Genomic DNA, 288358 nt, shown 5'->3' on the forward strand with positions numbered 1-288358 from the left:
TATTCAGAATTTATTCATGTGTGTCCTATTTATTTCACTTAAGAGTATTGCCTCAATGTGCATCCACTTAGGTATAAATGTCTCTAATTTCTCATTTTTCATGGCTGAGTAGTACTCCATTTTATTAAAAAACCACATTTTCTTGATCCAGTCTCCAGTTGATGGGCATTTGGGCTGTTTCCAAGTTTTAGCTATTACAAACTGTGCTGCTATGAACATGGGCACACATATATCACTGTGGTATGATTCTTTTAATTCTTTGGGGAAGATCCCCAGCAGTGGAATAGCGGGGTCAAATAGGACTTCCAGTCCTAGTTCTTTCAGGTATCTCCATACTGATTTCCACAGTGCTTGCACCAGCCTTCTCTCCCACCAGCAGTGGAGCAGGGTTCCTCTTTCCCCACAGCCCTGCCAGCATTTGTTATTGGTTGATTTCATGACAGCAGCCATTCTTTCTGGAGTGAAGTGAAATCTCAGCATTGATTTCATTTGCATCTCTCGAATGACCAATGATGTTGAACATTTTTTCATGTATTTATTTGCTATTTCTACTTCTTTGTCTGAGAAATGTCTGTTCATTTCAGATGCCCATTTTTGGATTGGGTCTTTAAATGTGGGAGGTCTGATCTTTTTAAGTTCTTTATAGATTTGAGATAGGAGACCTTTGTCTGAGGAAGAGCAGGTGAAGATTTTTCCCCACATTGTGGGTTGTCTCTTCACACTGCTGGTGGTTTCTCTTGCTGTGCAGAAGCTTTTGAATAAGAAGAGATCCCATTTGTTGATTGTTTGTGCTGATTCATGGGCAACTGAGGTTTTGTTCATAAAATCTTTTCCTACACTGATGTCTTCAAGGGTTCTACCTAACCTCTGTTCCAACTGGTTCAGAGTTTCTATTTTAATATTTAGATTTTAATCCATTTTGATTTTAGTTTCGTGCATGGTGAGAGACATAGGTCTAGTTTGAATCTTTGGCAAGTTGAAGCCCAATTTTTCCAGCACCATTTATTAAAGAGGCTATCTTTCCTCCAGTGAGGGTGTTTGGCTCCTTTGTCGAAGATGAGATGGGTGAGTGTGTCTGGCATTGTTTCTGCATCTTCTAATCTGTTCCACTGGTCCTGGGGTCTGTTTCTTTGCCAGTACCATGCTGTTTTGATCACAGTAGCTTTGCAGTAGAGTTGCAGGTTGGGGATTGTGATACCCCCTGCCATGTCTCTGTTACCTAGAATTGCTTTTGCTATTCTGGGTCTCTTCTTGTTCCAAATGAATTTTTGGATTGTTTTCTCGAGGTCTATGAAGTATGCTGCTGGGATCTCAATTGGAATTGCATTAAATCTATATAGCAGTTTTGGAAGTATGGCCATTTTCACTCTATTAATCCTTCCTACCCAGGAGCAGGGCATGTCTGTCCATTTTCTGATATCATCTTCAATCTCTCTTTTCAGAGTGCCATAGTTTTCACAGAAGAGGTCTTTGATTTCTTTCATTAGGATGATTCCTAGGCATTTCAGTTTTTTGGATGGTATTGTGAAAGGAATTATTTGCCCTATTTCTCTCTCAGTGAGTCTGTCATTCATGTAGAGGAAAGCTATTGATTTTTGTGTGTTGACCTTGTAACCAGCTACTTGACTGAATTTGGTTATTAAGTCTAGAAGACTTTTGGTGGAGTTCTTGGGGTCTTCTATACAGAGTATCATGCCATCTGCAAATAATGACAATTTGACTTCTTCATTACCTATCTTTATTCCTTTTATTTCTATCTCTTGTCTAATTGCCGTGGCTAATGTTTCCAGAACTATATTGAACAAGAGTGGTGATAGTGGACATCCTTGTCTTGTTCCTGATTTGAGTGTGAAGGGTTTCAGTTTGTGACCATTTAGTATGATATTGGCTGTTGGTTTTTCATAGATGGCATCTATCAGTTTGGGGTAGAAACCATCTTTTCCAATTCTTTGTAGGGTTTTTATAATAAATGCATGTTGGATTTTGTCAAATGCTTTTTCTGCATCTATGGAGATAATCATATGCTTTTTGTCCTTGGCTCTATTGATATAGTGTATTACATTAATTGATTTGCGTATATTGAACCATCCCTGCATCCCTGGGATGAATCCCACTTGATCAGGGTGTATGATCTTCTTGGTGATCTTCTGCATTCTGTTTGCCATTATCTTATTAAGGATTTTTGCATCTATGTTCATTAGTGAGATTGGCCTATAGTTCTCTTTTTCAGTTGAGTCTTTCTCTGCTTTGGGGATCAAGGTGATGCTTGCTTCCAGGAATGAATTTGGGAGTATTGCTTCCCTTTCAATTTCATGGAAGAGTTTAAACAGTAGTGGCAGCAGTTCCTCTCTAAATGTCTTGTAGAACTCAGCAGTGAAGCCATCAGGGCCCAGGCTTTTCTTAGTTGATAAGTTTTTAATTACATTTTCAATTTCATTGGTTGATATTGGGTTGTTCAGAATTTTTAGGTCTTCTTCATCCAACTTTGGTAATTCATATGTATCTAGGAATCTGTGTATTTCTTCTGTGTTTTCCATCTTATTGGCATATAGGTTCTGGAAGTAGGTATTGATGAGCCTCTGGATTTCTGCTGGGTCTGTTGTAATTTCACCCTTTTCATTCCTCATTGCATGGATTTGGGCCTTTTCTTTCCTTTTGCTGACAAGGTTGGCTAAAGGTTTGTCAATTTTGTTGATTCTTTCGGAGATCCAACTCTTGGCTTCATTGATTTTTTATATCATTCTCTTAGTCTCCATTGCATTGATTTCTCCTCTGATCTTTAAAATTTCCTCCCTTGTGTGAGCTTTGGGGTTGTCCTGTTCTTCTTTTTCTAGAAGCCTGCGGTTCAGCATCAGGTTGTTTCATTGGGCTCATTCTGTTTTCCTAATATGCCTATTCACTGCTATGAATTTCCCTCGTAAGAGTGTTTTCATTTTTTCCCATAGATTCTAATATGTTGTATTGTCATTGTCATTTAATGGAAGGAACTGTCTGATTTCTTCTTTAATTTCCTCTGTGACCCATTGGTTATTCAGAAGTGTGTTGTTCAATTTCCACGTGCTTATGAAATTTTTTGAGTTTCTTTTGCTATGGATCTCCAATTTCATCGCACTATGGTCTGATAATATACAGGGGATAACTTCAATTCCTTTGCACTTACTTAAACATGTTCTATGTGTGTGTATGTGGTCTATTTTGGAAAATGACCCATGTGCAGCTGAGAAGAATGTGTATTCTGATTTTGTGGGGTGGAAGATTCTGTAAACATCTGTTAAGTTCATTTGTTCAAGAGTTTGATTGAGTTCTAGTATTTCAGTACCTATTTTTAGTCTAGTTGATCTATCTATTTGTGACAGTGGGGTGTTGAGGTCTCCCACTACAAGTGTATTGGTGCATATGTGACTTTGCATGTCCATTAGTATTTGTTTTATATAGTTGGGTGCATTAGTGTTTGGTGCATAGATATTTATGATTGTCATCTCTTCCTCTTGGATTGTTCCCTTTACAAGGATGTAGTGTCCTTCTTCATCTCTCTTAATCAGTGTTGGTTTGAAATCTACTTGATCTGCCAAGAGGATAGCTACTCCTGCTTTTTTTTGGGTTCCTGTCACATGCAGTATTCTTTTCCACCCTTTAACTTTCAGTCTATGAGTTTCCTTTTGAATGAAGTGTGTTTCTTGTATGCAGCATATTGTTGGATTTTGCTTCTTGACCCATTCTGCCAGTCTATTTCTTTTGATTGGTGAATTGAGACCATTAACGTTGATGGTTATAACTGAAACATATTGACTTGTCATTGCCATGACTTTTTCTTTTTGTTGGGTTCTCCCCCTTTCCATTTAATTCCTTGTCATGCCAGATGGGTTCATTCTGCTTTGCTTCCTGGGGTTGTGATCCTCAATGTCTGTTCCTGGATATTGTGTGAAATTCTTTGGAGTGCTGGTTTGGTATTCACAAAGTTCCTAATGTGCTCTTTGTCATGAAAGTATCTTCTTTCTCCATCCATTTTGAAAGCTAGTTTTGCAGGGTCCATCAATCTGGGTTGGAGGCTGTTTTCTTTTAGGGCTTGGAATATGTCACTCCAAGCTCTTCTTGCCTTGATGGTTTGTGTTGAGAAGTCTGCTGTGATTCTGATGGGCTTTCCTTTGTGTGTGATTTGTTTCTTTTCTCTGACTGCTTGGAGAACTTTGTTCTTCTTTCGTGTTTCTGGAATCTTAACACTTATATGCCTATGTGTAGATTGTTTTTGATCAAGGCTATTTGGAGTCCTATATGCCTCACTTATCTGTATGTCAAGCTCTTTTCCCCTGCTTGGGAAGTTTCCTGCCATTATTTCTGGGAAGAGATTTTTTTTATGTCATCTCCACTCTCTCCTGTTTCTTCATTGAGCCCAATCAGTCTTATGTTATTCTTTTTTGCATCATCTAGCAGCTGCTGGATTGATTTCTCATGTTCCCTTATAATTTTGAAGCAATTTTTCTTTTCCTGGTCACTGACTACAATCTTATCTTCTATATCTGAAATTCTGTCCTCACATTGGCTCATTCTGCTGTGTAGCCTTTCAGTGGAGTTTTTCATGTTCTGAAAATCTATTTGCATCTGTTTTATGGATTCCATTTGTTTCTTATGTTGGGATTCCATCATGTTTCTCAGCTCCTCTCTAGATTTATTAACCATGTCTTGCACTAGGGGCACAATTTCTCCTGTTATCTGAGAAATTATTTCTGATTTCATTTTTTCCAGATCCCCTATTGTTGCCAGTTCAGTGGGTCCAGGTGTTTGAGTATCAGAGTGTTCCATCTCATTTCCCTTTGGGGTTGGTGTCGGTGATCTGGAAGTCTGGTTTTGAGACTTATTTATGTGTTTTCTCATTTCAACTGGGGCAGAGGGATGTTAGCGCCTGCACAGATTACCTCCTCTGAGCTGGGAGAGGTGGGACAGGGGCTGGGAGCAGTGGTAGGGATGGTGACCCAAAACCTCTTTCCTGTGGGCTAGGAGCAGCCAGAGGGATGGTGGCCCAGAAGCCCCTTCCTCTGGGCCAGGAGCAGTGGGATGGCAGCTCAGAAGCTCCTACTTCTGGGCCAGGAGTGGAAGTAGGGGTGGTGGCCCAAAAGCCCTTTCCTCTGGGCTGGGAGCAGCGGGAGGTATGGTGACTGGGAAGCCCCTTCCTCTGGACCAGGAGCAGTGGGAAGCTGGCTCAGAAACCCCTACCTCTGGGCCAGGAGCAGCAGGACTCAGTACCTTGGTCTGGTGGTCTGGTGTCCTCTGCGTCTTTGTAGTGTGGAACCAGGTGGCTACCTGTGTGCAGTGGGGCGATTTGGCATTTTCTGCACGACTGGAGACCTTGGTAGGGTGTGGGCAGACCTGCCTGTCTGCAGCGGGGTGATTTGATGTCTTCCGTGGGACTCAGGACCTCGGTAGGGTGTGCGCCGCTCCCTTTTTTAAAAAGTATTTTTTGCCAGCTTCAGATTCATTTATTTATTTTTGTAAGTCTTTACCAAGTTTCCTATCATTAGTACAGATTAATAGCCAGACTAATGGGCCAAAAACATATAAAAAACACATAAGACAATTATACTAAATCAAGGTATACTTTTAGATCATTGACCATGATGGACTGCAATAGCACTTTCTCTTTTTTTTCCTATTGTCTGTCTTTTATTTTTAATTTATGTATTGGGTTTCTCATATAAGAGAAATCATGTGATATTTGGCAGGCCTCCCACTACCTCAGCAGCTCTTATGTATAATAACTACCCTCTTCCTATTTTGCCTTGCCCACTCCCCTATGTGATGTCATGCCAAGATGGTTGCTCCCACCAAAGAACAAACCTTTCTTCCCAGCATGCCCCTGTTCCCGCCTAGAGAGTAACCTAATACTCGCTCACCTCCTATTACCTAGTGACTTCACCGGCTCCTCCACTCCCTAATCACTACCTCACTCAACCCCGCCTCAACCCCTACAAGACCCACCCCAGTCTCTATAAAAGACACATCCTGCCCCGACCATATTGCTTTTGCCTCTCCTTTGTTCAGAGACAGCCCGGCAGATCTGTTCCCCTAATAAAGGCTTGTTGTGGCCTGGTCTGGTCTTGGTTTTCAGCCTTTTACCTGACAATATTCAAACCTGTCTGTCTGATTTACTTCAGACATAGTCTTGTTAAATCACTAGGTAGCCCAGGCTGGGCTTGAATTTGAGATCTTCCTGCCTTAGCCTCCCAAAGTGCTGGGATTACAGGCATAAGTCACTATGCTCAGTTTCTGTGCCATATTTTCATTACCTTCCAGATTATGAAATTTCTCTACATATATGTTTTATCTGGTGTTTAACTTGTGCATTACATTTCTCATATCAGTTAGTAAATATTTTCTTTTCTAAAAATTAAATTCTTTCATTTTAAAATATGCTGAGATCTTTATGATCTCTTGTATTCTCATTTTTAAGCTCTTTCATTAGTTTTAAGATTTTCTGTTTGATAATTCCAGTACCTAAAGTCTTTGTATTGTCTATTTTTTTGACTTTTTAAATATCCTTTGTGATTTTGATTATCAACTGCTAATTTTAATTAAAATCCTGTGTGTGGGAACTGCTTGACGGCTGGTTCAGAGTGGAATTCCTCCAGAAAGGATTTGTGTTAGCTCTTCCAGGCCCCTGCTAGAGGCAGTCTTTATTGCTTGCTTACCTTACTCTCTGCATGCTCCACTTCAACAGGACTTCAGAGGTGCCTGGGGCATTCTGCCCTGCCCCCACCCTGCCTGTGCCTTCATCTAAACAGATACTTAAGGTCTGTCAGGTAAAAGCTTTTTCCAGTACTCTCTTCTATCCAAGGCTTTTGTTTGTTTATTTGTTTCTATTTATCTGCAATATTAAATCACCAGAACTTTAAAAATCTTTTAATCTTTTATCTGTTATTTTGATTATAAGGATTATTCAAGCCATCTAACCCTCCATGCTGATGGAAATGTCTAGGGTTTTTAAGCACCTTGGCTTCTTAATATAAAAACCATTATCTCATATTCCTTTCTTTGTTAGAATTTTGCTATATCTATATCTATATATATATATCACATACGGTATTCGTGTTGACTTGTGACTGCATGGAGAGCCTGTGAGTCTCTAATTAACAGGTTTGTGAAAAAGCTTTTGTTCCTGAGATAACATTTATGTAGTCAAAACTTTATTTAAAGCAGTATAGCAATTAAAACTTTTTTGTGATAAAACTGAAAGTTGAGAATAGTCTTCAAATGTAAGATTAAATACAAATTTAAGAGCATGTTTAGGAAAAGTGATATGGTCTTCAAGTTCACATCTGTACTTTATCTTTTTAAAAATAACTTTTTAATACTTTTATTAACAGGTGCTTGGAGTTTGTTGACTTCTTTGATAAAAAATCAAGTTATGAACAAATTACAAATGAAGTTCTTAAAAATTTTAACTTGACCAGATATGAAACAATTTAAAAACCTCTAAGGGTGAATTGAAAAACAAGCAGGCTTAAAATAAATTACAGCAAGTGCCAGGAGTGATGGCACACACATGCCTGTAATTCCATCACTCAGGAGGCTGAGGCAGGAGGATCGCCAAAAGTTCGAGGCCAGCCTGTGCTACATAGTGAGTTCAGGGCCAGCCTGAACTACAAAGGGAGACCCTGCATCAAAAAACCAAAACAACAACAACATTCCCCAAAAGAGAGTGTTTATGTAAAAATAATAAAAATTCCATGCTGCATAGATAATATAGATAGTTCTCCTTATCTGGTCAATAAGTGAAAAGCAAGCACTTAAGTTTTCAGTTTCAATTTTTTTTTTTGTATTAAATTCTTTTATTGGTACATTGTAGGGATACAACATAATTACATTTCTCATTGGAAATTGTACCTTTACATAATGCATCTTGGTTCTTATTTTTTCCCCATTCCTAGCCCTCCCTTCACACCCTCCACCCTTCCCTATTTACAAAGACTTTATTTCCATTTTTTCCATTTCTCAGCATTTTTTCCTTTCCCTTCTTTCCTTTCCCCTGCCCCTCCCACTACCCCTACCCCTTTGGACCTTTTCTTCCTATTTTACATTATCGATTATTCATTCTAATCATTGGAACCTTTTAGGTATACAATATAATGACATTCATCATTGGAAATTTGCACCTTGACATAGTCTCTCTTGGTTCTTATTTGTCACCCTTGCCCAGCCCTCCCTTCAACCCCTCCAGTCCTCCCTACTTACAAAGATTTTGTTCCTGTTTTTCCATTTTCTCATATTAATCCCATTCCCTTCTATCCTTCCCCCTAGCCCTCCCACTTCCTTCCCCTTTGCCCCTTTTCTTCCTATTTCACATTACCTATTATACATTTAGTCCTTATTTACACTTTCAGTTTCTCACACCAGAGAAACTATTTGGAATTTATTCATGTGTGTCCTATTTATTTCACTTAAGAGTATTGCCTCAATGTGCATCCACTTAGCTATAAAGGTCTCTAATTTCTCATTTTTTATGGCTGAGTAGTGCTCCATTTTATTAAAAAACCACATTTTCTTTATCCAGTCTCCAGCTGATGGGCATTTGGGCTGTTTCCAAGTTTTAGCTATTACAAACTGTGCTGCTATGAACACGGTTGCACATATATCACTGTGGTATGATTCTTTTAATTCTTTGGGGAAGATCCCCAGCAGTGGAATAGCGGGGTCAAATGGGACTTCCAGTCCTAGTTCTTTCAGGTATCTCCATACTGATTTCCACAGTGCTTGCACCAGTCTACACTCCCACCAGCAGTGGAGCACGGTTCTTGTTTCCCCACAGCCCTGCCAGCATTTGTTATTGGTTGATTTCATGACAGCAGCCATTCTTTCTGGAGTGAAGTGAAATCTCAGCATTGATTTCATTTGCATCTCTCGCATGACCAGTGATGTTGAACATTTTTTCATGTATTTATTTGCTATTTCTACTTCTTTGTCTGAGAAATGTCTGTTCATTTCAAATGTCCACTTTTGGATTGGGTCTTTAAATTTGGGAGGTCTGATCTTTTTAAGTTCTTTATAGATTCAAGATAGTAGACCTTTGTCTGAGGAAGAGCAGGTGAAGATTTTTCCCCACATTGTGGGTTGTCTCTTCACACTGCTGGTGGTTTCTCTTGCTGTGCAGAAGCTTTTGAATAAGAAGAGATCCCATTTGTTGATTGTTTGTGCTGATTCATGGGCAACTGAGGTTTTGTTCATAAAATCTTTTCCTACACTGATGTCTTCAAGGGTTCTACCTAACCTCTGTTCCAACTGGTTCAGAGTTTCTATTTTAATATTTAGATTTTAATCCATTTTGATTTTAGTTTCGTGCATGGTGAGAGACATAGGTCTAGTTTGAATCTTTGGCAAGTTGAAGCCCAATTTTTCCAGCACCATTTATTAAAGAGGCTATCTTTCCTCCAGTGAGGGTGTTTGGCTCCTTTGTCGAAGATGACATGGCTGAGTGTGTCTGGCATTGTTTCTGCATCTTCTAATCTGTTCCACTGGTCCTGGGGTCTGTTTCTTTGCCAGTACCATGCTGTTTTGATCACAGTAGCTTTGCAGTAGAGTTGCAGGTTGGGGATTGTGATACCCCCTGCCATGTCTCTGTTACCTAGAATTGCTTTTGCTATTCTGGGTCTCTTCTTCTTCCAAATGAATTTTTGGATTGTTTTCTCGAGGTCTATGAAGTATGCTGCTGGGATCTCAATTGGAATTGCATTAAATCTATATAGCAGTTTTGGAAGTATGGCCATTTTCACTCTATTAATCCTTCCTACCCAGGAGCAGGGCATGTCTGTCCATTTTCTGATATCATCTTCAATCTCTCTTTTCAGAGTGCCATAGTTTTCACAGAAGAGGTCTTTGATTTCTTTCATTAGGATGATTCCTAGGCATTTCAGTTTTTTGGATGGTATTGTGAAAGGAATTATTTGCCCTATTTCTCTCTCAGTGAGTCTGTCATTCATGTAGAGGAAAGCTATTGATTTTTGTGTGTTGACCTTGTAACCAGCTACTTGACTGAATTTGGTTATTAAGTCTAGAAGACTTTTGGTGGAGTTCTTGGGGTCTTCTATACAGAGTATCATGTCATCTGCAAATAATGACAATTTGACTTCTTCATTACCTATCTTTATTCCTTTTATTTCTATCTCTTGTCTAATTGCCGTGGCTAATGTTTCCAGAACTATACTGAACAAGATTGGTGATAGTGGACATCCTTGTCTTGTTCCTGATTTTAGTGTGAAGGATTTCAGTTTTTGACCATTTAGTATGATACTGGCTGTTGGTTTTTCATAGATGGCTTCTATCAGTTTGACCATCTATTCCAATTCTTTGTAGGGTTTTTATAATAAATGCATGTTGGATTTTGTCAATGCTTTTTCTGCATCTATGGAGATAATCATATGCTTTTTGTCCTTGGCTCTATTGATATAGTGTATTACATTGATTGAGTTGTGTATGTTGAACCATCCCTGCATCACTGGGATGAATCCCACTTGATCAGGGTGTATGATCTTCTTGATGATCTTCTGCATTCTGTTTGCCATTATCTTATTAAGGATTTTTGCATCTATGTTCATTAGTGAGATTGGCCTATAGTTCTCTTTTTCAGTTGCGTCTTTCTCTGCTTTGGGGATCAAGGTGATGCTTGCTTCCAGGAATGAATTTGGGAGTATTGCTTCCCTTTCAATTTCACTGAAGAGTTTAAACAGTAGTGGCAGCAGTTCTTCTCTAAATGTCTTGTAGAATTCAGCAGTGAAGCCATCAGAGCCCAGGCTTTTCTTAGTTGTTAAGTTTTTAATTACATTTTCAATTTCATTGGTTGATATTGGGTTGTTCAGAATTTTTAGGTCTTCTTCATTCAACTTTGGTAATTCATATGTATCTAGGAATCTGTCCATTTCTTCTGTGTTGTCCATCTTATTGGCGTATAGGTTCTTGAAGTAGGTATTGATGATCATTAGGATTTCTGCTGGGTCTGTTGTAATTTCACCCTTTTCATTCCTCATTGCATGGATTTGGGCCTTTTCTTTCCTTTTTCTGACAAGGTTGGCTAAAGGTTTGTCAATTTTGTTGATTCTTTTGAAGAACCAACTCTTGGCTTCATTGATTTTTTATATCATTCTCTTCGTCTCCATTGCATTGATTTCTCCTCTGATCTTTAAAATTTCCTCCCTTGTATGAGCTTTGGGGTTTTCCTGCTCTTCTTTTTCTCGAAGCTTGAGGTTCAGCATCAGGTTGTTTCATTGGGCTTGTTCTGTTTTCCTAATATGCATATTCACTGCTATGAATTTCCCTCATAAGACTGCTTTCATTGTGTCCCATAGATTCTGATATGTTGTATTGTTATTGTCATTTAATGGAAGGAATTGTCTGATTTCTTCTTTAATTTCCTCTGTGACCCATTGGTTATTCAGAAGTGTGTTGTTCAATTTCCACGTGCTTATGAAATTTTTTGAGTTTCTTTTGCTATGGATCTCCAATTTCATCACACTATGGTCTGATAATATACAGGGGATAACTTCAATTCCTTTGCACTTACTTAAACATGTTCTATGTGTGAGTATGTGGTCTATTTTGGAGAATGACCCATGTGTAGCCGAGAAGAATGTGTATTCTGATTTTGTGGGGTGGAAGACTCTGTAAACATCTGTTAAGTTCATTTGTTCAAGAGTTTGATTGAGTTCTAGTATTTCATTACTTATTTTTAGTCTAGTTGATCTATCTATTTGTGACAGTGGGGTGTTGAGGTCTCCCACTACAACTGTATTAGTGCATATATGACTTTTCATGTCCATTAGTATTTGTTTTATATAGTTGGGTGCATTAGTGTTTGGTGCATAGATATTTATGATTGTCATCTCTTCCTCTTGGATTGTTCCCTTTACAAGGATGTAGTGTCCTTCTTCATCTCTCTTAATCAGTGTTGGTTTGAAATCTACTTGATCTGCCAAGAGGATAGCTACTCCTGCTTTTTTTTGGGTTCCTGTCACATGCAGCATTGTTTTCCACCCTTTAACTTTCAGTCTATGAGTTTCCTTTTGAATGAAGTGTGTTTCTTGTATGCAGCATATTGTTGGATTTTGCTTCTTGACCCATTCTGCCAGTCTATTTCTTTTGATTGGTGAATTGAGACCATTAACGTTGATGGTTATAACTGAAACATATTGACTTGTCATTGCCATGACTTTTTCTTTTTGTTGGGTTCTCCCCCTTTCCATTTAATTCCTTGTCATGCCAGATGGGTTCATTCTGCTTTGCTTCCTGGGGTTGTGATCCTCAATGTCTGTTCCTAGGATATTGTGTAAAATTCTTTGGAGTGCTGGTTTGGTATTCACAAAGTTCCTAATGTGCTCTTTGTCATGAAAGTATCTTCTTTCTCCATCCATTTTGAAAGCTAGTTTTGCAGGGTCCATCAATCTGGGTTGGAGGCTGTTTTCTTTTAGGGCTTGGAATATGTCACTCCAAGCTCTTCTTGCCTTGATGGTTTGTGTTGAGAAGTCTGCTGTGATTCTGATGGGCTTTCCTTTGTGTGTGATTTGTTTCTTTTCTCTGACTGCTTGGAGAACTTTGTTCTTCTTTCGTGTTTCTGGAATCTTAACACTTATATGCCTATGTGTAGATTGTTTTTGATCAAGGCTATTTGGAGTCCTATATGCCTCACTTATCTGTATGTCAAGCTCTTTTCCCCTGCTTGGGAAGTTTCCTGCCATTATTTCTGGGAAGAGATTTTTTTTATGTCATCTCCACTCTCTCCTGTTTCTTCATTGAGCCCAATCAGTCTTATGTTATTCTTTTTTGCATCATCTAGCAGCTGCTGGATTGATTTCTCATGTTCCCTTATAATTTTGAAGCAATTTTTCTTTTCCTGGTCACTGACTACAATCTTATCTTCTATATCTGAAATTCTGTCCTCACATTGGCTCATTCTGCTGTGTAGCCTTTCAGTGGAGTTTTTCATGTTCTGAAAATCTATTTGCATCTGTTTTATGGATTCCATTTGTTTCTTATGTTGGGATTCCATCATGTTTCTCAGCTCCTCTCTAGATTTATTAACCATGTCTTGCACTAGGGGCACAATTTCTCCTGTTATCTGAGAAATTATTTCTGATTTCATTTTTTCCAGATCCCCTATTGTTGCCAGTTCAGTGGGTCCAGGTGTTTGAGTATCAGAGTGTTCCATCTCATTTCCCTTTGGGGTTGGTGTCGGTGATCTGGAAGTCTGGTTTTGAGACTTATTTACGTGCTTTCTCATTTTGACTGGGGCGGGGGGTCTGTTAGAGCCTGCACGGATTACCTCCTCTGAGCTGGGTGAGGTGGGACAGGGGCTTGGAGCAGCGGTAGGGATGGTGACCCAAAAGCCCTTTCCTCTGGGCTGGGAGCAGCAGGAGGGATGGTGGCCGGGAAACCCCTTCCTCTGGACCAGGAGCAGTGGGAGGACGGCACAGAAGCCCCTACCTCTGGGCCGGGAACAGTGGGACTCAGTACCTTGGTCTGGTGGTCCGGTGTCCTCTGCGTCTTTGTAATGTGGAATCAGGTGGCTGCCTGTTTGCAGCGGGGTGATTCGGTGTCTTTTGCGCGACTCAGGACCTCGGTAGGGCGTGCACAGACCTGCCTATCTGCAGCGGGCTGATTCGGTGTGTTCTGTGCGGCTCAAGACCTAGATAGGGCATGGGCAGACCTTCCTGTCTGCAGCAGGGTGATTTGGCATCTTCCACGTGACTCAGGACCTCGTTAGGGCGTGCACAGACCTGCCTGTCTGCAGCGGGTTCATTCTGCGTGTGTTCCGCGCGACTGGGGACCTCGGTAGGGTGTGGGCAGACCTCTCAATTTCTTATTGATGGAATTTCAGATTCATTTCTTCTTTGCTGGATGACTATACCTAGCGATGGTAGAGATGGTAAACCAGTATTTATTCAACCTAAGCAGGATGAATTCTCAGCTAGTGGATCTGTTGCTTTTGTCTCTGCCACCTTGTGGTTAGAGTTTTCTGGGTGTCTGTGTGGTAATTGAAGTTGCAACCTATAGACCTTGAGGTAGCTGCTGACCTTGAGACTCCTCTCCTTGATTTCCCTTATCCTGTTTATTGCCCTCTGAAACAGAAGGTAGAAAGAAGAAATTCTTGGAAGTAGTAAGAGGCCTGAAGGCCAGAGGGAAAAAGAAGAAGCTGGCTCTCCACAAACTTCATAGAGTGTCCAGTTTTAATAACTAGACCATAGCCAGGAAGGATGCACATGTTTCTGGGGTCCCCAAAATAAGCTCTGTAGAAACCTCAAGAGCCCCCACCTCTAACTAAATCATGCCCAGTGGTGCATGCCCTATAGAATAATCCTAAGCAACTGAAAGTGACTCCAACTGAATCATAATTAATTATGATCTCATTTACATTGTGGTTTTGACAACCCTGCCCCATGGGCTTTGGGCAACATGACAGTTCCGACAATTCCTCACAGGTTCTAATAGGGACAAAAACTCCTCTTTTCAACAGAAAAGAGGAGACTTGTTCCTGATTGGAGTGGTTGCTGTGCCAGTTCAGAGAGCTGCTCTCTCCCAGAAAAAAACACATATAGGCTCTGACACCTGGGTTCTTCAGGACCATGAGCTTGAGGGGTGTATCCTTGCTAATAAATCTGCTTTCACTTCTACAGTACTTCTGTGTGTCATGCTCAATTCTTTCTGCTGGATACCAAGAATCCAGGACAGTTACAACCCCTGACAATGCATTCTCTCCAGGCTGGCTTTGTGGAATCGTGGTCTGTAACCTGCACAGGTTCTGACCCACTGGTCCACCTCATTCTCCTGCATCTTGGCCGTTAGCACTTCCATCCTGTCTCCCTCACAGGAGGTGGGATACTGTTGTGGGAACCTTCACCTATGCTTGCTGTGGGCTGGCATTGCTAGCCCTCACCTTGGGGAGCACTCTCTCACCCCTCTTTGTTTCCACCCTAGGCTCACTGTTCTGGTAATCCTGCTGGTGATTCCTTCCATGCAGATAATATCTGTAATGGCTAAGTTCTGCTGATTTTACTGCCCTGCAGTGGATCTACACCAGGGCCTGTAACATTTGCCGCCTTGGCTCCCTTTTCTCCTTAACAACATCAAACTCCAGTCTCTCCATCTCCTATACTTGGAAGATGCACCCTGGGGTTATTCTTGCTTTACAGCAGCTTAGTACACAAATACATCTTCCTTTTACATTGAACCATTTCATTATTCCTAAAACCTTCTTTGTGATTATTTATCTATTTATTTATTATGATACTGGGGATTGAACTCAGGATATTTGCACTGAGCTACAAACCCAGCCCTTTTAAATTTTGAAGCAGGCTGTTGCTAAGTCACTAAGTTGCCTTGGCTAGGTTTGAACTTATGATCCTCCTGCCTCAGTTGCCACCAATGTGAGGCCACTGCACTGGGGTCTCTTTGCCAGTACCACCGGTGCCCTGGTGCAAGCTTGTGGTCTCCACCTTGTGGCTCATTGTTCTGGTAACTGTGACTGGGGCTGGCTGTGGCAGCTGTGGCTTCTTCAGGGGTGAGATAATAACTAGGGTGGTGATGGGGCATCAGGACTCTCTGTGGTCCGATATCTGCTCCCACTCCTGTGCTCCGTCTTCCAACCCTTTTTCTACTTCTGTAATTGCAAAATTGCCTTTTGATAGTATTTGTTAAATTACCATGTAGCCATGCAGACCTCGACATTTTAATGTTTTCTCCTAGATCATATAGCTAAAAACTCCACGCTGTGTTCATTGTCATATAATACTGTGCGTGAGAGTCTTTTCTGGAACACAGCTCTGTAAGTTCCTGAATTTCCCTTTGCTGATGGTGTTACTTGGTGCCTTTGCCTGTTTTTTCTCTCTGTGGCCACAGGATTATTAATAAAATCCCAGATTTTAACAGATTCTTTGTCTTAAGTGTTAGATTCTTTTTTCTATGCATCCCACATGAGTTCATCATTATTGCACCTGTCTTTCCAAATGAGTGAAGGCAGAATGTTTCATTTGATCCCCTTCCACCCCAAATGCTTTATAATTTAAACCAGCTTACAGACAGAAAAAAACAAGAGCTACAACCTGTTTTGTTTTATTGTTGTTGTTTTGTTTTATGCATTTGTTTTTGTTTTTCGTGGTACTAGGGATTAGCGTCAGGGAGCATGGAACTACACCTCCCGCTCTCTTAGAAATCTCTATTTTGTGATGGTAGCCCACTAAGTTGCCTAAACTCAGAATTGCAAAATTGTGATCCTCTTGCCTCAGCCTCCTGAGTAGCTGGGATTACAGAGTTTTATCGCCATACCCAGCACAATACCATCTTTTGAACAGAAATTAAATCTGCTACTGAGGCCACTTGGGTTTCTTTAGGGTGAAAGACATCTAAGCCCACCTAGGGCATGGATGGTGTCCAGAACCTGGGACCACTTAGCCCAGCTCTCTGACTCTCTCTCCTTTAGGCTACTTTCCTGCCAACAGCGCAAGCCTGTCACGGGGTCAGAGTGTAGGTAAATGGGGTCTGGCCGCTGTGGGAGGCTGGGGTGTGAATAAAAGCTCAGTGTCACCAGCCCTTCCTAGAGCCCAGGAGAATCTGCACCCTGAGTCTCTGAGGAGGCTCTGGAAGCTCTCCCCTCCCACCCCAGGGAAGCATGCACAGCTCTGAGGCTCTCCTTCCTTCCGATTAACTCTGCATAACAACAAAGAGCCAAACCAAGTGATTTAAATAATAATTTATCATATTCAGTTCACCATTAACAGCCATCTAGTGTTTCCATTGTCCTTTTAAATGAGTTTTTGTTCTGAGGCTCAGCTATTCTGTGTGTTCTATAAGCTTTTAGTGAGCACCTCCTCTCCCTCCCTGCTTCCCCTGCTCCTCTGCCTCCCTCTTCCTGCCCTCCCTGAGCTTTGAGGCACAAGTGGCATTCTGGAAGCAGCTGAGCCACTTCCCACCTAGTATCTTTTGTCCCATTTCAAAGAATGGAATGTTTATTTATGAGCATGAACTCCAGGCAGGGTGTTGAGAGACACAAGGAAGAGGATACAGTCCTTGCCCCAGACCAGCTTTCCTACCTGGGGAGGCTTGTCCGGTATGAAACAGTCAGAGGGAGGGGGGACACCACTGATCAGTGTGCAGGATGTAGTGCAGGATGGTAGTGCGGGAGCTCAGGTCTCCTGGAAGAAGAGGACTTGGCACCAGTGCCGAACATGTGTGAATTGGGGGAGGGAGTCGTGACGAGGGCAGACTGGTGGGGGTCTGGCAGGAGCACAGGTGTGGGCTGGGGAATGAGCTTTTGCTCAATGGGAGGTGAGGTGAGGACAGGGAGGTGAGTCAGTGCCCGATTAGGACAGCTTTAACTAGCCTGCTTGCTATTTTATCTCCTCTTGGGGACCACTTGGCCTGTGAGCCTCTCTTTCTTTTTCTTTTTTTTTTTTTTGGTGCTAGGGATGGAACTAGGGACCTTGTGCTTACAAGGCCGGCAGCGGAACCACTGAGCTAAATCCCCAGCCCTCTCTTTCTTAACCTAATGGTTTCTGGAGTGTGGGGAGCTCAACCTTACAAAGGAAAATAGGTAGTGGGCCCAGTCAAGTTTTATATTTTATGGGTCTGTTTCACATTTCTGTGCTGCTGAGAGGTGTATGTGTGTATAAACAGGAGTGTGTGTGTGTAAGTATATGTGTGTGTGCAAGTGTGAAAGCATATCCGGGTTTTCAGGGCCACTTGTCTGATACTGGGCTTTCTGGATTTGGGACTGGGGTAGTAATACAGAGAATGGAAGCAGGAGGGGCCTTGGAGACATGAAGACTGTGAGTCCCTGGGTATTCCACAGGGGCCCCAGTAGCAGTTCTCCTCCTCTTTTGAGACTTGTGAGGCTCCCAGAGAGTAGTGGATGGGCCAGGAGACAGGAAGTCTGGGCCTTTGGAGGGGCGGAGGGACACTCTCACAGTCTACTCCTGTCCAGCTGGGTCCCAGGGCTCTGCGAGCACACTGAGACATCTGTGGCCTCTTCTCAGAGAGCAACAACCTGCTGGATGCTGTGCAGATGGGGCCTCACCAGCCTCCGAAAGAGCCAAGATGCCAACAGGTTGAACTTCCCAGAGTACGGGTCACAAGGAAGCCAAGACAGTGGGCTGAACAATAGGCTGCAGAGGTACAGCTGGGGTCTTGTTCTCCAGGCAGCTATGAACATGCACTCACATGCTCACCACAAGGCTTCTGAGTAAAATGTTAACAACCAGGTCATAATTAATTAATTAATTAAGATTTCCAAGATCTATTTTTAATTTCTAAAATTAAATATAAAATTGGCAACAAACTAGATAAAACAATGTTACATTTAATTCCAAATTATGGTGATACAATGAGCCTGAGCTACTTTTCTTTAATAAAATTTCCATTGGGAGACCATGTTATTTGTTTGAACAAAATACTTAGGTAGCTGGGTACAGTGACCCATGCCTGTAATCTCAGCATTTGGGAGGCTAAGGTAAGAGGATTGTCATGAGTTTGAGGCCAGCCTGGAAGCTAGTCTGGACAACATAATGTGACCTTGTCACAAACAAATAAACAAACAAACACTGTACTCAGACAAATTGCTTTAGATGGAGGATCAGCCCTCAACAATATACATGCAAAAAGATAGAGAAGGACATCTTTAAAACTCTTCAAAATGTTGAAAGTAGCCAGTTGTGGTGGTGCATACCTGTAATCCCAGCACTCCGGAAGGCTGAGGTAGGAAAATTGCAAATTGGATCCCAGCCTGGGCAATTTAGCAAGACTCTCAAAATTACAAAACAAGAGCAACAACAAAAACAAACCAAAAAGGAGGAGGAGGCTGGGGATGTAGCTCAGTGCTATGGCCCAAGTTCAATCCCCAGTGCCTCACACACATGCACGCGCGCACACATACACACACACACACACACACACACACACACACACACACAAACTGTTGAAAGTAATGTGTTTCATTCCCCCCGAGGAAAGCTGATGGAAAACTGAGGTGAATAGAAAGAATTGAGTGGCACTAGGAAAGGCTAAGAGAGAGATCTTTCTTGCTTGGGGTTCTGAGTAGAAACCTGTTCTTGCTCTCTCCCCAGAAATGTTTGTGAGATCCACGCTGTTCACTGATGCTTTTGTGAGAGCAGGCTGTTCAGGAGGGCCAGAAGAGAGGCACAGCAGGAGCAAGCACAGGTGACAGCAGAGAGATAGGCGGTATCATCTGTGCTCTGATAATAAAAAACATTCTGTTAATGGTGTCAGATGACCACAGGGCCAAGCACGCCTGGAGATTTGGGTTGGGCTGTCTTACAGGCATTTGTAGGAAGTTTTGTGCTCGCAGCTGTGGAGAGAGAATTAAAACTCATCAAGATTAGGTTTTCGTATTGAGCAATTAACCCCAAGCTAAGTGAGGAACTGAGGAGGAAGGACTTCCAATGCCCTCAGGGATACCCAATCACTCTGCTTCTGAACTTGAACTTCAGCTGTTAGATGTTTTCTCTCCTCTTGTGCACACTGTGAATTGTTGCATTCATTGCTAGATGTGTTTAAATGTGCTCCAAATAACACCAGCATTCACTTTCCACCTAGCTAGGGAAAAACAGAAAGAAAGCTGAAGGGACCAAGCAGGGTGTCACAAAGCAGTCCCGCCTCAACTCTTGCACCCCCTGTGCAGGATGGGCCTGGGAGGACGGTGGCCTTGCAGTCCAGTGAGGTGTGTCCTTCTGGTCACTACAGCTCGACCCCCTTGCTCTGTGCATTCTCTGAGTGACCCCGCAGGAACATGATGTCAGGGCAGGCCGCACAGTTTCCAGGCAAAGGGTAGCCCTGTTTGCTGGTCCCTTTTACAGCTTTGGTGGTGCTGCTGCTGTAAGACTTTCCCCTGTCCTTCCTCTCCCTGCCTCCCCACTAAGAGCCGAGTGAGAAGAATGAAGCCAGGGTAAACTGAGAAAATATTTGAAACCTATTAAGCATGGTAACAAGTTTATTGTGATGCCTAAGTTAATTATGCCCTTTTTGACTTCCAGCCAGTCCCTTCACTGGGCTTTCCATATAGACTTGGGCATCTACCCAGCCTCAGCTGGCAGCATGGCTGTCTGCCTGCCTGGTTCCTTTCCCCCCTCCCTCCAGCCACATCTTCCCTGCTCTCTGCTGCAGAGATAAGTCAGCAGCCCATTGCAGCTGGGACTTGCTGGAGTTTGAGTGCAGTATTGTGGTGGGCACAGAGTATGGAGTATGCGTGTTTATATCTGTGTGCAGTGTAGAAATGTGGTGGCTACTGGGTGACCACATACATAGACATTAACTCTTACCACAGCCATTTACATTTATTTATTTTTCAATTCTTATTTTTATTGGTACATATTTGTAGCACGTAATGATTATACTCCTCGTGGGGAGTTGGTACATGTACATAACATAACTTAATTATTTTTTTAATCTCCTTCCCCTCCCTTCATCTCTGGTTTCCTTTGCCTTTTGCAAAAGATCTGTCTCCCTATTTCCTATTATCTTTCTTTTATTTTGGTCTTTATTTATATTTTGAGTTTTTCATATAAGAGAAACCATGCAATACTTAAGCTTGTGTGTCTGATTAATTTCTTTTAACACTATGGTCTCAAGGTGCACCCATTTTCCTACAAATCCTACTGAATTTATCCTTTATGGCAGAGTAGTACTTCATTGTATATAAATACCACATTTTCTTTACCCATATAGGACATATAGACTGCTTCCAAGATTCATTATTATGATTTCTGCTGCTATAAACATGGGTATGCATGTGTCACCGTAGTATGATATCCTTAACTCTTTTGTGAAGATACCTAGAAGGAGAATAGCGAGGTTGCATGGAATTTCAGTTTTTTGAGGAATCGTCATAATTATTTCTATAGTGGTTGTACTAGTTTACATTCCCACCTACAATTTATGTTTATTTTGACCAGATGTGGCCAAGGCAGGGTGGTCAGTATGTGGGACAGTGCAGCAGACTGTCCATCTGGAAGGCTGTCATGACTGTCCAGGTGAGAGGTGTGAGGGCTTGTACTAGGTGAAGTTGGCTGGGCATGAAAGAAGGGAGTGAGGGACAAGACCTTACAAAGGAGGACCAGACCTATGGAACTCAGGAGCCAAGGCTGGGCTTCAGGAAGGACAGTGGAGGTTATTCACAAATAATTACAAGGCACCTGTGAAACGATATGGACAGTTTTAAGCCTGGAGGCATAGCATTGAACAAGACCATGAAACTCTGTCCTTAATGAGTATGCTTTTTAGAACCCTGACAGCAAGTGCTTCCCAGGAAATCAATTCTGTACTTCCCTTGAATTATGTCCACAGAAGTAGTCACGGTGAATTCTCCTTGGGCTGCTCCCTCTGGGTGCTCATCCCTTCTGCTGTGGCACACTTGTGCCTTCAGCATTCCCCATTACCATATGGATGGTTTATCATCAGTGAGGTTCCAGCAGTGGTGCATGTTAAAAGACTAAAAGACTTGATTGTTATGCATAAGGTAACCTCGCGTTTAAGATGGTGCCAGTGCCATGGTTGTCATGTGACTCAGTACAAGTTCAAATTCAAACTCTAGTGGTATTGAAGAGGTATTGCAGACGGTGAAGATTATCCCTTCTGTGCATCCTTATCTTCTTCTTGACCTTCCCCATGCCATAGTCACCCTCATAGAGCCACTTGAGGTTGTTTGCACATTCCCTGAACTCCCAGGCCTGGATGTTTCTCTTATGCTTTCATGGAAAGCTCAGCCCTACTTTATCTGCCTTGAGTTCTTACTTATCCTGTAAGTCGTCTACGGCCATACTACCCTGAATGTGCCCAATCTCGTCTGATCTGGAAAGCTAACCAGTGTTGGGCCTGGTTAGTACTTGGATGGGATACTTATCCTGTAAGCCTCAGCTCAAATATCACCTCTTGTTAGAAGCCTTCCCAGAATGAGTTGTTTCCTGTTCCACACTGTGAAGGCCTCTGCTTGTATGGCTTGCAGCTCCTTGATAGTCTCTGGCTTGTTGGATAATTTTTGTGCTTTTATTTTTTCTCATAGAGCAAACTGCATGCTCAAGGGAATATCTTTTTATGTTTTTCAGAACATTGCTTGATGCTCAAGGTCACCTTTGCCAGATGAAGGGATGGGTGGCATAGCTGCTGCTCAAGCTGATGGGCCTTACCTGGATGCTGAACCTGATGCAGGCCTGCTTATCAGATGGCGGGAAGGAGACTGGCAGGCTCTCAGTGCCTGCCAACACCTGGAGGAGGCAACATGCAGGTATGGGGCAACCCAGACATGCCTGATGTTGGATGGATGCTGCACAGGGGCTCTGCCACATCAGTCTGATAAACGTTTGCATTTCCCACAGGCCAAAGGAGTTTCAGGGTAGTCCTAAAGGCAGACGCCAAATTGCTGAGGTGGCCTGTATTTGTGCATTACTCTGTTGCTTAAGTCCTCATACTTGAAATCATCTGCATTTACCTTGAAGAGGGAGCTAGATTCTCTGAAACTTCCAGAAGCCTGAAGGTAACTTAATAGCTTAGAAAAATAATATTTGCAAAGAGTTGATATTAAAAACACCAGAACCAAAAACAAAACAAAACACCAGAACCTTTCAAGATAATGGATTTAGAGGCATACTACCTTTTCAAATGCACAACCATAAGAATGCTTATTTACTTGAAGCACTTCTCTCACTCTTTGGTCTTCTCTTGTTCCAAGAGTTATCCTGAAATCAGACAAAGGCTTAGAATTCTGATTCCTGTTTTTTAAAAAAAGCCAGGCTGTATACACCACTCCAGGCCATGGGCTAATCCTGTGTCTGTGATTTTAGTTCTTTTCCATAGGAGTGAGACATTAGGTTAGTAGGGTGAGAAAAGCAACCAGGCATTTTTCCTCTTAAAAATCAACAGGCACCTCTATATAGTGTTCACCAAGTGTTTTCATAGTTATTATCTCATTTGCTCCTTCATGGTAAAGAGGTTTAAAAGAATTAATCCATTTTTATAGGGAGAAGACTAAGGCTCAGAGAAATTAAATAATATGTTCAGTACGTTGAAATTTAGAGTGGTGGAGCTGAAAGCAGTCTTCAGCGTCCTTCTGTCAGGACTGAAGTCTGCCTGTGACTCCTCACCCATTCTCCAAGCACCAACTTCCATCTCCTGCCTCCTTGTAACCCTTATCTCGGTTGGCCACCAGCTAGCCTCATGAAGATGACAATAGCTGACAACAGTTTATGGTGGATTACTTCCCAGGCAGATTTAAATTTTCTCTAGAAATTAAAAACCACAGAAGCTTATGTGGAAAATCGTTGGGTTGGTGACAGGTTCGTCTTGGAGTTGTTTTGGTGGTTAAAGGGGTCTTCTTGGCACCCCTCCTATGGCTACCACATAAGCAAGCATGTGATATTCCCAGGTTAGGCTACCAGGGTTGATGGCACAAGGGAGAAAAAAAGAAGAGATGCTGAATGGGTGCCTGCTGAGCAATTTCATGTTTATCGGCCTTGGTAGGTCCTTTAGAGCAAGACCCCAGCACTCCTGGGTTAGGTGGCTGTGAGTTAAACTGAATGCAGAAACAGAGCATGGCTGTTCAGATAGAATTTTCTGTATTCTCTCACCCACTCGGATGAGGCCAGAGAAAAACAACAACCTGTTTCTTTATTAATGAAGCTTTCTGCAGAGCTAGATTAAGCACTGATTAAAGGCAGATGCTTCCAAAGTATAAATGTAAGTACCCTCTCAGTCACTTCTCTGGTTACAGGGTTTCCTACACGATTCTTTAAAATCACTTTGGCTGTCTTCCCATTTGCCTTCCTCTACACAGCTTTGGAGCTGCTCCGCCCAGTCATTCCGAGCTGCTCCTCCCAGGAGTGAACACTCTGGCGAGAGCTTTGAGGGGAAGCATCAGGCTGCTACCTGGAGCCACGTTCCCAAGAAGGCAGGTAAGTTTTCCAGGCTGGAGGCCTCCAACCTGTTCCGTTCTTTTAGGCCTGAGACCTGCCACTGTGGAACCTGGTTTGTTGTTTTCATCAGGCTGAAGAACAGGCTTTTGGTAAACTTTCCTCTCAAATCACAGACAGAGACCAGGTGTGAGATACATAGCCCAAGTCATGGGCTCTTAGCTGGTGGGTCTCCTGACAGGGCTGGGGACACAAGACAGGGGATGGCTGGCTCCTCCGACAGGAGCTTGAAACCCTGGACTTTGTGTGGGCATTTGGACTTTTCTAGAGATGACCTCAAATTTGTTTCCATCTGAGGTTATGGTGCAAATCCCCCAAATATTTTCTGAATTACTTGTGAAGAATTAATCAGAAATTGATGTAAATTGTTTCTTTTTTGAAGAGTTAGAAAACTAATCATAAATTGGCTTTGGATTGAGATCAGTTATGTGAAAGTCTGTTCATGTTCATTTGCTCTTTGATTTTCTTATGGATCTATGAAAGGGGAAATAGACGTCATTGATTTTTTTGTTTGTTTGTTTTTGTAATCCATGTTAGTGAACATAGCTTATATGTCAACAAGGCTAAGAATTTGTTCAAGCTCCCACCCAAAGGGGATGCGAAGCTCTTCTGCAGGGCATATTTACCATTAGACTGTTTGCCTCAGCAGATGGGCTGGGGTTTCATGGTGGGGCCATTGGGATGCCTGGATCTGACATGTGAAGGGTGGTGGCAGTGGCCAGTGCCTGGAGAGGCGCATCACACGCAGTGAAGGTGCCGTGGACCTAGCTCTCCCCACTGGAGGCTGTGTGGTTTTTCTTCTCCTGAGTCCCTTCTCCTGTCTGCTCAGGTTTGTCAGCTTTAAAGGTGAAGAACTAGACAAGCAGGTGGAGTTACATGAAGGCTTAAGTTTGAGATTCTCTGACACTTACTCATATGATCTTGGGCAAATCTCTCAATTTCTCTAAGCCCTTAATGTCTTCTTTTATAAAATTGGGATGATATAATAATGTCCACCTTATAGATCTTTTGGGAAATTATGAGAAGAGACCTATTTAGAGCATTGATACAGTGTTTACTTCATAACTCTTATCTTACCTCCATGTGAATCTGTGACACTCCAGGTTCTATTATGAGTTTTTTTTTTTTGTACCAGGGATCGAACTCAGGTCCTTGTGCTTACGAGGCAAGTGGCAGAACCACTGAGCTAAATCCCCAGCCCTCCAGGTTCTATTATGGACTGCGTCTAGGCTGAAATGCTCCAAGTAGGTGGTTGTGAGCCTTTTGTGACTTCCCCAGTGATTTCCTTTTGTGTTTAGGGTAAAGTATGAGAGTCAGGGCATACAGTTTCCTGGGGAGAAAACTAGAGAACTACCCCAGTCAGGGAAAGTGAGTATCTGAGGATCACAAGGTCTCTTCTTAGGGAAGTGAGGTCCTGGTCTCCTTTCTTAAGTGAGTGTTGTCTGTCTGTCCTGAGGGACTGGCCCCGTGAACCTGCTGGGAAGGGGCTAGTCCTCGGAGGAGCAGGAGCAGAGCCCTCCGACAGCAGCTCTCAGCCTCCCAGTGCAGAGCTGGCTCATCACCACAAGAAGGTCGTGTGGAGCCTGCTCATGGCTCTCCAGGCCTCTGTGACTTTTCTTAGTTCACGTGTGGGGCCTCCTGACCTAGGACTGCAAGTTATGCTTGTGCCTGCTGCCTTTATGATTCAAGGGGACTTAGACCCTGTTAGCACATCTTTTATTTGACTCTCTTCTTTTGAATTAGAAGATATTTTGAGTCTCTGAAGGATTTTTACAATATTTTTATAATCCAAGAAAAATAACACTCACACATAATTCAAATAGCTCAGAGCAGGGAAATGTTGGAAAGGAAAATTATATTGAAAATAAAATATCTTCATTTTTATACCTACTCCTACTTTTAACCACTCCAGCTTTTAATTCTTCTGGTCATTGTCTCTCTAATTCTAAATTTACTCACAGTGCTATTTATGGATTTATCAAATTAAAGTAGAAGTTGTTGAATTGTGCCTAGGTGAGAGGAGGAATTTAGCTTGCTGCTGGTAATCCTTTTACCCTCCTCTTGTATAAATGAAGCGAGCATAAAATAAGGCTCCACTATATTCGGTTTTAGATTCATGATTGTTCCAGGTTACTTGTATTTTAAATGTGCTTTTTTTTTTGATATTAAATTCTTTTATTGGTACATTGTAGGTATACAACACAATTACATTTCTCATTGGGAATTGTACCTTTACATAATGCATCTTGGTTCTTATTTTTTCCCCATTCCTAGCCCTCCCTTCACACCCTCCACCCTTCCCTATTTACAAAGACTTTATTTCCATTTTTTCCATTTCTCATCATTTTTCCTTTCCCTTCTTTCCTTTCCCCTGCCCCTCCCACTACCCCTACCCCTTTGGACCTTTTCTTCCTATTTTACATTATCGATTATTCATTCTAATCATTGGTACCTTTTAGGTATACAATATAATGACATTCATCATTGGAAATTTGCACCTTGACATAGTCTCTCTTGGTTCTTATTTGTCACCCTTGCCCAGCCCTCCCTTCAACCCCTCCAGTCCTCCCTATTTACAAAGATTTTGTTCCTCTTTTTCCATTTTCTCATATTAATCCCATTCCCTTCTATCCTTCCCCCTAGCCCTCCCACTTCCTTCCCCTTTGCCCCTTTTCTTCCTATTTCACATTACCTATTATACATTTAGTCCTTATTTACACTTTCAGTTTCTCACACCAGAGAAACTATTTGGAATTTATTCATGTGTGTCCTATTTATTTCACTTAAGAGTATTGCCTCAATGTGCATCCACTTAGCTATAAATGACTCTAATTTCTCATTTTTTATGGCTGAGTAGTACTCCATTTTATTAAAAAACCACATTTTCTTTATCCAGTCTCCAGTTGATGGGCATTTGGGCTGTTTCCAAGATTTGGATATTACAAACTGTGCCACTATAAACATGGGTATGCATATAATCAATAAATGTAATACACCATATTAACAGAGCCAAAGACAAAAACCATATGAGCATCTTTTTTTTTTTTTTGGTACTGAGGATTGAACTCGGGTCCTTGTGCTTACGGGGCAGGCAGCAGAACCACTGAGCTAAATCCCTGGCCCAAAACCATATGATTATCTTAATAGATTCAGAAAAAGTCTCTGACAAACTCCAGCATCCATTCATAATAAAAACCCTACAAAAAATTGGAATAGATAGTTTTTATCTCAATCCGATAAAAGTCATCTATGATAAACTAACAGCCAGCATAATACTAAATGGTCAAAACTGAAAGCTTTCACTCTAAAATCATGAACAAGACAAGGATGTCTGCTGTCACCACTCTTGTTCAATAGAGTTCTGGAAACAGTAGCCAGTGCAATTAGACAAGAGAAAGAAATAAAAGGAATAAGGATAGGAAAGGAAGAAGTTAAATTATCAATGTTTGCGGATGACATGATACTCTACATAGAAGACCCCAAAAACTCCACCAAAAGACTTCTAGATTTAATAATCAAATTTAGTCATGTAGATGAATACAAAGTCAACATTCAAAAATCAATAGTCTTTCTGTACACAAATAAACTCACTGAGGGAGAAATTAGGGAAACAAAACCTTTTACAATAGCATCCAAAAAAAAAGAAAAAAGAAAAAGAAATAACTTAGGAAGCAGTCTAAGAAAGAAGTAAAAGACATTTACATTGAAAACTACAGTACTCTGAAAAAGGAGATCAAAGAGGATATCAGAAAATGGAAAGATATGCCTTGTTTTTGGACAGGATGAAACAATACAGTGAAAATCGCCATACTTCCAAAATTGTTATACAGATTTAATGCAATCCTGATCAAAATACCAATAGCATATCTCACCGAGTTAGAGACAATTCCAAAATTCATTTGGAACCAGAGAAGACCTATAATAGCAAAAACAATTCTAGGAAACAAAGGCAAGGCAGGGGGTATCACAATCCCTGATTTGAAATTATACTACAAATCTACTGTGGTAAAAACAGCATGGTACAGGAAAAAAAAAAAAAAAAAAAAGAACCAGACCCAAGGATGGGACACATTAGAAAATGCAGAAACAACTCCAAACATATTCAGCCAACTCATCTTTGACAAAGGAGCCAAAAATCTTCAATGGAAGAAAGATAGCCTCTTTAAAAAATGGTGCTGGAAAAACTGGCTTTCCATATGCCAAAGATTAAAGCTAGACCTACATCTTTCACCATGCACTAAACCAAAATTGAAATGAATCAAAGATCTAAATATTAAAACAGAAACACCGAATCTGCTGGAAGATAGAATAGGTACACTCTTGAAGACATTGGTATAGGCAAAGACTCCATGAATAAAACCCAATCACACAGGAATTATCACAAAGAATCAACAACTGGGATCTCATCTTACTAAAATGCTTTTGCACAGCAAGAGATATCACCAACAGAGTGAAGAGGCAACCCCAGAGTGGGAAAATTTTTTTGCCAGGTGTCCTTCAAAGGAATAATATCTTGAATATATAAAAAACTAAAAAAACCAGACCCTCTAAATTTAAAGACCCAATCCAAAAAATGGGCATCTGAAATGAATACATATTTCTTATGAAGAAGTAGAAATGGCAAATAAATATATAAAAAAATCTTCAATATCACTGGTCATTCTAGAGATGCAGATGAAAACAACACTGAGATTCCATCTCAACCCAGAAAGAATGGCTGCTTTCAAGAAATCAACCAATAACAAATGCTGGAGGGGCTGTAGGGAAAGAGGAACCCTGCTCCACTGTTGGTGGGAGTGTAGACTGGCGCAACCACTGTGGAAATCAATCAGTGTGGAGATTTCTCAAAAAGCCTGGGCAATGTAGCGATTTAGTGAGAGAGACCTCATCTCAGCATAAAAAATAAAAAAGGGCTGGAGATGCTTGGGCTTGGGCTCAATCCCCAGAACTGCAAAAAAAGGTTTTTTTGTAGTTAATGTTTGAAATCTTTGTCTTCATACTTGATTGTTAACAGAACTTGGAAAATAATTGCACTTAGTCAATTTAATTAAAAAAAAATTTTTTTAGTACTGGGGATCGAATTCGGGTCCTTGAGCTTGAGCAGCAGGTGGCAAAACCACTGAGCTAAATCCCCGGCCCCAATTTAACTTTTTGACCAAGTTTTTAAATACTATAACCTGTTTCCTGTACAGAAAAATTTCATATTAAGTTTTTATTTTATTATATTTTAAGCACATGTTTGCAATACATAATTACATGCCTTGTGGAAAATTGTTACATGTACATAATACATCTTAATTCTTTTTTCATCTTCCCCTTTCCCCTTCCTGAATATTTTATAAATAATAAAGATTTAACTCATCTCAGATTTTACTAATTATAGTATTGCCACATTGATTTTTACTGTTAATTTATCAATTTTATTAATGTTGTGAATGCAATGTTTATTTCCAATTTTCTAGAACTTACTTTTACTAAGGAATATTTGATTCTCCCATCAAGTTGTTTCAGTTAATAAGAAAATTTTACTGCATGAGGTTGAGTTGATCATTTTTTTTTTTTTTGTACCAGGGATCGAACTCAGGACCGTGTACTTGCAAGGCAAGCACAGCGCCACTGAACTAAATCCTGGGCCCAAGTTGATCATTTTTATAAAGTCCCCTTTTTCATGGGTCAATTTTTTTCAGTTTTTAATGTTACTTTTAAAGATGTAGTTCTCAGTTGTCTTATCAAATTTTAATATATGTTAGTCTCAGTGGTTGTCAGTTTTATTTATTTTTCTCAAGTCTTTTTTTTTTTTTTTTTTTTAATCAAGAACTCAGGGTCAAAATGGCAGGATCAGAGTTTCCAGCTTCCTCTTCACTGGTCTGTACAATGGCAGCAGTTCTCCACTGGGATCCTTGCAGTAACGTAGCATAGGGTCCAAATTTTGCCATCCAAGGGCTTTCTCATGTTATAGGACTAACTAGCACTCATATCCTGTGGACTGCGTAAAACCTTAATCTTGGTCTTAAATATCTTTCTTGAGCTCTATATCCATTATGCCCACTTCATTTATTTAAACTCAATTATATATTTTTATGAGTGTGGGGTGGGGGTAGAAAAAATTATTTAAACAGTATGAGCAAGTTTATCATCCAGGCCCATCATTAATGAGTTTGACCCTAAATGAGATAAAACGCAGTGAATCTACAGTACCCTATTTGACTCCAGTTGACCTATGGCTCAAACAGTATTAACATCGCATTGCCCTAAACCTCATGTGTTTGAAGACATACACTGCCCCTACCATGGCCCTTAAATACAATCCAACTACCTTGTTTGGGGTTGAGTGGAGAATCACTAATTCCAGCACTGGAAGAAAAGCTGGCTGAGCTGTGTGCTGAGTTTCCTCTCAATTATTCCTTCTTAATTAATTAATTAATTAATTAATTTTTGGTACTGGAGCTCGAACTTGCGACCTTGCGCTTGCAAGGCAGGCGCCAGAACTACTGAGCTAAATCCCCGGCTCCTAATGTATTTTGAAGAGAAGTTTTGATGGTGTTTTTTTCTTTTGTGTTATTTTTTTTGGCATCAAATGCATATAAACTATAATTTTCCTGTATGCGGGTGCTTCCTGTTCTCTCCACTTAAAAATCTCCCAAGCAGCCTTGACTCTGTTTTAAGCTGAATTTCTTCCCCCAAAGCTTTCTCCTTTCCTAGCACTCTCTATCTCAGTGAGTTGCACCACTGTTGATCCTGCTGACCAAGGCAGGAGCCTTGGTAAGGCGCTTTTCTCAAATCTCTCCCTTGTTCTTATGTAGCTCAGAACTCCATTCCATTAGGTCACCCTCTGTGATTTTCTTTGTTCCCGCAGTTTTCAAGCTCATTTCCTGGATTCTAGCCTCTTGTGTCTCAAACCCTGTCAATTCCTATCAGGTAGAGGAATTTTAAAAAACTGGTAGTGCTGTTCCCTGTAATAATAACAACAATGAAAACCCAATCCTCTGGCGATTTCCCATTGATCTTTACAGAGATTAAAGGCCTGCTCATACACATAGGGGCCATTCCATTCCATGAAATTTCCATTCTCGGTAAATAGAGCTGGTTGCTGAGCTGGGTATGGTGATACACACCTGTAATCCCAGCACTCAGGAAACTGAGGCAGAAGGATCATCATCATTTTGAGGCCAGTCTGGGCTACATAATGAGTTCAAGAACAGCCTAAATTACATAGTGAGACCCTGTCTCAAAAACAAACAAACAAACAAACAAACCAAAAAACAGCAACAACAAATAACTGCTTGCTGGGCACTTTGTTCTTTCTTACCTGTGGGTCCCTGAGTATACTGCTGCCATTAGGAAAACATCCTAATGTACTGTTTTCTTTTTTGTTTTGCTTTTGCTTCTGTTTTCCAAATCTGATGTGCCCTTCAGGTCTCAGGGCACCTGATTCCCCAAAACTGACTACACACCTATTTTATGCACAGATACAATATTGGCCCACTCTTCTGTAATTTGCTATGCCTGTCTCCTCTGCTACACCAGAACAGTATAACTCCAGAACTAGGAAGACAGGGAATGTGGTCTTTTCACCATCAGTGCCTAAAACCATGCCTAGACCATGCAAGAAACCAGTGGTGTGTTGGGTTCATCACTAATCCCCTGGAATGATGTGACAGCCAGTCCATTTAGTAAATAAGAAAAGGAAGAGGAGGTAGGTGTGGTGGTGCATGACTGTAATCCCAGCACTCTCGAGGCAGAGGCAGGAGAATTGCCATGAGTTTGAGGCCAGCCTGGGCTACATAGTGAGTTCAAAAAAAACAAGAAAAAGAAGAGGATGGCTGCCATAGGGAATAAGGACATTCAGCCTGAATACTACTGGTTTTTCTCAGGGGGTTCTCTATACCTGGAGAAATAGAGAAAGTCCCAACAGAGGCTATTGTCCTATGACAGAGGGACTCTCTTATTTCTGCTTTCCTGCAGCCTTACTTTGTGAGGGTCTGGGTTCCAGAAGTAAGAGAGCTGGTATAGGATTATAGGTATTAGCATCAACGTTCATATCTTTGTTTATGGCTCTTTTGTTTTCATTCTAGCACATTTCAAGAACTTTATAAACCAATGTGAAGAAAGACACATGCATGTATAGTTTTGCTTTTGTAACCCATGGCTATGCCCACCTATACATTCCCCTCCTGTTTGCACCATGCTGGCCACCTGTCTGCCTTGGCAGGCCCACTATTCAGCCTTACTGCCTTGCTCTATGCTTGGCTCTCAGTCTTACAGACTCAGCTTCTGCTCACTTGTTTCTGAATTCAGCTTCCTAACTATCCCTAGGTCCTCTGGGAATGACATCTTCTTTGGTCTTGTCTGTGTCCAGAGTTTCTGCTGTGCCCACAGCGGTGGTCACTTCTGATCCACACCATGGCCAGTCAACACCAAAGCCCTCTAACCTCAGCTTCAACCCTTGTAGATTCCCACGACACCATCTGTTGAGAGTGACATCGAGGGAGAGGTGCATCATTTTACCTCCTCAGAGCAGTCTGAGGACCTGTGGCTTGTCTCTGTCTCAAGGCTGAAGATGGATGACAGGTGCTACCCAGTGATCTTCCCAGATGAGCGAAATTTCCGTCCCTTCACTTCCGACTCCCTGGCTGCAATAGAGAAGCGGATTGCTATCCAAAAAGAGAAAAAGAAGTCCAAAGACAAGACAGCATCTGAACCCCTGCCTCGACCTCAGCTTGACCTAAAGGCCTCTAGGAAGTTGCCCAAGCTCTATGGCAACATTCCACATGAGCTGGTAGCAAAGCCCCTGGAAGACTTGGACCCATTCTACAGAAATCATAAGGTGATTTTGTGGGGATGTGGGGTTGCATCCAGTTATACATCTTACAGGTTCTCCAAACACTGACCTTTGGGTTTATAGAGGGCAGGCTGTGCCTCTCCTTTGGTATTACCCAATGTTATTGTCTTTGTAGTCCTAAGAACCCCTTTCAGTCCCCATTTTCTCTCTCTGATGCATGTATTGAGGGAGAAGAGAAGGACAAAGGGCAGCAAAAAGGTTAAAAAGAATAGAGAGAGCTGGGTGTGGTGACGCACCTCTGTAATCCCAGGATTCAGGAGGCTGAGGCAGGAAGATTGCCATGAATTCAAGATCACCCTGGGCTACAAAGTGAGACTCTATCGCAAAAAGAGAACCATCCCCCACAAAGAAGAATAGAGAAAAGTCAAAGTGGTAATCAGAAAAGGGGGCTGCTTTGGCAGTCAGAGAAGTGAGGTGTAGGTAATTTCAAGTGACTGGCTTTATGACTGGCTAAACCATTACAGATCTTCACTTTGTTAATCTGTAAAATGGGAATGATGTCTGATTTTTCTACCTCACCACATAGACATGCAATGGAAATCTTCATAAGTCGTCATTCTGGGATGAACATCATTGTCCAGGAATGCCCATATCAGCAATAAAATTTTACCTCAAAAAACTTTGCACAGTAGGCATTCTAGGCCATTAGATGAGATTAATGAAAGTTAAACCAACATTTGATGTATAATAGGAGTTTAAGAAATGAAATCTAAGAAAATGTTAACCAATGAGCACATGCAGATTACATGTAAATCGCACTTAAAAATATGCAAACTCTGCTGCTTTATCTATCTAAATACAACTCTTGTAGGAAATTCTAGTAAAAGTTCCTTAAAGGGCTCTAGAATGAAAAAAATATGTGTTCTGGGCTCCTCTGCTGGCTCCTGGACAGCTTGGGACTGTGAGACCAGTTTTCTTTCCTCGTTTAAAAAGGGTCTGCAAACCTTATTACCGCTTCACTGTGTGATCCAGCTAGGATGGAAAGCTTACCTCGTCAGACTGAGGTGGGAGGGAAGGGGCTAGGAGCTTGTAGGAGACCCAAAAAGTATGAGATGCTGAGAGGATCTTATACTGGCATCCATGAAAAACTTAACTCCTCAGAGAAAGGGTGCCTGATTTGTATATCCTTGAAACTGGACATAGTGGGGACTGAGTGTAGAGAGGAAGGAATAAGCAAGGGGAAGAGAGACAAGGGAGAAAAAGTATTTTAGTATTTCTTCTTTCCCTTATGTCCCAGAACTCCAGGGGCTTCTTGTTGGCACAGTTGTTGGCATTGAGTTGACTGGGAGCAGCTTCTTTGTACCTTGGTGCTGGATAGGGGACCCATGGTACAGGTAGTGCCTGGCATGCTTCAGACAGTCTTGGAAGGACACTGTTCCAACCTGGGTGGCTGTTGTATGACATCTACTTAGTGTGGGTCTTCCCTTTTAATCAGAAGACATAATACTTGTTTTAAGCTCTGCATACTCATGATCTTCTATGGCTGGCACCCTCAACAGCTGTGTAATCATCATTGGCACTGCACCTTACAGATGAGGAAAACGCAGCCTACACAGAGAAGTGCTTACACCACATCAGTGTGTGGTGAGGCTAGGGCTCAAGCTCAAGAGCTCTTTCTGCAGTCCTAGGCCAGATTTTCCCTTTAGAAGCATCCATTTTGAAGAGCTACAAAGGAAAGTGTGAAGAAGGGTCAACGAACAGGCAGGAGAAGCTGGTACTTGTCATTCTAATCATGAAAGCCCTAGCAAGTATAAATGCATCATTAGTTAAAATATTTGAAGCAGTTAGAAGTTATATCAATAAAACATCAAAATCAATAGGTACAGAAACACAGCTATGTCATTTTACATATTTTCTAGGGTGACCAACCTCAAAGAGAGAGAGTCCCCTAAGCAGGTCTAGGGATCTTGGAACTATGATATTAAAATAACCCTGTGAGCCATTTAATTTTCCTATGGAGGCCCAGGAAAATAATCCTATCTGCACTTTGCCCTGTAGCCAGATGCTCTCAGACCAGTGTATTCCAATAACTCACTAAAGGAAGGTTATGGTCGACAGTGGCTGCAGTTCTGGTACCTGAGTCAAGACAGCACTTGCTCAGATGCTTTTGGACAGGTTGTCAATTTCTGTTCTTCCTCTTTGACAACATGCTGAGATACATGCTCAAGTATGATTTTGTGAATCTGAAAGGAGCAAAGAGATGGAAAACAGGGATGACCTTCATCCTATGAAGGCTTTTGTAACTGACAGCCTTGGGAATGGATAAGAGGACAGTCAGATTACAGCTAAACGGAAAAAAAGGAAGTCTGGGGGCTGATATTAGAGGCCATGAGTGATAGGTTACTGTCCAGGAGTTGCTTCATTCTCAGAGCTCTGGAACACATTCTGGGCAGAAATGAGCACAGGCTTGGTATTTTTCAATGGAGTCCAACTGGGAGCTTTGAGTAGGACAATGCACGATTTGGCAGCTCTGTCCTGTATTTGGCATCCCTGGACCTACCAACCAGAGACCAATAGAGCACTCAGGTGTTGTGGCAGACAGTCAAAAACACCCACACATTTCCAAATGCTTTCTGTAAGGGCAGCACTCACCTCTTCCACTAGTTAAACACTGTAAAAGCAGATTTGTTCTTATTTGTATGGGGGATGGGCAGGATGGGAGACCAAGTCAGAGAACCTTGGTGATTTTTTTTTCTGGAAGATCTTAAAGGTTAGCATATATACTGGTTACATTATGTAGAACTACTGAGGGCTGCAGCGTAACTATATGGGTCCTCCAAGTCCCTTCATATCTTAAGATCATTAATAATAGTAATTTAAAATAATCTACTAATGTGAATACCCAAAGCCCAATTTCCATCTCTTTAAATTCTCTTCCAGTCCTCACAAATACATAGCCTGAAATTGAATATTAAGAGCTTTGTTTGTCCCAGTTATTACTCCATACCCTACTTTCTGTATTTTCAGGGCCCAAGTTCTCCACCTCTGGTTCCTCCATAGTATCCCAGAAGACGAATAGCTCACATTCCACACTTATCTTTAACACAGGTGATGGTGGTGGTGGTGGTGGTGGTGGGATCCACTGGGCTCCAGAGTCATAGGGTAGCTGCTCAGAAAGTACCTTAGGCTTCAGAATGACGATTCTGTAACCAGAAGCTGCAGTTCTCATTATAAGCCAAGCCAGGATGGAACTTGTGCTTCTCTAAATGAACTCATGATAAATATTATTTTGTCATTGCACTTAATTCCTGTTGTGTTTGGTTTTCTGCAGACATTTATGGTGTTGAACAAGAAGAGAACAATCTACCGCTTCAGTGCCAAGCGTGCCTTGTTCGTTTTTGGACCTTTCAATCCCATCAGAAGTTTAGCCATTAAAATCTTGGTCCATTCATATCCTTTTAGTCCAGATCATGTGAAAAGTGCAAACCCAGGGGTTCACATGTTTACCGAATGGGATAAAATTCTCATTCTTTCAACAAATACTGGCTGAGTGCTGCTGCTGCGTGGCAGACACTGTGCTGAGTGCTGGGTGCGAAGGTAATGTGGCCCCTGTGCTAGGGTCCTCAGCTTCAGAAGATGATATAGAGGTGGGCAGTTTTCATAGTATGGAGGTGGCAGCAGGAGGCCCTGTTTGCTTTGGAGACATCAATGTGGCTGACTTCTTGGAGGAAGGAATCTAAGTGGATACCTAAACAAGGTCTGGAAACTGGAAACCTGTGCATCATTTGAGTAGATAAATGCATTGTGTTGGACCCATGTGTTTAAAACACTTTGGAAACATTTTCTAACATGAATGGTTCAAGTTTCTAGCTTCTCTTGAAAATTGAACTTCTGCCAAGCCTAGGCCTGTATTCTTACTTGGCAAAGAATCAGTGTCGTACAGAATCACTACCTCTTTTGGAGAGGGCATGCAAGCTCTATTTTGTAACATATGTACCTCTCTTCTTTTTCCTTTTCACAAATGTATGTGACTTTCCAAGTCAGATCTGTATGACTTAGAGTTTGCAGACTCACTTTTAAAGGATAAAGACAGGAATTACTGAACATTTATAATGTGTGAAGGGTGTTGCAGGAAACACTAGGTCATTCTAGATGGGAGGAGGTAAAAAAGACATAGATTGGTAGACCTAATAAAATATTGAGAGAATGGTAATGAATAACTAGCTAGATTGGGTTCCCTAGAAATAGGGCTGGAGGAGGGGACTCTTATTTAAGTGACTTACTAGAGGAATGCTCTCTGGAGGACAAAGGGAAGCTAAACGAGGCTGAGATCTTAGCAAAGTCTACCTAAGCATGACCTATGAGGAGCTCTGGAACTTGGATGAACCAGAGTTGTCCAACTTTGAAGCAAAGGGTCAGATTTTTGTCATCTGTGTCAGCCAGCTATGTGGAAAGGGATGTATAGCTCTCCAGGTGAGGAGGTTGCCATTCAGCTAGAAGCCTTTCTCCAGAGGAAGGGACAGGCATGAGTTGTCCTCAGTCAACTCTCTCAGTCAGAGAATAGATGCACCTCTGGAAAAGACAGCGTGGAGGCCCCACAACAGTAACAGCCTGTACGACACTAGTCAATGTCATGTGCTGTCCTGCAGAGTGTCTACCTTAATTTAATGTTTTGGTCACATTGTTCAGCATGTTCATCATCTGCACCGTTGTGGTCAACTGTTTGTTCATGGCTATGGCTGGTGTTAAGGAGAGCAACAAGCCAAGAACTGACATTGCTGAGTGAGTATTTTCCCTTCATTCACCTTCTTGAGATTTTAAATAAATATGTCTGAAAGAATAAGAATTATGGCTACATTTGAGAAGAGAAGGATGGACGGAGAGGGGGAGAGAGAAGAGGAAAGGAAGAGGAAGGGAGAGAAAGGGAGAGAGAAATAATCTATTTCTCAACAAAAATGCTGGCAGAGTTAATTTTATTTTTGCACATACTTTTCCTAAAAAATTTTTATTTTGAATATACATATATAATGTCAGAAAAAGCAGTATCTTTGGGGTCCTTTAATCACATAACCATACTATAATTTTATGTTATTTATTTATTTATTTATTTATTTTTATTTTTTGGTACTGGGGATCGAACTCAGGATCTTGTGCTTGCAAGGCAGGTGGTGGCACCACTGAGCTAAATCCCCAGCCATGTTATTTATTTTTATCAGTACATGCCTGTGATACATAATGAATACATTCATTGTGAGAAATTGTTACATGCAATATCATATCTTAATCCTTTTTACTTCCCTTGTCTCTCTCTCCCCTCCCTCCATCTCTAGATCGTCTTCCCATTTGCAAAAGATCTATTTCCTTATTTCCTCTTATCTATCTTTTATTTTGCTCTTTAAATTCTACTTTGGGTTTCTCATATAAGATAAACCATGCAATATTTAAACTTCTGTGTCTGACTTATTTCACTAAGAATTACGGTCTCAAGGTACATTCAATTTCCTACAGGTGACTCAGATTTATCCTTTATACAATTCATTGCATATATATATATATATAATATTTTCATTACCTATTCACCCCTTGATGCATATATGGGCCACCTCTAAGATTTTGTTGTTATGAGTTATGCTGCTATAAATATGAGTGTGCATGTGTCACTGGAATAGGATGTCTTTAACTCTTTTGGGAAGATACTTAGAAGGGGTATAGCTGGGTTGAATGGAATTTCTAATTTTAGGCTTTTGAGGAATCTCCATATTGATTTTTATAGTGGTTGTACTTGTTTACATTCTTACCAGTGATGTTAGAAGGATTCCTTTTTCCCCATGGCCTTGCCGGCATTTGTAATTGTTTGGTTTCTTGGTGATAGCTATTCTTTATGGAGTAAGATGGAATATCAGTGTTGTTTTAATTTGCATTTGTCTAACGGCCAGAGTTACTGAATATTTTTTCATGTATTTATTTGTCATTTGTATTTCTTTTCCTGAGAAGTGGTCTATTTATTTCAATTGTTCATTTTTTAATTGGGCCATTTATTTTGGGGGGGGGCTAATTTTTTTGAGTCCTTTTATGTATTCTAGATATTGGTCCTTTGTCTAAGGAGTAGCTGGCAAAATTTTTCCCATTCTGTAGGTTGTCTCTTCACTCTGCTGGTTGTTTCTTTTGTCTTTCAGAAGCTTTAAAATTTGATATAATCCTATTTGTTGATTTTTGATGTTGTTTCTTGTGCAGTTGGGGTTCTGTTCAGAAAGTCCATGCCTATGTGTATGTCTTTACCTATTTTATCTTCCAGCAGATTATTTCTGCCTTAATATCTAAGTCTTTGATCCATTTTGATTTTATTTCAGTGGATGCTGAAAGACTTGTGCATAGAATCAGTCTTTTACATATGGATAACCAGTTTTCCCAACACCATTTGTTGAAGAGGCCATCCTTCTCCAGTATGTTTTTGGACCCTTTGTCAAAGATCAAATGTCTGAATGTGCCTGAAGTTGTTTCTGTATCCTCTATTCTGTTCTGTTCATCCACATGTCTGTTTTTGTGCCAATACTATGGTGATTTCTTTTTTATTATTGTAGCTCCAGAGTTCTGTAGTTTTCATTATAGAGGTATTTCACTTCCTTGGTTAGGTTAATTCCTAAGTATTTAATTTTTTATGCTATTGTGAATGATATTGTTTTCCTAATTTCTTTCTCAGTGTGTTCATTATTGGTGTACAGACATGCTATTGATTTTTGTGTATTGATTTTCTATCCTGCTACAGTGCTGAATTTGGTTATTAATTCTAGAAATCTTTTGGTGGAATATTTTGGTCTTCAATATGAAGGATCATGCTGTCTGCAAATAGTGAAACTTCGATCTCTTCATTTCCTGTACATATCATTTTTATTTCTCTCTCTTGCCTGATTGCTATGGCTAATGGTTTTGAGTATTATATTGAAAAAGAAGCTGGGCCGGGGATTTAGCTCAATGGTTCTGCTGCCTGCTTCACAAGGTCCCAAGTTCAATCCCTGGTACAAAAAAAAAAAATAGCAATAGTGGACATCCTTTTCTTTTTTCCTGAGTTTGAAAGGAAAGCTTCTAGCTTCTCCCCATTTAATATGGCCACATTGTTTTGTCATAAATGTCTTTTATAAAATTCTATCCTTATGTTGGATTTCTGGGATTTTTGACTATGATATGTTGTGGGGAAATCCTTTTCTGATCCTGCCTATTTGGAGTTCTTTATGATTTGCTTACATGTATGTTGAATTCTTTCCCCATTTAGAAAAAAATGTAAAACATAAATTCCACAGAGAATAATTCAGTATTGTATAAAAATGTTAATGATATCTCATTGTAAAATGATGTATTCAAATTTAAAATTCCCATGGAAAGTCAGATATTATGACATAAACTTTGGCTGCAATTTTTAAAGTACAGCATCTTTAAAAAAAATTATGGGGGGCAGGGGATTTGGCTCAGTGGTTCCGGCACCTGCCTTGCAAGGTCTCCAGTTCGAACCCCGGTATCAAAAAAAAAAAATTATAGCATGCCAGAGATGATCAGGTTGCCTCCACTGCATTCAGTAGCACCCTGCAGCTGGAGCGCAAGGTGCCTGCTGCACACTAGATGCCTGTAACACACACCTTCACCCCTCTCATTGGCCATCTTGTCTCCCAGCCCCCTCACTCTTAGGCTCTGAGGTCCTACTTCACTGACACTTTCCCTTCACACTCCTCTCCTTCCTGTAGAGGCCTACACTTTTGAAATTCCCCTCAAAAAATTCTATCTCCCCTCGACTTCCCAACTCCTCCTTGGAGTCCACTCAAAGGAGTCCAAGTCCCCTTGCATCCCTGCTACTTTCAGACTCTGTCTGCCTATCACCTGGCTCCATCCCTGCCATCACCATCCCCTCCCTCACAGATCATCAGTCCTGAGAGGATCTGGGCATGAGCAATGTTGGGGAGAGAGAAAGTGAACTGGTCTCTGGTACACACTTGTGAGTTCGAGTGACCAACCACTGCCAGCTGGCACCAAGAATGAGGAAGAGTTGCCTAACACAGAAGCAGCTGGATCCAATCCTATTAAAGTTAGTAGTTTGAAGAGGTAGATAAATATCAAGTTACACTAAGGCAAAATCACAGCACTGGGAAGCAGACAATAACTAAATAGATCTCCAAGGCAGGTTGGTGTGGCAGTCAGGAATCGCAGAGGAAAAACAGTTCGTGGTGGGTGGAAGGTAGCAAAACAAGCAAGGGACATCCACAGCTCTTTCTTTCTCTTATATCTTATCCAGGCTACTTTGGGTGGGTAGCACTCACATCCTTAATCCTAGTGCCCTTTATCCTAGCATTGCACCATGAATCAATTCCAGCATCACACACTCTAGATCCACACCACATATGACCACATGAGGTTTTGGGGGGGATATCTAAACACAAGCTGTAACAAATGGCTAAAGCTTTGAGCATCTTTTTATATACTTATTGGTCATTAGTACTTTTTTTTTTGAAAAGTGTCTGTTCAATTCATTTGCCCACTTATTTATTGGGGTACTTGATGTTTCAGTGTTATTTACTTTGAGTTTTTAAAAAAATATATAGATATGAATTCTCTGAAAGAGTAGCGGGCAAAGATTTTCTCCCCTTCTGTAGGCTCTCTTTGTTCTTAATGTTGCCTTTGCTGTGCAGGACTTCTTAGTTTGATGTAATCTCATTTTATCCATTATTGCTGTTATTTCCTGAGCTATTCAATAAGTCATTGTCTGTGCCTACTTCTTGAAGTTTTTCCCTTATATTTTCTTCTATTACTTTCAAAATTTCAGGTCTTATACCTAGGTCTTTGACCAATTTTTATACAGAGTGAAAGATGGGGATCTAATTTCAATCTTCTATATAGGGATATCCAGTTTTACCAGGGCCATTTTTTTAAATTCTCATTTTATTTTATTATTTTTTAAATTTATATATTAATTGGTACATTTTAGGTATACAATACTTTTACATTTATCATTGGGTGTTTGTACCTGAACGTGATGTATCTTAGTTCTTATTTTTTCCCCCATTACCTATGCGTCCTTCACCCCTGCCACCCTTCCCTATTTACATAGACTTTGTTTCCATTTCTTTTTCTTTCTCATAATTTTTCCTTTTCCTTTTTTAAAGAGGCTGTCTTTTATACAATGTATATTTTTGGCTCCTTCATCAAGATGTAGATGGCAGTAGTTATGTGGGTGTGAGTCCTCTATTCTATCCATTGATCTATAAGATGTGATTGAAAAATAAGACGAATATTTAAATTTTAAAAATTTTATTACAGTAAAAGACACATTGCAATTAATCACCCTCAAAATACTCCTCCTCACTTTGAACACACTTATTACTTAATTCTTGCCACTTTCTGAAGCAGTTCTAGAAGTTGTGTTTCATAAGTGTCTTTAGTTACGCTGTTTTAGTTGCCTTGGTATCTTGAATCAATTCAAAGCCATTACCTTTCATGGTCATTTTGACTTTGAAGGAAATGTAAAGTTGTATGGTTCAATATACAATGAATAAGGTGAATGAGGACACATTGAAATGTTTTTACAAGTCTACCCTTCCATTGGATGGTACACAGCAGCAGCATTCACCACATATTTTATCATACCTCATGAGGACATGAAAGAGGGCTTCCAGAAGTGCTTCAGAAAGTAGCAAGAACATTAGGATGTGTGTTTGAAGTGAGGGCAAGTATTTTGAGCAGGATTAAGATCAATATGCCTTTTACTGTAATAAATTTTGAAAATGTATCCATTCACTACATATTTTGATCACATCTTGCATGTGTGCTCGTACAGTGGGGTTTTTTTTGTTACTATGACTTTGTAGTCTAACTTGAAATAGGGTATTATGAGGACTCTAGGTTTGTTCTTTATGCTTAGGATTACTTTGGCTATTTTGGGTCTTTCGTGTTTCCATATGAATTTTAGGAGTTTTTTTAGTTCTCTGAAGAATATCATTGGAATTTTGATGGAGATTGCATAAAATATGTAGATGGCTTTTGGTAATTTGGTCATTTTAATAATATTAATTCTGTCTATCCATTAATATGGAAGGTCTTTTCATCTTCCAGTGTCTTCTTCAATTTATTTTTTCAGTATTCTGTAATTTTCATTGTGGAGGCCTTTTCTCTCTTTGGTTAGTTTGATTCCTAGGTCTTTTATTTTTTGAAGGTATTGTAAATGGAATTGTTTTCATAGTTTGTTCTCAGCTATTTATTATTGGTTTTTAAATATTGATCATGTATCTTTCTACTTTGCTGAATTTGTTTATAAGCTTTAAAATTCTTTTCGTGGAATCTCTAGGGTCTTTGAAGTATAGAATAATATCTGAAAACAAGCATATTGTGACATATCCCTTTCCTATTTGTATCCCTTTTATTTTTTCTCTTGCTTAAGTGCTCGTGCTAAAATTTCAAGCACAATATAAATAGGAGTGATGAGACTGGGTATCTTTGTCTTGTTCCTAATCTTAGAAAAATGTTTTCAGTTTTCCCCCAGTCAGAATGATTTCAGCTTTAAGTTTGTTGTATACACTATTATATTGAAGTAAGATTCTTCTGTATCTACCTTCTCAGTCTCAGGGCTTTTATTGAAATGGGATATTGTCAAAGATTTTCTTTACATCTGTTGAGGTAATCATGTGATTTTTATCCTTGATTCTATTTAAGTGATGTTTTTACATTTATTGATTTGTATATGTTGAACCATCCTTGAAGTCCTGCAATGGAAAAAACTTGATTATGGTTTAATGTGTTTTTCAATTTAGTTTGCAAGTATGTTATTAAGGATTTTTACATCTATGTTCATCAAGGATATTAGTTTATAGTTTTCTTTTGTTTTTATTTGGTTTTGGTATCAGGGTGATTGATATTGGCATTACAAAATGAGTTTGACGGTGTTCCTTCCCTTTCTTTTTTCTTTTTTGGTACTGGGGATCAAACTCAGGACCTTGTGCTTGCGAGCCCCGTGCAGTGCCACTGAGCTAAATCACCGGCTTTGCCTTCCCTTTCATTTCATGCTGTAGTTAGAATAGCATGGTATTAGTTTTCTTTAAAAGTGGTAAAACTCAGCAGTGAACCTGTTTGGTCCTGAGCTTTTCTTTATTCGGAGACTTTTCATTCCTGCTTCAATCTCATTGCTTGCTACTGATTGGTTTAGGGTTTTTATAGCCTCTTGGTTCCATTTTGTTCGGTCATAATATGTATAGAAAATTAGTTGTTTCTTCTAGATGCTCCAATTTATTCTAATATTTGCTTTCAAAATAGTCCTGGGTTTCAGTGTTATCTGTTATAATATTCCCCTTTTTTATCTTTAATTACATTGATTTGGATTTTCTTTTTGTTATCTTAGCTAAAGATTTATCAGTCTTATCTTTTCAAAGAAGTAGGTTTTGTTTCATTGATCCTTCATGTTATTCCTTTAGTATCTATTTTATTAATTTCAGCTTTGATTTTGTTATTTGTTTACTTCTATGGAGCTTGGCTCTGATTTGTTCTTATTTTGCTAAGACCTTGAGATGCATCATTAGGTTATTTGTTTGAGGTCAGTCTGATTTTTTGATGTAGACACTCATAAACTTCCCTGAAGAACTGCACTTGCTATATTCTAGAGATTCTGGTGTGTTGTTTCCTTTTCATTTGATTCTAGGAATTCTAAAATCCTCCCCCTAATTTTTTAAATGACCACTGATAGTTCAGAAGTGAATTGTTCAACCTCCATGTGTTTATATAGTTTCTGTAGTTTGATGTGCTGAAATCTAATTTCATTTCATTGTTATCTGATAAAATAAAAAATATTATTTCAATTTTTGTATTTGTTAAGAGTTTCTTTATTCACTTAAAATATGGTATATTTTGCAGAAAGTTCTATGAGTTACAGAAAAGAATGTGTATTTGCAGTTGTTGTATGGAATGTTCTGCAAATATCTGTTAAGTCTATTTGATCTATGGTATCATTTAACTTGAGGTTTTTGTATTGAATTTTTTTCTGGATAACATGTCTATTGGCAAGAGTGGAGTACCGAAGTAACCCACTTTTTTATTCACTGTAAGTACTTTAAAATATTTTTTTAGCACCTGTTTGCAATACATAATTACTACATTTGTCATGCGAGAGTTTGAATATGTACACACCACATCTTAATTCTTTTTTATCTCTTTCCCCTCCCATCTCTCTCTGCCCCCTCCAATTCTTGTTCCCCTTCACATTGGTTAAAGTTCTGCTTCCATTTTTTGTTCAATTCTCTTTTTCACCTCTTTTCTTCTCTCTCTCTCTCTTTCTCTCCCCATTTGAAAATACCTCCTTTCTTCTTATTATCTATTTTTTATTTTGCTCTTTATTTATATTTTGGGTTTGTCATATAAGAGAAACCATACAATATTTAAACTTGTGTGTCTGATTGATCTCATTTAACATTATGATCTTGAGGTGCATCCATTTACCTACAAATGCCTCAAGTTTTTTTTTATGGTACAGTAGTACACAATTGTGTATAAATATCAAGCTTTCTTTATCCAATTATGTGTTGATAGGCAGATAGAATCTTTCCAAGACTTAGCTAATATAAATTGTGCTGCTATAAACATGAGTATTCATGTATCACTGTAATGTGATGACTTTAACTCTTTTAAGAAGATTTCCAGAAGGGGACTAGATAGGTCAAATGGAATGCTTCAAGAGTTTTACCTATTTTATCTTCCAGCAGCTTAAGGGTTTCTATGTTAACATTTAGATCTTTGAACCATTTTGATTTTAGTTTCATACATGATGAGAGATATGGGTGTAGATTCCATCTTATGCATATGGAGCACCAGTTTCCTCAGCACCATTTTTTAAAGAGCCTACTTTTCCTTAGTGTATGTTTTTTGGCCCCTTTGTTAAAGAACAGATTATTGTATGTTTCTGAGCTTGTTTCTGCATCCTCCACTCTGTTCCACTAATCCACTTGTCTGTTTTTGTGCCAGTACCATGCTGTTTTTAACACTGTAACTTTGTACTGTAACTTGAAATCTATTACTGAGGATTGCTTTTGGTCTTCTAGGTCTCTTCTGGTTCCATATAAACTTCAGGAGCATTTTCTCTAATTCTGCGAAGAATGTTGTTGGTATTTTGATTGAGATTGCATTAAATTTCTGCATCAGTTTTGGAAGTATGACCATTGCCAATATTGGTTCTGCCTACCCACGGACGGAGGATATCTTTTCATTTTCTGATTTTCTCTTTAACCTTCTTTTTCAGTGTACTGCAGTTTTCATTGTAGAGCTCTTTTACTTCCTAAGTATTTAATTTTTTTTGATGCTATTGTGAATGGAATTCTTTTCCTAGCTTCTTTCAGTGAGTTCATTATTAATGTGTAGAAGCACTATGAATTTTTTGTGTTGATTTTGTACCTTGCCACACTGCTGAATTTGTTTATTAATTCTTGGATTTTTTAGTGGAAATTTTTGTGTCTTGTAAATAGAAAATTATGTCATTTGCAAATAATGATACTTTGACTTCTTCATTTCCTATACGTATCCCTTCTTAGTTTTTTCTTGTTGCTGGAACAAAATACTCAACACCCAAACTTAAAGGAAAAAAGGTTTATTTTAGCTTATAGTTTGAAGAGGTTTAGTCCACATTTAGTTGGCTCCAAGGCAGGACAGTATGGCAGAGGGGCATGGCAGGTGAGAAACAAACCATGACAGAGCAGGCAGGAGATAGCAATCAGCAAAAGCAGCAAAGCAGCAAAGCAGCAAGCCTGCCTTTCCCCTTTTTCCCATCCAGGCCACAAGCCTTTGGGTGGTGCCATCCACACCCAGGGTAGGGGTTCACTCTTCAGTAAATCTATTCAACCATATTCAAAACTATGTTAGTTTCAATCAGTGAACTAATTTAGTATCTTACCCCTTTAATCCCAGTATCACACTGATCCAGCCAGCTGTGAAAAGCCCCATTTATGAGCACATGAGTCTTTGTGGGGAGGCATCTAAGACAAACTACAACATATCCTTTTTGTTTCTATCTCTTTCTTGATTTCTCTGGCTAACGTGTTGAGGGCTGTGTTGAATGGAAGTGGTAATAGTGGACATCCTTGTCTTGTTCCTGATTTTAGAGGGCAAGCTTTCAACTTCTTCCCATTTAACATGATTTTGGCCATTGGTTTGTCATGAATACCTTTTATCAGATTGAGATAAAGTTCTTCTATACCTATTGTTTTTAGGGTTTTTATCATGCATGGATGTTGGATTGTGTCAAATACCTTTTCTACATTGATTGAGATGATCATGTGATTTTTGTTCTCACTTCTGTTTATGCAATAGATTACATTTTCTGATTTGCCTGTGTTGAACCATCCTTGCATCCCTGAGATAAAGCCCACTTGGACATGATTTATGATCTTTTTGATGATTTATTGCATCCTGGTTGCCAGTATCTTGATGGTTTTTCATCTATGTTCATTAGAGGATTGCCCGGTTTTCTTTTCTCTTTGGATCCTGTGTGGCTTTGTAATGAGAGTAATGCTAGCTTTCAGGAATAACTTTGGGAATATTCTCTTCCTTTTAATTTCATTTAAGAATTTGTAGAGAATTGGTGTTAGATCTTCCCTGAAGTTTTTGCAGAATTCACTAGTCCATTAGGTTCTGGGCTTTTCTTAGTTGATAGATTTTAAAATTCAATTTCCTTGCCTGTTTTTGGATTAGTCAGGATTTTTAATTCTTCTTTGTTCAGTTTCAGTAATTCATATGCAACTAGGAAACTCACCATTTCGTCTGAGTTTTCCAATTTATTGGTGTACAGTTTTGTGAAGTAGTTGCTAATAATCTGGATTTTGGTAGTGCCCATTGTAATTTTACTTTTTCATTTCTAATTGCATTGATTTGTTTCTTTTTCCTTTTTTGGTAAGATTGGCTAAGGGTTTGTCTATTTTGTTTATTTTTTTGAAAAATTGGTTCTTCAATTCATTGACTGTATTTTTTTGTCTCAATTTCATTGATTTCTACTTTGATCTTTATAATTTCTGTCCTTGTACTAGCTTTGGGTTGATTCTTCCTCTTTTTGTTGGACCTTGAGGTGCATCATTAGGTTAATTATTTGGACTCACTCTGTTTTTGTAATGTGGACATTCATAGCTATAAACTTCCCTTTTGGGATTGTTTTTTTTGTCCCATAAATTCTGGTATGTTGTACTGGCATTATCATTTAATTCTAGGAACTGTCATATTTCTTCCTTAATTTCTTTTGTGACCTATTGATTATTCAAGAGTGTGTTGTTTAATTTCCATGTGTTCGTGCAATTTCTGTGGTTCCTTTTGTCATTGACTTCTAGTTTCATCACACTATTATCTGATAATATATATGGGATAATTCTGATTCTTTTGCATTTACTTGAGCATGCTTTATGGGCTAGCATGTGGCCTATTTTGGAGAAATTTCCTATGCAGCCAAAATGATTCTGTATTTTGTTTTTGTTGGGTGTAACATTCTGTATGTATCTATTAAGTCCAATTGTTCAAAATGAATTTGGTTCTTTTCCTGTTGACCGTTTCCCTTAATCAGTAATATTTAGTCACTTTCTTTGCCTCTTCTTATCAGTTTTGGCTTAAAGTTCACTTTGTCTGAAAGTAGCATAGCTACTCCTGCTTATTTACAAGTTCCTGTTGCATGGAATAATGTGTTCTATTCTTTTTTAGTCTATGAATTTCTGTTCAGGTTCAGTGTGTTTCTTGTATGCAGCATAACATTAGATCTTGTTTCTTGACCCATTCTGCTAATCTGTGTCTTTTATTGGTAAACTGAGACCATTCACATTGATGATTATAACTGACAGGTATTAAATTGTTCTTGTCATTGTCTTATTTTTCTGCTGCCAATTATTTCTCTTTCACTTGTACTTAACTGCTCACCCTGCCTAGTGTATATTCATTCTACTGACTCTTGTTAACTTCATTATCTTTTTATAGGATATCCTTGAGAATATTTTGGAGTGCTGGTTTGGTGGTCATGAACTTATTTAGGTGCTCTTTATCATGGAAATAATTTTTTTCTCCATCAGTTTTGAAAGATAATTTTTCAGGACATATCAATTTGTGTTGGATGTTGTTTCCTTTGAGGGCTTGAAACACCTCCCTCCAAGGTCTCCTTGTCTTTATGGTTTATGTTGAGAAGTCTGCTGTAATTCTGATTGGTTTTCCTTTGTAAGTGATCTATTGCTTTTTCTCTAACAGATTTAAAGATTCTGATCTCATCTTGGATTTCTGGTATTTTGATTATGAGGTGTCTTGGGTGGTTCTTTTCTGATCATTGCTATTTGGGTTTCTATATACCTCACTTATCTGTATATTAAATTGTTTTTCCATTTTTGGAAAGTTTTCTGCTATATTTCTGTAAACAGGTTATTTCTTCCTTTGTGCCATCTTCTGATTTTTTCACTAATTCCAATTAATCTTAGATTAGTCTTTTTTGCATCACCTAGCAACTGTTGGATATATTTTTCACTTTCTCTTTTTGTTTTAAAGTATGTTTCATTAACTGATCAACAACTACAGTCCTGTCTTCTAGATCTAACAGTCTGTATTCACATTGGTCTCTTCTACTTCTCATACTTTTATTAGAATTTTTAATCTCCTGGATTTCTGTTTGGAATTCTTTGGACTCCAATTATTTTCTATGTTGGGCATTTATGGTTTGCATCTTTCTCTAGTTTTTTATTAGTGTCTTCCCTAGACTCACTGATCATTTGCTTGATTAAGATCATTATCGCTTTAGTTATGTTTTTGTTTGTTTATTTGTGGGGTTTTTTTGTACCAGGGATCAAACTCAGGACCTTGCGTTTGCAAGGCAGGCACGGAGCCACTGAGCTAAATCCCAAGCCCTCTCTCCTTGTTTTCTTTGAGTTCTCTAAGCACCTTGTTGATCTGTTTTGTTACCTCCATTGTTATCCTTTCAGATTTGGCTATATTACTTTTGGTCCCCCTATCCTTCCTAAATCAGCTTTGAGGGAGTTAGGAGCTTCTGGAGCATTTTGTTGGCTTGTTTTCTCATTTCTCTATTTTTTTTGTCTGTTTGTTTCCTGTGCTGAGCCTTGATTATAGTGAGTAGCTTTGTTGCTAGTATGGACACTTCTTTAGTTAATGCCTACTTTTAAGAAAAGTTCTATGGGCATAGCTATCTATTGGCCTTTGCCTCTTTTCCAGAATCTAACCACCTCCATTTTGGGGTGAGGGGGAGTTGCAGCTTATTTTGCCCAGTACCCAGTTCTTTGGGAATAGACCATAGTATTGTTTTTGACCTCCATGCAATCCAGACACTGGCATACAGAGAAAATCAATGGACGACAACTACAGTACTTGGTCTATAGTAGTAAAATCAGCAACAGCAATAGCATAAAATACAAACTGGATGTTTACAAACCCTAAGAAATAATAATATACTTCCTTTAACATAGAAAAGAGCTCTATAGTCATACTATAGAGAACTTTGTTAACACTAAGACAAACCAGATACTGAATTACAGTAAATATCTAATGAATAGAGCTTTGCCTCCTATAACAATAGAATAGTGTTTAACTGTGGTGAAATATAGTTAACTATCTAGAGATTCATAAAGCTTAATGGTTATACTACTAAGGTAAGAGTTTTCAGAGAATGGGAGCATGCAAAAAGTAGAATTTGAAAAATTAAGCATGGGAAATGATAAAAGTGAAATAAAAGAGTAACAGGTAAATGAGTAAAAATTTGAAAAGGGAAAAAATAAAAGAGAAAAAAAGAGGACCCGATCAAACAAGTAATCAAAGATAATAATTTTTTTTCCATTAAGTTTATTGGTACATTTTCGGTATACAATACAGTTACATTCATCATTGGGATCTTGTACCTTTACATGAGGATCTTGGTTCTTATATTTTTCCCCTTCCCTTGCCCACCCTTCACCCCCTCCATCCTTCCCTATTTGCAAAGACTTTGTTTCCAATTTTTTTTCCTCTTTTCATATTTTTTCCTTTCCCTTTTTTCCCTTCCCCTACCCCTCCCAATTCCCCTCCTCTTTTAGACCTTTTCTTCCTGTTACACAATATCAGTTATACATTTTTTAAATTACAATATTAAGATCTAGGAGACATTACCACAGATTTTACAGAATTTAAAAGGATATAGAAAGCATATTACAAAAATCTTTTTGAAATAAATTGGACAACTTCTAAGAAGTACCTTGGAAAACAAATTAATGAAAGTAACTCTGGAGGAAATAGAAAATTTGAATAGCGCCTATTAAAGAAAGTATATTCCTAGCTTGAAAACCTACCTATATGACAACAGCAAGCTCATATATATTTTAACTGATAAATTATATCAGACATTTAAAGCAGAAAAAAGAAGGAACACTTCCCCCCTCATTTTAGGAACTCAACATTGTGCTAATCCTAAAACTGGATAAAGATGATAGAAGAAAAAAGTATGAACATAGATAGAAATTTATTTAACAAAACAAACTATTGGAAGTCAGATCTGGCAATATGTAGAAAGTGGTTTTGTTATAGGGATGGCAGTGTTGGTTCAGCATGGGAAGATCCACCCCTAAAAGTCATCATTTCAACAAAGGAAAGGAAAAAGCCATATGATCCTGTCACTAGATGTAGAAAAAGTATTGGACTAAATTCTACAGCTGTTCATGGTAAAAGCTATCAGGAGACTAGAAGTAGAACAGAAACTTCTCAACAGATTAAAGACATGTACTCCATACTTCCAGCGAGAATGCCTTATATAAATGGAGAAGATACAATGCTTTCTCCTTAAGGTGGGGAACAAGGGCAGATATGCTTACTCTTTATCTGTCCATTAAACTTTGAAACCTAGTCCCCACCAAAATAGTCTGGCAATAAAATGATACAACTAGGATATGACTGGCACAGCAGAAGCAAAATCTTTATATGTAGATAAAATGATCATCTACAGAGAAAATACTAAGAAATCTCTAGGTGGCCCTAGAACTTGTACTTGAATATAGCAGGATTAGAAAACACAAGGAATATATAAAAATTCAGGTCTGTGTATACTTGCCTTAAATGAAGAATTGGATATTGAAATTGAAAAGTTATGTAGGAGTACAAAGGACCTAGAAAAGTTAAAAAAAAAAACAAAAACAGTGTTGGAAGACATTTAGTACCTAATTTTAAGACAATGTTGGTGTAAGGAAAGACATAGATCATTGGAATAAAACAGAGAATCTAGAAATAGAACCACACATATATGGTCCACTGAGTTTTGAAAGATTATTTAACATTAGCATTTTATAGAATATAGACTCAATTCAAGAGCCAAGGAAGAGAGAGTGTTTTCAGCAAACAGCACTAGAACATCTGGAATCTGTATATAAAAAATTAATCTCAACCCTTTTTTTCATACATGAAAATAACTTGAAGGGATCTATGAACCTAAATAAGAAAGCCTAAAAGTATAAAACTTTAAGAAGAAATTATAAGGGAAAATATTTATGAATTCAGGGTAGGCAAGAACTATCTAGGATACAAAAAACATGATGTATAAAAGAAAAAAATTGATAAATGAGATTCCATCAAAATTTAGAACTGTAAATGACATCATTAAAATGAAAACTAGTCCTTAAACAGACCATATTTACAATACATATAACCTATGACCAGAATATATAAAGAACTCTTAGAGCTCATTAATAGACAACCCAATTAAAATGTAGACATAAGAAGATGATAAATAGCCAGTATGGCACAAGGAAAGGTGTGCAACTCTAGAATCAGAAAAATACTAATCAGTACAATAATAAGATTGAATTATACACTCATTAGGGAGATGAAGTTAAAAGTTTTAAAAGCCTTGTCATGACTTTTTCTTTTTGTTGCATTCTCCCCATTTGCGTTTAATTTGTCACACCCAATGGATTCATTCTGCTGAGTTTCCTGGGGTTGTGATCCTCATTGTCTTTTCCTAGGGTATTGTCTAAAATTTTTTGGAGTGCCGATTTGATATTCATGAAGTTACTGAGGTGCTCTTTGTCGTGAAAGTATCTTATTTCTCCATCAATTTTGAAAGATAGTTTTGCAGGGTACATCAATCTGGGTTGGAGGCTGTTTTCCTTTAGGGCATGAAATACAGCACTCTAAGCTCTTCTTGCCTTGAGAGTTTGCATTGAGAAGTCTGCTGTGATTCTGATGGGCTTTCCTTTGTATGTGATTTGTTTCTTTTCTCTCACTGCTTGTAGAATTTTGTTCTTCTGTTGAATTTCTGGACTCCTAACTATTATATGCCTATGTGTAGATTTTTTTTTATTAAGGCTAGCTGGAGTCCTATATGCCTCACTTATCTGTGTGTGAAGTTCTTTTCCCCTCCTTGGGAAGTTTTCTGCCATCACTTCTGTGAACAGATTTTTTATGTCATCTGCACTCTCTCCTGTTTCTTCACTGACTCCAATCAGTCTTATGTTATTCTTCTTTGCATCGTCTAGCAGCTGCTGGATTGATTTCTAGTGTTCCCTTACAATTTTAAAGCAATTTTTCTTTTCCTGGTCACTAATTGCAATCTTATCTTCTATATGTGAAATTCTATCCTCACATTGGTTCATTCTGCTGCGCAGACTTTCGGTGAAGTTTATAATCTCTTGGAAATCTGTTTGTATCTGTTTTATGGATTCCATTTGTTTCCTATGTTGGAATTCCATCATGTTCCTCAGATCCTCTGTTTTTTTTTATCTGTGTCCTCTCTAGATTAATCATGTTTTGCACCATGAGCAAAATCTTTGCTGTTATCTGAGTAATTATTTCTGATTTCATTTTTCCCAGATCCTCTTTTGTTGCCAGTTCAGAGAGTCCAGGTGGTTGAGTATCAGATTGTTTCATCTTGTTTCCCTTTGGGGTTGCTGTAGGTGATCCAGAAGTCTGATTTTGAGACTTGTTTATGTGTCTTCTCATTTCTACCGAAGGGGGTTCTTCTGGCACCCATGCGGCTCAGCTTCTTTGCCCTAGGAGCTTGGGATGGCGGTGGGGGAGCTTCCTTCCTGGTTCTGGGACTGGCTCACCTTCTCTGCCCTAGGAGCCTGGGATGGCAGCGTGGGAGCTTCCTTCTGGGTGCTGGGACTGGCTGAGCTTCTCTGCCCTAGGAGCCTGGGAAGGAGGCAGGGGAGCTTCCTTCCAGGTGCTGGGACTGGCTGAGCTTCCCTGTCCTAGGTGCCTGGGATGGAGGCGGGGAGCTTCCTTCCAGGTTCTGGGACCGGCTGAGCTTCTCTGCCCTAGGAGAGGTGGGGAGCTTCCTTCCGGGTGCTGGAAAAGATAATAATTTTAAAAGATGAGAAAGAGTATTTCCAAATGAGTGGTTTTCTTTCAACACCTGCAATCTTTGTGCATTTTTGTTGTTGTTGTTTTTTCTGGTACCGGTTATCAAACTCAGGACCTTATGCTTTCAAGGCAGGTATGCCACCACTGAGCTAAATCCCTGGCCCACCTGTAGTCTTTGGAATCCAGCCAGTCACAGTCCTATCTGTCCTTCTTTATAGCTTTTGGGTTTGTTTGGCCAGCCCTTTGCTCAAGAGACTCCTCCACCCATAATACTCTAGTCTGTGGCAACTGTTCAAGCTGAGATGTGTCCCTGCTCATATTGATACACAGGGAAACAATCAGACCACTGATCACCTCTGGATATAGGCATCAGGGTGAGAGATCAGGCAAACCATTGATCTCAATGCCATCACTTTCAGATCCAACCACCTCTAAAAGCTAGCCCCCCCACCCCACTCCATGCAAATTCGGTGTCCTGAGTCTGAACTTCTTAGGGGATCTTAGAATCTGTGTTTAGTCCTTACTCTCTCCCTCTCTGTCCTCTGTGGCTGGCCCTCACTATAGTAGGGTAACACTTTAGTCCTGAAATGAAGGTGTCATATTGGTGTTCTGTGACTAAGTCCTACATGATCAACCCCTTTCCAAAATGGTGCTTGATTAAACTCTCTTTGGTAATATGGAGGGCACTGCACTGGATTTATTCTCCAACTCTATACCACCATGAAGAAGTCACTCTCAAAACCCCATGCTTTTTTTTTTTTTTAAAGTTTATGCTAGTTTATGCTGGGTTTTTGGAGGGGCTAGTGTTGAACTTTTAGAAGAATCGTATTACCTTGTTTTTTCATACTTCTTGTGTTTCTGTATTGAGATTTGTGCATCTGTTGGGGTAGACATTTTTTCTGTTTTCATGTGAGGGTCTTCTTAATGTCTATCCTAGTTTTGAGAGCTTGATCCCCAGTACCATTTAGAAAGGAGAAGACAAATTTCAGCAATGAAAAAAACACAAAGACAAACCAGATGTTGATATACCACTAAAACCTATTAAAAGTAAACAGTACTAATAATAGAAAAGAAGGAAGCAATAATATAACCCAAAAAGTGAAAAATTAATAAAGGTTAAAGGTAACAGTAATAAATTAATAATAAAAATGAGGAATCAGGGAAATTGAAAATGAAAGAAAAAGGTAAAATTTTAAAAAGAAAGAAAAAAGATAACAAGTAGTAGGAGAAAATGTGATATTAAAAATTGAATTAAGCTGGGCACTATGTCACACGCCTGTAACCCCAGCACTCTGGAAGGCTGAGGCAGGAGGACTGCAAGTTTGAACCCAGCCTGTAGTGAGACCCTGTCTCAAAATAAAAAATAAAAATGGCCTGGAGATGTAGCTTAGTGTAATGGCTCTGTGTTCAGTCTTTAGTACCACACACACACACACACACACACACACACACACACACACACCATTGAAGAATTAAAAAACTAAATAAATTAGGTAAAAGTAATAGGAAAAAACCCAATAAACATGAAAAAGAGAAGAAAAAAAGAAGATAAAAAGGAGAAAAATGAAATTAACAGAAAAAAACAAAGAAAAAGAAAAAGAAGTAAAAAAAAAATTCCTCCATGTGAAAGTGTTTGCATGGGTAAAGTTTATTTCTAGAACCTGTAAGTGTTGGAGTCCACCAGGTATGTGGAGCAATAGTAAGTTGTAATGGGGTCCTGTTGTGTTTCAGCACCCACTTACCAGGCTGTTGTGTGAATGCTGATCCTTGTTCCCCTTTCCTGCTTAGTGGAGCCAGTTAATGCTATGTTGTTTGCCTTAGATTGTATTTGCTCCAGGGGCTTCTAGCATTTGTTTCCTTCTGTATACCCCAAGCCACTGCTTTCTCCAATTAGCTCTGTAGTGTGATGCCCCTTTTGCTCTAGATCCCCTGCTTCCTGCCATACACCAGGTACTTGGCAAATGTCCAAGCAGAGGTGTATCCCTGGAGGGTAGGAAAGAAAAACAATTTCTGAGTTTTGTCATGGATGGGGACAGCAAGGGGAACAAAGCAATCTGTGGTGCTCAATCCTGGCTTTCAGACCCAGCTCCTTGAGAAGACCACACATGATGGGCCTGGCTCCTCACCACTGACGGCAGTGCTGCTGACCACCTGCCTTCCAGAGCCTGAACTCCTTGCTGCTTGAACTTCTCAGGAGAAGTCTGACAGCTTTTCTTGTCTCTACCACTGTCTCTTGTGGCTCCCTCGCACCCACTCACTGGAAGGGTGCCTCTAGGGCCCCTGAAGCATGGTTGTTATGTGACTTCTATCCCTGGAGTGGCTCAGTTTCAAACAGTAAGTTTCCTCATCACTGAGTGGCTGTTTTCCAGCTGTCTTGATGCAGGAAGTGTAAACTGCTTCCTGCATTTTGACTCTTCATATACTTTTTATAACTGTCAACAAAGCAATTTTAAAATTACATTCATAATAATCAGCACACATGTTTTTGTATCTAGGTTTTAAGTGGGTTTTCTGCACATACATAAGTTTTATAGCAATCAATTTTGTTGGCTATGTATTTTTATCAGGTAAATAAACTAATTTACTTAACCACTTTAATATTTTAGTAGTATAAGTATCATTGTCACAAGCATCTTTTTGCATAAATCTATTTTAAAATTATAATTTTTTTCTTCAGGATAGATTCTTAGAGTTTTTTAGATCAAAATGTAAGTTTTAATGCTTTTAAATATATAGTCAGAATATTTTCCAAAAGTCTGTATCAATTTATTCTGCTATCATCAATATCACTAATAATAAATAATACCATATTCTTGCTATCATTCAAGTTTTCTTCTCCAATTTATAAAGTTAAAGTATTTATATTTATTTAATTTCCAAATGAGTAAGGCTTTTTTTGATATTTTAGATTGTGAATTGTGTGTTTTTATCTTTGCTGTGTATCATTTTTACTTCTTTCCTGTTTAATTTGAGTGAATTAACTAAAAATTAACTGTCATTTTCATGGGTTTTTAGGCACACAAATTAATTTTTTAACTTAGAAATTTCTGTATATTGGTATTTTTTATGTCTTGTACTAGTTCTTATAGTTTAACATAATATTCCTTCAGGATGTATTGAATAATAAATGGAATAAATAAGAGACCATTTATTTCTGTCACACATTTAACTACATGCTAGAAACTATTGCAGTCAATACTGAGAACATTTCAGTCATCTCAGTAATTTCTTCATGTGTCTTCAGGCAGTTTTCCGGTCCTATTCCCAGCATCAAGCAAACACTGACCTGTTTTCTGCCATTAGTTTCACCTTTTCTAGAATTTCATATTCTAGAAATCAGATGCTTCCTATGATACAGTACTTTTTTGTCTGGTTTCTTTCACTTGGCATGATTTTTAGATGCATCTATGTTAGTGTGTATTAGTCTTTCCCCTGATCTTTGTTGCTTAGTTGCATTCCATTGTATGGACACACCATAACTTGTTTTCCTTTTTAGGTATTGATGGGAATTTGAGTTATTTATAGTTTGGGCCTAATAGTAAAGTTGTTTTGAATATTTCTGTATAAAAATCTTTTCGTTGATACATGTTTGCATTTCTCTCATATAAATAATGAAATATGGAATTGTTACAGCCTATGATAAATACATATATAAATCTGTAAAAAACTACCAACTTTGCCAAAGTAACTGCACCATTTTACATTTCCTACCACCAATGTATGAAAATTTCAGTGTTTTTAAAAGTCTTGTCACTTTATTTTATTTTTTATTTAAAAAATTTTTTTTGGTATCAGGGATCAAACTCAGGTCCTTGTGCTTGCGGGGCAGGTGGCAGAACCACTGAGCTAAATCCCCAGCCCTTGTCACTTTATTTTTTTATTTTTAAAATTTTTATCTCTACTGTTTCTACTATTTCTAGCCCCCCCCCCAAATAGTAATGAGAATTAAGCCTAGATCTTGTGCATACTACCCATCAACAATTGAGGTACATTTCTAACCCTTTTAATTAATTAATTAATTAATTAATTTATCACAGTACTGGGGGTTGAACCCAGGGCCTTTGCACTGAGCTACATTTTCAGCTGTTAAAAAATTAAAAAAAAATTTTTTTGAGATAGGGTCTCACTAAGTTGCTTGTGAACTTGTAATCTTCCTGTCTTCTTGTTTTAATTTTACTGAGACAGGATTTCACTAAGTTGTACAGTCTGGCCTTGAACTTGCAATCCTCCTATCTCAGCATCCCCACTACCTGTGATTACTGGCATGTGCCAATTGACCAGGTATCTCTAGCTTCTTGAAGTAGAACCTTAAGTAGTTGGTTTTAAGTCATTCTTCTTTTCCTATACAATTTTATAAAGTCATAAATTTCTATCCAAGCACTATTTTAGTGGCATCCTGCAGATTTCAGTACATTGTGTTTTTATTACTTTTCGGTTCAAAATACTCTCAGCTTTTCCTTGTGATTTCTTTTTTGTCTCCTATGGTATTCAGAAGTGTGGGGGGTTTTTTGTTTATTGTTTTTTTTTTTTTTATTGGGGATCCAACTCGGGTCCTTGCGCTTGCGCAGCAGGCGGCGAAACCACTAATCTAAACCAACCCCCGGCCCAGAAGTGTGTTTTTTAAATTTCCAAAGATTTCATGCTTGTTTTTTTGAGACATAATATTTGTACCTCATTGTGGAGTAATTGTGATAATTCAATACATATATACTATAGTAATAAAATCAAATCGTGGCAGGAAGGATTTCCATCTCTTTAAATGTTAACTATTTTTATGTGTTGTGAATTTTGTACTCTTCTACTCATTTTCAAATATATCATAGATCATTTTAACCAATAGTTGCCTTATTGTGCTATAGAAAACCAGAACTAAATCTCCCTCTCTGATTGCATTTTGGTGTCCCTTATTTAACTTCTTTCTTTCCTCCTTCCCGTCTGCCGTTTTCAGTCTCCAGTGACCACTATTCCATTCCATTATATGAGATCAATTATTTGGTTAGCACAAGTAAGAACATGCGCTATTTGTATTACCACACCTGTCTTATTCTACTTAACACGACTTCCAGTTCTATACACATTGCTGAAAAATTACAGGATTTCATTCTTTTCATGGCTGAATAATATTCCATTTTGTATTAAACCATATTTTCTATATCCATTCATCTATCAGTGAACATCTAGGTTGACTTATATTTTAACTATTGTGAATATTGCTTCAGTAAATATGGGAGCACGAGTAGATTTTTGATATAGTGATTTTACTGTCTTTGAATATACACCCAATAGTAGAATTGCTGAGTCATATGGTAGTTCTATTTTTATGAGGAACCTCCATACTGTTTTCCATAATGGTTGCACTAATTCAATTTTCCATCAGTAATGTATGAGTCCCTCTTTCTCCACACCTCCATTAGCATTTATTATATTTTTCAACCTGTTTTTGCCGGGAGGTACTGGGTATTGAACTCAGGGCCTTCACACGTAGCTACACTTTTAGTCCTTTTTAATTTTTTTATTGTGAAACAGGGTGTGGCTAAATTGCTCAGGCTGGGCTGAACTTGCAGTCCTCCTGGCTCTGCCTTCCAGAATGTTGGGATTACAGTATTTTTTTTACTTTTTCAATGGTAGCCATTCCAACCTGGGTGAGGTGTTTTGTATTTCCCTGATGATTACAATTTATACACTTGTTGCTCATTTGCATGTCTTCTTCTGAGAAATGTCTATACAGATCATTAGCCAATTTTAAAATCAGATTTTTTTCCTGTTATTTTTCAGTTCCTTATATATTCTGGATATTAATTCCCTGTTAAATGAGTAGTTTGCTGGTATTTTCTCCTGTTTTGCAGGTTGTCTCTGAAGTGTCATTTTCTTTATCTCATTTTTATTAATTTCCAATTTAATTCATTTATAGTTAGAGAATATACTGGTCAAGATTTCAATCTTTTGAAGTCAGGAGAACTTATTTTATAGTCTACCAAGGAAAATGCTTCATGTGCACTTGAAAAGAATGCTGCAGTTGTTTGGTATGATATTCCGTACATGGTCAGTTAGGTTACAGTATTCAATAGTTGTCATTTAGATCTTTTATACCTTTACTGATTTTTGTACCTAGTGCTTTTGTGAATTACTGAAAGAGAAGCTTGAGATATCCATTTATAATTGTGAATTGTCTATTTTCTCTCTTTTTTTGTCAAATTTTGCTTTTTGTGTTTGGAAGCACTGTTTTAGGCTCACATACATTTGTGATAATTATATCTTTCTGATATATCCATTTTTATCATTATAAAATGTCATCTTTGTTCCTAGTACTACTCATTTTAATAGTTGTTTTATCTGTTATTATTACAGCTATCTCACCTTTCTTATGTTCTTCATTTACCTGGTATATCTTTTTTTCCATCCTTTTACTTTGAGCCTGTTTGTGTCTTTGTATTTACAGCATATCTCTTGTTAAGAGCAGGTAGCTGGATTTTGCTTTTTGTGCAGTCTATCAATTTAGTTTTTATTTTTTTATGGGATATTTAGTCCATTTACATCTAATAAAGTTATGATTGTACTTGGGTTTATGTCTATTTTTATTGATTTTTTAATTTATCTCACCTGTGTTTCTGCTATTTTGTTACTCTATTTTTCCCATATTCCTGCCTCATCTTGTGTTAATCAGATATGTTTTAATATTTCACTTTCATCTTCTTTTGGATATTTAGCTTTTGTTCTTTGTATTATTTTTTAGTGGTTGCTCCAGGGATCAAGTTATGCATTTTTAATGTATCACAATGTACTTATAATTAATATTGAATTGCTTCAAGTAAAACACAGAAAACTTGTCACAGTATAATTCCCCAGCTCTTTGATATTTTGTCATGTGTTCATATTAATATACATAATAAGCCAACAATACAGTTTATAATTTTTGCTTTAAGTGGGTAAGTGTCTTTTAAAGACTTACCTTCCTGTAGATCTAGCTTATCATTTTCTTTCAGCTTGAACAACTTCCTCTAATATTTCTTTTGGTTCAATTCTATATGAAAATGCCTTTATTTTGTATTCTTTTTTGAGGGGTAGTTTCATTAACTATAGAATTCTTGCTTGATAATTTTTTCTTTCATCACTTTACATATGTTATATCATTATTTTGGGGCCCTTTTGTTTAGCTCTGTCTTAGTTGCTTCCAGGATTTTCTTCCTAAATTTCCAGCTTTTCTGGCAACCCTAAAATTTATCCTCTGCAACCTTACATCTTCAAGGCTGCAGCCACTCATCAATGTTGGGGTGGGAATAGGGAGTTAGAAAGCATTTTGACTCAAAAAGTTAAATATTTTCAGAATTCTTCTGAATCACAGTTAACTTCCTAGTAGCTGGATTGTGACAGGTCAATTTTTAACCTTTAAAGGAATCTCCATACTGTTTTCCATGGGGGTTGTACCATTTCACAATCCCATCAACAGTACACAAGGGGTCTAATTTCCCCACATCCTTACCAGCACTTGTTATTTTCTGTTGCTGTTTTATTTTTAAGCTAGGAGTCATCCTAGTGGGTGTGAGTCAATATCTCACTGTGGTTTTAAATTTGCATTTCTGTGATGATTAATGGTGTTAAGCATCTTTTTGTATGCCTATTGAATATTCGCATATCACCTTTGGAGAAATGTCTATTAAAGTCTTTTGGGCATTTTTTTTTTTTTTATTTATTTATTTATTTATTTATTTATGATATCAGGGATCGAACTCAGGACCTTGCACCTGCGAGGCAGGCACAGCACCATGAAGCTAAATCCCAGGTCCAGCCATTTTTTAATATCCTTTTATTGGTACATTTTAGGTGTACAATATAATGCGATTCATCATTGGAGATATGCACCTTTACATACTCTCTTTGTTCTTATTTTTTCCCCCTTCCCCAGCCATTTTTTAAATTTGGCTATTTGATTTGTTTGTGTTTGCAAATATTTTCTTCTATGAGTTTTATTTTTTCACATCTTACATTTAGGTCTTTAATGTATATTGAGTTAATTTTTGTATATGGTATAACACAAGGGTCTAAGTTTATTCTTTTTCATGTTGATATTTGGATTTCCCAACACTGTTTATTGTTCATTGACTTTCCTTTTTCCATTGAGTAGTTTTGACACATTTATTGAAAATCATTTGGCCATATATGTTAAAGTTTATTTCTTGGTTATCTATTCTATTCTATTGGCCTATATGTCTGGATTTGTGTTAGTATCACACTGTTTTGATTACTGTAGCTTTGTTATACAGTCATACCTCAGTTCACAAACTTAATTCTTTCCACAATTCTGGTAACAAACTGAATCATTATGTTCAATGGTGACCTTATGGGGAAATTTGTTCTGCTTTTTCAGGATTACTTTGGCCATTCAAGGTTCTTTGAAATTCTATATGAATTGTAAATTAGATTTTTGTATTTCTGCAAAAACTGTCATTGGAGTTTTGATAAAGATTGCACTGAATCTGTGGATCACTTTGGGTAGTATGTCAATTTAATGATATTGAATCTTCCAGTCCATGAATATAGAATGTGGAAAGACCCAGTTTTTTTCTTGGTCATTTGGTCTCTTCATTGTTCCTTCACTATTATCTCCCTCTGTACAATCGGAGTGACAGCTCGAGAATGGTGATGACAAGCTACCGCTTTCAGTCCATTGGCCCTGTGTTGGCAGAAACCATTCTCAAGAATATGGCCAGAAAGCTAGACATTGAAAAGCTTTATTTGCAAATATTTTCTTTACAACTTTATCCATGGGCCTGTTTCTTGGAGATTCAAAGTACTAGAATTTGCACAAGGAGTTTGCCTTTCTGAACTCTGATTATTGAAGACCAGAATGTTAAACGTAACATTGAAATATAATAAAATATCAAGGCCAGATGAGACAAGTGGGACCTTTGCTTTTCTCACCACTTATCATGTTTCTTCTTGTTCTGAATTATTTATTTCATAGATGTATCTTCACTGCAATTTATATTTTGGAAGCTCTGATAAAAATACTTGCAAGAGGTTTTATCCTGGATGAATTTTCTTTCCTTCGAGATCCATGGAACTGGCTTGATTCCATTGTCATTGGAACAGCGTAAGAATGTAAAAGATTTTTATTGGAGAGACCTGGGGTGGGAAAGAAGTCCCTCTGCTTCCATCAGTCCCTTTGGGTCTCCATGAGTGGCTGAGGTGACCTAATAATGCCTAATAATGACTTAAGTAACTTGCTAATTGGCCCTGAACGGGCAGTGTGTGGCTGTTGGCCAGAGGCCTCCGGGCACAAATCCATTTCTAGGATTGTCTCATTTTTTCATTAATTCACTCATCAACACTGGTGCCTATGGGACAGGCTCTGTACAAGATACAGGGGCTGAAACAAAAGAAGAAAAGAAACAAGTGCTCTCAACCTCATGAAGCTCACAGTGCAGAGAGAAAGAATGACAATGACCATTAAAATATGGTATAGGGAGTACTGGTATAGAGGCTGTGCATGTATGAGGCTGTCAGAACTTGTGGGTGGAAACAAGGACTTAAAAAAAAAATCTTCAACTACTTTGAGTTCACAAAGAATTTCTCCTATGTTTTATAGTTTTGGCTTTTGTGTTTGCATTCAGTGTCTTTTTTGAGTTAATTGTGTATAGTATGAAGTGAAGGTTGATGTTCTTCTTGAAGGATAGGACACTGATTTGACATCTAAATGATAAAATGGAATAAAAACCAAACAAAGTAATGGCCAATTGCCAGCACAACAATAATAAACTTATAAGGTATGTGTACCAGGAAGTGTATGCAGTACTTTGTATATACGGTATCTCCTGTTTAATATTCACAAAAGTCCTTACATATAGGTGCTACTAAGTTCAGCATTTTTGGGGGGTGGGTACAGGAGATCAAACTCAGGACCTTGCACTTGTGAGGCAGGTGGAGGCACCACTGAACTAAATCCCCAGCCTAAGTTCAGCATTTTATGTTTGAAGTTCAACATTTACATGCTTTTGGTCATTGAAAGATGGTGTAAGAATGTAGGTTCTAGAGCCAGATCTCCTAGATTCATGTTGATCGTAGATGGGAGACCTCAGCAAGTGTACTGGGGCATGGGATTTGGCAATCAGTGAATAAGTGTTTGTGTGGGTTTCCATTATTCATGGATGGAGCCGCAACTATGTGGACAATTTTAAGGAATTCTACTTGTGTCCATGTATAAAGATAAGCTGTGTAGTTCATGGGCCATAGTAATGAATGTGATGTTGCCAGGTTCTGAGATGAAGATGAAGCTGCACATTTCCCCTTGGTAGGCAAAGCCCCAGGCTTACTCTGCTTTTGTGGAAATGTGCAATGTAGCTGCAGAATTGAGTAAGTCAAGCCTTTCTCTGTTTTTTGTCTTGTAGAATTGCAGATTTAGATCCTAATTCCCAAATCAAACTGTTGTCTCTACGTACCTTCCGAGTGATCAGAGCGCTGAAAGCAATTTCAGTAGTTTCTGGTAAGCCAATCTAACTTTTCTTTTTTAAGCCAATCTGACTTTTAACACTGGCTGTCAGTTGGAAAGAATGTTCTTTTATGCTTACAGTTTTTCAAAATGTCATTATGTAAACCAAAAGCCAAACAGCCCCTGCTTTACAGATTTATTTGATTGTTCAACCAATAATTATTGAGCACCTAATATGTCCAGGCACTGTGCTAACTGCTAAGGATCTAAAAGTGGGGGGCAAAGACACCTGCCCTCTTGGAGTATTTGCTATAAGGTCAGGGTGTGGGGAGAGAGACATGAGTAAGGGAGTAAATTTACAGGAGCAAATTGTGTAGCATATTAGAACCTGCGATGTGCCATGGAAAATACAAAGAAAACATAGACAATATGAAGACTATGAGAATTTACAATGGATAGGGGAAGCAGGTTGCAATTTTAGTGTGGTCAGGATACGGTGTCATTGAGAAGGTGAGAAGTATGCAAAGACTTGAAGGTGATGACACACGAGCAGATATTTGGAAAAGAGTGTACTAATGATAGAACCAGAGCAAAGATGGAGAGACGGTAAAGTTGTGGATGGGGCTGGGGGAGCGGGGAGGCCAGTGTAGGGGGGATCACAGAAGTAAGGGAGTCTATGAGCATGGGGAGCAAAGCTTCCCTCTGAAGAAATGGGAGGATAGAATGTGAGGAAGCCGCAGAAGCAGAATGACCAGGAGAGAGGCATGATGGTTTCTGAGGAAGCACACTTCTGATCTCCTGCCTCATGGAGCACAGGCAATGGATGGTTCCTGCTTTACCCTCCGAAGTTACCTCTGCATTCATGCTCATCCCCAAATCCTGCTGGCTCTACATGGCCTGGGTGCTAGTGCTGTTCCTAGGTCTGTTCCTGGAGGACCTGATACTCCTCTAGTGGGGAACTGTGGCTCAGGGCTCCCTGGTAACCTGGCTGAGGCTCTCACAGCTGCACTGCAGTCTGAGGTTCTTCCTGTCCAGCCCTGCTTGCTTTCCTCTCCCTTTTATTAGGTGTCAGAGCTACACAGAAGTCTGAAGTTCCTTCCTGCCAACTCCTGCTCCCCCTCACTTGTCAGAGGCATTTCCCCCAACAAATCCCTTGTACATTTGATCCCAGAACTTCTTCTCAGAACCCAAAGAGGCATAAGAGGCCACAATTCAAGCAAGGGATGGTGCTGCTCTAGGTCAGGTGATGGTCCTAGAGTTGGCAGACAGTGGTCAGGGTCTCTAAATTTGGATGCAGAAAGAATGATTGACTGATTATATTTGTGATGTGGGTAAAAGAGAAAAATAAAGGATGATACCAAAATTTTTGGCCTGAGTGCCTGGACAGATGGCAGTTTTCACTGACTGAGACAGGAAAGGCTATGAGAGGAGCAGTTCTGGCAGTCAGGTTAGGAGCTGACTTTGAACATGCACTTCAGATGACTGAGACATCCAGGTGGAAGCATGAAATAGGCAATTAGATGCATGAGTTGAGAATTTCCAGGGCAGTCTGAGCTGGAGATAAGTATCTTGGGCCTATACATGATGTGTGAAGCCATGAAATCTGATGAGATCACCAAGAGAATGTCTACAGATAGAGAGAAGGACTGAACCCCAAGGCAGGGCAGCACTAAAGGGGAGTGAAGCAGAGGAGGAACCAGCAAAGGAGATGAGTAGGGGCCACCAGTGAAGTGGGTAGGAAACCACAGATGTCCCCTGGAAGCCTGAGGAAGGCACTTTAGCCCTGGGAATCAGGATGAAGCCAGGGGTGGGTTGTGAATGTGAATCCCAGTTTATTAAAACCTGAGGTTACTTTGGCATAACCTCCTCTCTTTTATTTGGAAAAATCCCACTTTATTTAAAAATCTCCTGTCTGGAGTCCTTTCCCCTTTCCATCTTCCCTCTCCTGTTCTATTCTGTCCATAGCTTTGGCTAACTATGAATGCCATGGGACTACTTGGCTCTGATGATTATATAGACTTGGACTATGCCATACATCCCCAGCACCTGAGCTCTAAGCAGTTTGGAATCTCTAAAAACAGAGGGAGTGGGTTATTATTATTATTTTTTTTTGAGACTCCAGGAAGGCACTTGCCTAGTGATAAAGAAACTGGCAGCCAGAAGACCTTATGTGGGATTTGTCCCTTCTCCTAGGCAGATGAACATAGTTTCCATTTTGGCCCATGAACACATTGAGATCCTTGCTTTTTGGAAGTAAAGGTAGAGGTAGGTATAGCCTTCTGTGAGACTTTGTGAAAATTACTCAGAAATCACAACTGTCTTTTGTCTAAATTTGCTTTGGCAAATACTCAAACCTCTTGTTATAGATTAAAACCTGGCTTGGCTGAGGCCGGCTGCACCTAGAGTTGAAGTGAGGCTCCAGTGTGACTTCAGTCCCCTCTTCCCACTTGGGATCACTCTGCAAGAACTTTGCCCACTGTGGTCTTGGCCTCTACTGGATACTGCCTTGTACTCTCACCTCCCCTGTCTTCAAGACTCCTGTATGATCTATACTGATCAATTGAAATTGTGTCACTTAGAATCATTCTGATTCTGGATGGTGGCACCTTTTGACACAAAGATGGTAGAAATGTTGCAGGGACACACAGTCCTGCACAAGTGAAGCTTTATTGGGGGAATGTTTGTGGTACCTCATGTACCTTGATAGTAGATAGGGACCCTGAAATATTAACTAGAGGTCTATGTCAATCTCTGACACTTCTGTGTCCCCTAACTATGGGGAACCTTCATAACTGTCATCCAGTCATGCCCGTGTCCACTTCTGTGCAGTCTCCTCACTTGCTCCTCAGAGTGCCCTTGAGCAGCACAGGCATGGGTGAAGGCATAGGCAGAGAGTTTGACTGCTGTGATGACACGCAGCTCTCAAAGTATGGAACCCTGGGCCAAGCTGGTTCCCAGTTCCAGCCTGAATTTGGCAATCTCTATGAGCTCCCTCCCTGCACATGTCTGGGTTGGGCCAGGTGGGGCTGCTTATCCCACACCTGTCCTCCTCCTCAGGTCTGAAGGTCATTGTGGGGGCCTTACTGCGCTCAGTGAAGAAGCTTGTTGATGTGATGGTCCTCACCCTCTTTTGCCTCTGCATCTTCGCCCTCGTGGGTCAGCAGCTTTTCCAGGAAATTCTGAGCCAGAAATGTGTCAAGATAGGCTGTAACAGTACCCGTGAAACCAATGGTAAATATTCCACTTCTTGGTTTGTGCATGGTAACTTTTATTTATCTCCACACATACTACCTGCATACCTGGCTCTGAGAGCATGGGAGGGCTTTATCCATCCAGAGGTCTGTGCAAGCAGGTGTATTTCTTGGAGAATTGCTCCCATCTTTGGGTTTCTCTGGAGAAGAAAAAGCCTGAAGCCACAGCCACATGACCAGTGTCTGCTCCCATCCTCTGCCATCAGATCTTTGCTCACTACATCATGTTTTGCAGAGGTGCTCAAAATGCTCAATTTGACCAAAACACGAGCAACTTCCATGGCCTCCTCCTCAAGCATTTTCTCCAGTAAGCACATGCCTTTTTGTCCCCACCTCCACACCGTGGTCAAGCCCACACCCTTTCGTGTGTCCTGAATCTCATGTGGCTATCCTCTCTGTGGAGGCCGAGTCTGTGTCCAACTCCCCCAGGGGTGGTCTCTGATTATGTACGTTATGCCCCAAGAGGTGAAATGGTGATGGCGATGTCATTACTTCCTCCTCTCATTTTTCCTTCCTTCTTCCTTTTCCTCCTTTTCTCTTCCTGAGGGCTTAGGAATCAGTCTCTGCAGACACCAACTTTGATCAGTTTACAGGCATGTCCAATCTATGGGCTATTTTTGCCCTTATTTTTTTGAATGAAGAACAGTTGTCTTAGGCTGCATATGAAATACATTATATAGTAGTTAATATATGTAAGTGACAAAACTTATTTTAAAAATATTTTTATTATAACATTAAGAGAAACAAAGGCCAATAAGGCAGGCCACAGGTTGGTCATTTCTGGCAGAGGATCCAGAACCATATATTTTCAAGCATCATCCAGAATATTTGCTACTCTTTTCCTTTAAGTTTTTTAAAATCTGAATTTATGACTCTTTCTTCTCTCAGAATCTTGCTTTGTAATGAAAAATAATTCCACAGAACCCATAATGTGTGGCAGCTGGAATGCCAGCAGGTAAGAGGCTTATACTCTCCATTTTCCTCCCAGCCAAACACTTCCATTCAGCCCTCTTGCCGTGATGTGGGAAATGGTGTTCATGTAATGCCTGGTGGAGGCAGAGATGAGGATTCTCAAGCAACGCTGATGGTCGCTGTGTCTCTGCAGTTTGTTTATTTGTTTAGACAGGGTCTTGCTAAATTGCCAAGGCTAGCTTTGAACTCACGATCCTTCTGCTTCAGCCTCCTGAATAGCTGGGATTATAGGCACAGGCTACCGCACCTGGCTTAAGCAATTTTAGATTTGCGTTATTCAATAAAAATTATTTTCAAGTGTTTAGAGCAGCTTTCCCTCCTACTCATGTTGAATTGGTAGCTGAGAAGAGGTCTAGTGAAAACTTACTGATAGTTCAACTTTATGGAATGGACATTTAAGTCTTTCAAAGTTGATAAATGATGTCATTACTAAGAGCCCCACAAGTCCCTGCTTTCCTGTTAGGTGACATTACCTGATGAAATTCTCTGAGCATGCCTCTTATCTTTGTTTATCCATTAACCACCATGGCCTCTAATTGCAAACAGAGCAGTATGTAGATTTATATGCACTCATGTCCAACAGCTGGTAGCCCTCTGGACCTATGCAGTTACCCTTCCTTCTTCAAAGATACCAGTGCTCCCTATGGTGAGAAATTCAATTCAATGAAGGTTCATTGAACATATTTCCACTTAACATAATATGCAAGGCAATCTAATGAGACAGATTACACTCACTCCCCTGTATCAAATAGGTGTCTATTTGATATCAAGGGCCTGCAGTGTGCCAGGCTCTTGAGTTAGGTCCAAGGAAAGCAGTTATGAAAAAGACAGCTCCACTCTCTTGAAATTGATGTCTTCTGGAGAAAATACACCAGAGTACATTTTACAAGGTGTTGGGCATGTTGTCTGGGAGATGCACAGATGCTGAGAGTTGTGACAGGGGACGTGACCCATCTGGAGAACTGAGGAAGGATTCTCTCCCACTACCGTACTTACAAGATGCAATGGGCTTTGATACAATCCAAGGCTTGTTGAGCTCTCTAGAACAATCCTTGAGAGGACTCACTACACCCACGGTGTGTTCACCTTCATGAGGGCCCGCAGCTGCCACATACACTGCTTTGACTTCTCACTGTGATGGTACTACATGCACAATCCAAGTTGGGGTGTTTTTTTCTCCTGAACCCAAAGAAGCCTTGTTTTCCAGCTGGAATGTGTAGTATTCTTGTCTGTCTAAGTTCATGTGTCAAACACAGCTCTCACAATCTAGGTACAGTGTGAAAGCTCAGGAGTGTATTGTGTATAAAGGTGTGTGTGTGTTGCTGTGTTCATAGAAAACTAGAAAGTTACAGAAGTAGCTGTTAATTGTTGTCTCTAAGAAGTGAGGGACAGGGGTGAGATGGAGACTGAATATTCATTTTGTGTGTTTATTGTTTTTTACTCTGTTACACTTAATTTTTTAGTGAAACACTTGTTTATATGAATTTATTAATCATTCCATTGGCAAAAGGAGTCAACAAGTGTCCACCCTGAGATGAAGTCTGGGAGGCTTGACAGATCCTTTGGCTGGAAGGCCACTGTGCAAACCCTGCTTTTCTCCAGGGTTTTTGGGCAGCACCCAAGGCCTTCTGAAGAATACTGTCATGGGCAGGCTTGGGTTGGGGTACAGAAAGGAAAGCTGGGCTGTGGGCAATGTAATTCTTTGTCTGTTCCTTTGTTTCCAACATCTAGGTGTCCCCCAAATTCTAGATGTGAATCCACTGGCGTTAATCCTGACTATAATTACACAAATTTTGATAACTTTGGCTGGTCTCTTCTTGCCATGTTCCGGCTTATGACTCAAGACTCCTGGGAGAAGCTTTATCGACAGGTCATTTATTCATAGCCTCTCTCTTCTTTCTCCTTCCTGCCCTCCTTCCCCTCACTGATTAAGAACCTACCATCTACCTCCAACTTTTGTTATCAATTCCTCATTTTTAACATCTGTACTATAAAATTTGGCTTTAGAGATTCTGTGAGAAATTTTGAGAAAATTATAGGCATAATATTTGGAAGAAGACTAAAAGAAAACATGTCTACAAGTATTATCCCTCTGCAGTTCTACCACTCTTGCCTTTCTTATTTTAAAAACACAAATACTGTTAAGAAAATTAAGACTCCCAAATGCACTTATTGATGGCATCTGTCCACTGCAAGACAGGGTGTCAGGAGCTCCTGGGTGGCTGGGGAGTTATCCAGCAGCTAAGCCGCCCAATGCTGGGCAAAGGCCAATTGTCAGCAATGGTGTCATCTTGCTTGACATTATAGTCACTGTCCTGTGGAAGAGACCTCAGATGCAAGAATGTGCTCTATCCTTTGCAGACCTTGCATACCGCTGGGCCCTACTCAGTCTTCTTCTTCGTGGTGGTCATCTTCCTGGGCTCCTTCTACCTGATTAACTTAACCCTGGCAGTTGTCACCATGGCTTATGAGGAGCAGAGCAGGAATGTAGCTGCAGAGACTGAGGCCAAGGAAAAGATGTTTCAGGAAGCCCAGAAGCTGATAAAGGAAGAAAAGGAGGTAGGTACATGTGGAGTTAGGAAGTAGGTTCTGTCTAGGGGATCAGAGGGAGCCTGGAGACACTGTAACATGATGCTCAAAGCTGCTTCCTGGGGCCTGATCTCAGCACTTTCTCTATTTGTGCTTTTCTGAAAATTTAAGCTGTTTGTGGACTGACCATGTTGCTGTCTTTCTCAAAGTTGTCCAGTCTTGACCAGGGAACATTAGTCTTGATGCTTTTTGCTTTCTTGAAGCCTACATCTTCTAAACATGTCCCAATTACTGACTAGAGGAATCAACTTACATATATGTAAATCCAGGCTCTGCTGCAGCTTTTTTTGTGGAAATTTGGAGATGATTTTCTTCAGAGCCCTTGCATGGGAATGGTTGAGGGTTCTAGAACAACAGGCACATTATTTCTCCCTTCTGAAATTTTTTATCATGTTTATTGAGTTTCAAGCCCATACTAGGCATAAGGCTAAGGGTTAGTGATACAGAGGCATGACTTAACTCTACCTTTGACAGTGGCAATCTCTGTCCAAAAGCAGGACCTGTTTCCTCAGAAGAATACCTCAGAGCTAGCTTATTCTACTTAGATGATAAGCAGATTAAGTGGTATGATTCTACCATGAGAGAGCAGGGTGTGCTCACTAAGGTTGAGATCATCTGCGGTGTTTTATGGAAAGGTATAATCTCTTCATTAATTGCTTTTGTTCACTTTCTAAGGCTCTGATTGCCATGGGAATTGACAGAAGTTCACTTAATTCTCTACAAACATCATCTTTTTCCCCAAAGAAGAGAAAGTTCTTTGGTAAAGAGAAAAGAAAATCTTTCTTTTTAAGAGCATCTAAGAAAGACCAAGCTCAAGGATCAGATTCTGATGAAGATTCCTCAAAAAATGTAAGTATTGTCCAAGGGATTAATGGTACCACAGTGCTGTCTGGGGGGACAAGTCCATTGACAAGCTAACTGAAAGGATTCATGTACTCATTTTCCATTCATCCATTTTCATACACATTCATGTATCAATGTACCTATTCAATTATCCATTTTCATAAACATCTATTTAAATGGTGTACAGTGTTTACTGTCTGCTAGACACTGGAGTAGGTACTGGAGACATGTGGTTCCTACTCCACAGAGTTTACAACTAATGATGAAGACACACAAATGAGGAGGCAGCTATGAGTCACTGTGAGAGAACAGAGGAGAAGCAATAGGTCAGTGTGGGTTTCCTCTGAAGCAAACCCAAAGATATTAGGGTAAAGTAGACCATTCTGGAAGTCATCTCAGGAAGTGCTGAGTGGGAAGATACATGGAAAGGAAGGGGGCCAATGAAGGTTTATTATCAATCCAGTTACCAATGATGGTAGTTAAGTTTAATCCTCTGGAGTGTGGGTTTTAGAGTATATATGCACCAACTTTGATTGATCATTGGTTACAGATTGCTGGAGACTGGGGAACCATAATTTTCCTGCATTGCTGACTTGATGTACAATATGGCAGAGGGGATTTGGGTCACCAGAGAAAGCTCTGAAGTAAGAGCCAAGACGGAACATATAGATGAAACAATTAACAAGGTCTGTTTCAGACAACCATCCCAGATTTGGTGGAGAGCTGGGACAAGAGTAGTAGGTCAGAAGAGTTCCCAGAAGAATAGAATCTCAGCTGGATGAGTGAATTTAACAGGCAAAAAGAGAGTGGTGCATTACCAGTGGAGACAAAAGTGTGTACAAAGGCCTAGAAGCAAATGCAAGCAGAACAGAACCCATTAGAAAACTTGCATGTGTGTGTGTGTGTGTGTGTGTGATGAAGTTGGAGGACAGTGTCAAAAAGCTGTGGTGGTAAGGATATAGAGTGTCACAAAAGGCCTTGTAAACTAAGCAAAGGAGTTCACCCTTTATAAGGAGGGTGAGGGCAAGGTTAAGAAGCACTAAAAGAGTTTAAGCAAGAGAATGAGGTGACCCCAGGTAAATTTTGAAAACCTGGATGCACTGTAACACGGATATTGAAGGAGGAAAGATTACAGGCAACCAATGAAGAGGTTGCCATGGTTACACAAGTAAGAGGTAACAGTGGCTTATACCAAGGTTAGAGCAGTGAAGAGGAAGAGAGATGAACAGACTGCATGATCTACACAAGATAAAATTTGACAGTTGAATCGAGTAGAGGATAGACCTGGTGCCTGGCTAACGGCTTAGGCAGATGACTTGATAGAAGCTTATTTATTGAGACAAGAAAAGGGCATGTTTTAAGAGTGGGAAAGATGGCACATTTAGTTTTGGATTGCCAGTTCTAAGGGGCCTGTGGGGCATCCCACCAGGGATATCAAGTGGACAATGTGACACACAGAAGCAGGGGTATGGGGATGTTCAATAAACAAAGTTATTCTTATCATTAAGGCAGGGAATGTTAAGACATGATTTAATTATGGAGACACAAGTCAGAAGAAAGGGAAACATTAGAGAAACAGGCTGGGGAAAGATAGCTATCTCTGAAGCTCTGGTTCGTCAGAACCTTTGGAAAATAGCCATTCTGGATACCGAGTTTCCTGGATAGTTGATGGTTACATCTTTAGATTCTCAGTGATTTTAGAATTGTAGAAAAGGTAGGTGTCAATAAGCCTTTGGGTATAGTCTGAGAGAGTGCTTGAGATTTAGTGTATAGATTTTGTAATATTTAGTTTGAATGTTCTTTTTTAGTTATTGTTTTGAAATCTATATTGGCAGTTCTTCAACGTATGTTCCCAATAGGAATCTAGCTTTGTACATTTATCCCCCACTTCTGATTTTTGCAAGCATTGTTTCCAAATTCGATTTCTTATAGCTTTTATACCATGAGCCAATGCTCACTGACTTTTGTAATATTTTGTTTGCTTTCTGTTGACAATGAGTGAAACACAGGAAAAGCAATTTTTTTCTAGATAGGACTCTAGAAATGTGCATCTATAAGAAATGGTCAAACCACATTTCTCTGACCTACTAATTATGGATAAGAAAACTGAATATATGGCATGCTGTGAAGGAAAACTGAGTTGGTCTATATAAAACATTGAGCACCATTACTGCATGTAGCATTGAGACAAAGTAGTTGTGAAATTTGGGGAGACACAGCCCCTGCTTTAGAAAGTCCACCATACCTCCTCTTGCAGCCACCTCTCCTAGAGCAAACCAAGAAATTATCTCAGAATCTTCCAGTGGACATCTTTGATGAGCATGGAGACCCCTTGCAAAGGCAGAGGGCACTGAGTGCTGTCAGCATCATCACCATTACCATGCAGGGTAAGTTCCTCCTCTCAGTCCAAGGGAAAGTGTAACATGTAGTAATGTTCTCCCATTCCCCATCCTAGTGATCCAGAAGGCCTCCACAAATGAGGCTTCACAGGAATCACCTCACTCTACTGTCATTAAGAGTGATTTCCTGTACTTCTTTGGAGCACATAAGCAAAGTGGCCCAGAGGAAGTAGTCCATCCCTGAACTGAGTGCCACTCTGAGCAGGCCCTTGGACAAGGATGGGAACTGGCTCGACATGGGATGAGACTTCTAACCAAGAGCACAGACAGAGCCTCGTAAGCAGGCCAGGCAGTCACAGGAGGTCTGAGTGACAATGAGAATCATCCAGAGAAGACGTTAGACTTTCCTGGGAAGTGGCAGTTGTTATTGAATTTAGAGTCAGGAATCCGGCATGGGCAACAGAAAACCTGTGTAGATGAGCTGGATCCTGATTAACAGCTGGTAATAGAGCCCAGTTAAGGAGTTGGTGTTCATGTCCCAGCCCTGTTGTTCAAGTTCAGATGGGCCCCTTAGCATTTTTGGACCTATTGCATCACCTTGTTTGGCCAACATAAGTGCCTGAAATGGTGCCAGAGAAATCAGGGTGCAGCTGCCTAATGGCCTGAACTCAAGCAACTGGTAGAGTGTCATTCATTGCATACAGATACCCTTGCCTGACCATCTCTCCTTCCCCTAAGCATTGGTAGTTCCCCATTTCCCTAGTAGGTCATCACCATGGTCTGTCTTGAGAGGACATGGCTTGTGTCTGTGTCCCTTTCTGTCTTGGGGCCACACCCAGTCAGTGTTGACTTCTACATCCGTGTCTCTAACAGTGGAGCCCAGTTCCTCAGTGTGCAGTCAAGATGATGTACTTGACTATAACAGCTGCTAGTTGAATGTGGGAAACTGTCTCTACTGTACTGAGATTGGAAGGAAAACCCTTCTGGCTACCCAAGTCGGTTTAACTGATCATTGATCACAAGAGACCTGGGGGGAAGAAGAGGGAGGAAGAAACATACTCAGCCAATGAGCAACTAGACCGATTCAGAGCTAATTCCTTAACCTCTCCTTCTCATTCTCCTTCTCTAGAGCAAGAAAAGCTAAAGCAGCCTTGTCTCCCATGTGGAGAAAAGTTGATATCCAAATACCTTGTGTGGAACTGTAGTCCCAAGTGGCTGTGCATCAAGAAGGCCCTGAAAATTGTGATGACTGACCCCTTTACTGAGTTGGCCATCACCATCTGCATTATAATCAATACCATCTTCTTGGCCATGGAGCATCATGGAATGAATACAGATTTTAAGAAAATGTTGAAAACAGGGAATTGGGTAACTTTTGTAAAATATAAAGCATATTCCAAACTTTGAATTATAAGTCTTTTATAGTCTAAACCTTTTGTAAATGACCTAAACTAGGCCTTTGGTCTCTGTAAGTGGAATAGAGGTAAAAGACGACATTTAGCATTTTATTTTAACCTTGTTCATATCAATAGTCTTCCACGGGTCCTGTGTTGGCTCCCTAGTACATTGAAGTATTTATTTAGTCGTCCAGCTATAAGCCAGAATAAGGAGAAATCTTGAAGGTTCAGTTATTTGGGATGATGGAGAAAGTGTTAACCCTATGAAGGACCCAGAGTAAAGACTGCCATGGTCCCCAGTGATAGAGATGACATCATTTATCAGAAAACAGCGTGGCTGCCATTACTAGGTGTTCTCCTGGGAGGTGAGTCAGACCCTGGTAGCTGTGGCAGGTCCACTTTCCTAGGAGGGGCTGTGTGGAGCATTCAGGGTGAGGTGGGCCTGAACTTGCAGACTGAGGCCCTTTTAGTACATTTCTCATTAGATGGACCTTATTTCAGTTAAACTGAGAGAACTAATTTAGGGAAGCAGACTTTTCAAGGATGGTTCACTTTAATTCATGGTTCCTATGGAAGACATTTTTCTCGAGGGAAAATTTGTCTCCCAAATATCGGGAAAAACCCAATAATTAGCCACTGGATGCTTTACCTTAATTAATTAATTAATTAATTAATGGGTTAACAGGCTAAAAATATCACCAGAATATCTTGAGGCTGTGCAGTTAGATGAACTCCTCCTGGACTCTTGTTGGTGGAGGATATTTATCCTTAGTTTTTAGAGCTATTACAAACCCTCCACTACTTCCCTACTTTGGAGGTTAGAGGAGGAATTGCCTGATTCTTCCTATCACCCTTCTAACTGCCAAGAAGCCAGTTTTGCTTTACTTTCAACAGAGTGGGAAATAATATTCATTTTCTGTGCTGACATCGGTGAGGTTGATACACACTAGCATTGAGCTCGGCCCTGTGGAGAGGGGCCAGAGAAAGGGAAGGATGGTGAGGTGTGTGTCACACAGAAAATGTTTCTAGTGCAGGGACTTGAAGGTGTATTGTAACAGCAGAGAAAGGACTTTTCATTTCTTTGTAGCCTCTATAAATCCCTGGGAATATTCTTAAATTTTTACTGTCCTAAAAGATAGCTTCCCTTACTCATTTTTTCCCTTTTTGTCCCATTATAGGTTTTCACTGGCATTTTTATGGCAGAAATGTGCCTAAAAATCATTGCACTTGATCCCTACCACTACTTTCGCCATGGCTGGAACATTTTTGACAGCATCGTTGCTGTTGTGAGTCTTACAGAAGCCATAGCCGCGAAGTGGGTGTTCCTGCGCTCCTTCAGAGTGGTAAGGCTCTTTCTTATTTCACTGCACAACTCAGTGGCCCAGTTTGAGAGTCATGAATGAATTCAGTGACTATCTTAGACTAAATCTTAATTCATCTTAACCACAGAACAAAATTTGCACTCCTCCTCCCACTCAAATTCAGTGGCCCTGAGAGCCCCAGAAAGACTTCTTCCAAATGAACCCCTACACCATGTCCACCAAGATGGACCATAGGCAACCATATGCAAATCATGTATCCCAGCATCAGAGCTCTGCTGCTTGCTTTGTGCACAACCCCAAAACACTGTCTTTCCTCATGGAGCTCTATGGTAAGCTCCTCACATCTGGGCTCACAGGGGTGGAAGACTCCAGTGCCAGAGAGAAGGGTGCCAGCTGCCACCTTGTGCTGCCCTATAACAAGATTCCTTCTCATTGCTGCTGCTGTCACATTCCTGCCCTGTAGTCTGTGCCCTGAACCCAGCATTCTGGAGGCATCCTGCCTATGATGAGCTAACTCAAGGGAAGTCCTTGAGATCAGAAAGTCACTGTCTTCAAGGAGTTTTGAGTCCATTGAGTGGCAGAAATGACCATGAAACAGAGCCCAGGAGAGTTATAAACAAAAAAAATACTATAGAACACACATCCAAGAGGGGAGTTGAGAAGCCTCCACAGTGGCTTGATCTGTTTTCTACAGCTATAACAGGGTATTAAAAACTGGTGAGGGCCTTCCTACTGCATCACAACTTGGTAGAAGGCAATACCTGGTGAGAGAGAGAGAGACTGACAAAGAGGACCAGATTTCATCCTTCTATCAGAAAACTACGTTCAGGATAAACTAACTCCATGATAATGACATCAATCCATTCATGAGGGCAGAGCATTCATTTAGAACCTCACTACCACTGGAAGGTCCCACTTCTCAATAGCAATTAAATTTATTTTTTATTAGTAAATGTTTGTAATACATAATAATTACATTCATCTTGGGGAACTGGTACATGTATCTATTATGTCTTGATCATTTTTACCCCCTCCTTCCCTGTCCTCCCTTCTCTAGGTCCCCTTCCCATCTCCACAAAGTCTACCTCCCTGTTTTCTACCATCTCTTTTATTTTGCTCTTTTAATTATTTATATTTTAAGTCTTTCATGTAAGAGAAATCGTGCAATATTTAACTTATGTCTATGTCTAATTTATTTCACTTAGCATTATTGTCAAGATCCATCCATTTTCTTACAAATGACTCACATTTATTCTTCTTTGTGACTGAGTAATATTCATTGTGTATATATACCACCATTTTCATTACTCATTCATCTGTTAATGGGCATATAGTCTGCTTCCATAATTTAGCTATTGTGAATTGTGCTGCTATAAACATCAGTATGCATGTATTACTGTAATATGATGACTTTAATTCTTCTAGGAAGATACCCAGAAGAGGAAGAGCTGAGTCAAATGGACTTTATACTTTTAGTTTTTTGAAAAATCGTCATATTGATTTTCATAGCAGTTGTACTAGTGTACATTCTCACCAGCCAGATTGAAGGATTGTTTTTTCCCCCTCACAACCTTGCAGCATTTAAAAAAATTATTTCTTGATGACAATCATTCTTTCTGGAGTAAGATGAGATCTCAGTGTGGTTTTGATTTGCATCGCTGTAATGGGTAAAGGCTCTGAACATTTTTTCATGTACTTATTGCCCATTTGTACTTCTTTTAAGAACTGTCTGTTCATTTCAGTTGTCCATATTTTGATTGGCCTTTTGTTTTGAGGGGTCTAATTTCTTTTAGTTCTTTATATATATTCTAGATAATTAGTCCTCTGTCTGATAGTTGGTGAAATTTTTTCCCATTCTGTAGGTTTCTTCACTCTGTCACTTGTTTCTTTTTCTGTGTAGAAACTTAATAATTTAATATAATCCTCATGCTGATCCGCTTCAGAAATAAGGAACTTAACCCACTCTTTTGTAGAATAAGTTTGCAGTCTTGCTGACTCCCATTATGAAAAAAGAATGTTCAGTATGTATCAGTAAGAGGCACAGGAAGGGTCTATTAGGCAGAGGTTTAGGACACACTCAGGAGTGAAGCGAGAGTGCTCAAGGAAATTAGGCACATTATTTCCTGGAACAAGGAACATGTATACTTCTCTTGAAAAGGTGGAAAGCCCAGGAAGAGGTGCTCCCCCACCAGGGGTACTGGCCCATTCTACAGATATGGGCAGGGTTTTTTGGCGGGGGGGTGGTACTGGGGATCGAACTTGGGACCTTTTGCTTTCGAGGCAGGCAGCGGAACCACTGAGCTAAATCCCTGGCCCTTTGCAGGGGAATTTTGTAATTAAAACATTCCTTGAATTCTCTCAACCATGCACTTCCCCTCCCTCCTCCCATGTGGTAGGATACACTAAAACCTCTCCCTGGAACCATGAGGAGACTTCCCAAGTTCCCTAGCTCTCTTAATCCCCTGTGTCCTCTAGCTTCCTATCGCTACTGTCAGAAAATATTAAAGGATCTGAGTTTTCTGACAGCTGAGGCCCTCAGAGTGGGACAAAAGGGACAAGAAGGGGATTGAGGCTTTCTTAGGGTAGTATTTTCTTTCTTTTTTTTTTTTTGGTACTGGGGATCGAACTTGGGACCTTGCACTTGCGAGGCAGGCAGCAGAACCACTGAGGTAAATCCCTGGCCAGGAGGCTTTCTTAGGAAAGAGAGGAGGAAAAACAAACCAGTGGGCTCCTTCTCAGTTTGAGCCCCTAGACTTCACCAGGTCCCAAGGATAATGTCGGTTATCACCTGAGTGACCACTGGAATCTGCACAGCTTAGGTCATGTTCCCAGCCACCCAAAAAGGGGAGCTGTGTGATTTAAGGAGCTCACTTTCCTCAGGTGCCACTGCCAAGGCCAGTCTTCTCCACGGTGTCTCGGGACTGGGCTCCCCACACTGGTTGCAGGAGAAACTTGAGACACTGTGGGTCCATCCTTGTCTGTGCCTCTCCAGTGGGCACATTTCACTTCCATCTGAGCCAGGAATGGGGTCTGTGGACCTGAGGGAGAACCTGACGAGGCCACCACACATCATAGAGGATCCTGGTCAAAACTGCTTCCCATTTCTGGTTAGAGGGAGCAAGTGCCTCTTGCCTTTGGTGCTTTCATGTATAAGCACTCATTTTCTAGGGAGTTAGGACTCTCTAACTGCTAGGAAGGAGAAACCTAAGGCTGCAGAGGGTTGTAGACAGGGAGAGAGAAAAAGGAGGAAAAAAGAGACAAACCATGCTTCAGAGGGCAGGGGGTTGAGAGAAATGGGAAAGAAAATAAAAAGCCTTTTGAATAGACTTACCAAAGTCCAGATCCTGATGCCGCTTTTTACCTTTGCCACTGGCTAATATCACTGGGATGGATCTGAGAAGGTCATCCACCCTGTGGTGGAATAAGTTTGGAGGCTCACTGACTCCTGTCTGAAAATGAATTTTCAGCACACATTAGTAAGAGTCACTGGAAGGATTTATTAGGAAGAGATTTAGGAAACACTCAACACCAAAATACAGGTGCCAGAGAAATGAAGCACCTGGAACAGGTGAACATTTCCTGGAACAGGGAACGTTTATGCTTCTCTTGAAGGGGTGGAAAGCCCAGGAAAAGGTGAGCCACCCCCAGAAGGGTACTGGCCCATTCTACAGGTATGGGCAGGGGTTTTTCTTGTTGTCTTGATAAATCCAAACATTCTTTGTATTCTCTCAACATGCTCCTTTATCTTAGGATCAGGTTCATGCTCTTTACTTTCTCAATTAAACCAATTTATGGACTTTCAATTTTGTACGTGATGGGTCTGGTATGAAAGGAGCCTAAATTTAACCAAAGCAATGCTGACATGGATCACCTTGGGTAACTTTGTCTGGGTTCTGGAAGTTGCAGAATTCTTCAAAGTACAATTTTTAGTTATGATTTCCTTGTCTCTTTTCTGTGTAACTTATTTCTTCTATTCTACCTTGATTGAATTGTTGATTTTTTGATGTTATTTCTTGAGCAATTGGGGTTCTGTTCAGAAAGCCCTTGCCTATTCCTATGTCTTCACATTTTACCTATTTTATCTTCTAGAAGATTCAGTGCTTTTGTTTTTATATCTAGGTCTTTGATCTATTTTGATTTTATTTTAGCACAGGTTGAGAGATATAGGTCTAGAGTCATTCTTCTGCCTGTGGATAACCAGTGTTCTCTGTACCATTTGTAAAAGATGCTGTTTCTCCATCATGTTTTTTGGTCCCTTTGTCAAAGATCAAATGTCTGAGTATGCATGGATTTGTTTCTGCATCCTCAGTTCTATTCTGTTGACCAATGTGTCTTTTTTTTTGGTGCCAATACCATTCTGTTTTTATTACTGTAGTTTTGTAATGTAACTTGAAAACCCAGGATCATAATGCTTTCTTCTTGCTCATTTTGCTTAGGATTGCTTTGACTATTCTATGTTTCTGGTTCCATATAAATTTTAAGAGATTTTGGTAGTTCTGTGAAGAATGTTATTTATACTTTCATTGGAATTGTATTAAATGCATATATCATCTTTGATAATGTGGGCATTTTGATAATAATGGTTCTAGTGGCAATTAAATTTAACATGGGAGACGTGTTTTGCCAGGGACATTCAAACACTGAACTGAGGGCTCCTCCCAAACTCATACCCTTCTCACATACAAAATATTCCTGTTCTATCTCAGTAACTCCAAAGATTTTTTCTTTTAAAAAATTTTTATTTTTTATTGATTCATAAAAATTGTTCATATTTATGTGGTGCCATGTAATGTTTTGACACAGTACATTATGTGATGTTGAAATCAGGGCAAGTGCATCTATCTCCTCAAACACTTGTCTTTTTTATGGTTAAATCACTCAAAATTCCTTCTAAAAAAATTCTTTCTTCTATCTTTTTTGGAATATTATAGTTACCTATGGACATTCTACTGAGCAGTCAAACACCAGAACTTATTTCTCCTGGGACTTACTATCTATCCACTGACCAACCTTTTCTTGACTACTTTCCATTGTACCTTCTCCTCTTCTCTCCTCAACCTAATACCCACCATTCTACTTCCAACTTCTATGAGATCAAACTTTTAAAATTCCACATATGTGTGAGATCATGACATTTATCTTTCTGTACCACAGTTATGTCTCTCATAATGACCTCCAGTTTCTTCCATGTTGTTACAGGTAGAATTTCATGTTTTTATGGATGAATAGTACCTCACTCTGTAAGTGTGTGTGCTATAATCACATTTCTTTATTTACTCATCAGTTAATAGGTACTTTGAGTATTTCCGTATTTCCATTTATTGGCTTTTGTGTTTGGTGCTACAGTAACTATGACTGTAGTGATCACTTCAATGTACTGATTTCATTTCCATTTAATTGGATATATATCCAGGAGTGAGACTGCAGGATCATATGGTAGTTCTATTTTTAGTATTTTGTGAACCTCCATGCTGTTTTCCATAACTATACAAATTTACATTCCCAGCACCTGTGTGCAAGAGTGTTCTTTTCTCCACACACTCACCAGCACTTCTATTCTATCTTTTTTAGAATAGCCATGACAAGTGGAGTGAGTTGCTATCTCATTGTACTTTTTATTTGCATCTCGCTGGTTAGTGATATTGAAATCTTTCTTACACCTGTTGGCCATTTGTATGTCTTCTTTTCAGAAATGTCTATTTACGGCTATATCCATTTTAAAATCAGATTATTTGTGTTTGTTTTTTCTATAGAGTTTTTAGTTCTTTGTATATATAATTATTTCTTTCTTGTCCAATGTATATTTCACAAATATTTTCTCCTGTTCTGTAGGTTGACTGTTCATTGTTTTCTTTGCTGTACAAAAGTTCTCATTTTGATGCACTTTCATTTATCTATTTTTGGTTTTATTTTCTATGCTTTGGGAGTCTTGTTCAAAAAAATCCTTGCCCACTCCAATGTTCTAATGTGCTTCCCTTATGTTTTTTTTCTAGTATTTTCACAGTTTTAGGTCTTATGTTTATGTCTTTAATCCAGTTTGCATTGATTTTTGCACATGATCAGTGATGTGGGTTGTGTTAATTACTTTCTCATTGCTGAGACAAAATGTCTGACAGCCAAAGTTAAAGGGGGAAAAGTTTATTTAGCTCGTAGTTTGTAGAGCTTAGTAACTGGCTGACTCCAAGGCAGGGTGGCACATGGCAACAATTCAGGCAGTGGAAGACAGCAAAAGAAGAAAGGGACCTTAACAGCATCTTCCTGCCCCTTTTATCTGGCTGTGTTGATCTCATCCAGACTACTTAGGGTGGGTAGCACTCACACCCTTAACCCTAATGCCCTTGAGCCTGGTATTGCACCATGAATCAATTCCAGCATCTCACACTCTAGATCCAGCCACCTCCAAAAAGAGCCCCACCTCATTCACAAGAGTTTTTTGGGGGACATCTAAACACAAGCCATAGCAGCTTTGTCAAAGGTCAATTGGTTGTAGATATCTGAGTTTACTTCTAGGATCTCTATTCTATTTCATTGTATGTGTCTGTTTTTATGCTAACACTATTCTCTTTTGGTAGTTACTATTCTTTTGTGGTATATTTCGAAGTAAGCTTCCTTTTATCTTTTTGCTCAGAATTGCTTTGGCTGTGGCTATTTGGGGTCTTTTGTGGTTCCATACAAATTTTAGGATTTTTTTCTAGTTCTGTAAAGAATATCATTACTATTTTGATAGGGATTGTATTGAATCTCTAGGTCATTTTGTATAGTATGGACATTTTAACAATATTGATCCTTCCAATCAAAAATCAGTATATGTGTGTTATGTGTATCTTTTTCAGTTTCTTTCAACAGTGTTTTATAGTTTAGATTGTAGCAAGCTTTAATTTCCTTTGTTAAATTTATTTTGGGGTATGTATGTATTTGTTGGTTGTTTATTTATTATAGCTATTGGAAGGGATAGTCTTTTTTTTTCAGGTAATTTATTGTAGATATGTAAAAACACTACTGACTTTTGTATGTTGATTTTGTATCCCTTAACTTTTTATTAGTTATAATAGTTTTTAGGTAGAGTGTTTTAGGTGGGGATATATATTCATATCATCTGCAAACAGTGACAGTTTTACTTCATCCTTTCCAGTCTGTATGTCCTTTATTTCCTTAATTGCTCTGGCTAGTACTCCTAGTACTATGTTGAGTAAAAATGATAAGGATGGGCATTCTTTTCTTGCCTTAGATTGTTACCAGGGCCTGGAGTGTTGTAGACTCCTTCTCAAGATTCTTTCTAGGATCTTGTTGTTCTGAACAAAAATTGGACAAGTGAAAAGAGTAGTGAGGTTTTAGATTTATTAAAGGTATTAAAATGTGCACTACAGAGTGAGTGCAGCCCAATTAAAGTACAAAAAGAAGTAGAGTGAGAGCAGACTGCTGAGAAAGAGAGAGCACAGTGGCCATGAGGTTAATGGTGCTTGAGGCTGATTTGCTGGCCTGAGGATTATAAAGAGGAGGTTGAGAAGACCTTTCAGTGTGGCTCTTTTCATTAAACAGATGAATGAGACCCATATCTCCTTGACAGACAGGTGGGTATCTGAGAACAGGGTCATCAGTGATTTCAATTTTCTCTTCCTTAGAGGCCGCTTTAACCACTTACCAGCCCAATTATTTAAATATAGGATGGACAAAAATTGCAATTTTTTGTTAATTTTTATAGTAGGAAATATAAAAGTGACAATTTTATTAAATTTATTCAATACATTTTTCTGTGTATAGTATATCTTAAAAGATCCAATACACAGCACAATGTTACAATCTGGATGGTAGTGTCTAGTCTCTTTCCAATTCTTTTTGTATTTATCGTCTTTCTTTGAATAGTGCACTACAGTGTCATGTTGACCTTTCCTTTTTTTTCTGTGAGTGGTATCATTTCAATAAAATGTCTACCCACTAAACATAATGGTAATGATGTCAATGATAGATATCTTGGTAGGCATTTCACTATCCTGTATCTTTCAGTTATTTGGTCTAATAGACCTAATGTAAATTGTAAATGACTTTTTGAGCCCCCTTGTTTTGAATAAATAATAAACAAGTTCCATATTGTTTGGTCCAGATGGTACATAAATATTTTATAATAATATTTTCCCCTCACTTTTTAATTACAAGATAGCTTGTTAGATGTTGGTCAGCTCTGCCAACACCACCCATAGAATTATTATACTCATTGACTACTATTGGTATTTTTTAGTTTAATTTATTCTTTCAAGTTCTATCATTTTCTGTATTTTGAATAATTGACAAAAAGGCGGGGTTTTTTTTAATCTGTCCATTTCATAACACAGAATTTTCCTGTCTAATATGCTAACATTTCTCCCATTTTCCAGTTTTCTTTTTTCAGATCTTTTGGCATTTCCTTCCTATTCAGTCTCAGTGTCCCAAATGTGTCCATTTTATATTATAAAAGAATATCGCTGAGTTCTGGAGAAGTATAAAAATGATGTCTAATGTACTTATGATAAGACTTTTTATAGATTGTAGCACAAAATTATAGGTTATTTTTCACAAATAAATTAAACACAAATTGATAAAAGAAGATAACCAGAACTTTGATTTCACTAGAAGCAAACATCAAAGGTGAATACAATGTTCTAAATAAGAAAGTATGCAAGAAATAGTTCATGTAAAACACATAAACAAACGTACGAGTGTATATCCTGCAAAGAAGAATTGACTGGTTGAAATGTTATCTGCCTCACTGAAGCTGGGGATAGTACATAAACCAACACACTGCCTGAAACTGTTAAGTGGTAAAGTGCCATAGTTCTTGGGCCTTTCCAGAGATAAAGAGCCATGAAAGCCTGAACATAAAGGATTTCAGACCACTTTCCTTGCCTTTTGCAGAAAAGATCTAACTGAAGAATAGTATTGTAATTTAGACTCCCATTCTGTACCCATCACTTGCCATTTCCTAGTTCATTCTGGATCCAAACAGTATTTCAAAAGAAGACAAATTGATCTTTTTTGAGATTGTCAGGGTCAAACTGTTTCTGATTTTTAAGGATACAGCCACTAGGTAAGGTTCTTGGGATCTGCAGGGTTTTTCCCATAGCACATTACGGAGCCTATGGAAAGAGAGAGGACTAGGTCTATAGTCCTGCAGAAGCCATACCTCCAGAATGTTGGAGACACATTGAGTCCCTGGAGCATGTTCTGTGAGACTCAATTTCACTACCAGACATTTCTGGCAAAGCAAGCAGCACCAGTGCTTTCTTGGTTTTGTTGTTGTTGTTGTTGTTGTATTGTTGTTGTTTCTTAGAACTTGCCATACCCTGCAGCCCACTATGATTTTTTAAAGACAAGGGTGGAGCCCCTGGGGCTTCAAATAGCTACTTGAGAACAATAAACTCCTAAAAGACCAAGGTGGAGTCCCAAGGGATCCCTTTAGCCACAAGAAACAGTATCCCTCTCAATTCTCTCAATAATAAAATGTCTGATAATTATTTTGTTTAAATCAGTAGAGATAGAAGCCTCTTTTTCAGCATTTAAGAGAAAAAGAAAAAAAAAACCTTAGATAATTGTGCAAGGATTTGCGTTTGTTATTTATTGGCTGTAACACTACTTTTGCATACTTAGAGCCCCTTGAGTTGAACTTCACTGGCTATTTACTTTGTTCCCTCAGGCTCTGAGGCATAAATTACCTAAATTTCTGTTAGAATAAACAGGGAGGGGATCTAACCTGATTCAGAAAAGAAGAGGGGAGGAGGCCCATACATTCCCTGAAAGCTAAGGCTTTAATTCTTATCTATAAGTGTACAGTGAAGTGTGACAGCTCACCAGTACAGCCAAGTGTTACAGCTCTGTGTTACAGCTATCCAAAGCAGCACTCGGAGAGATGGAGGGAAACTTCTATTACACCAGCAGGCTCAGAGGTGTTCATACTCCAAAGTCAGAGCCCTGAACTGAAATGGAAGTAGCCTTATATATAGATCTATGGGGTCAGGAGGTGCAGCCACTTACCAGGCAGATGAGCATGCTCATAGAAGTGGAAGGCCAGAAATTTTTGAAAGATGTACCAGGCAAGCATGCTTACAGAAGTGGGAGGGTGGAATTAACAGAACATTCTTGAAATGTCTGGTAGGAACATTGTACAGCTCAAAAGTTACATTGTTTTAGGGCCAAGGATTTAGCTCAGTGGCACCACGCCTGCCTTGCAAGTGCAAGGTCCTGAGTTCGATCCCAGGTACCAAAAAAAAAAGCTACATTGCTTGAACAGAACATCTTATGTTAAAAACATGGTCGTGGTGGTGGTGGAGGTGGGATGGGGTTGGCAACAGACAAGGCCTGCCCAGCTGTGCATTATTTCCTTGTTATAAGGATGAGATTTGCTGGTGTCCATGAGGTCAGGTGAAAAAGAAAATGATGAACAAACACGGCAGAATTTGTGAACTGGGATGGCTCTCTAAAAAAGTGACTCAATAAGGATTCCTAGAGGTAAAAGACTATCTATCTAGAGGAAGAGCACAGATGAGACTTTGAATACAAAAAGGGGCAAGCTGGAGTAGGCAGGTACTCAAGCAGAAGATCAAGTAACTGATAGTTATTTTTTTTTTAGAGTGAGAAAGCTGAGCGAAGTATCAAGGAGAACAAAAATATGGGAGCAAAAAGACATACTAAACTCTAGGCCACACACATGGAACATGAACAATCCATTCCAATGCTGGATTAATAACAGGCTGTCTGATAGCCCCCAACCTATGTGACCATGGAGGATGCCACAGCAATGGGTTGCCATTAGGGCAAGCATCCCTGGGGCACAACCCCTCACATACTGCAGCCCTCACCATGAGCCCATCTCAGTATGAAGCAGTGCGAGCCTGCCTCAGTGAGGCACAGTGCAAAGTGCCACAGCATGGAGAGGGGGTGCAGGTAGCCAGATGCCAGGCTACTAATTTTTCTCACTCACAAACAAAACAAAATTACTTTTACCTCCTGGCTGGCTTGCCAAGACTGTGTTACCAGGGTCTGGGCTGCTGTGGGCTCCTTCTAGAGATTTTCTCCAAGTTCTTCTTGTCCTGAACAAAGAATTGTATAAAACAAGAGAAAAAAGTACAGAGTTTTACATGTGTTAAAGGTAGGAAAAGAAGTATGCCCTGCAGACTAAGAGGGGCCACTGAGAAAGAGCACAGTGGCCACAAGGTAAATGACAGCCATTTTTTGTATCCCTCATTCTCCAGACTGATGCCAGATCTAGGCTGCTCTATCAAAAATCTGTTTGATTTCACACCACAAGAATTGAAGATAACTTTTTTTTTATTGGTCCTGGGTGGGAGGCTTGAGAACTGTTTTTTTGTTTGGTTGTTTGTTGTTTATTCTGTTTTTTGTGGATGTGTCCCGGATCTCTGTGATTGACAGGTCATGCCCACTTGCTCAGCTAGTTGGCCATGCAGTAGTCTCCTGCCTCAAGATTTTAGAGAGAAAGCCTTCATTTTTTTTCCCTATTCAGTATAATGATAGCAGTGGGCTTGTTATACATTGCCCTAATTATGTTGAGGTGTTTTCCAGTATACCTAATTTGTTTGTGGTTTTTATCAGTAGCACTGAGTCTTATCAAATGTGTTTTCTACATCTATTGAGATGATCATCTGGGTTTTGTTTTTCATTCTGTTTGGTATGGTATATCACATTTATTGAGTTGTGTACATTGAACCATTCTTGTATCTCTGGGATGAGTTCCACTTTATCATGGTGAATAATCTTTTAAAGTGCCATTAGATTTTATTTTGTTATTGAGGACTTTTGCTATTGGTGTGTAGTATTATGTTGAGGATTTTTGCATCTGTGCTCATCAGGATACTGGCTTGCAGCTTTCTTTTTTGTTGTTGTTGTGGCCTTGTCTGGTTTTGATATCGGGATGTTGGTCACATAAAGTAAGTCTGAAAGAATTGTCTCCTCTTCATTTTAAGGGGGGGGGGATAATTTGAGAAGAAAATTATTATTGTTCTTAATTTCATGTTAGTTTTTTAGAATTATTTGATAGCCCCCAATGTCTTAACTCTCCCAGTGTCAATTTAAAAGTTCGAAGTTCAGAGTCTCACCCGTATTACTTATGAATGGGACAATTCACTGTGAAGGAAATTCCCTCCAGATTTGAGTCTGAAAATCAAATGAGTTATCTGCTTCTAAAAATACAATAGCACTGTTACTGGACAGTCTCTGAGGAAATTCTCAAAAGGGGAGATAGAGAACCTAAACTCACTCTATGTTATAGAATTTAAGCTTGCAAGTTTATTGATTCCCATCACAGAAAAAGAACTTGCAGGACACTTTGGTAAGAGACATAAAGGAATTTACTAGGCAGAAATTTATAAATACACATTCAAAGAAACAGAGTGTTGGCTAGGGGAGAGGGATACATTATTTTCTTGAACTGGGAACATTCTCTGTAAGCCATTCTGACCTGGGTCATGGCTTGGGTGGGGATGGCCCACTTACAGAAAGATTAGAGCCCATTCATAAAGAAACCCTATTTTGCAGAAAAAAGGTAGTCTATCCACAGGTGAAAAAAGGCCAATTTGCATGTGAAATGGAATTATGTCTTCAAAGAAGTGAAGAGGTTAAACCAGGATTGTGTTTCAAGGCTGGAGAGTCTTTAAATTTTTATTCATTTATTCATTTATGTATTTATTTATTTATTTTTGCTAGTAGAAGTACCTAATGTTTGCATTCCTTGTGTGGAGTTGGTATGTATACATGACACATCTTATTTCCTTTCTTCATTCCCTTTTCCACCTCTCCCTCCCCTTCCCTCCATCTCCTGGTCCCCTTTCTACTTGAGAAAGATCTGTCTCCCTACTTCCCATTATCTATCTTTTATTTTGCTCCTTATTTATAATTTGGGTTTCTCATATAAGAGAAGTCATGCAGTATTTAGGCTTTTGTGTCTGATCTATTTCATTTAACATTAAGGTCTCAAGGTGCATCTATTTTCCTACAGATGACTCTTTATCTTTATGTCAGAGTAATACACCTTGTGTGTAACTACCACATTTTCTTTATCCATTCATCTGTCAAAGTTGAAGTTTTATTTTTAAAATTACTGCTTTTCCTTGTATCCTTTCCACTTATCTTTATTTCTTCTATCCTTCTTCAGTGGGACAGGCATAGAACAGGTATTTCAATTTCAAAATGGAGAAATAGGCAAGAAGAAAAGGGCAAATTAGTTTCAGGTAGTCTAAAACCTAATGGGCTAAACAATATTAAATCTTAAAGGTGGAGAATAACCTCACTGGAATCCATGTCTCACATCCTGGGCACATTGGGAGTGGGGGTTAGGCTTCCAAGGACCCCAGAGGGAGGACCTCCATTGCTTCTCTGGGATGAGGCCAGGCAGAACTTATTCCAGGCTTGGGTTGCACATTCATAACCCTACAGTTTTGGAGGTATTAAAGGCAGCCATACCTCTGTGGCTCCACTAGGCATTGCTCTAGTAGAATCTGTGTAGTGGCTTTACCCCTGTGACAAGTCTTTGCCTGGACATCTGGGCTTGTTTTTGTCATGTCTGAGGTAGCCCAGGAATGTTCCACCTGAATGCAGGGAACAGAAGACTGTAGGTGGTCCTGAGTCATGAGTCTTCTGATTTCAAGGTCCTAACATGCTGAGGCTGTGATCTGAAGGGCAGCCTCAATCATCTCTGAACGCACTGGGCGTCTTTTTGCCATTGAATTGATGATAGCATCTGGCTTCCTTCTATATGAATCTCTTTAGCAAATGGTTGCTTGGTCACAGCCTTCATCATTTTTACTTTCTCTTTTCATTCCTGTCCTTCCCTTTCCCTTTATCCCAGATAGCCTTCCCATCTCCAAAATGTCTATCTTTCTGTTTCTAGACATGGAAAGAAGGTTAAATTTCATATGGCTTCTTTTATATGAGAAACCCCAAAATATAAAACTGAATAAAAAAAAGAGAGTAGATGAGGGCCTTTGTGCTGCACCATCACATAGTAGAGGGGTAAGCAACCACACACAAGACAGAGAGAGGAAGGACCAGGATCAACTTATGCTTTTATCAAGAGCCCACTCCTGCAATTTCTAATCCATTCCCACATCAATGGCATTGATCTATGGATGAAGGCAGAGCCCCTTGACCTCATCACCATGTAAAGGTCCCACTTTTCAACACCAATATAGTGGCAATTAAATTTCAACATGAATTTGAGGGGGCTTTCAAACCATATGTTATAGTTACTTTCTTGTTGCTGAGACAAAATATCCAACATCCAAAGTTAAAGGAGGAAACATTTATTTTGGCTCACAGTTTATAGAGGTTTCTGTCCATAGTTGGCTGGTTCCAAGGCAGGGTGGCATGGCAGAGGGGCATCACAGAGGAGAAACATTCCATGGCTTGGTAGGGAAGAAAGCAAAGTAGTGAGCAGCAGCAGCAAGCCTGCCTTTCCTCTCTCCTTTATATTTCATACAAGTTGTAAGCCCATTGATTATTGCCCCCCAAACCAGGGTGGAGCTTCCATTATCTGCACCTTAATCCCAGTATCACACCCTTAATCCACATTAACATACTCTAATCCAACCTCCTTTGAAACTCTGTGAGTGCATGAGGCTTTGAGGGGACATCTAGATATGATCCATAACATTCTGACCCTGACCCCAAAAGAGTCATGCACATCCATTTATACAAAAGACATTTAGTCCATCTTGAAGAATTGCTAAATCTTAACAGTTTCAGCATTACTGGAAAGTCCAAATCCAAAGTCTCTTCTGAGAGTGAAGGCAAACTCTTAGCTGTAAGCCCCCTGTATAAATGAAAAGAAAACTAAACACTTCCGACATACAGTTGTACAAAATAAGCATTTGTTCCACATAGGGGGAGAGAAAGGAATGGAACCAAAGAAAGTAAAAAATCCAACAGGGAAAACATTAAGTCCTGTAGTTCCATGTCCAGCATATGAGGCAGTCTGTGGCAAAATGTGAACTGCAAAGTGCTTAGTTGGCTCTCTTTCTGTGGCACTGTGGGCAGTTGCAGCTCTCATGGCTTCTTTTTTGGGCTGGCTTTGCTCACTCCTTGAAGCTTTCCTCAGACAATCTATGTTCCTGGCTTCTGCAATTTCTGGGTGCTCAACTTCACCTTTGGCTTCACACGCACTGCTTCACACACTGCCCTCTCAAGGGCGCACTGCCTGGTCTCTCAGGCCTTCTTCTGAAACCTCAGTGGAAGCCTTCCTGACCCCCCAACTCTTGCATTCTGTGCACACCTAAAACCAGCACCACATGGATGACAAGGACTGCTGTCAGCTGGAGCAGTAGCCAGGCTTCCTTTTCTCTTGGCTCTAGGGGTTGAGTGCCTTGATTGCTGAGCGCTATGAACCCAATCACAAGGAACAAATTCCCTAGGGTGCCACCATTCTGGAACATGGTGCTTTGGGGCTCTCTTCTCAAAGGAAAGTCTTTCACCTTTGCAATATTGAAGCTGCAAAAGGTAGAGTCCTACTGGTTCTCATGATGTCCCCCGGCCATCTTTTCTATTGTCCTCTTCCTTCTCAGCAACCAAGTTCTCCTCTGCTCCTTCTTTGCTACTAGAGCTTCCTTTGTGGCAAAATTCAAAATGTTTTACATCATTCTGCTGGGCTCCTTGTTCATAGATCTGGCTAAAAGTTCCCATCAGTAGCCATGCCACCATTTCAACATTAGATTGCCTTGAAATTTCTTCTGTAAGATTAAGTAGTCCACTACCTTTAATCTCAGTCTCAGGCAAAGTCTCTGGACAAGAGCAAAATGCAGACAATTTTTTGCCAAAGGATAACATACATGGTCTTGAGTCAAACTACTAATCCAGGCCTTCTTTCCAAAAGAAATCTCTGGAGCCTGATCTTTACTGGCTGCATTTCTGTCAGGATTCTGATCTTCTGAACTCTGGCAAGATTCTCATCAAGTTCAGTTTACAGAATTCCAGGGCTGCTTCTTCAGCCAGCATTTCTGAACCTTCCCAAACTCTTTCCACAAGCCAGTTCCAAAGGCTTCCAAACCACATGGCCTGGTGGTGTTACAACAATTACCCTGTTTCTCTGGCACCAAAATCTGTCTTAGTTACTTTTCTCATGCTGGACAAAATACCCAACACCCACAAGTTAAGGGAGGAAAGGTTTATTTCAGTTTACAGTTTGTAGAGATTTTAGTCCAGGGTCAGTTCGCTCCAAGGCAGGGCAGCATGGCAAAAGGTATCACAGAGGAGGAACTGTTCATGGAATGGCAGGCAGAGGACAGTGAGCAGCAAGCAGCACTGGCAAGACTTCTCTCCTTCCCTTTATATTCTATTCAGGTTGTAAGCCTATTGATTGGTGCCACTCATACCCTGGTAGCACTTCCATTATCCACATCATTAATCCCAGTATCACACCCTTAATCTATGTTTATACACCCTAATCCAGCCACCTTTGAAACTCCCCACCTATGAATGCATGAGGTTTGGGGAGGGCCACCTAGATACAAGGTTTAACGCCATGGCAATGGTCTTCTCTCCTTTTTCAAAAATACTTACTTTTTTTCTTGGAGTGAGTAGGATTTCTAAACCTATACAATAAGACTCTGGATACAGTTACATAAGTATATATTTTATGCTTAAGGTATATTAAAAGGTTACAGTGCTCCAAATCAGGCATTATTAGTTTGATCTACTAAAATTTTATTGATGTTCAGTGAATGAAGTTATGTCTGCTTCATCACTGTTTAGGCTTATTACAGCCATGCTCTGATACAAGGAATTTTGTGGCACTGCCTGTCTGTGAAAATAGAACCACAATTTCTCACTGGGATGCAGCAGTGCCCCTTTGAGTAGATAAGATAATAGTAGTCCTTCCCTACAAGCATAAATTTTCCTGGTATGTAATATTTCCATGCCCAAATGGTTGATTTTTAACAGGATTGCTCTTTGCTGTGAAACTATCAGTATATGCTGAAAGTTAAAATAATAAATAACCTATGAAAATAGTTGCTGTGTTTTCTGTAAGGTTATTATTTCCTAGATCTTCTGTGAGGCTCCATGGAGAAAATTTCTCTTTGGAAAAGTGTAACTGTCTGGAGTAGCTGCTCATCTTGGTTCTCTATAATGCAGGAGATAGCAAACTTTTTTTGTAAAGGACCAGATAATAGATATTTTCTGCCTCACAGGCCATATATTTGTTTTTTAAAAACTCATCACAGGGCTGAGGATTTAGCTCAGTGGTTTTGCTGCCTGCTGTGCAAGCGCAAGGACCCAAGTTCAATCCCAGGTACCAAAAAAAAAAGCCATTATAGGGCCAGAGATTTAGCTCAGTGGTGCTGTGCCTGCCTCACAAGCACAAGGTCCTGAGTTCAATCCTCAGTACCACCCCCCCCCCAAAAGCTATTCTACTTTTCTATCATTGCACAAAGGGAGCCATCAGCATTTGAATGAGTGTGGCTATGTTCTAATAAAACCTAACTAATGGGTGTTGAAGTGTAAACTTCATATGATTTTCATCGTCGTGAAGTATCTTTCTTTTGATTATTTTTCATCATTTGGAAATATAAAAAAGTTCTCATGACATACAAAAGCAGATGATGGGCTGAATTTGGCCTGTGGTCCTGAGTTTGCTGACGTCTGGTATATGACAGAATGCCAAAACACTTGTTTTATACATTTAACACATGCTCTCAGTCCCCATCCTGAGCACCTTTCTCATTAAAAATTACAACAAAATATTTTCATGTTTAAATTACAAAATGAGTGTTAGATTGCAATAGACAGTTGGTAACTATGTTCAAGATGGATTGGATCTTGAAAAGACTTTTTAGTGCTACATAAGCAAGCCTCAAAAACAGACTTCCAGATCACCTACAGCAACCCCAAAAGGAAATGAGATGGAACACTCTGATACTCAACCACCTGGACTCTCTGAACTGGCAACAAAAGAGGATCTGGGAAAAATGAAATCAGAAATAATTACTCAGATAACAGCAAAGATTGTGCTCATAGTGCAAGACATGATTAATAAATCTAGAGAGGACACAGATAAAAAAATAGAGGATCTGAGGAACTTGATGGAATCCCAACATAGGAAACAAATGGAATCCATAAAACAGATGCAAACAGATTTCCAGGAGATTAAAAACTCCACTGAAAATCTGTGCAGGAGAATGAAGCAATGTGAGGATAGAATTTCAGATATAGAAGATAAGATTGCAATTAGTGACTAGGAAAAGAAAAATTGCTTTAAAATTGTAAGGGAATATGAGAAATCAATCCAGCAGCTTCTAGACAATGCAAAGAAGAATAACGTAAGACTGATTGGAGTCAATGAAGAAAGACGGGAGAGTGCAGATGACATAAAAAAACTATTCACAGAAATGATGACAGAAAACTTCCCAAGGAGGGGAAAAGAACTTCACATACAAATAAGTGGGGCATATAGGACTCCAGCTAGCCTTGATCAAAAAAAAAATCTACACATAGGCATATAATAGTTAGGATTCCAGAAACCCAACAGAAGAACAAAATTCTAAAAGCAGTGAGAGAAAAGAAACAAATCACATACAAAGGAAAGCCCATCAGAATCATAGCAGACTTCTCAATGCAAACTCTCAAGGCAAGAAGAGTTTGGAGTGATGTCTTTCATGCCCTAAAGGAAAACAGCCTCCAACCCAGATTGATGTACCCTACAAAACTATCTTTCAAAATTGATGGAGAAATAAGATACTTTCCTGATAAAGAGCACCTCAGGAACTTCATGAATACCAAACTGGCACTCCAAACATTTTTAGACAATACCCTAGGAAAAGACAATGAGGATCACAACCCCAGGAAACCCAGCAGAATGAATCCATTGGGTGTGACAAATCAAATGCAAAGAGGGAGAATCCAACAAAAAGAAAAAGTCATGACAAGGCTTTCAAAACTTTTAACTTCATCTCCCTAGTGAGTGTATAATTCAATCTTGTTATTGCACTGAGTAGTATTTTTCTGATTCTAGAGTTGCACACCTTTCCTTGTGCAGTTCTGGGTATTTATCATCTTCTTGTATCTACTTTTTAATTGGGTTGTCTATTAATGAGCTCTAAGAGTTCTTTATATATTCTGGTCATAGGTTATATGCAGTGTAAATATGGTCTGTTTAAGGACTACTTTTCATTTTAATGATGTCATTTAGAGTTCTAAATTTTGATGGAATCTCATTTATCCATTTTTTTCTTTTATACATCATGTCTTTCATATCCTAGGTAGTTCTTGCCTACCCTGAATTCATAAACATTTTCCCTTATAATTTCTTCTTAAAGTTTTATACTTTTAGGCTTTCATATTTAGGTTCATAGATCCCTTCAAGTTATTTTCATGTATGGAAATAAAGGGTTGAGGTTAATTTTTTATAACAGATACCAGGTGTTCTAGTGCTATTTGCTGAAAACACTGTCTCTTCCTCGGCTCTTAAAGTGAGTGTATATTCTGTAAAATGCTAATGTTAAATAATCTTTTGAAACTCAGTGGACCGTATATGTGTGGTTCTATTTCTAGATTCTCTGTTTTATTCCAATGATCTATATGTCTTTTCTTACACCAACACTGCCTTACTTATTACTGTAGCTTTAGAAGAAGTCTTAAAATTAGGTACTAAATGTCTTCCAACACTGTTTTTTTTTTCTTTTTACTTTTCTAGGTCCTTTGTACTCCTACATAACTTTTAAATTTCAATATCCAATTCTTCATTTATAGCAAGTATACATAGACCTGAATTTTTATATATACCTTGTGTTTTCTAATCCTGCTAAATTCAAGTACAAGTTCTAGGGGCTCCTAGAGATTTCTTAGTATTTTCTCTGTAGATGATCATTTCATCTACATATAAAGATTTTGGTTCTACCTTGCCAATCCTATCCTAATTGTGTCATTTTATTGCCAGACTATTTTGTTGGGGATTAGGTTTCAAAGTTTAATGGACAGATGAAGAGCAAGCATATCTGCCCTTGTTCCCCACCTTAAGGAGAAAGCATTGTATCTTCTCCATTCATATAAGGCATTCTCACTGGAAGTATGGAGTACATGGCTTTAATCTGTTGAGAAGTTTCTGTTCTACTTCTAGTCTCCTGATAGCTTTTACCATGAACAGCTGTAGAATTTAGTCCAATACTTTTTCTCCAACTAGTGACAGGATCATATGGCTTTTTCCTTTCCTCTGTTAAAATGATGACTTTTGGGGGTGAGTCTTGCAATGGTGAACCAACACTGCCATCCCTATAACAAAACCACTTTCTACATACTGCCACATCTGACTTCTAATAGTTTGTTTTGTTAAACAAATTTCTATCTATGTTCATACTTTTTTCTTCTGTTATCTTTATCCAGTTTTAGGATAAGCACAATGTTGATTTCCTAAAATGAGGGGAGAAGTGTTCCTTCTTTTTTCTGCTTTAAATGTTTGATATAATTTATCAGTTAAAATATATACGAGCTTGTTGTTGTCATATAGGTAGGTTTTCAAGCTAGGAATGTACTTTCTTTAATAGGTGCTATTCAAATTTTCTATTTCCTCCAGAGTTAGTTTCATTAATTTGTCTTCCAAGGTACTTCTTAGAAGTTGTCCAATTTATTTCAAAAAAGATTTTTGTAATATGCTTTCTATATCCTTTTAAATTCTGTAAAATCTATGGTAATGTCTCCTAGATCTTGATATTGTAATTTTAAAAATGTATAATTGATATTGTGTGATAGGAAGAAAACGTCTAAAGGTGCAGGGGAAGTGGGAGGGATAGGGGAAAGGAAAAAAGGGAAAAGAAAAAATATGAGAAAAGGAACAAAATGGAAACAAAGTCTTTGCAAATAAGGAAGGGTGGAAGGGGTGAAGGGAGGGCAGAGAATGGGGAAAAAAATAACCAAGATACATTATGTAAAGATACAAGATCCCAATGATGAATGTAACTGCATTTTATACCTAAAATGTATGAATAAACTTAATGGGGAAAAAAAAAGAATTTTAAGTGCTGTGGTTTAGGACTATGTTATTTGCTTTTTAGATGAGCAGACAGAGTTTGCCGTAATGAGCCTCTCTTTCATGTTTGTTTTTTGTTTCTTTTTTTTCAGCTGAGGGTGTTCAAGTTAGCCAAGTCCTGGCCAACCTTAAACACACTAATTAAGATAATCGGCCACTCTTTTGGAGCCCTTGGAAACCTGACTGTGGTCCTAGCCATCGTGCTCTTTATTTTCTCAGTAGTTGGCATGCAGCTCTTTGGCTATAAATTCTGTTCCACAAGGAATTCACCCTCCTGTAATTCTAGTAGTGACTCCTGTCAACGGCGCTGGCACATGGGGGATTTCTACCATTCCTTCCTGGTGGTGTTTCGCATCCTCTGTGGGGAATGGATCGAAAACATGTGGGAATGTATGCGAGAAGTTAATATACCACTGTGTGTTATTGTCTTCGTGTTGATCATGGTGATAGGAAAACTTGTGGTGAGTTTCTTAATTTTTTTTAAAGAAAAAAATATATGTTCTCAAATGCATTAGCTTCTTTTCATTTCTTTGCTAGTGAAGGTTCTTATTCTAAATATAATATCAATCAAGTCTTTAAAATCTTCTTTTGAATTTGGTTTGAGGATTGTATGGTAAGCAGGAAATAAAACCCTTGACACATTGACTGATGGCCAATATGTAGTCTACTCCAGATGATTATTCTAAGACAATCACATTCCCTATGCTAGTGATTGGCTGAGGTAAGGGTTTGAACTTAATTGACTCAGTAAGATCTAAAGAGGTCACCACTGGGAAAACATGGGAAATATTTCTTGCTATTAAAAATATATATGAGAAAAATGACCCTTTACTTCCTCTGGACCTTTTTATGACTGGGACTGCTGGAGGGCCTCTAGACATGTGCAATGATGAGAAGAACCAGCCTAAAATAAAGCCACTGCTGAGGGAGGAAGAGTGAAAGGATGGGATAAATGTATTTTCATGTCATAATGGGTCCCTATTCTATTTTCAAGTTTCTTGTTATGCTACTTTGTCTTATTGTGTGACAGACTTGAGCCTCTTCCTGGTAGCTAGAGACATAAGTACTTAAGGAGAAACTAAGTAGGTGCACATCAGTGAAGGTCTGAACAAACAGGCACTACCTAGAGGTCCTTGAGTGTAAGATCTTCAGAATCAAGTTAGGACTGTTGGGCAAATATAATTAAGTATTCACACAAAATATTTTTTATCCTATGTACCTCATAAATGATGCTCACCCAGTAAGGGATACAAAATTCAGAAGATCTGGACATCACCAATGAGAGTGGGAAGGGAGCATTGAGGGGGAAAAACACCTAAGAAGCAAGAGAGACTTACACAGAGAGGAGAATGTGAGCAAAGTCCTAGGGGTGGGAATTATCATGGTGAGGTGAAGGAACTGTGACTAGATCTATTCATATCCTTGTGGCACTTCTGAGAAGGTGTCTCTTTTTGAGCTGAAACCAGAAACAAAGGAATTTGAAGAGGTCAAGATGGTGAATTGGAGGGTGTGCAAGTATAAGAAAAAGCCCAAGTAAGAAGGTACTGGGATGATGATGATGATGATGATGATGATGATGATGATGATGATGATGACTGTTTTTTGGTACCAGGGATTGAACTTGGGACCTTGTGCTTGTGAAGCAAGCACTGGAACCACTAAGGGTACTGGGATTACCTTAATCACTTTTCTCCTCACGGAGACACAACATCTAATACCTGAAACTTAAAGGAGGAGAGGTTTTTATCGGCTCACAATTTGTAGAGATTTTAGATCATAGTCGGTTGGCTCAAGGCAGGACAGCATGACAAAGGGGCATGGTGGAAGAAAAGCTACTCTTCTTATGATGATCAGGAAGAGGGAGAGGATCAGGGAAGGGAGATTTACCCTTTCATGTCATACCCCTGGTGACCTGCCTTTTCTACCAGATCCTAGCTCCTAACAGTAAGTCAGTTATAAAGCCCCCAAATCTTGTCACCTTCCAAAAGCCCCACCTATGTATGCAAAGACTCTTGGAGAACATCTAGATAGAAAATACAATGGGGATAGTTTGAATTCAAAGTGATATATGCTAAATAGATATTGTGAAATAGGAAGAAAATGTTCAAATGGGAAGGGGAACAAGGGAGAGAGGAGGAAAGGAAGGAAAGGAAAAGAAAAAAAGGAGAATAGAAGGGAAAATGGACAGAAAGCTTTTGTAAATAAGAAGGGAAAGAGGTTGAAGGGAAGGGAGAGAATTGGGGGGAAAAAGAGGAAGCAAGATATATCATGTATGGGTACAAATTCCCTATGGTGAATGCTATCATTATGTATACCTAAAATGTACTGATAAAATAAATTTTTTTAAAAAGTGATATATGCTTCAAAGACCCAAACCTCTTTGCCTCCACCCTCATACCTTATTGAGATTAGGGGAATGAGGCCTAAAAAAACCACACAAAATACACTATCTCACACATTGTACAAACAGCAGAGGACTGCACAGTGGTCTTGGACATCAGACCCATATCCTTGATGGCAATTCCAGCAAAAATCCAAGCCCAGGATCTGGCTGGTCCCCAGCCTATGTACACTTCTGATTTGCCACACGATGACTACTTCATTCTTCTCTACCCTTGCTAGGCTCTACAGACACTTGTTACTTATATTTGGATAAACTGGATCTGGCCATTTGTATCCTTTAACTTCATGTTTTCTTTTGTCTTATTATCTTCCTTCCTCACTTGTTTTATTTTATAGATGAACTTTCTTCAGAGATAATAGTCATAAAAGGGGAAAAGCTCGCTCACCATACTTTTCCTTTGCAGTAATTTCAATTCCCCTGTTACCTATTTGACCCCTAGGTGCTCAACCTTTTCATTGCTTTACTGCTAAATTCCTTCAGCAATGAAGAGAGAAATGAAAACCTAGGAGAGGCCAAGAAAACCAAAGTTCAGTTAGCACTGGATCGGTTCCGCCGGGCTTTTTCTTTTGTGATTCACACTCTTGAGCATTTCTGTCGCAAGTGGTTCAGGAAGCAAAAGTTACCAAAGGAAAAAGAGACGACAGGAGACTCAGCTGCAGACAGCAAAGACATTCCCCAGGTCACAGAAATGAAAAGGGAATCAGAGCCCCAGGAGGAGTTTGATGTACTAGCCTCTGCATGGAAGACCTCAGACATGGGCTGTGATCACATTTGGTTGGCCCCACTTGCAAAGGAAGAGAATGATCTTGGATATACTTATAGAGACGATGAATTGCCCATCACACCACCTAATGCTGAAAGACAGGTATGAAATTTCATACACTAACTTATAGGTCATACACACTGAGAGTTCCTACAGGACGCTGTTGCTTCCCTGTTCTGAGAACTGTGGTGACATAATAAGGGAATAAATTGTGGTGGCTACACTTTGACCCCCAGATGCACATCCCAGGGCAGGTTTCAGACATGGTGCTGCTTGGATGGCACAATGGGAATTGTCAGAAGAGTTCCGAAGGGAGCAAGATCAGAATGGGCTGGAGCAACAGAGGAAAAAAGTGCCTTTTGATGAGCTCTGCAAGGATTGGCTGAGAAGTGAGAAAAGAGAATGTGGAAAGTGAAGTAAAAGAGGCAGTGATAGGAACAAACTCAGCCTCTGCAGGACCAGGCTGATGGATGAGAATTTGTGAGAGGTGAGGTTTGTCAGGGAGTGTGAGAGGAATGGGCGCTGTCTTAGTGTAACCTCCCATAACAAATATCACAGGCTGGATGGCTTCTAAACAACTGAAATTTATTTCTCATGGTTCTGGAGGATGGGAAATCCAAGATCAAGGTGCCAGCAGATTTGGGTCTGGTGAGGGTCAGTTTCCTGGTCCGCAAATGGCCCCTTCTCACTAGGTCCTCTCCTGGTGGCACCTAAGCATCAGGGGCAAACAAACTCTCTTGGGCCTCTTTATAAGGACACTAATCCCAGAGTTATCACATCCTTTCACCATTCAGAGGTCCCACCTCTTAATATCATCACCTTAGAGGGCAGGACTTTAACATATAAATTTTGGAAGGACACAAGCACTCAGACCACAACAGATGTACTAAATAAACTAATGACTTTGTTTTGGAAGCAACAGGGGATTCAGAGCAGAAGAGTATGGTGGAGCTAAGCTGCCTAGTTCATGGTGTCTGGGAAGCAGAGCAGGGGAACAGTACCAGAGAGGAATGGCCTAGGCACCAGATATAGTAACCAAAGTCATACCTGCACAAACCACCCACACACACCCAGAAGGGTGTTTCACCAATACCCTGGGCAGCTCCAATCCAATTAAGTTGACACAGTCAACCTCAATGGCCTCAAAAACTTTATAGAGGGCTGTCATAGTAAAAAAAAATTTCACCTGCAGATGAGACTTAATGTGATAGTTGGGAGGTGCTAGTAACTTGTTCCTAGTAAATATAGTAGTATGGTCTCTGTGCAACTTCTTTAAGTCCTGGGCAGTGAGCTACTATATAGGAATAACTCTGGTCTTTCAGATAGTGAGACAGACTCTATGAGGCCATGTGCAGTGATAGCAAGGATCCCTGAATGACAAAGAACAACCATCTCTTGGGCTGTAGGGATCAGGGAGCAGCCCAGAGATGACTCCATTTTCCAGGGAGGGGAATGTCTCAGCATTTTAGTCTTTAGACTACTTGAGTTCCAGGAGATTGAGTACTAGTGTTGTTTGGCCTGCAGGGTGAGATGTCTGAGCTCAGCTAGTTCTGTGTCTCTAGAATACAGAGAGCCATGTCACCTTAGCCCAGGGATGTATAGCTCCTTGGTGTGGCCAAGGAACTTATTCCTATGGGAGCAATGTGCCACTTTAACTCAGACCTAGGTGCTATGATTACTCTGTGGGGCCAAGATACTGTTAGCCCAGGAAGTAATGCACACCTTCAACTCTAGCTCTAAGGAGCAGAGTATGGAGGCCATTTGGAAAACTGGACCTCAGAGTGGCAGTTCCCTTCATTTTTTGCAAGATAGTTTTGCTGGGTATAAAATCTTGCATCACAGTTTTTGTTTTGGCACTTTGGATGTCATCCCATTGCTTTCTGTTCTCCATTATTTCTAATGAGAAGTCAATGTTAATTTTATAGGGATGGGCTTGTACATGATAAGCCATCCTTATCTTGCTACTGTCGAGATTTTTATCTTTGTTTTTCTTTCCCCCCATTAAGTTTACTGGTACATTTTAGGTATAAAATACATTTGCATACATCATTGGGATCTTGTACCATAACCTGAGTATCTTGGTTCCTATTATTTTCCCCCTCCCCTGCCCTCCATTCACCCCCTCCACCCTTTCCTATTTGCAAAGATTTTGTTTCCATTTTTTTCATTTTCTCATATTTTTTCTTTTCCTTTCTTTCCTTTCCCCTACCTCTCCCACTTCCCCTGCTCCTTTAGACCTTTACTTCCTATTACACAATATCAATTACACATTTTTAAAATTACAATATCAAGATCTAGGACACATTACCACAGATTTTACAGAATTTAAAAGGATATAGAAAGCATATTTCAAAAATCTGTTTTGAAATGAATTTGACAACTTCTAAGAAGTACCTTGGAAGACAAATTAATGAAACTAACTCTGGAGGAAATAGAAAATTTGAATAGCACCTATTAAAGAAAGTATATTCCTAGCCTGAAAACCTACCTATATGAAAACAATAGGCTCGTATACATTTTAACTGATAAATTATATCAAACAATTAAAGCAGAAAAAAAAGAGGAACATTTCTTCCCTCATTTTAGGAAATCAACATTGTGCTCATCCTAAAACTGGATAAAGATAACAGAAGAAAAAGTATGAACATGGATAGAAATTTGTTTAACAAAACAAACTATTAGAAGTCAGATGTGGCAGTATGTAGAAAGTGGTTTTGTTATAGGGATGGCAGTGTTGGTTCACCATTGCAAGACTCACCCCCAAAAGTCATCATTTTAACAGAGGAAAGGAAAAAGCCATATGATCCTGTCACTAGTTGGAGAAAAAGTATTGGACTAAATTCTACAGCTGTTCATGGTAAAAGCTATCAGGAGACTAGAAGTAGAACAGAACCTTCTCAACAGATTAAAGACATGTACTCCATACTTCCAGTGAGAATGCCTTATATGAATGGAGAAGATACAATGCTTTCTCCTTAAGGTGGGGAACAAGGGCAGATATGCTTGCTCTTCATCTATCCATTAAACTTTGAAAGCTAGGCCCAATGAAAATAGTCTGGCAATAAAATGACACAATTAGGATAGGATTGGCAAGGTAGAACCAAAATCTTTATATGTAGATGAAATGATCATCTACAGAGAAAATACTAAGAAATCTCTAGGAGCCCCTAGAACTTGTATTTGAATTTAGCAGGATTAGAAAACACAAGGTATATATAAAAATTCAGGTCTGTGTATACTTGCTGTAAATGAAGAATTGGATATTGAAATTTAAAAGTTATGTAGGAGTACAAAGGACCTAGAAAAGTAAAAAGAAAAAGAAAACAGTGTTGGAAGACGTTTAGTACCTAATTTTAAGAATTCTTCTAAAGCTACAGTAATCAAGGCAGTGTTGGTGTAAGGAAAGACATAGATCATTGGAATAAAACAGAGAATCTAGAAATAGAACCACACATATATGGTCCACTGAGTTTTGAAAGATTATTTAACATTAACATTTTATACAACATAAATTCAATTCAAGAGCCGAGGAAAAGATAGTGTTTTCAGCAAATGGCACTAAAACACCTGGTATCCGTATATAAAAAATTAACCTCAACCCTTTATTTCCATACATGAAAATAACTTGAAGGGATCTATGAACCTAAATATGAAAGCCTAAAAGTATAAAACTTTAAGAAGAAATTATAAGGGAAAATGTTTATGAATTCAGGGTAGGCAAGAACTACCTACGATACGAAAGACATGATGTATAAAAGAAAAAAATGGATAAATGAGATTCCATCAAAGTTTAGAACTCTAAATGACATCATTAAAATGAAAAGTAGTCCTTAAACAGACCATATTTACACTGCATATAACCTATGACCAGAATATATAAAGAATTCTTAGAGCTCATTAATAGACAACCCAATTAAAAAGTAGACACAAGAAGATGATAAATAGCCAGTACAGCACAAGGAAAGGTGTGCAACTCTAGAATCAGAAAAATACTACTCAGTGCAATAACAAGATTGAATTGTACACTCATTAGGGAGATGAAGTTAAAAGTTTTGAAAGCCTTGTCATGACTTTTTCTTTTTGTTGGATTCTCCCACTTTGCGTTTCATTTTTCATGCCCAGTGGATTCATTCTGCTGAGTTTCCTGGGGTTGTGACCCTCATTGTCTTTTCCTAGGATATTGTCTAAAATTTTTTGGAGTGCCAGTTTGATATTTATATGAAGTTCCTGAGGTGGTCTTTATCATGAAAATATCTTATTTCTTCATCAATTTTGAAAGATAGTTTTGCAGGGTACATCAGTCTGAGTTGTAAGCTGTTTTTCTTTATGGCCTGAAATACATCACTCCTAGCTCTTCTTGCCTTGAGGGTTTGCATTGAGAAGTCTGCTATGATTCTGATGGGCTTTCCTTTGTATGTGATTTGTTTCTTTTCTCTCACTGCTTATAGAATTTTGTTCTTCTGTTGGATTTGTGGAATCCTAATTATTATATGCCTATGTGTAGATTTTCTTTTTGATCAAGGCTATTTGGAGTCCTATATGCTTCACTTATCTGTATGTGAAGTTCTTTTCCCCTCCTTGGGAAGTTTTCTGCCATCACTTCTGTGAACAGTTATTTTTATGTCATCTGCACTCTCTCCTGTTTCTTCATTGACTCCAACCAGTCTTATGTTATTCTTCTTTGCATTCTCTAGCAGCTGCTGGATTGATTTCTCATGTTCCTTTACAATTTTAAAGCAATTTTTCTTTTCCTAGTCACTAATTGCAATCTTATCTTCTATATCTGAAATTCTATCCTCACATTGCTTCATTCTGCTGTGCAGACTTTCAATGGAGTTTTTAATCTCCTGGAAATCTGTTTGCATCTGTTTTATGGATTCCATTTGTTTCCTATGTTGGGATTCCATCAAGTTCCTCAGATCCTCTATTTTTTATCTGTGTCCTCTCTAGATTTATTAATCATGTTTTGCACCATGAGCACAATCTTTGCTGTTATCTGAGTAATTATTTCTGATTTCATTTTTCCCAAATCCTCTTTTGTTGCCAGTTCAGAGAGTCCAGGTGGTTGCGTATCAGACTGTTCCATCTCATTTCCCTTTGGGGTTGCTGCAGGTGATCCAGGAGTCTGTTTTTGAGGCTTGTTTATGTGTCTTCTCATTTCCATGGGGGGGGGTGCTTCTGGTGCCCATGGGGCTCACCTTCTCTGCCCTAGGAGCTTGGGATGGCAGCAGGGGAGCTTCCTTCTGGGTGCTGGGACCACCTCACTTTCTCTGCCCTAGGAGCTTGGGATGGCGGCAGGGGGGCTTCCTTCCGGGTGCTGGGACCGACTCAGCTTCTGTGCCCTAGGAGCTTGGGATGGCAGCAGGGGAGCTTCCTTCTGGATTCTGGCTCAGTGGAATTTTTAATCTCCTGAAAATATGTATCTGTTTTGTGGATTCCATTTGTTTCCCATGTTGGGATTCCATCATGTTCCTCAGCTCCTCTATTTTTTTTTATCTGTGTCCTCTCTAGATTTATTAATCATGCCTTGCATTATGGGCACATTCTCTACTGTTATATTAGAAATTATTTCTGATTTCATTTTTTCCAGATCCTCTTTTGTTGCCAGTTTAGGGACTCCAGGTGGTTGACTATCACAGTGTTCCATCTCCTTTCCCTTTGCAGTTGTTTTAGGTGATCAGGAAGTCTGGTTTTGAGACTTGTTTACTGTCTTCTCCTTTTGATGGGGGCAGGTGCTGTTGGTGCCCACACAGCTCACCTCCTCTTTGCAGATAAAGTGGATTTCAAATGAAAATCTGAAACACTCTGGTCCCAAGAATTTCAGATAAGGGATAGTCAACTTGTCTGTACAAATCTACTGTGACCATGTGTTTTCGTTCCTCTTAAGTAAAACTTAAGAACAGAAATGTTGGTTCTTAACAGTAATACAAGAAATTTTTATATTTTTTCCACAATGGGTTTATCATTTTACATTCACATTAGCAATATTAGAAAGTTCTGACTGGTTCACACCTTAGCTGACATTTGTTCTTTTAAAACTTTTAACTTCATCTCCCTAATGAGGGTATAACTTAATCTTGTTATTGTACTGATTAGTATTTTTCTGATTCTAGTGTGGCACACCTTTCCTTGTGCTGTACTGGCTATTTATCATCTTCTTGTGTCTACTTTTTAATTGGGTTGTCTATTAATGAGCTCTAAGAGTTCTTTATATATTCTGGTCATAGGTTATATGCATTGTAAATATGGTCTGTTTAAGGACTACTTTTTATTTTCTTAACAATGTCATTTAAAGTTCTAAATTTTGATGGAATCTCATTTATCCATTTTTTTCTTTTATACATCATGTTTTTTGTATCCTAGAAAATTCTTGCCTACCCTGAATTCATAAACATTTTCCCTTATAATTTCTTCTTAAAGTTTTATACTTTTAGGCTTTCATATTTAGGTTCATAGATCCCTTCAAGTTATTTTCATGTATGGAAATAAAGGGTTGAGGTTAAATTTTTACATACAGATACCAGGTGTTCTAGTGTCATTTGCTGAAAACACTATCTTTTCCTCGGCTCTTGAGTTTATGTTGTATAAAATGTTAATGTTAAATAATCTTTCAAAACTCAGTGGATCATATATGTGTGGTTCTATTTCTAGATTCTCTGTTTTATTCCAATGATCTATATGTCTTTCCTTATGCCAACACTGCCTTGATTACTGTAGCTTTAGAAGAAGTCTTAAAATTAGGTACTAAACGTCTTCCAACACTGTTTTCTTTTTCTTTTTACTTTTCTAGGTCCTTTGTACTCCTACATAACTTTTAAATTTCAATATCCAATTCTTCATTTATAGCAAGTATACACAGACCTGAATTTTTATATATACCTTGTGTTTTCTAATCCTGCTAAATTCAAATACAAGTTCTAGGGGCTCCTAGAGATTTCTTAGTATTTTCTCTGTAGATGATCATTTCATCTACATGTAAAGATTTTGGTTCTACCTTGCCAATCCTATCCTACCTGTGTCATTTTATTGCCAGACTATTTTCGTTGGGCCTAGATTTCAAAGTTTAATTGACAGATGAAGAGTAGGCGTTATCTGCCCTTGTTTCCCACCTTAGGGAGAAATCAGTGTATCTTCTCCATTCATATAAGGCATTCTCACTGGAAGTATGGAATATATGTCTTTAATCTATTGAGAAGGTTCTGTTCTACTTCTAGTCTCCTGATAGCTTTTTACCATGAACAGCTGTAGAATTTAGTCCAATACTTTTTCTCCAACTAGTGACAGGATCATATGGCTTTTTCCTTTCCTCTGTTAAAATGATGACTTTTGGGGGTGGATCTTCCAATGCTGAACCAACACTGCCATCCCTATAATAAAACCACTTTCTACATACTGCCAGATCTGACTTCTAATAGTTTGTTTTGTTAAACAAATTTCTATCCATGTTCATACTTTTTTCTTTTATTATCTTTATCCAGTTTTAGGATTAGCACAATGATGAGTTCCTAAAATGAGGGGAGAAACTTTCCTTCTTCTTCCTGTTTAAATGTTTGATATAATTTATCAGTTAAAATGTATATGAGCCTGTTGTTGTCATATAGATAGGTTTTCAAGCTAGGAATATACTTTCTTTAATAGGTGCTATTCAAATTTTCTATTTCCTCCAGAGTTAGTCTCATTAATTTGTTTTCCAAGGTACTTCTTAGAAGTTGTCAAATTTATTTCAAAAAGATTTTTGTAATATGCTTTCTATATCCTTTTAAATTCTGTAAAATCTGTGGTAATGTGTCCTAGATCTTGATATTGTAATTTTAAAAATGTGTAATTGATATTGTGTAATAGGAAGAAAAGGTTTAAAGGAGTAGGGGAAGTGGGAGGGGTAGGTGAAAGGAAAGGAGGGAAAAGAACAAATATGAGAAAAGGAAAATGGAAACAAAGTCTTTGCCAATAGGGAAGGGTGGATGGGGTGAAGGTACGGCAGAGGAAGGGGAAAAAAAGTAAGAACCTAGATACATCATGTAAAGGTGCAAGATCCCAATGATGACTGTAACTGTATTTTATACCTAAAATGTACCAATAAGCTTAATGGAAAAAAAAGATACTGAATCATTTCCTTTGATTGCATTATTTTCCTATTGCTGCCCCCCCCCCAATTTAACTGCTCACCTTGCCTACTGTATTTGTTTCATTAGACATTTTGTGATTGTTAGCTTACCTGTCTATTTCCAGAATGTCTTGAGAATATTTTTTAGTGCTAGTTAGGTTGTTATGCATATCTTTAGGTGCTGTTTGTTTTGGAAAGACCTTATTTCACTATCAACTTTCAAAGATAGTTTTGAAGGATATATCAGTCTGGGTTGGAAGTTTCCTTTTCAGGTTTGAAGTACTTCACCAAGACTTTTCTTGCCTTTGAGGTTTGCGTTGCAAAGTCTGCCTAATTCTAATATGTTTACTTTATAAGAAGTTTTTTGCTTTTCTCTAATAGCTTTTATGTTTTGGTCCTTGAGTTGGACTTTTGGTATTTTGACTCTGATATACAAGTTGTGGAGAGATTCTTTTCTGATTGTGGTTATTTGGGGTTTTATATACTTCATTTATCTGTATGTCAAATTCTTTCCCCATATTTGAAACTTTTCTACTATTATTTTTGTAAACAGATTTTTAAAATGCCATTTGTATTATCTTCTAATTTTTCACTAATTGCAATTACTCTTAGATTTGTCTTCTTTGGATCATCTAGCAGCTGTCAGATCCATTTTTTTTGTTGTTTTCTTGTTATTTTTAAGGTATCTCTGAATAATTGGTCTTCAACACCAGTTCTATCTTCTAGTTCTGATACTCTGTCCTTACATTAGTCACTTTTGCTCTCCACATTTTTAATTGAATTTTTAATCTCTTGGATTTCTATTTGATAGCTTTTCATGGACTCTAAATTTTTGCTAAACTGTTCATTTGTCATTTGTATCATTTTGTTTAACTCAGCTAGCTTTTTATTAGTGTCTTTTGTAATCTTGCTGATTATTAGGTTCATTATCTGTTTAGTTATATCTTCTTTGAGCTCAGCAAGTGCCTTATTGATCTTTTTTTTTAAAACTTCCTCTGTTACCCTTTCAGATAATTTGGCTTTGTGGCTGTTGATCCTTCCTCTCAATGCCCCATCTATCACCTTTCAGGGAATTGGGAGTTTTTGGAGTCATTCGGTTGTCTTCTCATGTTTCTGTTATTTTCTTTTGTTTGTGCTGAGGTTTGTGGGTTGATTATAATGGAAGAGTTTGTTGTTAGTATGAAGCCCTCTCTAGTTAGTGTCTGCTTTACAGTGGTGCAGTTTGGGCATGGCTAATTATGGGCCTTTGTTCTGTCCTAAGATCCAGCCTCCTTTATTTATTTGAGAGCAGAGGCTGCATTGTATTTGTCCCACACTCACTTCTCCAGGAATGAGGTACATTATGTTAATGACACCAAGGCAATCCAGATTCTGGTAATAGCAATTAAATCAGTGAGAGCAATCATATAAAACAAACTGGTTATTGACATATCCTAAGAACCAGTAATGTACCACCCTTAACCATAGAAAATAGGTATAATTGTAGTATAAACCCTAAGACAAACCAAATATGGACATACAGTAAATATATATTAAATGGAACAACTATACCTTCACTAACAATAGAACAGTATTGAGCAATAATAGTGTAGAGTTAACCATCTAAGGATTTATAAAGCTTGGTGGTTATGGTAGTAAGGATAAAGGGGTTAGGGAACTGGAGAATTTAAAAAAGTAGAATTTGAAAAATTAATCAATGGAAGATGAGGAGGAGAAAAGTGAGAAAAAGGATACTATTAAGTAAAAGGAAATTAATAGTATTAGATAAAAGTAACAGAAAAATAAGAAAAAGAAAAGCAGAGCAAAATGAAAGAAAAATAAGAAGGAAAAACAAAGAATTAAAAGAAAAAGAAAAAAGTGAAAAAACCTAACCCCAAAATAGTAATGAAGGAAAAAGGAACAAAAAGTAATTGAGTCCAAAGGAAAAAAAAAAATCCTCGGTCTTTTTGAATGAGTGGGTTTTTCCAGGATCTGCAGTCTTAGAATCTAGCAAGTCATAGTAATTCATGATTTTCTTTGCTTAGGTTTACAGTCAGTGGGTTTACGAGATTGCATACCTCCCCGTATAGCTGCCCCTCTGTCCTATACCCCAGACTGTGCCAACTGTCCAAGCCCAAATGTGCCTTTGCTCACTTGGTAGATGGAGAAAGCAATCAGACCACCTGTCTCTGCTGGATGTTAGTAGTGGGCTTGGGGTTCAAGCAGACTGTTGTACTTAATGCCAGCCCTTTTAGATCCCACCACCACTGAAAGCCACCCTTGCCAGGACTGTTTTCTCACCATGGAGGCCAGGGTCTGTATCCTTCCCTCACTGAGATTAAACTTCTCAGGGGGGTCTGTGTCTATCCTGAACCCTCTTTGCAGTTGTGTCTCACTCAGCCACTGTGGGAAGGTAACACTGGAAGCCCTGAAGTAGAGTTGTTCTGTAGTTTTTCTCTGGCTCAATCTTAAACAGTTAACCCTTTCTCCAAATGGTATCTGACAATGTCAGGTGCTGCACTGGTTTCTTCTCCAACTTCAGTCTGCCATGAAGGAATCATTTTCAGGGTAAAACCTCACTCTGTTTTTGTAGTTTATAATAACCATGGGCTTTTATTGGGGCTAGTGTTCCTAATCAGGTGCATTATTTTTCCATGCTGTTGCTGACTCTCCAGGACTTACCTTCTATCCACAATCAGGTCACTTGGTTGGCTGGCACCTCTGCTGCCCCATGTGAGGGGAAACAAAATACAGAGTAGGCTTTGAGTTCCTGGATGGCTGTGGTCAGTGTGTGGAATTCACAGGTGCAGAGTGGCTCACTCTATTTTTACATCAGATTGTCATTTGATTATTGATTTTATTTTTAATATGTTATGGCAATGTATACCATTACTCTTGATTAAAGAATTAGTTATTTAGCTATTTAATTGAAAGAACACATTTAAAATATATTAAATCCCCATAGAAGTTTATTCTCTGAATTATTTGGTAAATTTTGTTCCTATTTTGATTATGTAACTTTGCAGTAAGTTTCAGTATCTGTTTTGTGTAATAATTTTTCTGGAATTATTTCATGCTGAGTTTTTCCAGGAGGAATTTTTTTAAAAGAAAAAAAATAATGTCAGAGACTATTCTCATGACAAACAGAAAGTGAAATAGACATTAGACTTGTTTCATCTCATGTGTGAGATGTCCCAGAAGAATATTAATTTTATTCTGCACATCTCTGTGTCAGGGCTGTGACCATCAAGGGACCAAGAGGCACACCAGCCCAGGAGTTCAAAGTGTGGAAATTGATGTGTTCTCTGAAGATACTTCTTTGACCACACAGAATCCTCGGAAGGTAATTTTCCTAGGGGATTGTCAGAAAGAATATGTGACTCATCCACACACCTTCTCCAAAATAGCCATTATGGAAAAGTATCACAATTAATGCAGAAACAATTGCCCGAATTGAGTCTTAAGTAGGCGTGTAGGCCACACTTTCTTAGCTTTGCTACTATGACATCTGAGGCGCAGACAATTTTTTGTTTTGGTGGGCTTTTCTGTGTGAATTGTAGGATGTTTAGCCGTATCCTTGTCCTCTAGATGTCAGTCGTATCCTCAAGTTTTGATGATTAAAATGCCTCTAGACTTTGCAGTATGTCTTTTACAGGGCAAAAATCAATGAGAACTCTCCTAAGCCTATTAATCTCTGAGCTTCAGTAGCTGAAAATTATAGTCTCAGCCTTTTCATTACTTGGTTTCCCAGGAAATGGAGGAAAGCAGCCCATCAAAGTTATAATTTGTAGAGAGGAATAGGCTGAGTACTTGTCTTCATATGGTTTGTCATTCCTCAGCCTTGAAGAGTAGTTAAGAGAGTTGTCTCCTGAGGTCAAGCAGATCAGAACAATTAGAAAGGGACCCAAAAGGAAGGGTGCTTGCTTGACACCCTTGATATCTAGAAGCCTTTGCCTATTTGGTTTCATCTCTAACAGATCAGACAGTAACTAGATAGAACTAGATGCCACCATGGTGAGACAGGGTATTGGTAACTAACTCTCCTTTCCTTTGTTATGATGTGCAGAAGTCTGATGCGATCAGTGTGTTATCAGAATGCAGTACTATTGATCTGCAGGATCCTGTTGGAAATTTATGTAAAATGGTCCACCCCTCAAAGCAACCAGAGAGATGTTTGCCCAAAGGTAAATGACCATATTCTTGCATACAGTTCAACAAGTCTGAATGGGAATATCCTTTGTGGCTTTGTGGTTTTGGTAGATTCCTTCTTTCTAGTTCTGTTAAGGACTAAAGGAATGAAATGGCACCTAGAGATCTGTGGGACCATTATTAGGTCCAGGCAGAAGGGATTTTTGGAAATTTTTGATTTAGGTGGGCTCTACTCACACAGGCAGGATAAACATTTTAGCAAATTTTTCTTTACAAAGTCCACTAATCAACACATCTACCACTTTGTACAGTCCCTGGCACATCCACTGTTGTTGTTTTTGAGGTTATAGACCAAAATAAGTACTTGGCTATTGTAGTTACTATCTTCAGCTTAGGGTCTAGACTGCCTGAGCTCAAATTCTTTTGTTTTTAAACTAATAAATCAATTACATTTAATCAGAGTGAATGGTTAGATGCATTGGCCATGCTGAATTACAATAATCATTTTCATAGTTGTAGGTTTATAACTATAATTAGACTAGTCAGTTTTTTCTAGCAGTTATCAATTACCTCTCCTTTTTTCTTAGGTAAGTCATAAGAGTATTTCCTTTAATACTTTAAGCTACTCTGAGTACCTTTCCTGTTAGTTACCACTATAGATTTAAACCAAGAGTCAGAAGGGGAAAAAGAAGAGCTGTAAGTTACTAGATAGGATCGTTGTTATTTTCTTTCCTTATTATAAAACCAAGCTTGAGGCCTTTTTACTCTAACTTACATTTGAAGGAAAATCAACCTTTTAAAGTCCTCTATCTTAAATCAGTCCCAAGTTCATAAAATATAACCTAAAGGTGACATTTTGGGATAGACATTGAGTTACTCATAGTCATATAAGGTGTATTACATTATATACCTTTGAGATCTTCCTTGTGCAACATGAGCAAAATCTTTGCTGTTATCTGAGTAATTATTTCTGATTGCATTTTTCCCAGATCCTCTTTTGTTGCCAGTTCAGAGAGTCCAGGTGGTTGAGTATCAGACTGTTCCATCTCATTTCCCTTTGGGGTTGCTGTAGGTGATCCAGAAGTCTGTTTTTGAGGCTTATTTACGTGTCTTCTCATTTCCAGGGTGGGGAGGAGGGTGCTTCTGGCGCCCGCGTGGCTCACCTTCTGTGCCATAAGAGCTTGGGATGGCGGCAGAGGAGCTTCCCTCCGGGTGCTGGGACTGCCTCAGCTTCTCTGCCCTCGAGATCTTCCTTGTGTACTTTTGAAAAGAGATAAAGAAATAAGAAAAAATGGAATCACATTTAGGTGTTCAAGGTCAGGCTGCCTGAGCCACCTGCCTCATCCTGGGGTCATGCTGTGTGTACAGTGTGTCCCCAAACTGGGTCAGGCTACTTTTTTTTTTTTGTATTAAATTCTATTATTGGTACATTGTAGGTATACAACACAATTACATTTCTCATTCTGAATTGTACCTTTACATAATGCATCTTGGTTCTTATTTTTTCCCCATTCCTAGCCCTCCCTTCATGCCCTCCACCCTTCCCTATTTACAAAGACTTTATTTCCATTTTTTCCATTTCTCATCATTTTTTCTTTCCCTTCTTTCCTTTCCCCTGCCCCTCCCACTACCCCTACCCTTTTGGACCTTTTCTTCCTATTTTACATTATCTATTATTCATTCTAGTCATTGGTACATTTTAGGTATACAATATAATGACATTCATCATTGGAAAGTTGCACCTTTACATAGTCTCTCTTGGTTCTTATTTTTTCACCCTTGCCCAGCCCTCCCTTCAACCCCTCCATTCCTCCCTATTTACAAAGATTTTGTTCCTATTTTTCCATTTTCTCATATTAATCCCATTCCCTTCTATCCTTTCCCCTAGCCTTCACACTTCCTTCCCCTTTGCCCCTTTTCTTCCTATTTCACATTACCTATTATACATTTAGTCCTTATTTACACTTTCAGTTTCTCACACCAGAGAAACTATTTGGTATTTACACATGTGTGTCCTATTTATTTCACTTAAGAGTATTGCCTCAATATGCATCCACTTAGCTATAAATGTCTCTAATTTCTCATTTTTTATGGCTGAGTAGTACTCCACTTTATTTAAAAAACCACATTTTCTTTATCCAGTCTCCAGTTGATGGGCATTTGGGCTGTTTCCAAGTTTTAGCTATTACAAACTGTGCTGCTATGAACATGGGCACACATATATCACTGTGGTATGATTCTTTTAATTCTTTGGGGAAGATCCCCAGCAGTGGAATAGCGGGGTCAAATGGGACTTCCAGTCCTAGTTCTTTCAGGTATCTCCATACTGATTTCCACAGTGGTTGCACCAGTCTACACTCCCACCAGCAGTGGAGCAGGGTTCATCTTTCTCCACAGCCCTGCCAGCATTTGTTATTGGTTGATTTCATGATAGCAGCCATTCTTTCTGGAGTGAAGTGGAATCTCAGCGTTGTTTTCATTTGCATCTCTCGAATGACCAGTGACGCTGAACATTTTTTCATGTATTTATTTGCTATTTCTACTTCTTTGTCTGAGAAATGTCTGTTCATTTCAGATGCCCATTTTGGCATTGGGTCTTTAAATGTGGGAGGTCTGATCTTTTTAAGTTCTTTATAGATTCGAGATAGTAGACCTTTGTCTGAGGAAGAGCAGGTGAAGATTTTTTCCCACATTGTGGGTTGTCTCTTCACACTGCTGGTGGTTTCTCTTGCTGTGCAGAAGCTTTTTAATAAGAAGAGATCCCAATTGTTGATTGTGCTAGTTCATGGGCAACTGAGGTTTTGTTCATAAAATCTTTTCCTTCACCGATGTCTTCAAGGGTTCTACCTAACCTCTGTTCCAACTGGTTCAGAGTTTCTATTTTAATATTTAGATCTTTAATCCATTTTGATTTTAGTTTAGTGCATGGTGAGAGATAAAGGTCTAGTTTTAATCTTTGGCAAGTTGAAGCCCAATTTTTCCAGCACCATTTATTAAAGAGGCTATCTTTCCTCCAGTGAGGGTGTTTGGCTCCTTTATCGAAGATGAGATGGCTGAGTGTGTCTGGTGTTGTTTCTGCATCTTCTAATCTGTTCTACTGGTCCTCGGGTCTGTTTCTTTGCCAGTACCATGCTGTTTTTATCACAGTAGCTTTGTAGTAGAGTTGCAGGTTGGGGATTGTGATACCCCCTGCCATGTCTCTGTTACCTAGAATTGCTTTTGCTATTCTGGGTCTCTTCTAGCTCCAAATGAATTTTTGGATTGTTTTCTCAAGGTCTATGAAGTATGCTGCTGGGATCTCAATTGGAATGGCATTAAATCTATGTAGCAGTTTTGGAAGTATGGCCATTTTCACTATATTAATCCTTCCTACCCAGGAGCAGGGGATGTCTGTCCATTTTCTGATATCATCTTCAATCTCTCTTTTCAGAGTGCCATCGTTTTCAGAGAAGAGGTCTTTGATTTCTTTCGTTAGAATGATTCCTAGGTATTTCAGTTTTTTGGATGCTATTGTGAAAGGAATTATTTGCCCTATTTCTCTCTCAGTGAGTCTGTCATTCGTGTAGAGGAAAGCTATTGATTTTTGTGTGTTGACCTTGTAACCAGCTACTTGACTGAATTTGGTTATTAAGTCTAGAAGACTTTTGGTGGAGTTCTTGGGGTCTTCTATATAGAGTATCATGTCATCTGCAAATAATGACAATTTGGCTTCTTCATTACCTATCTTTATTCCTTTTATTTCTTTCTCTTGTGTAATTGCCATGGCTAATGTTTCCAGAACTATATTGAACAAGAGTGGTGATAGTGGACATCCTTGTCTTGTTCCTGATTTTAGTGTGAAGGATTTCAGTTTTTGACCATTTAGTATGATATTGGCTGTTGGTTTTTCATAGATGGCTTCTATCAGTTTGAGGTAGAGACCATCTATTCCAATTTTTATAGGGTTTTTATCATAAATGCATGTTGGATTTTGTCAAATGCTTTTTCTGCATCTATGGAGGTAATCATATGGTTTTTGTCCTTGGCTCTATTGATATAGTGTATTACATTAATTGATTTGCATATATTGAACCATCCCTGCATCCCTGGGATGAATCCCACCTGATCAGGGTGTATGATCTTCTTGATGATCTTCTGCCTTCTGTTTGCCATTATCTTATTAAGGATTTTTGCATCTATGTTCATTAGTGAGATTGGCCTATAGTTCTCTTTTTCAGTTGGGTCTTTCTCTGCTTTGGGGATCAAGGTGATGCTTGCTTCCAGGAATGAATTTGGGAGTATTGCTTCCCTTTCAATTTCATTGAAGAGTTTAAACAGTAGTGGCAGCAGTTCCTCTCTAAATGTCTTGTAGAATTCAGCAGTGAAGCCATCAGGGCCCGAGTTTTTCTTAGTTGATAAGTTTTTAATTACATTTTCAATTTCATTGGTTGATATTGGGTTGTTCAGAATTTTTAGGTCTTCTTCGTTCAACTTTGGTAATTCATATGTATCTAGGAATCTGTCCATTTCTTCTGTGTTGTCCATCTTATTGGCGTATAGGTTCTGGAAGTAGGTATTGATGATCCTCTGGATTTCTGCTGGGTCTGTTGTAATTTCACCCTTGTCATTCCTCATTGCATGGATTTGGGCCTTTTCTTTCCTTTTTCTGACAAGGTTGGCTAAAGGTTTGTCAATTTTGTTGATTCTTTTGAAGAACCGACTCTTGGCTTCATTGATTTTTTTTGTATCATTCTCTTAGTCTCCATTGCATTGATTTCTCCTCTGATCTTTATAATTTCCTCCCTTGTATGAGCTTTGGGGTTGTCCTGCTCTTCTTTTTCTAGAAGCTTGAGGTTCAGCATCAGGTTTTTTAATTGGGCTCATTCTGTTTTCCTAATATGCATATTCACTGCTATAAATTTCCCTCGTAAGACTGCTTTCATTGTGTCCCATAGATTCCGATATGTTGTATTGTCATTGTCATTTAATTGAAGGAACTGTCTGATTTCTTCTTTAATTTCCTCTGTGACCCATTGGTTATTCAGAAGTGTGTTGTTCAATTTCCACGTGTTTATGAAATTTTTTGAGTTTCTTTTGCTATGGATCTCCAATTTCATTGCACTATGGTCTGATAATGTACAGGGGATAACTTCAATTCCTTTGCACTTACTTAAACATGTTCTATGTGTGAGTATGTGGTCTATTTTGGAGAATGACCCATGTGCAGCTGAGAAGAATATGTATTCTGATTTTGTGGGGTGGAAGACTCTGTAAACATCTGTTAAGTTCATTTGTTCAGGAGTTCGATTGAGTTCTACTATTTCATTACTTATATTTGGTCTAGTTGATCTATCTGTTTGTGACAGTGGGGTGTTGAGGTCCCCCACTACAATTGTATTAGTGCATATATGACTTTTCATGTCCATTAGTATTTGTTTTATATAGTTGGGTGCACTAGTGTTTGGTGCATAGCTATTTATGATTGTCATCTCTTCCTCTTGGATTCTTCCCTTTACAAGGATGTAATGTCCTTCTTCATCTCTCTTAATCAGTGTTGGTTTGAAATCTACTTGATCTGCCAAGAGGATAGCTACTCCTGCTTTTTTTCAAGTTCCTGTCACATGGAGTATTCTTTTCCACCCTTTAACTTTCAGTCTATGAGTTTCCTTTTGAATGAAGTGTGTTTCTTGTATGCAGCATATTGTTGGATATTGCTTCTTGACCCATTCTGCCAGTCTATTTCTTTTGATTGGTGAATTGAGACCATTAACGTTGATGGTTATAACTGAAACGTATCGACTTGTCATTGCCATGACTTTTTCTTTTTGTTGGGTTCTCCCCCTTTCCATTTAATTTCTTGTCATGCGAGATGGATTCATTCTGCTTTGCTTCCTGGGGTTGTGATCCTCAATGTCTGTTCCTAGGACATTGTGTAAAATTCTTTGGAGTGCTGGTTTGGTATTCACAAAGTTCCTAAGGTGCTCTTTGTCATGAAAGTATCTTATTTCTCCATCCATTTTGAAAGATAGTTTTGCAGGTTCCATCAATCTGGGTTGGAGGCTGTTTTCTTTTAGGGCTTGGGATATGTCACTCCAAGCTCTTCTTGCCTTGATGGTTTGTGTTGAGAAGTCTGCTGTGATTCTGATGGGCTTTCCTTTGTATGTGATTTGTTTCTTTTCTCTGACTGCTTGGAGAACTTTGTTCTTCTGTTGTGTTCCTGGAATCTTAACAATTATATGCCTATATGTAGATTTTTTTTGATCAAGGCTATTTGGAGTCCTATATGCCTCACTTATCTGTATGTCAAGCTCTTTTCCCCTGCTTGGGAAGTTTTCTGCCATTATTTCTGGGAAGAGGTTTTTTATGTCATCTCCACTCTCTCCTGTTTCTTCATTGAGCCCAATCAGTCTAATGTTATTCTTTTTTGCATCATCTAGCAGCTGCTGGATTGATTTCTCATGTTCCCTTATAATTTTGAAGCCATTTTTCTTTTCCTGGTCACTAATTGCAATCTTATCTTCTATATCTGAAATTCTGTCCTCACATTGGCTCATTCTGCTGTGTAGACTTTCAGTGGAGTTTTTCATCTTCTGGAAATCTATTTGCATCTGTTTTATGGATTCTATTTGTTTCTTACATTGGGATTCCATCATGTTCCTCAACTCCTCTCTAGATTTATTAATCATGTCTTGCACTAGGGGCACAATTTCTCCTGTTATCTGAGAAATTATTTCTGATTTCATTTTTTCCAGATCCCCTTTTGTTGCCAGTTCAGTGGGTCCAGGTGGTTGAGTATCAGAGTGTTCCATCTCATTTCCCTTTGGGGTTGGTGTAGGTGATCTGGAAGTCTGGTTTTGAGACTTATTTACATGTCTTCTCATTTCGACTGGGGCAGGGGGCTGTTAGCACCTGCATGGATTACCTCCTCTGAGCTGGGTGAGGTGGGACAGGGGCCGGGAGCAGCAGTAGGGATGGTGACCCAAAAGCCCTTTCCTGTGGGCTGGGAGCAGCCGGAGGGATGGTGGCCAGGAAACCCCTTCCTCTGGACCAGGAGCAGTTGGATGGTGACTCAGAAGCCCCTTCCTCTGGGCCAGGAGCAGTGGCATGACGGTTCAGAAGCCCCTACCTCTGGGCCGGGAACAGTGGGACTCAGCACTTTGGTCTGGTGGTCTGGTGTCCTCTGCTTCTTTGTATTGTGGAATCAGGTGGCTGCCTGTCTGCAGCGGGCTGATTCAGCGTGTGTTCCACGTGACTGGGGACCTCGGTGAGGTGTGGGGGTCAGGCTTCTTTTGCAAACTCAAACTGGGGGTTGCACTGCATGTGACCAGTTATTTCCACAGTCTCAGGACTGGAGTTTTTTGTAAACTTTGCTGAGCTCAAATTCTGACTCATCTATTTTCTAGTTATATGACTTGAACAATTTAGTTAACCTTTCTGGGCCTCATTATAAAATGAAGATAATAATAGTACTTCCTGCACAGGTTGTTGTGGGTATTAAATGAATAAATACAAATCCCTTAGGTGAGTATCTGGCATATAATGCATATAAGCAACAATAAATGCACAGTTTCCTGTTCCTTTAGCAGATGTAGTGTGACTCCTCCCTATGAACCTTTATTATTTCTTATAGTTATGGTGGGAATTTATTTGTATGTACCTCTGCCATGAATCCCTGAAAATGAAAGCACTGACTTAATCAGCCTTGTGTATGTAGTGTGAAAATAGAACCTGGCCCAGACAGTGGGTTTAACTCAATAAATAAGTGACTTAACAAATGAGTAAAGACATTGAAAATTAAAAATTTCTCCATAAGTGTGGGACTGAGCTGGACCAAGAAGGGATTCCAAATTCATATTTCAGGTTGTTTGATAGTCCCAAAGCTGAACAGAGGCTAGTTTAGGGATTTCCAATGTCCTGATCCTTGAAATATGCACAGGATGTCAACAATAGAGAGGGACAAGGTGGGTTTCTAGAGGTAGAAGGAGTGGAAAAAAGGGTCAGAAGAAATAGTCTTATAGGAAAATGTACAACCTCTTGATGTTCTGAAAGATGGAGGGAGAAAAGGGGAAGAGTGAGGAGACCTCACAGTGGCTTAGAAAGATGATAAAGAATGGAATGGTGTATTCACCGTGAAGTAGGGATTGTCAGAATTTGAAGAGGAAGAGGAGACAAAGTAAAAAGGATAATGTGATCTACAAGCTAGAAGCTTTTATGTTTCAACAAATGCTCAGCTATTGAGAAACACCTCTGAAACTGACCATGTATGTATGTATGGCTTGGGTGGTTCACAAACCCTATAGCCATGTTTATCTCATTCCCTACAATTCTCTGGACACAATCTGTATGCTATTCTCCAAAATTTTGTTTCATAATTAACAATCACAAAACCTCAGTGGCATACAATAATGTATCTGCATGATTCAGTTGACCTATACTGGGTATCTGCTAATTGCAGATGGCTTTATTTGTGTGTTATTGTCTCCTGGTAATCAGACGATCTAGCCTGAGATCAATTGGGCAACTTGTCTTTGCTTCACATGTCTACCATCTTTTCCCAGAACCAATGGGATAACCTAAACATGTCTTCCCTGTGGAGATGGTACAAGAGGGCAAGTGGAAACATAAAAAGGTTTTCACAGCCTAAGCTCAGAACTAGCATACTGTGACCAGAACTCCACCCTACTGGTCAAAGGAAGTCACAAGGAGAAATCCAGATTTAAGGAGTTGGAAAGAGAGTTTATCTCTTTAATGGAAGGAACAGTAGGCCACAAGATCAGGGACACAAATATGAGAAGGACTGAAAATTGGGGCTATTAATTCCATTGACTAACGCACTAATGATAGTACTCATGCTGGTTCCTTTCAGGACTGAGTTCTTTCCTTCCATGCTGTAAAATGGACAAGAGAACATCACCCTGGGTCATTTGGTGGAACCTACGGAAAACCTGCTACCAAATAGTCAAACACAGTTGGTTTGAGAGCTTTATTATCTTTGTGATTCTGCTGAGCAGTGGGGCACTGGTAAATTATCTTAGTTTTGTGGGGACATTGGGTATCAGGGCATCTGGGGCCACTGTCACGGGTCTTTGAATGTGGGGAGACCAGTTCAGAAGTGGAATTTTCACTGGTAGTTCCTTTAGCAGGTAGAGTTTTGCACAAAAACTTCTACAATCACACTGCAGCTGTGAAATTCTCATGCCAAAGATGCTATTACCTATGGAGAAGAATACTTCAAATCAATGCTGTAAAGTGATTTCTATTCCTTGATCTCTACCCCTCATCTCAGATGATTTCTAGACCCTTTCATTATACCCTACATATCCCGCCCCCTCGGATAATAATGTTCCTATCCTCCCTTCTTTGAAGATCATAGTGCTGCTTTGAAAAAGACAAAACATTATTGGAGGGGGCTACAGGAACCAGAGTAGGACATAACCATATGCTCTGGTATTTCTCATCATTAGTGACCCCTTGAAAGGTAGGAAAGAAGATGCTGCTTTATGTTGATGATCTTCAAACTGTCTGAGTCCCAAGTCCTAGGGAGGTTTAAAAATAACTGCTTCCACAGACATATAGTCATAAACTTCCCCCCTTATCTTCTTATCTTTTACCTTCCTCTGTCTTTTCCTCCCTTTTCTATCTTTATTCCCTCCCCTTCTATCTTATATCTTCCCTTAAGATGGTCATAATATGGAACTAACCTCCCTTAGTGTTTGTTATGTTAAATGAACAGACTGCTGGCTTCTCCTTCTTGATTTAGGGACAGATCAACTTCTTTAAACAAAAAACCAAATGTCTCTACAGCCACCCTAGGGGACTCCCTTAATTAATTTTTATTGCTAGTTCTTGGTCAGGGGGTTACTTGTATCTTCTGGTGACCACATCCCCACTGGATGTCCACTCTTATTCTGTGGTTCTACTCCATACATGGTGCTCATGCAAGTCAGTGGGAAAGCAGTGGTGCTGTCCAAGGGCATAGACATAGAGGTGTAATCAGAGATGTGGCAGAGTGCATACCACCACTGCGCACCACCACTGATCTGATCTTCAGTGAGGCAAGTGTAAGTGGGGCAGAGCAATACTGAACGTACAATGCAGAGGATGCTGGGAGAGAGACCCAACTCATGTCATTGTACATATTTATACAGAAACAGGAATAGCAAAATGCACTGTATTTGGTCTATTGGTCAGCAGCTCAGCCAACCTTAAAGCTGAGTCTTGGGCCCTCCCTATACCCACTGAATCAGAATCTACATGGTAGATTTGGGGCTTGTTAGAATTTGACAAGCTTGAGCTGGGCAACAATGTAATGAGAGCCTCCTGGATCCCAAAATGGCCTAATTGTAAAACAAGAGCCTCCAAAGCTCAGCTGTTGGGCCAGCTCATTCACTGAGCCAACTCAGAGAGCTTAGGCAGCCTGTTGCTGAGCTTTCAAAATGAGAGAGAAAAATGAGTCTCTAACACCAGTCAGATTTGTCTGTCCTCAAGAGGCAAACAAACAATGGCCTCACTGAGGTGACCAGAAGAATAAAAGAGATGGCCTATGCTTCTGAGTGTTTCTAGAAAAGTTGGGAAGAACTGAAAAGGTTAGTAAGGCCAGGAATGGTGCAGTGATCCACTAGGAAGACGTGCATTCCAGGGATAGTGAAGGAGACTATGGGATGACAGGGCAACAGAAATATAGAAACTTTGGTAAGATTTTCCAATTTTTATTTTCATTTACTCAAAGAATCAATTCCATTGGAAAATTTTAGATAGCTTTACTACCTTTTGAGCAAAACCTTATCACTAAGAAAAATGCCATTTTTTATTAACATAAGAAAAGCAAAAAGTAAGCAAGAAATTCTTTGCAAATATCCAATCTGGTCTATGGTTATGTTTTATTATTTCAGGTATTCGAAGATATTCATCTTCCTGAATATCCCCACATCCAAAATTTACTAAATTGTACTGACAATATTTTCACGTCTATTTTTGTTCTGGAGATGGCTCTGAAATGGGTGGCCTTTGGATTTAGGAAGTATTTCACCAATGCCTGGTGCTGGCTTGATTTCATCATTGTGGTTGTAAGTTTACCATTTATGTGTCCCAAGCAGATTGGAGCAGGGGGTGAGGAGGGGGATTATAAGGGAACTCCTTTTCCTGTGTGCCTTTTGTGTGCATCTCCAAAATGTTTTCTTGTCATCATTCCCTCTTCAGAGTACGTGTAGGTAGTTGCCATTTGTCCATCAGCAGCCCAGCCTCTCCTGGGTCCCACCTTTCACATAATGCCCTTTCTATGCACTTTCCCATGATGGCACTCATCTTCTTGTCTCCATAAGCACTACCTATATTGGATGTGAACATAGACTGCCTTTGAGTGTCATCCATTTTCCCTTCTCCTTCCAACTTTCCATTTCAAGACTTCTCAAAGCAGCTAAGCAGTCATCAGATTAGACTAGTCCCATTCTTGATTTTCAGGCAGAAGAAGGGGATAGTTCACATACAGCCTCTCATTTAATCTGTGCAACAATTGTTCTGTATTCAGCACCATTATATGGCAGCTACCATATCACAGATGAGGAAACCCGAAGCTTAGAGGATTAGGAACATGTTTCAAGTCATAGGACTGATTAATGGTGAAATTGGAATTCCTATCTCCTTCTACCTGTATAATGCTAAAGCTAATAGTAGTAACAGTGGACCACATTTATTGAGGGGTTTCTCTGTACTAGGAACTGTGCCATATCCTCTACTTGTGTTCTCTCTTGTAGTTATCACAACCACTCTTTATGGTAGATACTATTATTTTCTCCATATTCAAAGAAAGTTAATAAACCACAGAGAGCCAAAGAATGTTCAAGAGTTCCCAGCAAGAAGTAGTGGAGATAAGATTCAAAACATAGTGTCCCAGAGCTAGATGTGGTGGTTTATGCCTGTAATCCCAGCATTTGGGAGGCTGAGGCAGAGGGATCATTGCTAGTTTGAGGCCAGCCTGGGCTGCATAGTGAGTTCAAGGCCAGCCTGGACTACACAGCAAGACCCTGCCTCAAAACCAAACAAACAGACAAACAAAAACAAATTCCCCAAAACAAAAATCAAGACCAAAACCTAGTAAGTCTCACCCCAAAGTCTTAGACTGTAATATCTATCTTTCTACCATGAAAAAATTTGATTTTGTCCAAACTAGGAAGTAAAAAAATAAGTGCATGAGCATAATCCAGTGGAGTAAACCTTGCCAGAAAACCATATTGCTAGTGGATGGAAACAGGCTGTGTGGTTCAGGCATTTTAGAAAAGTATCAGTACCTGGGTGCTCCAACAGAACTTGAGGGAGGAAACAGAAACAATACAACATTTTTGTCAGCTTCCAGAGTGCAAATAACTCTCACCCATTATCTTAAGTTATGATGAAAAGCCTGTACATTAATGAGCTAGAAGTCTTGTGAACAGAAGACTGTTATCTCCCTCCATGATAGGGATCTTTGCTTACTGAATACTGTATAAGCCCAACACTCAGTATTATAGTTGAATGGGCCAATAATAGTCCAGGTTCTTGTGTGTGACGAGGAAAGTGCACACCAAGTAGTAAGTGGTAAGTAGCTACATTTACCGAAGATCTTGAGAAAGGTAGCAACAGCAACAGGAAAAAGGGGGGAAAAGGCGAATAACTCAGGCTTTCAGAATCTAAAGCTCAGACACCTCTGCTTTTGGTGCCCCCACCCCGACCCCCAAATCCCTCGCTGGCACCAGTGCATGGTGATCTCTTAGGCTTTTGTTATTTTTGTATCTCTCTTAGCATAATGGAGGCAGAAATAACCATAGGGTGCTGTTGCCAGTTAAGTAGAAGTAAGGAAGTGACTCTCTCAGCTCCTTTGTTTCTAACTGTACTATTAGGACACTGTGTCCTAAAGATAACTGATCAATGCAACCTTGGGGAGAGCATTTCCCTTCTTTTACATTAGTTTTTTAATTAATAAAAATGAGGATTATAAACTGACTAAATTGACCAAATATAAAATATAAATCAGGCAATAACCCTTAAAATATCAAAAGAGCAGTTCAAACCACTAAAAGGACCAGTACCAGATGGTTTTACAGGCAAGTTTGACTAAGCTTCTAAAGAGCAGTTAACCTCACTCTTTTTCAAATTGTTACAGAGTAGAAAAGAGAGAAAACTTACAAACTTAATTAATGAGACAAATATAATCTTGATAACAAAATAAATAGGACAGAAATGATCAAGAAAAGAAAATAATCTTATAATCATACATGTTTATAAACCAAAGAGAAAGCACTCAGTAAGCATGGTTCACTACTACTGTTGTTAGCCTGGAGGTCATACAAACTGACTTGCGAATCTCCATTTGACCACTAATCAACTCCAGGACCTGAACCAAGTTTCTCATCCTTTGAGCTTCAGGCTTTCTCGTCTGTTATATGGTAGGTGCTGTAGTACACTGCTTAGCTTGGGACATAGCTGTGCAGATTAAGTGAGAGAATTGAGGGGAGAGTTTGAGACAGGTTCTTGCTATGTAGTTCAGGCTGGCCTCGAACTCATGGCAGTCCTCCTGCCTCAGCCTCCCAAGTGCTGGGATTACAGCCATGTGCCACTGTGCCTGGCTAAGTGAGAGAATTTTTATGACCAATCCTATAATGTTGCTTGTCAACCAACATTACATGTAACGATTTTTATAATTTTGGAGTAGAAGAACACAAACATAAACCACATAAAATATGCAAATTCAACTACATCAAAATATAAAACTTTTATTTTTCTATTAAACAATACTAAAATTATAATTAAAGACAAGCAAGAGTCTGAGATACAGTATTTGTCATGCATGTAGTAGGCCATTATTACAATATATAAAACTCCCTACAGATCCTCAGGAGAAAGACAAGCCAAAGTAAGAATGAAAGAAAAATACAAACAGGCAACTCACAGAAGGAATTTAAGATAATAATGAATGTATAAAGAAATGCACAGTACCAGTATTTTCACTAGTTAGCACAGAAGTGCACTGTAAAATCAGAGATCTCTTTCACTTATTCGATTGACAAATATTTTAAAGTTCGTTGATATCTAATATTGAGAAGGATATAGGAAAATGGAGTATCTTAATCACTGCTAACAATTTACATGGTACAACCATTATAGGAAAAGCTTTGCACTATTAAATAAAATTGCAAAGGATCCCAACGTACAATCTAGAAATATCACTTTCTCTTCTACATCCAAAGAAAACTCTTGAATATATACAGGAAAAACACACATGCTGTCAGTTTATTGCTGTTCATAGTAGTAAAGAAATGGAAATTACCTAGATACTCACTAAAGGAGAATAGATCCAAAAAACCTGATTATTTATATGCTGTAATATTCTACAACAGTTAAAAGGCACGAACTATAAGAATATACATGATGATTTCAAAAGCATTGCAGAGTGATAAATGCAAGCTAAGTCTTACCATCCTTTTCCTAGGCTAGGGATAGTAGAAAGAGTATTTGTGAGAGACTCCCTGGAATACTCTTCCAACAAGCAATACTATTAGCAGCAACAGGCCTTTTTTAAAAATCATGATAAATAAGAACATTTTAAATTGGTTATAAAATTTTTAAATTGTGTTATTCTGTTATATTCACCTAATTTGCAGATATGTTACTACTACATTGAAGCTGACAGGACTAGTGGGGAATGTTTTAGATAACAGTGAACTTTGACATTGGCTATTTCAAGGACACCATAACTCACCTTCTGGCCAACTGAGCTACTCCTCTTCCAAGATGAACCTCTTTGACTCCAAGACAAATAAAAGATACTGAATATCTGTTAAAAGAGGCCTGGAGTTCAGCATATTGTTAGGGTTTCATTCAGTGTACTTAGCATAACTTCCCCACCCTCTGTCCTATCCCATTAGGAAGAAGTATTTGGGAGAGAAAAATGCATTTTGTTTCCCAAAAAGGAGCTATGTGAGTAATGAGAAATATTAGCAAACAAGTTATTTTTTTCTTTGTAACTTTTTATTTTAATCTAATTTCAAACTAGTGGAAAAGCTGCAAGAAATAGTATAAAGAACCTTTCATCTCTAGTTTCACCAGCCTCCCATCTGCATATATTCTCATATTCTCTCCTCCCTCTTTCCCTCTCTAAGATTAAATTACAAGCATCATGTACCTTTACTGCTAAACATTTCAGTCTGTATTTCCTAACAAGGGGATTGTATCATGTAATTAGAATATAATGATCAAAATTAGGAAATTTAGCATTAATTCTATACTAAAGTCCACATCCATTTCCAAATTTTGTCAGTTGTCACAACAAGATTCTTTATGACTAATTCTCTTTACTGACCTGCCTTCTGTCCCTGCTCGAATCCAGGACCCAATTCAAAATCCCATTCCACATATCATTGTCATGTTTCTTTGGTTTCCTTTAATTCACATTAGTTTCTCATTTTTTTCCTGGTCTTTCATAAACAATACAAATGCATCTTTCCCACTCTTATGGACTAGATTTACCAGACCAGGAGAGTGGCCACCTTTCCTCTGCCTTTTCCTTCCAGCAGGGTCTGACTTGTTGCTAGACTCGGCCTCTCAAGCCCTCTTGGCTTCCCCAGACACTCACAGTCAGTTCTCCTCCCGCCAGGTCTCGGTGGTGGTCAGTTTTGTGGACCTACAGAAATGGAAAGCCTTACGGACTCTGCGAGCACTGAGGCCTCTTCGAGCACTGTCTCGATTTGAAGGAATGAAGGTACAGTCTCCAAGTGGATGGATGGAGATTCCCCCTAACAGAGAAAGGCAAAGAGACTGGCTGCTCTTCTGGGATTGGCCTTTCTTCAATTGCTAAGCTTTTCATAGGGTTCCTCCCACCCAGCCCCTTCAGAATCCTAGGACAGGGATCTCCTAAGTCATCACAGGATGCTGCTCAGGTTATTCTCAGTGACAGCTGGAACTGACAGCAGGATTTGCCATGGGGTGGGGGACAAAGTGTGGTGAGTAAAGAGAGAATTTGAGGAAATCCAGCCCTGCACATCAGGCTCATCCTGGGATGGTAAAGATCTTGGTAAGTCCTACCCATCTGTTATGTTTTTCTTCTGCTCTGTTTCTTTAAGGTGGTGGTTAATGCTCTCATAGGGGCCATACCAGCCATTGTGAATGTTTTGCTTGTCTGCCTCATTTTCTGGCTCACGTTTTGTATTCTGGGAGTAAACTTCTTTTCTGGAAAGTTTGGAAATGTAAATGATAACAAAATTCTAAGAGATGACAAATGCACTAATGAAAATTATACCTGGAACCCCCCAAATGTCAACTTTGACCATGTGGGGATGGCTTACCTCGCTCTGCTGCAAGTGGTAAGTGCTGTTGGTAAGTGCTGTTGTTTCTCACTCTGAGAAGAGCAAACTTGCGAAATCTTAAATAATTTCTCAGGTCATAAAATTAGGTGACTCCATTAAGATAATAGAATTGAATCCTCATGTGGGAGCCAGTGCCCTCTGAAACTGTTTCTCACTGAGAATTTCCAACTTTGTGGGCCACTGAGCCTCTCCCCTATCTTCTGTGGTGTGTGCGCTCTAGAGCTCCAGCCAGACAGGAGCAGAGCCTCAGGTGCAGGTCATTGTAAACAATTCCCCATTCACACTACAGTAGCCAGGTCTTGGAACCGTCTTGCAGACAGAGATGGCATCAGGAAAGAGTCTGGTCTTTCCTGTGATTAGGGCTCAGATTCTCTAGCAAACTTTCAGGTTTGTTTTTGTTCTTTATGAAAATGAAGAGGAAAATAATAATCCAAGGTCCTTGGGTTGTTGTTTTGTTTTTGTTTTATGGTACTGAGGATTGAATCCAGGGCCTTCACACTGGAACTGTATTCCCAGCCATTTTTACTTTTTATTTGTGAATCAAGGACTAGCTAACTTGCTAAATTTGAGACTGGTCTCAAACTCTTAGTCCTTCTGCCTCAACCTCCTGAGTAGCTGGGACTATAGCTGTGCACTACCACATCTGGCTCTATGTTCTTTTATGTGGGTATTCTATCCTGGCATGAAGGGCACCATCTTATTGACATTTGCCCAGGGGGCCTGGTAACCTTTGTATAGCATGTATTCATTGATGGCAAGTTGAGGCCATGTTTCTCCCTTCTGTTTCAGGCAACATATAAAGGCTGGATGGACATTATGTATGCCGCTGTTGATTCCACAGAAGTAAGTCAATGTTACACAGTGTTCTAGAATGTTAGATTCAAATCAGGGATATTGTGAGTACATGGGCAGTGTAAAACTTTTCTGCATTATAGTTCTGTCAGCCAGGGTTCTCTGCTTTGTTTTCTTTTGGACAAAATTATGAAATACCACTGCTTGATAAATAGGAATCTAATGCATTCTCCAGTGAAAATCTGACACCCTTATATTTTTTAAGTCCAGTGTTCTTTCTCTCTGATGAATGAGGAAAAAACATTCATGTAAGAGATGGAGCCAGAAGCAACAGTATAACAGGAGGGTTGACTCTTCTCTCATCTCTTCCAAATGGTGCACAGGAAGAAGGCAAATTTCAGAGACTACCTGTTTTAGACTGTGAGAAATCCTTAGTATTGGGCTAAATCTGAGCAGGAGAGACCCTCCTATGGCTCTGATTTCCCTGGAGACTAGAGGGGATTCTGGTGATTGCCAACTCTGAGTTTCAGTTAAAGAAAAAATAATCATGGATTCCAGAAATTTGAAGAGTATTCAATAATCTAGTCTATTTTCTGTTTCTCAGCTGGGAAAATTGAGGGTTAGAAAGGAAGAGAGGGCCGGCAATTTAGCTCAGTGGTTCCACTGCCTGCCTTGCAAGTGCAAGGACCCGAGTTCAATCCCTGGTACCAAAAAAAAAAAAAAAAGAAAGAAAACAAGAAAGCTGCCCAGAGCTACAGAGTGTGCCAGTGGTGGGTACTGAATGACAGATAGCATAGACACATCCCACAGATGACAGAGCTATCAATACTCGGAGCTATAATTTTAAAAAATGATCAGGAGGAAGAATGGGAAATCATCTCACTACCTATCCCCAAAAGCATAAGCCTGATGACAATATGTGCAAACTATTCATTCACCAAGGGCTTACATCTGGAATGTATAAGGAACACAAGCAACTTAGAAACAACAGGAATAGTCCAACTTTAAAATGAGCAAATAATCTGAATAGACATTTCTCAAAGAGGATATGAAAATGAATAACAAATATACAAAAAGATACTCAACATTATTAATCATCAGAGAAATGTAAATCAAAACCACACTGTTCTATCATCTTACCCAAGTTGGAGTAGCTATTATCAAAACAAAACAAATGCCAAATGCTGGTGAGGACACAAAGAAAGGGCAACTCTTGTACACTGATGGTGGGAATGTAAACTAGTATACCCATTATGAAAAATAGTATGGAGATTACTCAAAAAAGTAGAAATATAACTACCATATATAACTACCATAATATACCCATATGAGTATATATCCAAAGAACTTGAAATCAGTATGTTGAAGACACATCTGCACTTGCATGATTTTTTGCAGCTCTATTCACAGCAGACAAGTATGGAATCAATCCAAGTGTCTACCAGTGGATGGATGGATGGATGGATGGATAGAGAATATGTGGTAAATGTACAGAAGGGGGTATTCAGTCATAAAAAGTGAATGAAATTTTGTCATTTGTAACATGGATGACATGTTATTCAACATTATGGTCAATGAAATAAGTCAGGCACAAAAAGACAAATATTTCATGTTCTCATTTATATGCAGAAGGTATGGTCTCATAGAAGTAGACAACAGAGGAGTGCTTACCAGAGCCTTGGAAAAAAGGATGGAGAGAAAATGGTTAAGGTACAGAAGTGAAATTGGATAAGAAGAATAACTTCTAATATTCTATAGTGCAGCAGAATAACTATGGTTGACAACCATTAATTATTTCAAAATAACTAGTAGGGAAGATTTTGAAAGTTCTCAAAAGAAATGATAAATGTCTGAGGTTGTGAGTATACTAATTATGCTGATTTGCTCATTACACATTATATATATATGTATTGAAATGTCACACTGTTCTCCCATAAACACATATTACTATGTGTCAATTAGAAATATAAATGTATATATTTAAAAACATAAAGAACTTGGATGAAAGAAGTCTCAGATACTTTGGGCATATACCAACCTGAAGAACTTGGTTGGAGTCAATGTGTATCTACTCTGAAGCCTGATTGTCCATTCATTCATGCATTCGTTTAGCATATATTGAAAATCAACATATTAGAGGATATGCTAGGCACTAGGAATTTCAGAGTGAAAGGGCAAAACCACAGATAGAACAGTGCACAGGACAGTGGACCCTATATGAAGGGTGTATTTTTTCAACAATGTTTGGTAGTTTAGTCACCTCTGCCCAAGGTGAATGTGCCCCTTCTCTGGTGACCTTGTTTTCCATATGGTTACTTCAAATATATAACCATACAGATGCACAGCAGACTTTCTTTTTTTAATTTTAAAAGCTACTATTGTAATTATTAATGCATATTAATTGTACAAATTATCAACAGCGGGTTTCACTGTGACATTTTAATACCAGTATAACTGTGCCTTAATCATGCCTCTCCCTTCTTTTGCCTTCCTTTCTTCTACTTTCCCTTCTTCCTTGGCCCCCTACCTGGACTCTAATACTCTGTTTTCTATTTTTAGGTCATCTTTGTTTTGGTTGTTGTTTGTTTCGATGGTTTACACAAATGAGAGAAAATATGTTATACTTGTCTTTGATGTCTGGCTTATTTCATTTAAAATGATGTCTTCCAGTTCCATCCATTTTCCTGCAGATGACAGGATTTAATTCTTCTTTATTATTCAGTAGTACTCCATTGTGTATAAATACCATATTTTCTTTATCTGTTCAGCTGTTGATAGGTACTTAGGCTGATTTCATACCTTGGCTATTTTGAATAGTGCCTTGATAAGTATGGTTATGCAAGGGCTTGGGATTTAGCTCAGTTGTTCCAACAACTGCCTTGCAAGCACAAGGACCCAAGTTCAATCCCCGGTACAAAACAAAACAAAAATATGGTTATGCAAGTACCTCTGTATTGTATGCTGACTTCATTTCCTTCAAGTATATATCCAGGAATGTGAGAGCTAGATCATAAGGTAGTTCTATTTTTAGTTTTCTGAAGAACACTGTTTTCCACCATGGCTGTGCTAATTTTCATTCCACCAACAGTGTGTGAGTGTTCACTCAGGAGATTTACAATAGAGAAATGTGATCATACCACTCCTCTCTCTTAAAATCTCTTGGTGGATCTCCATTGCTTAGAAGAAAAATCTAAGCCTCTGACCACTCAACTCCCCACCATGAATACACTCAAATTATGTGAGGGGAACAAAAGAAGAGCTCCCCACAGCAGTCATGGCTGTCAACAGGAGGTAATGTGGTTAGGGTTGCTGCTGAGAAACACTTTGGTCTTCTAGATAAAGCAGTTGGGATGGATTCATTTCTCTTCACTAAGTGTTTTTTCTTATTAAAAAATCCCCAACAGGAAGGACTACCACAATTTGAGGCAAATGCACTCATGTACCTTTACTTCATAGTTTTTATCATCTTTGGCTCATTCTTTACACTGAATCTCTTCATTGGCGTTATTATTGACAACTTCAATCAACAGCAAAAAAAGATAAGTATGCGAGTTGTACTGATTTAGGGATTTCCCCTCTCTTCTGCAAAGGGCTTTAGTAGAACATAGTTCAGATGTAGGCTACCGGGTAGAGTAGCATTTGTAATCTGCACAAGAACAGAAAGGGGGCTTCTGCCTGGAGAAGACCCTCAGAAACAAGGTTGAATGGGAACTGGAAAATCTAGGTTTTGTTAAGTTATTGTTTTTATACTGTCTTAATGTTATATTATTGTGAGGATGAAACCTGGTCATAATTGGACCCTAAGAGAATAACAGCCTCCAGGATTGGCATTTCTGACACTATACTCTTATGTATGTATGTATGTATGTATGTATGTATTTATTTATTTTATACTCATATTTTAACAACATTTCCAGTGTACCTTGATATCCACAATAAAAAGAAGGGACATTATTCTTCCCACAAACTTGTGTCCTGGCCCCCAACACAAGCCTACTTGAAGCTACTTAAAAAGAAGATGACTAGAGAAGAGGCAGGGCTAAGAAGGGTTACTCCATGCATTTTAATACTCAGATGTTGCTTCTCTGATTCTGAAATCTACAAGAGCTTTGTACTATGTAAAATTAAGGAAGATAAAAAGAACATTGAAATCACCTTACAACAATCACCAAATGATGACCACTTTAGACAATGCCTCTTATCATTTTGGTAGACACCCCCCTGCCAACACCCATATTTGCGATTACTTTATATTTTTATTTTTTGACAGAAAAATTAATTATTGTTTATTTATTTTCTTGTTAAAGTAGTACATGTTTGCAGTACATAGTGATCACATTCATCATGAAGAATTTGTACATGTACATAACACATCTTAATTCTTTTTTTGGTCTCTCTTTTCCTCCCCTCCCTGAAAACGTTTCTCCCCTTCCCATTTGTAAGATTTTTATTTTCATTTTTCTCCTTCAATTCTTTTTTTCACTAAATTCCCTTTTCCCTCCTTCCCACCCTCTTCCCCCATCTCTTCTTCCCCTTCCCATTTGAAAAAGTTCTTCTTACTTCCTAATATCTATCCTCTATTTTGCTCCTTATTTGTGCTTTGGGTTTTTCACACAAGAGAAACAATGCAATATTTAAACATGTGTGTCTGATTTATTTCATTTAAGATTATGGCCTTGAGGACCACCCATTTACCTAAAGTGTGCCAAATTTATCCTTTTCCATGGCAGAGTAGTACTCCACTGTATATAAATACCACATCTTTATCCATTCATCTGTTGATGGGCATCTGGGCTATTTCCAAGATTTAGATATTATAAATTATGCTGATATGAACATGGGTGTGCATGTATCACTGTGGTATGATGACTAACTCTTTTGGTAAGATACCTACAAGGAGAATAGCTGGGTCAAATGGAACCTCTAGTTTTAGTTTTTGGAGGAATCTCCATGCTGATTTCCATAATGGTTACACCAATTTACACTTCCACCAACAATGGAGAAGGGTTCTTTTTTTCCTGCAGCCCCTCCAGCATTTGTTACCAGTTGATTTCTTGATGATAGCCATTCTTTCTGGAGTGAAATGGAATCTTGGTGTTTCAATTTGGATTTCTCAAATGGCCAGTGATATTGAGCATTTTTTTGTGTATTTATTTGGTGTTTGTATTTCTTGATTCGAGAAGTGTCTATTTATTTCAGATGTCCATTTTTGGATTGGGTCTTTAAATTTGGGAGGGGTTCTAATTTTTTGAGTTCTTTATAGATTCTAGATATTAGTCCTCTGTCTGAGAAGTTGCTGGCAGTAATTTTCTTCCATTCTGTAGGTTGCCTCTTCACTTTGTTGGTGGTTTCCTTTGCTTTGCAGAAGCTTTTTAATTTGATGTGATCCCATTTGTTGATTCCTTGCAATATTTCTTGTGCAACAACAGTTTTGTTCATAAAATCTTTGTGTACACCCATGTATTCAAGAGTTTTATCTATTCTATCTTCCAGCATATTTAGTGTTTCTGTTTTAATATTTAGATCTTTGATCCATTATGATTTTAGTTTAGTGCATGGTGGGAGATATGGATCCAGATTCAATCTTTGGCATGTGGAAAGCCAGTTTTTCCAGTACTATTTGTTAAAGAGGCTGTCTTTTTTCCAGTGAAGGTGTTTGGCCTCTTTGTCAAAAAGAGTTCCTGGAGTTATTTCTGCATCCTCTATTCTGTTCCACTGTTTTTTGTTTGGTTTGGTTTGGTTTGGGGTTTTTTGCCAATACTTTTTGTGTTTCTTTTTTAATCACTGTAGCTTTGTAGTATAATTTGAAGTCTGGGATTGTGATGCCCTCTGCCTTGCCCTTGTTGCCCAGAATTGCTTTTGCTATTCTAAGTCTCTTCTGGTTCCATATGGATTTTAGTATTTTCTCTAGTTCTGTGAGAAATGCTATTGGTATTTTGGGGTTGCATTAAATTTGCATAACATTTTTGAAAGTATGGCCATTTTCATTATATTCATTCTTTTGATACAGGAACAGGGGCCATCTTTCCATTTTCTGATATCTTCTTCGATTTCTTTTTTCAAAATACTAGTTTTTAGTGTACAGGTCTTTCACTTCCTTGGTTAGGTTAATTTCTAAGTATTTTATTTTTCTTGATGCTATTGTGAAAGGTATCATGTCCTTAATTTCTCTCTAGGTGAATTTGTTATTTGTGTACAGGAATGCTATTGATTTTTTAGTGTTGACTTTGTATCCTGCTATACTACCAAATTTGGTTATTGTACGAGTCTTTTGGTGGAGTTTTTGAGGTTTTCTGTGTAGAGTATCATGTCATCAGCAAATAATAATAATTTAACTCTTTTCTTTTCTATCCACATTCCTTTTATTTCTTTGTCTTGTCTAATTGCTCTGGCTAATATTTCGAGAACTATATTGGACAGAAGTGGTGATAGTGGGCAGCTTTGTCTTGATCCTGATTTTAGGGTGAAAGCTTTCAGCTTTTCTCCATTTGGTCATTTGTCATAGATGACTTTTATCAAATTGAGATAAAGACCATCTATTCCAGTTTTCTTCAGGGTTTTTTTTTTTTATCATGAATGGGTGTGGATTTTGTCAAATGCTTTTTCTGCATCTATTGAGATAATCATGTGGTTTTTGTCTTCACTTTTGTTAATGTGGTGTATTACATTTATTGATTTGCATATGTTCAACCATCCCTGCATCCCTGCATTCCTGGAATGAAGTTTACTTGGCCACTATATACTCTTTTTGCTGATTTTCTGCATTCTGTTTGCCAGTATCTTATTGAAGATTTTTGCATCTATGTTCATTAAAGAGATTGGTCTATAGTTTTCTTTTTTGGTTGAGTCCTTTTCTGGTTTTGGTATCTGGGTAATGTTTGCTTCTAGGAATGAGTTTGGGAGTATTGCTTCCCTTTCAATTTCATTAAAGAGGTTGCAAAGCAATGCAATAGATCTTCTCTAAAGTTCTTATAGAATTTGACAGTGAATTCCTCAGGAGCTCAGTTTTCTTAGTAGTTTTATTAATTACATCTTTAATTTCATTAACTGATATTGGATTATTCAGAATTTTTGTATCTTTTTGCTTCAGCTTTGGAAGTTTATATGTTTCAAGGAATCTATCCATTTCTTCTGAATCTTCCATTTTATTGGAGTACATGTTTTCAAAGTAGTTACCAATTACCTCCTGGATTTCTGCAGAATCTGCTGTGATTTCACCCTTTTCATGTCTATTTGCATGGATTTGGGTCTTTTCTTTCCTTGTTTTGATAAGGTTGGCTAAGGATTTGTCTATTCTTTGATTTTTCAAAGAGTCAACTCTTCGATTCATTGGTTCCTTGCATTGTTTTTTAGTCTTATTACATTAATTTCTGCTTTAATGTTTATAATTTCCTTCCTTGGGGCTTGGATTGTTCTTGTTTTTCTAGGACCTGGAGATAACATCATTAGGTTATTTATTTGAGTTCATGCTATTTTTCTGATGTGGGAATTTATTGCTATAAGCTTCCCTGTTAGGACTGTTTTCCTTGTGTCCCATGCCTTCCGTTAAGTTATACTGGCATTATTGTTTGATTGTAGGAAATGTCTAATTTCTTTTTAAATTTCACCTGATTATTCTAGAGAGCATTATTTAATTTCCATGTGTTTGCATAATTTCTGTGGTGTCTTTTGCTGTTGATTTCTAGTTTCATTGCACTATGATCTGATAATATGCATGGGATAATTTCTATCCCTTTGCATTTACTTAAGCATATTCTCCGAGCTAGTATGTGACCTATTTTGGAGAAAGTCCCATGTGCTGCTGAAAAAAATGTGTATTCTGTTGTTAGGTGAAAAACTCTGTAGCTATCTATTAAGTCCATTTGTTCAAAGGTTTGGTTCAACTCTGATATTTCTTTGTTGAATTTTTGTCTAGTTGATCTCTCCATTTGTGACAATGGGGTATTGAGGTTCCCCATTACACCTATATTGTAGTTGGTGCTTATCTGATTTTTCATGTCTATTATTGTTTTATGAAGTTGAGTGTGCCAGTAATTGGTACTTATATATTCATGATTTTTATCCTTTCATGTTGAATTGTTCCCTTAACCTTCTTTGTCTCTTCTCATCAGGCTTGGCTTGAAATCTACTTTGTCTGCAATTAAAATAGCTACTCCTGCTTTTTTCTGGGTTCCTGTTTCATGGAATATTTTTTCCAAGCTTTGACTTTCAGTCTACGAATTTTGGGGTTAAATGTGTTTCTTGTATGCAGCATATTCTTAGATCTTGTTTCATGATCCATTCTGCTAAACTGTCTTTTGATTGGTGAGTTGAGACCATTCACATTGATGGTTATAACTGAAAGGTATTGACTTATCCTTTTCATTATATTATTTTCCTGCCATTGGTTCCTTTTATACCATTCTATTTAACTGAATTCTGATAAGGTTCATGAGGTCATAGATAGGGCCTTTCAGAGCTGGCTGGATTTAGGGCATGTCATACTGGGGTTAAGGGTATGTTCATCCACTAACTGGAATTAGCATAGTTCTGGTAGCACCACCTAAAAGGCTGATAGTCTGAATGAAATAAAAGGGAAAGGCAGGCTGGCTGCTGATGCTTGTTGCTCATGACCTTCTGCCTACCATGCCATGGACTGTTTCTTCTCTGTGACACCCCTCTGCTATATTGCCCTGCCTTGGAGCCAGCTGACTATGGTACTGAAACCTCTACAAACTGTGAGCTGAAATAAACCTCTCCTCCTTTAACTTGTTGGTGTTGGGTATTTTGTCCCAACAAGGAGAAAAATAATTAAGATACTTGCCTTGCCTAGTGGATTCTTTCTATTGGGCTTTTTGGCATTGTTGTCTTTATTGTGTTTTTCTAGAATATCCTTGAGAATTTTTTAGATTGCTGGTTTGATGTCATGAATTTGTTGCTTTTTATCATGAGAGTATCTTATTTCTCCATCAATTTTGAAAGATAGTTTTGTGGGATACATCAATCTGGGTTGGAAGTTGTTTTCTTTTCAGGCTTAAAACATTTCACTCCAAACTCTCCTTGACTTTAGGGTTTGTGGTGAGAAGTCTGCTGTAATTCTGATGGGTTTTCCTTTATAAGTATTTTGTTTCTTTTCCCTAACAGCTTTTAAAATTCTTGTGTTACATTTCTGGAATCTTGAGTATTGTGTGTGGTGGGGTGGTTTTTTTCTGATCATGGCTGTTCAGGTTTCTATATGCCTCACTGATCTGTATGTTAAATTCTTTTTCCTTATCTGGAAAGGTTTTTTCTCTTACTTTTGTAATCAGTTTTTTTAATGCTCTTTGTGCTATCTTCTGATGTTTCATTACTTTCAATTAATCTTAGATTAGTCTCCTTTGCATGATCTAGCAGTTGCTGGATCCATTTTTCAGGTTCCCTTGTTATTTTTAGTGTTTCTCTCATTAGTTGATCCCAACCACGGCCCTGTCTTCTAGGTCTCACATTGGTCAGTTCTACTGCCTATACTTTCAATAAGGGTTTTGTTGTTGTTGTTGTTATACCAGGGATTGAACTCACGACCTTGTGCTTGCCGAGGCTGGTGGCTCTGAACACCTGAGCTAAATCCCTGGCCCTCGATAAGGTTTTTAATCTCCTGGAATTCTGTTTGAAACTATTTTAGGAATTCAAATTCTTTTCTATGCTGGGTATTCATGGCTTGGATCTTTGTTTAAAAGCTCCTCTCATTTTTTTATTGTTATCTTCTCTTGATTTACTGATTATTTATTTTATTATGATTGTTATCTCATTAATTATCTCTGCTTTGAATTCATCAAATGTCTTATTGATCTGTTTGTTATTTCCACTGCTATCATTTTAGACATTTCAGCTGTGTGGCTGTTGATTTTTTCCCCTCTTGATGGCCTGTGGATTTGCTTTGGGGCGGGGGTGGGGTTGAGAGCTTTTAGAGCATTTGGCTTCCATGTTTTCTTTTTGGTTGGTTTGTTTTCTGTGCTGAGGCTTGCAGATTGCTTGTGGTGGATAGCTTTATTGCTGGTCTCAAGACTTCTTTTGGTAATGTCTACTTTTCCGAGATGTCTTTTATGTGTAGCTAGCTGGTCTTTGGGTCTGTCCCAGGATCAAACCACCTCTGTTTATTAGGCAGAAGAGGATTCAGCCTATTTGGCCCAGTACTCATTTCTTTGGTAATAGACTGCAGTATTTTTTATGGCCCCCAAGCAATCTAGATATTAATATACAGAGAAAACCAGTTGATATCAACAACTATGTCACCTTGGTTAAACTGGTAAAATAGAAACAATAGCATCAAATACAAACTGGATAATAACAAACTCTAATAACTAACACTGTATCACCTTTAACCATAGAAACAAGATCTATAATTATAGAACAAACTCTAAGACAAACTGGATATTGATATGCAGTAAATACTCAATAGAGCAATTTAACCTCCATTAACAATAGAACAGTCTTCAACCATAGTAAGATACAGTTAACCATCTATAGATGCTTATAGTAAGGAGGATGTGGTGCCGGAATGGAAGCATGAAAAAACTGGAATTTGAAAATTAAGCAATGGAAGATGGAAAGAAAGTGGTAAAATTGAAATAAAATATTTTATTAAGGAATAAAAGAAAATTAGTATTAGATAACAGTAACAGAAAACCAATTAGGAAAAGGATAGATAATAAGGAATCTCTAGAGATTAATCTAGAGAAAGAAAAACATACTAAGGAAACAAATTGAAAGAGATAGTGAGTAAAGAAGGGAGAGAGAGGGAAAAAAGGAGAAACTAATCAAACCATAAAACAACTAATATTTAGAAAGAGGCAACAAGAAAATGGGTGATAAAATTCCAAAGTCTACCAAATGAAATTAAATTTTAAAATATCAACAGAGGAGAAAAACAAACAAACAGTCAAAAGAAGGGAGAAAAAAAGAGAAAAATTCCTACTTAGTTCCAGAACAGTATTTTTCTTTCAGAGCTTACAGTCTTTAATCCACCAACTCACTTTCCTCTCTACCCCTCTAAAAGCCTGTGGGCTTGTGTGATGACCCCTCTGTTTGAGGGGTCCCCCAACTATAATCCTCTGTCTGTGGCAATTGCCCAACCTATGACACAGGCCCAGGGAAGGGGTGGGACCTTGGATTCTGGATGAAGACTCCAGCAAGCATGGGGCACCTGGCACAGAGTCAGCTGGTTGGGGACCAACACTAAATATTTGATGAATATTCCTGTGTCCATGGGACCAGCTCAAAACACAAGATAGAGGCTCTTGCCATCCCAGGGGACTGAGTGGAGACTCAGGTGTGCCTGGGACTGACATAAGAAGATTTCCATGGGCTCAGGGAGGGTGCTAGCACTGTGTGGAATCTCATGTGGTCCTGGGGCACCAGGCAAATCGGGTGGACCTTTACCCAGTCCTGAGTATGAGGCAGAGCTTTAGTGGGCATGGGACTGTGTGCGGCCTCCTACAGGCCTGGGTTGCCAGTTGAAGACTCATGAGTCTGGGGCTTCCCGTGGACACACAGGCTGCCAGGACTGGTGCTGGATGTCAGAAAGTCTCTAGTGGGTCTGGGGGTGGCAGCAGGGCAGTGAGCACTGGATGGGGACTCAAATGATCTTGGGGTGCCTGACACAGACCAGTGCTAGCTCTGTGTGCCAGATGGAGGTCCTGGTTGGCGTTGGTTCAGACTAACTTGAAGCACCCAGTGATGAATCAGGTGTGCCAGGAACACTTAGTTGGGACTTAAATGGGCCCAGTATAGATAGTGACTCCAGGCAAAGATAGAAGTTGCTGTTCACTTATTTATTGTTTCACTCCCTGAGGTTATTCAGGAGGTGGGGGGGCCCTGTCCTTGTTGGGTGCTGATGAGGGTGCTGCAGGGTTTCAGCTTTCTCAGTGTTCAGAGAGGGAATGAAGCGGGGAAGGGATCCATGTACCCAGAGTCTATCCTGGGAAGCTAGTCTCTGCAACACTCCTTGGTTCTCTCTGGGTTTTGGGAAGTTCTCAAGATGGTTGTTCCTGGGAGAGGAGAGAGTGAGGGCCCTGCAGACTTACCCTGGTGGACCACTTCCCTTCTTTTTAATTCCTATTCAGATGTTTTGTTTGGTCTACAAGTACTTTCTTTCAAACTGATTTTCTGTATCGGGGTATATGTCCTTTTCCTACTTCCAGTTACCTGTTTTTAGTTGATCTTCTCTGAATCTCTCCTATGGGATGCCTCCTCTATTCAGTCATGTTTTACCTCTTCCTGTATTTTTAATTTTGTAGTTTATGAGCTCAGTTATAAGCGTATGCCTAAAATCATTTTCACTGTAAAATTTTTCAGGGCTGAATTTTACCACATGTTATGAACAGACAAAAAATTCTGTCATTCCTCAGTGGACATTTAGGTCATTTCTAAATTTCTTGCTCTTTGCAACAATGATGAACATTCTTAGAATTCTGTATATTTCTGATTATTTTCTAAAAAAAAGTTTCTAGGCTTGGAATACTGAAGGCATTAAAGATATTGACAGATTATCTCTTAGAAGCATTTTCATAGGTAGCATTTTTCTTTTTTTAAAATTAGTTTTATTGGTACATTTTAGGTATACAATTTAATGACATTCATCATTGGAAATTTACACCTTTACATAATCTTTTTTGGTTCTTATTTTTTTCCCATTCCCCTGCCCGCCCTTCAACTCCTCCATCCCTCCCTATTTACAAAGACTTTGTTTCCATTTTTTCATTTTCTCATATTAATTCCATTCCCTTCTTTCCTTTCCCCTCCCCCTCCCCCTTCCCCTTCCCCTTTGCCCCTTTTCTTCCTATTTCATATCTATTATTAGGTAGCCTTTTTCTACAAGGCATGAAATAATGTCTTGTTCCTCCCTTCTCATTGTTATAATTTATTAGATCTTTTCTAGACTGATGGAAGAAAATGCTACCTCTTTGTTTTATATTTATTTATTTGATTATTAGTAAGGTTAGGGGTTTTCATAGGTTATGGCCAAAACCACTTCCTAAGAGTCATCTGTTTATATCTTTTGCCTATTTTTAAGACAGATTGGCATCTTTTTCCCATGCATTTTAATATAAGTCTAATTTGTGGCATACTTCTTACATTTTTGTAATGACATTTTGGACTTACGTTAGAATTTTTACTTATGTTAGTAAATCAAATACTTGTGTTTGTACTTTTATTACTAGCTAGTAATACTCATGTTAGTATTTTTATGGAGTCAAATTCCCAACCTTGTCCTTTTGGACTTCTTTTTTTGCATTTATGGACTGAAGGCATTTCAAGCTCTTTTTAACCTTCCTGTTGAACTCATGTGATTCATCCAAAATGGACTTTGGTACCAAGTAGCCTGCTTGGCACCTACTGGGAGAATCATTTGCTATTATCACACAACTGTATTCTGCCATGCAGGAGGAAGTAAGCAATGTAGAGTCACCTCTGTAATAGGCAGAGGTGCAATCTTGATTGCAATCAATACCTCCAATTTGGGTGTCAGCCCTTGTGATTTTAAATTTAAACTTTGAATGGAAATCATTGTTTTGCAGTTCATGGCATTCTTTTGTTTTGTTTTGTTTTTTATAATGGAAAATTTCAAACAAAAGTATACTAGAATGAATTTAAAATATCTATTACCCAGCACAACATTTATTGACATAAGAACATCCTGTACCATCTGTATCCTTACTCAACTTTGCTACTAGATTTGTTTTATGGAGCAAATCATAGACAGCACAACATTTCATTTATAACTATTTCAGAATATATCTCCTTTAAAACATAACCATAATTTCATTATCACACCTAAACATTTGAAATTAATTCTTTAAATTTATCAACTACTCAGTCTATGTTCAGGTTGCCCTGAGCCTTTAATTTTTTAAGGGTTTTATTAATTTTTATCTCATTTGTTTATTCATTTCTATTAAAGTTTAGTTTGGTCTTGTTTTCAACTTAAGATCCAAATAAGATCCTTCCATTTGGCAGCTTCTTTGTTCTCTGAAGTGATGTTCCAGGTTTAGACTGTACCCTTTCTACCCTAGATCTGGAATCAACCATTTGTCTAAGGAATACTGGGTTTTGTTTTGTGGGAAATGGTGTTCTAATATCATAATCTGGTATGTTCACTGCTGTTTTGTCTAGGTTTTTCCAGTGGAAAGGGCTACTTCAAATTCAGTACTACATGGAAATATGTATGTAGAAATATGGACATTGATAATCTACTTATTGTTTTTATTGGTACATCTGTCTTCTTCTTTGCACACAGAAGTATGGCTCTCAAGGGCATAGGAAATTATGATAAATTAAATTTATCCACAGTTACTCATTTTATCTATTCCACAACATACACATGCACTACAAATCGTAGAATAATAGTAATACTATTATAACAAATATGATTAATAAAGATTTATTTCTGACAAGCATCCTGAAACAAACTGATTACCTTTTAGGTTAACTTCTAGAACCATGTTTGTTTGGTCCCCACCTTCATCTCAGAACAAGGTACCAGGGAAGACTGGGTTTTTACTCCTAGGCCAGATTGAGAATTTCCTGTTGTATTTTGTTGCCAAAGAATAGACTCTGTTTTCTTCTGCACTATTCATTGGTAACCTTAGATAGTCCCATGCTCTTACTGGATCCTCTCTTCTTTTGTACAAACCCATTGCCTTCTTTCCACAACTCTCTTACAGTTATTAAAACTCACATTCTAGTTGACAGAGATTAGCAAACACTTTTAGGCCAACCACGGCTTTGGAGCTAATTTAACCTTCTTAATTTTCTTATTTCTGTGGAAGTTCAGCTATATATTTAGAAAGAATTCTGTTCTGTATTATCTAGATATTGTTATTGTTATCTAGATATTTGGCATCTGAATTTCCAGAAACGAAAATCCCAGCTCATTTTTTCTATATGTTTTTCTTGTTCAGTAGTGAAAATATTTCAAGTTCTGTAGTTTTTTACTAAGAATGATTCTGGACAGATTTAATACAGTTTTACTAGTAGTGTTATATGTATTTGTTATTTAAAAGAATTTTAATTGCCATTTTCCGGGATTTTTTTCTAACTTTCGTTGTTCATTTTCTTTATAAACATTTTATTAGTGACATTAATTGTATAAAATATTGGAGTTCAATATGATACTTTCATACATGTATATAATATATTTTGATCATAATCACTACCTTCCCTAACAATCCCCTCCCCTCCCCCTTATTCCATTCCTCTTGTCTAATAATAGTCTCCCCTCTATCTTTATGTCATCTTTTAGAGTCCACATACTAAAAGACATGCAATATTTCTCTTTCTGAGTCTTATTTCACTTATAATCTCCAGTTCCATTCATTTTCCTGTAAATAACAAAATTTTGTGTTTCATTATGGCTGAGTAATAAATACCACATTGTGTGTATGTGTATATATGACATTGTCTTTACTTTTCATCTGTTCATGGACACCTACATTGGTTTCATATCTTGGCTATTATGAATTTTGCTACCAAAAAGCATGGGTAGGTAAGTATCTCTATAGTGTTCTGATTTTAATCTCTTTGGATATATGCCAAAGAATAGTATAGCTGGGTCACATGATCGCTCTGGAGGGTTTTTTTTGTTTTGTTGTTGTTTGTTTGTTTTGTTTTTGAGGAAACTTTATATGGATTTCCATAGGGGCTGTACTAATTTACATTCTCACCATGAGTGTAAGAAGGTTCTTTTTTTTTGCATCCTTGCCAGAATTTATTTGTAGTAGTAGTAGTAGAAGTAGTAGTAGTAGTTGTTGTTTTTGTTGTTGTTGTTTTCTCAACGATGACCATTCTGAGTGGGATGAAATGGAATCTGATTGTATTTTTGATTTCTATTTCACTAGAAGCTAAAAATGTTGAGCTTTTAAAAAGTAGTCATTGGTTGTTTATGCTTCATTTGAGAAGTGTCTGTTCAGTTCATCTGCCTTTTTTTTTTTTTTTTTTTTGGTACTGGGGTTTAAACTTGGGTCCTTGCGCTTGCAAGGCAGGCAGTGTAATCACTGAGCTAAATCCCCAGCCCTGATCTGCCCATTTATTGAGTGAGTTATTTTACTTTTTGGTGTTCAGTTTTTTGAATTATGTATATATTCTAGTTATTGATAATCCATCAGAAGAATAGCTGGCAAAGATTTTTTCCCATTCTATGGGCTGTCTCTTCACTCTATTGTTTCCCTTGCTGTGCAGAAACTTTTTAATTTGATGTAGTACCTTTGTTAATTCTTGCTATTTTCTCGTGCTCTTGGAGCTGTATTCAGGATTCTTTGTCTGTGCCTATGATTTCAAGTGTTTCCCCTATGTTTTCTTATGGTGGTTTCAAAGCTTAAAGTCCTATACTTAGGTCCTTTATTCATTTTGAATTTTTTTTTTTAGGATAAGAGATAGGGATACAGTTTTAATCTATATATGGATATCCAATTTTCCCAGCATATTTGTTAAAGGGACTGCTTTTTTCCAACGTTTTTTTTTTTTTTTTATACCTAGAATAGAACTCAGGACTTTGTGCTTTCGAGGCAAGCAGTGGAACCACTGAGCTAAATCCCCAGCCCACCAATGTGTTTTTGGCTCCTTTGCCAGGAACCAGATGGTAGTAGTTGTGAAGTTATTTCTGTGTCCTCTATTTTATTCCATTGATCTATGTGTCTGTTATAGTGCCAGTGTCATGCTGTTTTTGTTACTATGGCTTTGTAGTATAATTTGAAATAAAATATTGTGATGTTTCCAGCATTGCTCTTTTTGCTTAGAATTGCTGTGATTATTCTGGGTCTTTTGTGTTTTCATATGAATTTTAGGATTGTTTTTCTAATTCTGCAAAGAATGTCATTGGAATTTTAATGGAGATTGCATTGAATCTGTAGGTTGCTTTTGGCAGTATGACAATTTTAGCAGTATTAATTCTGCTGATTCATGAATGTAGGAAGTATTTCCATTTTCTACTCTTTTATTCAATTTTTGATGCATTTTAAAACTTTCATTATATAAGTCTTTTACCTCTTAGGTTAGGTTGATTCTTAGGTGGGTTTTTTTAAGGTATTGTGAATAAAATTGTTTTCCTGATTTCTTTCACAACTAGTTCATTATTAGTGTATAGAAAAGCTGTTGTTTTTTAAATGTTGATTGTGTATCCTTCTACTTCGCTGAATTTGTTTATCAGGTCTAAAAGTCTTTTGCTGGAGTCTTTAGAGTCTCTAAGGTCTTCTACATATAACATTAAATAATCTGCAGATAAGGATAATTTTACCTTTCCCTTTTCTATTTGTATCCTTTTTATTTCTTTCTCTTGCCTAATTACTGTAGCTAAAATTTCAAGTATTACATTGAATAGTAGTATTAAGAATGGCCATCCTTCTAAAATGTACCAATAAACTTAATGGAAAAAAATAAAAATAAATAAAAAATAAGAATGGACATCCTTGCTTCATTCCTAACTTTAGAGGAAATGAAAGGCTTTCCCCCATTCAGAATGATGTTTGCTCTGGGGTTTACTGTATATTACCTCTGTTATGTTGAGAAATGATCCTACTATACCTAATTTCTTCAGTGTTTTGCTCAATAAGTATGTTGAAGTTTATCAAAAGCTTTTTCTACATCGGTTGAGATGATTGTGTAATTTTTTATCTTTGATTCTGTTTATGTGATCTATTATATCTATTGATTTGCATATGTTGAGTTATTCTTGCATTCCTGGAGAGAAATCAACTTAAAGTGGCGTATAATCTTTTTTTTTTGGTACCGGGGATCGAACTCTGGTCCTTGCGCTTATGCGGCAGACGGTGAAACCACTGGGCTAAATCCCGGGACCCTATGTATGATCCTTTTAATGTGTTGTTGAATTCAGTTTGCCAGTACTTTATTAAGGATTTTTGCCTCTATCTTCATCAAGATATTGGCCTATATCTTTCTTTTTTAGTTGTGTCTTTATCTTGTTTTGGTGTCAGGGTGATGTTGACCTCATAGAATGAGTTTGGAAGAGTTCCTTCCTTTTCTATTTTGTGGAATGGTTTGAGGAGCATTGGTATTAGTTCGTCTTTAAAGATTGGTAAAATTCTCCAGTGAGCATGTCTGGTTCTGAGTTTTTATTACTGTTTCAATCTTGTTGTATGTTATTGATCTGTTTAGGGTTTTTTAAAATCTTCTTGGTTTACTTTTGGTAGATCATATGGGTCTAGAAATTTATCCATTCTTTAGATGCTCCAGTTTATTATATGTTTTCAAAACAGTCCTTAATGATCCTTTGGATTTCAGTGGTGTGCTGAAACATTCCCCTTTTCATCTCTAATTCTCTTGATTTGTATCTTCACTTTCTATTAGCTAGTGTGTCTAAGAGTTTATCAGTTTTGTTTACTTTTTCAAAGAGCCAATTCTTTGTTTCATTGATCCTTTGTATTGTTCTTTTAATCCCTATTTCATTAATTTCAAACCTCATCTTTATTATTTCTTTTCTTCTGCTGGCTTTGGCTTTGGTTTGTTCTTGTTTTTCTAAGATGCTGAGATAAACATTAAGTTATTTATTTGTGACTTCTCCCCATTTTTTATTCTGGTAATCTTTTTAAGTGAATAATTCAGTGGCATTGATTACATTTACAATATTGTAGAACCATCATCATAGTGTTCCCAAACATTTACATCATCATCTTAAACAGAAACTCTGTTCTCATTAAGTAATGACTCATCATTTCCCTCTCTCCCAACTCCTGGTAACCAGTTTTGTACTTTCTTCCTCTATGAATTTAACTATTCAAGGTGCTTCATATAAATGGAATCATACAATGTCTGTCATTTGGTGTCTGGTTTATTTCATCTACCTCGTCAACATTCATCTACACATCAGAATTTAATTCCTTTTTTAGAGGTGAACAATCTGTAGTTGTTTGCATATACTACATTTTGTTTGTACATTCATCTGCCAGTGGCATTTGAGTTATTTCTATCTTTGGATATTGTGAACAATGCTTCTATAAACATTGGTGTGCATATAACTATCAATTCGGGTTCCTGCTTTTAGTTCTTTGGGGTTTATACTTAGAAGTACAATTACTAGATCACATGGCACTCTGTTTAATATTTTTCTCCCCATTAAGTTTATTGTTACATTTTAGGTATGAAATACAGTTACATTCATCACTGGAATCTTGTACCATTACATGAGTAACTTGGTTCTTTTTTTTTTCCCCTTCCCTTGCCCTTCCTTCACTCCTCCACACTTCCCTATTTGCAAAGACCTTGTTTCCCTTTCTTTCCTTTTCTATTATTTTTTCTTTTCCCTTTTTTCCTATACCCTACCCCTCACACTTCCCCTGCTCCTTTAGACCTTTACTTCCTATTACACAATATCAATTACACATTTTTAAATTACAATATCAAGATCTAGGAGACATTACCACAGATTTTACAGAATTTAAAAGGATATAGAAAGCATATTACAAAAATCTTTTTTGAAATAAACTGGACAACTTCTAAGCAGTACCTTGGAAGACAAATTAATGAAACTAACTCTGCAGGAAATATAAAATTTGAATAGCACCTATTAAAGAAAGTATATTCCTAGCTTGAAAACCTACCTATATGACAACAGCAGACTCTTATACATTTTAACTGATAAATTATATCAAACATTTAAAGCAGAAAAAAGAAGGAACACTTCTCCCCTCATTTTAGGAACTCAACATTGTGCTAATCCTAAAACTGGATAAAGATGATAGAAGAAAAAAGTATGAACATGGATAGAAATTTGTTTAACAAAACAAACTATTAGAAGTCAAATCTGGCAGTATGTAGAAAGTGGTTTTATTATAGGGATGGCAGTGTTGGTTCACCATTGCAAGACCCACCCCCAAAAGTCATCATTTTAACAGAGGAAAGGAGAAAGCCATATGATCCTGTCACTAGTTGGAGAAAAAGTATTGGACTAAATTCTACAGCTGTTCATGGTAAAAGCTATCAGGAGACTAGAAGTAGAACAGAAACTTCTCAACAGATTAAAGCCATGTACTCCATACTTCCAGTGAGAATGTCTTATATAAATGGAGAAGATACAATGCTTTCTCCTTAAGGTGGGGAACAAGGGCAGATATGCTTACTCTTCATCTGTCCATTAAACTTTGAAAGCTAGGCCCAACCAAAATAGTCTGGCAATAAAATGACACAAGTAGGATAGGATTGGCAAGGTAGAACCAAAATCTTTATATGTAGATGAAATGATCATCTACAGAGAAAATACTAAGAAATCTCTAGGAGCCCCTAGAACTTGTACTTGAATTTAGCAGGATTAGAAAACACAAGGTATATATAAAAATTCAGGTATGTGTATACTTGCTATAAATGAAGAATTGGATATTGAAATTTAAAAGTTATGTGGGAGTACAAAGGACCTAGAAAAGAAAAAAGAAAAAAAAAACAGTGTTGGAAAACATTTAGTACCTAATTTTAAGACTTCTTCTAAAGCTACAGTAATCAAGGCAGTGTTGTTATAAGGAAAGTCATATAGATCATTGGAATAAAACAGAGAATCTAGAAATAGAACCACACATACATGGTCCACTGAGTTATGAAAAACTATTTAACATTAGCATTTTATAGAATATAAACTCAATTCAAGAGCCGAGGAAAAGATAGTGTTTTCAGCAAATGGCACTAGAACACCTGGTGTCTGTATATAAAAAATTAACCTCAACCCTTTATTTCCATACATAAAAATAACTTGAAAGGATCTATGAACCTAAATATGAAAGACTGAAACTATAAAACTTTAAGAAGAAATTATAAGGGAAAATGTTTATGAATTTAGGTTAGGCAAGAACTACCTAGAATACAAAAAACATGATGTATAAAAGAAAAAAAATGGATAAATGAGATTCCATCAAAGTTTAGAACTCTAAATGACATCATTAAAATGAAAAGTAGTCCTTAAACAGACCATATTTACACTGCATATAACCTATGACCAGAATATATAAAGAACTCTTAGAGCTCATTAATAGACAACCCAATTAAAAAGTAGACACAAGAAGATGATAAATAGCCAGTACAGCACAAGGAAAGGTGTGCAACTCTAGAATCAGAGAAATACTACTCAGTACAATAACAAGATTGAATTATACACTCACTAGGGAGATGAAGTTAAAAGTTTTAAAAGCTTTGTCCTGACTTTTTCTTTTCATTGGATTCTCCACCTTTGCCTTTAATTTGTCACGCCCAGTGGATTCATTCTGCTGGGCTTCCTGGGGTTGTGATCCTCATTGTCTTTTCCTAGGATATTGTCACAATTTTTTTGGAGTGCCAGTTTGGTATTCATGAAGTTCCTGAGGTGCTCTTTATCAGGAAAGTATCTTATTTCTCCATCAATTTTGAAAGATAGTTTTGCAGGGTACATCAATCTGGGTTGTAAGCTGTTTTCCTTTAGGGCTTGAAAGACATCACTCCAAGCTCTTCTTGCCTTGGGGGTTTGCATTGAGAAGTCTGCTATGATTCTGATGGGCTTTCCTTTGTATGTGATTTGTTTCTTTTCTCTCACTGCTTTTAGAATTTTGTTCTTCTGTTGGGTTTCTGGAATCCTAACTGTTATATGCCTATGTGTAGATTTTTTTTGATCAAGGCTAGCTGGAGTCCTATATGCCTCACTTAACTGTATGTGAAGTTCTTTTCCCCTCCTTGGGAAGTTTTCTGCCATCACTTCTGTGAAGAGTTTTTTTATGTCATCTGCACTCTCTCCTCTTTCTTCATTGACTCCAATCAGTCTTATGTTATTCTTCTTTGCATTCTCTAGCAGCTGCTGGATTGACTACTTGTGGTCCCTTACAATTTTAAAGCAAATTTTCTTTTCCTGGTCACTAATTGCAATCTTATCTTCTATATCTGAAATTCTATCCTCACATTGGTTCATTCTACTGTGCAGACTTTCGATGGAGTTTTTAATTTCCTGGAAATCTGTTTGCATCTGTTTTATGGATTCCATTTGTTTCCTATGTTGGGATTCCGTCATGTTCCTCAGATCCTCTATTTTTTTATCTGTGTCCTCTCTAGATTTATTAATCATGTCTTGCACTATGAGCAAAATCTTTGCTGTTATCTGAGTAATTATTTCTGATTTCATTTTTCCCAGATCCTCTTTTGTTGGCAGTTCTGAAAGTCCAGGTGTTTGAGTATTAGATTGTTCCATCTCTTTGCCCTTTGTGGTTGCTGTAGGTGACCCGGAAGTCTGTTTTTGAGGCTTGTTTACGTGTCTTCTCATTTCCACCAGGGGTGGGGGGTGCTTCTGGGGCCCATGTGGCTCACCTTCTCTGCCTTAGGAACTTGGAATGATGGCAGGGGAGCCTCCTTCCGGGTGCTGGGACCGGCTCACCTTCTCTGCCCTAGGAACATGGGATGGCAGCAGGGGAGCCTCCTTCTGGGTGCTGGGACTGCCTCACCTTCTCTGATAATAGCCATCCTAATGGCAATGAAATGTCCTCATTGTTGTTCCAATTTACATTTTTGTAATAATCAGTTATTTTTCTTCTCCCTCCTTTTCTTTACTTTTTTTCTCTTCTTTTTCTTTCTTTGAAATATTGTCTGGCTATGTTGTCCAGGTTCTGAGTTTTTTATGTAGGCATTCATATCTTCCCTGTTAAAACTGCCTTCAGTGTGTGTAGTTCAGAGTTTCTGGTGTGTTTTGTTTCCATTTTCACTTAATTCTAGAAATTTTTCAATATTCCTCCTGATTTTTTAATGACTCATTGATCATTGAAAAGTGAATTGTCTAATCTCCATATATTTGCATAGTTTCTCTTGTGGTTTCATTCCATTATGATCTGGTAAGATGCAAGAAATTATTTCTACATTTTTGTACTTGTTAGGACTTCCTTTGTGGCCTAAAATGTGATCTGTTTTGGGAAATGTTCCATGAGCTGTTAAAAAGTATATGTATTGTATAGTTGTTGGATGAATGTTTTGTAGTTGTCTGTTAAACCCATTTGATCTATGACATAGTTTCACTGTGATGTTTCTTTTTTGATTTTTTTTTGTCTGGATGACTTATCTGTTGGTGAGAGTAGAGTCTTGGAGTCATCCATTACTGTTGTATTGGCACCATTCTGTTCCTTTACGTTAAGTAGTGTTTGTTTTATGAAATTGGGCACACCAATGTTTGATGCATATATTTTTACAATTATTATATCTTCTTGATGTATTGTTACTTTTACCCATAGATGGTATGATCTGCTTTGTCTCTCTCATTAATTTTGAAGCCCACTCATTAATCTTTCTCATTAGTCTTAAGGTCCACTTTGTCAGATATGAGTTTAGCTACTCCTGCTTGTTTTCAGATTCCATCTGTATGGAATATTGTTTTCCATCCTTTTATTTTCAGCCTACATATATCTTTGCTACTGAGGTGTGTTTCTTGTAGGCAGAAAAGAATTGGATCTTGTTTTTAATTCAATCTGCCAGTCTTTATCTTTTAATTGGAGAACTAAGACCATTTACAGTCAATTATTATTGAAAGATACGTACTAAATTCTGTGATTTTGTTTTGCTTCTAATGTTTGATTTTTCTTAATCACCAATAGCTTATCTACTCTTCTTCTTCTGTGTGTAGCATTCCTTTAAATGTGTAGAATTCCTTTATGCAATACTGGCTTAGTGATCATGAATTTCTTTATTTTATGCTTATCTTGGAAGCTCTGTATTTCTTTTTCAATTCTCAAGGATAGGTTTGATGGATATAATAATGCAGTCTGGCAATTGTTTTCTTCAGGTTCTTAAATACATTTTTCCATGTGCTTCTTACCTTTACAATTTCTGTTTAGAAATCTGCAGTTCTTTCAATGGGTTTCCCTCTATGTGTAAGTTGGCAGCTTTCCCTTGCAGCATTCAGTGTTCTTTCTTTCTTATGTACTCTTAAGAGCTTGTTTGGAGGTTCTAGCAGGGGAGCACAGCTACTCGTGTACCCTTGACTGAGGAAATGGTCCTCCTCTGTTGGGGGTGGTCATCCTCTTTGGCTGAACACACAGCTTCAGGAGGGATGCACATGGAATGGTGAGGGAGGATGGGGACACCTGTCTAGTCAGTCATATCAGCAGAATCAACCCTGAAGATCAGTGGGATAACAGATGTTGCAGCCAGATCACCCTCACATACTCTTCTATACTCTTGACATTTTGACTATAATGTGATGTGTGTAGGTTTTTTTCTGGTCACTCCTTTTTGTGGATGCTGAATTCTTCCTGTACCTGGATGTTCATATCTTTCCCATGATATGGGAAGTTTTCTGTTATCATTTCATTGAATAGTTCTTCTGTGACATTAGTCTGAATCTTGGCACTGTTTTCTACACCAAAAATTCACAAATTGGGCCTTTTAACTGTGTTCCAGGTTCTTAGATGTTTTGTTTATAATTTCTTATATTTTCTTTATTAGTAAGTATAATAATTCATCAGCCTCATGTTCAAGCCTTGAAATTCTGTCTTTGGTTTGATTGAATCGTTTGGTAAGGACTTTTCACTGAATTTTTTATTTGACTTATTTTACTTTCCCCCCAAGATTTCTGTTTGGTTCTTCATCAGAATCTACTCTTTTTTGAATTGTTCCTTCATATCCCATCTTGTCTTCCTTAATTCATTCATGTGTTTATTTGTTTTCTCTTTGAAGTCATTACTAATTAGAAAGATCAGTATTTTGAAGGTTGTGTCCCGCATTTCATCCATTTCTATATCTTTGAATTCAGTTACTCACGAGTTATGAACCTGTCGAGGAGCCACGTTGCTTTGTCTTTTCATACTTCTTGTTTCTACATTAAGATTTGTGCATTTGGGTGGGCACAGCTCTCCCACATTCATGTTAAGTTCCTAGTGTGCAGCCTCTTTTTGAGTGCTTGATCTCTAGCCACTCAAAGAGGAGAAAACAAACTGCATTAATGATGATGACAAGACAAAAAGTAGATGTTAGCATATAGTAAATACCAATTAACAGCAACAATTATATCACCATTGACAATAGAAAAGAAAGCAACAATAATAATAATACAGGTTAACTAAAAAGTTAAAATTTAATAAAAGTTAAAAGCAATAATAATAAAGTAACAATAAAAATGAAGGGGACAGGGAAAGGGAAAAATTAAAGAAGTAGAACCTTAAAAAAAGAAGAAGTATATAAAAAGGAGGAAGAGAATACAGTGAGATGAAACTACAATTAAAGAATTTAAAAGCAGATAAAATTAAGTAAAAGTAGCAAAAAAAACAACAAATAAAAAAGATAAAAGAATGAAAAAAGAAAAATGCCAAAAAATGAAAAAAGAAAAACAAGTCCAAAAAATTTCTCCACACCAAGCTATTTAGATGAATAAAATTTCTTTTCCAGATCTGTAATATTGGAATCTACTGGATATATGGAGAAAGGAGAGCGAATCACAACTGGGGCCTGTTGTTTCCAAACCCACTAACATGCTGTTGTTTTATGAATGCTGAGTCCTGTTGGACCTTTCCTGCTAGGAGGGGCTAGTTAATGATATGTCGTCTGCCTCAAAGCTGTGTTCACCCCAGAGGTTTCTAGTGTTTATGTCCTTCGGTACACCCTTAGCCATTGCTATTCCCAAATACCTTTGTGACCTGTGGGTGGGCGATTTGCCCCCACTTGCTCCAGCAGTCCCTTAGTAAACCCAGAGATGTGGCAAACATCCAAGCAGAGATATATCACTGAAATCCTGGGAAGGTGAGGAAAGCAAACAGACCACTGAATTCTGTGCTGGAATGGGGCAGTGAGGGGAGCCAAACAATCTGCTGAACTTGATCCTGGCAGTTTTAGACTCAGTCCCCTCAGAAAGCCACACACCACAGAGGACAGGACCACTGTGTCCTCCACAGCCTGAGGACCCAGCTGCTTAAACTTCTCAGGGGGCCTGTGCCTAGCATTGCCCTTCCCCTGACTGTCTCTCAAAGATATCTCATACCCAGTCACTGTGGCAGGGTGTCTCCAGGGATCTTGAAGTGCATTTGTTCCATAACTTCACTGGAGTAGCTGAGTCTCAAACAATAAGCCCTCTCAAAATGGTTCCTGGTTATACCTCTCTGAGATACGGTGAGCACTGCAGTGGGTTTCTTCCCCCAAACTACCCTGCTGAGTAAAACACCACACTGGGTTTACAGTTTGTAGTAATTGTGGATTTTTTTCTGGGGTTAGAACCGCTGGACTGTTTATCATTGAGACTACTGGATCTCTGTGGGATCATCTTGTATTCACAAAATTGGGTTTCCCTCACACCAAGGAACTAGGGTTGGTGTTGCAGGCTCCTTCATCTTTTTCTCTATGTTGCCCTTGTGTTTCTCTGTCATTTTTAGACTTCATGGCATATCTTACTTTATTCTTGGACCTCTACTTCTCTTTCACCTCACTGAGTATCTGCTTTCTAGCTGTCTTGATTCCAGGTCATAAAGAAACTATAAACTGCTGCCTACTCCTACTCTGACATCTTGTCTCCACCACTAATTCTTATTATTGTTGCATTTTGGTTTAATTTATGCAACCTGACGTATATCTAATTTTATGAAGATTTTGTGGGATGTCTGTAATTTATGTTTCAAAATGTGAAAATAGCTGATAAAATAACCTTACTTTTCCCTTGTTCCTTAACTTAAAAACTGTTTCCTTTTTGTTCTCCCTAAGAGTCCAACTTCTTTTGCTTTCTATTGCAATTTTTGAAACAATTGATATAAATTTTAAAATTTTAAATTGTTTCTAATTTTAAAATTGTTTCTAAAATTTAGAACTTGATACCAAAAGGTAATGAGCTCTCATGTCCTCCATATACTTAGGTGGCCAAGATATTTTTATGACAGAAGAACAGAAGAAATACTATAATGCAATGAAAAAATTAGGAACCAAAAAACCTCTAAAACCCATTCCAAGGCCTCTGGTGAGAGCAATTGAATGATTCTAAATACATAGATCTGATAAGCAATTATGAGGAACTCAGATTTCTGCAAAGCCATCCAAGTTTACAGAATGGCTTTGCAGAAGTTTTAAAATTAAATACATTATCTAAGAACTCAAGAACCCAGATACACTCAAGTCCTTAAGAAAAATAAATATTCATATTTGTTAGTATTAGCCGGGAGAAGAACTGTAATTTTTGGTAAACTCATAGTAGGTGTTTAGTATATACACATTGCCATGACACAAACTTAGCAGGTTGTTTGAACTTAACTAGTTTAAAATGTATTTATAATATCCTTTACAAGTGTGAATGAGGTGACTGATGTGAGGATGTAAAGACTTCAGAAGTCTTTACAATAACTCTGAGTATCAGGGGATGGGGAGCTTTTTTGTAAATCACCAGACAGTAAGCCTTCTGGTCTTTCCTGGCCCTATGGTTTCTGCCACTGCTCCTGTACTACTGTACCCAGCTATTGTGGCATAAAGTAGACAAAGAACTAATCAGTCTGCCTATGATCTAGCACAACTATGTTTATAGACACAGAAATTTGAATTTCATATAATTTTCATGTGTCACAAAATTTATTCTCCTTTTGATTTTTTTCCCCTGAACATTTAAACATGCAGAAGCCTTTCTGAGTTCATGGGCAAAGTAAAACAAAAATAGGAATTTGGCTGGATTTCAATTGTGGGCCCTAACTTGCAGACCCTTGATCTCTTTGAATCTGACTTTATCAAGTGCTATAGGTCAAGATAAAAGTATCAGTGCTGCTCTGTGCTTGAGATTTAACTGGAGAGATGGATCCATACTGTATACACATTTGAGAACAATGGATTATAAACTGCAGACTGAGCACCCCTAGACCAAAAACCCCAAATCTGAAATTTTTGGTTGTTGACATGATGCTACAAATGGAAAACCCCACACCTGACCTTATGTGGTAGATCACAAAATATAGGTGCACTGAAAATATTGTATAAAATTACCTTCAGGCTCTGTGTGTAAGGCATGTATAAGACATAAATAAATTTCATATTCAGATTTGGGTGTCATCCCCAAGATGTTTTATTTTATAGCATATGCAAATATTCTAAAATCCAAAATCTATTTCTGGTCCCAAGCAATTCAGTTAAGATATTTGTAACTAGTAATATAGCACACATAGTTTATAGTTCTGACCAGTAAGCTTGAATGCTTTCATGACAAGGAGGACCAGTGGGGACTAAAAACTGGAGAGAGCAGGATAGAAGATAGGTTTGCAATCTGAAGCATGCAGAGGATTTGAAGATTTTCATTTGAACATGAAATCCAAAATGATCAAAGTTGCACTGATATTCCCAGCATCAATAAAGAACCTGGCATAAAGTATGCTTTCATTAATCACTTGGTAAATGAAGTACATATTTTAAGCACAGAGTTCATCTCACTAGGATTAAATATTTGTGTTACATTAAAAATGTTTGTCGAAGGAAAAGGAAAAATTATGAGAAAAGGAAAAAATGGAAACAAAGTCTTTGTAAATAGGGAAAGGTGGAGGGGTGAAGGGAGTGTAGGGAATGGGGAAAAAATAAGAACCAAGATACATCATGTACAGGTACAAGCGCCCCAATGATAAATGTAAATGTACTGTATACCTAAAATGCACCAATAAAAGAATTTAAGCCAAAAAATAAAATTATTTGTGAATGTTATGGCCAAGTATTTAGAATTTATCCTTTATACAGTGAGGGCTTTTTTGGCCACAGGATTAAAGATAAACTTTTATTTGGAGAAGTTTAATCTGTCAACAATATATGAAACTTCAATTTACCTGAGTCGAATCTGGCTTTAAAATATTGCTCTCACTTTCTAGTAATACTTTCACTTCAATGTTCTATTTGAACTTGAGACAACAAAAAACATAAAGACTTTTTGTTTACATGTGCATTCTATACAACCACTGATGCACTACCATTTTGCCCAGGGATTAGAATCAATTCAAAGACTCACAAGATGCAGTATGTTCCCACATATTTACTAGTTTATTTCAAGCAATGCAGCACCACACAGACAAACAGAAGGTGCAGCACAGATACAGCTTCCTGACCCTTGCTGTGCACAGGGCATGCTGGGCAACAAGGCATCAACTTAAAGTGGGCATGGACCACTTATTCTCAGGAAAGTTGCCACCTCCACTTCTTAACCATCTTTCATAGCATGTTTATCTCTGTGGTCACCTAGAAGCAGGCACCAAACCACTGTCCTTCCCATGTAGCCACAATTCACTAATCAAACATTCAATGAAGGTTTCTGATAACCAGGTACAATCTCACCAGTTAAGGCTGCACATTTATCTTAACTTTTATATTCCAGAGAGCAATGGGACATGAGATAAACCAGAATCATATTCCCAGATGTCCCTGAATCTGAGTTAAGACTTCAAGTTACCTGTTAGTCCTTTACTCACAACTTTACCTCCCCAGACCTTTTTTTAATCTCTAAAATCTAAATACGATAGTTTGATCTTTGGAACAAAGAAATAGAAATGACAATAACACAGGGAGGAAAATTCAGCTGTACTAGCCCAAGTGTTGATGCATTTTATTTCTAGCAATACAGGAAGGAATTTGGAATCATTTCTGATTTTTCCTGATGCAGCCCCACAAGGCGGCTTCATTATTTGGATTAAAAATCACACTGAGGTATAGGAGTTACTGCACATTCTGAGGTGACATGGAATGCTTTTTGATCATCTAAAGCTTTAGGTACTTTATGCTCCTAATCTCCATTTGTCTAAATGTTAGGACTAACTATAGGCCAACACTTAACCTTCCTTACATTTTTCTTCTTACATTTTCTATTTCTGGAGTATCTTTTTCCATCTCTTTGCTAACTTCCCAGATGCATTCTCACATAGGAAATGCACTTGACTGCTCCTGGCTCCTTAATAAAAGCCTAGAGCTCTTAGCACACAGTTTAAAAATTACTGATGTAAATGTAGTGTCCCTGGAGTGTTACTCCTCCCCTTTCTTCTCATTGCCTCTGCTCTCCCGGAATGGCAGTATTCACTGTCATGACTTAGAGTCATATCAGTGTTGATGTCATTGAACCCACACCTTCATTCCAGGACCTGCACTGCATACCTATTTGTACCTGCTCATGGCCCTTAGGTGCTCCACTGGCACCTCTAACTCAGTCTTCAAAACAGGTCTCATATCTAGTTCCCTGAAAACTCCTTATACTCTGTTTTCTAGTTGTTAAATGGATCCACCAGCCAGAAACAATAGCCTCAGCCTTATCTCTCCATAGCTCCTTACATTCAACACTGACTGTTCTTGCTTCTCCTCCACATTAGCTTTTAAACCTACATGCTGTATCTTTACTGTTACCACTACAAACCAATACAGTTTCTTGCACAGATTACCATAATAGATCCCTGGAAGGTCTAAAGATGTATTCTTAGGGGTTCATCAGTTCTCTAAATAGAGCAGTGAATACATATGTTGATTAGACAATAATATAAAATAATCCATATACATGTACATACATTATAATAAAAATAATAAATATACATGTATTATAAAACAACCAATGTATAGTCATGAATGCCATCCAATGTAAGCGTGTGAATTTGTGTTTAAGAACAGTTTCCATTCTGTCAAGAACAAAAGAAGTGCCTTGTAGAAGTCATATTAAAGAAAATAGTGGGATAATCAAGTCATTTCACTTTACGTGATTGATTAGGTATGCAACTTAGAATCAGGACCTGGACCAGAACAACCTCCACATTGCAGGCAGCATGGCTGTCTACATAGAAACCAATATGCAAGTTCACCATCGATAATGATAGGATATAACCAGTTTTATTGTTTCCATTTTTATTAATCATTGGATTAGAATGTCATCTATCTAGCCATTTCTAGCATGAATTAGAAAATTGGTATTCCAGAATTTAATTAGTTAAACAGAGGACTTCAGTTAATACAAAGTGGAATACAGAAGTTTGGTTAAATATAAGTTATTATTCTGAACTGGCAAACAGAGCCTTGGAGCTGTTCATTCTATTTTTTCCAAAATACTTAAGTAACATATTTTCTGCATTAATATTATTGAAGTAAAAAATCAGAAACAGATGAAATTTAGAGATCTGGGTTCATATTCTTAGTATTAAAGCCAACATGAGCTGTTTTATTTCAATAAAATAGCATCCTCTATCACATGAAAGTTATGTTGCTAGTAAGATTTTTAATCTGTAGTTTGGTTTTCCTGTGAAATTAAAACTATAAGCCTAAACACTTTAATTGAAGCCCCCTGTTTAACTAAATTTAAATGAAAATAAGACAACATTGGGGACCTATAAGAATTTTTTGTGCTTTGAGAAATGTCTGGGTATTTTTCAAGGAACTACCTTAATTGTAAGAAAGAACAAATTCTGCTGTATAAATGTGCCTTTTTAACGTATGCAATTTCATTATTAAAACTCAAAATGATCAGTGATATCTTCTTTTTTTCTCTCTCTCTCCTCAGAACAAATGTCAAGGTCTTGTGTTTGACCTGGTCACACACCAGGTCTTTGATGTCTTCATCATGAGTCTCATTGTCCTAAACATGGTTTGTATGATGGTTGAGACACGAGACCAATCCCCAGACACAGACTCAGTCTTTGAACATCTCAACACAGTCTTTGTGACCATCTTTACAGTAGAATGTCTCATCAAAGTGTTTGCTTTGAGGCAATATTATTTTATCAATGGCTGGAATTTATTTGATTGTGTGGTCGTGGTTCTTTCTATCATAAGTAAGTAAACTCAGCAGCCAGAAGGGATTTAAACTGAGACCTATAAGTAAGCCTGCAAATATCACCCTTTTGAAGTATATCCAAACTATTCTCAAAGCAACAAGATAGGCTCTGTGTGGTTTCTGAAAAAAAAATAGATGTACTAATGCCATTCTCTACTGGGAAGTTGCTAAAAAATACAGAATATTTTCCATTCCCTTGACTGTGTACACAACTGAACAAGATTTATTCAATAGTGATATACAAAATGAATATAACTTAGAAGTTATGTGGTGGCATTTGACCTATCCAAGTAAGTCAATCAAAGTTCTACCTTCCCTGCGCAACTCTGAGGTCTAATGAACATTTTATAGACTTAGGGATATGGCATTTGGTATCCATGTTTTTCTTTTGTTCAAAACCTACACGGATCCCAGATCACAATTACTGGGCTTCCCCTCCTGCTTATACAGGCCCACAGCCCACTAAGTTTGGGCTTCTAAGAGTGTCTGATACAAACAAGCAGTACTTTCTCTTTATTCTGAATCCCACACTCATTTCAATCATATTGTAAACTATGCTTGTCTCAACTGCCTTGAATCCATTCAACAACCAGCCTCATTTTATAATCACTACATTTTCTCTAACCATAGATAGGTTACCTAAACTGTATGGTTTATGGAATAAGAATAGAGGAGAAAGAGTGTTATTACCATATCCCTTTTTGTGTTTGTGTGCTGAGTGTCAAACCCAGAACCTTGTACATGCTAAGCATGCACTCTCTACCACTGAGCTACAACCTCAATGCCTGCCATATACCCTTTTATAAAACATACACTCACACACAACTTTGCAATTCTTTATGGATAAATCATTAGAGTTTACTTTGGGTTTTGAAGTCTAATTTTAATTAAAACATTAATTTGACTTTTTATAATTATGTAAAACTGCTCAGGAGCCCTTCTCACGGTTAAAAAACTAGTGAAGACAAGTAAAACTGATTTCAAAAATAGATGGTTTTGTCCAGTCTCAGACAGGATGCATGAAATAGATACATTGAATCAAAATATTTTGGTTCCTGACGGTATTACAGCAATGAAGATATATCAGAGATCAAAAGAGTGCTGCAGTCCATAGTCTGTTTTGGTTTCTAAGCCATGAAGTTTATGTAGGTAAAGCACAGCAATAGATCTTCCCACATGTTCAGTTAGAGAGACCTTAATCTTTATTAGTCAGTTCCAATCCCAAGTTCTGGTGAAACTGGCAGTAACAATAGAAGTCAGAAAATGGTGGTAGGATGAGTCTGGGGCAGCCCCTTTGGGAGTTCAAGGAGCCCTTCTTCCAATAGACAAAAAGGTTCATTCACTCCCCCACTCCTTCCAGGCCTTGCCAGGTGTTGTGCAGTTTAAGGAAACATCTTACAGCTATCTTTTGAACAGTTAATAGACCACTGCAATTACACATAGTGTATAGCATTTGCACCAATGGATGAGAAAATCACACAGTAAGCCAAATTCTACTCACCAGTGTGAGCAAAAGTTTATGTCCCTTTGCCAGCACGTCTGCCATCCAGCTCTTAGCCTTGACATTTTCCCAAGCTCCTACCAAAGCTTTAAGAATAATATAAAAAAGAGTATGGGTTGATATGAACCTCTCTGTAGGAGTTAACAATCCAGTTGAGGTATTAAAATTCACTTATCTTAAAATATCAGAAAGAGATAGGGAAATTAATTGAACAGAGCTCAGCAAATGAACAGCATTCTGTGGGCTCTATTAGTGGAAAAAGTATCTAAGGAAAAGATATGAGGCTTTAAAGAATAAATGTTGCTGAATATTAATACATTCAGGTCGTGCTGGGGTCAACTGCCCAGTGAATGAATGAATTAAACTTTGGCACAATTGGGCAACCAGTGAAGTCTATCATCCACTAGATCTCTTTTCTCATTAGGTGATAGCAGAAGCATTTTCACTGCTTGTGACCCCTAATGACCTTAGAAGGCCTTCGGAACAAGAACAAACCCATATCTATACAAGTCAAGCACGTTCCAGGCATTCTAGATATGTTGGCCAAAATGCAAGTTACTTTAAATCCTTGTGTCACTTGCCTGTAGAGAGAACAGGTGACATTTTAGGCCAAATATTCAGCTGTTTTCCCAAAGCTCTGCTTGAGATGCCATTTCTGGGGTGTCCACAAGAGAGAGAATATCTCTCGAGTTCATGCCTTAAGCTTTGTGAGATTAGACTCAAAAGTTCTTGGAGCGATAATATTGATGAATGTGAGATTCACAAGCAGTTTTAGTCTAAAGATGAGCATCCCAATACTGTGACCCCCCTCCATGTGTGGACCTTTCATCAAATAAGCTTTCTCACCTGTAGCAGGGCTATATTGAAATTTCTCTAAACAAATAAAAGCTGGTCCCTTTTAAGGAACTCTGGAATTAAGGATTCCACAATTTCAACTGGCAACATAGGATCAACCCAACCTCTAAATAGTAGAATTCTCCTTGTATGGTAATCTAAAGGACTCAATATGGACTTCATCTATTTTCCTTTTTATATGGAGAACTACTCCATTTGTTACCTCATGAGTGGCTTTTAAAAATCCAACATGGGTAATATACTTCAAGTACATACGATAATTCACAAAATAGCCATTCATAAACTGCATTCCTTTCCTTGATTATTTCAATATTTTATGCACTCTATACCATTGAAAGTCCTACTTAAAACTGTATGACTCTTGGAAATTATTTTTCAAGCTAAGGCACTGATAGATATTTTCCCTGATATTAGAAAGAAAATTCTTAATTTTGTGTACAAATTACCAAATATTAATAAAAAGTTGGCCCTCCTAGGATTCTGAGGCAGAAATTGGACTGGGTTTGAAACCAGTATGCCTAATGGAAATTCATTAACCCTTCTTCTCCAGGTACACTGGTTACCTTAGTGGGAAAAAGCAAGACCATTCCTTTTCCTCCAACACTCTTCAGAATTGTCCGCTTGGCTCGAATTGGCCGCATCCTGAGACTTGTTCGGGCAGCGCGAGGAATCAGGACTCTCCTTTTTGCTCTGATGATGTCCCTTCCCTCTCTATTCAACATCGGTCTTCTACTCTTTCTGGTTATGTTTATTTATGCCATTTTTGGTATGAACTGTTTTTCCAAAATAGAGAGAAAAGGTGGAATTGATGATATATTCAACTTTGATACTTTCACAGGCAGCATGCTCTGTCTCTTCCAGATAACCACATCAGCAGGCTGGGATGCTCTCCTTAACCCCATGCTGGGACCTAACTCCCCAGACAAACCTTACCTCCATGGTGTAGCCATAGCCTACTTTGTCAGTTACATCATCATCTCCTTTCTCATTGTTGTCAACATGTATATTGCTGTGATTCTAGAGAATTTCAATGTAGCCACTGAAGAAAGTGAGGAGCCTTTGTGTGAAGATGACTTTGAAATGTTCTATGAGATCTGGGAGAAGTTTGACCCCGAAGCAACACAGTTTATCAAGTATTCTGCCCTTTCTGACTTTGCTGATGCCTTGCCTGAGCCTCTGCGTGTGGCAAAACCAAATAAATTCCAATTTCTAGTAATGGACTTGCCTATGGTAAGTGGAGATCGCCTCCACTGCATGGACATTCTCTTTGCTTTCACCACCAGGGTCCTCGGTGACTCCAGTGGCCTGGATACTATGAAAACAATGATGGAGGAGAAGTTCACGGAAGCCAACCCTTTCAAGAAGTTATATGAGCCCATAGTCACTACCACCAAGAGAAAGGCAGAGGAAGAAGGTGCTGCTGTTATTCAAAAGGCCTTTCGGAAGTACATGGTGAATATGACCAAGTGTGCTGTGGAGGCCAGGCCTCCTTCACCCCTCCAGACACTCAGCAATGGAGACCTGTCTGGCTCTGAAGTGGCCAAGCTCAAGGTGCATTATGACTGAACCTCTTCTCTCCACCTGTACCTCAGAGCTTGCACACTTGTCTCCAGCTTCAGTGTATGAACAAGCAGGCAACTCACTGAACTAGCCATTTATTTTTTTTCTGGCCATAAGAAGCGAGGTTTCAGTATTCACTTTAAATAATTCTTGCAGAGATTTAAGATAAGGCTGGCTGACTGTTAACCACTGGTACTATTTAATAAGGAAGGAGACCCAAGAACAGGCTGCAAAGGACATCAGTGCTAGTGTGAAGGCTGAAATCTGCATCAAATTATGTAAAAACAAAACAAAAAACACAAAATCACATTAAAAATTTAAATAGTTTCTAGGTACACTAGCCAATATCTTTGTTTAATGTTTTTCTGATGCAAGTATGTAGTTTGTCACATAGAGAATTTTTGCATGCCAAGTGAAAATTCAAAACCTGCCAATAGAGGAATAGCTCATTACAGATGTATATATATGGAACATTTCGTACTTTGGGTGTGTCTCAAAACTACAGGCTTGTCAGTCAGCACCCTATCTTTCACAAGCTACAATCTCTGTAAACAAATAAACAAACAAATAAATAAATAGATAAATAAAGATTTTTCAGTTTACATATCATTGAGATAGTACACTAATTTGTTGTTGTTGTTGTTGTTGTTTGGTAATTTTGGAGATTGAACCAAGACTTTTGCCCTGAGCTACATCCTCAGCCCTTTTTAAATTTTTTATTTCAAGACAGGGTCTTGCTAAGTCACTAAGTGGCCCAAGCTGGCCATCAATTTTTTTTTAATAGTACACCAACAACTTTATTTTATTTATTTATTTTTTGTATATCCTTTTATTGGTACATTTTAGGTGTACAATATAATGACATTCATCATTGGAAATTTGCACCTTTACATACTCTCTTGGTCTTATTTTTCCCCCTTCCCCTGCCCTTCCTTCAACCCCACCATCCCTCCCTATTTACAAAGACTTTGTTTCCATTTTTTCATTTTCTCATATTAATTCCATTCCCTTCTTTCCTTTCCCCTCCCCCTCCCACTTCCCCTTCCCCTTTGCCCCTTTTCTTCCTATTTCACATTATCTGTTATACCTTGTAGTCCTTATTTACACTTTCACTTTCTCACACTAGAGAAATTATTCAGTATTTACACGTGTGTCCTATTTATTTCACTTAAGAGTATTGCCTCAATGTGCACCCATTTAGCAATAAATGTCTCTAATTTCTCATTTTTGAAGGCTGAATAGTGCTCCATTTTATAAAAAACCCACATTTTCTTGATCCAGTCTCCAGTTGATGGGCATTTGGGCTGTTTCCAAGTTTTAGCTATTACAAACTGTGCTGCTATGAACATGGGTGTACATATATCACTGTGGTATGATTCTTTTAATTCTTTGGAGAAGATCCCCAGCAGGGGAATAGCTGGGTCAAATGGGACTTCCAGTCCTAGTTCTTTGAGGTCTCTCCATACTGATTTCCACAGTGGTTGCACCAGTCTACACTGCACCAGCAGTGGAACAGGATTCATCTTTCCCACAGCCCCGCCAGCATTGGTTGTTGGTTGATTTCATGATAGCAGCCATTCTTTCGGGAGTGAGGTGGAATCTCAGCATTGTTTTCATCTGCATCTCTCGAATGACCAGTGATGTTGAACATTTTTTCATGTGTTTATTTGCCATGTCTACTTCTTTGTGTGAGAAATGTCTGTTCATTTCAGATGCCAATTTTTGGGTTGGGTCTTTAAATTGGGGAGGTCTGATTTTTTTAAGTTCTTTATATATTCGAGATAGTAGACCTTTGAGGAACAGCAGGTGAAAATTTTTTCCCACATTGTGGGTTGTCTCTTTGGACTGTTGGTAGTTTCTCTTGCTGTGCAGAAGCTTTTTAATAAGAAGAGATCCCACTTGTTGATTGTTTGTGCTAGTTCACTGGCAACTGAGGTTTTGTTCATAAAGTCTTTTCCTACCCCAATGTCTTCAAGAGTTCTACCTAACCTCTGTTCCAGCTGGTTCAGCATTTCTGTGTTTATATTTAGATCTTTGATCCATTTCAATTTTAGTTTAGTGCATGGTGAGAGATATAGGTCTAATTTTAGTCTTTAGCAAGTTGAAACCCAATGTTTCCAGCACCATTTATTAAAGAGGCTAGCTTTCCTCCAGTGAGGGTGTTTGTCTCCTTTGTCAAAGATGAGGTGGCTGAGTGTGTCTGGCGTTGTTTCTGCATCTTCTAATCTATTCCACTGGTCCTCAGGTCTGTTTCTTTGCCAGTACCATGGTGTTTTTATCACAGTAGCTTTGTAGTAGAGTTTCAAGTTGGGGGTTGTAATACCCCCTGCCATGTCTCTGTTACCTAGAATTGCTTTTGCTATTCTGGGTCTCTTCTTGTTCCAAATGAAATTTTGGATTGTTTTCTCCAGGTCTGTGAAGTATGCTGCTGGGATTTCGATTGGGATTGCATTGAATCTATATAGCAATTTTGGAAGTAAGGCCATCAGTTTTTTGGTCCTCCTGCCTCAGCCTCCCAGAATACTGGGATGACTAATGTGTACCTCTATACCCTGCTAGAACACTAATATTTTCCCCTTGTTTGGTAGTTGTGTGAGTAGTAGTTTAATATAGCTCTTTGTTTGGAATTAAAGACTTGTATCAGCAGTCTGTCTGGTAAGTGTTTAACATTGGCTCTTCAGCTGCAGAAAGCCATCCTGATTTCTGTGATGGAATCTCCCCTCATGACTTGTTTCATAAGGTCACTGGACATGGAACCAGGAGGAGATGTGCACACTGAATTCTTGAGAGCAGGCCTGAGAAGGCTCCAGCACACCCTTTGTTCCTGGAACCAGTGAAGAAGCTCCACTTGACTCTGGCTAAAATTTCAGCAATGGGCACCTTGTATGGAGAGAGCACTGCTTAGCAACACCTCAGCTACAAGACTGGGGAGTCAAGAGATAGAGTGGTCAGCCAGTAATTTTAGCCCTTTGAAAGACCTGTGCTAAATTCTGGCTGAATGTCTGTATGAACTGCAGCTCAGAGAAAAACCCAGGTCTATCATGAGGGCATGGCCCCAAGAGGAGCCCAGGACTTCCCTGAATATTAGAGATGCCCCCACCCCCACCCTGACATTAAACTCGGCATTAGACTTCTAGTCCCGGAAGTGCCTGGATTGTGACACTCTAGGGTAGAGGAAGACCTCACAGAAATAGACCTGGAATCCTGTACTGAGACAGGTGGGGAGAGTGGATGTGTCTGTCAGCAGCCTGGGATCTGAGGCCTGAGCCTCCGACCTGCACCCTGTGATGAACTGGAGATTATTTTCAATGACTGATTGGGCCCTCAGTTTTGTGAATGTTATAGGCAGGTTTGTGCTCTGGAGCACTGATTTAAAATAATAATAACATCATTATCTAATATTTATCTAGTGGCCTCTATGCATCAGGCTCTGGCTAAGTATTTGTTCTAAGGAATCTCACTGGAACATGTAGCAAGCCAGTAAGTATAAGACACACCTCCTTCAAAAATGAGAAAACTGAGGCTCAGAGAGGTTGAGCACCTTGCACACACTCACACAGCTGGTAGACTGGAGCTTTGTGTTCTGCTAATGATGAAGGATTAGGCAGTTCCAGGACCAGGAAATCTTTGAGATGGACTGCAGGGCTGTATGCAGGACTTGGAGGGCCACGGTTCTAAAGTCACACCAAGTTCTCCATGCACTGGAATGACCTGTGGCTTTCCTAAATGATGCCTCTGATTGTGATCACTGAGAATTCTATAGATCATTACCAAGTTTTCTTGAAAAGATGACTGCTCATCATTCCAATATGAGCTCCTCTTTTCTGGAGGTGGAGGAGGATCTGGAGGGACGTGGTCTTGCCCATTCCACACCAATATTCAGGGAAGTGGACGTGATCTGCTTGGTGCAGAAGCTCCAGCTGTCCTCACGTACATCTGTCCATGCGCATATGGTTTTGTTTGGCCAAGACTGGATTCCTGGAGCCACCTCCTGGGAGGCACACAGCTTCTGCTTGAGGTTGAACTACACTTCCTTCACTAGATGGCAGCAAATATCCAACATGTTCTTTTCTAAAAACTGCACAGCAATCTATGTGAGCCTGGCACTTGGAGAGCCAAGGCAGGAAGCAGTGAATTATTCAAACTTTGGGTGGGTGCCAGAAAGCTCGCCCTCCCCAGAGATACCTCTCACTGTGAAAATGCCCAGGATACCCCTAAGAGGCAGCAGTGTTGGTCTGAGCTCTGTTTCCTGTGCCTGCACTGAATATCCATGGTAAACAGCCTTAGAGGCACATGAAGCCAGTCCCCTGTCCCGTCTCAATTTGACCAACAGTTGTGTTCCTGAGGACCAAGATAGGATGCCATGGGTAATGGTGGCTAACCAGTGGCCCTTAACCTCAAGAGGACATATGCTGATTAGGAAGAGTATCAGACAAGTGTTCATGCAATAACAACACATTACAACAAGTGCCATAAATCAGACAGACCTCTGCTCTGGAGATGTGAGCGGAAGAGAGAGGGACATCTAAGATGAGCTCGATGGAGGTACAGGATTTTGACGGGTGGCTGTGGTTTTGAAGGGTGATTAAAATGGAGGAGTAGGAAGTGTAAGGAAGTTTGAGTTACTCAACTGACTGGACGGGTATAGATTGTGAGCTTCAGCAACCAGATCTTAAACATGGACTGTTTGCTGACAGCTTCGAATGCCAGCATGGGGATTTATAACAGAGAGGCATTGACAGATGTCTTAGCCGGGAGGAAAGATAGCAGGACAGGGTGTGCAGGGTGGAAAGGAGGAGAAAGATCCCATCATATGGGCCTGGCAGAGAAGAAGCACTGAGCCAGGAAGGACACGAGGCAATGAAGTGTGGCCATAAGATGTTTGCCTATGGAGGAAGAGCCTGGGGCACCTTAAAATTTTTGATCAGGGTGACAAGCTAGGTGACAGTGCAAGTTACTAAGTTAATGAGTATACATATAAAGGCCTGGGGATTTAGCTCAGTGGCATAGCACCTGCTTGGCAAGGGCAAGGTCCTGAGTTCAATCCCTGGTACAGAAAAGCCAAAAAAAACCCCCCAAAACAAACAACTTTGAAATCATATGAAGAGCAAGGTTTTGTTTGTTTGCTTCTGTTTGTTTTCATGGCTAAGGAGAAAGAAAACCAAAAATTAATTTAGGGTTCAGTACTTTAAAGGTTCAAGATGATTGGTCCAAATGACAATCTCTAGGCAGGCCGGGAAATTGAGGACAATGAGTGGACAGGCATCTTCATCACGCAGGTGACATCTGAACCTCTAAGAGTAGATGAACTCATAGCGAAGAGAGCATGGATCTTAGAGGCTCAGGACTCGTCCCTGTGAAGTGGGGTGAGACAGTTCAGTGCAGGATGTGGGAAGGTGAGTGAAAGTAAGTACCACAGAATGTAGTACAGGCACAGAGAAGGTTTCACTGGAGAAATTCACAGTCCACGAGACAAGATATAGTCTCGTATCTTCAAACCACCCAGTAAGAAGTGCGCAGGAGCCAGTGCATGCCATAGTTGTTTCCAGAAAGGATCCTGCTTCTGTACTGCTCTACCTTTTTATAGGGCAAAGATGAGAGCTTGTCTTATTTGTAAACAGTCAGGCTCAGGAGCTAGCTGTGCCAGGGAGTAGTCCTGCAATATCATCTACTGGCACCCAATGCCCCTGGGGAAGTTGAAATACCATACAGCTCCTCCTCCTCACAGAGCAGGAACCAATGGTTCCAGACAGCTTGTTGCCTGGCAACTGAGATGGAACCTCCAGGGTCATTTCGTGGGCACTCTTGTCCCTCCGTACACAAAGAATAATCAGAGACAGAAAACAAGAGCTAGAATTTATTGAGCACTTATTCTGGACCAGGTAGTCCTTCACCAGTATTAGTTCACTGAATCTTCAAAAAACTCTGTTAGATAGAAGTTATGTTTAACCTGCATTATGCAGGTGAGGAAACTGAGACATGTAAAGGAGATCAGAGGCTTATTCAAGACCACGCGGCTGATCTGTGGCCACCAGAATTCAGACCCCAACATGTGGCTCTTGACCTCAAGCCATCAACTGTGGTGTCTCTCTGCCCCACAGACCAAAGGGGCAGCATAGTTGAAGTTTAAGGGAGGATGTGAGGTTTGTCTGGCATGACAAATCCCAAACCTAGAGTATGAACCTCTAGAAATCAATTTCTTCTCTCTAGATAGAATGGCATGTTTTCAGAGTTCTTTTTATAATATGGAAGCCTGCAGTGGGGAGATGCTGTGTTCCCTCTCCATATTTAACGTACTCATTCTCTGTCAATGTATTTGACTCCCTAATATTTTGACATAGCTTTATTCTTTTACTATTCTTTCTCTGTCTTTTTCCAACCCTGGTTAATTTACTTCTCTAAAACCAGGTGCCCCGGAGGCAATCACACAGTGGCAGTACCAAGAGGTGTCTGTTTCTGAGTTTTCACTTCAATAATATTAACGTAGAAAATATCTGCTTACTTGAGTAACTTGGACAAAACAGAATGGACAACTCCAAGGCTCTGTTTGCCAGTTCAGAATAATAACTTACACTTAACCAAACTCTGTATTCAAGCAATTCTGGAATACCAATTTTCGAATTCTTATTGGAATAGGCTAGATATATAGGATTCTAATCCAATGATTAATAAAAAATGGAAACAATAAAACTAGTTATATCCTACCATTACTGATGGTTACCTTGCATATTGGTTTCTATGTAGACAGCCACACTGCCTGCATTGTGGAGGTTGTTCTGGTCCAGGCAGCCTGGGTGTGCAAATGTAGCCTCCCTTCCTCTCCATCAGTGCCCTAACTCAAGTCACTCTGAGTGAGCACAGAGGTTAAATTTTAAAATTGTGCTTGCTGTGCCAACAGAGTATCAAGTCCTGTTACTCCCTCTCCATACTCTAGGAGTTCTTTCTATATTTAAAAATCCCTTATTGAATCATATTACCAGTAGCTCATACTCTATTTATTCATGAGCACTAGTCAGGTTTCCAAATAGCATTTCTCATAAATCAATAAAGTATTATACTTGACAAATATTTCTTCAGATTTAGATAGAAGTCTCAGGCAAGTTCTGGATCACCCATTTTAGCATGAAGTTGGAAAGGAAAGATTTCTACTGAGTCTTGAGAGGGCAGCAGATGCTAAGGTATGGCCCACCTCTCTAGGAAGATGTATCCAGCAAAGGAAATGTCCCACCTAGAGCTAGGAGTGACTACTTCAGTATAGGGTAGAATACAAAAGAATATGGAAGGCTTGAACAAAACTGTTGGTCAACTTGGTCTATTTGCTATTTATACAATTCAACAAGAGTAAAATACACATTCTTTTCAAGTACATATAGAATATTTCCCAAAATGAGGCCATGAAATTTTTAATAAATTTAAAATGTTCAAATCCTAAAATATGTTATTAGGTCATAATGGAATTGAATTAGAAATCAACAACAGAAAGATATTTGGGGAAAAAAATCATGAAAACAAAAAGTAACAACTCCTAAGCAGCTCATAATACTATAGACAGCTGAGTTAGGTAGAAATATCATAGGCAGTCAAATAGGGCTAGGTCCTTGAGTCAGGACAAAGGTGAAACACCACAGCAGCAACTGTATACACATCGGCTGAAAACCAGGCCTCAAGGTAAAGACAAGATGACAAGACCTACATACTTCCTCAAAGAACAAACACTGGGCTAATGAAGTCTACCTAGACATCATCCACGCTAGTGGCTTTCTATGACCTCTGTACCCACCACTTCCTAGGAGAATCTTTGTTCTTTCTGTCCACTCTTGTTACATGACTTGTTTTCCAATTGGACCATCATTACCTAAGTGACTAATACTTGTAACCTTATTGGATATTCCTGGCTCTGGCCCATATTGTGGGTTTCACCCAATAAAGCTCTTCCATAAAGTGGGGTCCCCGGCTACCCACTCGAGACCCCTCCTGGCTCTCAGGAGCTTTCCTATCAATAAATATCTTGCTACTCTGAACTTCCTTTGTTCCTAGAATTCATTCTTTGATTTTTAGACAACAAGAACTTGGTGTATCGTGCAGCTAACAGGTTGGGAGGTAGACTATTTCATATTTCATCTCCAGTATTATTTCCTATAACAGTAAGTTAAAGAAGCAATCAAAAAGTACTTTGAACTAAAGAATAAAAGCACAGCATATGAAAAGGTGCAGGATGCAGCTAAAGCAGTAGCTAGAAGAAAATGTATAGCATTAAAATGTTTTTTTGAAAGTTCTCAAATCAATAACTCCATCAACTTCCATAATAAACTGGAAAAAAATAGAGCAAAGCCTGAAGTAAGCAGAAAAAATTAAAAAATAAAAGTAATAAAGAGATTAATAAAATACAAAGCAGGAAAATAGTAGAGAAAACCAAAAGCTGACTCTATGGGAAGATCAATAAAATTGATAAACCTTTAGCTGGACTAACTAGGAAAAACAGAGATAAATGATCAATATCAAAAATAAGAGTGGTGATATCACCACAGATTCTGCAGATAGTAGGATAATTAAACGATAACAATTTTATTCTTTTTTTTTGTACTGGGGATCAAACTCAGGACCTTCCACTTGTGAGGCAGGCACAGTGCTATTGAGCTAAAAACTCAACAGCATACATGAAGTAGACAAATTCCTTAAAAGACACAAACTAACTGCATTGGAGAAGAAATGATTATTTGGATAGTGCTATATCTGTTAAAAAATTGAATATATAGTCAAAGCCCTTACGACAAAGAAAACTTCAGGTCCAAATGGCTTCATATGATTAATTATATCAGACACTGAGAAGAAAAAGAATTCCAGTTTTACATAAATTTCCAGAAAATTAAAGAGGTAGAAATATTTTCAGTTCCTTCTCTGAGGCCAGTATTACCCTGATATGAGAACCCGACAAAGACATTTCATTAAAGAAAACTACAAACTGGGCCAGGGATTTAGCTCAGTGGTTCTGCTGCCTGCTTCACAAGCACAAGGTCCCAAGTTTGATCCCCAATACCAAAAAAAAAAAGAAAAGAAAAGAAAAAGAAAACTACAAACCAATATTCTTCATGAATATAGATTCAAAATATTTTTACAGACTTTAGCAAATCAAATCCAAAATACATTTTTAAATACATCACAACCAATTGATATTTATGACAGAAAATCATAGTTGGTCTAATGTTGAAAATAAACCAGTATGCTGCATCATATGGATAAACTAAAAGAGAAAAATCATATGATCAAAAAAGTCATTTATTAAAATCTAACATACACTTCTGATTTTTTTTAAAAAGCTCTAAACTCTTGTTAATTTAAGCATAAGGAAACCTATTCAACCCAATGAAAGGCCTGGAATCAGTGAGAGCTAATTGCATGATGAGGTACTTTCCCGTTAAGTTCAGGTACCAGGCAAGGAAGTCTGTTCATACCATCATACACAACATTGTGCAGGAAATTCTAGCCAAAGCAATAAGGCAAGAAAAAGTAAAAGGCATACAGATAGATTGAAAAGAAATAACACTGTCTTTGTTTGCAAATGACATGTTTGAATATGTAGAAAACCCTCTGACTTCTACAAAAAAAAAGGGAAGTTAGCAAGGCAGTAGGATACAATTGTATTTCTATACACTACCAAATAACAACTGTAAGTTAAATTTAAAATACTATTCACATACCCTTAAGTGAAATAAATTGGACACACATGTATAAATAACAGGTTGTCTCTGGTGTGAGAAACTGAAAGTGTAAATGAGAACCAGAATGTATAATAGACAATGTGAAATAAGAAAAAATTGTTCAAAAAGAAGAGGGAACTAGAGAAGGTGGGGGGAGGAAAGAAGGAAAAAGAAAAAATGAGAAAAGAAGGAAAAAATGGAAACAAGGCTTTTGTAAATAAAGAGAGGAAGAGGGGTTGAAGGGAGGGAGGGGAATAGGAAAAAAGAGGAATCAAGATACATCATGTACAGGCACAAATTCCATATGATGAATGTGATCATTATATATATCTAAATTGTACCAATAAAATTAAAATTTAAAAATAGTATTCATAATCATATGAAAATAGAGATAAATATCACAATACAAGCCCAAGACCTGTGTACTGAAAAGTACAATATTTTTGAGGGAAATCTAAACACATCTAAACAAAGAAAACAAAGCCATGGTTGTAGATCAGAAGATTCAGCATTGTTAAGGTATGTGTTTCCCCCAAAAGCAATCCCAATCAAAATTCCCACAAGTTTTTTGTGGAAATTAATAAAGTGATTCTAAAATTTATATGAATGGAAGAAGGACCAAGAATAGCAATAATAACTTTGAAAAAGTCATTGGAACTTTTTCCTTATTGGAAAGGTTAACACTGCCTGATTTCAAGAATTCTGGAATAATTGGCTACTCATATGCCATGTATATATAGATAGATAGATAAATAGATATAGATATATAGATATACACATATATACATATACATACATATACATATATAAATATACACAAAATAATTCAATATGGGTCATAAGCCTAAATCTGAACTAAACTATAAAATTTCTGTAAGAAAATATAGGAGAAAATTTTAGTGATCTTGAACTAGCAAATTTTTCTTAAATGCAACACGTAAGGCATTAATTTTTTTGAAGGAAAAAATCAATATATTGTATTTCCTCCAAATAACAAAAGAAAAAGAAAATTGACAATACACCAAGTTTTTGTTTTTGTTTTTGTTTTTGTTTTTGTTTTTGTACCGGGGATCAAACTCGGGTCTCTGCACTTGGGAGGCAGGCAGTGGAACCACTGAGCTAAATCCCCAGCCCCCACACCAAGTTTTGATGAGGATGTTGAGCAACTGGAACTGCCATGCATTGCTGTTGGGGGTGTAAAAGATCTAACCACTTTGGAAAAGTTTCCTTATTTCTTGTAAAGTTAAATGTACACCGGCCAACTGCACACTGCAGCCAATCCACTACTGGGTATTTACCCAATAGAAGTGAAAATGTATGCCCACACATATGCAAGCTGTCACTTGCCCCTTCCCCTGCAATAATCACTCACTGTAGAACTACCTGCTTAAAAATAGTTAGGTTGTGGTCCCCTTCTCTGCCACCCCCACCCAAGAGTTGGTGGCTGTTAATAGCAGCTTTATTTTTAATATCCCAAACTGAAAACAACCCAAAACAACCCTTCATCAACAGATGAATGGATCCAAAAATTGTGGCTATTCATCCAGTACTATCCACTCAGCACACACAGAGGAATGAACCATTGATACATAAGATGCCGTGAATGAGCCTCAGAAGAATTGTGCTAAGAGAAAGCAGCTGGGAGAAAAACAAGTATACAATGGAAGATCCCACTGATATGTAATTCTAGAAAAAGTAAACTAGAGTGACAAAAGTAAACTGGTGGTAACCTGCGGATGGGGCTGGGTTGATTAGAAAGAGATAAAATGTCTCTTTGAGGAGACTTTTGGGAACAATGAATATGTTCACTATTTTAATTGTGGCGATGGTTTCACAAGTGAATACTATATATTAAAATTTCAAAAAGTCCATAAAATATCCAGCCTTAAAGGTTTTGGGGTCTACACAAGAGCCTCTCTGAGCCTATGGATCCCTCATGTGAGCACTGAAGTCTGAAGGAAAAGCTGCTACTGCTCCAGGGATGACTGCTAAGCCTTGCCCATCTGTGAAATGCAGCAAGCAAAGGTAATGGCCTTCCAGAGGATGAGGAGTGGCTGCCCCAGTATTGGAAAAGAAGCCTTGATATGAGAATTATGATAATTCACTCAAAGGGAATGACAAAGCTCAGACGACTCGACATCATCTGCTCTGACTCCTCATTACATATATAAAACACTGGTGGCCAGGATTGGTGGGTAGTCCAATAAACAAAGAGCTGATTGATGGAGAGCAAGCATGGTCAGGGGAGGAGCATGCTCTATGAGCAGGGACTGAGGTATCACTTGCCCCTTACCCTGCAATAATCATTCACTGCAGAACTGGCTGCTTAAAAATAGTTAGGCGGTGGGCTCAGCCCCTTCCCTACCACCAAGAGCTGGTGAGGAGCACTTGGACACAGCAATCCTGCCTTTTGGCTTACACCCTCTCCCAGGACCTCACCTTCTTCTCCCTCCCAGGAGAAGTCTCCATCCTGGAGTTAGAGGATGGGCTCTCTGCACCCCAGACACTGCCCCAGGAGGCAGGAAAAGCTAGGCTCTTTGTCTCTCCCTGTGGACTGTGTGAGCTCATTCTGGTAAAAGTTTAATGCCTAGAAGTCAATTACACTTAAGAATGCTCTGATGAGTCCAACAGTGGCTTTCACTCAGAGTCACTGGGGCCTGCAGCTACCATCCATGCTCAGAAAACCTCCCTGCCTTTCCTCACAGTGGGATGGGTGGGGGCTCATCACTGCTTTCCAGTCAATTTGCTGCATGTACTTGACAAAGCCATCACTTCTCTGGGCCTAATTTTGGTATTAATAACATGGAAGGGTTGACCATGTTACTCTTGGAGGTGCATGCTCAGATGCTCATCCCCTGAGTCTCTGTCTCCAGGGGAGCGGGTTAAGAACAGAGGCATGCACACCATGTCCAAGGAATATAAGGGGATCCTGAAGAGCAAAAATTCCAACAACCAGCAGTGTTGGAAAAGAGGGAGAAATTCTGGATAGCTTTCTGTTCATTTAGAGAGTAAACACATTAGAATTCGCATACAAAGAATTATGCCAAAGTATAGTCCAGGTTGTAATGGCCTGGCCGCCTTTCCTGTGTGGCACCCAACTCCACCTGCCATCACAGATCTTTCATCAGACAGCCCAGGTGTACCATAGATGACCTCGGCATAGGCTAAATGGCTCAGGCAGAGCCTTGGAAAGAAAAGAATGAGGGCACCTGGGTGCCTTATTCAGGCCACGATGGACATTTTACCTCTGAATCACCCACTCATTACTTCCCATTCAGGCCCTGCCAGGCCCTGGGCTGTACTCTGCATAATCCTAGGGTTTTCTGCCCCGGCATCCTCCTCACACCAACTTCTTCCTCTGAAATGCCTTCCCCTTCTTCTTCTCTTCCCAAGCAACTCTAGCCTTAGTCTTGGGAAGTTTCTCTGCCTAACTTCATTCCAAGTGGACTGATAAGACACCAACCATCCCTCAAATTTGCTATAGCCTAGCAGCAGGCAGAGAACATCTTGGATACAAGTTCTGCTCCAGAACATGGGCTTTCTGTACCCTGCCCCAGGGACCACACAAAGTGCGCCAAACCACAGATAGAATGCTAGTTATCCTGAAAGATTCATCCCAAATCCCAGCGGCAGCTCTTCTGGGCCAGAGGAGTCCCTCCTCATGGGACACAAGAGCCCATTTCTGCCCCGGGTTGAGCCTGCTTCAGCAATTTGGAACAGTGTGCAAACCATAGGTTCTCTCTTGTCTAGACTGAACTTGCCCATCCATTTCTCCTTTGGCCATCACTCTCTGCTTTGGTTCAGATTTTTTTTCTCTCTCTCTGTTCCAGCCAGAGATGATATTTAAAATATTAACCTCTGGTAAGGCTTGAGAACTGGTCAAACAGAATGGATGCCACTGAGTACTGGAGAGAGTCCCTGAGATTGGCCAAAAAGGAGGTGGTGAGGAAATGGATTAGAGGTGTGACCCTTTATTCTAGTTGTTGGATCCTAGGACATGTTGAGGTGTGGGTATCAGGAGAGGAGCCAGGGCAGCTTGGGTGGCCAGAGAACATACAGGGGTGCTGGTTAGAATCTATTCACTCACATGCCCATCTCAGATCCACTCTCTGCCCTCCTTTTCCTTGATCTGGGTCCAGGGAGACAAATTCCTCATAGGCTGTATCCAGTGGTCTCCCTTTAACTGACTTCTAGTTGGGGTCAGTCAATCCGAAGGGTCAAGAAGGGTCAGGATATTTCTTTCTGCTTCCTCCCCACTTTGAGATACTTTTCTAGCAGTGGCTGCCTCCCTCTAATGCCACAACTCAGGTCATGTCCTTTTTTTCTGCTGTGGCAGCCCTCCCTAGGCTCCAGGAGCACCCTCTCCCCTTTGCCCCTTCCATCCAAGGTAGAGAATGACACTTCAACATCCTTCATTTCTGCACTAGCAGCCTCCAATATGGCCCCACTGGTCTTGTTTCCTGGACTTCATGCCTGTGAGTGGTCCCTCCATATTGTACCTAGCTTGTTGTGCATGACACGCAGATTAAGTTAAAAAGGCTGCAACTTCTGTCTTGGATTGTTTGGTGGCTTGTTTTCTCTTGGGTCACTCATTCTGAGGGAAGAAGGCCCAGACTGTAAATCACTCTATGGAGAGGCTCAAATGGCAGACACTAAAGTCTCAACTAACAGGCAATAAGGAAGGGCAGCTTGTCAACAATGCCTTGTATGAGCTTGAAAACAAACCCTGCAGCTACAGGCAGGTCTCGAGATGACTTGGACTGCTGTCACCTTGACCACAGCCTCAAGAGAGACTCTGAGCCAGAAGGACAACTAAGCCACTCCCAGATTCTCACCCTCAGAAATCAGAGAGAGAGAGAGAGAGAGAATTAGTTGTTTGGATCTGAAAGTATTGAGGTGACTTGTTACACAGCAGTAGATAACTTATACATCTCCATCTATGCCAGCATAAACAGTCACTTCATTAAAGTTTCCTGAACCATCTGAAGTGGATTCTGCTTTTTGACCAATGAATACTGAGGCTTGAGGTATCGTCCTGGAATGGAGGAAGTTTGCTGTCCAACAGTGCTGTGGCTCTGCTGGTGTGTCCCATCCCCTGACCCATTACAGGAAGATCTGGGAATGTGGAGAGGGCAGAGCACAGTGATTGAAAACGGAACAGGTCAGGAGGGTGGAGAAGAGAAAGTGAGAGAAGAGAAGCACAGGGGAGGCAGGCAGGGAGCTAGATAACAAAATACAATTTTCAGGTCTGAGTTAGACCCCAATAAATCAGGAGAGATATCTGCCAGGATTCCACTCACTCTGCAGTGAACTCTACCTAACTCATCAAATGGAACCAAGGCAAATGCCAGAGAGAACCAGTACAGGTCAGAGTCACTGGACTGGCAGTTCTGTGGTGTCAGTTTGACATTATATTCAGATGGGTTTTCCCTGAGGCACCAAATCCGAGCTCTCAGCCTCATGGGGCAGTTCTGGCTCTGGGAAGCAGTGTGCCAGCAGTGCCCAGGCCCCACAGAGCAGACCCTGCCTGGGGGAGGCTCTCCTCCCCCTTGCAGGGTCCCCCCTCCCTGCAGTTGGCTGGCACAGCCAGGCATTACCCCACGGTGGGGTGAGGGGAGCGGCTTTGTGAGGCCAGCAGCCTCAGGGCACCCTCTGTGAGTCACTTCCTGTTATTTGCCTCTGAGAGGTCCTGCCATTCTTTAGAGCAAAATTTGACATTTTTGCAAGACTAACTTATGGGGCCTTTTGGTCAAGAAAAACCGGGGATCCTTTCTTTTATATTTACAAAGCCATTAATTGGCTTCTTTATAAAATTAGACTCCATTATAAACCCAGTTGGAGTGGGAGCATAGCTTTATTTAGTCCAAAATATCAAGCAGTTTTAAAGCGTTCTTTTCAACAACCAAGTGATCCATAGCAAGGAGGCTGTGAGATGGGCTCCACTTCCTTCTGCTGCTGAAAAGCAGGTGGCGTTGTCTCAGTGGCATGGCCAGGGCCATCCAAGTCCTGCTGAAGCTCCTTCTTCTGTCGCCAGTGCCACCCAGCAGCACAGAAGTGCCAGGCCCAGGGCCCGTGTGGCTCAGCACACTCTCTGCTCCTGACCCTGCGCTCTGCCAGTCACTGAGCTTCCAAAGGGAGCTTATCTCCTCCACTCAGCAACTGCCTGGACCGTAGGGATCTGTCTCCTCCATCACCCACGTCGTGGGCTGGGAGCCTGGGACCAGTTACCTGAGTTGCTCCTATTTCTCCCACTTCAGAGGAAACAGAGGAGCGCAGGCTTTCTAAAGTTCAGGTGCTTCAGCAGTGAGCCTTCGAAATGCCAACTCCAGGGTGTGGCTTGAGGGCTGCAATTCTGAGGAGTTGCTGACACTGGAGGTCCCAGAGCGCACTGCACAGGACAGTGGGAGGCTGAGCAGAATGACCTTGCTGGACGCCTGGCAGGCTGCAGTAGGCTTGAGTGGGCTCTCCCACCTCCTGTCCCCTGGCCTCCTGAGGTCCAGGCTCACACCCTTAGGGAAGTGCTTCTAGGACTCCAATGTGGGCGTGAATTACCCAGGATCTTTTCACCATGCATGATATGTTTATTGTACTGTATGTATTTCAAATTTTGAAGGGCCTGGATGGGGGCCCAAAGGTGTCAAAAGAATGATCTGTTCCCCCAAGGAGTGCCCAGGAAGTCATCCAGGTGCAGCCCACAGGTGAGGCTGTGACCTGGGACCCAGCTGTGCAAGCCTCTGGGTGACATCTTAGCAGAGTCCCCAGGGCCCCTGGGGGTCAGGATGAACTCTAAATGGGTTATCTGAGCACTCAATGGCACAGGCATCTTCGGGGAACAAGCTGCCTCAGCGTCCTCTCTGGCCTTCCTCTGGGAAAGCCTGCGACTAGCAGGTATCCTCAGTACCAAGAAGGGAACGCTAAAGCCATTGTCTCCTGGGCTGCTGAAAGAGCTCAGGGAGGGCTGATGGGTGGAGGTCAGGGTATATGCCAGTCCTTGCTGCCCTCTTTCGGGGAGTTCACCTGCTGGCTGTCTCAGGTCTCTTCTGTAACTGTCTGCCCACCTCTGCTCACGCAGAGCGGGGTTTCCCTCCTGGGGCTGGGCCTGCAGTTGTGGGAGGACGAGAAGCCCCAGGAATAATTATGGCAAACAACCACTTATCCAAATAAATAAGTCAGGGCTCTGCAATGCAGGGAGGGCTCAGTTGCCTGCTTGCCCCAGTCTGCCTGTCTGAGGCCGGTCAGCCTGGGACTAACCTGCCAGAGTACACTAATTCCCCAGCTCTTTTCTGAGAGCCAACTTCTGCTCCTGGTGGCTGCCTTTCCTGACCCCAGCCCGACCAGGAATGTGGGGAGAGGGCTGCATTCAGGCAAGGAAAGGGTCCCAGGAGCAGCATCCTTCCCTCACCTTCCTTCCACCATCACTTCAGGGCTGTGCCGACAGGACACGGAACCATGGCTCTCAGCCTCCAGTGTGGTTCCACCTGATCAAAGGAGCTGTTGGGTGGGCTCAGCCAGGCACAGAGCACCCTGAGCACCCTATCTCAGAAGCACAGTGATTCACCCTGCTCCTCCCTCTTCTGTGTTCCACACAGGTCCATCAGCGGACCCTGTCATCACAGGTCCCACCTGTCACACCGGAGCCCCACCACCCTGTGCACACTTCACTCAGGAACGATCATCTGTATCTGGCTCTTTGTACATAATTAGCACCAGCAAATGTCTGCACCTCTGGTAGCATTCATGCTGCTCTCCCTTGATCTTACTCCCTTTGTGGCCCCACCCTTCCTCCATGGGCCAGGACAGCTTTCTGCAAGTCACGGTGCTCTGAGGAGGCCAGGTCTTCTCTGCCTGTGAGTCTGGGTGTGTGGCTGCCACATGTCCAGGAAATGCATGGTATGCTTCCCTCTTTTCTGCTGGCCACAGCCTCTTTCTGGAGCAGGGTGCAGTGCTGCAGAATCTGGACACCTGGACCTCCTCCCAGCCCCTGCTCTGGCAGCATTGCTACTGCGGGCACACATTCCTGTTCCCAATTGACCATGAGGGGTGGGCACAGCAGTGCATACGCTTCAGGGAGAAAGGATGCTCAGACTACAGTGTGAGGCTGCTTCCCAAGCTGCATGCTGGAGTACTGAGCTTGGTGTTTCTCTCCACTCCCTGGAAAAGCCCAAGTGCTGACTGTGGATACCGAGGGGAGGTGGTGTGTATGCCTCCCTGGAGTGTCTAGACATAATGTAAGTTTTCCTATGATTGAAATTAAATTAAATTAAATTTGGTTAGCAAAACCTCATAAATGACAAGAACAGTCACAGCAGAGGAAGGTGGCCCACAGTTGACAAAAAGAGAGGAGCAGGAACAGACTGGGAGCAATCTTTGCTCCAGCACTGACTTGCTGTGTGACCTTGGCAAATGCCTCCCCCTCTCTGAGACTCTGCTTCCTCGCCTGTGAAACAAGGAGGCTGATGAGAGGAACTCTAGGTCCTCCCCTAGCGGTGACATTCTGTGATCTCCTCACTCTTGGGGAGACACTCTGGATCCCTCGTGGCCCTGTTCTATTTCAGACAGTTAAGAATATGCCCGCTGGCCCTTCTTGGCTCCCTAGCTGAGTGATGCCATGTACCAAAATCTGAGTCCCGGAGCACTGAGCACCGCGTGAGTTCTGGTGAAGGTGGGTGCCAACCTCTGAGGGCAGCAGTCCTCACACCTCAGTGCCAGAGTGCCAGATCAGCTGCCTCCCACCTATTCCTCCCCAGGCCCTAAGATGGGAGGGCATCATTTGTTTCAGCATCTGGGCACAGACTGTGCAGCCCTTCCAGGGCAGGACAGCACAGAGTGGGGCAGGGCCCTAGTCTTCCCTGGGACTAGGACAAAGTACTCGACACCTGTGCCTTGAGGAAGAGGTTTATTTGGCTTATTTTCTAGGGGGGGAAAGGCAGAAATGGAGTGGTGGAAGGGCCTGGTGGAGGACAGCTGCTCACTTAGAGGAAGCAGAGAAAGAAGAGAGGAGCTGGGGACAAGAATACACCTTCCAGGTCACACCTGAGTCTCACCAGGTACCTAAGAACACATTTAGCTACTGAATTCATCAAAGGATGAATAACTGATGAGCACAGCATCCCATGAATCAATCACCTTCCACATACATCCAACTTTGAAGGGACATTTTAGACCTAAACCATAACAATACACTCTATGAAGTTTGGCTGGGGAGAAATTTTGAGCTTGAAGTAGGAGGAGTTTTCAGGGCAGAGGGCAGAATTCGAGTGCAATTGCCTCAGGATATAAAAGGGGGGCTGATACTTCCAACACTGCTATACAGATTCAATGCAATCCCAATTGAAACCTCAACAGTATATTTCACAGAGCTAGAGAAAACAATCCAAAAATTCACGTGGAACCAGAAGAGACCCAGAATAGCAAAAGCAATTCTAGGCAACAGAGACAAGGCAGGGGGTATCACAATCCCCAACTTGAAACTATACTACAAAGCTACTGTGATAAAAACAGCATGGTACTGGCAAAGAAACAGACCCAAGGATCAGTGGAATAGATCAGGAGATACAGAAACAACTCCCGACATATTCAGGTACCTTATCTTGAAAAAGGAGCCAAACATCCTCACTGGAGGAAAGATAGCCTCTTTAATAAATGGTGTTGGAAAAACTGGATTTCAACTTGTCAAAGATTAAAACCAGACCCCTATCTTTCACCATGCACTAAACTAAAATTGAAGTGGATTAAGGATCTAAATATTAAACAGAAACACTAAACTTGCTGGAAGATAAGTTAGGTAGAATTCTTGAAAACATTGGCATAGGAAAAAACTTTATGAACAATCCTCAGTAGCACGGGAACTAACACATAGAATCAACAATTGGGATCTCATCTTATTAAAAAGCTTCTGCACTACAAGAGAAACCACCAACAGAGCTAAGGGACAACCGACAATGTGGGAAAAATTTTTTAACAGCTGTTCCTCAGACAAATACCTACTATCTAGAATATATAAAGAACTCAAAAAAATCAGAACCCCCAAATATAAAGACCCAATTCAAAAATGGGCATCTGAAATAAACAGACATTTCTCAGACAAAGAAATAAAAAAGCAAAAATAAAAACAAAAAACAAAAAAGCAGCAAATAAACATATGAAAAAATGTTCAACATCACTGGTCATTTGAGAGATGCAGATGAAAACAATGCTGAAATTCTACCTCACACCAGTAAGAATGTCTGCTATCAAGAAATCAACCAATAACAAATGCTGGTGCGGCTATGGGGAGAAAGGAACCCTTCTCCACTGTTGGTGGGAGTGTAGACTGGTGAAACCACTATGGAAATCAGTGTGGTGATACCTCAAAGAACTAGGATTGGAAGTCCCATTTGACCCAGCTATTCCCCTGCTGGGTATCTTCCCAAAAGAATTAAAAGAATCATACCACAGTGATATATGCTCACCCATGTTTATGGCAGCACAGTTTGTAATAGGTAAAACTTGGAAACACCCCAATTGTCCATCAACTGGAGACTGGATAAAGAAGATGTGGGTTTTTTTTTTTTATAAAATGGAGTACTACTCAGCCATAAAGAACAAGAAACTAGAGACATATATAGCTAAGTGGATGCACATTGAGGCAATACTCTTAAGTGAAATCAATAGGACACACGTGTAAATACCGAATAGTTTCTCTGGTGTGAAAAACTAAAAGTGTAAATAAGGACTAAAATGTATAATTGATATTGTGAAATAGGAAGAAAAGGTCTAAAGGAGTAGGGGAAGTAGGAGGGGTAGGGGAAAGTAAAGAAGGGAAAAGAAAAAATACGAGAAAAGGAAAATAAGGGAAACAAAGTCTTTGTATATAGGGAAGGGTAGAGGGGGTGAAGAGAGGGCAGGGGAATGGGGAAAAAATGAGAACCAAGATACATCATGTAAAGGTACAAGATCCCAATGATGAATGTAACTGTACTGTATACCTAAAATGTACCAATAAACTTAATGAAAAAATAAATAAAAGGGGGGCTGGATTCCTGGCTCTGGTGTCCTATCCCTGGAGAAAGACATCTCCCCAGTCAGAGTACCAAGCAGGAGCCTCACCCTCCAGAGGCCATGCAGGCTGAGACGACCACAAGGCCCACATGACCAGTGTGGGTGCAAAGCCAGACGCCTTTCCCAACCTGGACAGGTCACTTGTCCCAGAGGCGGCAGGAGAGGAGGAGCTGCAGGCTTGATGGAGATGAGTTCTTATTCCTGGAGTGATGGTGGCTCTGAAAGATGTTTGGTTTAGGTCTGGAAAAATAATGTGGTATTACTTGCTCCAGAGCACTGTAGTGCAGTAAAGTCCCTTCTTGCTACCCACAGGTTTTCAGATGATCTAAAAAGAGAGGCAGCACTGACATCTAGTTATCCTGCACAAGAGCCTTCACTAGGGTCTCAGCCCCTCCCTGAATGTCCCTCCTCCCTGGCCAGGTGTGCAGGCCTCACTGTTCCACAGTGCTACAGGCTACCAACTAAATTCTGTCCCCCTGGGTCCAGGGGTTGAGCCCCTAACTCCCGGTGCAACTGCATTTGGATACAGGGCTCTCACAAGATAGATGGGGTTAAATGAGCAGATCAGAGTGGGTCCTAATCAGACTGGCTGCCTTCTAAAAAGAGGACAAGAAAGATGTCTTCTCTACTAAGTCTGTGGTATTTGGCCTGGGCTGGTTTATACCGGACCCAAACTGCATTCCTTGACCCTGTGCATCAGAAATCAAAGAGAGCACTTGTGAAAAATGTAGATTCTTAGAGCCAACTCCAAATTTCCCCACAAAGAGAGAAAGAAAGAAGGAGGGAGGGAGGGAGGGAGGAACGAAGGAAGGAAGGAAGGAAGGAAGGAAGGAAGGAAGGAAGGAAGGAAGGAAGGAAGGAAGGAAGGAGAAAGAAGGGAAAGGAAGGGAAGAGAAGGGAAGGAATCTCTAGGAACAGGGCTCTAGAGTATTCCTCTTAGGTCTGCCACAGGCAATTCCTGAAGTTGACAGGCATAGCTAGATAGGACACTCCTGCCCATGACACTTGGTTGTCCCTCTGCCAGTCCCATTGCTGGGTCTCTCCATCCCACCTTTCCACATTCCCCATCCCAGTGAGCCCAGATATAGTCCTGCCCCTTCCAGGAAAGCTCCAGCCCAGCTGGACTCTACCTCACCAAGTGAAATCCTTGGTGGGTTTTCCGCTCTGAATGCAGGAAGCACAGTTAGGGAGACGGGTGAGAGGGTGGAGGTGGGTGTCAGGTGTGTGCTTCTCCTCTGCAATCACTGCGTTTCCCAGCAGATGCACCCCCTTCCCCTGCCAGCTGCTTCAGCACTCTCCTCCACACTGCCCCCCCCAGGCACAGAGAGGTTGTTCTGGAGGTACAGGTGCTAAGTGCAGGAGCCTCAGAGCCCAGCTCTGAGCTCTCGAAGGGAGGCATCCAATCTCTCCCCTGGAGTGCCAGCCACACCACAGCCTCTGACACAGAGCCCAGCCTCAAGACCACATCTGCCCCCATCTGTCACCTGCTTGGTTCAAAGGTCAGGAAGGAACCATCTCTGGCTTGAGAGAGTGGGGACCTCACTGCTTCTCAGGAAGCTGTACCCCAAGGAGGCTCCTAACCTGTTCCCTTAGGCAGTTTTCAATACCATTTCAAAGATCAAAGTAATATCTTTTCACTGTAGAAAACCTAGAAGGCATAGGAAATTAATTGCAATATCAAAAGTACATTTTGAAGCTCTTCTCTGCCAATTTCAATTCCGTTCATTCATTCATTCAGCAAATATTTGAGCTAACAGTTCGTCCCCCAGATAAGCATTAAAGGGAGAAAATAAAGGTCAAAGAACAATTCTCACTCTGCATGGACTTGCTAACATCATCTTTGATTTAAGATATATAGTTCATTTCAATTAAATATATATTATATTGAAATGTTCCTTGGACTCATATTTCATTTTAGGTTGAAATATCCATTAACATCCATTCCGTATTTCCTTTGTCCATTTAGATGAAGCTGTATTCTGACTCCTGACTCTCTTGGGCATGGCGGAGCTCTTAGAGCACACCCCAGCTCCCTCAGCCCAGCTCTGAGTTTTCCTCCTGCCCAGGGATAAGAGGGTCAAGGTCCCAAATAAAATCTCTCCATCCAGCTTGCCCTGAATCTGCACCAGGCAAGGCAACCCCTCAGTACAATGAAATGCTATTGTCTGATCAAGGTGCCTTCAGATTCACTGCCAGTGCTGAGTTTGGCTCTTTTCTTCTACCTATTTTTTCTCTTACTTTGAAATTATGAAAACAGGGATCAATTATGACTCTAAAACAATTGTCATTTAAACGAATATGAATCTATTTCAGAAATAATATGAGCAGTGGTGCATCTCACCAGACCCACCCCCATCCAATCCTATTCTAACAAGGAGCTTGGGATACAAAACAAAACACAGCTCTTTTGGTATTCAAATTAACATCACCCCCAAGCTCCGTTCTGTTCTCTTGAAGAGTTCTTTCTTCCAGAGTGCCGCTGATACTGCAAAGTTTAAGAATCCAAATGGTTCACTGAACTTGGTCCATCCACATCTTGGTAATTTGGAACCCTGGGAGGATAATTGATCCATTTTATCCCAGATGACCCCAGGCAGAGTGTCTCTCTTTCATCCTAGCAATTTTCCTGTCCCAAGAGTTTGGGGTTAGATGTGGGTCAAGGATTCCCAAACAAATACCCTATTATACCTCCCGGAAGAATGATGGCCATTCAGAGCCCTGCAGGCCTCACAGGAGCCCTCCCTTTTGTGTCTCAGCTAAAATTTTAAGATCCAATCTTGGCTGTAGCACTTATTAGCTTTTAAATTTGGGGATCTAGGCTTATTATCTGTAAACCTTCACACACACACACACACACACACACACACACACACACACACAAACATATAGCCAGTGGTATGGCTCCTGGAGCAAGAAGGACCCCTTCTCTGACGCACAGTGAGAAGAGGCTATTTTTAGGGAGAGCATTCCCACTTGGGAAGCTGGTTGTAGAGCCCCAGAAAGAAGGGAGGCCAGGGCAGGAGGGACTGTCACATAGGTGATCCTCAAAGTGCAGCCAGTAGGGCCTGCGACATCACCTGAGGTCTTAGGAAGAGCCCACCCCACCCTAGATCTCCTGCATCAGGAGCCCTGGGCTGGAGCCCAGGAATCTGCTTGACAAGCTCTCCAGATGACTACTGGATCCATGGTCATCTCACCACTCCTCCATTGCTCACCAAGGAACCTGGAAACCCAGACTGGAGAGAGCAGGTCTCCTGAGTCCTTAGCTCAACATCATTCCACAAGGCCTTTTAAAACCATGCCAAGACTCCCTGTGACATTCACCAAGCCAGCTCACCTAAAATGTCCTCTTTTCAACTCTAAATCCTCCTCTTGAGAGTCTGGCTCAGGAGGTTCCCTTGCCATGGTGTCCGGAACAACCAGCCCAGACCCCCCTGGCTCTTTTCACTCCTTTCAGTACAGCCAATGAGACTGTGTCCTTCTGTGCTTCTGTAACCCTGGCCCCTTCTGCCTGGACCCTCTCTCAGTCCCCTCTGTACCTGGGTTATACAGATGGCCTGGTCTGGATTCAGTCCTGCCTCACAACAACTGTGTGACTCAAATAAGTCACTTAATGCACCTGAGACTCAACTTCCTGTTCTGTAAAACGGGGATGGTAGAGCCTGCCTCCCAGGGCTACTGTGTGGGGAAATGAGATCTTGCTGGGCCTGGTGAAATGAGGTCCTGGCATGGCAGGTGACCATCTTGGTAGAGAACCAGCTATCAGGAGGCAAAGAGGGAGAGATAGAGTTTGTGTCACAGATAGTATTTACAGGGAAGGGGACGCAGACCCCAGAGGGACATCAGCTCAATAGAGCACACTTCCGGCCCCCAGACTCAGTCCTCTACCCCATCCCACATGCACAGATAAGACTGAAGGGTATCTTCTCTTTTATGCACCATATCTGAGGCCCTTAGTACTGTTAGGACACTAATCACAGACCCTTTCATGACCAGTGGCAAGTGGGGGACTTCATGCCTCATCCCTGGGGCACAGGGCTCCTAGCAGGCTCTTTGATTGACCCATGCTCACAGGACAGGTCACATATTTACCCCCCAAGTGTTTCTACAAGTCTGGGGCCATATCTGTAGCTTGCATCTAGCACAGTGGTGGGAACCACAAAGAGAGAGTGCCAGACTCAGATGTCAGACCCTACCTCTGCCACCCTGGGCCATGGACCTGAGTAGGGTACTCCAAACTCTGACCCGGCCATCCTCATGTACAAGATGGGCTAATATATGTGCCAATCTCATGAGATGAAACGAGATAATACAGGTAAAGGGCAAAAGGCTAGATCTTGCCATGGGCACTCAGTGCATTATAATTTGCTATTGTTACTACCAGTATCTGCCCAGCAAGGTGCTGAGTGTGGGAAGACTTTCAAACCACCCACTTCCCAGCTGTGAGAGCTGCCAGGTTCCACGGCAAACTGGGCACAGTTGTCACTATAATGATCATGGCATGCACTCTGAGCAGCTTCTTTTCAATGCAAGCCTCTGGCCAGCTCCAGAGTCCTAGAGGCAGACAGAGTCCAGCTGTCAGCTTTTCAGGGACCATCAGCCATTTTTCCCAGCACAGGACAGCTCTGAGGCACCTTGGCTCCAGAGCCACCTATGGGGCTGGCGAGACTTGCCCCTGAGAGCCCTGCCATGGCTCCCTCCCACAGCAGGGTGAAGGGTGCTCCTTAGCCAACCTCTCCCCAGCTCCCAGAGTAGGTGTGTGAGGCCTCTGTCAGCTGACAGCCAGGTCTCCTGCCTGCACAGAATCAGCACCCTTGGCCAGCCCCACAGGGACAGAGACCCCTGACTCTGAGAGATTAGTCACCAGCCTCGGCATCCTTGCCAGGATTTCTGCAGCCACCTCACTGTTCACTCCATCTCTGTTTGAATGGGTGCTCTCACAGGATCTGCGGTGACCCCCAAATAATGATCTGGTCCCACTGCTTCCTGCCCACAAGAATGACCTCCCTTTTCATCCAAGGGTACAATCCTAGCTCTGAAGGATTCGAAGAAGGTAGCTCAGTTTGGGGGTCCTGCACATTTCCCAGACACACCCCCTCCTTCCTCTCTTTCTGTTCCTCCAAAAACTTGATTTCATGGAGTATGTACTTCCATTTTAACGTTCTTTGCTGCATGGAGTCCCTCCCCACAACCCCTGAGACTTCCCAGGATTCATGGATCCCACTTGTTTCTCACCCTGAGCCCCACTGCTCCCAGGCCTTTCTGCATTACAATTATCAATTCAATGGCCTGTCCTCATTACTTCTTCTGAAGGGTGATGGTTGTGCGTAAGTCATTTTGATGTCACTAGGACCTGGCACAGAGAGGATGACCTACACAAAGCAGAAAGCCTTTCAGTTCGTAAAGCCACCTTTGGTGGGGTGGGGAGGTAGAAGGGTTGGGGTAACACAAGCTCAGTCCTTCTTCTAAAGGCTCCGAGCCTGACAGAACTGCAGGGCAGTACTGAATCGGGTTTGTGGCCACAGGCAGCACGTGCCCACAGCCGTCCCCATGGGAACCGTGGCAGGCAGAGCTCCAACTCAGAGTGAGCAGCCTGCCTTGGGCCTGAACTCTCTCCCACCTGCTGTGGCCCCAGAAGCCAGTGTGGGTGGATGTGGACACAGGACTAGCTTGGGGTACCCACAGCCCCCACCACAGAGTTCTGAGAGGGGCTTGCAGCTGCAGGGACTGGGTGGGCAGGTTGCCATGGAAACTGAGCAGCTCGCCTTTCTCTGGTGTTGAGTTCTGACAGGGAGGCCAGGCTTCACCAGTACACGCTCATTCCCCAGCTCCTCCCTGCTCTCTCAGTCTGTGTGCCGGGCACAGTACCAGCACAGAGATGGATCCAGGGGCTGAGAGGAGCGAAAAAGCAAAGGGACCAAGAACCTGGCCTTACGTCTCTCCCTTCCACCTCATCGGTCACTGCCACAGTTCCTGGGGCCAGGCATCACTGGAAAGGAGTTGGATTACCCAAGGGACAATAACCAAAGAAGGCAAGAGTCACATCTGGTACATTTTTGATGTTCTGGGATTCTGGAACAGGAGATCTTGCGTTCTTGTTCTTGTTCTGGTATTTCCCAGATATTTCACAGCCGGTGCCACTGGGAAGACTCTCAAGCTCTCTAAACTAGTTTCCCTATATAAAATGAAGACCATTTACTCACCACACACTCCTCAGGGGTCATTACTCCCAGGGAAAGCATGATTCCTCATACATATAAGGAATTTTACTAGAGCAAGTTAAAAATATAATTGGTGTTCAGAAGACTTGGGTAAGCACATAGATGCCAAATGCTGAAGGATTACTGAAATGAGCAATTCCCCCATTTGTTTGGTAAGTTTAGGTCAGTACCTCTCTGCCTGGCTTGAAACAAGTCATTGGCCCTGCCCTGGGGGGACTCGTAGCCTCCCAGGACTCTCTTGGTGGCCTGCTCTGAGCCCAGCACTAGGAAACATTCCAAAATGGTGTGGTCACACTGTTCTCAAGGAGCGCAAATAAAACTTCCTAAGGAGGTACACATGAGATACACTTACAAAACACAGAAGGAAGGTCATAACATATTGGGGAAACTTGAATGGGTATCTTATTAGAGACAGGAAGTTGGCTGAGATGGCATGGAAAGAGAAGGATCCATCAGTGGAGTCAAACACTGGTCCGCATCCTAGAATTCTCTGCTATGGACAGGGAGGAGATCTTTGCAAAACATTCTGCCTTCTGAAAAGTAATTCCTGTCCTTCAATGTGCATTTGATGATTCCCTCTGCTGTTTATTTTCTGTCTCCTCCAGCATGGTAGCTACGTGAGAGCCAAGCTCCATATTTCCATTTCTGTATCCTTATTACTGGGCACATACATATACCAGATATTCATCAGGCACCAGCTACATGAATAAATAGTAGAGAAGCTGGGAACTTAATACGAGGCTTGAAGAAAATGCTTTATAGCCACAGTGAGATAAGCGCTTTTTATTTCTTCCAAAACTCCCAAGGCAATTGGTGCCATAAAATCCTGCCATGTTGTCTTAAGTGGAGCTCAGGGGTTTTAGCCATGGACAATGTGCATTGCCTTCCTGTGAAGCCCAAGAGGTGACCAGGGTTGCCAGGTCCCAACTGGCGATTGCTGTCTGTTTGAATTTGCTTTATTATGGGAAATGTCATCATCACTGGACTTTATTGTGATCATTTTCAGAATTATTTGTTCAATATCTGTTTGCCCACTAGGTTTTGAGCTCCTGGCCCATAGATGGCATTCAATAAATATGTACTGGGTGAATGAATAAATGATTTTACACAAGGCAATAACATGAATATCCACCTTGTTTGGGGGGACAGGGAATGCACTCTCAGTAGAGTGATGTTTAGTCTAAGAAGTGAAGGATGACTAGAAATTATTAAGTGAAGGACAGGCTAACAAGTTAAATATGAGAGAACAAGAAAGGGAAGTATCTGTATAGGCTCCAGGTTGGAAGGTATGGTGCATTCAAGCACACAGGAGTAGCCCAGTGTCACTAGGGGGTGGAAATAAAGCTGAGAGATTACAGACAGCTCATAAACCACTCCTGGGATTTTGAACTTCATTGTGACAGCAATTGGGAAGACATGGCTCTCACCAGAAGTGTTTTCTGATCAGACATCTGTTTTCAAAGGAGCATACCAGCTACTGTGTGGAGAGAATGTACTGGAAATCAGTGGAGTGGTAGTGGGGACACTGAAGTCACGTAGGAAAGAGAAGATAGTGACCTCCTCATGATAGTGGCTAAAGAGATGGAGAAACACTGATGGAACTAGGGGGCTTTAGCAGTCAAGTAAAAGGACTTGGAAGGTGTGGGGTTGAGGAAAAGGAGAGACTCCTGGGTAATCTCTAGATTTCTGATGGGAGGTAAATGCTGACACTATTGGACAGGAAACACTGGGATGCAGGGAAAGATGTGATTGGCTCGGTTTTAACTGTATCTAATCTGAAATGCTAGTGAAGTGACCACGAATGGAGATTTAAGAGTTCACTCTATTAGATATATGAGTCTGGAATGCAGCAGACAGATTTATGTCGAAGATAAAGGTTTAGGTGCAATCTCAAGTTGGAGGTGATTAAAGCCATATGAAAGAAAGAAAACACTATAAAAGGCTCACGAAAAAAATCTTAAGTAATTCCATGATTATTAATGGGGTAGAAGATGAGGAGCCAGAAAAGGAAGCCAAAGAGGCTCCTCTGGTAACAGAAGCCAAGGGCAGGAAATTCTTCTGCAAAGAGATTGTGGCTAGTTGTGTTGAGCACAATGATGAGAAATTCACGGAGAGAAGACTCATCGGGCCATAGGGAGAGAAAGATGGGAACTCTGTGGGATTCTGGGGGTCTCAAGGCTGGGTCCACCATCACAGTTTTCCTCACATGGACATACCCATCCTCTCCCTCTTCCAGTTTACTCCTTCTGGACAGGAATTCAAGATTCATCCCATTTCTCCTTGAGAGCTAGGGGGCTGGGAGAGGAAGGAGCAGCCAGCAACACATGAAGACCTCCTGAGACACTGGCATCACCATGCGCACAGCCCAGGCATCACTCAGCCATGACACTGTGTCAACAGTAGCAGATGGATCCTCCAGAAATGGTCCCCTTGCCCCTTCCACAGCTCGCTAGGATCCCCAGTGCCCCAGCCCTGATCAGAGTGTCACATGCCCTCATTTGTACTCTTAAACTGATTTTTCCTCAATAGCTTATTAGATTCATCATTTAAAAATGTGCCCCCCTCCCAGCAGCAGGGCTTACTGGGGAAGAAGGGTTGATTAGGGCTGTCTACAACATTTTACTCAAAACAGAAGCTTGGAGCCTGGGCGAGAACCTAAGTATCACCATAAACAACTGGCACTGGGAGCAACTAGTCACTGTTGCATGAGTTCAGGACTCACCTCCTCTCCCTCTCTCCCACTACTCTCTCGCCTGCTATCACAATTTTTAAATGCAGAACTTTTTATTTTGAAATAGTTTAAAACTCACGAAAGGTTGAAAAATACTGTTTCCATGTGCCCATAACCCAGCTTCCCCCAATGACAGTATCTTCCATTGCCACAGAACATTGTCAAAACCAGAAAATTGATAATGATATGGTACTATTAACTGAGGAGAAAACCATGCTTGGAGGATACTAGGTTGTCTCGGGGGGTTTTGTGCAGTAGTAGAATGGCTCTTTCTTTGGACTTGAAACTTGGTACAAACTTCATTTCTGTCACATTACATTCTGGGTGGCCTTCAGCAAGACACCTCACCTCTTCAAGCCACAGTTTAAAGCCACCTGTTGGCAAAATGGAAATCTCATTCCTACCTTTCAAAATTATGAGGATTAGTGAAATGAAGTCCAGAGTTCTAAGTCTATTTCTCTTTATTACAACAGGACTTAAACATCATGCTATTGAATTGGTATACCTATTGATTTTTTTCCCTTAAATTCTTCTTTTGGTACAATTTAGGTATACAATACATTTACATTTGTCATTGGGTGCTTGTGCCTGTACATGATGTAGCTTGGTTCTTAGTTTTTCTCCATTCCCTGTGCTATACTAGGTTTTATTTGCACTTCCTTCTCCTCCTCTTCTTCCTCCTCCGTCTTCTCCTCCTCTTTCCCTCCTCCTCCTTTTTAATCTTCTGTGTAAAGTTCTATGACATTTAACACAACTAAAATTTTGTGTTTTTAAAATTAAGATATTATTCATCCTTTTAAGGTATACAATTCAGTGGTTTTAATATACTCACAAAGCACACAAATATCATCACTATCTAATCCTAGACTTTCTCTTCACTCTAAAAAGAAACTGCATACCCCTCTTTGGCCACTCTTCCTCCCCTCCCCTGGAAACCACTATCTATTTTCTGTCATGATGGATTTACCTATTCTGGACATTTCAAAGAAATAGAATGCATACAACATTGCCTTTTGTGTTTCCTCACACATCTTCACTCTCTGTGCCCTCGGTTTCCACTCTATCTCAGATGGCAAAGGCATTTGACACAGACCTTACACATCAAAGAGGAAGTGGATCTCCAACCTAATGGAATTACTGTACAACAGTCATGTTTAAAAATTGGCAGTTTCAGGGCCAGGGATTTAGCTCATTGGGTGCCTCCACCTGCCTCACAAGCGCAAGATACTGAGTTTGATCCCTGGTACCACCAAAAAAAAAAAAAATTGACAGTTTTTCCTGAAACATCTATCCTCAAGCAGGTTTTAGTGATCCTCAGGTGTGGTTATTAGTTGCAGGGGGTGGGGGGCAAAACTCACACATGTGGTAAGGCTCAGAGCATCTGCAAGGAAAGAGATGACTAATGATTTTTATGACAATTCCAAGTTCAAAGAAAACAGAGAGCCAGAAGACAACTAAGAGCTCCTTTGCTGGACTTGTTCATGTCACAGGTGGAGAAAATGAGGCTCAGAGAGACTAGATGACAATTTCCAATCTGTCCAAGGCACAAAACCTACCAGTGGTGGACACTCTGACATCAACTCCAGGACTTTTTCCAATGATGCCACCTCTGAGTAGGCTGACACCCTGGATCTAGGCTGGGGGATGAGAGGAAGCAGCCAGAAGGATTCTAAGAGCTGAGAGCAGCCCTTTCCCAGATGTGAAGATTCGTTTGAGTGGAGGTGACAGGGCTTCACGTATGTCCAAGGGTGCTCGGGGGAGTGAACCAAAGATCTCTTCTCCCAAGTGACACTCCCTGCAGTCTGTCCCCCCTACTCAGCAGACCAAGATTTCAAAAACAGAGATCAGAAAGATGAAGTCCTCACCATGCTCTGTAAATACTGCCTTTTCATAGAAAAAAATTCATATGGAGAAAAGTACAAAAAAAAAAAAGAATTACTTATAATTTTACTTTATCATACAAACATTCAAATTTGGGGCGTGTCTTCCCTCTGGGCACCTTTTTGTTAGAGAAGATTTCAAGTATATGGCACAGTGGAAAGAACAATACATTCTTATCACAACAATTCCACAATTTTCTACTCAGACAATCTCGTTTAATTTTCACCCCACTCACCTCTAGATTATTTTGCAGCAAATCTCAGATATCATGCATTTCACCCATAAATATTTCAGAATCATCTTCTTCTCAAGCAGCCCAGATACCATGGCCAGGATAGACTATTTAGAGGAGTTGCCTGGGGAGGCCCTGCTTGCTCCTCTCCCTCCCTGCCCCTGGGGTGTTCTGCCACCCAGGCCCTCTCTAGCTCCATCCTTTCTGCTGAGCAGTGCTTTCTCAGAGTGGGTATTGGTGCTCCCTGGCCTGTCCCTTCAAGAGTTTCCATCTCTGCAGGGAGAGGCCCAGGCTTCATTAGAGTGGAACCCTGACCCAAAGAAGCTGCATTTTAACTCATTTGGAATGTTTCAATAAATGCAGCCATAATGCAATGAAGCATGTAGCCAGTGTCCTACATTATAAAATGGGTTTGAGGGACAGCTGCTGTTCCAGACCGAAGTGCATCAAGCAGCAGCAAGCGGGGACAGCTAGGGCTGGGACCCTCTGTATCAACTCCCCCACCTTTTGACCCTGTGAGCAGCATTGTTTCCTTTTTTCTCCTGCTTTTAAAAAAAATCTCATTTAAGGTTTGAGACCACCTTTCTCCTCCTCCCCTACCCTTCTCCCCTTATCCCCTTCCTCCTTAATTTTACTACAAACTAGTGTTTTTTGGAACTGGGGATAGAACTCGGGACCTTGAACTCGCTAAGCAGGCGGCAGAACCACTGAGCTAAATCCCCAGCCCTCAAACTAGTATTTTATAAGGCCTGGTCAATTACTCAGTATGAACAAAAGAACACAAAACTTATCCCAAAACCTTTTTCAATGAAAAATTTCCAAGACACAAAAAATAAAATCCTTAGCTTTCAGTTGGGGAAGGGAGAAAAAAAACCCATTTCAATAAAGGTGCATGTTTGTTCTGGGGCAGGGACCTACAGACAAGGAAGGCACCATGGGACTGGGAGCAGCTCTGCTCTCTTGGGTCAACAGTAGGAGGGATCCTGACAGCCTACCACGGCAGTCTTCTCCGGGATGGGAGTCTATCGTGGCTGCCGGAGGCATCGTTATCTAAGTGCAGCCTCTTTGCTTCCTTAGGTTTCAGCTTGTCCCATGAGATCATTTAAAATCACATTTGCTACTTTACCATCTAATCACACATAAGCCGCTCCCCATACTCTCCCGCCCTGCTTCCATCCAAAGAGCACACTTTCTAGAGCACCAGCAACCAGGGTGGAACTCGTGATGGGAAATGGGAATGGCACAAGAAAGGCATGATTTCTTATAGTGTCATGAGCAACGGTGAGGTTCCCATCAGTCACGGAGAACCACTTTCATTGAGGAGAAAGAACAAGTGTAAGTTTTTGCAAGGCTGGGGTCTCGGCTTGCTTCCCCTACCAGAGCCAGCCCTGGGCCTTTGGGCTGGTGAGCAGGCATCAGATGGAGTTTCTTCTTGTCATGCTCGAATATTAAGCTGAACGTATGTTCCAGGAGCTCATGGTTCCCAGTGGAGGCAATCTGGAAGAGAGGATCTCTTACCTTGAAGACAAGCAAGACTGAGCAGCAAAGGTTTGGCTGTGGGGCACAGGGGGCCAGTCTGTGGTTGATGGCATAAAGATATATGCTTAGGATACTGCAGGGAGAATTACAGACTTTTGTCTCTGAACCAAAAATGAAGCACATTTTGTAGGCTTTTAAAATTCATGGCCTTCAAAAGACACCCATAGTTCTTGAAAAATGTAAATACTAATGTATTTGTCTAGAAGACTCCCTCTGCTTCCTTTCCTCTGAAGGGTAAGGGGATATATTATAGCTAAATAGCTAAACCCAAAAAACCATCAATTCTTACATGCCACATCAATGTCAAGTTCATGCTTTTCAAAGAGTCACATTGATGTAAAAAGATGTTTTATTAGTAGGTACGATTTCAGCGATTTTGACCTAAACTGATAAAAGAGGCCAAATATCCTGAGAATACCGAAGTCTTTAAAACTAGATAAAAGTGGACCCAGAAAGCGGAGGATCTCAGGTCTTTGGTAGATGAGTTTTGCCTCAAACTCAAGGCAGCAAGTCCTCTTGGAAGTCTGGGTAAGAGTCAAAGCAGTGGCTTCAACTCCTGTCACACCAGAGTAAATAGGAGAACTTTTTAGAAACAAACCCTGAACCCTACTGCAGGGCTACTGAATCCAAATGTCTAGGGGGTGTCAGAAGATGTATTTTTCAATGCTTTCCAGAAAATTCTATTAGACAACAGTGGAGAAATCTCTACTTTAAGATATTGTGATGAACAAGCAAATCCAGGTGGCCAAGGGGTTTTCCAACATTCAGTGGAACATTTATACATATTCAGAGAGGTGTATAATAGATAGGAACAAAGCCAGCTGTACTTTGTTTTTATCACTAAATCTGCAATCCAGAATAATGATTTATTCAGACATCTATGAGGCTCAGGCTTTGTTTGGGGTTTTCCCCCCATAGTTCCAATGTACTTAATGTAAATTTGATCCTTGATCATGGATTTTGCTCTTTGAGATTACCTGATTCAATTGCTGGAAAAGAGAAAAATCTGCTATGATTTGAAATGTAGTTTGAGTCAGATTTACTGAGCTTGCAGGCTGCAGCAGGTAGAAGGTACCACATATACAAATTTTAGTTACAGAAGCCAAAGGTTGGGCTTTCTAGCCACACAGTGTGGGAGGGAGATTGAAATGACACAGAAAAATGAATTGCTTTTAGACTGATGGAAAAATATGTCTTGAAATGGCATAAAGTTGGCTTGAAATGTTAGGAAGATTTTTAGAGTAGCCTTAAAAAGTAATTTCCTAGTTCCCTGTCCACTCACTTAGCAGCCCAGTAATGGTGATAATAATAACAATAAACAAGAATATAAATGGAAACAGCATTTTTTTTTTGCCTCAAGCATATGAAAGAGCATATGTCTACAAGGATGATTCTGAGATAATAATCATCAGAGGAAATGGAAAAGAAACTTGAGAGTGTTTTGTAATGGTGAATGGCGGTGGAGTTTCTCACAAATAAATATTAGCAAGGAAATGCTGGTCCAGGAGGAGGAAACTAGTAATCACGGAATCTGAGCATGTGCAGCCACGCTGTCACTGGAGTCAGAGCCTAATCAAACCAGGATGCTCTGAAGACTTCAGCTTCAGCCCCAGCTTCCCCTCACTCCTCCCCTCATGGACTGACCCCAGGAGCCCAGCCACAGAGTAACATCAGGAACTTGGAGTCCACAACTCCTGAGAGAGTAGTACCAGCCTGTCCCTTCCTCCCTCACTCTACACCCACAGTGCTCACCCTTTCTGCACAATCATTTCCTGCCTAACCTTACCAGGCTTGCCAAGGCCTGGGTAGATATTGGTCTCCCACAAATATAGTGGCCTCCCTCCCTTTCTGGGCTCTGCCTCCCCTTTTCCTTTATGCTTATTTGTGTGGCACCTGCATAACACCAGAAGCCTGCTTGCATTTGTCTCTCCCCCCAGGGTGTGAGTTTAGGAGGAGCAGGAACTCAGTCTTGATTTTTATACCTTCATCAAAACTTAGCAGCTCAATGACTATGTGCTAGAAACAAATTATGGCTTGATATCCTAGGCTATCTGGGAATAAGATTCAAATATGACAGCACCTTCTCTCATCCTCCCCACACAAGCAATTGTGTTCTCTCTCCTCACCAGCTTCAATTGAGAGGCTTGAAACTCCTTGTACTTAGGGAGGATGTCATTCTGCTCTCTCTTGCTCATTAGAGCACGTGGTCACTCTTCTTACCTTGGCTCACTTGTGCTTCTCTCTGGTTCTCCCATGATAACTAGAGCCACACTGTATGAACTCGTTTGTAAGAGCAAGAAAGGGGTAGACTGACAGCAAAGCTCTCTGGACAGAGCCAGACTTTGGCTCAGGGCCTAAATGTGCTGCCATTAGTACTTTAAGGATTGCACTCCCCTTCCTATTGCTTCCTCAGTTGTGAAGGTACCATGATATTACTTGTGTCACAAGACTTGTAAGGATTAAACAGACACATGTGGAAAAGAAGGCATAGCCCCTCCTGTTAGCCTCTATTCCTATTTAGTCTGATGCCCTCATTTTACAAATAAGGAAACCGAGACTTGGAGCTTCAGTTTAGTGACCTATTCAAGGTCATATAGCTGGTTCTGGCACAGGGAATAGGACCTCAGTCTCCTCCCGCAATGTGAGGCCCCTCCACCCCCGGCTGTTCAGCTTGCAGCTGGGCTCTGAGGCTTTGTTTGCACTCTGGAGGGAGGAGCCAGGGCATTCAAAGCCCAGGAAAAATGCATCAGCAGGTGTGAGCATGACTTTGTGTTAGACAGAGTTCTAGGGGAAAGAAGGTGGAGGGAATGTGTTGTTGCTGCTGCTGGTATTGTTGTTGTTCTGCAATGCTCACAGAGCTGACCAGCAGATCACAGGATGCTTCAGAGAAAGAGGAGTTGAAGGGGTATTGGATAGCAGGTAGGCTTTAGATCCATGGAAGATAAAGGGGAGGACACTGTGCTCAGGGCTCAGTGACATAGCTAAGAGTCAAAACACCTAAAAAGTACTGACTCTGACCAGAGAGGTCAAAGAGTAGCTGTGTGCAGATAGGAGCCAAGTAGACACTGGCAAAGGGTACAGGGGCATCTTCTTTGGTATAAGAAATGTTCCATGTCTCAGACTTGGTGACAGTATCCCAGATGTTCACCTATGTTAGAAAAAGCATCAAACTGTCAACTTAAGATTAGTAAATTTTGTGTACTTTTAAGACCACATCCTAAGAGTAGCCAGTGGTAATATTTTCATCTTCTCCAGGCAAAATGACAAGAATAATGACTTGGATGTCCAATAGGCTCTGCCTTCACTGAGTCAGTCTTAAGGTTTTGGTGCTGTACTTGTAAAGGGAAGACAGTAAGAGGGTCTGCTTTGTGATTGTGAGGGTTAAGTGACATGCGCACGAAATACGTAGCGCTATGGCGAGCAAGAAGACATTTTTACTAGTAAGGACATCATCTTATGTGTTTGTTTTTTAAACAAATAAAATAATGAAAATGTGTTGTATAAAGGGCTGGCTGGATGCTGTGATGAACACAGGCCAGGGATGAGTGTGCAACATTCAAAATATTGTGTGATTCCTGGCTCATGGCCTCGATGTACACCAGGAGAGGTGGACAGTGGCTTAGGACCTCCTGGTGGGGACACTGAGCTCACCCTGGCCCTGCTATGTATCCCCACTCCACTCATTCCCACCCTGCCTTTATGGGAAACAAAGATGTAAGAGAAGGAGAATCCTGGAAAATGCTTGTGTTGGTGCTGGAGTATACTGAGGACTAGGAAATCAGGGTGGATGTCCCAGCTCTACTTCTTGCAAACTGAAGCCCTTGCACAAGATCCATGATCCATCTAAATCTCAGATTCATCATGGGTTCTTGGGGATAGTGGCACTTCAGGGAGACTGTATGACTTTAGGTAAAAGTAGATAGGTTGGCTAGTACTTCTAAGCCAACTAGTTAATAATTATATTGCCTTGGGAATAAAAATGTTAATAACAAACTTAAACAAGATGTACTCTAAACAAGACACTTATATTCACTCATTCAATTCTCACTACTACTCAGTATTATTATGACTGCTTTACAGTCAGCCATCCCATAGTCATTCAACTAGCAACTTGGAATGTGGAGATTTAAACCCAGATTGGCCATCTCCAAAATCCAAGAAGTTAACCATTGTACTATGTTACTTTTCTCTAAACATTGGTTACTTAATGATAAATGTTTTCTCATATTGTGGAAGTGATGTGGTAAATGCAAAGATGTTACAGGATATAAACATTAGATTCAATAATAATGCATTTCAAAATAGTCTGAAACATGATAGACAATACCAAGTTTATTAAGTGCAACTATTTCCCAAGGTCCCGTTTTCACTTAATGAACTATTTCATGCAAACATCCAACAAACCCACGTGGAGCACCTGCTATGTGCTGCCCACTGAGCCAGGGACGGGCAACTCTGAGCTGCGGACAGAATAAATGTCATTTCTGCCCTCATAGAGCTTAACTTTATTCACGGAGCAGACAGATGCTGAATAAACATGCAAATAAATATAATTATCAACTGTGATAAGTGCTAGAAGTGATAAAAATAGGACTCTTTGAGAGATCGTCTTGAGGCCACCTCATTCAGACAGGCAAGATCAAGAAAGGCATTGCTGAAGAAGCACAGTTAAGCTTCAGCCTGAAAGGAGATACACAATTTTTGTCAAACTTCACCATTTGAAAGCAGAATTTAAGAACCGAATCAGAAATGTGATTTGGCAACAAAAGTTGGATTCCTTCAATGTTAGGAGCTGACCAGCAGTGCAGGATTTTCTGAGTCCCCTTTGCCTTGCTGGAATAAACCGAGGGCCTGCTTTATATTGTTTGGCATTTACATAATGTTCACAGGGCTCTTTCCTTAGAACCTTGTCCAAAACCCATTTCCACCTGTCAATTTTTATTAGAATTTGCATATGTTTTCTTTGGAAACTTAGCAAAGAAAAAGAAAATTAGTGTTCATGAGAAATATATTTGACTCTAAAAATAATTAGTGTTTAAGAAGATTAACAACCACGGAATTGCCTCAAGGACAGGGGTCCCATGGAGGTGCCCCTGCTTTCAGGATGTGACCAACCATAGTCAGACCCAGAGAGAAAGAGTCTGGGAGGCCTCCAGGATGGGTACAAATTTGTATGTTCTTCAGGGTCACAGACCCAAAGTGCAGGGGGTCCTCTCCCAACTAGAGTATGTGCCATTTGTATTTTGACAAAATTCAGTCATAAAAACCCACTCTCCCAATGGCTTCCTCCAGGATGGCCGCCTTCTCCAGCATCTCTTATCTCTGTTGATTCATTCCCTCTTCAGTACCTTGAGGCACTTATCTCCACAGTCAGCACTCCATGATATGGCCCTACATATTTTTCTATTATATTTTGATTGTTTGGGCTTGTTTTTTTTTCCCTGAGTAGACTCAAAGGCCTCCAAAATAAGAACATTAATCCTTATTAAGATGAAGGGGCCTCAGTATACACCTAGACCAATCCCTTCATTATATAGATGTACTGAGATGCAAAGAAAGAAGATACTCAAAGCCTGAGCATGGCTTATTACAGATATGTGACTGAGGCTCCAGTCTCCCAACTTCCACCCCAGGACTCTTTCCACTATTCCATACCATCCTCCACAACACCTAATAACTAAGTGCTGTTAATAAAAGCTTTTGAAAAAAAAATTTACAACAGGGCCAGGAATTTAGCTCAGTGGTTTCGCTGCCTGCTGCGCAAGCGCAAGGACCCAAGTCCGACTCCCGGTACCAAAAAAAAAATATATATATATATACACACACACAACAGAATGAGAAGGAAGTGTTGCCAACTCACCCTGCCTCCTTCATCAGATCAGTGGAGACTTCCAGGCTGTGAGGGTTTCTCGAGAGAGAAGCTCCTGATCCTTAAAGACATGAGGTCCGGTCCACGTTTGATTACAGCCAAGAGGACACAGATCTGTTGTTACTCCTTTCCTAGGGAGTCAAGAACTCCAACAAATATGAATATCAATCCTCTTCTTCCTCTAGGATTTGCTCCAGAAGGTGACTGAACAGGCTAATCATGTTGGGGAGAAATACTGCTGCCAGGTTCATGATCAAGCCCAATCCTGACACTGGCTCTTGCAAAGTAAACCTATGTTCATGGAACCCATCTAAACCTTAATTAGATAAAGACTTGGTTTCCCCACAAGATCAGGATCAGAATGAATCAGACCCATCACATTACTCCCAGATTCATACAGCAGCAGAGTTCACAGAGTTCACCTCAGAGCACTTCTTCATCTTACTCTGTGGTAACTGCTTCATCCTTTACTCAACAAATAGTTATCAAACACTTGCATGTGACATATTATCTTAGGCACTAAGGATGTGGAGAAAAGAGGGGCAATGCCCCCTGGCATCAGGAAGGTTGCTTTCTAGACTATGAGCCAACATTTGAACAGATCATTACTGAAATGGCCACCCTGACAGCATAGGCTGCTATGCAAAATAATAACAAAGAAAACGTGTCTAGCCTAGAGGGTCAGGAAAGGCTGTTCTGAAGAAAGTGACATTTAAAATAACTGAAAGAACAAGAGAAGTCAGCCTGGGGGAATGGATGGAGAAAACATTGCAGAGACAGAAAAAAAGCATATGTGAAGGGACCAAGTGGAAAGAAATTTGGTGGACTCTAGTAACTGAAAAAAAGGGTAACTACCACAGGGGGAACAAGGGACAGAGTGATGTTGAAGGATAGGCAAGGGCCAGAACATGCCAGGCCTTATGTATCATGAGAATGAATTTAGACATAGTCTGAAGGGGTTGAGAAGACTTTGGAATGTATAATCAGAAAAGTGATGTGATCATATTTGCATTTCAAAGGATCATGTTGGTTGCTATGAACACAAGCAAAAAGAATACTCAGAGACACCTGTTAATAAGAAAGCATAAAAGCCAGATAAAGAGGTGGTTGTGACTTGGTAATTGAAGTGAGGGAGAGAGTGAATGTCTATAGATTTATGACAAGGGCAACTGAGTTGCTCAATGGTGCAATTTAGCAAAACAGAAGATCGAGAAGAAGAAACTAATTGAGAAGGGGCATGTATCCAAAAAGAACAGATAAATAGTCAAGTCTGGCACAGGAGAGAGGGTTGGATGGAAGTTAAACCCAGAGGAAAGAAAGTAAATATCTTTGAGAGGGCACGCAGGAGCAGGCAAGGACAGAAACCCCAGGACCTCCAGTATCTAAAGACTCAACAGACAATAAGCCTTCAATGAAGCCTTACATGGAACAAAGAAAGAAGGGAAATTACAAGAAAAATAGAGCAGTCAATGCTATCAAATCCTGCTAAGTCAAGAAAAAGTAGAGGTCTAAAAGTTTTTCTGGAATTAGCACTTGAAGTCATTGCAACACAGTTAAAGTTTTGGTGAAGGGGACAGGGAGAGACCTAGCAGAGAAGATTGAGAGCACCAACAGGTACTGATATATTTTGAAGGCATGTCCTAGCATGCCATAGGTTGAACCTGTAATGCCAGCATCTCCAGAAAACCTTAATCAGTTATGAAGTTAACTACACACTAGTGAAATTGATTGTTCACCAGAACTTTTTAAATGGCAAAAAATTGTCTACATTAGTGATTTTAATATTCTCCTTAAATCAAGCCTGCACTTGATCGCTACCTAAGTATACCTGGCAATGTTAAAACATGGTTTTTTAAATGATAAGAATTCAGTTTTTATTATGTCCCCTGCTCTAAAATCCTGGAAGTATGTTAGTAATGTATTCTAATATGGTCCCTTTGAGTAGAACAGAAGTGGGGGGTGGAATAGGAGAAAAGAAGTAGATTCTATATTTTTAATAAAAAAACTCTTATCCACAGCATAAATCTCCTTCAATTTCTTGAGTTGATTGTTATTTAAATTACCTCATTAAATGAATGCTTTTATTTTGGGCAGCTGAATCCTATTCAAAAGTATTCACACACTAAAGATGGGGCACAGAGAAATAAAGTAGAACATTATAAGTTCTTTATATTGAATTTAATTGCAAATGATCTCACATGTTATTTAGTTTATATACTGAGAATTAGTGGTGTGGGATTGAAATAGTCTAAGTGGCCATTGCCTATTAAAGCACATGTGTAATGGGAATATTATTGTGCATTTGTACCGCACTTAGCTGCAAAGTGCTTTCATATACATTATTTGATTCTCCCAACAACACTCTCAGATGAGCGAGGCAGAGGTAATCATCTCCAGTTGATGAATCATAGAAGTAAGGGTCATAAATTCAAAAGACCCCATAGGTATCAGAATTCATGCTTTCTGTCTCCAAGCGTAGTTGCTGTTTCAACAAAACCAAATACCTCTCTGAGTTTTAAAAATAATTACAACATAAGGTCTCTGGATACAACTTAGTTAATCATCCTGAGGTGTTTTTTTTTGGGGGGGGGGTTGCTGAGGGAAGCAGCATTCCAGGATGAGGTGATGAAGAATTTGTTTCCTTCCTTGGGAAACAAACTTTTCTATCCTTCTTATCTCCTTTCCAATGGGCTCATTGAGAGAGTCAGGAGGCAAAGACTCTTGAGAAAGGAATATTTCTTCTTCTTCTTCTTCTTCTTCTTCTTCTTCTTCTTCTTCTTCTTCTTCTTCTTCTTCTTCTTCTTCCTCCTCCTCCTCCTCCTCCTCCTCCTCCTCCTCCTTCTTTCTTCCTCTTCTTCTTCTTCTTCTTCTTCTTCTTCTTCTTCTCTTCTTCTTCTTCTCCTCCTCCTCCTCCTCCTCCTCCTCCTTCTCCTCCTTTCCCCTCCTTCTCCTTCTCTTCCTTCTCCCTCCTTCTCCTTCTTCTTCTTCTTTTCTTTTTTTTTTTGTACCTTGGATCAAACTCGGGTCCTTGCGCTTGTGGAACCACTGAGCTAAATCCGCGGTGGAATATTTCTTCTTTACAACTTTATTTGGATCTCCTTTCTGGTGGACAGAGCTATTTTGATTAAATACATGATTAGGCACTTTCTCCCCACCCCCCCCGCCCCAACACCTAGCTTTCTTTCTTCAATTATTTTTTCTTCATTTTTAGCTCCCAAAGAAATGCATATATTCTCATAGTTTCAGCCCAGCACACTCGTTCTGCACTGCACACATCCCTCTGTCAATCTCCAAGCCTTACAGAAAACTGGTTCCACTCAGCTCCCTCCCACCACTAGCACCTCTCATTCAGCACCGCGGACAGCTCAAGTCCACCAAGGCGCCTCTTCGCGCTTGCAGAACCGTGGATAGCGCACGCACTGTAGCAAATCAGTCAAGGATTGTCTCTGCCTCGCTGGAAAGTTAAGTCAGGTTCAGCAAGGAACCAGCAAGGTCCAGCCCCATTCTCTTAGCATCCAGAACAATTCAAGATTGTTACTTTTGAAGATAGCTCAGAATTATTTTTCTGGTGCCACAGTTTAACTGAGGCCTCATTTCTGACAAATAGCAAGATCATGGATAGCGTGGTCTCACTTTCGTCACCACAAACAGCTTATTATACTTTCCTAGTTGCATAGCTCTTTTGAGTCTCTCTTCCCTGAACAGCTTACTCACATATCCAGGAACCCTGTTACTCCAAAAAGATGTCTAACGATTTAAAAAAAAATTAGGGGAATGAACAGCTTAGCTAGATACATGTCAGTATCACTAACTACATAAAATGTTGAAATCTCAGAAGCAGCTAGACAGACATGGGTCTAACTAAGGTGTTTGCTGGGCTTTGACCAGTTTGGAAATCCTCCAAACCAGGGACTTTTAACCCCTGCTTCTATTGCCATGGAGACTCCAACAATATCCTCAGTGCTGGATGTAGCTTTGTAATTTATTCCATGAACTAGAGAACCTACTCACACCCTCAGTATCACGTACAAAAGCCTCACTTGGATATATCAAAGGCTCAGGTACGATTCTCAGCACCAACTCACTCTTGCTGTCACCGCAGTGCCATGAATGAACCAACCACAGTCTCAGTCTTAGTAACACTTTGCAAAAATGTTTATTATTCCATCAGGCAGCTGAGTCACACCAGTAAAACTTGAAACCTCTTCTTATCATGGCCTGCTTTTTGGTACCTCTTATGTTTAGTTTGATCATGTTTGCAGTTGCATCAATATCTCAACCATCCTCTTTCTGCAACTCAAGCAATTTAGTCATACACTGTCCACTCCCTGGTACTAATTGACACTGTGCCCTCTGTCCTCATGACTAAAATCATTGCCACACTGGAACAAGGTTCATCGGCTCTATTTTTTAGTTTTTTAACTTTTGTGCCTGCTGTTTTATGACACTGACATATCCTTATTCTCCTTTCCTTTTGCTTACCTCTTCCTTGTGATGTTTAATGCCTGGCCACCCCCACAGCCCTCCTGGTTCCAGCCTTCATTGTTCTCCTCCCGCCTGAGAGAACAACTCTCATTCATATCAGGGTGTATCTCTGTGGTTTCTTATTGAACAAGAGACACTTCTTTTTTCCGTAACATAAAATATGATCAGTTTCTACCTGCCCCGGAATGACAGTTCAAGTATTGCATATGTGACGTCTCTTCTCTATCTTTCCCAAACTTAATCCCGGGGTGAGGTAAGAAGCTCCCTTCCAGAAATATCTGATTCATACAATTTGGATCTCTTAAATATTAATGTATTCACTCAACAAATGTTTTCTTTATTTTTATATTATTTTTATTTATGCAGGACTGTATGGTTCCCTCAGTACATATATTCAGTACAGTGTGTAGCCAAATCAGAGTAATATGTATTTCCATATCTACAACCATTAAAAATTTTATATGCTGGGAATTTCCTCCTCTTCTTTTTCAGATATTTTTCATTTTGGAATATATCATACTTGCCCAATAGTTAGCCACTGTGTAAAGGAGAACTAGAAGCAATTCCTCTGTTCTAACTGACCACAAATACCTGTTGGTTGCTTACAGTGTGTCAAGGACTGTTCTGCGTGTTATGGGTTCAAGTTAACCACACAGATAGAACACATACTTTCAGGGAGAAAACATTTTAATTGAAGGAGATAAATAATGAGCAAATAAAAATATTAAATACCAGGTGGATAAATGGTGCTGTCAAAGAATCAAGAAAAATAAAGGGACAGAGAGTGGCAGGGACTGTTGCTCAGGAAGGGGGGTCAGGGGAGCTTTCCAAGCATGGTGATATTTGAGTGGGACATGTGGGTACAAATGAGAGGAAAATACTGGGCAGAGGGGCAGCAAGTTCAAAAGTGCTGGGGTGAAAGTGTTCTTGGTGTGCTCAGAAAACAAAAATGTAGTGTGAGCAAGGGAGAGAATTATATGAAAAGCATAGTACAGGGCATATTTAAAAAGAATTGTTCTGATTTCACTAAAATGGCTTAAGAGAATGTCCATAGTGGGTCAAGTTATATACCAGCGGACCAGTCAAGAGACGCTGGTGGCCTGGGCTGTGGTAGGGCAGTGCCTGTGAGGAGAAATAGACAGCCATACTCAGGACTATGGTTCCTGAGGGACTGAATGTGATATTTGAGTATGAGAACTAGATAATTACAGCTTCAAGACTGGAGACACTAAGCCACATCAGAATTGTTCTGATGTGTTGAAATGGAAGAACATTAAGGGAAGAACATGTTTGGGATGGAGAAATTAATAGTTTGATCATGCATCCATCAGACATCCAGTTGTGGGAGCTGATGAGTGGATGGTTGGAAGTCAGAAAATTTGGAATGCAGCTAAAAGGCCTGGCTGAAGCTATGTTTAGATTCATCTTTCAAATGTGGCTCCAGGCTACTCATGTCACTGTATTCACCCTTCTTCTCTGGGAAGGGAAGGCCTGGGTAGCTGACCAATAAGGCTGCTGAGGCCTAGAGCTATATTTAATTTCCCAAAAGTATGTACCTATAGTTCATTTACTACTGTACCCTCAGAGTCTAAAATAGTGTCTGACATAAGTTAGGAAAATTTGAGGGAGGAAGAGGCACAATGGAGGGTCCCTATGTTTCTACCTTAGAAAAGTTATGAAATTTATTAAGGAATGGAAAACAGGAAGAGAAGAAGCTGGGTTTGGGTAAAGGGAAGATGATGACATCATGGGAGACGATGATTTTGAGGTGTTTATGGAGCATTCAAGGTGGTATGTTCAAAGGCATTAGATTAGTAAATCTGAGGATCAGAAGAAAGACCCAAGTTTGGGAGTCACCTGTATAAAAATGGTAATTTTGCTTGCATATAAGCAACATGAGAGAAACATGAGAAGCATAAGAAGGTGCAGCTCTGCATAGGATGGGGGCTGGCACTTTTACTCATTAATCAAGCCTGGAAAAAATTATAATTCCCAGTTTATGGGCATTCTGTCTGCCACACAGAGCCAACTGCTACATTAGTAGGGGCAGCTTTCTATTGAATTCTTAAGAGCCTCAGTGAGCTAAGAGACAAATGATCTCTGAGGCCCCTTGAGACCTCACCAAATCTAAACTCATTCTGATCAGTCTCTTCGTCTCTCAGGTCCCAGAACCCTCCAGTGAAACCTCAGGCAGCAGGATTCCAGGATTCCTCCAACTGGGCAGATCCACCCAGATATGGGAGAGTCAGAAATCAAAAGACCCAGAGACAAGTTTTTTAGTGTAACTAATATCTTTATAACCTCTAGTAAATATCAACACTCACTGGTTGTTAGTTTTCTTTTCTTTTTTCTTTTTTTTTTTTTTGGTACTGGAGATTGAACTCTGGACCTTGCACTTGTGAGGCAGGCAGCGGAACCACTGAGCTAAATCACTGGCCAAAAAACTGAGTCTTTTTTTTTGAGGGGGGTGGGTGTTAGTTTTCTTACATTAAGAACATTCCTGGGGGCTTGGGATGTAGCTCAGTGGTACAGCACTTGTCTGGTATGCGTGAAGCCCCAAGTTCCACCTCCAGCACTATCAAAAAAAGAAAGGAATAAAGAGAATACTTTCCAAGTATGCTACAGGATTTCTGTGGAGGCTAACTGAGATCATGTGAGGAGGCACTTTATAAACCTACCGTACACAAGTGAGGCACTGTTGATGTTGTGGGTTGAAGATTTAAGTAATTTTTCTCATCAGGCTTGGTCAGTTTTGTGACCAACTCATACTTGATTCAGTGTGTACTCATGAGGAGGCAGAATTCATGACTGCTGAATGGTCAGAGACATACCTTCCTGCTAGAACCACAGAATCCAACAGAAAGAATGCTCTGTCCTTCCTTCCCCAGTGCAGCCTCAGAGAGGCCTTTGTTTGCACCCATAGCTCGACCCATCAGCACTAAGCAGCCCTGAGCCTGCTGGTCGTCCCTGACCATAGATCCTGACCAAGAGTAGTCGAAGCTGTTTCCGTTGCCAGCAAAATGACAGACATAAAACACCTGTATTTGTTTAATCACTTTTAGTTGATCTTATCCCTTGTTAGAAACTGCTCACTCACAGGGCTCAGAAATTCAAGTGATGATGCCCCTATGGCCCACAAAGACTGCATTCTCAAGCAGCTCAAAAATCCCAGGCACAGAATACATCTCTACAGAAGCTTGATCCTTAGGAACAACAAAAGTCCACTCTGTTCACATCCCCTGTGTGTATAATTCCCTGAAGTTTCTGGCCAGCCATTGCCCTGATTCTGACAACAGAAGGGAGGAAGTCCCAAATTCTACTTCATGAAAGCCTGAGAATAATCAGTTTCTTAGAATGGTAATCCACAAGAACACCTGCCGCTTGACCTCAGGACTCCACTTCTCTAACTCACCCAGTACTAGCTTCTGACCTGCCTCCACAATCCATGGAGATTTCCATCATGGAGCCATAGAGTGGGTCATAACTGTATCAAATCCCGTACCCCTGACCTGAACTCTATACTACATCTGTGGTTGCAGAGAATTGCGGGGATTTAAGAAAACAACTTCAGCAATTTCAGCTATGAGCTTATAAAAAATGGAGCTCCTGGGCCTTCTCTGACTCACTGAATGGGACTCTGAAGCTGGGGTACAGGAATTCATATTTTAACTCACTCTACCTCTAAGAGTGATGGATCTGGCCTGGTACTAGAGTGTGGACTGGGTTTAAAGATCATTTACTAGAGAAGGTGGGAGAACCGTGTGATCCGCAGAGTCAGTGGTTACTGTAGAGAACTAAAAGGAAGCTTGTAGGAGCTTCAGATTTGCTCATCCTGGAGTAAGCAGAGACAATACCACCCAGATACTGCTCTACCACTGATAACAGCAAGTGATTCTGTTTGTCTCCAGGCTAACCTCAGGGGTGATAGGCTTCCTGGGAACACTGCAGCCCATGCAAAACCTAGAGAGTCATTGCTGTACCTCCCAGGGTTTGTATGGACCATGGTGGAGCAAGGGTCCCAGCAGCTCTTCCCAGCAGCATCACAGAACATGTGTTAGGCCAGGACTTTGCAAATTTATGGCATCAGTGAGCCACTTGAAAATCATCATGCTAAGTCAGCAACGGGCTTTCAGGAGCTTTAAGGTGGTTTTGGGTTAAAAATAAACAGCAAAAATGAGCTCACAAATTAATTGCCTGGATTAATCATTTAAAAATTGTATATGAGGTGGACTGAATAGCTCAGTGGTAGAGCTAATCTAGAATGTGAAAGGCTCTGAAATCAATGCCCAGAACAACAACAAAAAATTATATGATGTTTTCAAAGAAAATGTTAAGTTATAAGGAAAATTAACTAATTAGGAAATTAAATTAAATAATTTGTTTTATGAAGAATGAGGACCTTATGAGCATGCTCCTGAGCTGTGGAGCATCAGGTAGAAACGCACACCACCCCCCAGGCAAGCACAGCCATGCACATTCAAAGATGTGGGTCTTCTTCTCTACATCCCTGCCAGGCTCAGGAATGGCTGTCACTTCCTCAAAGCATACCACTGCATGATAAAAAAGAACCATAAAACATGCTAATGTCTTTCATGCTTTGTAACAAATACAATAAATGGGAAAAATCTTACCAACATTGTTTTCCGGCATAACATTTCTTTACAGTGCACTAAAATTCTGAATATATTGGGTTCCACTATTCTCTCTGAGGACTCTGCACCAGAAGGTCTATGAGGAATCACTTTGTGTGAGTAGGAAGCCTGAGGAATTTCAAGAGGCATGGGTCTAGTCCTTGAGAGCTAGGGCCACTCTTCTCTGAGATTCCGAGAACCAGCTCTCAGATAATAAACTCCTTACCCCTAAATGTCTATCTCAGAGTGCCATGTAAAGAAATGGTCAACAGATGGAAAAAGAGTGACCACTGTGATCAAGGAATCCCATGTCCAGCTCTCTCTTCTGTTTGGAAAGTCTTGGGAAAAGTCTTGGGACCTTGTACTTAGATCAGTCATTATAAAATCCCACCTGTAAGCACAGTCCTACTGCCACTCAGAGTGCAAATGTCACCTAAGCCAAAGGTGTTTCTGGTGGCCTAGGAGATTTATAGACACCTGCCATCAAGTCAGCCTCAAAGTTGAGTGTGCATTGACCTCAAGCCCCTGTGCTAGCACTTCTGGCTTAGTCTTGTTTTCAATCTTCAACATTGTACTCAGTTTCACTGAGGGAATCCCTGCCTTGTTCCTCTATAACTAAGTCCTGGGACTCAAATTATGTTCTACAATATAAACAGTACCTCTCCCTGAGATAAGGAAAATATGGTTAGTAGCCCCTATTATTCAAAAGGGAAGAATCAAAGACGATGATTGCATTCAATCAAGTCAATAGTGATTGAATGGTTGGTGCATACATATGCCATATATTTATCAGGACATGGATGCATGGCATGTAGAACTTCTAGAATGAGAAGGAAATGCAAGGCAGATATCCAGTCCTATAATGTGTTGACTTTGGAAATTTCCCTAAGAGAGAGACCAAGTATGAATGGGCAGAAATAGTAGGAGGGAGACAGGGAAAGTTTCTAGGCAAAACCCATGGAAGGCATTAGGAAGAGTGGTAGTATTCCAAGAAGGAGATTTCCTCCCAGGATCACAGTGCATAGGAGGACTGGCAACAAAAAGCAGAGTCTCCATCAGAGAGGAACTGGACTCAAGAGCTGCCTCTAGGTCTGGGAGAAACAAGCAGGCTATCTTTTTACAGGAGTATTAGATTCAAGTACTGTCTCTGCCACTGTCTACTTGGCTTATCTACTTGGCTAGCTAAAATGAAGAAGAAGGAGAAAGAGAATGAAAGGGGGAAAGCCACTGGATTTGACCATTTCTGTAGATCTGTAAATTCCTATGACTAAAACATGTGACTTTAAAGACACTTGTATAAAAAAAATTCTTTAGTATTTGCTCTTCCTTCAACAAATTCCTATTAATGTCAATAGATTCTAAATGCCAATCCCTGTGCAAGGCTCTAAGGAATAAATGCTGAGTAGAATAGATGCATTCCCAGGCCTCAGTGAGCTTAGAGTTTAGAAGACATAGAAAAGCATATACAAATTACAAATCAGAGGTTATGGAACCATGAAATGGGAATCCTAATACACACTTTGTATAGGTTGAAGTAAGTTATTTCAAAGTGAAGAGTTAAAGAATGAAATAGGGTAGCTAGGCAAAGCAAGGTAGTAGGACAATTTCAGGCAAAGGAAACAAAACATGGAAAGACCTTAAGATCAAAAAGAATGAATCAAATCCAAGGAAAAACTAATAATGGTAAATGGCTAGTGAGGACAGCACTGGAAAGTTGGGTACAGAGTTTGAGTTTTCATGAGTACCATGGGGAGCTTTAGAAGGATTTTAAACAAGGATATCATAGAACCAAATCTGCATTTTAGGAATATCATTTGGTTACAGTTGAAGAATGGGTTAGAAGGAACTAAAGGGGAAGCAAAGGACACAGAGGCACCCACTGTGGTGACAGCAGCTGGGCCAGTGTGTAAGGGAAGAGTTAGAGACGTGGAAAGGAATCAACCGCACTGACATCTGATCGTAAGTGGGAATGAAATAGAAAGGACATGATGGCAATGCCCCAGTTTTGAGCAGGCAAAGGAAGAGGCCATTTGGGACCAGCTACAGAGGCAGAGGGCCATGGAGGAGAAGCAAGTGTCAGAGGGGAAGATGAGAATGAGTACCAGTGGGGCCAGGTTGAGTTTGAGGTGCCCTTGAGACATTCAGGTGGAGATGCTAAGTGAGAGCCTGGGCCCCAAGGACTGTGAGGGCTGGAGATGAAGACTCAGGAGTCATCTGCATGGAAATGAGAAGTGAGGACTTGAGAGTAGATGAACTGCTCCCAGGAGACAGTCCAACTTTAAGTACCTGTCCATCACTTATTAGTAACGTGATCTTTGAAAATGTAACACTGCCACTCTACTTGTTCATTTATATATTGGCAGCAATACCTCAGAGGATACACCACGGGGATGGTTCAAGTGATAATGCATGGAAATTGCTTAATCTAGAGTCTAGAGATAAAGATGAGGGAGCAGCTAAAATAGTGGACCACAGGCCTAACCTGGTTATAGAGAAAACTGTGCAGCCATGGACAAAGAGCAAGTAACCTGGAGATGAAAGGAAATTCAAAGTAGGGCAGCAGTGTTGAAAAGGTTAACAAATAAAAAGTTGTCATCAGAAAGTAGTATAAGATTTATGATAAAGTAGATCATGAACCAAGGTCTTTGATGAATGCAGGAGAGCATTTGGAGCTCAGAGGTCCTAGAAACAAGGAAAAGCAGGGACCAAAATGGCTAAAGCTTGTGGGATGTATGTAAAGGGGGTCACAAGGTTTTGAAGAAGCAATGACCTGGGGCATGGGGAGCAAAGACAAGACCCGAGGCACTTGGACAAGATGGAATAAATGTCCTTCCCAGAGAGGAGAGTACAGCAGGAGAATGGGTTCCTGGAAGAGCCCAGTGTGAATAAAGGGAGGAGCTGGAGACAGGGAGGGGGAGTTGTTCTAGCAGTTCAAGGTGTGATGGATGGGAGGGATAGGACCAGCGGGCAAGCTGTCACCTCTCTGTGATTCTATTTACTCTCCTAAGAATATAAATTCTTCCTGGAAAAGAACGAAAAGATGGAATTCCCCTTTGGGTCCCTGGAAACTACCAACTTCCGGCGGTTCACTCCGGAGTCACTGGCTGAGATTGAGAAGCAAATTGCTGCCCACCGGGCAGAAAAGGAAGTCAGAGATAAACACAGGGAGCAGAAGAACGAAGAAGAGAAACCTCGGCCCCAGCTGGACTTGAAGGCCTGCAATCAGCTGCCCAAATTCTATGGTGAGCTCCCAGCAGAACTGGTCGGGGAGCCCCTGGAGGATCTAGACCCTTTCTACAGCACACACCGGGTAAGAGCATCCAGTAAAGTCTGCTCTCAGCTCTTGGAGAGGAAGCACCTGTCCCAAGCAGCCCAGGGAGTCCTGAGCCCTGGGTGATGTGGCAGTCTGCTAAAGACTCAGCTAATTAGAAATATATCCGACTCACCCATTTGATGCTCTTTTTCAATCATTATGAAATTGATGATAGAAACTAATTGGATTCGGGTCTGTAAAAAGCAGACAACTTCTGTGGAACTTATAGAAAAACTGGCTGTGCCCTGAGGTGGAGAGCAGAGAACCTGAGGTTGGGGAAGAGGAAGTGGGACATAAAATAGTATGATTTAAGCCAGTGGCCTCAAAGTATGATTCTGGAAACCCTGGAGTCTCCCAAACTCTTCTAGCAGGTTCATGAGGTTGAAATGAATTTATAATAATACTTGGATGCCGTTTGTCCCCTTCACTCATGTTCTCTCATGAACACACAGCGGTAAGCCTGGAGGCCATGATAGGAATGATACCATCACTGTAACAGCTATGGGAATGTGTGCCATTATAGTCTTCTGTTTTAAAATTCCTAAGTTTCTATTTCTAACATATATTATATATATGTTAGATACATATGCATATGAATTGTTATGTATACATATATGTGTATGTGTATAGTATAGATTAATTTCTAATATATATGTACACACATATATAAACAAAAAGGAATGTACACAAACAAAACTCTTTGGAGTCCCCAATAATTTGGGAATGTAGTAACTTCTTAAATCAAAATGTTTGAGAACCACTAGTATAAACAAGAGCTGCTCAGTTGCCTTTCGTGTATTGCAATTTAAATGTTCTACATAGGGGAACAAAATGGTAAAGCATGCTTGGGAGTTACAGTGGGTAGGAATCAGAAAATTAAAAGGCATTGGAGTATCTTTCCCCTTCCTCTCCTTTGCCAAGAGCCTTTCTGAATGCTTCAAGGAAGGAAGCAGGAGAGGGCTAAACCATGCCCAGGGATGGTCCTCTAGTCAGAAGTGGAATTAGATGCAAGCAGAACCCCACCACTGTGGTTCCCCGTGGCACAGTGCATCTTACTTGGCCCTGGGGTCACTGCTTGACCATTAAGTACTCTCAGTGGCCTTATCTGGGTGCACAATCAGCAAGCCTAGGCTCTTGCTGAGAGGGTGAGGATCTGGCTTTTAGTCCCCAGGCCTCTCTAACTCTCTCCACCTCCATTTGGCTGTCAGTGACGTGTGTTTTGTAGAATGCTTCTCGCTCAGGAGCCTGAGATGCTGCCGTTCATGTTCAATAACACGGGGGTCAAATATCTTGTTCCTTACCAAAGATCCACTTCTGTTTTGTTTTGTTTTAGACATTTATGGTGCTGAACAAAGGGAGGACCATTTCCCGGCTTAGTGCCACTCAGGCTCTATGGCTTTTCAGTCCCTTCAACCTTATCAGAAGATCAGCCATCAAAGTGTCTGTCCACTCATATCCTTTGCCCAATTGTTTCTTCCACCTGTGAGAATCAAGCCCTTCCCAAAGTGTCGGTTCCTTTTTTAGAAGTTAACAGAAGAGCCTTCCTCTGGTTAAATCCTGAGTCAATGAGGTCATTACATTAAAAAAATTGTCCATAGCTTTAACGTGTACAAAATACCCCATAATACCCCAAAATACCCCCTCAGGTTCACCCCAAACTCACCTAGACACAGCTGTGGAAACACAACTTGAAAAGCATCCTCTTTATGAGGATTTGCTGATGCCCCAGTGAGACACACCCTCACTGATGCTTGTGGTCTGCTTTCCTCAGGACATCACTGCTAGCAAGAGGAGCCCAGAGTTTCTTTAGGCAGAGGAGCTGGGCGTGGGCCCTTACACTGTCCCTGGCTGTGCTTTGGAGTGGTTGCTTACTAGGCAAAAGAGCAACATGCCTATACCTCCTGGGGGCCAAAGAGAACTGACTGTGACAGGCAGAGCCCAGGCTGATGGGATGTCATTGATCAGGGGACACTGCCAATCACAAGTCACTCCAAAAATACCAGCAGGTTGAAAATATCAGTGGCCCAAGGTTCCAGCCATAGGGGAACATAATGATCAGAGACGCATTGGTCAATGTTTGTATTACATCAGTTGCTTTAGGCAGCATCAGAAGCTGCCTTTGCGTTTTGTTTTGTTTTGTTGTTTTCAAGGCCAAACTAGTAGACTAAAGAAATTTTAGCTTAGCTTCCAAGGGTCCAAGTTGGAAATTCCTAATGACAAATTTAGCCCTGACATCCAGCAAATGATGTGCAGGAATGGCTTTGCCCAGTTGCCTGACAGGTGCTAACCAGCCTCTTCTCAGGAATCTGCAGTCAAAGGAGTTCCCCCTGCCCTATGCTCAGGCACTGTAAGACAGCCTGTGGGATGGCTGGACAGTTCCCATTGAGCTGGTAAGCCTCGGGCAGGCATCTGCACACTCAAGATGAAACTGCAGGGCTCAATGAAGGTGCATTCCATTGACTCCTCCCATGTTTTCTCCACCATGGCTAACCAGTGGGAATTATATTTTCTGAAGTGAATCTTGGATTTCTAGATTCTTCAGAGGGATACTTAATGGTAATATGGTAGCAGGCTCCCATTTACTAAATTCTTTCTAAGTGTCATAGGTACAGAAGCTTTTGAAGTAGAGATCAGCATCCCCATTTCACAGATAATGAAACTGACACTCCGACGCATTTAGTAAATTGTGCAAGGTCACACAGTTATTTAACAGGTGCAGCTGACTCTGCTTTGAGCAATGTCTGCAGTGAGGGAGCAGACAGTTAATGGAATGAATTAGGATAATTATTCTCTCAGTGTGTCATCTCTACTGGGCAGTTGTTGCTTTTTAAAAATAAATATACCATTACATAGAAATTATAGAAAAAGAAAAATAGCAAACATCCAAACTCCTCTCCATGGATCCTGGTTGAATTATATCTAGGTAAGTAAGAAACAGGTAATTAGAAATAAAATCCTTGTAAAGAATCAAGTGACTAATGAATAGTCTATTCATTTGGAGATTTTGAGGAGTAAATAATTGCTTGGTGGAGTCACGGCTGGAAGGAAACTCTGTTGAGGGCCTCCTTCTCAAAAGTCTGCAGTTATACATGTAAATCTCATCAATTTGGTAACTTCAGCCCCAAAGGTATTCTTCAAGATGTGGAGTCTTCAGGTTTCTATAATTAATATTTCACCTCAAATCATAATTCCAATCAAATTTTATATGAATGTTTTCACAAGTAATATACATAAGATATCATAAAACTTTTAAAGGTTTATAGAATTAGAGATGGGATTTTACTTTAATCCTTGTGTTAACATTTTTCACTATGTGAACATTTTTAAATTTAATTGTAAATCAGCAGAAAATGTGATTTAATTAATAGAATTTATTGATAGAATAATAAATCGAATTTTTCTGTTAAAAATAGATGTGTTCCTCAGTAACCATAAAACAAAGCACATTGAAGGCACTTACAAAAAACTTGACTGAATTTAAATACAGTACTTCAGTACTTCCTCTTTTTTTTGAGGGCATGACACCCTTTTATTGGAAATGGATTACAAAGTAAGGCACTGTAGGCTTGCTGGTTAAATACAGTACTTCTGTTCAAATGAAAACGATGAAAGATGAGTGGTGTCCTCTTTACAGAGGTCAAGGCTCTCTTCACCCTTGGTTTTTCCTTAAGGAGTATTTTTAGGAATCCAACTAGTCCAGAGGAAATCTCCAGGTGGTGAGAATTTGTCTATGGGCTCTCCTCCCACCATTTCCTTCCATCTATTTACTCCCTTCCACTCACCTGGCTTTTGAAGATTCCTCCTTCTGGAAATCCCTTTGCCTACTCTGCTCCTTAGAATCTCCTCCCCAGCTACTCACAGCTTAACCTGCTTGGAATTTCTTCCCCAGACAGTATTACACTGGGCCCGTGCCTATCTTCACCCGGATGCCTGCTTATCCGGATGTCCCTGTCTTCAGGGGGCTGTCTCAGCTAAATTAGGAAAGCAGTTTCACTATTTCCCATGAAAGCTGTACCCCTTCACTTATCCCTAACTTCCTACCTTCTCCTTGTGTTTTAGAATGAAAAGGACTTTTGCTGGATAGAATTTCAGCCCACCTTGTAGAGTGAAATGAAAGCCTGAGGCAGAAGGACTTTTTGGAAAAGCAATCCTAATCCCATTCCTCTTGCCCAGGGGTCTGTTATCAGACAGATCTGAGCTCACTTCCTAGCACCATGGTTAGCTGGCTGCTTGATCTCAGAAAATATATTTCAGTTTTGTCAGCCTGCCTGCTCAGATCCAATATATAGACAATAATATGCATTTGTGGGTTAGTGGTACTAAAAATAATGTGGGCAGAGATCTCAGCCCAGGCTGGGCACACAGTAAATGGGAGCAGTTATTATGTGACAGGAATGGAAAGCTGACACCATCTAAGAGTCATGAACCTCCACACTCAGCACCAGGGTGATCCTAGATGACATCAGCAGGACATGGTGACTCTCAGCTTTTCCTTAACACATGGTTTTCAGGTGGTTCACTTCATTTATTACATTCACTATTGTGGCCAATTGTGTGTGCATGACTCGAAGTGATCTTCCAGAGAAAATTGAGTGAGTAGATTTGCTATCAATATTGTGTCTTTTTCTCTCTTTGTCCTTTATTCTCTTTCTTCCTTTGGTGGTCTTTTTCTTTTATTTATCTTGCCAAGTCTCATACTGAATTCTGTTGCCTATTTGACTTTGTAATGATTAGGTTTTTTCTACTGTGAACTTTGTTTCATAAACATACGTATGATTTTCAACTTCAAGAAGGTATAGATTAGTGGTTGTCAACCTTGACTACACATTGGAATCCACTTGGGAGATTTTTTTAAAATACTGATGCCCAGAGGGTCTGATTTCATTGGACCAGGGTAGCCTGGGTAGGTGAGTCCTCTTCACTTCCCACTCCCAACACACACACACACACACACACACACACCTGACTTACTCACCAGCTAGGTGCATGCATGAATGAAGTTTAGAGAAAGCCTCCTCTGAAAGTGGTGCAGGAACAAAGTTGAAACAGAACCAAGAATAAATGGCTCTGGAAAATATTCATAAATAACCTGTAAATAAGCTGTTTAAATTGTCTTGGATCATATGCTTCAAAGTGACCTTAATATTCCTAAGGTTATTGTATCTCCTTGAGTTGGCAGATGAAAATTTGGTGGTTTTAGAAGGGGAGGGAGCGGACATTCCAAAAAAACCTGAATCACACACCTGGGGCAGATCCCCACCCCAGCTTGAGCCTGACATTCTTTCAGGTATAATAACAGGATCTCTGCCAAGCTTTCTCTTTTTCCACCTTTTTCCCCTATCTATAACAGTAATACATGACACAACAGGAAAAAATGTCCTATTTCTATTAATAGATTAAAGAGAAAAATTATGGTGGCATCTTAATTGATGCTGAAAATTTATTTGATAATCTTCCATTTCTATTTATGATTTTGAAGCTCACAGAAAAGTTGGAATAAGTGGAATCACCTTGCTCTCCCTGCTCTGACAAAGGGTATTCATTCCTCAAAAAGTAGCAACCATCATACTTTATTGTGAACATGGAAATCTTTCTCTTTGAGATCAAAGAAAAAAAAAAGCAGAGATGTTGTTTTCATTGTTGAACTTTGCAAAGGAGGTCCTAGCCGGTGTAGTAAGGCAAGGAAAAGAAACAAAAGGTACAAAAAAAAGAAAAGTCCCAATATTATTACAGGTAATAACATTATGTACATAAAATATCTAACATAATCTAGAGAACAGCTACTAGAATTAATGATAGTATGTGACATAGCTGGCTATCCATTAATACGTACAAATCAATTATATGTCTATGAATAACAACAAACTCAACATCATTTTTACAGTATCATTTACACTAGCATTTAAAAATTAAGTGTCTAGATAGAAGATCATCAGACCATGAATAAGATTTTTCCAAGCAAAACCATGAAAAATATTAAGTAAAATCAGAGAAAAACCTAATAAACTGGAAGGTAATGTTCTGTCCTTAGACCCAAAGTCTCAATATTGTAAAAATTCCCAATGACTAATCAGTTTAATATGATTCCAATCAAAATCCCAACAGGCTTTTATTGTATTACTTGACAAAGTGACTCTAAAATTTATATAAAATGCAAAGAGTAAATTCTAGCTAAAACACTTTTGTGGAAGAAAAACAAGATAGGTAAATTCACTCTACTGGGTGTCAAGATTTACCACAAAGCTGTAATAATTAAAACAGTATGTGTAGTCAGATTAGAAACAGCCTAATGCATATGCAGGCATTTAGCCTGTGTTACAGGTGGCACCACAACATGGCAGGGAAAGGACAGACTTCAGTCAATGGTGCTGAAGAATTACAAATCCTGTTGAACAAACTACTTTACACCATGCACAGAGTCAATTCTAGGTAGATTGCATCTGAATTTGTGAAACACAAAGATCTGAAGTTTTTATTTATTTATTTATTTATTTGGTACCGTGTATTGAACTCAGGAACTTGCACTTGCAAGGGAGGCACAGTGCCATTGAGCTAAATCCCTGGCCCATGAAGTTTTTAGAAAGAAAAAAACAAAAACAAAGTAGAATATCATTATGACCTCAGGCTAGGGAAAGTTTTATTACACATGTCACAAGAAACACTAATACAGGGCAGGGGATTTAGCTCAGTGGTTCTGCCGTCTGCCTCACAAGCGTAAGGACCCAAGTTCGATCCCCAGTACCAAAAAAAAAAGAAACACTAATACATTTTATTATACTAAAATTAAAGAATTTCTGTTCATCCGAGGACAACATGAAGAGCGTGAAAAGGAACACCTGTTGAGTATCTGCAACACTACATGTCTGAAACATGCTTGTTTCCAGAGTACTGAACCCCTATAAATCAATTAGAATAATAACAGCACAACCAATGGTAAAAGGAGCAAAACGCTTGAACAGGCACTGCAAAAAAGTAGAAACCGAAATGGGTAATAAATACATGCAAGTATTCTTTTTCTTTTTTTTTCTTAAATTCTTTTATTGGTACATTTTAGGTATACAATACATTTAAGTTTATCTTTGGGTGCTTGTACCTGTACATAATGTATTTTGGTTCTTATTTTTTCCCCATTACCTGTGCACCCTTCACCCCAAACCTTTCCCTATAAATGAAACATCCTTCATTTCCATTTTTTTTCTTTTCTCATAATTTTTCCTTTCCATTCTTTCCTTTCCCCTTCCCCTCCCACCACCACTACCCCTTTGGACCTTTTCCTATTTCAAAGTATCAATTATTAGTTATTAATCCTTTTAGTCCTTATTTACACTCTCAGTTTCTCACACTAGAGAAACTATTCAGTAGTTACACATGTGTGTCTTATTTATTTCACTTAAGAGTATGGCCTCAATATGCATCCATTTAGCTATAAATGACTCTAGTTTCTCATTCTTTATGGCTGAGTAGTACTCCATCTTATAAAAAAAACACATCTTCTTTATCCAGTTTCCAGCTGATGGGCACTTGGGCTGTTTCCAAACTTTAGCTATTACAAACTGTGCCGCAATAAACATGGGTACACATATATCTCTGTGGTATGATTCTTTTAATTCTTTTGGGAAAATACCCAGCAGAGAAATAGCTGGGTCAAATGGGACCTCTAGCCCTAGTTTTTGAGGTATCTCCACACTGATTTCCATAGTGGTTGCACCAGTCTACACTCCCACCAACAATGGAGAAGGGTTCCTTTCTCCCCACAACCCCGCCAGCATTTGTTATTGGTTGACTTCTTGATAGCAGCCATTCTTTGTGGGGTGAGGTGGAATCTCAGCGTTGTTTTCATCTGCATCTCTCAAATGACCAGTGATGTTGAACATTTTTTGATATGTTTATTTGCTGCTTTTACTTCTTTTTCTGAGAAATGTCTGTTCATTTCAGATGCCCATTTTTGAACTGGGTCTTTGAATTTGGGGGGTCTGATTTTTTAAGTTCTTTATATATTCTAGATAGTAGCCCTTTGTCTGAGTTACCGCTGCTAAAATATTTTTCCCACATTGTAGGTTGTCTGTTAGCTCTGTTGGTGGTTTCTCTTGCAGTGCAGAAGCTTTGCAATAAGATGAAATCCCAGTTGTTGATTCTTTCTGCTAGTTCCCATGCTACTGAGGTTTTGTTCATAAAGTCTTTTCCTATGTCAATATCTTCAAGAGTTCTACCTAACTTATCTTCCAGCAAGTTTAGTGTTTCTGTCTTAATATTTAGATCTTTAATCCACTTAGATCTTAGTTTGGTGCAGGGTGATACATATGAGTCTAGTTTTAATCTCTGACAGGTTGAAATCCAGTTTTTCCAACACCATTTATTAAATAGGCTATCTTTCCTCCAATGAGGGTGGTTGGCTCCTTTGAGGTGGCTGAGTATGCCTGAAGCTGTTTTTGCATCTTCTAATCTATTCCACTGATCCTCAGGTCTGTTTCTTTGCCAGTACCATGCTGTTTTAAAAACAGTAGCTTTGTAGTATACCTTCAAGTTGGGTATTGTGATACCTCCAGCCATGTCTCTGTTGCCCAGAATTGCTTTTGCTACTCTAGGATTCTTCTGGTTCCAAATGAATTTTTGGATTGTTTTCTCTAGCTCTGTGAAGTATATTGTTGGAATTTCAGTTGGCATTGCATTAAATCTATATAGCAGTTTTGGAAGTATGGCCATTTTCACTATATTGATTCTTCCTACCCAGGAACAGGGATGTCTTTACATTTTCTTATATCCTCCTCCATCTCCTTTTTCAAAGTGCTGTAGTTTTCAGCATAGAGGTCTTTTGCTTCCTTTGTTGGACTGATTCCTAGATATTTCATTTTCTTTTGATGCTATTGTAAAAGGAATTGTTTCCCTAATTTCTCTCTCAATGAGTCTGCTCTTTGTGTATAAGAAGGCTATTGTTTTTTGAGTGTTGACCTTATATCCAGCTACTCTACTGAATCTGTCAATTAAGTCCAGAAGTCTTTTGGTAGTTTTTTGGGTCTTCTGTGTAAAGTATCATATCATCAGCAAATAATGACAGTTTAATGTCTTCCTTTCCCATCTTTATTCCTTTTATTTCTTTCTCTTTTCTAATTGCTGTGGCTAATGTTTCCAGAACTATATTGAACAAGAGTGGTGATAGTGGGCATCCTTGTCTTGTTCCTTATTTTAGTGTGAAAGTTTTCAGTTTTTGACCATTTAGTATGATGTGGGCTGTTGGTTTTTCATAGATAGCCTTAATCAGGTTGAGATAAAGACCTTCTATTCCAATTTTCTGTAAGGTTTTTATCATGGATGGGTGTTGGATTTTGTTGAATGCCTTTTCTGCATCTATTGAGATGATCATATGGTTTTTGTCCTTGACTCTGTTAATATAGTGTATTACATTTATTGATTTATGGATGTTGAAACATCCTTGCATCCCTGGGATAAATTCGACTTGGTCAGGGTGTATGATCTTCTTGATGACTCTCTGTATTCTGTTTGCCAATAACTTGTTGAGGATTTTTGCATCTATGTTCATTAGGGAGATTGGTCTGTAGTTCTCTTTTTGGGCTGGGTCTTTCCCTGGTTTTGGAATCAAAATAATACTTGCTTCCAGGAATGAATTTTGGAAGCCTTGCTTCCCTTTCAATTTCCTTGATGAGTTTAAAGAGTAATGGTGATAATTCTTCTCTAAATGTCTTGTAGAATTCAGCAGTGAAGCCATCAGGACCTGGGCTTTTCTTTGCTGGTAAAATTTTATTACATTTTCAATTTCATTCATTGTAATTGGGGTGTTTATAATTTCTATATCTTCTTCATTTAACTTTGGCAATTCATATGTATCTAGGAATCTGTCCATTTCTTCTGTGTTTTCCATTTTATTAGAGTACAGGTTCTCAAAGTAGAACCTGAGGAGCCTCTGGATTTCTGCTGGTTCTGTTGTGACTTCACCTTTTTCATTCTTAATTGTATGAATTTGAGTCTTTTCTTTCCTTTTTTTGATAAGGTTGGCTAAAGGTTTATTGATTTTATTTATTCTTTCAAAAAACCAAATCTTTGACTCATTAATTTTTTGTGTCATTCTCTTAGTCTCCATTGCATTGATATCTGCTCTGATCTTTATAATTTCCTCTCTTGTGTGGGCTTTGGGTTTGTTACTGTCTTCTTTTTCTAGGAGTTTGCAGTTCTTTATTAGATTCTTTATCTGAGTTCTCTATGTTTTCCTAATATGGGCATTCACTGCTATGAATTTCCCACATAGAACTGCTTTCATTGTGTCCCATAGATTCCTAAATGTGTACTGGCATGATCATTTACTTGTAGAAACTGTCTAATTTCTTCTTTAATTCCCTCTGTGACCTATTGGTTGTTCAGGAGGGTGTTATTCACTTTCCAGGTGTTTGTGGGAGTTTTGCAGTTTCTCATGTTATTGATCTCCAATTTTATTGCACTGTGGTCTGATAATATACAGGGGGTAATTTCCATTCTTTTACATTGACTTAGACATATCCTGTGAGCTAGCATGTGGACTATTTTGGAGAATGACCCATGTGCAGCTGAAAAGAATGTGTATTCTGATTTTGTGGGGTGGAACACTCTGTAAATATCTATTAAGTCCATTTGTTCAGTAGCTTGGTTCAGTTCTAGAATTTCATTGTTAATATTTTGTCTAGATGATCTGTCTATTTGTGATAATGGGGTATTGAGGTCCCCCACTACAAATGTATTAGTGCTTATTTGGTTTTTCATGTCCATTTATATTTGTTTTGTATAGTTGGGGGCATTCGTATTTGGTGCATATATATTTAGGATTGTCATCTCTTCCTCTTGGATTGTTCTCTTCACAAGGATGTAATGACCATCTTTGTCTCTCTTAATTAGTTTTGGTTTGAAATTTACTTTATCTGCAAATAAGATTGCTACCCCTGCTTTTTTCTGGGTTCCTGTCATGTGGAGAGCCATTTTCCATCCTTTTACTTTCAGTCTATGAATTTCTTTTTGAGTTAGGTGTGTTTCTTGTATACAGCATATTTCTGGATTTTTGCTTCTCAATCCATTCTGTCACTCTACTTCTTTTGTTTGGTGAATTGAGGCCATTAACATTGATAGTTATAATTGAGAGATATTGACTCATCCTTGTCATGATGTTTTACTGTTGTTGGCTCTTATTTCTTTTTCCCCCTTTCCCTTTAGTTTCTTACCTTGTCTGGTGGCTTCCCTCTGTTGAGCCTCATGGAGTTGTGACCTTCGTTGCCTTTTTCTTGGATACTGCTTAGAATTGTTTGGAGTGCTGGTTTGGTGTTCATGAAATGTCTCGGGTGTTCTTTGTCATGGAAGTATCTAATTTCCCCATCAATTTTGAAAGACAATTTTGCAGGGTACAACAGTCTAGGTTGGAAGTCATTTTCTTTTAGGGCTTGAAATACTTTACTCCAGGCTCTCCTTGATTTCCCCCCCCCATTAAGTTTATTGGTACATTTTCGGTATACAATACAGTTATATTCATCATTGGGATCTTGTACCATTACATGAGTCTCTTGGTTCTTATTTTTTTCCCCTTTCCTTGCCCTCCCTTCACCCCCTCCACCCTTCCCTATTTGCAAAGACCTTGTTTCCATTTTTTTTCCTCTTCTCATATTTTTTCCTTTCTCTTTTTTCCCTTCCCCTACCCCTCCCAATTCCCCTGCTCTTTTAGACCTTCTCTTCCTGTTACACAATATCAGTTATACATTTTTAAAATTACAATATCACGATCTAGGAGACATTACCACAGATTTTACAGAATTTAAAAGAATATAGAAAGCATATTACAAAAATCTTTTTTGAAATAAATTGGACAACTTCTAAGAAGTACCTTGGAAGACAAATTGATGAAACTATCTCTGGAGGAAATATAAAATTTGAATACCACCTATTAAAGAAAGTAGCTTGAAAACTTACCTATATGACAACAGCAGGCTCAGAAACATTTTAACTGATAAATTATATCAAACATTTAAAGCAGAAAAAAGAAGGAACACTTCTCCCCTCATTTTAGGAACTCAACATTGTGCTAATCCTAAAACCGGATAAGAATAATAGAAGAAAAAAGTATGAACATAGATAGAAATTTGTTTAACAAAACAAACTATTAGAAGTCAGATCTGGCAGGATGTAGAAAGTGGTTTTGTTATAGGGATGGCAGTGTTGGTTCAGCATTGCAAGACCCACCCCCAAAAGTCATCATTTTAACAGAGGAAAAGAAAAAGCCATATGATCCTGTCACTAGTTGGAGAAAAAGTATTGGACTAAATTCTACAGCTGTTCATGGTAAAAGCTATCAGGAGACTAGAAGTAGAACAGAAACTTCTCAACAGATTAAAGCCATGTACTCCATACTTCCAGTGAGAATGCCTTATATGAATGGAGAAGATACAATGCTTTCTCCTTAAGGTGGGGAACAAGGGCAGATATGCTTACTCTTCATCTGTCCATTAAACTTTGAAACCTAATCCCCAACAAAATAGTCTGGCAATAAAATGACACAATTAGGATAGGATTGGCAAGGTAGAACCAAAATCTTTATATGTAGATGAAATGATCATCTACAGAGAAAATACTAAGAAATCTCTAGGAGCCCCTAGAACTTGTATTTGAATTTACCAAGAATAGAAAACACAAGGTATATATAAAAATTCAGGTCTGTGTATACTTGCTATAAATGAAGAATTGGATATTGAAATTTAAAAGTTATGTAGGAGTACAAAGGACCTAGAAAAGTGTTTTTTAAAAAAAACAGTGTTGGAAGACGTTTAGAACCTAATTTTAAGACTTCTTTTAAAGCTACAGTAATCAAGACAGTGTTGGTGTAAGGAAAGACATATAGATCATTGGAATAAAACAGAGAATCTAGAAATAGAACCACACATATATGGTCCACTGAGTTTTGAAAGATTATTTAACATTAGCATTTTATAGACTATAAACTCAATTCAAGAGCTGAGAAAGAGATAGTGTTTTCAGCAAATGGCACTAGAACACCTGGTATCTGTATATAAAAAATTAACCTCAACCCTTTATTTCCATACATGAAAATAACTTGAAGGGATCTATGAACCTAAATATGAAAGCCTAAAAGTATAAAACTTTAAGAAGAAATTATAAGGAATATTTATGAATTCAGGGTAGGCAAGAACTACCTAGGATACAAAAAACATGATGTATAAAAGAAAAAAAATGATAAATGAAATTCCATCAAAATTTAGAACTTTAAATGACATCATTAAAATGAAAAGTAGTCCTTAAACAGACCATATTTACAATGCATATAACCTATGACCAGACTATATAAAGAATTCTTAGAGCTCATTAGTAGACAACCCAATTAAAATGTAGACAAAAGAAGATGATAAATAGCCAGTATAGCACAAGGAATGGTGTGCAACTCTAGGATCAGAAAAATACTAATCAGTACAATAATAAGATTGAATTATACACTCATTAGGGAGATGAAGTTAAAAGTTTTAAAAGCCTTGTCATGACTTTTTCTTTTTGTTGGATTCTCTCCCTTTGCGTTTAATTTGTCATGCCCAGTGGATTCATTCTGCTGGGTTTCCTGGGGTTGTGATCCTCATTGTCTTTTCCTAGGGTATTGTCTAAAATTTTTTGGAGTGCCAGTTTGGCATTCATGAAGCTCCTGAGGTGCTCTTTATCATCAAAGTATCTTATTTCTCATCAATTTTGAAAGATAGTTTTGCAGGGTACATCAATCTGGGTTGGAGGCTGTTTTCCTTTAAGGCATGAAAGACATCACTCCAAGCTCTTCTTGCCTTGGAGGTTTGCATTGAGAAGTCTGCTATGATTCTGATGGGCTTTCCTTTGTATGTGATTTGTTTCTTTTCTCTAATTGCTTGTAGAATTTTGTCCTCTGTTGGGTTTCTGGAATCCTAACTATTATATGCCTATGTGTCGATTTTTTTTGATTAAGGCTAGCTGGAGTCCTATATGCCTCACTTATCTGTATGTCAAGTTCTTTTCCCCTCCTTGGGAAATTTTCTGCCATCACTTCTGTGAACAGATTTTTTATGTCATCTGCACTCTCTCCTCTTTCTTCATTGACTCCAATCAGTCTTATGTTATTCTTCTTTGCATCTGTCTAGCAGCTGCTGGATTGATTTCTTGTGGTCCCTTACAATTTTAAAGCAATTTTTCTTTTCCTCCTCACTAATTGCAAACTTATCTTCTGTATGTGAAATTCTACCCCCACATTGGTTCATTCTGTTGCACAGACTTTCGATGGAGTTTTTAATCTCTTGGAAATCTGTTTGTATCTGTTTTATGGATTCCATTTGTTTCCTATGTTGGGATTCCATCATGTTCCTCAGATCCTCTAATTTTTTTATCTGTGTCCTCTCTAGATTTATTAATCATGTCTTGCACCATGAGCAAAATCTTTGCTGTTATCTGAGTAATTATTTCTGATTTCATTTTTCCCAGATCCTCTTTTGTCGCCAGTTCAGAGAGTGCAGGTGGTTGAGTAACAGATTGTTCCATCGCGTTTCCCTTTGAGGTTGCTGTAGGTGATCTGGAACTCTGTTTTTGAGGCTTGCTTATGTGTTTTCTCATTTCCACTGTGGGGGGTGGTGCTTCTGGCACCCACACAGCTCACCTTCCCTAGGGAGCTTCCTTCCAGGTGCTGGGACCAGCTCACCTTCTCTGCCCTAGGAGCATGGGATGGAGGTGGAGAGCTTCCTTCTGGGTGCTGGGACCAGCTCACCTTCTCTGCCCTAGGGCAGGCTCTCCTTGATTTGAGGGTTTGTGTTGAGAAGTCTGCTGTGATTCTAATGGGCTTTCCTTTATAGGTGATTGGTTTCTTTTCTCTAACTGCCTGTAGGATTTTGTTCTTCTCTTGGGTTTCTGGGATCTTGACTATTATATGTCTAGGTGTAGATATTTTTTGGATCATGGCTGGGTGGAGTTCTATATGTCTGCTTATCTGTATGTCCAATTCTCCTTCTCTGTCTGGGAAGTTTTCTACTATTACTTCTGTGAACAGTTTTTTTTATGCCAATTGTGCTTTCTCCTGTTTTTTCATGGACTCCTATCAGTCTTATGTTATTCTTCTTTGCATCATCTAGCAGCTGTTGAATTGATTTCTCATGGTCCCTTACTATTTTTAAGAAATCTCTGTTTTCATGGTCCTTCACCGCAATCCTGTCTTCTATATCTGATATTCTATCTTCAAATTCTCTTAATCTGCTCTGCATGCTTTCAATGGAGTTTTTAATCTCCTGAATATCTGTTTGAATCTGTTTCATGGATTCCATTTCTTTCTCTTTTTTTTGTATTAAATTCTTTTATTGGTACATTGTAGGTATACAACACAATTACATTTCTCATTGGGAACTGTACCTTTATATAATGCATCTTGGTTCTCATTTTTTCCCCATTCCTAGCCCTCCCTTCACACCCTCCACCCTTCCCTATTTACAAAGACTTTATTTCCATTTTTTCCATTTCTCATCATTTTTTCCTTTCCCTTCTTTCCTTTCCCCTGTGCCTCCCACTACCCCTACCCCTTTGGACCTTTTCTTCCTATTTTACATTATTGATTATTCATTCTAATCATTGGTACATTTTAGGTATACAATATAATGACATTCATCATTGGAAATTTGCACCTTTACATAGTCTCTCTTGGTTCTTGTTTTTCACCCTTGCCCAGCCCTCCCTTCAACCCGTCCAGCCCTCCCTATTTACAAAGGTTTTGTTCCTCTTTTTCCATTTTCTCATATTAATCCCATTCCCTTCTATCCTTTCCCTTAGCCCTCCCACTTCCTTCCCCTTTGCCCCTTTTCTTCCTTATTTCACATGACCTAATCAACCAATAACAAATGCTGGCGGGGCTGTGGGGAAAGAGGAACCCTGCTCCACTGCCGGTGGGAGTGTAGACTGGTACAACCACTGTGGAAATCAGTATGGAGATATCTCAAAGAACTAGGACTGGAAATCCCATTTGACCCCGCTATTCCACTGCTGGAGATCTTCCCCAAAGAATTAAAAGAATCATACCACAGTGATATACGTGCACCCATGTTCATAGCAGCACAGTTTGTAATAGCTAAAACTTGGAAACAGCCCAAATGCCCATCAACTGGAGACTGGATAAAGAAAATGTGGGTTTTTTTATAAAATGGAGTACTACTCAGCCATAAAAAATGAGAAATTAGAGACATTTATAGCTAAGTGGATGCACATTGAGGCAATACTCTTAAGTGAAATAAATAGGACAGATGTGTAAATACCGAATAGTTTCTCTGGTGTGAGAAACTGAAAGTGTAAATAAGGACTCTATTTCTTTCTTGTGTTGGGTGATCATGGTTTCCATTTCTTTCTTATGCTGGGCATTCCTGGCTTCCAGCGTGTTTCTGAGCTCATCTATTTTGTCATCAGTTTCTGTTCTAGAGCCTCTAATCATGTCTTTCACTCTGCTCACCATCTCTGTAGTTATCTGGGAGATTATTTCTGCTTTGAATTTTTCTAGAGCCTCATTCATCTGTTTTGTTACTTCCTGTGCTATCAGTTCAGGGTGTCCAGGTGGTTGATTATCAGACTTTTGCACCTCATTTCCCCCAGAAATTGCCTTTTGTGGGGTGGAAGTCTGGGTTTGTGACTTGCTTAAATGCCTTCTCATTTTTGTTTTTGGTACTGTCCCTGGTTTAGTTTCTGGGTTGATATTATGAAGTTGTTTATTGTAAGTATCTTTGTTGATCTATTTAAAACCCTTATGGAATGATTGCTTCTCAGAGGTGTCTACCAGATATAGCTGGTCTTTAGGTTTTGAGTCTCTAATGACTCTGAGGCTATCTCATTTTCATTATACCAGGAAGGAAAACTGTTTAGATCAATCATGACACCTTAGCCCAAGTCATACAATCAGCAACACCACAGCATCAAATACCTCTGAAAGAATGACAATTTGTGGTAGTTATTAATCTATCACCTTTAAAAAATAAAGGGCCTCCTTCAAGGTGTGTCTCTGCTGTCACAATAGACAACATGGGCAGCAGTGTGCAGTTATAAGTCAATGAGTCTCAGTAAACTAGTCCCAGACCCGTGAGATTCAGGCAGATTTCTGGTTGCAAGTCCCAAGTTGAGCTCCCTGTCCTCCTTCAGGTTTGCACTCTGCAAGTTTCTACTGCAGGTTTCAGCTGCTTTTCCCCTTCAGCTGCTTTTCTGATGGGAGCTGATAATCCCTCCAACTTACCAATCACGGTGGTCTGGTGTGCCTTTATTGCAGAGATTCCCTTCACTTTTCCAGTGGGCTTGTTTTCATCAGGGAGCCTGAGACAGGCACTCTCTCTCTGTTGTTCACTTCTGGAGCTCAGGGCAATGGCTTTTGTCTCCCTGTGCCTCTGCAGTGTGTAACCAAGTAGCTGCACAGCCAAAAGGCCAGAGGGCGGGGGATGGGGGTGGGGGGTTGTATTGTTCAAGGCACCTGCATGGCCAAGCCGTCAGCCGGTGGGCCTGCCCCCCGGGTGGGGGGGGGTGTCCTCCTCACCCTGTCCTGGTGGCTGGCGGAAAGCTGGTGGAGCAAGCTGGAGCAAGCAGGTCCCGGTCGGGCTGCAACCGCTCGGCCCCACTCGGCTCCACCGGCTCCGTTCCATGCAAGTATTCTTAGCATTTTTTCAAGAAAGTGCAAATTTAAACACACAAAAGGGTTAATACACACTTATTGTATAAGGAAATTTGTAAAGTATGGCAATAGTAAGTATGGGGAAGTCCACAGAGCAGCGGGAACTCACAGTGCTTGTGGATAGCATGAGTTTGGACAACCTCTTGGATAGCAGTGAACATTACTGAGTAAAGGTGAAGACACACCTACACTATGTTCCTCTAATTGTACTCTTAGGTACCTACACTTAAAATATGAGATGTGATCAAAATATACAGTGAATTTTGAAATATATAAAATTTATTACAGTAAAAGACATATTGCCATTAATCCCCCTCAAAATTCTCCTCCTCACTTCAAACATATTTATCCCATCTTTCTGAAATAGTTCTGGAAGTTCTCTTTCACAACAGTCTTTACAAAATGTCATCAAAAATACAACAAATACTGCTGAAAAGGGTCATCCAGTGGAAAGGCAGGCTTGTAAATTGCAGTGCGTCCTTGTCTACCTAGTTAATTGGATATGGCACCATACAACTTCTGGATCCTGCCTCAAGTCAAAATGACCATGAAGGTAAATGTTTTGAATCAATTCGGGACACCAAGGCAGCCATGACAGCACAACTAAAGACACTTATGAAAGAGGACTTTCAGAACTGCTTCAGGAAGAATGATGGGCTAAGTGTGTTAGAAGCTAGAGGGAGTGTTATAAGGGGGAGGGAGTTTAATGGTAATGTGACTTTTACTGTGATACAATTTTTTAATTTAAACATTCACCATATTTTTAGATCATACCTTGTATGTACTAGTGTGCCCCATAATAGAGCTTTAAAAAAAGTTTATGAGCATTGCCCATAAAAATTAACAATTGGAGGGCTGGGGATTTAGCTCAGTGATTCCACTGCCTGCCTCGCAAGCGCAAGGTTCTGAGTTCAATCCCTGGTACCAAAAAAAAAAAAAAAAATTGCAAACAACCTAGACATTCATAAACCTTCAAATATATTAAATATTTGTTATATTCTAAAATGAGAAAAAGTATAGCAATGAAAATGAATAAACTATAGCTTCATTCAGAAACAAGAGTAAGTCTTTAGAACATGAAATTAAACCAAAACAAAAAAAGCCAGACACAAAGGATTATATAAGTATGACTCCACTTATATAAATTCAAAAGTAAGCAGCATTATTTCATTTAGGGATTGTCACAGTCTGTTTTCTGTTGTTACAACAAAATACCTAAGACTATATCAGTTATGTACAACAGATTTTATTTGTCCCTGGAGGCATGGTATTGGGATCTGCTTGGCATCTGGCGAAGGTCTTCTTGCTACACCACATGATGGGAGAGGGTGCACAGGGTGAGAGAGAGCAAGCATCTCTTCCTTTTCTTACAAACCCATTGATGCCATCAGGGGTCCCGCCCTGTGACCACATCTAATCCTAATTACTTCCCAAGGGTCCACCTCTAAATAGTCTTAATATATTAATTTGGGGAGTAAGTTCCAAAACATGGACTTCAGGGGAACATATTTAACCACAGCATACTCATTATGTAAAAATATCAATAAAATGATATGAAAAAGCACCATATATTAGGAGGACAAGAACAAGTAGGAGAGAGGACAAAGAATGTAATTTGGAAGGCACTGCAAAGTGATTGCAGTGCCCATTTTGTGACTTGGTAGTTGCCACACACACTGAGAACTGAGTTGGCCCCCTCCCTCACAAATTCATATGTTGAAACTCTCATCTCCAACATTACTGTGATGAAACACAGTATTCAAGAAGTGATGGAGCCTAGTGAGGTCGCCAGTGGGGCCCTAACCAAAGAACTAGTGCTCATAAGAGGAAGGAAATTCAGAATTCTCTCCCTGCCATGTGAGGACACAGGAGAAGACAGTCAGCTACACCATCCCTGACCATGCTGGCATCCTGACCTCAGACTTCCAGCCTCCAGAACTGTGAGAAAATAATTTTCTGTTGTTCAAGCCATGCAGTCTGTGTTATTTTGTTACAGCAGCCAGAGCTGACTGATACACGAGCATTCATTTTAAAACAACTGAATTGTATTTCATGTGCATTTTTATCAGGCATATTACATATCTTAATAAAACTAGATAAATTATAAAATCATATTTTACATGGCTGAAATCATCGCATAAGATTTCTATCTTTCTTCTAAGCTTTTAAAGCAAAGCATCTTTTCTCAAAATGAGTTATTTGGGAGTTATCTGGCAATGCTGGTTAAAAGTGGAAAGACAGCATGCATAGGTTCTACCCCACCCTCTCAAAATGTCAATAAAATGACAGCATGGGAATAGAAACAGTATAAATATACAAGAACAAAGGGAAGGGAAAGGAAAACACTGAGGACAAGGATGTCAAAACAATCTTAGGAGACCATAGTGGGTGGAAGACTGATAAATCACTTAGCAAATCAGGGCTTGTGAAGCCACAACATCTACAGAAGAGATGAAAATGAGGCCTGAGACATCTGACCTCTTGTAAGTTCCAGAGGCCCTGGAGAGGTTGACAAGAGACAAATGGGGGGCGGGGGGCAGAGAGTGTGTCATTCATTGGTGCTTCTACATTAGCAAAACCTTTTAAAAGTATTTTTTTATAGTTGATAAATCAAGGAATTGAAAAATAATCATATTTGAATAGTACAAAAATAAGCACAGGAAAGTTATTGTTAAATACAGTCAAGTGACAGACAAACATGGAGGGGAAAAAAAGAGAATTACTAAAGAAATCAGAGCTATTGTTTAAAGAACCAGCACACAGGTAGGAAACCAAAAGGCAGACTTGTTAGAGATGGGAAGGGGTCAGGAGGCGGAGGGGTAGAGAGGTAAAAGGTTAGACAATGATCAAGATATGCTGTGTGCATGTACCAGTTCTGCAAAACAAATGACACTGTGATATACTGCAGGTACTAATAAAAAAGAAATAGCATACTAAGGGCAATGTTTTAATTATAATTATAAATTTAAAGCAATAAGTTTATACCTATAAAACTAACTGCTAGAGAAAAATTACATTTTTCTAAATATCAGAAGAAATCCACACAAAAGAAAGCAAATAAAGTATCATATACAGTAATGAAACATTTTAAGTTATCAAATATAAACAAAGTAATATAAGCAAATCTTTGTGTCAATATATATGAATGGATTTGACTTACCTATTAAAACTTCAAATTATTTTACAAAGGAATATCCAAAAATAAAATAGTTTTCAAACTGATACAGAAAGGCTGAAATTTTAAAATGGGCAAAGATATAAGCAAAAGCAAACAGAAAAAAGCAGGAGACATGATCTTAGTATCAGAGAAAGTGGAATTTAGGCCAAAAAGCATTAAACAGGACATAAATGACATTTTGTAAAAGCCAAATAATCCATAACTCATGTTTTTGCAGCAAATAATGTGTCAACAATATTTATAAAGCAAAAACCATAAGAATATAAGGGTGAATAGACAAAAACATTGTAGGAACAGGAATGTTTAGTTAATTTCTTTCAGTCAATAACGGATTAAGTATAAAAATCTGATGTATGTAAAGATAGTTGATATAAATCTGATATACTGATTAATACATTGCCTGACAATAGAAAATACAGCTCCTTTTCAAAAGACCATACAAGCTGGGTGTGGTGGGGCTCACCTGTAATCTCAGCACTAGGGAGGCTGAGCAGGAGGGTCACCATGAGTTCGAAGACAGCCTGGGGACATAGTGAATTCAAGGCCAGCCTGAGTCACATAACAAAATGCTTTCAAAAAACAGACAGATTGACTGAACATTAAGCCTCATAGAAGCCTCAAAAAGTTTCAAAAATAGCAAAAATAAAGAAAATATCCTCTGATCACACTGTAATAAAATTAGAAAATGATAAAAAAGTCAGAAAAAAAATAACATGAGCAGTCTTTCCATTTGGTAATTTAAAAAAAAATCTATCTTACAGAACTCTTGTATGTAAAACAACTTCAAACCAAAATTATAGAGTTTCTAAGGAGGGAAAAATAACAACAAAAACAACCACTTAATCCAAACCCAGAGGGTATAAAACAGGCTCAAGGGATAATTTACAGCATTAAATCAAAGAATATTTCTATCAGCAAAAAATTAAAATATGAATCAAGAACCTAACATAAAACTAGAAAAAGAATAGAATAAATGAAGGAAAAACAGAAAGAAGAAGTTAGTAAAACACTCAAACTAATGAATCTAAAAGCTATTGTAGGACTAGAGATTTAGCTCAGTGGTTCTGGCGCCTGCCTTGCAAGCGCAACGTCCCAAGTTTGATCCCCGGTACCAAATAAAATTAAAAATAAATAAAATAAATAAATAAAAAAGCTATTGTTAAAAAAAAATCTCCAAGACCTTTATACTGGAAAATGACAAACATTTTTGAGAGAAACATTAAAGTTAAAGATATCTCATGTTAATGGATTAGAAGACTTACTATTATTAATATGTTAGTACTGCCCAAATTATAGACTCAGTGAAATCTTAATATCCAGCAGCAGTTGTTTTGTAGAAACTGGATGAATAGATTTTACTTGGGTGGATGAAGCAAAATTTACTTAACTATTATGCTACTGATAGAAATTCATATTGATCCTAATCAACACAATCATTGTATTTTGTCATCACAATGAACTCTACAGCAAATAGCCTTAAGCACATATCTTTGTGCACATGACATGTGTAAATGTGAGAGATGAATTCCCAGAAGCGGAACTGCCCAGAATTAGGGATGTGCAATTTAAATTTTTGACATAGTGCCAAATTATCTTCCAAAGTTGCATCAATTTCTATTCCCAAGAATTATTGAATTCATTATGAGATTTTGTATTAACTGAATTGTGGACATAATTTCCTTTATAAACACACTTTGAAAAAGTATAAACTATGAACATCTTCCTGTCTGGTTCCAGTCCCAGAAATGTATAGGCCACAATCTGACAGTGCTGAGCATTAGTCTTGAGAAAATTATCAGACTAGATTTTATTTTTGAAATGCAAACAGATAACAACCATTAGTTGTTTGCTATATTGCAGGGAGCCCAAAAGAAGAAAATAAATATCCTTGGGATAGACTGGGCCTCAAAAGATCATGCTGTGTATATTTTAGAGAAAATTAAACCATAGCCAGTAAGCAAGGAGGCTAATCTTCTCGCCACACTCTTGATATAATCTTTTGGACACAGTGGTTCCCACCCCTTACCTTTCTTTCCTTACTTATATTACCCTCCCTGAAACATTGATAATCATAGCTCCCTGCCTCCCTGCCTATCTGGCTGCTTGTGGGAAGATACAGACACTATTCTGTGCTGTAATCCCTTCGCGAACTCACAAAGAAACCACAATTCACTGGGCCTGAATAGGAGAGGAATACGCTGGATTAGGGACCAGCAGGAGATGGAAGGGGCAGGGGGACAAAAAGTGTTAGCAGTGACCATCCTCATTCCTGGGCCCACAGAGAATCATGGGATGTGTTCTTTGAGGACCCTGGAATACCCATCACCGACCACACCAAGATTCAGAAAAATATTTTGACAAATTACAGCAGCTTGGTTGCAGGGAAAAACACAGTGAAAAACGAAATATTTTTTCACCTGGAAAAGAGCTTGTGAAATGAAATTGAACCTACAGCAAACAGAGGAATAGGTACCTAGTACTGAATGCATAAAGCATTGTTTTGTGTCTTTTTAAATATATAGGATAGCTATCATATAATAGGCATGATTTATCTGATGCTTTTTAAAAATCAATATTACCTTTTGGATATTTGCCTAAATGTACAATTATAGATCTAATTAGTTTTCCCTGTTAAAGCCACTCATAGTCTGTGTTTTCTTCTAAAACTCATAATTTTTCTTTCCATATTTAGGTATTTCATCCTTATAAAATTTGCTTCTTGTGTGTATGAGACAGGCTTCCAAAATTTCTTCATGTGGATTATCCCAAATTCATTTTAAATAGATCATCATTTCCCAAGTGATTCCTACTGCTGCTTCTGTGACAGAGGCAGTAGAAAGACAGATTCCCATGTCTACTCAAATCTGTTTCCCACAGTAAACTGTCACTCCTTCCCACACTGATTTAAATGCTGTACAGTAAGACTTGACTGGCTAATTCTTCTCTCCCTGATTTGTATGCTTGAAAATCATCTTGTTTCTTTACCTTTCCACATCAATTTAAGGGCCATATTTTCAAGCTCTTATCTTACAATTCTGTTAAACTTTGATCAAAAGTGCGCTGAATTTCTCTATTGCCATGGGAAGAATCACCCCTTTTCTGATAGGAAGCCTGCACATGATCAGCCTGGCATACCTCTTGTTCTACACAAGACTTACTTTATATTCCTCCATAACAATTTATACTCTCTGTCCCTAGGTTCATTATGATTTTGGTTGCTCTTTTGAATATTTATTTTTCTTTCTAAACTTTGGTAATGCTATTAATTTCTCTATATTAACATTTATGTATTTGTTTTGCACCCAGCAACCTTGCTGAACTCCTTAATAGGTTACATCTCTCTATAGCTTCTCTTGGATTTTCCATTTGGACTTTATATCATCTGCAAACAGTGACGAATTTGTGACTCCCTTATGATTTTTATCCCACTTGTTTATTTTTCCTGTCTTGCTGAATTAGCCCAGACCTCCAGCACAGTGCTCAATCAGAGCTGTGTCAGTGAGCCTGTTTCTGTTCCTCCTGATTTTAAAGGGTGTGGTTCTAGTATTTCAATATTGTCACACTGTCTATGGGATTCTCATAATTACTCCTCATCATTTCTTCCCATTTCTGGCCTGCTAAGATTTTTGTTACCCATGAGTGTTTTTATCAATATTTCTATATTTATTAAGGTTATCACATGGTCTTTCCCCTGTCCACACAGTAGGTGACATAGGATGGGTTTGCTAATCTGTTTTTCATGGTTCCAGCTGATCCTTCAGCTGAATTCAGTGGCCATATGTCATTTGACATATTTTGATAAATGTGCCTATTTACAAAAATCTGTCCATAAACTGCCCCTCTGGGTCACTCCAGCTTTCTGCCTCACTGATTGTTTGTTCTGTATAAAACTCTCTCACTTATTCTCGCAAAAAATTTCAAATTTTCCATTCTCTACGATGTTTCTCAACAAATAATCTAAGGATCTCTATCAGTCCCTAGAACTCTCTCACTATCCATTATAGCAGATTTTTAAAAAATATACTAATGTTAAATCTGAAATATAAGGTTAATCATAATTTTCATATAATTTTTTACTTTTTATACTCTTAAAAGAAGGGAATGTGCTTCAAGGACTGATTCAGTTCATACTGGTTAACACAGAGTTAATGATAAACAGCTTATCTTGACTATTGTATTTATTGTCATCTGACAATTTTTTACATTCATTAAATTTGTATCTGCCATTGTTACTGTTGATTTGCATAATACCATCACTCACAAAAATAAATCATTTCAAAAGTGGTTTGCTGAAGTACAACAATAAGGACAAAAATAGAAATGTAAATCCTACAACATGAAATAAGGTCACCAATATAAGTAATGAATGGACTTCCTCATAAATATAAAGCATGAGTCTATCAAAAGACAAATGCAGAATGAATGTCGATAATCTTGCAAAAGCAGATTTTAAATATATAAGAAAATAGGACTCATGAAAATGAATAATGATCATTGAATTCTGTCAGACCAATGATCATTTTGTCCTAATAGCTAGTTTATTACATTAGAATTTTTGTCAAATAATGATATAAAGCTACTGAAACTTCCATATTATTTTCCAAGAAAGCCTATCAACCTCACTTTTACACCAATTGACCACCTCTAATACAAGCACAAAATAAGATTTTCCCATACAAAATTGTGAAATTTGATGCTAAAGGTTGAGAAGACACCAAAACTAGAAGTCATCATTTACCCTCAGATAAAAACAGGCACAATTGTACTCTTGCTAAGACGAGAAATCAGCTTCAAAATCAATTACAAATATTGTGCTCGGAAAAGAAGCAAGAAAAACAAGTGGTAGAATTTCTTTATCAGACTAAATAAATTTTGTATTCCTTACAATGTGCTTGGCATTTAAAATCAATGACGGTTATATACCATAAACAAAGAGATCTTACTTTATCTCTGAACAAAACTATGAATAAATCAGTTTCAGCATACGTTCAACATATATGTGAGCGAGACATCCTTAATTACTTTTTCTCCTACTTTTCATGAAGCTAATAGTAAGAGATTTTCTTTCTTAAGGATTAATTTAAACTGTTAAAAAGATAAGTTTGTGCACTCATGTCTATAGCAAGATTGTTCACTATGGTCAAAAAGCAGAAATAACTCAAATGTCCATCAACAGATGAATCGGTAAAAAAACTGTACATACATGAGCAATAGAATATTATTCAGCCTTAAAAGTAATGAGATTTTTGACAAATGTCACAATATGAATGAATCTTGAGAAAACATGCTCTGTAAGATAAGCCAAGCATAAGCAAATCATTGTATGATTCCACTGATATAAGGTACTGAGGAGACAAAAAGTTTCCAGAGAGCAGAGAATGGGAAGCTGTTGTTTAACAGGTACCCATGTGTTTCAGGGGATGAAAAGTGCTAGAGGTAGATAGTGGTTATGGCTCTACCATATTGTAAATGCACTGCGTGTCCCTGAATTGTATACTTTCAAATGGTTAAGGTGGAAAATTTTATGTTATGTGTATTTTACCAAAATTTTTTAAAACAGGCACATTGAATTGGCACTGAAGAAGTAGCAGCCACATGGTTGGCAAGGACAGACATCACGACCCTAACTGCAGATCCTGCTTCCCAGTGGCAGCACGCACCCTACTCCCGAGCAATGGCTGGGGTGCATAGTGTGTCTCCAGATCCTGATTTGCCATTAAGGGACAGAGTGGGAACTGTGAATACACACTGATTGTGGCCAGTTAGCGTTCATGTCCTCAACCTGCGGGGCAGAGAGAGGAGGAGGAGAGACGCTGCCTCCCACACAGAATGACTCTGGCTGGCAAACAAAATAGGCTTACCTGGCGTTTTGAAAATTGGGTAAATGACCATTCAAATGAATATACGTGGTTTAGCTCAGTGATCCATTCATGATTTTGAATAGCATGGATCTTGACTTAGGGCCTAAATGTCAGGATTTCTAATGATTAAACATTGGGATTTCTTAGAAGAGTGGTGGGAATGGCTCAATACTAAGTTGGACTTCCTTCCAAAACCCAATGATTATCTTCATTCGCCAAGAAGAAAACTTTGGAAAACACATGATCATTTTAAAATTCACATCCAAATCCCAACAAGGAGAGGATGTGCCTCCCCTGGCTGCCATCTCCTGAATCGAGACATTCAACCTGCCAGCTCTCAGCTGTGCTGAGCTGGGGCCCTCGTCCTCGGGGAAACACTGAAAATAGTCTTTACAGAGAATTCTCTCCATAATTTCAGGGTCTGTGTTTGATCTGAAAAGCCGGAAATATCCATCAAAGCTTCCCAACAACCTATAATTCTGTGTTAAGATTTTCTAATTTAGAAAACAGAATGGGGTGGGGGGCGAACCAACAAAATCTGGTTGGCGCTGACAGCTCAAGCGGCTATGTAGCCAGATATAGATTTCCTCATGAACAATTATAAGCACTGTTTCTCCTCTGCAGATATGAGAAAACATTACCGTTACTCACTTTTTGCTTTAAGATGTATTTGTCCATGATTTAAAAGATCAAGCAGTTTTACAAGAATTTTAACAATCAGCAAGCAACTTACTTCCCATCTCCTTACCCTCAATCCCATCTTCCCAGTGGAAATGGCCTTTAGCTTTTTTACCTCTTTCTTCTGGTCCCTCCCTTCCCCAAATAAGATAATTGCAGTATTTTTTTATTTTTCCATTCATATGGCTTCCTACAATGGAAAAAGAAAAATTAGGATCACATACACACGTATACATGCACACACACATGCTCATTTCCTTTCACCCTAATTTCCCAGTATCACTGGAATTAGAGACGTTTGGAGACATCCCCGTAGCAGAGCCCCATCCTCTTCCACATCTTCCACCATACACAGGTTGAAAAAGGAGCCTCCAGCTTCCACAGGACAGGGAGCCCCTGGGAGCCTCATGGGATGGGAGGACCCTTGTTCCTTATTTGCCACTGCCTGCGGCCTACCTTTGAGGGCTTCTGACTGTCTCAACCCTTTCACCACCCTCCCTCTGGTGCATCTGTGTGACTGTCAGTGCTCCTCCATCTGTATCTTGTCTTCTTACCCAATCTTCCTCCTTTTGCTGCCTTGGGGAAGTCTTTTGTGCATGTCCCCTTGGACAACCACCGAAGCTCTTCTCTCCCTCCTAAGCTCCCTCCACAGCACACTTAATGTCCTTTCTGTCCTGCTACCTAGGTATGTCTTCACTGTCATTTACACCTTCGAAGCCTTGATAAAGATACTGGCAAGAGGGTTTTGTCTGAATGAGTTCGCCTACCTGCGAGATCCCTGGAACTGGCTAGACTTTAGCGTCATTACCCTGGCGTGAGTATTTCCCGTGCTTGTTTGTGTGTCCCAAGGGCTTCTGGGAGTGTCCAGGCTCCCAACCTGGTTGTGTTTCCTTGTTTCAGCCCAGCTCCTTTGTCTGCAGCTTCATGGTCTGGGGTTTTCTTGCCATGTTACTTTGGGAGTCATTCATCAGGATGAGTACCATCCCCGCAGGGACAAGTTGAAGCTGTTAACTAGCCAAAGTGGTTCAGCACTGTACCTTCCCTGTGTGAAGGTATCTCCCTGGGGAACTGTGTCTCAGATGGGTTGCCCAAGGTTGCACATATGAGCATCCATCCTTATAGATCAGAGGTCCTGGCTCACAATGCATTGTCTCAAAGGAGCCTTTAGGGAAGAGAACGTGGTGATTAAATCAGTACCTGTGTTCGTCTATGGATGGAACTGCCACAAAATTCTCAGTGCCTGCCTTGGGTCTTCCTGGGTTGGTTTACCTAAGACTGTGCTGCACACACATGTGCTGCACACATCCCTGGGGTTCTCTTCTTACAGAAACACTGACTTCCGGTTTTACAGGTATGTCGGCACGGCAACAGAACTGAAAGGATTCTCAGGCTTGAGGACATTCAGAGTTCTTAGAGCTTTAAAAACAGTTTCTGTGATCCCAGGTGAGCAGTTTTAACCAACACATTTATTTACAGAGCAAATGTTGGCTTTTACACTTAATCCCCTCCTTTGATTATCACAAAAGTCCTGTAAGGTTTGGGCCAAGGACTGTTTGTCTCTATTCAAGAGACAAAGAAACCAAGGCCCTGAGGATAGAAAACACAACACTAGGTCCTCTTCACTCATGAGAGGCACAGTGTGATGTGGAAATGGGCTGTCCTGGTCCCTAGGCCAGTGCTCTGTTCACTTACCCCATACCTCACCATAAGTAAACAACAAGAAGGTCAAGTTCTCATTTCCTGTTCTTGCTGTGAGGTTAAGGCAAGATCACCAACTGGATTCTCACTTATACTTTAACTAAAAATTTAAAATTACTCATCCACCACTAGGTTGACAGTGAGGTGGTGAAGCCAGACATGAGGTAAATTGGCCTGAAAAAGGACTCAGTGTGTCCTCCTTTTGATTTGAAGGACAGTCTCCTCTCCTCACCCTGAAAATCCCTTCCCTCATCGATTAAATAGAAGCACTAATGTCAGGGCTGAGGGGGTATCTCAGAGGGAGAGGGCTTGCCTAGCAAGTGTGAGGCCTGGGGTTTGATCCCCAGCACTACAGAAAAGAAACAAATACTATTCTAGAGTAGGGAGTCCCTTTCTACAAGTCTACGAGTCTGTGTCCTGATCTATTGGAAAAGACTGAAAACTCTTTACCAACTTCTACTAGACAAAGTTGGTATCTCTACTCTTCACTTGATCTTAGCCAAAAGGCCTGGTATCTCTACTCTTTTTTTTTTTAAATATAACCTTTTATTGGTACATTTTAGGTATACAATATAATGACATTCATCATTGGAAATTTGCACCTTTACATAATCTCTCTTGGTTCTTATATTTTCCCCCTTCCCCTGATCTCCCTTCAACCCCTCCATCCCTCCCTATTTACAGAGACTTTGTTTGCTTTTTTTCATTTTCTCACATTAATTCCATTCCCTTGTTTCCTTTCCGCTACCCCTCCCACTTCCCCTTCCCTTTTCCCCCTTTTCTTCCTATTTGACATTATCTATGATACCTTTTAGTCCTTATTTACACTTTCAGTTTCTTACACTAGAGAAACTATTCAGTATTTATACATGTGGGTCCTATTTATTTCACTTAAGAGAATGGCCTCAATGTGCATCCAGTTAGCTATAAATGTCTCTAATTTCTCATTTTTTATGGCCGAGTAGTACTCCATTTTATAAAAAAAAAAACACATATTTTCTTTATCCAGTCTCCAGTTGATGGGCATTTGGGCTGCTTCCAAGTTTTATCTATTACCATCTGTGCTGCCATGAACATGGGTGCACATATATCACTGTGGTATGATTCTTTTAATTCTTTGGGGAAGATCCCCAGCAGGGGAATAGCTGGGTCAAATGGGACTTCCAGTCCTAGTTCTTTGAGGTATCTCCATACTGATTTCCACAGTGGTTGCACCAGTTGACACTCCCACCAGCAGTGGAACAGGGTTCCTCTTTCCCCACAGCCCCACCAGCATTTGTTATTGGTTGATTTCATGATAGCAGCCATTCTTTCTGGGGTGAGGTGGAATCTCAGTGTTGTTTTCATTTGCATCTCTCGAATGACCAGTGATGTTGAACATTTTTTCATGTGTTTATTTGCCATGTCTACTTCTTTGTCAGAGAAATGTCTGTTCATTTCAGATCCCCATTTTTGGATTGGGTCTTTAAATTTGGGAGGTCTGATTTTTTTAAGATCTTTATAGATTCTAGATAGTAGACCTTTGTCTGAGGGACCACCGGTGAAAATTTTTTCCCACATTGTGGGTTGTCTCTTCACACTATTGGTGGTTTCTCTTGCTGTGCAGAAGCTTTTTAGTAAGAAGAGATCCCACTTGTTGATAGTTTGTGCTAGTTCACAGGCAACTGAGGTTTTGTTCATAAAATCTTTTCCTACACCGATGTCTTCAAGGGTTCTACCTAACCTCTGTTCCAGCCGATTCAGCATTTCTATTTTAATATTTAGATCTTTAATCCATTTTGATTTTAGTTTAGTGCATAAGTCTAGTTTTGGGGTTTTTTTGTTTTGTTTTTTTTTTGGTACCGGGGATCGAACTTGGGTCCTTGCGCTTGCAAGGCAGGCTGGGGAACCACTAAGCTAAATCCCCCGCCTATGTCTATTTTTAATCTTTGGCAAGGTGAACCCAAAAATTTCTCTAGCACCATTTATTAAAGAGGCTATCTTTCCTCCAGTGAGGGTGTTTGTCTCCTTTGTCAAAGATGAGGTGGCTGAGTGTGTCTGGCGTTGTTTCTGCATCTTCTAATCTGTTCCACTGGTCTTCAGGTCTGTTTCTTTGCCAGTACCATGGTGTTTTTATCACAGTAGCTTTATAGTATAGTTTCAAGTTGGGAGTTGTAACCCCCTGCCATGTCTCTGTTACCTAGAATTGCTTTTGCTATTCTGGGTCTCTTCTTGTTCCAAATGAATTTTTAGATTGTTTTCTTAAGGTCCATGAAGTATGCTGCTGGGATTTTGATTGGAATTGCATTGAATCTATATAGCAATTGTGGAAGTATGGCCATTTTCACTATGTTGATCCTTCCTACCCAGGAGCAAGGGATGTCTTTCCATTTTCTGATAATGATCTTCAATCTCTCTTTTCAGAGTGCTATAGTTTTCAGAGACGAGGTCTTTGATTTCTTTTGTTAGGTTGATTCCTAGGTGCTTCAGCTTTTTGGATGCTATATGGTATCTCTGCTCTCATCTCTTGTTTCCAAGACCCAGCCTGTCCTGTCTCCCTCTGAGGATCCTACCTTTACCCTCACTCTGCACACCTTGCATCAAGTTCCAGAATCCACTGTGTTTCCACTGACACTCTAAGCCCTTGCTCATCTCCCAGTCTTCAGCTGTGCACTCCTGAACATCCTTCCTCTTCTCCTTACTCATATTCATCCCCCAGGGCTCTGCTAGGATGTCACCTCCTCAAAAAGATGCTCTGGCCTTTTCCAGCTTCCTGCCCTGAGCTTCAGTTGACAGCACACCTGGGTCTAGTTCTCAGTAGATTATTTGTCCATCAAAGTGACAGATTCTCTCAGATTTTCTCCCTCTTTGCTTCAGCTACTCAGTGATTTTCATGGTTTTGTTATCAGGTAGCTCCTCCTAAAAGTAGCTCACCAATTGAACCTTACCAGGTTCAGGGTTGCTCATCTCTCCTTCTGGAGTTAGATTCTAGGTTCTTCTCCTCTTGATCAAAGAATTGATTGAAATGAACAAGAAGCACTAGCAATTTTTATTTGAAAAAAATAAAGTGAAGAGTGAGAGAGAAATTGGCCCTGCAGAGCAAGCTTGGACCAAGTAAAAGGAGAAAGAGCAAGATCACCCTGGAGAAAGCAGGGTGGGCTAACATGAAGAAAGCCATAATAGCAAGCTTTTCTAGGCATCTGTGTCCTTTTATGCTGTCCATATCTCAAGGAAATCCTCAAGAACTTCTACATACTGGTCCTGAGAGGCAGTGCTGTGATGCCACACCTCAGGCTGAGGTCTAGGTGATCCAGATAAATTCTCTTGAGAAGTCTACATGCAGGGTTTTGTTCTGCACACATATTCTGGGATCTTTGTAATTAACAGGTCATTCCTATTTCTACAGCCAGCTTTGCTGCACCCAAACCTGTGTGAGTCTCACTTTATTGCTAAGTTCATCTCTTGGCATCTTTGTGTCTCTTTCTTTTTCATTTTGTCTATCTTTTTCTATGCACAGGTGGTGAAATATTGACAAACCCCTCGCAGTTCCAAGCCTTATATCGTCCTCCCTCCCCTCCCCACACCTAGAGTGAAGTCTATGTGTCCCAAGCCTTGATCTCCATCCCAGAGCTGAGATGAGTTCAGAAAGATAGATGCAAAGTACTGGTGCGAAATGAGTAGCCTCCCAACTGGAACAGGGTGTGGAAGAGAGTAGGTACTCCACAACTTCTCTAATTGAATTGGTATGCCAGGAACCTATTAGCCTTAAGATAGTAAGAAATATATTCCCTAGATCTCAGTTGCTCATCTTTATGAGGTCAATAGGCCTGCCTGCCCCACAGGACAATCTCAAGGTTCAGATGAGAAGCTGAGGTTGGAAATGCCAGGAGTTGTAAATATTTCACACTTGTGCATAGAGAGGAGGAAGGAGGCAAGGACTCATGAGTGTGCTGTGTGGTGCCCTACCCACAGGGCAATGTTGCTGTCATCTTCCCACAGGGCTGAAGGTCATTGTGGGGGCTTTGATCCACTCGGTAAGGAAGCTGACTGATGTGACCATCCTCACTGTCTTCTGCCTGAGTGTCTTTGCCCTGGTGGGCCTGCAGCTCTTCAAGGGCAACCTCAAGAACAAATGCATCAGGAATGGCACAACTGTCCTGCAGGCCCCCAATTGTTCATCTAGAATGTGTGAGTGAAATTTCTGCCATAGAGACCAAGGTCTAGGTGGGGCCTTGGGACCATATGGACAAAGGGGAAAGGAGGGGTCCAAAGCTCTGCACTTCTGTATGGTGCTTTTTTTTTGTCATTTTGGATAATTTTTGGCTTATTTCTGTTTGTTTGGTTTTCTGTTTTGTTTGTGGTTCTTGGGTAGAACCCAGGGCCTTGTACATGCTAAGGCAAGTGCTCTACTACTGAGCTACACCCCTAGCCCCATTTTAAATTATATTTTGAGACGAAGTTTCATTAACTTGCCCATGTGTTAGCATCTTCAAATTTGCAATCCTTCTGCCTCAGCCTCCTGAGTAGCTGGGATTACAGGCATGTGCCACTGCATCCATCCAGCTAGACATGTGTTTTGATCCCTCATTCCTGTTGAAAGGCTCTTCCTGAGCTGTGTTTTACGTTTGAGTCCTTCATTTCCTGTTTTCCCAGTATTCCATTTGTAAGGAAATATGCTTTTAAATCCAGAAGCAAGTCATTCTGGCTCTACTGGATGAAGCTTAGAGCTAAGTTGCCACCCAGCTCTTCTCAGATTTGACTTATGCCTTCCACGTGGCTCCAGGCATCCACTGAGTGCCCACTGGGTGCACACAGCCCAGGGAGCTCCCCTCACTCAGGGAGAAGACCACACAGGGCATGGCTGGGAGGTGCAGAACCGACTGCGAGGCTTTTACTTAATCCATTCTTTGGCAGACGAGTATGCTACTAAGCCGGGCACTTCTGATCCCTTACTGTGTGGCAACGGAACTGGCGCAGGGTGAGTACCCCATCTGTGCCCAGCAGTCCTTCTTTCATCTTGTCCTCAGCATGTTCCAGGCAAAGACTGAGTTACTAGTGCTGAGAAAATTGTATAAATGAGTAAGTCAAGGCTTTTACCATCCTAGGACTGACAGGGTGGGAGTATGAGTTAGCTTTTGTCTTATAGCAAATCTTGAGGTCACCAAGACCCCATGAAACAGCAGCCATTTAAACAAGTCAACCATCCTGATGCTTAAACATGACCCTTTGTATAGTATTTTGGCCTGGGATCAACTGGTCATTGGATGGCAATGACTGGCTCATTCCTGCCTCTGCAGACCGTGGACAGAGGAGCTGCGAGGTGGCTGGTCTGGGATGTCTGTCTCCTCCACTCAGTTTCTCCCTCGCTGCAGTCCAGCCCCAGCCTGTTCTCTTGCAGAAACAGAGTTCCAAGAGAAATAGTGGAAATGTGTACATCCACCTGAAGTCTAGGCTTAAAACTGGCACAACATCACTCTTTTTGATTCTGTTGATCAAAGCAAGCCATGAGCCAGTCTAGATGTAAAGGGTGGAGAAATGGACTTGATTTCTCAATGGGAGGAGCTGCAAGGTCGCATTGCAGAGAGGCATGGATGCCAGGAGGGGAGGAATGGTGACTATTTTTGCAAATTATCTATTGCTGAAACTCATGTGTGTTAAATATAATTGTGTCAAATGCTCTATGTTTAATCATCACAGCTAACTTCATCCTATGGGTTTCATTATCCTTACATAAGAGAGGAAGAAAAACATGCAGAACACTGCAATTTTAAATTCTTACAGAGGTCAGGCACATAACAGCAAGTGAGTGGAGCTGGCAGAGGGAACCATGGCAACTGACAGTTCAAGCCCATCTAAGGGGACAGCCACTGGTCAGTCCAGCTTCTGGTTGCCGTGTGGAAATGTGGGTCCACTGCTTTCAACTCTTCCAACTTTAAAAGAAAGACAGGAAATTGCAACTTTTTATGTGAACTTTCGCAGCTATAAACTTGGCTACCAGTTTCCCCAAAATTTCTACACATTGTATTAGCCAAACAAAATATTTTTTCTGATTAAATTCAGCCTGTAAGCTGCCAGATTTTTATCTCTAATGCATATGCACAAAGATGCTGCACTGTGGAGAGTAAGGGCTATGCCAGAGGCTCCTCAGGCTGGGTACACCCATGAGGGGATGGTATGAAGCAAGGGAGAAGGTCAGGGACAGCTTCCTGGAGCAAGAGTCAAGGTCAGCACTCAAGGACAGACAGGATCCTTCAGTTGGGTGAACAAGAGATGCTGAGGTGGAAGCTGCTCCAGGTGGCAGAACAGAGTGTGAGACTCAGTGAAGGTGTGAGGACCCCTCAGCTCTGCCTGGTGCTTGGCCCTTAAAGGAGGCATAGGCAGAAAAGGTTCAGCCCCACATCACCCAGGTAAAGGTGAGTGGGATCTGTGTGAGACCCTGTCTTACTCAGCTCTCTGGGAAAGTAATCTCAGATATATCTGAGGAGCAGGACAAGCAGGAGAAGGTGAGCAATGTCAAGCTCTCTGGCTACTTTCTTCACCAATGCACTGGGCATCTGGGTCTTTCACTCAGGGGGAAAGTTCTGATGTTTTCATTTCTTCTAATTTAAATTTAAACCAAGGACCTCACAGTGCCTTTTTCCTATCTAGGCCGTAGCTGCAGAGCAAGTATCTTCCATGATAAAGTTGTAGGAGCTACCATTGTCCCCACCTGTCTCCCAGAGAGACAGACAAAGCACTAGAAGAGGGAACCAGGCCGGATGGCAGGGAGACACCAGCTCAGGACAGTGGCAGAGTGAGCTGTCTGGAGCCTGCTGTGAATGCCAAACCTGGGCTTGTCCTGAGAACCCCAAGCAAAGGCCCATGTGGGCCAGTGGCACTGTGGGAGGAAAGCCTAGGGTCTTGGGTAGAGAATGGGTGCTAGAAAATACCTCATTATTTTCAGCATTCTTTCTTATATGAGGTGTAATGGAAAAATATTGTAGATGTGTAAATGTTTCAAACATCTGTTATAGTAAAAGACACATTGCTATGAATGCCTCAATATCCCCCCTTGCTTCCATTACACATTGTTCTTGCCACTTTGTGAAGCAGTTCTGGATGTTCTCTTTCATGAGTGTCTTCTGATGTGTTCTTGTGATTGCCTCAATGTCCTGAATTGGCTCAAAACATTCACCTCTCTCAGTCATTTTGATTTTGGGGAAGAGCCAGAAATTACACGGTGCCAGAGCCAGTGGATAAGGTAGAAGAGAATATGCTCTAGTGTCTTACAAACCTGGCTTTCCACTGGATGGCACTTGGCAGCAGCATTCACTATGTTTTATCACACTGTTAGTGCTTGTGTCTAGATGTCCCCCCAAAGCCTCATTCAAATGAGGTGGGGGTTTTTTGGAGGCAGCTGCATCTAGAATGTGTAACACTGGAATTGATTCATGGTACAGCGCTAGGCTCAAGGGTATTAGGATTGAGAGTGTGAGTGCTACCCACCCTAAGTAGTCTGGATTCCAATAGAAGGGGCAGGAAGATTCTGTTAAGGCCCCTTGTTGCTTTTGCAGTCTTCTACCATCATGAACTGTTGCCCCTCTGCCATGTTCCACTCTGCCTTGGAGCCAGCTGATTATGGACTGAAGCTTCTACAAACTGTGAGCTAAATTGTAAGACCGAGGGCCTTACCAAACGCTCCGAGGAGCTGACTAGTGAAGCGCACCCAGGAATCCCAGCGGTGCCTTCAGAATGTAAGACCAAGAGCCTTACCAAACGCTCCAAGGAGCTGACTACAGTGAAGAACACCCGGGAAGGAACACACCAGCCAAGCTGGGAAACAGACCTTTATTAGTCTGGCCAGGCGGCACTCCCAAAGCAAAATAGCTTAGAGAGGCAACTGGCTCAGAACCCGAGGCTGTTTTTATAGGGGGTTGAGGGGGAAGTTAACATATTAAAGAAAAGGGGACAAGGGTTAGTGGTCGACTGTCACATATTGATGGTTAGCAGACATCTGCAGCTTGTTCTAACAATTGTGGTGCCTGGAATATCAGTTCCGGATAAACAAAGAGTTGAGTAGTTTACTCTGGGACTCTAGGTCGGTTACAGATCCCTATCTAGCATCTCTAGACTAACAAACATCTCCATCCATTAACTCACATTTTAATCACAATGGGGCTGGAGAAAAAGGAGCAAAGGTTATGCAGTCCCACAAAATGAACCTTTCCTCCTTTAACTTTGGGTGTCGGATATTTTGTCTCAGCAGCAAGAGAAAAGTAACTAAGACACACATCTTGCAGACATTCAAAAAAGGACTTCCAGAACTGCTTCAGAAAGTGGCAAGAATGATGGGATAAGTGTGTTTGAAGTGAGGGGGAGTATTCTGAGGAGGATTCATGGCAATGTATCTTTTACTGTGGCAATATTTTTTAATTTAAACATTCACTAAATACCTTGACTGTTGGGAGCAATGTTACATAATTCTAGGAAAAATCATTTGAGTAGGCCTAGTTCTCCTGCCTACAGCCCAGCTAGGACATTCCAGACATAATTGCATTTTGGCCTCTGGTCACAACTGAGACCTGAGGGATCCCCCCACCCCCCCATCCTGCAATCTCCGGGACAAGACCACACCTTCGGTAGACGCCAGGGAGGAATCAAATCTTCATCTGCATAATTCCTCATTGTTCTTAGGGTTCCACTGCCCCCCAGGTTTTTGTTACACCTTGTTTATCCCAATGTGAAGTACGGAACTCTTTTTCACTTGTTACATCTGTTTCTCCTGATGTACTGAATAAAAGGTGCTGCAAGCTAGGGGGCTTTTGTCTTTGCTGCCCAGAGCAGCACTGATCAGACCCAAAGCTCAGCTTCTTCTCAGTCTCATTTTTCTACCTTTCCTGTAATTCGCCATGTGCTGCCGTGGCTCGCAGGAGACCAGGACTCACTGCAGAGGTTCTGGTAACGTCCCCTTCCCCTGTCTCCTACACTTGACCACCCCTTGTAGGTCACTCCAGCACCTCCTTCTGGTAGCTGCCAAGGCTAAGAATAACAGGAATTTTAATTTGTGCTTTATATGTAATATTTGCTATGTCGAGGGCACTGTGCAAGAGACTGCACCATGATCTTATTTAGTCCTTGGAGTTCTGACTGTTGACACATTGGACAGTTAGCTGTGTGTGATGGCTAAGGTGGGCTTCGATGGAAAATGCAGAAAACCTACAGAGAATGGGTCAACTAGCTCCTTGGGAGAGCAAACAAAGACACTGCCTTTGAATGTGGGTCTGCAGAGTAAGAGAGCTTGCAGCTCTCCAGTCAAGGTGGAGGTAGAATTGGAATTGATTGTCACTAATTCATCAGTGCTCTGGCCAACCTCTGGTTCCGACGTTGTGTGTTCACATGAATGTCTGGGATAAGGGAAATCCCAGAGGCTCGTGTGAGGGGATGACTCCTGGGAGTAAGAGAATCCTTATCTTCACACAAGGCCTTGCTGTTTCCCTGACCAGGCCACCCACATGCCCCGAGCCAGGGGTTCGCCTTGGCATCACCCTAGCCCCTTATTATGAAAGACAGTGAGGAGTCCAACATTCCCAGCCATCTTACCCGGCTTCCTGCATTCCCCAGTCCAAGGAGGCAGCAGGGCTGACTCAAGAGTCAGGTTACTTGATGGTTGTATTTCCCCTTTTTGATGAATACGATAGCACCTGTATGGTTTTAGCTACTGACTTCTCTCTGAATCCCAGCTTCCTCATCTGTAAAGAAGGCTCATTGAGATAATTAAAGTATTAGTAAAGCACTTAGGAGAGGGAGAGGGACACAGCAAGTGCTTGGTAAGGGGAAATTGTCACATCATTGTCACCTCAGTGAATTTGACTAATACACTTACTTTTTGGATAGACAACTCTGCAGATGATAACAATAGGCTCACAATTTAAATCCTCTTTATTGTTGCCGACTGTCCTTTTCTTGGTGTGAACTGGCAAAGAGTTCGACAGCTTATAGGATCATGTCTGGGCAGTTACCTGGCTACTGCTCCGGACATAAAATTCTGCAGTAAAGAATTATCATCCCCATTTTGTGGATGAGAGAAACTGAGCCCTAGAGAGACTAAGTGCCCAAGATCATTTAGCTAATAAGAAGAAAACCAGGCCTTGAACTCTGATAGCTGGCTTCAAACCGTGTGGTTTTCCTGCAACCCCGAGCAGGAGATAAGAGATAAGCAGGGGGGCACAATCATGGCCTTCTTTGTTCTTGCTTCAGCCTGTGCCCTGATGGTTATGTCTGCCTCAAAACCTGTGACAACCCAGACTTTAACTACACCAGCTTTGATTCCTTTGCTTGGGCTTTCCTCTCCCTGTTCCGCCTCATGACGCAGGACTCCTGGGAACGCCTCTACCAGCAGGTATTGATCTGCATGTCCCCAACCGACCTGGCTGGAGCCTGGTGGTCAGCTGCATGGATGTGCTTTTACTGGAGGATCCTGACTTAACCTCAGGGGCCTATGTGCTCTGAGTACAGGTCTCTCTCCTTTCTCTTGAATCTTCAGACCCTCAGGGCCTCCGGAAAAATGTACATGGTCTTTTTCGTGATTGTCATCTTCCTGGGATCCTTCTACCTGGTCAACTTGATCCTGGCTGTGGTCACCATGGCGTACGAAGAGCAGAACCAGGCCACCATTGCTGAAATTGAAGCAAAGGAGAAGAAGTTCCAGGAGGCCCTGGAGATGCTCCGGAAGGAGCAAGAGGTTTGTGAGTGGCAAAAGCCTTGGGAAACGGATGGCTCACCTTAAAACAGAACACTGACTTAGAATCATCCAGCTTCATTTAGGTTAAGGATGCCATTCTAGGGAGCTGAGGAGGATACATTTCACCTCAGGGTCTTTGGTCAGGTTTCTCTTAAAGAGAGGACCTGAGAGAAGACTCTTATACAAGTAATTTTTTCAGAGAGTCTTCTGGGGAGAGGGGAGTGAAGGAAGCAGGGAGTAGAACTAAACAGTGACCAGTGACGTCACAGCTGAGCACCTGGGGAGCACTGGAGCAAGAGTCTGCCCTACCTCAAGGCAAGAGGACCAGTCTTTTACACTCCTCACCTGCCCTAGGGGCAGGCAGCTGAAAGAAACTCTCTCCACTTGCAAGTGAGACCATTAGCAGCTGGGGAGCAGTGTATAGCTCTGTAACTGGACTTGGTGAGGCTCCAGGAGTCTAGGACAGGTGAAGAGTGTGACCCGGGGATCACTGTTCCTGCCATATCCTCTTCCCAGCACCACTCATGTGCTGATCCTGAACTTTCTGTGTCCCAGCTTCCCCTGTCCTGTGACACTGAGGTCTGGGAGACACATTCATACTCTGCCACTGTTCGCTCCCCTCAGGTCCTGGCAGCGCTGGGGATGGACACAGCCTCTCTGCATTCCCACAGTGGGTCCCCATTAGCCTCTAAAAGTGCTGGTGAGAGAAGGCATGGAATGAAGTCAAGAGTGTCAGAGGGCTCCACTGAAGATAGCAAATCACCCCAGTCAGAGCCTTACAACCAGCGCAGGATGGTAAGGGCTCAGGTTTGTGCTCTAAAGCTCACTACCTGTGCAGAGCTGTGGATGGTGGGTTGAAGTGGGAAGAAGTTTGTAGAGGAAGAGAGCTGGAGGCACAGAGGTGAGGAAGATGCTTTAGTCAGCCAGTCCCCCACCCCAATCGTGGCCTAAACTGGGTTGGGGCATTGTGGATGGGGAAAAAAGGGTCAATTATACGGGCCTTTCTAGGGCAGAAGGGACCGACAAGATTGGGATTGCGGAATGTGGAAAAAGGAAAGACAAGTCCAAAATGACTCCCAGTTTCAGGATGAGGCCCTTGGATGGGTGGTGATTCTGAGACGGGAGCAGTAGAGGAAGAACCCAGTTTGCGGGGGAGGTGAAAGCTGTATTGTATGTGCCAATCCTGTGCCCATCAGTGGTCAGCTTCCCTTGGATGCACGGCTGGGCAGGTCTGGAGCTGGGGGTGGGGCTTCTCTGTCTTGGTCCTAAAGTCGCCACAGACACTCTAACCTCATGCCTCTGGCCCTGCAGCTCAACTGTCACCTGCTCTTGGCACTGAAGATCCCAGTGCCCATCTGTGTGACACAATCCGGCCTGGGGTGGCTTCAACACCTCACCTTAGACCCTGTAGCACTTCTGCCCATCATAGCTTTCTACCTCCCACACCAATATTCCCTCACCAAATCTCCTCCCACCCCTCACCCCTGAAATTACTGTGCGCACTAAATATTCCCTTTCCATAGGCCTGAAAGGGTCACTCCCACACTAACATTGTGGAAAGGGGTGGACATGGCTGTTGCTCAGGCTTCCTGTGCTCACATGAAGGAAGTTCTCCATGTTGACAATGCCATCTTTCCAGCCCTCAGATTTATGTGTGCTTGTACACGCACAAATACATGTACAAGTACCCTGGGCTCAGTGACATACCCACAAGGGAGAATTCATCTGCGTCTGTGCCCTTCTCTTCCTTGCTCTGTCTCTCTCAAACAGCACCTGACACGCACAGGGCACAGTCCAGATGATGTTTCAAAGGGAGTTTGGCTAGGGCTCTGACAATCACAGAACAGCTGAATCATGGCTACCATGCCAATGTCAATGACACTTGAATTGGGCTTTAATTTCCCCCATTCAGTCAGCCCCTCACAGATTAGCATCTGGATGTCCAAAAATTGTTTGGTTTCTGTCCTTATCTCTCCAGTTAAACTTACCTGCAAAGGAAAAAGAAAAGGAACTGTGTCTTGTTCATTCAACATTAGTAGGTGCTTGACATAGAGAGAGGACCAAAACTTGGCCTCTTTCCCAAGGACTTTTATTTGTGTGGGGAAGGCAGACATAAAAACAAGTCATACATTAAATGCTACATTAGAGACACATACATAGTGTTCTAGAAATTGCTGAGGAAAATCCATTCTTATGACAATGAGTGGGTATGACAATGAGGAAAGGCTTCCTAGAGGAGGGAAACACTGAAGTGAAAAGTGAAGAGTACTGAGATAGTGGTCCTCCAGTAGTTGAAGACTTGGAATGAGTTTGGGGAGGGGCATTTTCCAGCCAGAAAAAAAAAAAAGAATATGCATATGAAAAGACAGGGAGACACCATTTGAGCACTGTAACACTAGCTAGCCAACTGCGGTCCGTTCAAGACTTCCCTTTCTCTTTCCTCAGGCATGTGCATCCAGTAAACTGACCTTAGACAGTTTTTATATAAAGCCACTTTCTGACTGGCAACAGTGAGATGAAATTTGGGGTAAAACATTGGAGAGACATAGCAGATGTTTCCAGGAACCCACAGGAGAACAGTTGGCTGCTTGCATGATACCTTTTAAGGCAATTCTACTGCTTGGCCTGCAGGTCACTGCCCACCATTTGTCAAATAGATTAATTCTGACATAAATGGTGGCCAAGCAGGCACTGGCTGTCAAATGTGGAACCTGAATGTACTTCTTAGTTTTCTCATTGGTTTGCTTGGTGCCTAAGTACAAAGAACTCAGACTTCCCATCTTTCATAAAGATTTGCCAATTCTCCTCCTTTCCTTCAAAAGTGGAAAGGGTTCATGGATTTTTATGGGTTCTGTGATCCTTGGGTATGTATTTTAGGCAAAGAATGTTGTGTTTATAATGCTACGTTTGCAATGATGGCTGCTAGTTAGGATTGGCTTCCAAATCATCAAGAAAAGAAACTTCAGTTTGGGGGAATAAGGGGAGAAGTGGGAAGGATTCTGACAAAGCACCCCACTTTATCAGTTTAGTAAATAAAAGAAATTAAAGTGGAATTAAAGATGGGAGGAGCCAAGCAGTTTGGTAGGGAGTCAGTGTTTAGATTTTAGAAATGCTATTTATGACCTGAGGATGGGGTTGGCGGTGTGTTATGGTTAGGTTCCCACACTGGCCATGAGAACTAGCTAACCCCACACACTAACTCTCTGGGGACTCTGAGCCTGTGAATTAGCTCTTTTCCTCTGGAGTCTGTAAGCCACACACTTCTCTCAGCGGAAGATTTTGATGGGAAATGTTTATTGATTTGGAAGAGTGGCATTTTTCTTCCAGGAAATTAGGCTGCAACTCTTCCTTTAATCTCCCCATTGTTGACTGTTCAAAGCTTGTCTCAAGGGGTCCTGGAGACTCATTACACTATAAAGCTCTTGTCTCCTCTGCCACACAAACTCTCAGCTCATACAGCCTGGAGCTAATGAACTGTACAACTTCATTTTCAGACAAGAAAGTGCACTTGTTCATTCAACAACCACTTTCCAGGCATGGCCCAGTCCTGGTGTACACAGCACACACCGTCTCCTCAGTCACAGTTTTGCATGTAAAGAACTTACGACAACATTGTCGGGCCTGTGGCCAAAAGCTGGTGGCACCTGACTCACCTAGCAACAAGCTTGTCCTCTGATGTGTTCTCGGCCCTGATGGCCTATCTGCTACTCTTCAGGGCCCTGCAATCTCCCTTCTCTCTTCATGTTTCCTCAAGTCTGTCTAGCATACCCCTTTTTGTCCTCTTACCTCCCTATGTCTACCTAGAATACACTTTAAATCTGTGCCTTTGTTGGGCCGGGGATTTAGCTCAATGGCACTGCACCTGCCTGACAAGCCCAAGGTCCTGAGTTCAATCCCTGGTATCAGGGGAAAAAAAAAAACAACTAAAGGGCTGGAGATTTAGCTCAGTGATTCCAGTGCCTGCCTCACAAGTGCAAGGTCTCAAGTTTGATCCCTGGTACCAAGAAAAGAAAAACTAAATAAATCTGTGCCTTTGTTTAGCTACCTGAAGGTCATGAGAATAAGGGAGTGGAAGTAGGAGTGGGTGAAGTGTGCTTTGTATTTGCTGGAGAACAAGCTTCCATCCTGCCTCCTTTCCTGTTCATTTGGGGCAATGCCCAGTCTTTCCTAGGCCTTACTTCCGGGAGACGCCGTGCCAGCCATGGTAGTGTATTCCACTTCCGAGCCCCTGGCCGAGATGTCTCATTCCCTGATGGGATCACAGATGATGGAGTCTTTCATGGAGACCACGAAAGCCATCGGGACTCCCTGATGCTGGGCAGGAGTGCTAGACAGCAAGGCCCCTTCCTCAGGAGCCCACTGCCTCAGCCCCCTAACCCTGGCTCCCAGCATGGAGAAGAGGGACCCCCCACACTGCCCACTGTGGAGCTTCCCCCTGGAGCCACTGAAGTCTCGGTGAGTTTGTGCATGCGCTGGACTCTTTCCGGCTGTCTTCCAGCCAGAGGACTTCAGCCAAGAAGCCCTAAGCATCAGCAATTTAACTGTCATTCTGTCCAGTGCTTCCCATTCAATTCTCATTTTACAGTCAGGACAATTGAGTTTACAGAGGTAAACAGGTTTCCTGGTTTACTCTGCAGAACAGTGATACAGATTATTTTCCATTTGACCTCAAATTTTCTCAGTGTTTCTCTGTCTTGCTCAGTCAGCATCACAACTTTGAGGATAGCTCCATGTGGTCCCTCTATGAATGTGAGAAAAACTGAGAGTTCTTCTCTAAGCCTACGGTTCTGCTACTTGAAGCTTGGCAAGTGGGAAATTTTCTGGGAGATATTCAGGATAGATATTATTATTAGAGGTGGCATATCCCTTGCTTTACTCATAGATGAAATAACTTGCCAAAATTCACAAATTAGGCAAGAGTGACTGACTGTCTAGCACTCATTAATAGAATAATTAGAGTCAATGGCAAATTGGGGATTCCTCATTGCACTGGGAGCTGTGATTTACTTTTAAATATCCCTCCAGTTTCAGTAATGATGTTTTTAGTGCTTTTCATTTGCCCTCTCTAGCTAGCCAGCAATAAAGAGCAATTTGCAAACAGACTTGCAAAGAGACCGTTGTATGGTTCCACTGACTCAGATAAATCCTACAGAGTTGTGTTAGCTCAGTCTGATTGGAAGCCATGTGATTCAGGGTCCCAGGAAGAAACAAATTTTCCAATCCAATGGGCAAATAATAAAGAGTTTAGTACAGTGGTACTGCGGTTCACGAACGCTTTGTTTGTAAACAGAAGCATTTGGCAAAATTTTGTTTGTTTGTTTTGCAAACACTGAATCAAGTGACAAACATGACCATGGCCATTTTCCCCACACAAACAAATATGGCCATCTTTTCCAAAATCATAGAACAAATTGAGTTCATGAACACAAACACAAATATGGCCATCTTTTCCAAAATCATAGAACAAATTAAGTTCATGAACTGAGGTTCCTCTGTATTTACAAAAGTGTAGGTGAGCCTCAGGGAATACATAAGGGACAGTGAGGCATCTAAGTCCAGCAAGAGTAGGGAGAGATTACCTGTCTGTGCTGAGAAAGTGAAGGAAAAAACGTGTGTCAAGGACCGTGGCTGTGTGTCAGATGGAGGCTGCCCAATAGAACCTTCGATCTTAGCTAGGGGATCACAGCTGCTACCCAGCCATAGCTCAGCAAGGAAAAGCCAGGGGACATATATCTGACTACCTCTCTTCCCATTCTCCAGAGTCCTGTTTGTGCCTACCACTGGTCAGAGGAAGAGGGTGAGGCAGGTCCCCTCCCTGACACTAGCAAGTCAGAGAAGTGGAGAGTAGGTCTCCAGGACAAACAGCATCACCAAGACATGGTCCTGATGGCAAAGCCAGCCTGCAGAGCTCTCTGAGAGGAGCCTTAGAACTCTAGAAAATGCCTCACTGCAGGTGTTCTGTACCTCTCTTCTGGTGGCCTCTAGGCCACTCTCCCATTGCTGAAACAAAATACCCAACACCCTCAATCTAAGAAAGAAAGGTTTGTTTTGTCTCGTGGTTTCAGAGTATTCAGTCCACAGCTGACTGGCTCCAAGGCAGCAATAGCATGGTTCAAGAGCCTGGTGGGAGAAAAGTGCTCAGCCCACAGTAGCCAGGAAGAGAAGGGAGGAGCCAGGGACAGGGATTCTAATACATTAGAGGGTTAAATGAAACAATAATATACCTACATTTATGTACATATCTGACACATGAGATTTAATAGTAGGCACTAGTATCCTATGCTGAGTCCTCCAGATTGGAAACTTTCTAAACTTTGTATTTATTAAGTGTTCACTATATACTCATGAGCTGCACCTATAGCAAGTGCTTAATAAACGCTTGTTGAATTTAAACTCTTGATGATTTGTGCAGTGCTCAGTAAACTTCTGTGGGCTTTGGACTCCCCAACTCTAGAGTGTGGGTACAATTATAATGATGGGCCTGGTGTACACCCCAGATAGAACTTTCACGAAGGTCCACAAAAGGAAGGACCAAAAGATTGTGTTAGATGATGTTACAGTCTATCCAAGCTCCGAGAGCAGAATACCACGGACTGAGTGACTAATAAACAGAAACTTATTTCTCCCAGCTTTAAAAGTTAGGAGTTTCAAGACTAAGTCACCTGCAGATTTGGTGTCTAATGAGGGCCTTCCTCTGGATTCATAAATGTGCTCTCTCATAATGAGAGAAGTGAGGGAGCTCTCTGGCTTTCTTTATAATGTCACCAATCCCATTCACAAGGGCCCCATCTTCATGCTTACTCTTCTCCTGAAGGCCTCTTATCCTAACACAACTTCAATGAGGATCAGGGTTTCAACATATGAATACAGGGGGAGGGGTGAAAACATTTACTCTGTTACAGATAATTAACAGCTGGATGATCAAGACACACACCTGTGACCAAGAAAGCAGGGGTGTGGAATTGGACCTGGCTGTGTGCTGGGGAGGAAGGGGGCTATTGACAGGGAAGTCAGGAAACCTCATGGTGGAGATGTTCTAGGCAAAGATTCCATGCCCCAAGAGGAAGTCTAAAAACTCAGTCTCCATAGCTCCTATCGCTCCCTTTGGTAGAGACTTCAGAGACCTCTGAGGCAGCTCTGTCACCATCCTAATGCCCAGGTCCTGTCCTAGGGGAGGAGTTTGCAGAGCCTCAGGTGAGTCCTGCCACCAAATTAACCTCTCGCCTGGGCACTGGTTCCATCTCAACTCTGCCGGGCCCTCACACCTGCACTCAAGCAACAGCCCTGTTTCTCCATGCCTGAGGGAGAGGATCGTGGCTTCTCTGGGTAGCTCATAGCCATGTGAGCCTGGCCACTAAAAGGCTGAGTAGGGTCGGGGATTTAGCTCAGTGGTTTCGCCATCTGCTGCACAAGCGCAAGGACCCGAGTTCGATCCCCTAACCAAAAAAAGAAAGAAAATAAATAAAAATAAAAATAAAAGGCTGAGTGATTTGTCTTTGCCACTGAAGGCTTCAGCTTGGGGGAGCATCCTGACTGCTTGTCTCTTCATAGGCATTTGATTCGGGACAAAGGAAGTCTTTCTTGTCAACAGAATACTTGAATGAACCCTTCCGAGCCCAGAGAGCAATGAGTGTCGTCAGTATCATGACTTCCGTCATCGAGGGTAAGTGCGGCTCCCTGGAACATCCATCCACTGTGCTGCAATTCATCTAGCCTTCGTCAAAGGTCCCTTCTCTGTCCTGATATCCTAACTCCTCCTTCTTCTTATGCTCAAATCCCCACCATCATCCCTTACCAATGTGTTTCTTTCACATGCACACTTTCTTCAAAAACAGACAATCCAATGTCCTAGTCTGTGTCTCACTCAAATTAGCATCTGATTCATATGTATCCACAGCACTGTATTTTTTTAAATTCTTTTATTGGTACATTTTAGGTATACAGTGTGTTTACATTTATCATTCGGTGCTTGTACCTGTACATGATGAATCTTTGTTCTTATTTTTTCCCCATTACCTGTGTGTCCTTCACCCCTCCACCCTTCCCTATTTACATAGATTTCATTTCCAATTTTCTTTCTTTTCTCGTAATTTTTCCTTTCCCTTCTTCTCTTTCCCCTTCCCCTTCCACCACCCCTGCACCTTTGGACTTTTCCTGTTTCAAATTATCAATTATTCATTTTAATCATTTTAATCCTTATTTACACTTTCAGTTTCTCACACTAGAGAAACTATTCAGTATTTACACGTGTGTCCTATTTACTTCACTTAAGAGGATGGCCTCTATATGCATCCATTTAGCTATAAATGTCTCTAGTTTCTCATTCTTTATGGCTAAGTAGTACTCCATTTTATATATAAAAAAAAACCACATCTTCTTTATCCAGTTTCCAGCTGATGGGCACTTGGGCTGTTTCCAAGCTTTAGCTATTACAAACTGTGCCACTATGAACATGGGTGCACATATATTGTTGTGATATAATTCTTTTAATTCTTTGGGGAAGATCCCCAGCAGGGGAATAGCTACAAATTTAATGTGCAAGAATGAGTCAGAAATGGACAAAACATGAATCCCCAGTGCATCCCAATGTCAGTAAACCCAAAAAAGGTCCTGGGGTGAAGAAGAGGCAATGGTTTGGCACCTAAGAACACAGAGCTGAAGCCCAACACCTGGATTTGCTTCCTGACTCTGCCACATGTGGTAAACAGTATGATCCCAGATCTCTATCAACTTCTCTATACCTCAGTTTCCTCAGCAGTAAAATAGTGCAAATATACTTATCTTCCTAGTGTTTGTGAGGATTAAATAAGTTAGTTTAGCACACAGTACATACTCATCAGATGTGGCCATTATTACCTTGAGGTTGTGAACTCTATGAGGGCAGAGATAGACGTGTCTGCTTTCCTTATAGTGAGATCTTTAGTACTCAGACAAGCAGTGCACAGTGCATAGTAGACACTGGACAAATCATGATTGAATTAATGGTGGATGAATATGGCACAAAAAATGTGATATCTGAGAGTGATGTTAATTGATATTGACCTGAACTGGTTGACAAAAATAAAATAAGGACTAGTCAGTCATTCATCTTAGGGTAGGACAGACCTCCCTCAAGGAAGATGCTGTGAGAGTAGACTAGGAAAAGCAGGAGAAGCAGGAACATTTTTAAGAAAATCTGGGCAAAGGCAACCATAGGTGAAGTCATAGTTTTGGAGCACAGGGCACATAGTTTTCTTTGGTTGGATGTTATGTCCCTTAGAGCCCTGGGATACATGAAATATGCTCTGTGCTGTCAGAGTCATGATAGAATTTGCAAAGACCAACTCTTTTGTAGTTATTGTGCCTGAGCATGTTGCCTGAGTCAGTAGGAGTTTGGCAATCCACACAGTTCAAGGCGTAGGAACCCTCTACACTTGCCATACTGAGATTTGATGATTGTCCAAATCAGAAAACCAGGAGAGGCTCACTGAAGGGAGTACAGCTACCCTCACACTTGGTAGAGGAGAAAAACAGAAGAAGCGATTAGTGGGATTCGAGTGTCCTGAAGGAGAAGTACAGGATGCTAAGAGGAATGTGGTAAGTTCAGCCTGGGGTCAGGGAAGTATCCCAGGTAGGAAGCCTCTGAAACAGAAATGGAGAAACCTGATGTCACTGGAACATAGAGGAGAGAGAAGAGGAGCACAAAATAAGGAGAAAGAAATGGACGGGGGCCGACTCCACAAGACCTCCTGGACCATATTAAAGCTATTGGGCTTCATCCTATGAGCACTGAGATGCCACTAAAGGGTTGGAGGCAAGGGAGCTACATTTGCATTTCATAAAGGTTACTCTGAATGCTTGTAGAGAACAGAATTAGGAGGGGAAGTATGTTGGCAGGGAAACAAATTAGGAGGAACCAGGAGAGAGATGGCAGTGCTTAAACTCTGGGATAATGGCAGCTAGAATGACAGAAAATGGAAGGATTTCTGATCGGTCTAAGGCACATAAAATTCAGGGCCTGATGGTGCCCAGTTCTGGATAATCAATGGGAGGGATACTGGTGCAAGGGAGCACTTTTGAGGAGCAGGCACTTCACTGGGGGAAGATGAAAAGGGCCAAAGATCAGGAGTTGAGTCTGAGATGTGCTGGGTGTCGGGTGTCCTTGGAACATTCAGGAACATCCGGTTCTAGAACTTAGAGGAGGAGGATGGCCTAGAGATGCATATTTGATAGCAATTTAAAGATACATGGTAATTTTGAACAGATGAAAGGGATAAGGTAATGTAGAGGAGACCAGGTAAGAAGAAACATAGGCCCAGAACAGAGTTCTGAGAAACCACAGTGTTTAACGGTTGAGTGAAAGAGATAGAGCCAATGGAAAACTCTGAGAAGCAAGGTGTGAATATGGGAGAGAACCTTGAAGAATATGATGCAGAGCCAAGAATTTAAATTCCATCAGAAAGAACACAAAAGTCAGCAGTGGCAATGCTACAGAAAGGTCAGGTCAAGTTAAGCCTGAGAAACATCCAGGGACTTCAGTCACATGGATGTCTTTGGTGATCTGAGCCAAAATGAGTAGCAGAACAGGAGAGGCCATATTGAAAGGCCCTGAAGGATAAACGAGAGGTGAGAAAATGGAGAACCATGTGCAACACCTTTTTGAACACCTTTTCAAAAAGTTTGTCTGCAAAAGGGCAGAAGAGTAATATGACACTAGGGAGTAGGCAGAATTGAAGGGAGACTTTGGTTTTCACATTTTGAAGGTTTCTTGTTTGTTTGCTTTGAGTAGATTAGGAGGACCTGGAGAATGGGAGAGATTGAAGATTAGGGAAAAAGAGGGCATATTTAGCAGATTCCTGACATGGCAGTCAAAAATGCACAAGCATAGACCATTATCAAGAACAATACCTCTTTCCATGTGACAAGAGGGAAGTTCTTTCTGCAGACCCATGAAAGAAGGAGCCATCATCATGTTTCAAGCTAGGAAACTTGAGGTTCTTGTAGCCTCTGCTGTCTCCCAGACAGTCAAGATCAGCTACATTAACTTGGGTCACAAAGCTGAGCCTATTTTCTCATCATGCCCCACAGACAACCATGTCCACAAGCTTCCTCCTTCTGCACTACTTCCTGTGCCCTTTTTAGTGCCAAATTAGAACCAGAGGAGGACCACTTTTGTTCCAAAGAGAGATTATTGATTTTGTTCTGAGGATGTGCCAACTTCTCTAGAGAACTATGCTCTGCCAGTTATGACATTTGTAATTTCAAAAATTCACAGTAGGCAATAAAAACAGCTTGATAGTGAAAATATATAGTCTGATGTGTGGAAAAGAAATGGACATGTGTGTGTGAAAATATATGGACATAAATAAAAATAGCATATGACAAAAACACCATTTCCAATCCTCAAAGAAAAGGAGAAATTACTGAAAAAAGTAATGTTGATATAAATAATCAGAGCTTGGGAAAAACGAACACAATATCTTACATCTTTTCCACAATAAACTACAAACGCACCCAAGTTTTAAATGAAAAAATAAAATTAAAAAAAAAACTTTGCAGTAAGAAAAGCATCCTATACAGAGCATGAATGCGAGAAAACATGAAGCCAAATACTGATAAATCTGGATATATAAAAAGGTTTTAACTACTAATAAGGAAAAGGCACTGTTAGCAAAATTTAGATCACACAATTATTTCTATAAACTCATTTTATTCTGAAAAAGCATCTTGTGAGAAATATGAACATTAGAAATATGTGTGCAATGAAAACTATTTCCCTGCCACTAAAGACCCTCCAAGACAAGTGTGGTAATGCACACTTGTAAGCCTAGCATTTTGGGAAGCTGAGGCAGGAGGCTCACAAAGTTCAAGTGCAGCTTGGACCACAGCGATTTAGTGAAACTCTGTTTTTTAAAAAAAGAGGCTTAGGATGTAGCTCAGGGCAAAAGCCTTGGGTTCAACTCCAAGTACTGCAAAAAGTAAAAATAAAAATCAATAAAATCCTACCTGCTCCTCAGCCACCCAGTACATTTTTTCCTCTTGTATCCTGTAAGCAATAATCTGTGCACATGTGAGCGCACACATATCACATGTATAGGAATATATTTCTGTATGTCACAAGTCAGTCTGCTTTCTCCTTTTTCATAATGAACTTACCTAATTATTTCCTTTTTTGTTAGTCTGCTGGCAGTGCACAATGATTACATTCCCTGTGTGGAGTTGGTTGGCACATCTCAATTCTTTTTCATCCCCTTCCCCTCCCCTCCTTCCCCTCTCTGTCTCTTGGTCCCCATTCTTTTACAAAAGACCCATCTCCCTATTTCCTAGCATCCGTCTTTTACATTCTCCTTTATATTTTTGGTTTCTCATAAAGAGAAACCGTGCAATATATAAGCTTGTGGTGTCTGATTTATTTCACTTCACATTATGATCTCAAGGTACAGAGGACTAATATCTGGAAAGAACTCAAAAAACTGAGACCCCCTCCCAAAATAGAAGACCCAATCAAAAAATAGGCAATTGAAATGAATAGACATTTCTCCGAAGAACAAATGGCCAATAAATAGATGAAAAAATGTTTAATATCTCTGACCATTAGAGGAATGCAAATTAAAACAACACTCAGATTCCATTCTACTCCAGAAAAATTGGTTATCATCAAGAAACCAAATAATAGCAAATGCTGGTGAGGCTGCATGGAAAAAGGAACCCTTCTACATTGTTGGTGGGAGTGTAAACTAGCACAACCACTGTGGAGAGTCCTCAAAACACTGAAACTAGAAATTCAGTTTGATCCACCTATTCTCCTTCTAGGTATTTTCTCAAAAGAGTTGAAGACACCATGTTATAATTATTTCCTTTTATTATTATTCTAAATAGTGGACATCATATTTCTTTACTTGTACGGGTTGGCGTATCTACAGGACGTATGTCATGCAGGAAACTTACAGATAAACCGAAAGCTATGAAATTGCCCTCCAGAGACATAGAAATTTGGTGTAGGTATCTAAAGCAATGAGCCTAGTGTTCAAGGGAGAGACCAGAAGCTAGACATTTAATTAGGGGGAATCGGCATGGAAATGGTTCTCAACCTAATGTTCAGTGAGGTTACCTAGAGACAGGGGAAAATGGAGACTAAGGAGCAAATACTTGAGTTCTCCAACATTTAAAGTCAGGAAAGGAAGAGTGGGGACATGAACAGAAACCTAGAAGATATATCCAATGATAGAAATAGGAGAAAAATCAGATCAAGTTTTCGAAAAGAGTATGTAAATTATGTCAAATGTGTCAAGAAGCACAGGAGGATGAGGACTGGACTTTGACAGTATGAATTTGAAGGGTTAAAAGCGAGACACCAGAATCTGCAGCGAAAAATAGAAGACTCTTGCTATTAAAGTAGATGGAGAATATAGGGTCCAGGGGGACCTTTTTCAAAATTGAGACATAATTAAAGCTGGTTTACATGCTGACCAGACAGTCCAGAATGGAGAGAAGAGAACAACACACAAATCAAAGAGAGGAGCAACTCACTTGGGGTTTGGGGCTGAAAGCAGGAAGTAAATAGGGTGGCCCTGAAGGGATGCCAGAGATGTAGAGGTCCAGAAGAAGAGGTTCTTCTGAGAGAGATTTTGTGTTCTGAGTGAAATTAGAGGGAGCTCATCAGCAGAGAATGAGGCATTGAAGCCTGGAAGAGAGGAGGAAGTAAGACAGTAGTCTGGAAGGCTGAAGGAGTGGACTGAAATACAGAAGCAAGGCGTGATTGCTGGACTGGGACAGGCGAGGACTCATGAACCTCTAGAGGGAGCAGTAAGCATGGTTGTGTGTTTTGTCTAACCAGGTCTTCAGGATGCAGGGTAATCTGTGAGTTGGGTTTATTCAGTCAGTGTTTTGCTACGCAAGTACATTGGGGGAGGGGGGAAGGAAGTGAGGGTGTCTGCAAACAAGAGTGCAGAGGATGGGAGTAAAATCTAAGCTGGTTACATTGAGCAGTAAGGACAGATGAGGGCAGTAAAAACGTGTAAGGTCATTGACTTCAAGTCCCGGATGAGGGAGAGATTGGATTGCAGTTGCAAGGCTAATGGGGCTCAACAAGTAGGAAGCGGCAATCTTCAGGGAAGTGGGGGACTGAGGTTGAGATGTTGGAGGTGGTAGGTCCTGGCATGCCACAATGGAATAGGGGTCCAAGGTGACACACATGGCTGATGGCTGTCACTGCTCCCTCCTGTAATGCAGAACTCGAGGAGTCTGAACACAGGTGGCCACCCTGCCTGACCAGTTTGGCTCAGAAGTATCTGATCTGGGAGTGCTGCCCCACATGGGTAAAGCTCAAGGCAGTTCTCTTTGAGCTGGTGACAGACCCCTTCGCAGAGCTCACCATCACCCTGTGCATCGTGGTCAACACAGTCTTCATGGCCATGGAGCACCATGGCATGAGCTCCGCCTTCGAAACCATGCTGCAGATTGGCAACATCGTGAGTGACCTGCAGGCACTGCCTGCGTTGTTGTGGCTGGGGCTTTTTGTGGACTGGAAAACAGGCTGGTGGGTGTGCTGTTCTCATTAGCTGAGGACACAGTGGCAGTGCAGGAGATATGTGGACACTAGGCTCAGGAAGTCAAATCTGGGGGACCCAGGCTGAGCTGGTCAGAATGCTTTGGGATAAATAAGCACAAGAAAGTGGACAGAGAGAGCCCTGGGCTAGGAGCAGCTGGTTCCCCTTTCCAGAACATAGGACAGCCACTTGAATTCTGTGGATCTCAGTGGGCTGTACCTTGAAAGAAGGAAAAATGTCACTGTACCATCTAAAGAAAACTGAGGGACTTGTAAGTTTCCTTCCAATTTAATTAATGTTTATGACTGCAGTTAACAGCAGCTGTCATTTTAGGGCTGTCACTGAAGGACAGAAAGAGTGGAGGAGGGAAAGGTGGAGGGAGGGAGGGAGCACAGAAATATGCTTGCTCTAGTAGCAAAAGATCACAGAGTCAGAGCTTTCCTTTGCATCTAGTTTAGACATGATGCCATTTTACATTTTCCTCCATTATCTTGAGTATTCTTTGCTTGTAACAAGAAAAAATCCACACTAAATTTCACTTACGTACTGAATGAAGTATCTGACTCAGAGGAGGGACCTGCCCCAAACCTTACTCCACCCACAGGAATAGTAACAATGGCTAACTTTACCTGAACACTTGCTCAAGGCCAGACATGGTCTCAAGTGCTCTTCCTGGGTTATCTAACTCATTTTCACAACAGCCCTCTGTGATGGGGACTACTGTTAACCCCTTTCACAGACAGAAAGACTGAGACAGGAGGCTACATCATTTGTCCGAGATCATAGACTTAAGTAGCAGCACCAAGATTTGGACCCAGCTGACTGCCTTCCAAGCCCACGCCTCTTCATCCCAGGGCTGAATCATCTCACAAGCCCTGCTCTCGTGTGTGTCTGTGTGTGTGTGTGTGTGTGTGTGTGCACACATGATAAGCAGAAGCTAGGAAGCATCGGGGTCCTGTTTCCAGGTTCATGTTGGTGTCTACCCCTGTGAAGGTGGCCTACCAGATCTGCAAGGACCTATAGCTCCTCTGACCTCTCAGAGGCTGCAGCCCAGTGTAGAGCGGGTGCCAGAGGGAATGGGATTCCTCTTTCCTGGAAACCTGCCCTTCCCATTAGCCAGGGATGGGAAGGGGGCACAGCAGGGTCCAGAACTCTGTGGAGTCAGCGCCTCGTGTTTCAGTGCCACCAAAGCTAAGAGCTCATGTTCCACTTAGAGTTGAAATGAAGCTACTCCCTTATCTTACATGGGAGAAGTGGAGGCACGAGAGAGAAAAGGCCTTTCCCATTGTGCCCCCATTTTTTAGAAAGAGAGAGAGAGGAAAGGGAAAGGAAGAGAGGGAAGGGAGGGACCCATGTTGGTGCCTGTGATGAGTCCGGTGCTTTGTGAATGTTGCCATGCAGTTTCCATCACCCTCACAGCACAGAAAAAGAGCACATGACTCGGAGAGTGTAAGCACCTGCCCAAGGCTTACACAGCTTCTGCCAGCGGACCAGAGCCACCTGCCCTCCAGCCCACCACATCATGCTAACAGAGGGCACTGGTGTGATCTTTTGAACCACACAGCTCCTGTCTTGTGGCATTAGAAAGTCACCAATATCCTTGGCCTGTTTCCTTTGCTGTGAGAGGGATATAGTCCTGGTTCCCCAGGCTCATGAAAGGCCTTGATGAGAGCCTGAGGAAAAAGCACCAGACCCCAGGCACCTTACTTTCTTCCTTACTTGTCTCTTTTGCTGCTGGATTTTGTACGACCTGAGCCTCCATGTCAGCATTCTATCCTATGTAAGACAAGTTTAAAGACACTCATAGCCAAAAAGAATTGTAGAGACCATGTATTACTATCCTATTAATTGTTGTGATTTATAAATAAATTACTATCTGCCAGGCTCTTTACTAAGAACCACACAAGTATTGGTTCATCTTATACCCATTATATATATGAAGAAACTGAGGTACAAAAAGAATGCAGTACTTATCCAAGCTTAACACAAGCTGGGCTGAGTTGGAATTTTCATCTGGGTCTGTGTAGTCCCTCAGCCCATGCTTTTTAATCCTGGAATCAGACTGACTTCTCATTGACATAATTATAGAATAGGGGTCATCCTGATGGTTATCCACTTACTCCACTCCTGCTACCACCTGTATGGCAAAACCGAAGCCCAAGCTCAGCTGCACCTCACCCACACACCGTTCAGAAACTCCTCTGTTCTTCCACACCTACTGTTCCGTGCCTGAGCCTCAAGGGTCTGCAGACAGTGCAGAGTGGAACAGAACACAGTTAAAAAGAGTTGCTATTTTGGAAACCAGAGTTTTTCCTGCTGCTCCTTTTGTCATTGCCAGCTGGCCCCAGTGACCCCATTGTGATGAAAACTTATTTCTACCCACAGGTCTTTACCATATTTTTTACTGCTGAAATGGTCTTCAAAATCATTGCCTTCGACCCCTACTATTACTTCCAGAAGAAGTGGAATATCTTCGACTGCATCATCGTCACTGTGAGCCTGCTGGAGCTGAGTGTGGTCAGGAAGGGAAGCCTGTCTGTGCTGCGGACCTTCCGCTTGGTAAGGTTTTCTCTTGTCCACCTGGGCAACTCCCTCTGAGATCCAGGGAAACTGATTCCTAGGGACAGGCACTGTCTTTCAGGGGCTCCACCAGCCAGCTCCCCCCTTCCTCTCCTGCCTTATGTAAGGGAGGCAAGGGATGGCTTCTGCCAGCCTGGAGACTTGGGTCTCTGGGCCCTGCTTTCCACTGACTCAGAGTGCAGATGTGCCTGCTCCTCTTTGGGCCTTGGTCCCTCTACTCTACAAGAGGGGACTTCCAAGCACTGTCCTGCTGTCTTATCACATAACAATAAACTGTAGCAGCTCATATTTATTGAGTAGTTAACATGTGTAAAGCATGGTCCTGCACCTTTGACATAACATACCTCATTTTATGCTCACAACTCTGAGGGATGGTTGCTTTTAACATCCCAAGGGCCGGGGATTTAGCTCAGTGGTTTCACTGCCTGCTGCACAAGCGCAAGGACCTGAGTTCGATCCCCAGTACAAAAAAAAAAAAAATCCCATGGGTAGATGAGAAAACCTGAGGCACAGATGGTCAAATGATGACCCCAACATCTCCTAGCTTCCAAGAAAGCAAGCAAGTGGCAGCCTTGGCTCTACAATCCAAGTTGCCTTATTCCTGAATTCCTCTCCTTCCTACCTCAGAGTTGTTCTCTCATTTCCTGGTGCCCCAAATCACAGCCCAATCTCTCACTTACCCCCAAAACTGCCTCCTATTAGCCTCCTGGGTAGGCTCATCTCCAAACTCAGCTCCAGGACACCCTCTACAGGACAAGTTCCCCCATTCAGGGAGCTCCTGCCCTATTCCTAATAGAGCTGCCTTTGTCAGCCAAATCTGTCAGATTCCCTGGAGCTGAGTCTGAGGTCACTGGAGTCTCCCAAGTTCTCGAAGCCACCTGGAAAAAGTTTGGCATATTGTTGACTCTATGGAGTAGGAAAAAGGCCCAACGAAAGGCATGGCTTGGTGTTCTTGGTATTCTCTCAGTGCCAGATTGGAGCCCAGTGTCTAACTATGGAGCAAGATGGCAAAACAAAGAAGAGAGTGCCCTGCAAGTCTCCCCATGTGTTGGGCATCCAGAGGCTAAAGAGGTCACATGATTGAGTGGAACTGTGAGATCTAGGATGAAAGTCTGCCTAGGACCCTAGCATGGGGCCCAGGGAGACAGACCTGAGTCTTGGACTTGGTTTACCCAGGCTGGCAAACTCCAGTGCCTACAGGAAATGCAATATGGTGGGCCAAGGAAGAAGTATTGGGCCAGGATATTTCCCTCAGGTGAACAGGTAATTTATTCCTACTTGGGCAGAGCCAGCACAACACACAACTCCAGGGAGGGAAACTTACCTAAAAATCAAGGTGACTTATGACAAAAAGTCGGCCTATCCATTATTATTGTCAGTTTCCTTTTTTGTATGTGTGAGAAACCAGAAATCTATATTTTTATGGAATTGGTTATTAATTCAATGTCTAAAAATAATAACACTCTACAGACCACATAAAGCATGTTCTGAGACACCTTGTGTCATTCACCACTGGCCGATGCCGTCTGCCTAAGCTGACAGTGCCCTCCCATCTCTGGAGAGAAGAAGGGCAGCATGACTGGCAGAACTCTTTCTCCGTGACCTGGAAATCTTACAAGATCAAAGCTAAGCCTGCTTAGAATGTCAGACTTCTCTAGGTGTCTAGAAGTGATGTCAAGAGACAGGCACCTGAGCGAATAGTCAATGGGAGATACCCATGCATAGACACAGAGACAGCAAGAGTCCCTGTGCCTGGGGAATGCCCAAGATTAGTTCCCAGTGAAACATGAATATTTTGGTATACTTAGGGAAGTAAAGTGTACAATGTGTCTAAAGTCACAAGCCACCAAAACTACTTCACAAACTGGGTGTACAAAATTCTCCAGGTGCCTGCCTCCTGCCTCTTCCTGCTCTTAACATGCTAATCAATGCACAATTCTCTGACCAACCCACCAATCACACATACAGTACTTTCTTAGTGTCTGATCCACTTCCTTCATGACCTGGCTTGATTTCATACCTCATCAATGTTATTATACCCTTTGGAATAAACTCAATCAACTTTCCCCTCTGTCCTTAAGCAGAGCAGGGTTCTTGGCCAAACCCTACCCTGGAACCAAAGCCAAAGATGTCTCTGTACCATGTCTGCACCAGAGCTGTGGACCTTACTAGGAAAAAAACTGCACAGCCTTGCTGGTTAGTTTCATTTAATTGATAGGCTTTATTTTTCAGGCCAGTTTTAAATTTTCAGAAGAATTGAGCAGAGAGTACCAAGAGCTCCCCTATACGGCCACTTCCCTCTATGCCCCATTACCAACATGGTACATTTGTTACAAGTAACACTTGAATCATTTCCCATTTCTCTGATAATAAAATCCAGAGTCTTTATGATAGTGAACAAAGTCCTTCTGAGAGTGCATGATCAGGCCCTGCTATCTCTAAGCAATCTCCTCTTGCCTACTTTGCTCCTGCCAAAGAGGCCTCTTTTCTCTTCTTCCCACAGAACAAAACTCTGTCTAGTTTTTGGCCTTTGTGCATTTATCCCCTCCGCCTGGAATGCTTTTACCATAGATGTCACTTAGCTCAGTCCTTCTGAGCATTTGGTTCCAGTCACACATCCCCTCTCTCCAGAGGACCTCCCCAATCCTACTGTCTAAAAGAGAGCCCCTTGAAGATTTATCTTAGAATCTTTTAATTTTTTAAACACAAGCATATCATGTGCAAATAATGAGTTTTGTTTCTTCCTTTATAATTCTTACACCATTTGATTCTTCTTACTACGTCACTGTGCTGGCTAGGACATCCAGTACACTGTAGAAACTAAGTGTTAATAGCAGGCATTCTCGCTGTTTTCTTGATTGCAAAAAGAATGTTTTTAATATTTCGCTAGGTCTGACATTTGTGGCAGGTTTTTAAAACAACAACAAAAAAAGAAAACCTTATCAGTTTAGGAAGTTCTCTCTTGTTAAGAATATTTGTCATGAATGGAGATTTAATTTTTCAGACCATTGCTTGTGCATATAAGATAATCACATTAAGATTATCACATATTTTCTCCCTTAATCTGTTAAATTGGTGAATTATATTAATTGATTTTCTAGTGTTAAATCCATTCTGCACTCCTGGAACAAATACAACTTGATCATAGTGCCTTTTTAAAACACATTTGCAAATTCAGTTTGCTAAATCATCTTTTAAAGAACTTTGCAGCCATATTGATGAGGAATATTTGAGTAATAATTTGCCTTACTTAATTATCTTTACCAGGTTTTGGTGTCAAAGTATCAAAGTTATACAAATCTCCATAAGCACAGCTGAGGAATGTTTCTCTTTTTCTATACCTAACTTTTGAATAAGATTAGAATCATTTGTTCCTTGTAGGTTTGATAGCATTCACTAGGGAAGCCATCTGAAGGTCAAGATTTTCATTACTGATTCAGTTTTCTTAATAGTGATGAGACTAGTCAGATGTTCTATTTCTCAAATTGGCTTTTCATAAGTTTGTTTTTTCTAAGAACTTTTCTTCCTATCTAATTTTTAAGTTTGGTGGAATAATTTGTGCATACTATGTTCTTATCTTTGCAGGATGGATATCACCTGTATTGTGCCACCTTTTTCATTCTTAAGAATAATGATTTGTGCTTTTTCTTATCATTTTTCATTAGTCTTGCCAAAGATCATCAATTTAATTAGTTTTTCCAAAGAACTAGCTTTAGCTTGTTGATCACTTCTATGTCATTGATGTTTTCCTATTTCAATAAATCCTGAATCTTATCTTAATTATATTCTCTACATACTTTTTTCTTTTCCAACTTCTTAAGATGCAATGAGGCCCATTTTATTTTCCAATATATTCATTTAAGACTTCAATTTTCTTCTAAGAACTGCTTTAATATGTAGAATGTTCCTTGTTGTTTGGTTCTAAATACTTCTTAATTTCAACTTTGATTTATTCTTTGACTCAAAGGTTAATTAGAAGCATGATTCTTAATTTCAAAATATATGTGGTATTTCTAGTTATCTTTATGCCGCTGAGTCTTAGCTTAATTATGTTATAGTCAGGGAACATATGCTCTATGATTTTAATGCTTTGAAATTTACTGGTAATTTCTGTTTGGCTCAGTATATTGAAAATGTTCTTTATGTACTTTTAAAAATGTATCTTCTGCAGTTGTAGGGTGCAATACTCCACATATACCTATTGGGTAAAGAAATTTCCTTATGTGGTACATTCTATATCCCTACTTATTATCATCTACTGCTTGTTCTAGCAATTACCAAGAAGGTGATATACAAAAATATCTCCCACCATGATTATCACATGTCTGCTTCTCATGTGGCTGTACCTGGAATCTGTATTATTAAGTGCATACATATTTTAAGTTGTTATATCTTCTCAGTAAGGTGAAACTTTTGTTATGAAGATTGACCTTCTTTATCTCTAGAAATATTTTTTCCTTTAAAATTATCCTCGCTAATTATCCTTGCTTTAAAATTATCCTGAAATTAATTAAATAACACTGCTAGAATTGCTTTAGAATTTGGTTTTGGTTTAGAATTTGTCTAAACCAAAGGATGGCTTTTAATCCATCCTTTTATGTGCAACCTTTGTGTATCCTTGTATTTTTTATGTTTCTTGCAAGCAGCATACAATCAGATTTGGGATTCTTAGTTTTTACATTTCAATCTTTGTCTTTTAGCCAAAGCATTTAGTCTATCTATTTTATAGTGAATACTGAGATACTGTGTTTGGCTATGTCCTTATCATTAGATTGATCACTCTTTCCCCCCAGAATTTCTTAATTTATTTTGGCTAATACCATATATTTTTCCTTGTATTACTTCCTCTTCTATTTATTTGGAAACTAAATACTCCTTTTTTATTCTTTGAGCAGTTTCCTTAGGAATTACAGCATAATAGCCAGGCATGATGGCACTTCTGTAATCTAAGCTACTCTCAAGGCTGAGGCAGGAAGATCATAAATTTGAGGCCAGTCTGGGCAACTTAGTGAGACATTGTGTCAAAAAAAAAAAAATTTAGATGGGCTACCATGCTGGAAGAAAGAAAGAAATAAGAAATAAGAATTACAGTATGAACAGTTAACTTAGTCAAAGTAAAAACTTAGCTAAAATCTTTTTCCTCCAAAACAACTTTTCATTCCAATTATCCCTTCCCAAGTTATATTCATATTAAATATATTTATCTTCTTTTAAAAAATAATTTATGAGGCTGAGGGTATAGCTCAGTTGTAGAGCATTTGCTTAGGGTCCTGGGTTCAATCTCTAGCTCTACAAATAATAATAATAATAATAACAATAATTAATTAATGATAAGCAATGGTAGCTGTTGTACAGACGATTCAAAAACTCAACAGCTGAACCCAATAAAGGTTTATTTCACACTCTTAGCAAAACCTAATACAAGCCAGGCAGCGGTACTTGAGAGTCTTTCAATAAATGACTTCGCCACATCTGAAAGGACAGGACCTTCAAAGTTTGCCTCTTGTCATGGAAAAATGTTAGGCCAAGGTCTGAGTTTTAAATGGTCAAGGATTTTTCAGTGAAGGCTCATGGTTTGTCATGCAATTCAATTCCTTCCAAAACTTAGATGGCTTCGGACCTCTAGTATGCTACACCAGTACATTCCTTGACAAAGTTCTCCGTGCCACCTTCTTCTTTTGTTTTTCTGCCCCTATACCTTTCTCTCAAGAGAAATGGTGGCTACAGCAGTCATGTAATCTTTGCTAAGAACTGCAAAATCTATTGCAAAATCTAACTAGTCTTCAGTACCTAAAGATTTGCTCCCATTGTTTACTGTTTGGAATTTAGAGGCAGTGTTCTTTTCCAAATCTTCAAGGATCTAAACTTCTGGACTCTGTCCTTTCATTTCTTATAAATCAGTCTAATATTTCCTGGGCTCATCTCTTTCTTATCATGCCTTGTGAAACACAGTCAATTACAATGGACACACAACAGTAAGTTTTTACAAACCCTTCTAGGCCTGCTGGCTTATGAGCCTTGGGGCCAACCCCAGAATTACTGCAAGCAATGTTTTGCCACTGACTAACACAGATCAACATTTTCCAAGTTTCTTATACCAGTTTCCTTGCTGCCATCCAATGATTGCACTAAGCCAGTGCCACACATTGGATGTTTTTGAAATAGCAATACTTTTTAATGTACAAATTCTACATTACTCAAAATATATACAGCTACAGTGACACCCCCCCAGGCTGTGTTAAATCAGATAGTTAATTAAGTTTAACTGTGTTAAATAAGAGCGGTTTCTAACCCACAGCACTTCCCATGCTAGTAGGGAAGCTCTCCTGGGAGTGTTTATGCCAACTAGTGACTCAGGGTTTCTGGATTATCCTAACTTGTGACATTACCACCTTCTGTGGTGACTCCTGTGGTGACCACAGAAGAGGAAAAGAAAGTGCAGGGCATTTTAGGCTATGTCTGAAAGTCATGTGTGCTACTTTTTCCTTCCTCTCAGTCTCCTAAGTCAGAACCCAATAACATGACTCCAGTTACATGTACGTGAACCTGAAAAGCAAGTCTTCCTTTGGAACTGGATAGAGGAAAAGTAAATTTCTCATATTGATTTAATTTTTGGCTACAAACTGTTCATTTCGTTGGTGGGTCATCAACACACTTAAGATTTTATTGTCCAGCATTTTCTGTGATATTTGATAAAAAGAGGGACCCAAGTGAGACCTGATATACTCTGTCCTGTTAACCTACACCTTGATATTTTCAGAAGTGCAAGCTGAATTTCATTGCCCAGGGGTGACATCCCCAGTAGAAGACAGGTGTTAGGCTGACTTTTCTAGAAATAAAGCATCCTCACAAAAGAAAGCTGAAAAATATAGAAGTTTCAGATGAGGAATTGGCTTCAAGTAATTTCTATCTAAATATATCCACACCACAGTTACCAACTTTGCTTTTGTTTTTCAGTGCTGGGGATTGAACCCAGTGGCTCATACATGCTAGACAAGTGCTGTACAACTGAGCTACAGCCTCCGCTTGATTATAAGTTATAATGTGATAATAGGAAGAGATTCCTTTGACATAGTGCTATGCTGGGTAAAGACTAAGGTGAATAATTAGATGGGCAGAGGTGAGGGTAGAGGGATATGGATACAGGTGAACTTCTCTCCTGTAGTGATTATAGCATCAGTGAGAGCCAGCCAGGTGGTATGTCTTTATAGCCCCAGCAGCAGGCACATAGATATGTGTTGACTGACTGGCTAACAGTAGGGACGTCAAACTGGTGTCCGAAGAACAGCAAGTGGGACAGATCCTGTTTTATTGTCTTTTATAAAGACAACAAAAAATAATGGAAGATGACTTCATTAATGTCCTATGGTGAAGAATACATACATTTTTCTTATAGTTTAGCAAGAGCTTTTTAGGGGCTGCTCTCTAAGGAGATTCTCATATTAATTTCTAGCCTACCCCCTTCAACTAAGGAACCCATGGAATCACACAGCCAGGTGTAGTTGAGGCAAGCGTCAGTGTCTGATGCTTTTGCTCAGGGCCGGTCAGCATGTCCCAGTGTCCCTCAGTGTCCCAGGCATGTGGCCCAAGGCTTTGTGGCTTGGCTGTTATCCAGTGTGAGGCCCTCATCTGGCCTCTGCATTTGCATTTGCCCAGAATTTCCTAAAAATGGAGACTATGATCAAATGTGTTAGTTAGCAAATTTCCCCCAACACCCTCCACAAAAGGGCTCTTTCTGGTGCCTAGCACTCAGTTTTTATTTGTTTGACATCTGCCTCTGGCCAGTCCACACCAGACTTGGTGCTTTAAGCTCTGCTTCCAGCGTGAGGAGAGTAAGTCCTTCCCCATCACCTAGAGAAGTGAACACAGTACTTACTGTGTAAGAGCCTTCAATCTGCTCCTAAGTGATTCACTCTGCTGCCTGGGGACAGAATTGTTATAGCACTGTTCTGTTCAGCACTGCATCCTAGCACTGAAGCCTGAGCTTGGCTCCTAGTAGGTGCTCCATAAGATACACACACTCACTCACTGACTGACAGCATTCACTAGTGACTTCAAGAACCCCACCAATGCATTGTTAGATGTTTGTATGTCTTTATGCACAGTGCTTTTGCTCTCTTGTGGGACTTAGCATATTTGCGTTACATTGAAGACCTGTGTAGTCTTCATCTTATCTCAGTGACTAAACCATTGGTTCCATGAGAGCAGGAGCCCTCCACTCTCTCCATGTGCTGGCAGGGTAGCACAGAGCCATGGCTTGTATGGTTGGCATGTATTAGATGGAAAGCTTGGGATGATATGAACATGGATGCTCAGTCCAGGAAATCACAGGCACTGAAATTTCAGAGCTAGTGGGGATGACAGATATTGTCTACTGCCCCAAGACAAGAAATGCCCTAAAAGATGACTGCCTAGTACCTACCCAACGAAGTGGACCATGCTCCCGCTGAGGGAGACTAGCCTGTCTTCAGGTCAAGAATAAGCTGTTCTCACATATTCATGACCCTCACCTTACCCCAGTGCACAACCCTAGTTCAGGTCCACATCCAGGCCTGTGGCTACAGAATAGAGCAAGACACCCACCTCTGCTGCAGCCAGTGCAGTATGTTGATACTCAGGGACCACAAAAGGCTGAGTGCATTTTAAAGAGCAAAATAAAAGAGAGATGATAGGAAACAGGGAGATAGATTTTGTGGAGAGGGAAGGGGATCTGGGAATGGGAAGAAATGGGAGAGAATGGGAGGGGAAAAGGAAGTAAAAAGGATCAAGTTGCAAGATGTGTGTGTAGCAATTCCCCACACAAATGTATTTATGTAATGCAAATATATACTAATAGACAATATACATGGAGTCTAAGAAAGAGAGAAAGAAAGAAAGCTCTAACTACAGCTTCCAGGGTACACCCATCTGAACTGGAGAAGCCGTCTGTGCTTTCCAGCCAAGGCTCTAGATGAAAGGTGAGACAAGCTTCCAGGGCCAGATGAGGTCTCTGCTTCTCCACAGCTGCGAGTCTTCAAGCTGGCCAAGTCCTGGCCCACCCTGAACACACTCATCAAGATCATCGGCAACTCGGTGGGGGCTCTGGGGAACCTGACCATCATCCTGGCCATCATTGTCTTCATTTTCGCCTTGGTTGGCAAGCAGCTCCTCGGGGAGGCCTACTTCACCCAACAGGCAAAGCTGACGTTGCCGGGTGACAGGGAGCCCCGCTGGCACATGATGGACTTCTTTCACTCCTTCCTCATCATCTTCCGGATCCTCTGTGGGGAGTGGATCGAGAACATGTGGGCCTGCATGGAAGTTAGCGAGAAACCCATATGCCTCATCCTTTTCTTGACCGTGATGGTACTAGGGAACCTGGTGGTGAGTAGGAGCCCCACTGGGGCCCTGTCTTGTGGGAATCAAGGAGGCTTCTGGGTCATGCTAAGAAGCCTTGACCTTGTCCACTTTATGCCCACATTGCCCCCCTGGATGGAAAGTCTTCAAACTTCTCAGTCCCACGGGGCACGTGATAAGAAGCGTGCCTTGGGAGGCAGCCCAACTTGCAGAAATAAGCACATGTGACAGAGAAGAAAAAATTCCTTTCCACTATTTACTAACTGGGTGACCCAGGGCAAGAGACTGAATCTCCCCAAGCCCTAATTTCCTTCAAATCAAGAATGGACATACTGGGAGAATTAACTTCAAAAGATGACATATGCAGATTGCCTAGTACCACATCTGAGAACTCAATAAAGGGTAGTCGTTCCCAGTAGAAGGAAAATCTTCTCCCCTACATGGGTTGCTCAGAAGATATTTTCTTAAGACAGTAAGAACTGACTGATTTCTTGGTTCCAGGTCAGAGCAGAGAGATGAGATGAAAGAGAGAAGCTGGAAAATGCCCATCTCATCATACATTCCAAATCTACTCCAGGTTTAGGGAAGCCCCTTGGAGATCTTCCTGCCCATTAGCAGTTAGCCCTAATTCTCCTCTCCCCCCACTTATCTGGGTATAGACATCCAGCACAATGTCTCTGGGATGCATATGGTCTTTCCAAGAGCCCCTTTCTTATTGCCTGGGAAATCAATCAGTTTGGATATTTTTTGGCAGCACTGGCAATTGAACCCAGGACCTTTGCACTAAGCTACATCGCCAGTCCTTGTATTATTTTTAGACAGGATCTTACTAAGTTGCCCAAGCTAGGCTCAAACTTGCAATCTTTCTGCCCTCAGCCTCCAAGAGTGCATGCTCCTTCACACCTTGCTTAATGTGGATTTATTTTGTGTAAAAGTTTTACAGACAGGAGAAACTCAACTAAGAGAAGGTAATGTAAGAGCACACGGAAGTCCTCTGAATCTTTCCCACCTGACCCTGATCCTGATCCAGAGATACGCCCCTGTCTGCACCCCCAAGTCAGGGCTGCCCAAAGCTCCTTCCTCCTAGGCCAAGCTCCTTCCCTGCAGATGCACAGGTCCCCTGATCCTCAGGCAAAAAGTTTGCCTCTCTAAGAATTTTTACACCCTCCATGTCATTTCATCTTCACACCTACTCTGAATGTAGGGGCCCCCACTCCCTGCTTACAGAGGAAGAATGTGAAGTTAGAAGCAGTGAGTTGTACCCAGGATTCCAGAGTGAGGAATAAAACTGAGGGCTTTGGAAATGAGGGTGGATTGCTCCTCTCTGTTGACCTTGAATGTCCCTTTGTCACTGGGTGAACCTCACTGTGTTGGAGAATGTGCTTTCCAGACCTTAGCAGGTCACCCTGGGACATCCTGAGGGTCCCCTCACCTGCTCTCAGAATGACCATTCTCCCAAGAGGCAGGGTACCAGGTGGGTGAGGAAGGCTCAGGCTGTGACTGTCCTGCCATCCAGCTGCCCTCCAGGTGGCCAAGGAGGAGCTCAGCTCATTGATTGTTCTATCTCACCTTCCATGCCTTCTCTCCAGGTGCTCAACCTGTTCATTGCCTTGCTGCTGAACTCTTTCAGTGCCGACAACCTCACAGCACCTGAGGACGACGGGGAGGTGAACAACCTGCAGGTGGCCCTGGCACGCCTCCAGGTGTTTGGCCGCCAAACCAGGCAGGCCCTTCGAAGCTTCTTCCGCAGGCCCTGCCTGCTCCCTAGGCCCAAGGTGGAGCCACAGCTGGCAGCAAAATCCCCACTCTCCAGCCCCAAGGCTGAGAACCACATTGCTGCCGAGGCTGCTCCAGGAAGCCCCAGAGCACTGCCACTTCTCAGAGGCCACAGGGATGAGCACAGTGACCTTATCGCTGATCCTAACTTGTGGGTCTCTGTGCCCATTGCGGAGGGCGAATCTGACCTCGATGACTCAGAGGATGATGGAGAGCAGGGTGCTCCAAGCTCATGGCAGGAAGTGACCCCGGAAGGACAGGTAAGAGTGCTCCCCCAGGAAGCAGCCACAGGAAGCAGGGAGGGCATCAGGGTGAGAGCCACTCGGCACAAGGGAAATTTCGGGAATGAGGCTTTCCAGTAGTGGATTGGCATGGCCTTCAAGAGTCCCTGTCAAGCCAGGCATAGGATACTTTGCCATACAGAAGCTGAAACTGCCAAGTTCTTCAGAGGAGGTGGCCTCTCTGAAGGGGCTGGAAAAAAAAGATCACAACCCCCTACACAGGCAAACAGGGAGCAGGGGCAGCAGGTAAGTCCCAGGCCACCCTGAGGTGCTTAGACCATGTCTTTCACACAGCTGCCCCCTTTGATGGACTCAGCCCATACCCTGCACATGAGATGCTGATGATTTTCTTCCAACAATAGGATATTGTCCAAGAGCAGGCTTTTCTAATCTCCAACAGCATCTGAAGAAGTCCTGAGTATTGCATGACTCATCTATTGACAACTGACATCATAGGAAAATGATACTCCTTTCAAAGGGCTTTAAACCACATTTAAACCTTTTGAGATACACACACACACACACACACACACACACACACACACTTGAATACTTTGCCCAGTTTCTTATTACCTTAAGCTGTTATATCAGCCCTCATTAACCCCTTCTCCATGACTAGGGCACACTTCTGCACCAGGTGGGAAGGCAGGGATCCAGGAGGTCCTCCCAACATGGGGCTGCTAGCCAGGCCTCTGCATGGCCTCAGACAGCCGTGCTTTGAGTCTGCAGCTCCTCCTTAGCCTTCTTCCTCTACTGTCACTCCTTGGGTTCCAGCAGCTGCTGTTATCAGCTGCCATTTTTTCCATGCCTTTCTCTGGGTGACAGCCAAGGACAGGGTGTCACCATCCCTGGAGTAAAGGATATGACTCTATGATGGCTGTCAGAAGCATTTTGGTTACTTTGGAGTCCTTTGAGGAAGATCTAGATGACCAAGTTCCATGCCGGTCTGACTTCTGGACAAGTAATAATGGTTGTGGCTAGCATCTACTGAGCCAAGCTCTTCCTGCAGAGTATAAGTATAAACATATTTAGTCATCAAAATAACAGAATGAGGTAGATCTTGCCTTTGAAATTTTGTAGAAGGGGAAAAAAGATCACAAAGGTTAAATAACTTGCCCCAAGGTCACATAGCTTCTAAGGAATGGGGCCACCAGTTAAATACAGATCAATCTGGCTATACAGACTTTGTGGTTGCCTCACATAAATGTGTTACTTGCATGCCTGGAGTCCTAGATCTGACACCTATAACTGACTCAGGTGCCATTTGGGACCCACTGTCATTAGGAGCAGCTACAGCAAGCTGGGAGGCATGAGGACTACCTGACACCCAGGAGCCCAGGCTCTGGGACATCCTCTGAGGACCTGGCTCCATACCTGGGTGAGAAGTGGAAAGGCAAGGGTGCTCCCCCAGTTCCTGCAGAGGTAGGTATGTGAGCTTCCTGGAGAGCTGCAACAGCCAGCCAGACACCTCCCAGAGGGCTGAGAGCACTGCAGGACAGCGATGGGCTGGGTGTTCCAACCACACTAACCAAGTAGCCTCATTCCTCATCCTGGGAATACCCCAATCCCTCCCAGCCTCTGGCTGATGGGTACATTTCAACTTTCACCCTGGCACTGGCTGAATGTAGGGATGGGAAGAAAGAATGAGCTCTACTCAGGCCAGTTCCTCAGCCCCTCTGAGCCTCCGTGTCTTCATCTGTGAAACTACACAATGATGCCTCCTTGGCAGGATTATTTTGAGGCTTAAGTGAGATGTCGCTTGTCAGATGGTTAGCTCCTGCCTGAAATGGAATAAGTGCCCAGGAAGTGACAGCCAAGAAAAAAAGGAAACAAAAGACAGTGCACAAAGAAAGTCAAATATCTTTCAGGGGCAGCAGATAAAGGTTGGAGGCACTCAGGGATGAGGAAGTCCTTCGCATGATGCACCTCCACTGTCTATGGTCCACATCATTGTCTTTAGCCAAAAGCAGACAGGGGCTGGAGAGGGGCTGTCTGCAGGGGAGAAGGGAGATGACAGCTTCACAGATGGGGTGGGAGGAAGACTCGGGGTAAAGGACGTCCTTCTAAGGTAAAAATTAACTGTGTGGTGTCAATTGCAGATCTTGAAAGAAAACAATCTATAGGCAAAGGGTAAAGGTTCAACATC

At 40.3% G+C, this 288358-nt stretch overlaps 3 protein-coding genes across 7 annotated transcripts in view; all 3 read left to right on the forward strand.

Moving 5' to 3' along the window:
• The first annotated feature begins 23803 nt into the window (after nt 1–23803).
• Scn11a (sodium voltage-gated channel alpha subunit 11) lies at nt 23804–167081 on the forward strand. Of its 2 annotated transcripts, none has more exons than XM_087216475.1 (27): nt 23804–23927; nt 32398–32772; nt 36059–36176; nt 37407–37509; nt 62996–63124; nt 64419–64513; nt 67517–67690; nt 68599–68665; nt 70414–70552; nt 71044–71241; nt 71947–72120; nt 74372–74501; nt 75583–75821; nt 77029–77193; nt 98260–98628; nt 101011–101436; nt 112653–112760; nt 113484–113601; nt 122412–122566; nt 124438–124611; nt 129174–129278; nt 129640–129879; nt 130672–130725; nt 134079–134217; nt 157467–157567; nt 162095–162365; nt 165274–167081. In XM_087216475.1, exons 2-27 carry the CDS (start codon nt 32506–32508, stop codon nt 166287–166289), a joined length of 5274 nt encoding a protein of 1757 aa, XP_087072601.1. In that variant the 5' UTR covers nt 23804–23927; nt 32398–32505; the 3' UTR covers nt 166290–167081. The 2 variants fall into 2 exon arrangements, with proteins under 2 accessions (XP_087072601.1, XP_087072594.1); XM_087216468.1 differs by having other exon boundaries at nt 23849–23927; nt 32499–32772.
• Nucleotides 167082–199163: 32082 nt separating this feature from the next.
• On the forward strand, nt 199164–219409 carry LOC147830500 (sodium channel protein type 10 subunit alpha-like). Its single transcript, XM_087207759.1, has 4 exons — nt 199164–199421; nt 199557–199634; nt 217619–217920; nt 219257–219409. Exons 3-4 carry the CDS (start codon nt 217651–217653, stop codon nt 219407–219409), a joined length of 423 nt encoding a protein of 140 aa, XP_087063885.1. The 5' UTR covers nt 199164–199421; nt 199557–199634; nt 217619–217650.
• Nucleotides 219410–222440: 3031 nt separating this feature from the next.
• Scn10a (sodium voltage-gated channel alpha subunit 10) overlaps nt 222441–288358 on the forward strand; it is a 98952-nt gene continuing 33034 nt past the window's right edge. For 2 of the 4 annotated variants that reach the window (XM_087216497.1, XM_087216487.1), the window contains exons 1-15: nt 222441–222515; nt 246000–246128; nt 246666–246757; nt 250991–251179; nt 251906–251969; nt 257228–257369; nt 257514–257711; nt 258336–258506; nt 261873–262166; nt 265263–265374; nt 271923–272161; nt 274625–274798; nt 283823–284182; nt 285745–286191; nt 287497–287634. In XM_087216497.1, coding sequence (XP_087072623.1) covers nt 222484–222515; nt 246000–246128; nt 246666–246757; nt 250991–251179; nt 251906–251969; nt 257228–257369; nt 257514–257711; nt 258336–258506; nt 261873–262166; nt 265263–265374; nt 271923–272161; nt 274625–274798; nt 283823–284182; nt 285745–286191; nt 287497–287634 — 2781 coding nt within the window. In that variant the 5' untranslated portion in view covers nt 222441–222483. The remainder of the gene's footprint in view (nt 222516–245999; nt 246129–246665; nt 246758–250990; nt 251180–251905; nt 251970–257227; nt 257370–257513; nt 257712–258335; nt 258507–261872; nt 262167–265262; nt 265375–271922; nt 272162–274624; nt 274799–283822; nt 284183–285744; nt 286192–287496; nt 287635–288358) is intronic. The other 2 variants (XM_087216494.1, XM_087216489.1) reach the window with 2 other exon arrangements.

The sequence above is a fragment of the Heterocephalus glaber genome, unplaced genomic scaffold (assembly GCF_053883595.1).
Source record: "Heterocephalus glaber isolate CG9 unplaced genomic scaffold, H.glaber_assembly_v1.0 deba00000122, whole genome shotgun sequence".
Lineage (NCBI taxonomy): Eukaryota > Metazoa > Chordata > Mammalia > Rodentia > Bathyergidae > Heterocephalus > Heterocephalus glaber.

Bases quoted from the DNA above. Each gene is read 5' to 3' on its own strand.
- LOC147830500 (XM_087207759.1), top strand. From the start codon at position 217,651: ATGGAATTCCCCTTTGGGTCCCTGGAAACTACCAACTTCCGGCGGTTC. The intron at 217,921-219,256 runs GTAAGAGCATCC...GTTTTGTTTTAG, and splicing joins CTTTCTACAGCACACACCGG to ACATTTATGGTGCTGAACAA.
- Scn11a (XM_087216475.1), top strand. From the start codon at position 32,506: ATGGATGACAGGTGCTACCCAGTGATCTTCCCAGATGAGCGAAATTTC. The intron at 72,121-74,371 runs GTAAGTATTGTC...CTCCTCTTGCAG, and splicing joins ATGAAGATTCCTCAAAAAAT to CCACCTCTCCTAGAGCAAAC. The intron at 112,761-113,483 runs GTAATTTTCCTA...TATGATGTGCAG, and splicing joins CCACACAGAATCCTCGGAAG to AAGTCTGATGCGATCAGTGT.